Below are 288358 nucleotides of genomic sequence, written 5' to 3'. Positions count from 1 at the left end.
CTGAATTATGGTCACCACAAAGAACTATCCAGTGGAGAAACACAGCTGTGCATAGATATTATGGCACGCAGAGTGGTTGAAGAGACAAAGAAAGAGTTGGCCTTAGCCTTGCCCATCTTCCAGTACACCCAACACCTTGCTCAACAGTAGTCTTAGGAGAGATAGGGAGGCCCAGGTGGGCTGTGCTGTGCTCTGCCTCAGGACAATAAGCTAGTGCCGAGGTGGGCCCTCCAGTCTATCTGATCCCTGGTTGAGAAGGGGACAAGTGTTATTGTGTGTTGCTGAGATAACACCTGACTATGGTTGCACTGGGACCTGCAGAAATTTCAGCCTACTGATGTGTCATTTTTGAGGAAAGTAATGGAAAATCCAGGCAAGCTGTTACTTTCTTTGGCCGAGGGACTGCTTATCAAGATCCTTCTTCATGTTCAAAGATAAGTAGGTGATATATCATCATGGTTTTGGGTTTTGTGAAGATTGATATCCATCGTTCACTGTATTGGGAAATCTCATCCCTGACCTAGACTGGCAGGATTTGTTTTCTACTGTCCCTGAGGGCCAGAATGATATTTAGCTGTGAAAACTTCCAAGGCACCTTCAGTACAGAGAACAAAATCCTTGCTTTCACCTCCTGAGAAACTGCAGGCACAAAGAACTTTTTTTAATTTATTATTATTATCATTTTTTTGTAGGAAATATGTGACAAGAATCTAATGTCAGTATTTGCTGACACTTGCCTGGTGCTATCTCATAATTCCTCTTTATTAAAACAGGAAATACACTGTGTTGTATATGTTTTACACACACACACAAATGCACACAGGCTTCTCTCTCTCAGTAAAGACAGTACACAGATTCACCTCCCATTTTGTACAGAGCTTTTTGTTACACCATTCTTGCAGTGTAAGAAAGCTGTAGTATAAAGGCGAATCAAATGGCAAGAACACGCTTATTTTCTCATGTACTATGTGATGCATGCAAAGGTAGACATAAGTCTGTATTTTATTTGTGAGATACTTCTTCATAGTTCACTTGCCACTATTGTCTTCAGAAAAGGGTAACCAATAGTTAAAATCTTTGTGAATTTTTGCTAAAATTACTTTTTTGTGTACTAGTTGTTAGCTGTGTCTGTTCTTGGAAAGTAGCATGCCTCCTCTACAAAACAGTATTCCAACAATGCTTGTATTTCCCACCTCTGGGCTGGAGAGACTATGAAAAGTATCTCTTTTTTTTTTTTTTTTTTTTTTAAACAAATCTTTCAAAACTACTCAGCCCCTTAATTTCATTATAAATTGGACTTGTACAAATCCTTACAAGTATGGTTGCCCTTTGACAGTTCTTCCTGCTTTAGTCTTAGAACAGCAATGGGAACAGGACTCTTGATCACAGCAGGAATGCGTTTATGATCATGCATTGCTCAAGTCTGTTTTTATTTCTCATTTTATGTAAAATGCTGCAGTAATCCCTTTAGAATTCCCCTCAGCTTAAATCTCAGAGACTGTTCAAGACTGCCTCTTAATGTCTCAAGAGCACTTCAGCTCACATAAGCCTCATATTCAACAGGTAAAGCCCACTTTGTTCTATAGAGATGGCTGAAGTAATGTAAAATTAAAGATTTAATCTTCTGTGGTAACTCAGACTGTCCTCAGTCCAACACAAAGACACTAAAAGTCTGTTAACTTTTAAGTAAGTAGAAAATTCTTTGATTGACAGTGGTCTGCTGTATTGATCCCAAAAACTATGCCACAACAAATTTTATTACAATTGGGTGAGAAGGCTTACTGCACACTTTGAGAACGCAAGAGGATTCATTTCACTATTAACAGGTTTTCTCCATTATAAACTCTAATTGACAGGATTTAAAAGCAATTAAAGTCGAGACCAAACATTTTGGACAAATTAAGGAAGGATTTTTTTGGTTCTCTCTTTTTTTTTTTTAAATCTAAATTTAGACTGAAGCAGTCAAAGGAGGGACTGGGCACTTGAGAGTTCAAATGACTGGTAATTATATGAAACGGAATATAGTCTGTAGAATTTAATTCTCCTTAGGAACTACACAAAGTAGCTTAACCAATCTTCATCTTTAATGTGTTTTCTCCCACTTAGTGGCCAGATGCCTGTACAATGTACTCCACCAATTAATGGAGTATTGTAGCCTAGGCTGACATTCAAGGTGAGTTAATACAAGGACAACCAAATTTAATGTATATTTCCTCAGCCACAGATCTATCCGGTACCTCCAAAAAAAAAAAAAAAAGCCACAAAAAAACCATCCAACTCTTCCCCTCAGTAAACCAATAGAAGATACTTTAAGATTGTCTGGGCTGGTATTCTTCAATGCAGTGAACAAATTTGTCAAGAGGAACAAATGCGGCTGAGAGAGAACTCCAGAAGCTTAGCAGCTAGGCATTTTGATGTTGATGCACTGGAAGGAATTCTGTTTCAGGCGTGCTTTTCTACCTTGAACTGGGACCAAGAGTTGATATATGAATTTGTGTAACTTAATGTTCTGGAAAATTTTAGTTTGCCATACCCAAAATGAAGCAGTTTGAGAGTAATTATTATTAACCTGTTTCCATTGCTAGGGTTCCAAGTCCTCATCAGAGATATGGAGGACCAGTTAGGTATCTATCTCAGGATGAGTGGAATAACTCTTTAGACTGCATTAAGTAGACCTTACATTAGATCTCCACTGAGCACAGTGGAAGCTTAGGTCACTCGTGAATAAAACCACATATACCCATATTTAGGAATCCTAATATGTGAGCTGAATCTTACTCTGAGTGATAAATCTGCTTTAACTCTACTTTAATTTTCACATGAAAAAGACAGCCTTTGCCATCTATCTTGCTTAGAAATTCAACATCAGATCATTTCTGACCTGACTGTATTTTAAATTTAACTTTTGGGAAATGTGCATCTTTGGAGAAAAGCTCTGAGATTTGTAAAAAAAATATAAAAGATTACAAGATTACAAGGCCACATCTCATTCATTTTATTTTTACCCGTGTTTTGATAGCTCACTGTCCAGAAGTATTCAATATTTTCCCTTCTGTCCCTACAATCCTTTGCTTTCTCTTGTTTTTACATAATGAATTATGTCCAAAATGACCAAATCGATAAAAACAGAAGAAATTAACAGCAGTATTCATAGGCCATTTTCAGTGGCATCATTGGGTGGCCACAGTCTCATCTGAGAAGTACACCTCCTCAAAAAGAGTATGGATGCAGTACAGTGGATCTCAGCCTCTCCTTTACTATTCTGTTTCTGGTAAAACCCCATCTTGTCATTGAGACAAAGACCATAAGATCATCTCTTCCCCTTGCTTGGCAGTAAGGCACAAACCTTATGGCAATGCTGTCATGAAAAACTCTTATGGGCATAACTGAGACCTTACTATAGACATCGCACCACAATGGCAATACAAATCCCATTCACCTTGTAAATAGAGGAGAAGTAGGGCTATTTTCACTTTCTTTTCTTCTTCAGAAGACAAGGGTATTTATTATCTTCAATTTTCAAATCTCACAAATGAACAAAAACTATGACAAATAAATCTTTTGACAAACCACTTACCTTCCCCAAAATAAAACCCCCAACACCTCACCTAGCTCTTCTCAGAACAATCCAAAATCAGGCACTTAGCTGTCTCAGAGCTTCAGTTTTAAATGGCTTGCTGAAAGTGTACACCCTCATAGACAATTTCATTTCGTAAATGTAGACTTTGCAAGCAGTGCCAGGATAAATATAGGGCTCTAATTACTTAAAGAAAAGGCAACTAAGAGGTGGTGAAAGTTCCTCTTCCAACATCCATCTATCTAGGTTACAGCTTTATAATGTTACCCATCACCATAACAGCTGAGTGCCTGCTGTGCAAAAGACCTCTACAATACAGGAAAGCTGGAAAGGAGAGACAATGCATCTGCAACATGGCCCCTAGCCCAGCTACCATCTGACCACTCTGCCATGGGCTTGTTTAGTCTAAAGTAAATAGTTTAGCAAGACCTTTTTGAATATACATCTAGGAGAACACCAGTAACGTTACCCTACTTGAGGTGAGTGAGTGTGAAAAACCATGTCTGAGGGTCCTATTAACTTGCTACTGTCTTAAGGTAGGATCTCAGATAAGATTTTGTAACTTCTCAGGATCTCCGTTTCTTATCCCCATGATAAGAGAAGTTCTTTAGTTCATCTGGCAGCTAATACAACATATAGGAAAAGCTCTGGGGACAAGAATCAAAACCAAGGTCTCTCTCCATTTAACTCCCCAAAGGCTCCATCAGTCTTGCCATATCTAGCTTTTTTCAGATCTCTCCCTCTCTGCCACACACATTCTTGAATTTTGATCTACTTTCACTGGTAAAAGGTTAAAAAGGAGAGGCAGTGTCCCATTAAGACCAGCTGGCAGATGTTAAGCCAGAGTGCTTTTGGGGATTGTGAGGGTTTGAACCCATCACTTGTTGATAAATGCCTGATACACTGGTGTTTGCTAAACATCCTCTGGAAAGGCCAATGCTCTCAGAGGATGTAAATGATGTGGCACCTGGGATGGGATTCAGATGTGGGAGGTGGTACCTCAACGCTGTGGTCTCCATGTGAGTTCTGAGGAGTCTGGGAAACTGCTCAACTGGCCAAATGTCTGTGACTGATTTATTAGGAGCTGATCAGCTTTCAGGGCTACATGGACTGTGCTGATTCTACCTATCCTGACTGTAACAAACACTCATGTATAGATCACAGGGACACATCTGTGCTCTGGATGCCTAAAAGCATCTTCCTCCAGAGCTACATCCCACTCTTTGTTTCTGGATCATGAGCAGGTGTGAGTAAGACAAAGTATCTAGCTCAGTCTTGTCTAAGCTGAACTCATTCTCTGCTTGGACAGAAGTTGGATTTTCTACTGCTTTAGAAGCTGTAAATGTGCACAGAGAGTTAAGCAGATCTTCAAAACTGCAATTTGGAATTTACACCCCTCAGGGAACAAACCTAGGTGCTTTGCTCAGGAGGTTCATTTACCCAGGCACGCTGTTTAGGTACTGGGAAAAAGAAGCTTCTCTCTGCAGGACAGCTCAAAGGCAGGAACCGAAATCAGCTTCTCTGAATCACCTTCTGGAAGTGCCTTTCTTTCTCTTTCAGCTGTAAAGAAAGCTCTGGAAAAGCAGCTCTAATTTAGGCACTAAGATGACAGCATGAATACCTGCAGCCCAAATTACCTTACAACCAATTCTGGATGCCTAAAGTTTTCTTTCTTTCTTTTCTGTGGCCTGTGAAGTCTGCATGTAAGTGCTGAAGTGCTTATTTTGCTGTTACTGCTTATGCAGGTTGACATTCTCACCATATGCAAATCCATGTGTGTTTTACCTCTGACCAACACAGATGGAGTATTTCCTCAGTGTCTTAGAGCTAATCACCTGTTACTTTCTGCCAGCTGTAGCACTGGGCATTGATTTAGCTGTGGAGATGAAACTTTCCTGATATACTTGGTAAAATTTTTAATCAATCCAATGCAAAAACCTTCTTCATCCTACTAGAATATTCTGTTTCTCCTCTCTCCCTAGGAAATCCCATTATCTTCTGTCGTGTGTCAAAATATATCTACTGAGTATTGATATCAAGCAATTATGTGAGGCAAAATCATTCATGTACGGTATACCGGCGGAGAGAAATGACTGCATTCTGAACTGCATCTCTTTGTAGCAACGTGGTAAAGGCTTCAAACCTCATATGGAAATGAGCAGTGCATGTAAATTACTTTGTCTAAATGGATTTTCATTAGAAGTGGAATCTAAGCAGTTCAAAAATCACTAATGTTCACTGGCAGGAGCCAAATGGCTGAGTCAACATCACTTTTAGTCTTTAGTGCCTCTCTTCTATAACGCTGAACCACTGAAATAGTCTGATCAAACTTGGCATTACAGAAAAAGCACTGTGCCAGATTAGTTAAGTCATAGACTGACTCATCCTTGGGGTATGATAAATGCTAAATGAACTACTGATCCTCTGGGTAGCTGGGTACAGCTCCCTGAGAGATTGGGACACAGACAGTAGCAGATATTAATAGCGGGTGGCTCTGTCATTTGGTTTAATTATTCTTATTTATTCTCCATAGGTTTCTCTTCTTCACCCTTGCTGCTGATTATTTTAGCTATGGTGTAATGTACAGAAGCCCAACACTCATAACTTAAAAAAGTAAAGAGTCATCAAGATTCTTAAAGTAATCTTGAGCAGGTCTTGGCTTTCACCTGTACGTGCTACAACATCCAATATATATAAAAAAGAGGTATACCATGAGCTATGGGCAGATTTGTGCGTCGAAGAGACAAGATGTGCTCCACCAAACATCCAAGAGCATGTCTGTTCTCAGAGCATGCATAACAGAACTGTTCCCGTCAGAGACTCAGGCTGCAGGTAGCTTCTCTGAAGGCAGACTGCTTGCATAAACATCCTGAGATCCAAAATACAGTTGTTGACTGAATACCAACAATTTCAGTGCTCATTGGTAGCTTTTTGAGTGTTTTCATGGATGCATGCATCTAACTTCTGCTCATGTGTTGTTGCAGGAAGGTATCCTGACATGCACCTTTCTAAGGCAAAACAAAGGGACAAGAAACTTGGTGACAAGACTCCTAACAGTCTTTCTTGCTGCCTCTTTCACAATGCCTGAGTTTTCTCTGTAAGTCTTAGCCTACAACTCCGTGAAAGGACTTGCAGCTTTATGATCTTGTGCTCTGCATTTGCTCTGCTCAAGAATTACTTTTGATACAGTCAGGAAGATGCACTAAATGGCAAGCTGTCATTCTTCTAGTTAGATTTCAAGGCAGTTTAGCTTGTATTATTGGCCACCAGGGATATTGTTATCAAGCTATTTGTGGGTAGAGCTGCCATAAGTAACACAACCAGGCCTGCCTCATCCACGTTTCTTTTGACCTCTATGGCATCCAACACTTCTAAATTTTAACAGAACATAGGAGTGCACAATTCACCTTTACAGCATTACTTATATGACAGTGTATTTACATAAAAAATGCAAGTTTTGAGAACTGACTTGGCTTAGCTTTTTGCTCATTACCCGAGTGCCACCATTCTGCTTGAACCTACCTCAGTGATGCTCATGTGGTGCTCTCTTACTCAAAGTATGTTGGGGAGATTTTTGAAAATTTAAATACAAAAGAGAAAAACACAAAAGGATGCTATGGAGTAGCTACTGAGCTATGAAATGGATGTCCCAGCCTGCAGCCCAAAGACAACACATCTGCTCACAAGCTAAGCAGGTGGTTACATAGACCATGCCAGCTTGTGATGTTCTGTTATGCCCTGTTATGCCCTGACACTACATACATTTGAAATAAATAATAGCAGCTGGGAAACAGTACCTGCAAGGATTTGTTAGCTGAATAAAGTCTTTGCCAGATGGTATCAAGCAGATGCAGCAACCTTGCATCTACTGTCACTGGCTTTCTCTCAGCTCAGACCAAGACTCAGGTACAGGTACTCCTCCTGCTTTCTCAAGTCACATGGGACAGTTTAATCTGACTCTAAATTTGATTTTGCAACAGAACCAAACATTTGAGAAACTTGAGCTTTCCTACTATGAAATCTGCACAAGACCTTCATGCTCCCCAGGTCTTGGGCTGTCAGTCCTGGCCTGTCCATGCTGCACCATAACCTGCACCCACTGCTGAGACCTGTGTTGGGTCTGCTCCCCTGGGGATTTCATTAAGGTAAGTCAAAGCAAACATTGAACCTCAGAAAATTAGAAGTTATTTTTGCAAATTCACGATTTGGTACAGCAAAAGTACAATGTCTATCAGACTGGGGTCAGTCCATGGCTACAGCTCCCAGAGTAATAACCCAAAGGCTGAAGTGCACTTGCAAACTGTAGATAGAGGTTTGAATAACACCTCTTGTCAGCAAAAGCAATCCTTCGCTGCCCCAATCTTTGCCAAATTAATTACATAATTGTTTTAGTATTAAAATATTGGTAAGCTAGAAAAATTAGATCTGGCAAATGAGATATAATTTCAGTTCAAGAAGGCTCGCGTGCCTTTAGTGAAGGCACGTATGATGTCAAACTAATAATTGTAAGCTTAGAAACTGCTAAATGGTATGAAACACTGCTCACTGCCCCGATATGTAGAGGACAAGTCAGAACCACAAAGTCAGACAGAGCTGTTGCTACTGGTGACTCTCAAAGCAATGAAATATATCTGCTGTAGACGTTCACTTTCCAGGTCTGTTAGTCACACAGATACCACATCTTGCTTCAGCTAGCAACAAGACACACTTTACCCCATAAATTGACCAGGCACGGCTACTCATTTGACCTTAATTACCCAAGTGTTCACCCAATGCTATGCAGACAGACAACATCAGTTGACACATTGGTCCTGCTAATAGTGATACTTAGCACTCCCTACCATTTTTCATCTTCAAAGCACTTTCCAAATTTTACTTAATTAATATCTTTGAAGATGCCAAACTGTTTGCTGATATTTCACTGATAGTTTCTGCTCTTTCCAAAGCAGAGGAAAAGATGCTATTTCCTAATTAGATTTTAGTAGACACTACTGACTTCCCCTTCTCTTCATCTGTTTTTCAGTCTCCTTCTGTTTCCAGGAATCTGACCTTTTCTCAGTCAGCACCTGGGGGAATTATTGCTTTACTTGCCTTTTAAATTGCAGATAACAAATTGTTGCCAAAGTAAAATCTCTACATTTTTTTCAGGCAAATTTAAATGTTACATCCTTAACTTTCAGAACTTCAGTCCCTTGATTAGGTTAAAGTAGAAGTCAATTAATTCAAAAAGTTAAGCTCAGTGTTATAATGTTTTCCATTTTATTATTTTTTTTTTAACTTTTCTACATAGAGTTTCCTGACTTTGTGATTGTTAGAGTCTTACAAGCATTTATCAGACGCTTGAATTATAACCCACTGTTTCAGCAGAAACTTTGGCAAATTGTCAAAATATGGATGTGTTTCTGGACTTCTCATGTTTTGATGGAGTGTCTAAAGCCACATACAGTATATTATATGTCATCAGCACTGCTGCAGCTGTCACCATCGGAGTGAATGGGGCTATTGGCAGAGTGCACTCTCTGAAGCCACAAACAAGCATTTCCACTGAGGTCATGAAGCTCACAACTCTTACGCAAAACAATTTATTTGAAAAAAAAAAGAAAAAGAAAAAAATACATATCTGCAATGAAATTGATTGGGAAACAGCAGTTTCAGTAGATGGAAGGACAGTGCATTGCTTAGATGGTTTTACAAAGTAGACAGAACAGGTTGTTTGGAGACTGCTGCATTGTCCCCACTGGTCCAAAGGAAAATTGTGCCTTATACCACATTACAACATGTTCACCTGTTGAATTTTAAATGATCTAGTAATTAAGGAAAGTCTAATTTCCTTCTACGCCTTCATTTGTTCTGTTCCATTCTCTCAATTATTTCTTCTAGTTCTGCTCTAGTTGTAATTTTTCAAATACATAGCTCAGACATAGTCCTGTCCATCAGTTGTGACAAAGCTGAAATGCACACACATGCTGCACACACTTGTGCAAGTCTGGCTGTAATTCTTTCATCTGCAATTCTACAAAGAACTGAGCTGGCTTGCATTTTGTTCAGCAAAGCACCTAAACATAAAAGTAAGGATAAGACTGAAGCTAAGTACATTGGAATTAGCAATTGGTTGTTCAATGAAAGGTTGAGATGTACGATACTTACTGATAACCTTACAAACTCTAGAAAGAAACCTCCTTCCACTAACTTTTTGAGATACAAAAAAAGTCTATCTCAGAGAGTGGTTACTTTTGCCAGCAGAAAATCCATCCAGCCTAGCTCTAATAGGATGCTAAAAACAGCAACAGTGAGAGAAACACCCATATCAGAAATACTTGTTGAAAACGTGATCAGCAGCCAGTGTACCCTGCAGGGGCTCACTGTTTACTCCTCTGGAAGTTTAGGTAAGCTTTTCTAAATGAATAAAATATTGATATAATTATTAGAAAAACAAATAAACCACAATTTGGACAATCTGGAAGTAGAAGAAAAGACAGAAGGAAGGTCTCAAGGAGAAATAATTTTAAACCAGCCCACTTCCCCCACCAGAAGCCATTCACAGACAAAAAGCTCTCTGACAAGCTACAGACTTAAAGAACACGTACTGGAAGTACAAGAGACAATTTGTTTAAAATAAAGAACCACAAAGCAATGGTCAGTTCAAAGACTACACAGAAATGGGGAATGTTGGCCCACTCCTCCCTTTTACACTGTGGTGTTGACATGTTAGTGTTACTCTCTCCTTGTGAAATTATTTCTTGACACAGATTATTTTGGTTCTCTAAGCAGTTTTCGGGAGAAAACTGTCCTCAGAGCTCCAGGATTGAAACACAATATATTTTAGTTCTAACGTGTTCTCCTACAAAATAACATATCTGTTATTTGTTTGGTTGGTTTTGCACAGCTGTATTTATAATTCCTCACACATATCTCAGCTCGGTTTTCAAAGATGTGCTTTAGGTTTGCTCATTCTTCTGGAAGCACCCAAGTACATACCACTCTGCTTACAACTGGGTAACGAAAGAAAGAAAGAAGAGCTTCACCATCCCATTAGTAGCCAATAATCAAATACATACATTGTGAAGAAAAAGAGTTTTGTCAAACAAGAAACCAAAGACATATAGCCCTTCCAGTTTCCAAGGTATTTTCATCTCTCATCAGTTTAGACACTTTCTCAAAGGTAATGGGCCACTCATAATGTTTCAGTTTCTATTTGGCATACACATCTCAAGGTGGGTCTCTATTAGCTCCTGCAACTGAGATGGTTCTAAATATTTTGCTCGAAAAGGCTGTTTTCACAGGATGGCTCCAAGAGTTCCTCATTTTCCAAGAATGCTCATTAGCAAATATATTGTAACCATCAGAAATGTGTAAGATTAAGTAAAAATTGTGCTGGTGAGAGATTGAAAACTACCAGTGTGTGCAAAGCCATTCTGCTTTTGTAAACCCTGTTTCTGCAGGTGTCTGAACAAGGCACTACAGACTTCTATTTCTCTAGGACTATTGCAAGTCTGGCCCACATTGGCCATGCTCTAAAGCATTGATACTATAAAGACAGAAAGGAAAAGAAAAATAATTCTTTACTTGTTTGCTGCTTACCAATTCTGCAGACTTATTTTTCTACAGGTACCTATACTGTAGCTCATTCAAAATGAAATCAGCATCTAATCCATCCATGAGTAATTTGACTTGTAGGAAATAGAGAACAAAAAAGAGTGCTTTTAGATAAATCCTAATTAATTGTACATGCAAATGTCTTGGATGGATGTGGTCATGCAATTCAATTAGATGACTAATTATGTTGGAATTATAATACCATATTTAAATAGATAAACACACATAAAAGTGCCTGCCCAGGAGTTTGAATGCTGGAGTCTGGGAATAGAATCATTTATTGGCTCTTTAGTGCCACCTGTTGAAAATTGAAAATGCATGCAAATGAAACTGCGCGCCAATTAGACGTCCATTTAGGAGGGCAATGCCCATTTGCTTGACAGGTGTGAAACAATTGTAATCTTCAAAAATTTAACAAATGGGATGGAATTATTTGAGGCACAGTTGTCACTCTACAAAGAAAAATGTAACATACCATTGGGTCTGCTGGGAAGCTGAAGCCAAGCTCTTGTAACGTGTGGCATGGTCATAGTATCACATCTGCTCAAAAAATGAATTGTTTTCCCTTCTTCCCATTAAGCTTTCACAAGACATATAGCTAAATAGTCATCCTGATTATAGAAACCTCCTCTTCCATGAGCAATTCCATAGTAGTACTGCTCTGCTGATTTAGAGCAAGATTACTAGTGCTTAATCACGAGGGGAGTGGAGGGGCAGGCACTGAGCTCTGGTTTCCGGGGACAGCGACAGGACCTGAGGGAATGACATGGAGCTGGGACAGGGGAGGGTCAGGATGAGTGTTAGGAAAAGGTTCTGCACCCAGAGAGTGGTCGGACACTGGGACAGGCTCCTCAGGGCAGTGGTCACAGCACCAAGCTACAGGAGTTCAAAGAGTGTTCGGACACCACTCTCAGACATAGGGGTTGATGTTTGTGTGGTCTTCTGTGGAGCCAGGAGCAGGACTTGATGATCCTTGTGGGTCCCTTTCAGCTATGGATATTCTGTGATTCTGTGATTACTCATGTGGAGTTTTGCTGGAACCAGGCTGACTGCTTGCAGGGACCATGCTATGCAACGTGAGGAGGAGAAAGTACCTGCTCTGTGCAGGGGAAACAAGCAGCAACGGACTCAGTATTAGTAGCTCTGTAACTTCATTGTGCCCTGCTGGGACAACATGGTGACTGAGATGCAGACATCATCTCCAAAGTCAAAAGAGCAGATCAGAGAAAAAAAAGCCCCTATTTTATATATAAGCTCCTATTTTATATATACTACTATAAGAAGTAGTCCTAACTACTTCTTTCCTGCAATGCCATTTCACTCTACAAAGAGCATCCCTTTCAGGCTACATTTTCTCATGGATTTTTTTTATGATGATGTCCAATTGAATATGAAAACTATGGTTAGGTTGCAGGCTTAGGCTCTTTGTCACATACCAAATGTCCCAGTTAGCAGGTTTACCAAAGAGGAAACAATGTAAAATTTCCAATTAAAGAAAATAAATCCTCTTATGCAAAAACACTTGTTTTATCCCATGCCTTTTGGAATACTGTGGTTTAAAACACAATGGTTTGTGCCCATCATTATCCAGATTTTGAAGGAAAAGAACCTACCTTTTGAAGGAAAAGAACCTACTACCAGAGCTGGGCAGAGAAAAGCAATCCTGTTTTTCAGATAATAGATTATTATTATTAATCATCATCATCATCATCATCTCATCTCATTCTCTATAGGAGCAAGCCCTCTCAAATCTTAAAAGATGTCAAAGGAAAGACAGCAGGCCCCAGCGACACAGCTGTCTGCCTCTACCTGGCCAGATTAGGGCCCCTCAGGATGCCTGTGAGATAACTTGACTTGGATGAACGTCTGAGGGACAACACTGAAATTCTGCTAATGACACGCTAAAACCAGACCTTCTCCATGCAACATCTTAATTTCCCCACCTTATCAAATTCCAACCCACTTTCACTGCAGTACTTTGAACCAGTCTTCCCCACAACTTTGAGCTAAAGTTATTATTGAATCAGACCATTACAAGTCTCTACAGCATTTTTGACTTTTCTGATTGGCTTCCACCCCTGCTGAAAGACTAGGCTGCCCAGATGTTTGTCCAGGTGTCACTTTCACAAAATTGCCAAAATAATGGGTGTGTCCACCTGTTTAACTGGGCTTTCTAACATTTCTATGTAGGTATTTGAAAGGATAATAAGATATAGAAATCAATCCACCCAAATGAAAGTAAACCTTTGTCTGAAACATCAATTTTGTGATCATGAGCAACATTAAGCACAATATTTTTGGCACAAAATACTTCCCGTTTCACTTTTTAATCCTTTTTAAACACTATTCTTTTCCAGTTAAACACCTGTTTAGCCTTATAGAAGCTGATGCTATAGAATTATATCCAGTCTCTATTATTCTTCCAAGTGGGAAAGAACTTCAGAGGGAAAAGTAGAATAGCTATTATGACAGTAGCACTTTATTATAGAGTATCTTTTGAAATAAAAGGTAAGTCAGTGGCTTTGGCAGATAATTATAGAGTCTTATTACACAGCAGAATATCATAAAAAAATTAAAATATTTAAAATGTCTTTCACATTTCAAATAAATGTCAACTACATTTTACTCAGTTAATTGACTCACCAATTTAATTGAAACAGAGTTCTTTTAAATGTAAAATACGTACTCTGAGTTTCTTGCAATATTTATGTTAAAATATTGTAAATATTGCTTTCATGCATTATTTGGCTCTTGAGAAGAAGTGTTTGGAAATGATTCAACACACTTCATCTTGTTTGTCTTTGTCATGCAAAATGAGAAAAGATTTCACAGTAAAATGCTCAACTATACCATTTATTCTATTCCTATTCTACTATACCAACTACACTCTATTTCTCTTCTCATATGGATTGAAAATACTCATGATTGCAGGATTAAGTACAAACATAGAGTGCACTTAAAAGGTGTTTTGTGATCACCTGCAGTGCATTTATGTTATGCCATCTACCTTTTCTCTTGAGTAAAGTAATTTGGAAAGCTTTTGTTCTTAAACTTATCTAAGCATTCCTAGGAGTAGCTTGAGACACTTAGAAAAGGCCTGATTTGCAGAAATCGAGGGTTCCCCACTTTCCATCTAGCTTGCTACTTTTAGGGATTTTCAGTTTGGATATCCAAAATTAATACGCAATTTTAAAATTGGAGGTCTTTGCGCTTGGCCTCAAAGGGCAGAAGAACAGATAGCAACTTGCAATTTACTGCACTGTCTCTATTTCTGGGCTCCCATAGAAGAAAGTCTCAAGCTGATTTTGTAGTCTCACAACATTCAGACATTTATTTTTTCTAAAATGAATCCTATTACATGATATGTCCTACATGCACACTCCCTGTAAATTTTTTGTGAAGAAACATACAATGACTTACTTCAGATCATTACCCACATCTTACAGGAGCTACCAGCTTTCACTGTATCAAAAATAATTTTGCCAACATATCCAAGGGTTAGGAGGGTCTTGTCAAACATGAAGAGATGACATGTCTCCAGTATTGCTCTTGGCATTTGCATTCATATTTGCTTGGGTTATGGTCAACTGCTGCAATGTATGAAAATGAAAAACGAGAACAACAATGGGATTAAGAAAAGCAGTATGCCAAAATACCAGGAGCTCTCCCAGAGTGAGGGACAACTTGTTCCACCGAAGAACTAAAATAGAAAAACTCCTCTTTCTCTTTTCTCCAGTAAGAGAAGTTATTAAGAAGACTTACTCTGTGCTTGTCTCTGCTGCAGTGGTGCGGTAGGAGTGATTGTCATCTCTAGCAAATGGAAGGAGTGTCTCCTGCCACAGGCTTTGTGGGAGAGGCAAGGGATTGGTAGGTGGTGAGTGAACAGTGTTTTGCAACACCAGTTCCTAGTGATTCACTGACTTCCAATCTTTCTCTACTTTTTTGTTCCTGGAGGACATGTCTTGGGAGCAGCAACTCAGAAGATCACCTTGGACATTGTCTAGAAAGGTTTTGTTGCATGTTGACAATGCTCCTAGTATGTCAATATGACAACAGTCCTGCTACAAGATGGCACACTATGCCACTTCTGAACTGTGGGATTTCATTGATTTCAATTAAACTAATTATTACATTTCATCCACATATGCTATGTACTCAAGCTACCCCACCAGTTATGGGTCAAAAGCCTGGAAAAATAATTGAGTTACTGAGTAACAGAAGTTCAAGGTAAACAGGTGAATTTATTCATATTTCGTTTCACAGGTAGTAGGTTTACCTAATGCTAATTTGGACCACATCTACAAATGATGGTGATAAAAAACACTCCTATGTTTCAGTTGATACCCATCAGAGAACTCCCTACCAAACCAAAAACCACACTCAAATATGTTCCTGGGAGAAAAGTAGGCTAAAGATATAGTCTCTCTACTTCCAGACAGGACCTGTTCATTGTAGCTGGTGAAGATGATTATCTCAGATTCAAAACCATTAGGAATAACCTTTCCAGCTGCCTGAAAGACTATGACTGTTCTTAAAAATATAGCAGCTATTGCCTATACACAGCTATTATTTTCAAAGATGGTATTAATTTGGGGAAAGTAATTTTTTGTTTATTTTATAGTTCAAGAAGTAACTTTATTACAGCAATGAAGGGTAGTGGCCAAGGGATAAGTTTCTGTATGAGTCAAACGTTCACAAAATTACCACATTTTGAATATAGAAAATAACAGCACTATGCCAAACAAAAACAGTGACTCTCTTATTTATCAATGGGATCCTCTTTACTACCATAGGTCTTTCTACCTGATTAGTTCTTTTCTCATATTTCTTTGTACCAAATCTTTTTTGTTGTATGTGGTAAAAGCTGGCTCACATTTCTTCACTCTGACTCCAGTCCTGCAGAAATCTGTAGGATAGTCCATTGATACAGAAGACCCTATTCAAAAAGCGTGTTTGAAGTACCTGATGTATGTCTCTAGCATTCTTCTGAAGCAGACAGTCCACTGACGTGTGAACAACAAGTGCAGCAATGCAATACTAGGATTTCAACAACTCTCTTCGAGTATTTACTCTAGAACACATTACCAAATCTACATTCATCAAAATAAGCAACTGTTTGTGTTAATACATACGTTTTTGGATTCACATACAAAGGAGCTTCCTTTCTAAACAAGGCGGACTGGATTCATGATGATAGCCTGCATGAGGAGCACTACAGGGATGATGACCTGAGATGGGCAGCAGCAACAATGCAAACCTCATCCTGTCTTCACAGCACTTCCACAGCATCGGGGGACTTTTGGCTTTTGATTGAGTTAGGCACAACTGTAGCTCCATGGTTATCTTCATCATGAAACAGAAAATATTTAAAATAGTACCTCTCTCCACACCTCCCCATTCCCTGCCTACACCTTTTTGTTTCTCCATGCATTTGCAAGGTAACTGACTGAGACCTTTTTTCAATTTAGTGTAGAGGATTGTTCTTGATTGATACAACTTGCATACTCAGTGCTGCTTGGTGACCTCAAATCAGAGTAGGGCCTTTGCCAGATACCATGCAAATGCACAGCTAGAAAAGGTCTTGTGAGAGTACTTTACTGAGGCCACAAAGAAAATCAGAGTCAGTGCAGAAGTGAACACGGATCCCCAGAGGAGCACCCCTACCATTTAGACCTGGATCGTGACTTTGCTATGGATGTTTACTTGGTCATTTACAGACTTTCAGGATCAAAACCTTGGATTGCTTTGGTCACAACAGTTTGGTAGTGGCCACTGTAAAACTGTGCCTCCTGAAAGAAATAGATCCTCAAAGCATAGTGAAAGGTCTTGAAATAAGACAAACATTGCCAAGCCAACCATATTCCTAGGATACACTTCCTCACTGCATGGATGATGGAGCCCTGGCCCAGGCTGCCCGGAGGCTGTGGGGTCTCCTCCTTGGAGAGCTCCAAAAGCCGCCTGGCCATGAGCCTGGGCACCCTGCTCTGGGTGGCCCTGCTGGAGACAGGGGTTTGGACCAGGTCATCTCCAGAGGTGCCTTCGAACCTCAACCATTCCCAAAAGTGAACTCTTGATCTTATAATTGGAACCACTAGACTATTAGCACACACCATACCCATGAAACCCCTCTTTGCAAGCATACTTTTCTCATAATTCCTTATGAGCCTTATGCCAGGCTAATCAACAGGACATTAAAACTGCAAAGGCAGCACATTGCTTCCCCTCAATGGTAGCCAATTTGCCCAAAAAGCATGAGCATCTTTGCCTCAAAAGAGTTAATGGCACTACTTGCTGCAGCTTTTCATAGAAAGCTAACCTTGCAAGCTTGCCTTGTCAATCCGAGCTGTTGTTTTATCTGCAGCAGTGAGGAGTGGGTGGAGCTGAGAGCACAGCTGAAATGTGAACTCCAGCAGACACAGACAAGGAAGTGTTTGCAGCCGCTGTCTGTTTGGTGCAAAGTTTTGGTTCATTAGCCCTGAAATGTTTCACTAACAGAATGCTTCTGGTATGCTGTAAACAAACTGTAAGTGCCCTTGCATGCAACAGCACTCTGTCAAAAATGAAAGTGGTTTATTCTCTTTTCTAAAATATTTAAAAAGTCAGTGACAAACTTTAGTAATGATCATGTTTGTGTGACTTAAAGAAAAGGCTGACAATGTGGTAACAAGCAACTAAATCTATATCTATATATTTTTTTTCCTTTCTAGTTCTCGCAGTGCTATGGTTTTGTTTGTGGCTCAGAAATACATTTCTCTCTACCTTTTTAATCATATTCCAAATGTAGTAAAAATATGAATAAATAAATAAATAAATCACGGTACATTTAAGTGTTCTTAAAATTATTAAGGGCCAAACCCTCTTTCTACATTTGATCTGAACTAGTTCATGCCCATCCCTGGTCTTGTACATAAAGGTCAAACACTGCAAGTCTTACTCTGTAAAGCTTTCAGTTAAGGCAGATATTTTCTGTGGTACATGTGCGCAAGTTCCAGCAAACCAAACCGAAGACAGACAGAATTCTGCCAGAAAAAAAAAAAAAAAAAAAAAAAGACTTTGGACTTTGGAAGGACATATTATTTTGGATCAAATAAACAGAAAAAAAAAAAAAAAAGACGTAAACAAACAAAACCTAACCGGTATCATAGCTCAGATTTTAAACTCTAAATTCTACCTTCTCTTGAGATTAGAGAAAATTTTGTCTCTTGTCCCAGGCCTTATGATATTTGTTCACATATTTTGAAAACACTGTGTCCTCGTTCAGGGCAATGAAGAAGTCAAAAATGCTCTAACACAATAAAGCTCACTGTTCTCCTTGAAGTGCTTGAACCCATGAAAAAAAAAAAAAAAAGCAATTTTTTTTCTGACTCTCTTTAGTTGCGGACAGCAATTAAGTTAATAAAAAGTTAGCATGCAAATAAGATACCATAAAAGAGATTTCATAATATTTTGAAAATGTATGCCTCTGTAGTGTGAATTTCTTTTTTAAAATGGTTTGAGTGAAATGACAGATAGATAATCCCATGTATTAGCATTAAGAGGGGTTGGAGAAGAGGGCATAAATCCAAGCAATTCCTAAATTACCTTGGATGAATCAGCTAGGCCTAGATCCTTTGCAGCAAACCTAAACAGGTTTTTAGCTCCTTCTTTTATGGAAGAGTTTGAAAGAACAGCAGCATTGCTAGGTTAGCCAACACACAGAAGGGTAGCATAGGTTGAGAGTAATTGCTGAATTCAGATATGTTTAGCAGAGATGAAAGTCTCTCTGCCCAGGCTCAGCATGATGGCATCTCAGCACCTCCTGAAGCCTTTGCTGGTGTGCCTGTTTCCATTAAAGACAAACAGCAGCAACTGCCTTTCAGGGTCTGTGGCTGTTTATTAGAGCAGGTATGCCTGTGACTCAGATATACCTATTCCCACCTGGAAAAGTCTGTGACTGGGGGTCACAGCAAGTACCATGAGAAATGGGGATTAACCCTGTGAGCCCTGTGAGTTCAGCTGAATTTCCAGTGATGTCAGCAATAATGCTGGCTACAGAACTGGGTCCTTTGCTATGAACCTTTTTTTCATGAAATAATTGGATTTTGTTTCATCAAGCTATGTTTGCTGGGGGTAATTTCCCTTTCAGATAGCTTTAAAAGAAGAAACAGGAATGGGATTGGGGAAGGGGAGTAGACGGGGGGAATTTGGCCTTAAGTCTTTACTGTGTAGGTGACCATACAACACTTTATTTGCATATCTAGCACTTAAAGGGTTACGCATGTAATTATTTAACGTAACTCCGAATAAGCTGTTTGATTTTCTTTCATCATGAGCCAAACATTAGGCTTCGAAAGGAATTCCTTTAAACTTCAATAATATAAAGGCACATGGCAATGTGAAAGTTACAACTCTAGCTTAAATGAGTCAGACATAAAAGTATTTATGACTGATATTCTCTGAATATACCAACTTCAGACACTTTAAAGTCTATTTCTGCTGTACAAGAATAGGTAGAGGAATATCAGCCATTGCACATCCGCAGAACTCTTACTTTCAAGCAAAGCAGAGTCCAGTCCCTAAACTTTTTTTTTTTTTCCTAAGAAAAAAAAAGAAAAAAAAGACATGGCAAGCTACACCAGGCCGTCAGCACCTGAAGCAAGTAAAAGCAATCCTTTTATGAACTTCCCACCAGTTATTTGTTTTGTGAGGCTCCTGGAGAAAAAGAATACAAAAAAAAATCTAGTGAAAAAGCCATGTGTCCCAGTGAAAAGCATTGCACATGAAAGAGAGAAAGAAATGAACTGAATGTTGTTTTTCTTGATGAAATAGCAGATTGGATCTTAGGCTTTTTACAAACTATAGCACAGGTGATCATCATTTGTTCTGTCAAAAGCATTTTCAACGACATGACCAGAACAATGCAGCTGTGATTACAAGGATCAGCATGGATTGAAAGATACTCAGGGCATTTACCAAAGGGATATTTATAGCGCTGCTAAAGAAGTTCACTATTTTAAACAGACTCACAAATTCTAGGAACAGAAGATTGGAAATCAGGATTGCTCCATTTGTTTTTGCACTAGCTATGCTAACGAGCACAGCCACGTCCTCTCACAAGCAAAGGCTGAACATGGTGGTTAAAATGTTATTGTCATGAAGTCAAATCCAAATGCTGAAGAGGAAAATTGAGACAGTTTTCATTGTGAACTTTGATGTGAAGCATCACAGTTTTGGAGGACAGCCATACCTTTGATCTTGCAAAAATTGTGAGGAATCAACCACCTTGAATCCCAGTTGTTCAGCAGGTGATTTATAATGCTATAATGTGACTGAAAGGACTTTTCCAAAAGTCATTTAACAAGCTAAGGAGAAAAAAAATAATGACACAGATTTAACAGAAATTTAAGCAATTCTGGTGGCACGTAACTTAAAGTTCATTGTAGACTCAGTTTTCTGGGAGAAACTGAGGTATTCAAGTTTCAAGATAAGCCTGCTTGCCTCCTAACCACACTGAAATAGATGAATGTGGCTGCTAGGGTGCCTTGGCCATGCAGATGGCCATGGGGCTAGCATCATGCGATGCAAGGAGGAGGTAGAGCCTGAGGGAAGGAACACATCTGATGGCAGACCTACTCCCCAAATCCTGCCTTCAGCAGGAGGGAGTGGAGAACAGCTGCAAGGCAATGACTGCTGACTTTAATTCTCTCCATTAGTAGATCATTACCAAATGAGAGGGTTAATGAGAGGGGGGATTGCCTTTACTGTAAAGGGATGTCCCTACACTCATGCAGATCCCGGATGGGTTGGGAAGCCCTTGCTGACAGCAGTCCTCAGGAGCTGCTGCAAAACTTCAATGGCATGGCTAGTAATGGGAATGCGGGGAGAGGCATCCCCTCTCTGCCCTCCAGGACAAACAGAGACACTTCCCCAGGCAGCTTATGCTAGGTCAGAGAGGAGGCTCTGGGGTCCAGGACCTCCTGCCTGCAGTGTGGTGCTCCGCATCCCTTGGCCTGCTGCCCACACTACAGCCCATGGCACTGCCATGGGTGTCCTTCCATGTACCCTTGACCAGCAAGTCTTTCAAATATGACTGAAGTGAGCAGAAGCTTTAGATATGGGATATCTTCTTTTAAAGATGCTTAATGAAATTAATTTCTCAATAGCATTTCTACTTGGACTTGAGCAAGTACAGAGATGGGTGAGTGTTTTCAGCTGCCTGACCAAACTAGAAAAACAAACACGAAAACAAGGGTCATCATATTAATGTGGAGGAGAGGAAGGAGTTTGTTGTTATACTTTTTTTGAGCAATTCTTAATTTAAATTCTTCCTTCAGAACATAAGCAGTACCTGTAATGAATTTTTATTCAATGCGTAACTGATACCTGTTTTTGAAATTGTTTTTTTTTTCAGAATTGTTCACCTCATTTAACCCAATTTCACCAGTAGTTTCAGACAATCTCAAACAATATTTTAAGGGTACAGAATATTCCCACAAAAATTGTCTAGCTCTAGTTAGAACATCAGCTCCTTAAAAGCATGCATGCATTACAGATTATTTCTTTTTTTTTTTTTTCATAGTTTTACCTTACTTGAACACCAAGTCTTGAATTTCCTCATGAAAATGACTTGTTTTCTTTACTTTGAGAGTTGTGTTTCTTACAACTTTGGATCTGCCTTCCCAGAAAACTTTGCTAGTTTAAGTTTCCAATTTTTAGAAGAGTCTGTCTGGATAAAATTATTACCTGTAGCCTACAGCAAATTTTTTTTTTTTTTAATTGTAATGGCTTTTTTTTTCTTTGTATTTTTGGAGATTCAGATAATACAGGTTTAGCAATACAAAATTTCTGAGTGCTTTTTAGATTCTTTTGCCAGAAAAATTCCTGTGAAAATACATGCTAGGCATGTCTTAAGAGAAATTATATACAAGAACATGACTTGATCAGCATCCCAGTGAGATATGGGATATTTTTCAGCTAGGGAGTTAATGGATGATGATACTATATTTGGCCAGCAAAAATAATGACACACTTTCCCCTGGTCTACAAGAACTACTCCCACATTGATTTTAACTTAATATCTCCCTCATTAGGAACCTGCACAGAAGTTTGGCAGAAATACCCAAGACACTTATTGGATCATTCGCTGGTAATAATAGATATTGCTTTTTATTTTTTATTTTTTTTTTTGAATGTACAGGCTAGTCATAAAAAGGATAGCTTTGAAACAAAAGCTTTTTACAAAATACAGATTTTTATCAACTCCATCACTGTTGAGGTTAAATATTTTATGGAGCTAAATAAAACTCGGACTTCTCCACTTTCACATTGTGGGATGCAGTAAAAGCTTAAGAGCCTGATTTGCCCCGCTGCTGAACGACTTCCATTATGCGTCGAATGCCCTTCACTTCACAGTATACTCCGACTGTGATATGATCAGACTCCCAAAACCCAGAGACCTGAATATACAATTTCAAAATGGATAAGTCCACACCAGTAGCAGGGAGTGGCTCTTCTGGGGACCCGCTGTGGTTAAGAGAACCAAATCCACACACTCACCAGCCAAAATGCCGTAAAGCACTCAGGCTTTTGCTTAAAGTGAGGCAAGCAATTAATTACATTTCTACTTAACAAAGAATCTGTTTTAATTCCATTGAATTCTACAGGATGTAAGTACTGGCTTAAGTGCTAAACTCGAGCCTTGGACATGTCAGGCCAAATAAACACTGGCACCCGAGTGCCTTAGCTCTTCTGATGGGTAATGAAGGTATCAAACTCATCCCACAACCATTGGACCAGTAAGACACTCAGATGATTGCTCTTGTAGCCAAGAAAGCAACCAAACTATTTAATGGTGACACAATTGAGACTAATAACTTGACTAATAACTCATTGCTTGATTGTTTTTTTAAGTGCACTTGTGAAAATTAAAGCTCTGGGTCTGGGGCATGAAACCATTATCTATACAACAGCTCACAGAGAGGGTTATCTAATAACATGAGAAATCTATTAGACTCAGTGGAAGGAAGAACTGAAGGAAATAAATCATGCAATAATGGTAAATCAGATCTCTAATTATGCTCCTGCATAGGAGGCCAGAGGAGAAATATGTCCATAGGACTACTGTGTGGTGTTTCTCTTTCTCTCTTCTGCTAGAAACATTCAGTCATATCCTCCTGCCTTAATTCCATCAATCCCACAGTAATTTCTAAGCAACACTGGCATCCTTGGGAAAGTGTTAACTAAAAAAAAACAATGCAAGTTATTTCTTCTAAACTGCTAACAGACCAAGATCCTCACACATTTTTCTCTGCCTCTGGGGCTGAAAATCCTTGCACCTAAAACCTATGTGGTCAGAGGGCTCCGATCCCTGTGCAGCTCCTCTGTAACTGACCAACTTTTCCAGTGGTGGAGAGAAGCCCCCTGCTATCTTCTGTTCCTATGCACTCTTGAGTCTTGGTGCAATGTGCAAGTAGTGTGTTAAGGGTCAGATTCATCTCACCTAACTTGAGTGTCTAGAAGTTAGGCAACAGGACTTCCTCTGTAGTTCCTGGAGGAAGACTGGCACTCTCCATGGACTAAGGAGAGATGTGATATTTGGCTTTCCCACTCCTACTGCATAACTTGAGGACTCATCCTTCTCCAAAGTATACTTCAACGTATATTCAGCAGCATATACTGGATGAGAAGTAAGACCTCAGCAGCATATACTGGATGAGCAGCAGACCTCAGCAACGTATACTGGATGAGCAGTAAGAGACTATCTATGTAAACTATGAACTTGACCATGAGCATCACCAGTCAGCAGGGTGTGCTTTCTGCACGAACTCCACAGACCCATAGTAACTTTTTTTTTTTTTTTCCCCATGGGTCTGAGGACACTGAGTACTTGGTTGTTGTCCTGGTTGAAAATATTTGACATATTTTCACACCAACTGGATACGCTCAGAAATGAACCTGACTCAGTAGAAATGCAGCACAAAAATCATAGAAAGCATCAAAATAAAAATAAATAAACCACAGAGTGGCATAAATAATAGTGCTTAAAACATCACCAAACTTTTAATTTTAGCTCCAAAAAACTGTTGAGGACTTAGTTTGTCAGGAAGCCACATGATGCCCTTTGCTTTATCTTAGCCACTTTTGCATGCACAACTGTTTTCTTAGACACTCACTTTGGTCCAAATCTCATTCCAATTTCATTCCATGGTAATCAGCATTTCTCACTGACAGGAGGCATCTCAGTAGGATTGTGATTTTCCATTTAGAGATCTGTTCAGAGGTCTGCACATTTGTCAAACTGTTCTCAGATGGCTTCCTCCACCTGGGTGAAAGAGGAAGCAAGGACACAGTGGGTTCACTGCAGAGAACTGTTCCCCTCCCTGCCATCCTGTAAGAAGCAAAGTCCTCAAAGTTGACTTACGCTGTATCTATATTGCCAAGGAAATGCTGCAATTCACATTAACTAAAATAGGCTTGAGGCCAAATGTCATGATCTGGTCAAATACATGTCGCACAGCTCTTGGCTCTGTGTTTCTTCTGGACTGTATGGTCCTGCTGCTGTGGGCACTAAGATGTAATGATCGTTGTTGGTGTCTACTTCCGTATCTTCAAGGGTATTTTTTTCTTAAATAATTTGAGGGCTGCATTGTTGCCCATCAAGGTAGTGTTTTCATAGCATGAATCCTTTGGTAAGAACCGTTTTCATTGGCAATGGTACACAAATATGTACAGATATTTAAGGGTACAAAATCATCTGTGGTGCTGCTGAAGGATGGTGTAAGGTGGAGGGAACTCAAAGTGTTTTTATCTCACTCATATTGCCTCTTGGGAATGGCACATTTCCCTGACAGGGTCTACGAAATGACTAGTGGGGTGCCAACGTGCAATGGAGCAGCATGGACGGTGGAGGACCTCTGGCCTAGTCTGAGTCTGAGCTCAGGCCCTGTTTCATTTGCAAACATTGACATAGCCGCAGAGATAAGGTTGTCATTAACTACAAGCTAAGTCCAGTTCTCACCTACAAAAGAGGTGACCAGCCACTCAGCACTCCAAAGGACATGTTCATGGGTACTGAATGCTTAGAAGGGGTTTACACCCCTATTTCTGTTGAAACATTTGTGCCTACAAGGAAATAACTGAGAAAAGGTGGCTCTTGAAAGATGAAACTTCTTCTATATGATGTACAATTCTATGATATATATAGGACTTTATGATGTTTCCTTGCACCAAGGCAAATTAGCTGGATTTTTGCACAGTATATTTGAAAACTGGAAAAAAAATACTAACCCTTTAATGGAAACCTTTTCCATTTACACAGGGATAAAACGGAATAAACTCCACATTTCCACACTCACATATTACTGTAGACATAAAAATATTCCTGTGGGATCACACAGTCAGAAATCACCTACTCAGGGGGATATGAATGATGACTTCAATAGAAGATGGACATAAATTTTAATTAGTTGGTTATTTGATCTTGTGTTTTTAGTGATGGAGGATCTCAGAAGGGAATTAAGTATGCTTAAGACTGAAATTGCTTAGAACCAAAACACACTGCAAGGTAAGTTAGATACCACTAAATTAAAAGAAACTTTGCACCAATTAGAGATACAATAAAATACAAATGGCAATTACAATTAACCAATCAAAAATTACAAGGGAGATCAAACTGACTATGGGGATAACTAAATTTATCCCTGACTTAATCAGACCTGCTAAGTATTTTCAAGTAGATTTGAGAAAAAGTATTAATATTCCTGGGAACATTTGCTCCTGGAAGAGACAATTTAGGAATAGAAAAACTAGGTCCAGTCTTTTTGCTTTAATGTGTTTTTCATTGCATTTTGCCTTCTATTTATATATCCTAAGCAAAGCATCTCTTGCATCATTTATATACATTGCTTGCTCTCTCCGGTATCCCAGTCTTTTCTCCTACTGTCTATTACCTTATGTCAGGAATACCTCTAAAGTTGCCACAGCTTCAGAGAAGAGAGCAAATTATTTATTCTTTTATAGTTTTGCAATCAATACGATTCTGTATGTGTGGCTTAGCATGAGGCTGGGCACGCAGGACTGCAGCCTGCTCTGAAAAGTGAGTCTGGACCAGGAAAGACACTCGTGCTCCAGCCAGCAATCACCCACACTAGGAAGCTGCTGGCTCGGCACGTGCCACAGCTGTGACCAGTGCCAAGTAGCTTGTTTTCCTTGACAAGGTCTGGGCACAGCTCAGGGGTCGGTGCAGAGCGGGGCCTGCTGCCAACGAGCAGCAGGGATGCAGCAGCTCTTCTGAAGCTGGAGAAAACTAAGCCGCATGGGCTTGAGCCATGCCTGGCCATGCCAGCTGGCCTCTGGGCCAAAGAAATCTCCTGTTTATTTACTACTATATGTCTAGCTTCTACACACAAGTGTTTAGACTTCCTTAGCAGCTTGTAATGAAATCAGTCAGTGCTGCCTATCAGTGGCACCCGATTTCCTGTTATTCTTGATTTTCAGCACTTGGAAATTGTTACGTTCAGTGTTACAGAGGAGATTTCAACTGTCTGAAATTTCTGTGGCATTGCACAGATGTGCCCCCGACTTCTTTTTAACAATTGAGACCATACAAGACAAATGGATGTCTGGCAATGGAAAATTGGGAAGAGTTCTTGTCAACAGTTTAATGAAAAAAAATATTGATGATCTAGGTGAAAATTTGTAGATGATTGAATTATCAGATAAAGCTCATGAATATGCTACAATAGCAAATAAATGAAATAATTAGTCAGAGTCGGCATGGGCAAACTGCATTCACCTTAACTGTGGATAATAGAACACACACGATCTCTTTCATCTAATGCACAGTTTCTTCTTTCCTTTCAGAAAAAAAAAATATATATATATCCGTCCAATCCATTTGCTACTGACCTTGCTATTTTCATCTTTTTTGCTCCATCTTACATAACTCTCTCTGCTCAACATGCAAGCCCATTACAGCTTGTTGACATCTTTCTGAGACAATCCCATATGACCTTCTTCTCTGGCAGGACGTGCGTCTGAAACTACCTGCACAACCTAAATCACATTTTAATTTAATTTCTCCCTTTGAAGACTCCTTTAAATATCATTTCTGTTATAGCAACAAAAGTAGTCAATCCTCTTTGCTAATAAATATCAACAGATGCAGATGCAAAGATGTTAACATCATGAAAAAGATTCCTATTAAATCTGAATACCTAATGCATTTTCATCAAATCTTCAACAATACAGTATTAATTTGCATCCTGATCTTATACATCTGCAAGCTTAACTACAGGACGGTTCATGAATTTATGATTAAAACAAATTATTATTATTATTATTATTATTATTATTATTTATTTATTTATTATTGTGTAAAAATCTATCTTCTCCACTGCTTGAGGAAAGGAGGAAGACCTGACCCCTTGTCATCAGGAGCAAAGAAGTGATTATTTCGTAGTATATAGAATTACAGATATTGTTATTCTCTTTTTGCTCAATGTTAAGCACATTTCTAGTGGTTGCAGACTTGGTGTTCTGTGAGCATATACTTTAAAAGAAAGTTGGGAAGTTAGGACATTTTTGGCCTTATATGGATCCCTGTGCATTCAAGATCATATGTACACTAGTAATAATACGTATATTAGTAATAATATGGAGAAACAGCTTCAAAGGAACAGGAAAACAAAACATCTTACTAAGCTTCATATTTAAAAATAGCCATAACCTCACAATTATAATTTGGTAAGTACATATGACTCCCTGATGAAATAACAGAACAACTCTTAACATAAAAAAAAAAAAAAATCTGAACACATAGACAGAATAATAAAAAACAGAACAAATGAATTAATAAATAAGCCTGAATGTTTCTAAGGCTCTTTAAAAGAACAAATGACACCAGATGAAGTAGGCAATGATATTTAGACAAGCTACGTATTTCATGGATGATTAGATTTTTCAAGATCCTAAAGTTCTTTACAAATTAAAAACTTGCAGAAGAAGCTCTGGTATGCACTTACATGCAGATTGAAAGCAAATGGCCAAATAGTTTCCTTGCATGTAATACAGATGTGGGAATGAAGGGAGTTTTAGCCAAAGAATTGTTAACAACTTTAATCAAAATCACTGTGATGGCCCTAAATTTGATTTTTAAAATAAGTACAGACAAATGCATGTACACAGCTGTATTTAAGCCTAACTTTGAGGAATCAAGCTCTACAGCTTCGTGCAGGGTAGCCAGGACATAGGTCTTTAAGGTCTTATCTAAAAGTTAATCTCCCTAAAAGATGATGGAAGCCTATTGCTCAGGTCACCCAGAATTGGACGAGGCATTGAAGAACATGCTTCAGGAGTAATCCTCTACTGGCAGGGGAAGAGATTAGGTGGCCCAATAGCTTTTTCCATCTTTAGTTTTTGTGATTGCACTGTAATCCGACTAGTGCCACTTGCCTGAAGAGGGGAAGAAGACCTCAACCTTGGGGGTAGGGAAGGACACAATATTTCATTGTATACAATATTTCAGATGCTATTCTTCCCAGAGAGCTCCTCCCAGATTAGTGTTGTCGGGGAAGGTTTATCATTTGCATTCCTATTTCTGCAGTCAACCCAAGTAATATGATTGTGGCATTAAACTTATCCTACAAAAGGTATTTGTTTAAGACATTTCTTTTCCATTATTACTTACACAATGAATGTATGCACTAGGTTTCTAGAAGTCTACACCAAAAACAACTTTTAAGCCCAGAATCACATTTCCTCCTCCATCGGCCTTAATTCCTCTATTGAAACTTTTTGCTGACTAGTTGAAAGGGGCCGTTCACTCACTTTGCAAAACCCAATATGCGATTTATTCCCACATTTCAAAGGAAGAATGGGAAGCTTTTAAATCTCTACAAAGGAACAGAGAAATACTGATCAAGCCTAACTGACAAGGGGACAGATGTAGGGTGATGAGTGAATTCTATAAGACGCTTTAAAATTTGGATCAGTGAAGGCAAGTGTCTTCCAGGAGTAGCAATTTGATTTTTCCCCAGCACAGAAATGCGTAGAAATGTTGCAATTTCTCTTTCAGTCTTCAAGAAGTACAAACTCCATCTCAACAAGGGGGAGATGTTATGGAGATAAAGCATACCGCAAACAGAAGTCATCTGCATTGTAACTTATTAGAGCCTCTAAATTTGAAAAGCCTGAACAGCAAATGTATTTGAAACCTTTTCTCACTCGGGCATATTCCTCTTGCTGTTTCGACCTCTGGAACTGTTTATCATCTCCATCTATGTATTGCTCCTCATGGCCCCAGATTTCTCAAGTTCCCTGCACTGCTTTATTAAGCACAACATTTTAAACAATAATTTCTCAAAACACCCCTTTCAGCTCTTCACAGCATCTTGTGGTACTTCTAGCCACACAGCAGCAGCATCTGCTGTCATGCTTTTAGCTCCCTGCAGAGCCATATTTTGGTTCTTCTCTTGTTATAACTGAAGGATCTGACTTGGCACTGTTTTGACAATGAATTTTATGCAAAATTTCCTATGAGATTCATTCCATTAAAAGTGGGCAGGTTGCCATGACCTGCTGGGTCCCTGATCTACTATCAAAGCTGGTGCATCCCTGAGCATTTCTTGCCCTTTTCTGGCTTCATTAAGGCTCTGATCAGGGGTAGGAATATACCCACACAACAGAGAATAAAGATTTTGGGCCCCATAGGAAAAATGTGAAACCCAGCTCTGCTAACATCTTAAATCCAGTCCATCACTATGCTGGCACAACAAATAACCATTCTTACACATGCAAAATGGGTATAAACAGGTAATTTGGGAGTCAGGACTACTCTTCCAATACAGGAATGGTCCCAGTTTGGAAGCAGTTGCAAACCACTGGTGAATTGAAGTACACAAGTTGCAAGATACAAATGAGTTTGGCAGTTATTTGTCCCCAGCAGAGAGCTCCCTGCGAGAGTAAATAAGCAACTCACTCAGGAATTCGGTTTTTGCCTTCTGGCTGAGAACAGTTACCTCCTTTTCAGCAAACAGAGAACTTAAAGAGGTTTTCCTTGAATGATAAAAATGCCTGTTCTGGCATTCCAGCTACAAAAATTACTCTGAAGATATGTTTACTTGACTTTTGGGGAAATACGGATAATAATTGCAACAAGATTTCAGAAGAGTGTTTTTGTATATGCTTTAGAACTCACGACATTTGTAATCATTTTACTACATAATACATCTTTACTGTATTTGCCTTTTTAAAGAATGAGTCAATGATTTTGAAATGTCATAGCTCTTCACTGGAAGCTGTGCAAATAACACAGTGTCACCAGCTTCCCTTTACACAAAAAAAAAATAAACCACCTCACAATAAACAACTGCCTTTTGCTATCTTAAAAATAAAGGCTCTCCTTTGCTCTCCATCCTTATTATTACTTCAGTTACTGTACTGCAACAACTGTGGTGAGAACTAATGGCTTTTTGAGGATTATGTAAACTGTATTTCCTCTAATGTTCTCCAGAACATAGCAAATGATGAGGCTAATCAGGCAACATGGGAAGTGTTGCCAACAGACCAGAGCTGCCTTGCATGAAGCTGCCTCATCCTCCAAGGAGCCTTGCGTGTATTGATGTAGGGCAGTGGCTGCTCTCCATCTCCAAAGGTGTTTCTCCATTTTCTTCCCTCCAAGTCTACATTTTTCTGGCTGCCATAGGGACAGGGCAGGGGGGAGCAGAACAACTGGGGAGCCCACAAGCTGCCATGGCAGATCCCGCACTCTTTGGGGTTGCAATTTGCACAGCTGCAATTCAAAATGTGCAGAGTCCTGAGGGCCTCTTTCCATTTGCCCCACTCAGCTAAAGAGACTCGAGATAAAACAGGGATCTTAAGTCTTGAAACAGGAGGAATGGAGAGGGTGATTTCCGTATGTGGAAATGACTTCTGGGAAAGCAACTACAAACATGAAGGGAAGAGGCAGTTCTTTTATTTTGTTGTTGTTGTTGTTTTGTTTTGTTTTTGTTTGTTTGCTTACCTTCCTCCAAGCGTGCTAAGGGGGAGAAAAAAAAAAAAACATAGGCAGACAGAAAGATACAGACAGAGATACAGAATGTACCCATTAAGTATCTGCAAGGAATGCTTTATGAGCTTGCTTGTTGGCTGCTGAGTTGTGCATTTGAGGGCATTAGATTCCCAAGAGTGGGGATCTATAGAGGATTCCTACCTTTGGAAAAGAACAAAAACACAGAATAAAAGCCTTAATCTTCTAACCCCCAATCTAGCCAACTAAATCCCCAATTAGCAATTCAAACAGATTAATATAGTCCTTCCATCCATTAAGCATACCCGACATCATGTGGTTGTGTATTTTAAAGTTACATTTTTCTTGTGTGCAGCTCTTTCTCACCAAAGTTGACAATTCTTTTCAGACCATTCTACTTTCCCATAGACTGGGAATGGACTCTTTTTTTTTTTTTTTCCTCTTCTCTCTCTTTCTCTCTCTCTCTGCATTAAAATGCAGTCAATCTTGTTCATGTACTGTAGTACAATCTCCTAAATTATGGTCTGCTTTATTGTACATGTCTCCAAATGTCCATCCATGTCTGTGTTTCCATCCTGTAGGCTGTTTGCTGTGTTCCCACTATGAGCAATGGGAAGGGTGTTAATGGCACAGTTCTGCTTGCTGAAGAATTCATTCTTATGAATTAAATGAATAAAAACTCATGAGTGCTGTAACTTAAATGTTGGTTTCTCTTCTTGTTAGGGCAGACACCGAAGCATGTGGCTGCTGCAGCTTGGAAGAAGCACTGCTAAAGGTTCCCTGAGCAGGGCAGGTTGGATCTTTCCCAGATTTTACAGAGTAAAACAATCGGTACCTTAGGCCTTGGCCTTTGGACATGCCAAGAACCTACTTCTAGGAAGTGTGAACTACTTGCAACTCCCAGCGACCACTAGAGGTGGCCAGCAGCCTGTTGAGTGACCCTATATCTATTTTTCCCATCTTTGCAACCACCCCATTGGAGAACATGTTGCAGAGGACCATGTATGTCCCTGGTCCTCTCCCATTCCTCACTCCATTGTACATCAAATGATGGGGGGGATAAAGTTTTACACTTCTCTACCCTTTCCCATCACCAGTTTAATCCCTTTTATTCAATTTTCTGCTTCTTTTCTTTCTATGTAAATGTAAGTAAAAGCTGACAATTTTTACCCATATTTTCTTAAGCAGATGATTTTAGAATCTCCTCCTTTTCCAACAGCAGCAGTGAGGCTTTGGGGGAAAGTGAGTCTTGCAACAGAGCGTGTCCGTGGCCTACCATAACCTCCAACTCCATTAGGCAATCGGTTTGGGAGCATGGAGGTTCTTGCCTATGCTACAGGCTTTTGTTGCACATAGGTGCAATAATCTTCAGCAAAGGTGAAGATGTACAGGCTTTTTGTCTTCCATGTTACTCTGCTTTGTGTCAGGCAAGGGACTCAGAGGAAGACTACTTGGTGGAAATAAGCTTGAAAGGTTTAAAACTCATACAAATAATACGTTTGGTGTCAATGTTTCTTTCACATCTGGTCCTGAACTCCAGAACTAAAAATAAATAAGACGTGGCTTCATAGATAAATGTAGGCAGATAGCTCATATTTTCTCAGTTCTTATCTCTGTGTCTTTGGAAATTAATAGCGAAACTTGAAAGAAAGTTTAATAAAAGGAGTACGGGCACGAGTATGTGGAGATTATTATAACGATCCACATTCTGCATATTTCATGCCCAATCACCAGCAACATTTCACAAATACTTTGCTGCCCTATATAGCATTTTGCATATACAGGTGTGCTTATACTGTATACGGACAACAACAGGGCCCAGTCTAACTTGTGAAGCGTAACAGGAATAACAAATACATGGCTGCTTTACTTGGCTACCAAGTAGAACAAAGCTTCCCTAAACATTTTTCATCAAAGGAACTTTCCATCAAACAATTTTTTGTCTGCATTTTAAAAGTTTAACTCAACTTTCCTATATTTCATGTTTGCTTTAGTTTGTCTTCCTTTTAGGGCTTAAAAATCTGATAATCAAAAGAAAGTATTGCTTTAGAAAAATAATAAATATTTTTAAATATTTTCTGGATAAAAATATTCTATTTTATCACTTCTCTTCTTAGGCTTTAAAAGATTCATCAAAAATGAATGCTTTTTCTAATTGGATTTGCTTTGAAGTTTTGCTAGCACATATCAGAATCACCAATATTTTCTATTTTGTTATATGTGTCACAGTTGCTGGTGAGTTTCTTAAAACTTCCCCTGTTGGAATCAGGAGTTTGTTCCAAAATATCAGTTTTCTCTATTTATAAAAGTCTCTAGCCCTTAAGGCTTAAGAGTTAAGATGGGAAACATGCTCAGAATGCATCTCAAACACTGAAACTATTCTGCAAATAAAACGACCTGAATGTACACTTCTTATAATTATATCTTATCATGTAATGGTAACTTCAGAGATTCTCACTCAACATTTTATGTTGGCCATACTGAAGCATGAAAAGCAAGGTTTATCGAAAGTGGGTTGCAAGACTCTAACAATAACAGATGGGTATGCATAAAGACGTGACATTCAGGGAGGGCCTCTGACCTTCTCGCCATCCAGAAGACCAGTCAGTGAACAAAGCAGATGGGAGAGGACAATAAAGAATAAGCATATGTAAGGACTTCGTGTCTGATGAAATCCATGTCGCCGCAGCTCCTGGCCAGTCCGGTTCACCAACGCTGCCTTTGGAAGGACGGATCAGCCCTCCGCGCACACAACAAACGCACGTGGTTTGGCAGTCTCAGCTGGATGGAAAGCGGGGACCAGGCTGGGAGCAGGCGCCGGGGGGCTGGTATCATCTGGGGTAGATGGGCACATGCTGCCCCTGGGGGGCACTGGCTGGGGGAGAGGGAACCGCGTGGGGATTTCCAGCTCTGGGCTGGAGAAAACAGGCGAGGAGGAAATGCTGGCTAAGCCAAGCCGTGTGGCATGACTCCCAGAACAGGAGTCAATATTGCAGGCATCTGGAGGCATCAGAGGTGGTTTTCAACAGCTGGCTTTAGCAGCTGGGTCTACCTACCTTGCTGACTGCACAGTATCAGGGATGGGTGCAAATTGTCTCCTGGCTCTGCTGAAGCCACACGGGCTGGCCCAGGGGTAGCTGCAGACAGCCAGCTTTGCAGTCAGCAAGAATTTTAAATGGAACTCAACACTCGCACACAAGTCAAGCACACAAGCTAAGCTGGCCGTGGGCAGAGAACCACATGCTGTACTGATACTGATACAGCCCGTGAGTCATGGGCAACATTTTCACCAATAGTAGAACATGAGATTTTTTAATGACTCCATTAATAGGCTCCCTGCAAGATCAGGCACACACTTCTTCTTGCTCAGCCTATTTGCTCTTTGCAGGAGTATTCTTCTTATGCCCAGTGAGCTCTTAATTTGCAGTCAAGTTAAAACCTGATCTGGTTCCTTCCACTGTCAAAAAATAGTAATGTCCTCCGAATTCCTTGTTCCATGGAAGAGCCAAACCTCACCCATATGCTGGCAGGTTGTTCATTTCTGACAGCTAGTGGCTTGCAGCAAGCATGCTTTTCTACTGTGAGCAGCCAGGCTAGGCCCAATCCTGCTAACATGTAACCCTAGACAAAGTCCCTCTTACTGACAGAAGTCAACAGGCATAATTCATTGCAGGAAATACTATACCCATTAATGTTTTGCAAATCCTTTTTGCTCAGATATTGATAGAATGTCTCAGGCATTAGAATATTTTTGAGGTTGTGTTTTACTCTCCTTCAGATTTAATGCCATATACCAATTCGTTTATCAAGGTATAAATTCATTCTTCCTGAGATGTCTGAGTCCTTCTAATGCCATTTTTACAGTACAACCCATCATAACCTTCTTTGTGAACACATTGTAATAACAGAGTCAAAAAAGACTTAAGATGCAGATAATAAAAGTAATAAATGATAACAGTCAGCAACATGCTTTTTATAATTTAATGAAAAAAATATTTTAATGAAAGATTGTACTACAGGGAAAAGAGTACTCACAATCCTATCATAATATCTCTAACTATAACTTCTGAACCAGCAGATTTACATATCAAGAGGCTCAGTTGTACAAGAGGGGGGAAAGCTACCAATATCTATCAAAAGATAAAACGCAAAGAAGCTAATAAAAAACAGCAATGAAAATGTAAAAATGACAACATCTTAGTGCACTGTATAAGTTACCAGAGGATGCATTATCTATGGCAATAGTTTTATCAAAACATGTAAAAGTTTTGTTCAAATTAATGCAATCTGCAAATTTTCCACTTCTCTTTTTTCTCCACTGTGCCCTACTATGATGGATTTTATATCTTCTCTATTTCCAGCTCTTTCTAAAGCAGGGCTCATCACTCAAGGACACTTGCACATATATATAGATACAGAACCTTAAACGTCTGCATATTTCCAGAGGGCACGCAGAGGGGTAATTTTGTGGATGGGAAGAGGACACAGAGGGCTTGCTAGGAGGCACCAATCTGATGGAGAACAAGAGTCTGATAAATACAAAATATAGCTGGGCATAAACAGCAAAATTATACAAAGCTTAAAGAAGCTAATTTCTACCTTCAAACCAGCACTTCCCTTCTCCTTCTGTCATATCTCTTTCGGCAGGAAGCTCTTTGGGAAACAAACCATCTATTACAGGTTTGTTTGGCACCATGTCCTTTGGCCTTCATTTGGGGAACTTTTATCAACCTTCACTGTGCTCATGACCATGGGTGTGTGCACCTCAGCTCTACACCAGCTGATAGTTTCTTTGCCAGGAAAACTGTAGCACAGGTAGATTATTCAAGTCAGGGTCTGCTGCTGGTGCTTGGCATGGGTACAAGCATCTGCCCATTTAGCCTCGGGAACACGGGCCAGTCTCTGATATGGGTAACGAGGGCAGGTATGATCCAGCAAAGCTACCCAAAGAATGTAATGCCGATGAAGAAGAGTTAGGGCTTCGGTCCAGGACTCCAAATCCTGAATAAACTTGGGAAGCTTTTTTAGACTGATACTTGCATGCTTCCTCTATGAGTGCTCAGAAATTTTTTGTCCAGCCCTAATCATGAGTTTTTGTAGGTGACTGGGCCAGGTGTCTCCCATTCACCCAGGCCAGGACTTTTTGAGAGCCATGATTTTCAGAATGAGTTGGTCTTCTGATTTGGAGAAATCTGCAAACTAAGGGATTGAAGAGCTTTCCCTGAAAGCTCCCATCCATACAGTAATTTCTCCTTTTAATCTGTGTGTATTCCCCCAGTGTTGTGGCTGATGTTCCTGGAGGGCTGCTAATGTCTGGCTCTCTCTTGCGATTCACCTCTGGCTTCTTATTCTGCCCTGGTGGCACCTGCCATGGGCTTCCCCAGCTGTGCCCAGTGGGGCCATGCAGTTCACTCTGCCCATCAGCATGCCAGGCGGAGGAAGGCTTTGCCAAAGCTCCAGGTGCACTCGGCCGTGCTCCCACAAAGGGCAAGGCTCCAGAAAGCAATGCCTGCAGCTTTGCATGGCTGCAGCAGGGGGAATGCATGGGCATCCAGGCTCGCATGCTTTCTAGTTGTAAAATTCACAAGCCGTTTTATTAGGCTTTTCCATCTCATTTTTCTCCCCCTGTGGTTATCGCACCAAGGATACGACAGGACATTTAAGTATCAAGGTTATCATTCTTCCCACCTCCACCGAGAAACCTCCCACCCCTGTCTAGACACGCTTTCTGACATCTCAGAGCCCAGTATCCTCTTGATCCTTTGGCTAAACAACAGACCTTTACTATCACTCAGGAAGCTGAGCCTTTGAACTCAAATCATGTATGTTTAAGGTGGGGAAAACCATATCTCTGTGTACGGAAAAAGAATGGGTTTTCTTTTTTTTTTCTCTCTCTCTCTCTCTCTCTCTTTTTTTTTTTTTCTCCCCTCTAGGTAGCAGCTTTAAGGTCTGATTTAAAAAGGAAGCAAAAAGAAAATCCTGGAAAATTTCAGGTTGGATCTGTCCTAGGAGGAAGAATCCTAACATAGAAAGGACACTCAAGTATCATCAAATATGATGTACTTTTGGCTCAGAGCATTAGCAATCACAGAGCTAATAACTTGGCTGTCTGCACACTGTTACTTTTTAACTCCTGCAAATGCAGCTACTGAAGACACTTGTATACACAAACACAAAATAGCAGCGACCTGATATCACCACCTTAATGAAATTGCGTATTTCATGTAAAGATTTTTAAACTGATTTTGTTGTATTACTTGCCTTTTATTTATATTTTTTTTCTAGCAGTGGATGATTTCTACTTTAAGAAGGTTCCCTTTAAATATACTGAAGCATATTTAAAAGGCTGACAAGTTTTATTTGTGGTTTTCAAAAGAAATAATTTTTGAGTACAGCTACCTTTTTTGGCATAAAGTAATTGGAAAGTACCATAGATATCTCAATAAAACACATCAAAAGTAACTTTCTATAGCTTGTTTTGACATGTCCACTTGTGGGTTGTATCAACTTTAACTAAACATCAGTTTTTCCCTCCGTCAGTACAAACCATTAAAAATATTCAACAGAAAAAGCAAATAGAAATAACTCAGTACTATGTTTGCCTATTTTCAAATAAAAGGAGATACAGAAAGGAGTGGTCACTGCAGTTGAAAGTGCATTTTTCTGATTCATATATTTGCTGTAACTATTTGCATAGGATTTAAATGTCTAAGAAAAATGCCCAACCATTTTAAAGAGAATGCTGCATTTGAAAAACTTGAAAATGCTAATCTGGTTTCATATTTACAGAGGTTTGTTTCCTATATGTGCGATCAATTCACGAAATGACAGAAAACTTTGGTAAATACAGTTTTGATGCCGAGACTCTTTGACCTGTTTATGGAGGAATAGAAACCTTATCTGCTCTAGAACCAATCCTAAAGGAGCACATTGTGCTGATTTCATTTGAGATCTTATCCTTTCTCTCTTTTTCCTTTTCTCTCTTTCTCTCCCACCCTCCCTTCTTATGAACACTGAATGCTAAGTTATTTCCTTGTCAAGGCTTCTTATCAGGACTAGATTTACACATGATATCATTTTGTAAACATGTAGCAAATGGTTTATACATTAAGGGAAAAAGGGAGCAGACAGTGTTTTCATCTGAAGGGGAAGCAAATCTCAAGAAAATATATGGCTGTTAATTAATATTCTAATAAATAATGAATAAAAAATCGTTCAATCACAGAACAAGCCTAGGAAGCAGGCAATCAAATTAAGACTAAAAATAGGTCTGCATGCTCTTTGTTTATCCTGCACACTCAGAGGCACTTTCTGTTCAGGGATGCCATGCAGGTAAACTAAATGCATGATAGAGGATCATTCCTTCAGGGAATGAAAAAAAAATAAATCAGTGAATCAGCATCCTGCCATTGCTACATCAGAGTGCAAAATGACAATATTTGTTTTACAGGAGAAAAACATTTCTAAGCCTTCCTTATACCTAAGCCAAGGTAATTACATCATTTGGAAAGTCAGTAGGCAATCAGGTTAGGAGTTAGTGAATGAGAAAGATGGAGAGATAATCTATACTGACTGGGCTTGCTTGCTGCCTATGACCCCTGTCAAGCAATGCATGCATAGACACACAGATTGTCCCAGTGACCTCAGTGGTTAAAGTTCCATCGCTTAAAGATTCTTGTATTTTAAGTGCTTTTGCTGGAGAGAGACCCATGAGAGCTCAAAGCCTATTTCAAGGAAGCAGAAGGCCATGCCTGGGCCAGCACCTGCAGTAAAGGCAGCGATAACTTCTGCACCAATGCCTGAAAATGAGAACCACGAAGGTTTTCTGCAGACTTAGATGACCCCCCAGAAGAAGAATACCAAGCTATATGGTACAAGGAGATGGATCTCAAGCACATTACTACTGGATAACACATATATATCCCACATAACCTGTAAAAGCTTATTACTGAATAATAATAATATATATGTATATATATGGGGTTTTGCTACTCCTAAATCCTTAAAATGCCTCACAAGCATTTTGTACAGACGTGATAAAGGTATAGGTATGTATTATATAGGGTTAGTGGTATATTTATAGCACACCAGCACCTTTGCATTAAATGTCCATATTCATGCTTTTCTATTATAGTTTGTGTATGGTAACACCAGGTAGCCAGCTCCTCAGTGACAGGCAGCAGACCAGTTACACATACCATCTTTGAGGATGGCACACTTAGAAGCAATACTGTCCTGCCCTCTCTGCCTAACCCTGGTAATGAGCTCATGGGCTTGGATCATCTGAAGCTAGTCAGGGAACCAGGTCCTTTCCTGTCTTCCTTCGTGGACTTATGGAAAACAAGGAAAAGCTCAGTGGTCTCACCTTGCCTTTGTGAAGTTATTGCCAATGGATGAAAGGCCAGACTTGAGCTAATTTCTGCAGCTTTAGAAAAGAGACCTTATGTACTGTACAGCTCTGAAATCCTATTTCTTCCTAGGTTATGTGCTACGGACTGCCCTTACTATGGCTGCTGGAACAAAACGGGAAAAGTAGCTATACTCCATGTCTCTCCTCTTTTCTGTTCTGTTTTGCTTTTCTTTCAACGTTCCCCATTTTCTGTCCTGTGTTATTTCCTACTCCTTATCATTACATCTCTATGCTTCATATTTTTTATGTATTTCTATTCTCATCCATTGTCTTCTGCCTTTTCCTTCCCCTTTCCAGAGCTGTTCTTTCACCCAAGCTTCATCCTTTTCTTCCCATTGTAGAGTGACCGATGGGAACCTGAGGATGAAATTCCCTCCTAGGGAAGGTGCAGAATCCCAGGGATCTCACAATCTGTTAAAAAGAAGTTGCAGTGATGCAAGATTTCCAGTGTCTTCTCCATTAAAGCTCCCAAGACAATTCTACGAGTGAGGCGGAAGGAAGGTAGCCATGACAACTGAAGGCTTAATAGTATCTGGTGCCTTCTGCTGATGAGCCTCTTACAGACCCCAGAGTGGAAACTAATGATGCCATCTCCAGGGTGATGCATATCCTCCACTATGACCTAATGGACTAGAACAGAAAAGGGGCAAATCTGACATATAGAGCGTTATTTTGAATGCAAGCCAGAGAGTTAAGATCCACCATTAATCATAAAATGAAAAGAAGCTATCATGCCCTATTCAGGTCCCAGACAGAAGTACAGGTTGTGACCAGACCACCTAGGCTAAATACATAACTCAGAAGTTGTGTCTATCTCTCAGAGTTGACTGGGCAAGGATCCCAGCTCTGGCAGATATGCAAGGCAGTCTGCCTCATCAGTCTTGTGAACTTGGATGGCACTGAAGGTACCAATTCCAACCCAAAGTGCCATTGTATGCAATTTGAATATACCTCTTTGTGGCCCTTCATAAAGAATAAATGAGATATTGAAGCATGTCATCTATGGCATAGTCATGTTATAAGAAAAGCAATTTGAAAATCAAAGGACAAAAAATGGGTCAAATGGCAGAGCCCTTTTACAGGAGACTGTTTGCTTCACACAGACTATGGAGACAAATAAGATTTCTTTTTGACTGTGTCACTGTGAATTCCCAGTGATTCCTCTCTTCCCTGCCAAATTTCATCTTTGTGAATTGGTAAGTAATGTTGCATTGGAGAGAGACCCAGAAATGGCCCTAGCAATTCAAATGATGCCCCTTGCCTGTTGCTTCAATTGGGCCTGGCTCACCAGACCCCCAAGAAGCGCACCCAGAGAAGGTGGGTTGTGGTTCCTTGGGGCAAACTAAGGCAAGAAGCTAATTGTTCCTTAATAGAGGACCTCAGCCATTGAGCATGGAAAATAGACTAAGCAACAGAGGAAACTATTTTTTAATAACTCGATTAAGTTGTGCATGATTTAAGATGCTTCTGACAAGAAATGCACTTAGGAGCTCTAATATTACATCACACCAAGCAGCAATGGGATAAAGGTTAAAGTACTTAGCTTCCAAAATAGTATAGAAACAAGATCAATCAAGAGGGAACAAGTTCTGTGTAACATGTCTGCCCATATTTGTAACAGAACAGTGGTACGTAATGCAAATTAGATTTCAAGTTAATTCCAAGGGTGGCACAGATGCCAATACATGGCACCATGTATTGTCCCTGTTAACTTCTGAGCTGTACATCAGGGAGCCACATGAATCTGGTTTTAATTGTGATTTCAAACCGATTCAAGTAAGGACTTAGAAAATGGGTTGAGGACTCATCTTAATTTCCTACTCTTCATGAAAAATATAGTGCAAGTTCTAAATAGGCTTTTGCTGCCTTCTTCATGAAGAAAAAGAAGAAGCACTTGCATTTCATTGATTTTTATCTTCTGAAAACTGTTCATATCTTAGGAATTTTGAGATCACCTGTCTATAGATTAAAATCTCTGGACTCACATTTTGGTCGCACCTACTTCCCATTGAAATTCCTGTTTCTGAAAGAAGCTTTCAGAGGCTTCCTTTATGCTGTTTTACTGGATCTCCTGTTGTGAATGGTCATGTAAGGATGTAAGAACAGCCATAGTGGCTACACTTTAGCAAATTGAGCCAGATAGGGACCATTTCTGGGCCCTGAGGCCAGCTAACACTTCCTTGCTTGTTTTTCATGAAAGCAGTCTTACCTCCAAAGCAGAGGGCCACGTTGAAACTGCCCACTATGAATAATTGTGACTCTGTACAACCCAAACTATTCCTGTGAATTTTCTTGGTGAGAAAATTTTCTCACAGTTGGCACAATTGGCACAGGTCAGACCCATGCCAGGAACTGAACGGAAAAATTAACCGTAAGTCTTCTTTCCTGTATCCTGGCCTGTCTAATTAACCAGTATAAGCTCAGCCAGGGGGTCAGAAAGGTGTCCAGCTGCCTCCAGAAGCATTCATGAGTGGATATTCAGGAAAGTGTTTCAGAAACAAAGTATAGCATAATGCTACCATGTCACCCGATCTCAGTTTCTGGCAATCAGTAGATAAAGGTTAACTGTATTTGCACATGAATCATCACTTTTAATAGCTACTGCTCTCTGTTTTATCTAATTGGGAATTTTTCTAGCCATTTTGAACCCAGTGCACTTCCACGCTCCACCACATCCTGTAGCAACAGGTTAGTGCTTTTCCATTGTGCAAAAAAAAAAAATCTTCCTTCTTTAGTTTTGAACCTGCTGCCATTATGAAAATTGTGAATCATCATTTCCTCTTTATGTTCTTCACAGCATTCATGGATGTTTAGATCTCTTATCGTATCCTTTCTTTATCTGCTCTTGTCCAAATTAAAGAAACCTTGTCTATTCAGTCTCTGCTTGTATGCAACCTGTTTTGTTCCTTCAGTTTTTCTTACTCCTCTTCTTACTACCTTGGAGAGAGAGTAAGAAGTTGTTCATGCGGTACACAAGACGTGCAAATGCAGTGGGTTTATAGAGTAGCAGAAAGCTGTTTTTCATTTTTCTGTGATTTGTTTTGCTCTCTGTGATGGTTTGTTAACAGTAGTAAAAGATGTTTAAATCTCTGTAATTTAAAGTGGAGCTTTCAGAAATGTTGAGATGAATTGTGAACACAACCTTCACTAACATTCAGTGAAAGCTGTGAACCTAAGGTGCTCTTGAAAATTGCATTATTATGCACAATGGCACATCTTTTTAAAGATTTCAGTCCTTGTTTTATTCTCTCAGCCAGTCAGATGACATTAGGTGCTAAAAGAACCTTCTCCCAAAGAAGAAATGGGAAAACTCTTACCGAGTTCATTAACAGACAAACAAACCTACTTGACCTATTTTCACAGGCTTCAGATAGAAACAGTGAGTTCTTTGCCCATATCTCTGCTCCCATCTTCATGCTTTCTATTATCTTGCAATGATTCTGAAACCATAGGAGCATGGAGTGAATCTTGTCCAGCTGGCCCCAATACCTACTCTGGCTCAGAGAGACCCAGAAAGATAACAATGTCTCTAGCAAGTGCAGAAAGACTTCACCCTTACAAAGAATTTAGTACAATTTCGCACTCTGTTAATTAATTTAGGGAGAAAGTATTAGACAGACTTGTGTAATTGTGCTGGTCCACTAATCTAAGGAATAGTATTTGTTTTGACTTGCGAGTTATATATGATACATTTTTTCATAATTATGAACTTCATCATAAGGATAGGCAAAGAGATTTTAATCTTGAGTTGATAAATTTTGCAGGGCTGGGTAACAGGTGGAGTCATTTATCTCTGTACAAACTTGATCGTGTTTATGAACCAATTGACGAATCCCTCTGAAGAGTTCCAGGCCTGCCTTGTTACTTGTTTATTAACCACAAGGATCCATGTGAATCCAAACTGGCTTTACAGTGCAACTTGATTATCCAAAGATATAGCTGTCTACAATTCCTTCTTCCTCAAAATAGAGATTTATCCCTGCATGTATATTAGTTACAATGAACATTGCCTCAATGGTCAGAAGTCCCAATTATCCAAACAAATCCCTTATGACATTGGGATAATTGAGCTCAGTTACTCTTGTGGATTGTTGAAATACCAACATTCCCAAGTAATTTCTCATTAGGATTTAAGTGAGCTTAGATTATATCTTAGAAGTCTGTCTTTGATCACAGAACTATAATGCAAACATACAGATGACCTTATTCCCACACAATTAGTCATTCATCTTAAAGTATACTTTAAATATTAAGTATGATATGTCTTCTTGTAAACTCTCCCCAGCTTACCCAAAGAGCTTAACTACTGAACCAGTCCAGCAGAAGATCAGAGTGGTAACAATCTGTTTATTATCAAAAAATTTCAATATAACAGTACAGTGTAATTTACAGCAAGCAGTAGCTACTGTCAATGAAAACAAATCATACAACTGATAATATTCCTGAAATTAAATGAGAAAATTAGTTTAGGATAATAATACATCGAGTTTGATGTGGCTAGAAGATAAGGCTCTGCTTTAGTGAGCCCATATGGATAGTGTGACCCCACTGGGAAAAGGCCATCAAGGGAAAATCCTTTCACGAGAAATTGGACAGTCACGGAGAGCTGGTGGGACAGTGCAACACTCACAGAGTCTGATGCTGTAAGTGAAAGATGTCCATTGTCAAACATGGACAAAAAGTCTTGCTTAATGGGGCAGAGTTCTGCACTCAGGACATCCACCACTGTTCCCCTTGCTCCCATACTGACATCCCTGTCCTGAGTGCAGAACTCTGCCCCATCCCTCAGGACTAAACCATCCCTAGTGTTGCTGAAAGAGTCCAAAGACATGAGTGTATCTTTCACCAGTGCCAATGCCTTATATCTTACCATCCACTCTATACCATTTTCTTCTAAGGCTCCATGAACGAACTCCACTGTTTTCCTGTCTACAGTCTCTGCTTTTGCTATTCACTGAACCAAATACCAACAAGCACAAGCACTTGGAGAACAGCTGTAGGTACAGATTAGACTTTTTGTCCATGTTTGACAATGGACATCTTTCACTTACAGCATCAGTCTGTCCATTTTGCAAACGCCTGAATGGCCTGGAAGACTGCTAGTGGTCTGAAGGGGTAGAGGCAGACTTCTTAAGCTCAATTCCCACCCACCCTGCTGCTTCAGCAGGGTGTGCCCCAACTGTGCTATTTCCTGAGGCTACTGAGCAGGCTGAAGGAGTACTCATTTTGCTCCTACCACTGCTTGACTGGCTCAGCTGTCTCCTATGGCTGTTAGTGAAGCAATGGGTAGGCATAAGCCTCTTCCCACAACAAGGACTATAAAATACCACTGGAGCCAGTGTGTCTTGGTGAGAGTAGGCAGCCATGATAACAGCACAGAGGCTGGTGAGAGGGCCCTGGATAAGGAGGGGTTGAGCTCTCACCATCCTGGTTTTGAAGGCCTAAGGGGGTGATTACAAATGGGAATTTTCCTGCTCTCAGCCATCACTGCTTCAGTGATCACTCTGTGGAGGGTTTTCTTCACCCTCATGAGTAGAAGTTGTTATTTCAGAGGCCAATGAAAGACAGTACAGTATCATCCAGAGAGACCAAGGCTACCTGGACAATGTTCTAGAAGCAAGAGGGAGGGCTCACACAGATGTTTTCCATATGAAGAACCTATAAAATGCTTTTCCCCTGGAGCTGGTCCTTTAGGACATTTCCAAGAGGATGGCTGCTAAAAGTACCTGATCTTCTGGAGGTAAATGTCAAAGGAAAATGGAGGTTGCAAAGGAGGAGAATAAACAACCCAACTTACATTATAATTCCACAACTGAGTTTGGGAAAAATCAAGCAGGAAGAGTCTGGGGGTGGGGAAAGCAGCAACCAAGAAACTCATAGGTTGGATGAAGGCCTGTTGCTGTCAGGGGATGATTACAACTCTTTTTAGGGGAAAACAAACAAACAAACAAACAAACAAACTTATATTGGATTGATGTATATTTGGAGTCCTTCAAATGCACCAGCCTCTTCCCACTGGCTTTATAGGAATAGAGGCCTGCATAAAGCATTTTGAACCACCTTTTAGAGGGGTCTTTCTCTCACTGATGCCCTGCTTAGTCTAGATACCTCCAAAACAGTTAAAATTAGATGAGCTGAATCACACCCCAGGAGCCTCAAATCTAGGCATGCCTCTAGGTGAGGTGAATATACACAGGTGAATAAAACTGTGATTTTCCCTCCCTTTGTGGCACAGAGGAAAGACCAGATCAAGAAGAGGGTGAGGCGAATAAGGCAGTGAGTGCTTCTGTGTCTACCCTCAGCTGTTTCTGTTCACTGAGCTCCCGGAGATCCCCAGCGGAAAATGAAAGCTGCCTTTGCTCCTCTGCTGTATCCTCCAGGGAGGGCTGTGGCAGGGAAACACCTACCCTTCTTCACAGCAAATAGCCCCCCGGGCACCAGGCTTGGCTGTCACGGAGGGACGCGATTCACCTGCCTTCTCAGCGCTTAAGCTGCCCCTGTGTTCCTGAATTGCCCAATTCTATCAAAGTTGTGGGGAGAAAGGAGTGAGGCTTAAAATAGCTAAGGCAGAAAATTCCCCAACTGTCAGTTTTATAACTCTTAAATCCATTCCAGGAGAGCTGGCTTTAGCCCTATTTCCTTATCACTCAGAAAAACTGAGACGATCAATTAAAGTTTTCCCATGCACCCTCTTGGACAGATGGTTGAACCATTTTAATTAAGTGTCTGTATTGGACTGACAGAGTTGATGTATCTGACGTGACAGACATTTTCTGTGTTCATTTAGGTTTTTAATCTTTCACTGTCATTAGTATGCCCAGAATTGTGCTATTTGCACTGTGCTCTCAGAAGAATTATTCAATACACTGTCGATCGCTTGGATTATTAGATTTTTATTACTTGTTATTGTTGGATTTGGCCATGGTGAAAAGCTCCTCAGTAGCAACTAGCTACCACTCTGGCACTAATAATGAAAGGATCTCATTGTGGAAGTCTCTGTTGAAAGGAGAGAGAAGAAGCCAGATTTTTGAAGATATTTAAATGTCTAGAGAGGTAAATAGAGGCATAGTGAGATTTTCAAAAGCGTCTGGGTACCCAAAACCTCAAATTTCAATGGAAATTAAATGGTACTGTGCTGGTTGTCTGCAGCTTTAGACACCTAGCCACCCTGCAAGTCTGCCACTACGTGGTGGATGCTGTCTTGGGTTCACATTTAAAATTAAGTTAAATTAGCTAGATATGCTTGCTCCCAGATGTTTTATAATGAGACAAATTTCTTTTCTTGTATCCCTTTGTGTTCAGTGGCCTTGCTCAAGATAGAAGTTATGGTGCAAGGCACTAGTAGCCCTCAAACTGAGGACAAGATCCCATGGAGTATAGGGATCCCCCCTTACATGATTTGAAGGGTGGGATCTGGGCAAGAGCATATTCCTAATACACACAAATAGTTTCACATATAGAGCTGTCTTCCTCAAGTATATCAGCCCTTAAGTTTGTTATACTATAATCAAATATTGTTGCAATGTGTATGTGAAGGCAGAGAATTATCAGTGTTTCTCTTTCCTTCTTGTTCAATGGGTATTTTTATAAATATTAGACATAGCTACAACATGTCGAAGTTCCCTGACTTTACTGGGCTTCTTCACATATTTTTTTTCAGTCCTCTTTTAATATTAATAGGTATTAATAGACAGATCTGATATTAATAGAACTTAGTCTCTCTAGGTTTCAGTGAATATCAATCAATAGATGTAAAAGTATCATATATTTGAATATCTTATAATGGCTACAAATCACTTTCTTATTTCCAGTGCTTTTCGTGGCCAAGCTCAATGTTTTTTTTCACCTAAGATAAACTCCTGTACTCTCGTATGCTTCATGGCAGAAAAATCAGTGTCTTCTGCTGGTGGGAAAACCATGCTGGAAAACTTCAAAGACCTGGCTGAAAAGTTTATTATAGATAAAAAATAACATCTTAATCCTCAAGACTTTCCAAGAGCACATGGCCAGGATCTCTCATCGCCAGGAAGTTAGGTTGCCTGAATTTTCTTCGAGGAAAGATAAGAGGAAATAGTAAAAACCATGGATGTGATCATGTGCCCAGCATTTCTGAGCATATGATATTTTATTTGTGACATAACAGACAATAAGGAAAAAAAAAAAAAAGAAAATGAAGAAATCAGAAGTCTTGTTGTTCTGTTCAGGGAATACAAGACTTGAGGTTTAAAAATAAATATATCCTCTCCTAGATAGGCAGAGCAAGAATAAGAGTGAGACCAAGCCTAAATACATTCAGCTTTTAATAACATGTATGTATAGTCCAACCAGTGCATGTACAAACCCTGCACTCCTTCACACACTTCAAATACCTGCAGGCATAGATAACTACTTGGATAAGCACATACCTCTTTGCTTGCTTACATGGAAGATTTTGTTCATGCAGTAAAGGCTGAGCATTTTTTTCAAAACCTCATGGTATATCTGCATATGCGAGTATTCTGGGAAATTCAAAATAGCCACACTTAAAATGTCGTAATAACGTGCAGTATCTGAGAGCTTTTGGATAGTGGGCTAATGGGCTTATCAAATAACTAACAATAGTTTTTGAGAAGTGAGGTGGAGAGGCAGTGAGTGATGGGGGAAGGGAAGGAGAGAAGGAAGGAACACCATGCTGCTCTGAAAAAAAATGGTGCAAAGCGCGATCTTGGTGAACACTGATTGATAAGTGCAGCACAGAGCAATCTGCAGCTCTTTTCTAGCAACAAACCAGAAATGTTAGTATTCTGTGCAGTATTACAGTGGGTGTGATACGCTGCACTGTCAGATCCACATGCATGGATTCAGTAAATAGATTCACACCTTCTGACCAGAATCAGAAATAACACATTGAATTTTCTAAAAGAAGCATCTGATCTGATCTAAGAATATCAAAAGGAGCCAGTAGCTCAGACTGACATTATTACACAAGCAGTCACATTTTGATATTTAAGCTTGTACATTCCTTAAGCCTCAGTCAAATTTCTTGGCATTGTCAAAAAAAAAAAAAAAAAAAAAAAGGAAAGAAAAAAAGAAAGGAAGAAAAAACAAGCCATGCTCCTGATGAAAGCAGCTGTCATTCAGCACTAGGACTTGCCCTTCGAACAGCTGTACTTGATCTCAAAACTCTCACCTGCACAGCATGGTAGGCTGAATCAACCCCGCTCTTTGTCTCACTACCTCAGATAAGCCTGTCATCAAAGTGAAGAGATAAAAAAGAGACAATCATAACTCTAATGTCATATTTGACAGAGGAAGCTGTTAGTCAAGTAGCTTTAAACTGTTTCTCCTCTACATGTATCGAGTGACGTCCTGGCACAGCGACAAGAAGTTATCACGGTACTTTTTTATACTGGAAAGAAAAAACAAAACAGAACAGATGTGTCATCGTAGACACACCTTTCAGTGGACCTTCAAAGTAAAGAACTGGAGAGACTCTTTCATGAGACAAGAGTCACAACAGCTCCATCTTCATAGAGGCTCCTACACAGGCCACTGCAGGCAGCACATAGCAGATGATTAAAAGTAACTACACTAATAATGAATTGGCTCAAGGTGCCAAGAAAACAGGTTTCCTAGGGCCAGATCCTAAATTTGCTACCGAGGCAAAATGCTAACTAACGTAGGAACTGGTCCAAAGGCAGCTTCCTCATGAGAAACTGAAAATAGCTTGCTCATCATAGCTGGCATTCCAGGAAAGGTGAGGAGGAGAACTAGCCCCACATGTACAGACCAGGGTGTAACAAATTTAGGCTGTTGACTACTCTCAAGACAATTGTTAACTGATCTGTGATATCATATAATTATCAAGCCTATATTTAGATACCATTGAAGTTCTGCTTTTAGTCATGTAGAAGCTTAAATAACACTGTTTGCATTTATGCACCACATTTAACCCAGGGATCTCCCAAAGCTTTAGAAATAATAACCATAAATTCCTGGTCAGATGGAGCTTTCCATACAGAAAAATTATCATATTGAAAAAGCATAAGTACAGCCCTGGGCCTATGGGGCCTTATGTTGATATAAAAAGGAGATGGGTTGGACTTAATTCAAGAGATACAGAGTAATTTTACACACCAAAGCTGCCTTGTGACTTGTTTACCTGCCTGAAGCTCCCATAGTGATCTTAAAAGCTTTCACAATCTATGAGCTTGCCTTGCCTAGGATTTTTTGTTTTTAGCACTCTGTCTTCCACAGATTTCAGTTGAATCAAGGTCATGGAGAAAAATAAAAGTCACTAAATTCGGCTCCTAAACCTCTACTTTTTGAATTTAATAAGTGCCTAAAATATAGACACCAGCTGTTCCTATGACAGCATTGTCCAGATAACTCTTGTACCACACCTCACCCTAGTGTTGGATTCTTCTCCTGTAATTAGGTCTTGAAAAGTTAAGCATCTCATCTAAGCCATGGATCTAAGCTGTCCCTTGGGTCAGTGAGAAGAGCACAAAACCTCCATGAAGTGAGTGGCTGTGTCTGCAGGTGGGTGTCCTTCATGGGGAGGCTGCCCTGCCCTTTGACGGGGCTGAGTTCCCCTCAGGACAACGCAAGCAGGTTTAGATGAGGTTAGATACTTATGTTTTTGGAGGCTGGTATTAGATGGGATGAGTCCCATCCTTAAAGCCAGATATTTAAGTGTCTCAGGGTTCTTGCAGTGTAAACATGCAGAAGGATTTTCAGAGGTTCGTAAATGCCCAACTCGCACAACAGCTCATCAGGACCAAGTCACCTCAGGAATACCTAAAGAAGTCCTGCAAACACTTATCTGTATGGTTAAGTGTGAAATATCTTCAGACATCTGAGCCCGAATTGTCAGAGAAAAACAGGAAAGGTAATCAATTGTAAACCACAGCTACATCGCAGAGGCACTAGGAGGATAAAAACTTTTGCTGGTTGAGGACGACAGTTCAGTTTGAAATGAATTTGGTTTTTTTGAAAGATATCCCCTTTCTCAGTAAGAAAATCCTGATCAGATCACTTGAAATGCTTTAATGAAATTACAATATTTGTTTTTAATCTCTCTGACCTTTAGATGTTACCACCACACCACCTAAACAACAACAACAAAATCCAAAAGTAAAGTAATTTTAATATTAAAATATTGAGATTTTTTTCCAAATCCAGAAGGGGTGCTGGTAAAAGCTCCCATTCTACCACGGTTTTCTTCTGAAGCTTCAGTTAAATTAATTAATTTTCCCCACATTTCAGTGTTTGCAGAATTACAGCTACCATTTCCAAGGCCATTTGTGAATTTTAAAGAAAAAAAAAACAATGTGAGCTCTGTGTTAAAGCTGCTGCATAGTTAGTAAGAGTGTGTGCAACCATGTGGTTTGTGATACATGTCTGTAAGGACAAGTCATGAACCTAAAAGCCAGTAAAGCTCCATCTCTTTGATTATACACTGATAACAGAATAGGAAATGACCGACTTCTAAACCCATATACTCACGATTGCTGCTGGATTTCAGGGAAGTACCTTGGGTAATAGGGAAAATTGTATGAATGTTCCACTGCTATTCTTCAACTTATTTAAACATTTAAAAAAAATACTGACTTTACACATTACAATTATGTATAAGCAACCATCTTATTATGACTCTATAAAAACTAATTATGCACCTGGGAATAAGGAAAGATTGAAAAGTAAGTATTATTTCACCATCAGAGGATTTTCAAACTGGAAATAATGTAGCATGCCATATCAGCTGTATTACCTGAGCACAGCACCCATATGAAGTACTCCACCTAGCACCATCATTTGCCATTGTATTCAAGTACCTAAATTGGACTCACGGTGTTGGGTATGTGTCTCAAAATCTCCCAATCAACCCAGAATGACAGTTCAACTACTTCGTTTTACATGAGGCCCAAATGGCAACACCTCAGGCTACCACAAGCAAACAGAAAAATGTTATGCTGAGGTTCTGATAGGAGTAATTCTTCACAGCCATTTAGTTAATAGAAGAGTCTGAATTTTTCTAGGTGCAGGTAGGTTCTAGGGAGGTCAAGGGAGAACCACTTACATTCATTGATCCCAAGGGAAGGGAAGAGATCTCCTTTCTGAAGGTGTTGTATCTGGCTTTCATTTTGGCCAGTGATCATGCTCACGGGGGCAGGGACAGCACTATGAATAAGGAAAGGTAAGTACGAAGTGCCAGGTGCCTCCTGCACCAGCTGCTCTTTCTAATGAACCTGTGCATGCTGAGGAGCAAGAGAATTCAGTCTTGGATGAATTTTACATCTGACCTGTGAAATGCAGGTCGCTCAGCAAGGATGAAACATAATACTTCCTAAGACCTAGACAGAAGAAAGGTTATTCCTACTGTGTCATAGCAACTAAGCCACAGGAAGCTGTTGAAACACTCTGCCAGCTTGCCTGAAATAAAACAGTTTTAGTTTCAACTGTGTAGTGAATTTTTACCTTACGCTTCTGAATTTGAGCCACAATTTTCTTATCTGTGGGGTGATTGTGATTAAATGGCCTGTTCTCTTTCCTCCTTGTCCACTCCTTTGCCAGAAGACTACCGAAAACCATGCAGGCGTCCAATACCCAGAAGCATCCTGCTTTTCCTTGCTACTAGTGGCTTTGCATATTCATGATGGACTGGAGCATGTTTGGGAGTTTGTTGTCTGAGCAGGGACCCCGTCCAGGTGCTGAGCTTTTGTCGATAGCATCATCACCCAAACTTGCTGTTTTACACCCTTGGTTATGTTCTTCTGTGGGTTTACTTCCTCCGCATTTATACCCACTTTACTTCATGGTGCTATTTTTGAAATCACACTAGATCAAATTCTCCACTCAGTTCTTCTTCCATAGTCACTGTGGGGCAACGTGTGTATACATGAGGGCACAGTTTGATGCACTGTGTTTATTTTAGTGTGAACATAGATCTTAAGCACAGGTGACTTGCTCCTCCTTATCATATAACCAGTCTCAACTCTGAAATGACAGTGACATAATTTCCTTTAAGGTAGTGCAAAACTCATCATTTTTCCCACCTGTTACTGCATGCGTCTTCTTTTTATGTCATCTCTACTGTTGCAATTAGTGGTCAATATAGCAGAAGATGATAATGAGAACAAAGGTTTACCCCCTTGATGAAAGGAAGAACATTCCTTGCCATTATGAATGTATGTTAGAGAGAATTTTTTTTTTCCACGTCCTCCTGACACAAATTTATGGTGGGTTGTAGGGCTGAAAATAGTAACTCAGGAAAACTAAACCGGAGCCAACTAATCCTGCGTATTCCCTGTGTGATTAATTCAAGAGGCGTTTGGACAACACTCTCAGACACATGGCCTGATATTTTGGGTGGTCCTTTGGGGACCCAGGAGTTGGATCTTTGTGGATCCCTTCCAACTTGGATCTTCTATGATTCTATGATAATATGCATGCAACCAGTTTGTGTCTCGGGTGCACAGGGACTGCTGACAAGTAGGACTTTTTGCTACTCTTGCACTGAGCCAATAGGTCTCTCTTGCACCCTCGGACTGCTCCAAAGAAGCGCTCAGTCCAGCACTGCATTAGTTACTTCCTTTCTCTTGTTATACTTCTGCCAAGCTGTTGCTTCATCTGTTGTGATGCAGCAAAGGGATTCTTTCTAGATCCGTTTGTCTTCCTTAAGCCTTGAAGTCATCAAAACAGGTATTATGTAGCGAGCGTTTTATCCTTTATTTCCAAAACAAGGCAGAAGCATGGCTACTTTCTCATCCGTGATGTTTAAAACCTGTGGGTGATTCTGCCAGCTCCCAGGTTGGCGTAGTCTACTTTGTACCGTCAGAAAGAACATGAGAGCATGGCATCCCCTTACTGCTCCGTGAAATACAAAACTCATTTGATGTTTGAACTCTAAACTTGTTAGCCTAGAAATAACACACATAATGTAAAAAATAAATTGCAGCTTGAGGCCTGGGCATATTAACAGCAAGAAGACTGACAGATTTGTGGTTGCTGTTCCTTACAACCAGATCAACAACTGGGAAATGACCTAGCTCCTTGGGCCACATCAGAAGCATCACTGACTGTGCTTGATCTTTTTTTTTTTTAAAAAAAAAATAATAATAACAAACAAAACAAAAAAACACAAAACAGTTTTTTGATACATCATTATACATATCTAATACAAGCTGTGCATGAATGACACTATCTTTGCTATCTGTTATGTTTATCTTGACCATATTCTCCTGTGGGACCCAGACTATGTGAAGATTTTGCAAGGTATCTTACCTGATCACTAAAAATTATTCCAAGACTATATGGTCTCAAGTTTATGTTGAATATCAAGCAAATTGCTCTACAGATACTTCAGCCAGACACTGAGGGGGCCAGTGGTGCCTGCTCTGTTCAGTCATCTAAGCCCTCTCAGTATGGCATAAGGTACTGCCACTCTGGTGTGAGAGTGATCCAAACCCACTTGCACTACACAAGATGTGATCCAGTGATGAATCAGATCAACATTCCTTTGCTCAGATGCATGAGATACACAAGAAAAGTTCTGCCTATGAAAGTTTTAAACACTAGTTATTTGGCTGGTAAAGCTAAAGAAGTCAGAACATCAAGAAATCAGAACCACAAATTCAAGCTCTCTGGCATTTGGAACTACTTCACACAAAGCTACATTCCCACCGCCCACTCTCCAAACACACTCAGGTGCTGGCATTTTCACCCAGACTAATTAACAAATAGTGTGGCAATTAAATCACATGGCCTCACCATTGAGTTCAGAAAACTCCCTTACATTGCCGCAGAGTATAGCAACATCACTCATAAAATTATTTTATAACAACAATTTAAGTGAAGCAAATATCATGAAAATACAACACAAATGTGATAATTATTCTAACTTATGTGATAACAATGTTACGTATAAACCAAATTGTCTTTCCAAGTCCATCCAACTTCGAACAGCTTCCCTGCTCCACAAACATGCCTGAAGTATCCATCTATGTGTGGAGTGGCATAGGGTGACTTTACTAAATCTGAATTTGTGAAGCCTCCCAGGACAGTTTTATGGAGATATAGCCATTTTTGAAGAAGGAGATATTCAGCTATTTGTGGAGTTGTCCAGACTGTTCAAAGAGCTAGGAAATGTGAGAGCAAATGGTTCTTGAAAAATACTGTTTTGCCCTTCCTGGTTGGTCCAGATGCTCCAGTAATTTTGGCTTGGCCAGACTTCATGGTTTGCTTCCCTGTGTTGTGCGTATTGGTAAGAGCTGGGAGGGATTGGTCAAGGCCAGGGTGATGTCAAGAGCAGCCCCCGTGTGGTTCACAACCCCGGAGCTGTGAATGTAAGGGGTATCTGCTATATTTGGTCAACAAAACGTCTGCCTTCCTGTTCCTCAGATCTTGACTCTTGGACAGCTGCAAGGAAGATAAGAAAAGCCTCAGGAAACAAAAAGATGTTCATTTGGAGAAGGTATCCAGAGGGGGAGGTTAATGCACAGAGAGAAGGAAAGCAGTGGAGTAAATGAGAGAGGCTTGGGGTCATTTTTTCTTATCATTTTTAAAGTGGTGTTAGTTGTTGGTGGAGAGATAGCATTTCTATGAAGAGAAAATGAAAAAGTCCACTAATAACATACTATACCAACATGAGTAAGCCCAGCATTTTCTGAGTCACAAAAAAGCAGTTATAGAGTGACAGGGAACTCTTTTAAAGTGATGATTCAAAAATAAAAAAGGCATTTGGAGTCATTGAGCATGCAGAGTTAGCCCAGGTAACCACATGATCTTATCATTACTACCCTTCATCTGTCTGCCGCCCTCTTCCCACCTAGCGTTTGATACACTCACTTGTTGCATCTTGTCTTGCAAGTGGCATGACTTCAATTGCACTAATTGTGTGCATAAAGTTAACCATGCATGTAAATGTTTGCAAGATTGGAACCTCAGATTATAAAGGAGAGGGCTCATCTTCTCCAGTATAATCATGGAGTGCAAGATGCAAGAAGGGCCCAGGCATAAGAACTTCTGTATATTATAGAAGAGAAATTACATCATTATTATGCTTTAATATTTATTTTTTGATTCCTTTTGTCTTTGGTTATTTATCTCACATACTCGCTTCCTTTCTGTGTTCTGTCTTTTCTTTAAAAAACACGGGAGCAGGAAAGGAGCTCTAGGAATTTAGACAATTCTATTTGATTTCAGATGGAAGGATTATTATTGTGTATTCTTGTATCTGAATATAATTCTCCCAGGGTAGCTACTGTGCTAATATTATACAAAATTATGTAGGTGTTGCATGAGGCTGTAATTTGCACTAGAGGTTTCAAGGTTGTTATTATTTATTGCCTGTATTACTGCCGTACCTCAGAGTCTGGTGGGGAACCAGGGTGATGCATTCTGCGCAAACACAGAGCAGAAGGAAAGTCCCTGACCTAATACCAACCATTAGCTCCACAAGCAGATCAGAGAGCATCCAGGTGGGGCCCGGGGCAGGGAGCCAGAGTGGATTGGGCTGCCCTTCTTTGGGAGATTGGGGATGTTGGGGTCCGAGTCTGCTCAGGCAGAGAAGTAGTCGCCTGCCAAAACAGGCTGGGATGGCAAACCTCCCAGGAAAGAGGGGCAGCGATGGCAAGGCATGAAGCTTGCTGAAAGGAATTTGTAGATCTTGATGCCCAGAGCAAATGTGCCCCTAGCACTGCCCCTGATCCCCAGAGGGCTAGAGGCAGCACGTGAACACAGGCAGAAATAAGGGGGCAGGAGGTGGCAGGACAAGACTGGTCAACCCCACAGACATGGTGAAGACAACACTATAAGACATGGTAAAAGAGACCCCTCTGCCTTAAATTAACAAAGTGACTCACTAACCTATAATAACATCACCTAGAACTCATAGTGAGCTGTTCATCTTCAAAGCACTTTACAAAGATTAACTAATTAATTTCACTGTCAAATCTTTTGCAGATCTAGTAATGGTATTTGGCTCTACCTCAGAGAGCAATTTTTTCCAGGTACTGGCAGGGTAAACACTCATAATGATATAACCAGTGGGAAGAACATTTTTAGCTCTTGAATGATAGCTTAATGAGAGACAAAGATTAGGGACTGACCCTGGACCAAAGAGCTTCTTTGGGCTTTGAAATCAAGGCTCTTGCTCCTACTCTGGTGTCAACACTAAAGACCATGTGGCTTGTGCATGCTGAATTTTAGGAAGACACAGGTAAAAAAGCCAGCTAGTCACACATGTATACAGTGGCAGTTTGTCTCATGTTTCTGCCTCATGTTCTCATATATTTTCCCTCCTGAGGACTCCATGCTTGTCTGCCACTGCTCTGCCCACCACATCCCACTCCATCCTTGCCCCCCAGCTAGTCCCATGCCATGCCAATGGGAATGAAAATGTGGCAAGGGCCTGGCTCCCACAGATGAGTTTCACTTTCAGTCTCCTGGCTGCCTTGCAAAGAGACAGAGTAACTCCCAAAGGCATCTCCTGCCTCCCCATCCAGCTGCTCAGCTAACATGGGCTCGACACTCTGATTTATGGAGGCTGGGCCTGGCTGATGAAGTTCTTCCAGAACAGCTATCTTGGCTTCCATATGAAAAATCCACTTCATTAGCAGCCAAAATTAGGTGAGAAAAGATCTTGCATGCGGACACTGACAGTGTAGATTATGTTGCCCAAAGAGGTTGTGTATCTACAACAGTAGACGATCAATCTCCTATTGCTCAATGCTGCATCAGTACTGTACAGACCTGCTGGCACAGACCTGCCAGCTGTTGGGACACCTTCCAGTAGAAATCAGCCTGGACATGGGTACAAAACCTGGTGACGCCTTTTAGTGTGTTAAACCACATTGTCAGAGTTACCATAGTCTGAGAGCTGCTGTCCTAAATAAATGTGGGGTTTTCCTTTTATTTGTTTGTTTAAAACCAATATTTATTGGAAAATCTCAAAAAAATAAGAAATGTTGATACTAAATCATCCATTTCTAGTCTTTATGTAACAAAATGTTAGGTATGCACAAGAACCCCCTGATTGTAAGCCCTCCTCCTAAGGTAACAATTAACAGAGAAAACAGAACATTTATTGGTCCAAAAAGGCTTACAGTGCTAGGTCTGGAAAGAAACTGAAAAATTACCTATGACACTTCTCTGCAGGCAAACAATAACAAAATATAGCTAGAGTGGGTCACTTGGAAATAGCTACAGCTATAGCTATAGCTATAACTACAGTCACTCCACTGTAAATGGCTGAGTTTGTATGCTGGGACTGAAGACTGACTTCACAGTCAGTGAACAGCTGGTAAAAGTTTGACACTTTGGGAAAGAAAAGACTGAAAGTTGATGACAACTCCTCAGACCAAGTGTATATCAACTATCTGCACTTCACATCTCAAACTTAACAAGATAAAAATGTTACAGGAGATAAAATTTCTTGTCAAGACACCCTGATCTCTCCTTTTGCACCCAAATGTCAATAGTCTGTATTATTCACAGCCAAGTATAGACCTCAGTTACAACTGTGAATTTGATTCAACAAGTTAATATAAACAAAATCCAGGGCAGAATTTAGTACAGCGTAAGGTGTATTCTGCTACAAGTTCTCACCTTCATCTTCCCAGTTTCTCCAGAGAGTAAGGTGTTTCTGGAGCAATTTTTTTTTTCAAATGTCATTACATACCATACCTTAAGCTTGCTGACAGCTTTTCCTTACACTAACAATGGCACAAACATGTCTTTAGCAGTCACAAAATCAAAGGACCCCAGTGTGACTTCTTCATGACACCAGGTGATCTCAGAGAGAGTTTTCAGTGGTAAGAAGCGACAAGTTTGGGTGCAAAATATTTGATGATATCCTTCTGCTGCTCCCATGGTTTTGCCTGGGAACAAAGGGCAAATGCCAGCCGTTTTGGGACACAGAAGGAAAAGCTCTCTAGGGCATTTCCAAATTCTGAAAAGCTCATTGCTGCAATGAATGAGGTTGTGCTGCTGGCCGAGGAGCTGTTGACCCTTGCGTGTCCTCTGTTACGGGTGCTATCTTGGAATGCAGGGAGACTCCAAAATAAGAGTGTAGTGTTTCTCGGTGGCCAAGAGAACAAAACTTTCAGCTTCAGGAATGTGAAGTGCAGTTGCAGAAAGCCATCAAGTAGCGATAGTAACAAAAACACCAATGGCATCTCTTATGGATTTGTAGCAAAGAAGATCCAGCTAAAACACACAGGATCATTCTTTCAGTCAAGACAACCAAGACACAACTGCACATGCCTCTGAAAGCTAAATGAAAAAGCTGTGCTAGTGTTATACAGGGAGTTAAAGCAAGGCATCCGCAAACATACCCTTGTTCTAGTCTGCATAATGTCTGTGTGGCCATTCACATCTAAAGCACAGCCTCTGCGCCGCTAACCTCGCATGCCACATCCTTCAGAGGAGCAAAACCAAAAGACCTAGTAGCTAGTGAGTGTTAAAGCCTTTGAACATTCGGCACCCTGAGCCCCGCTCCTCTTCTTTCCTTGCCGTATGCATTCTGCAGTTCCCTGCTTCGAAAGGAGTTCAGTTTTGTACTGTTTGATGCCCAAGCTGTCAGTCTTGGTGCCACTGCTGAGAACTGTCAGACAGATGAAGACAGGCCACAAACACTGGGAGAAAAGCCATCACTGTATTTGTGTTCTCATGGTCCTAGTTCAGTGAGCCACATAAATATAGGTATCCTATCTGCTTCACAGGGATGGTTTGTGCTCTGGAAATTGTGAAAGTGCTTATGTTCCTTGCTGAATCAGGCCCTAATTCACCTGAATTACTTGTCAGCCCAACATCAAGAATTGGAAAAGCTCCTGATTGATTATGAAGGCTCTGAGACTTTGTGCAGCATTCTGCTGCCTTAGCCCCCCCCCACGACATTATTGTGGCAGAATGATGTTGCCTCAGAGTGGATAACTAAATATGCACAACCAAAATTTCCCACTTCAATATGAGGCCAGGGCATGTGAGAGGGAAAGACTGTGCCATTTGCCAGCCTCCTCCTTTCCCTGGTACCCAGCCCTGACCTCACTGAGCTGCTCAGTCCAGTAGAAATTTGTCTCAGGCATTGCCTTACTTCTTAATGCAAGACAATTTAATTCACTGCCCCTTTCCAGGGGAAGTAGAAAAAAGGTGGATTAAAGAGAGAAAGGAAAATAAATACAGACAAACTACCTATTTTCATAAGATTTTTTCAGGGTGTTTCTTCGAAAATATGCTGATTAAGTAATTTGCCTCCAGTCTCAGAACTATGAGGTTTAATGAAGCTGACATTTCTTCCCCTTCAATGTTATGTCAGACTAAAAACCTTTTCAACTTATAATAGATATGTATGGTAATAGATATCTGAATGAAAGATCAAACAGACATTAAATACTGCAGAAATAGCCTGCTAAAAAGATGAAGTCACCCTCTAATGACATTATTATGACATACAGATTAAAAGAAGAACCAGTAAAAAAAAGAAGGATGATAATGCTATTGTGTTACTCCACTAAGGTATTTTACCAGTAAAATGAAGTTACTTGCTTTATGCATCTATCTACTTCAACTGACTGATGTTTTTAGAAAAATAAAAAAGAAAAAAAGAAAAAAAAAGGAGATTTTTTTCTCCTTTTACAGGAGAAAAGAATTGTACTTGAAGAAGAAAAAAGCCCACCAAGCAAACCCTACCTGTATTTGGGGTTGGTACATAGTATCAGATGAACACTGCCTTTCAAGCGTTTGATCCTGTGCCTCCAAAAACTACAAACACCATAAACCAAAATTAAAAACTTCGCCAACAGTCTAGTACACATAGTAGGTTCAAACTGAACCCCCTTGAGGAAAGGATAATTACTACCTTGTTGTAAAGCAGATGCATTTTTGGAAGCAGATGCGTGCAAGGTGACCCTACTTTGGGAAACCACATTTGAAGCAAATATTTATTTGTATAACAAATGGAATACTTTCTACCAGCCCATTATGCAGCTAAGATTAGCTCAGACCTTTATAGTGACACTAGATAGATAACAAACTGAAAGCGAATTTCAGCTGCTGTAGTTTCGCTAGTTCTTCAGCTGTCCTACCACGTGTGGGTCGAATGGGTGGAGGAGAGTCATGTCACAGTCTGCCAGTGGTAAAACCTCAGAGACAAGGGGCCAGAAGGGCAATTCTATGGCATGGATGGACAGGATAACTCCTCGTTGCAAGGGAAACAGAAGTTTTCCTTGAGCAGACTCAAGGCTTCCTGCCTTTTGTGCATGTGGATAAGACCATTAAGGAGATGAGTGGCTGTGGATACAGCCCACCCCTACTGCAACCTATTTCTACCATACAGGCAGAGGACAATGTGATTCAGATGTTAATCAGTTTCCAGCAGCATTATATAGCCTTCTTGGGCAGAAGCACATGTGGCTACATTGAGGTCTCTTACTACTAGAGCCTAACTGGGGCACGGTGACTGCTTCTATCTCCTGTTTGTGCAGGGAGCCAAAACCTAGCTGGACTGTAGGCGTCTGATTTGCTCGCTGTTTTCTTGAACTAAGTTGCCACAACATTCATGACAACTACGTGAGGCACCTATTGTAGGTGGTCTGAGTACAGCCCACATTGGTGGAGTGCTGCTCCCTGCCTTCATCTCCTCCTCCCCGAGCCATGAAACCAAAACAGCATCAATTTACTACAGGCTGCTGCAAAATGAGAGAGCTATTTCCCCTCTGCCTGCCTCAACATAGACGTTAAATGCAACTCTTCTCTTAGAAGTATCTGCAAAAACAGCACTGCAGGGTTATGCGTGGACTCTGTCGTGAAGACCACAGGTTGCTTTTGCTCAGTTTGTGTGTAAATGGTGTTTTTGTTGTTATTGTTGTTTTTTGTTTGTTTGTTTTGTAACTGTCTATCCAGTGTGAGGACTTTATATGAAGGTGGGTTCTCTTGATGTAGTTTGCCATTGCAGAGGGGATTCTACAGACCAAGCTATTTTCTAAACTCCCTGTCTGGAGGAATTCAGAAATTCTTCACAATCCAGCTTCACTGAAGTAACTGATGCCTTGAGAAGAGCAGAAACTAGGCATACATCCAGTCCTAAGTGCCTAGGACTTAATAGACAGAAAAAATTCTACACTATACCCCTTTACAACTAGATTTCCATGCATCCGGGAGCATGGAGGTGCTATTTTTTACAGTTACTTTTCAGAACAAAGCAACACTGCAAATGTGCAGATAGGCAGCAGTAAGATATGTACTGGTAGGCTCACAAAGCATTTCTTCCTGTACTGTAGGAGCAGCACATTAACGAGACAGTGAATACTTGGCTGCTTTTTTCCCTGCCCTCATCTGCTACCGAAGGCTGGACTGGCTGAGTGAACTGGCTCTCCATAGCTCCTTTTGAAACTGGTATCTTCAGGTTTGCTTTGAAGAAATTTGTCTGTGGTACAGTAGTGGTGTTACATCCACATGACATAAGTATTGGTTCTCTTGATGTAGCCCCACTGTGCATACTTTATGATCCTAGGCTTCATTTATTTGTCATTATATTTGCTTAAATAAAATGCAATCATAAAAATTACCATATAGTTGACATGGCAGAAATACTGTTTTTTTAAACCCAAAATGAAACTCTGGTTACCATTATACTGTTACATACTGTGCTGCAGCCTGTCAGACTGATGCTTTCATGGCATGAAACGGAGGCTGTAGGTATACAGCATGGCTATGGCAGAGACCTGTGCAGTGCTGAACCATATCTGGTGAAGTCCTGTCCCGGGACTGCCTTTCGGGTCATCTTTCCCCAGAAACATGCCCAAGAATTGTCTAGAGGAGTGCTGCCTGGCACACACAGGAAACCTTTCAGGGACAGCCATTTAAACATATGGATGATGTGACTCATCTTAGATGTCCGGCTTGATGTGTGATCTGTGTTGGTGCCTCTTTTTCTGCATTGACTATACAGAGTTTGAAAAGTGACTTGCTTGGATTTAGACTTTCTAAGTTTCAGACAGATAAGGAGAGCAGATGAAGAATGTCCTTTACTGCTTCATTGATACCAAGTGGGTGAGGTCAAGTAAGCAACTGTAATGGATGTGGAATCTTGCATTACAAATGATCTGGGTCACAGTAGGTGTTGCTGAGGATTACAAGGCAAAGATGTATGATCCTTACCTTGAACAGCTTGGGATCTGAGTGAACAGCTTATATGCATAGTCCTTGATGCATTTTATGACAAGAAATTAGTATACAGTTGTCTGAATGGACTGTTTTCAATAAAAGAATTAAATTAATATGTGGGAATCCAATCATTTCCCTATAAGAAAGGAATAAAGATGTAAGTAAAACTTTGATTGGGAAATGTTGATTGCCGCAATTGTCACAAGCCTCGTTTTCAGTGGGCCAAGTTAGTCAGCATAGCAATAAAATTTGCTTTAGCATCAGCAAAGAAGAGCAGGAATCTGATGCAACCACTTTCTGATGCAGCAATCTTTGGGGCCCAACTCCCTCTGGAGTCTTGGACATTGCATCCTCATTTATATGAGTGTGTATTGATTGCACAATGGCACAAAATGGAAAAGCGGTGATTCATACTAGACCTTCATCCATTTGACAAACTGAAGGGCAGTAGCAGACTGTGGTCCATAGATCTCTGGCAGAATTAAAGTACTTCTGCTGGATCCAGGAAAAGTATCTAAGAAAAATGAGACTGCCCTATGGGCTTATCTTGCACTTTGAAAGCAAATCTTGAGGAGTGAGTCTATACTTTTCTCTAGGAGGCATACCAAAGTTGGTAAGTCAAAAAAAGGTGAAACACCACTGCAGTAGGAGTTGGGGACATCTAAGTCTGAGTTACAGGAGGCCTGGCATGCTTTGCCTAGAGCAAAAGCCACTTCACAACAAGCAGACAGGTTGTGCCAATTTATTGATGCTCAAGTGCAACGAGCCCACGCCCTTGACCAGCACACTTGAATTTACCAGCTCTTATTCTAGCCACTAAGGGGGCTCACACTTCTTATTGTTTTAAAGTCAAAAGGAATATTCTGGGGGATGATGGAAAAGTTCATCTTTTTTTAAGGATAAAGGCAAAAAGTATTATCTTAGAGCATGCTCAGATCAGGATTGGCTTGCACGGAAGAATCTGTGATAGGCAATCCTGATTACTGTTTAATTAATTTCTTTGCCATTTATTTGTGATGAGATGCCCCAGTCACTGAGCATGTGATAAGGAATAAGACCAACAGACCTTCTACCACAATAAAAGCCTTGTTTAAGTTGCCTTGACAAATTCAGGACATTTTGTGTAACAGGGGCAACAACATACAGGATATATACGAGTGTACATGGACAGAAGGGGAGGAAGAATGTTATCAAGCATATTAATAATGAAGCAACTCCAGCAAAACTTGATCTTATCGCTAGATTATGCAGTGGTGATAAAGGCTGAGTGGGACTTACAGATATTATTTTGGCCACCAGAGGGTTCCCATATTTTTCCATTTGTGCAACTGAAGCATTGAGAGAATGAAGAGGGTAGAAAAGACACTTTAAAGAATGTGTGAAATCAATAAAGATCAAACAAAATACATTCCCAAAGTAATACCGACAATCTACTTGCAGGCCCAATTTCATTACTGAAAAATTCAATGACTGCATTTTGCAGAAGAAAATAGACATTTTCTGTACTGGTTGCAGCACCTTCATTCTTATTTGCACCATTGCGAATGAGATCAGGATTCAAGCAGCTGACAATAAATTCCATGTATGTAGGACACCTATTAAAGGTTCCATGTGATGTTAGAGTGAGTAGGTTAGTACAAAAGAAACCCCACAAAGTAAATAAGATTTCAAACGTTGTGGTATTGTCAGGGCAAAACCCCAGATTCCAAGTCAAGTTCAATCCTGCAGAGCTAGTAATGGCAGTGCTATTTTCCTAACTTGGCTTCAGTCACTACCGTGACTCTCGATTCTCAAATAATAGGTGATTCATCTTAATGTTATTTGGGGAAGGAGTCACAATGGCTTTGATAAGTCAAATGATGGTCAGATATTTTTCTTACAGCTCATTAATTTTCCCAAGAAACAATGGGCCAAATCCTGCTGTCAGTTATGCTGCTGAAGTCAGTGTACTGGATATGCTTTTTAATCCATGCTAGATCTTGATCCCCCTCTGACACACATAGGATTGGCTCTTGGGTTTGCATTTTCTGACATGCTTCTTCAGACTTCTTGAGGCTCTCCTGAAAATGTCAACCAGAAATTACGTTAGCTGCAGCAATTTGATGAAACCTCAGTCTGGACAGTGTGATCAGGGGCAAGCCCCAGTCTGAGTGGGCACATGGGAAAGCTTTTTATAGTTTCATGATTCTACCACAAACCCCAATCCCCAGGGAGGGGAAAAGGTTCCTTGTTGTCTGAAATGGTGTTGGTGGAGCTCATAGAACTGCAGCATCTTCCCTTTGGGTGTCAGACATCAAGATGCTCACTCCTCAGCTTATTGGTAAACACAGTGACCAGAGGAGGCAGTCCTTGAAGCTGTTCTTTCAGCTTTCCTTTAGTTTGCCACCAGAAGGAGGAGTTTGAATGGCCCAAAGAGCAACTGTTGAAAGGGACTGACCATTCTCCTCCTTCTCAAGATAACTCTGAAGTCTTCTTTGTTATGTAGGTTTCTCCTTTGTCAGCATTACCAGAAACTTGCCTGGCTTGTGCAATATGGTCCAAAGGTTCAGTAAATCAAAATTTCTTTCCTTATTTGAGGTCAGAGCCTCGTGCCTTCCGTCATGGCAAGGAAAGACATACTGCACAGTCCACTGACTTCAAGGAAGCTTCTCATGAAGAAATGTATTTATTCAGCTTGAATAGTAGGCTCAAGAGTCTAGTTTTGATAACATGGGCATGGCAGCTTTGCAGGTGTTACAGTGTTCAGTATTATTCCAAAGTTTCAATTTTTATTTCTAATAAGGTTCTGACCTTCTACACTTTGTATGATGCATTATAATTAGAAGACTTATTGAGAAGCCTAATATAATATTATACCCACTGGGGAGTCAAAAGTGCAAACGGTAAAAATATCAAATCTTAATATTTAATTAATTGAAACAAATTAAATTTCAAGCTATTTCTCATTTCTGTCATACAAACCGTAAAATATATGTAGATTTCCCCACAGAGTGGGGATTTCAAATAAGCTTACCATAAGCCACAATTATAGCCACAATTCTCACCTTTTGTAAGACCTCCTTAACCAAAAGTTTCCTGGGCTCTTTGTGGTAGTAGTTCTTTGTATATAGCTGCTCTAGTTGGGTGCCTAAATGACTCAGACACTTGAAAAAATCTGGCCTTTCTTCTTGGTGCAGAAGACTTCTGAAGTGCTATCCTTTAAAGCTCCTCAATCAGGCCATTCTCAAACAGCATCTTTGCCCCAAAACATAGGCAGAAGACAGAAAAAATAAAAAACAGACTGTTCAGATGAGCCAGTTGAAGGGTGAAAGGCAAGAAGAATCAACTTTGACAAAAACCTGAGTGATTTCAATTTCTGTATCATATCCAACCTTTACTCAGTGTACACAAGGCCTTTCTTGTAGAGAAATGCAATAGTGTAAAAATGACTGAAGAGCTATTGTAGGTAAATTACCAAATTGCAGCAACAGTCTACTTGTCTTCATGCCTTGCTATGTTATCGCTACTGGGACTACATTCATTTTGCTCACTGCTGGGTAGTGGTTTGCTAAAAATAAATAAGTAAATGAAAACAGACATTCAGTAAATGAATTACCAATGATAGACCTGAAGCTCCTTTGACAAGTTTATTACTGCTAGACAGTCAGCGTGGCTGCAGCTCATCTACGGAACTGCCATTCTACAATTGCATTTCTCCACAGTAAAGAAAATTTACAGTACTCAATCATGTGCCACAGGTCCTTTGATTAAATGTGGATTTACAGTACATGACAGCCCACAGCAGCTTAAGTACTGTACAGTGTGCTACATAAATGCACATTCAGGATTATTACACATAGCAAAATAGACATGTACTTGATAGAGGTTATTATGGTTTACAGTTCCCTTTTCACTTTCCTCTCTGTGGTAATAACTATACATGTATTGGCCTTAAACACCTACGTGTTTTAAGCACAGGTTAAATTATAAAACAGATTGCAACATCTTCTTTGTCCATCATCATCTAATAAATCAACAGGTCCATTTCTGTGGATTGATGTAATGGCATTTATGAGCATTGGCAAAGTCATATCCACTTAACTGATGCAATTAAGTAGTGCCGTGCTCTTATTATAATAATAATGGATTGACTGATGAGTAATTTATTTCTTTCCAATGTAACTGACAAAAATAGATTATATTCATAGACAACGCAATGTATTTGGATCATAAAACTGCTGCCTTCTCAAATCCACCATTAGCTTAGATTTATCCCCACCAGAGAGTGGTGGAAAACATTTTAAACCAAGTACCACACTTAATGAGGAATCCCAGCCCCAATGCCAGCAGTTTAAGTGTTAAGTCCCACAGAGAAGGTGAATATTTCACCAGCTATTTCTCATAAGAGAAGCACTGCTAAACACTGTCATAAAGAACCAACTTTTAGAGCTGCCAGCTGAGCTATCTCCTTCAGGGAAGGAGATAGTTGTGTTTGGTTTAATTTTAATTGGGTTTCCAGAAAAAAAACATTTCCTTATTGCCACTTGTTACTCCACACATTCTCTCCGCCACTCCTTTCCTATCAATATTGCCTAGAGACCCATGCAAGTCAGTGCTTTCATCACCCTCAACGTGACCTTTTGGACTATCTTGTTATTTCCCATGTTTACGAGTGTCATTTACGCATGTGAAGATTAAGGGCCAAATTATCTGCTGGCTGTGAATTGGCACGGTTTCACGAACTGCAGCGGAGCTGTTCCAATTTACAAGCTGCAGGGGGGCTGGAGATGGGCCAGAACCAAAACCCTACCTCCAGACACCCCAGAGTTTCTGCACGAAACTGTCTCTGCACATTGTCCTTAACTCTATCATCCGTTTGGGGCATAAGATCTCAAGGGCATATCACATCCATTTTTCCTTTACATTATGGCAGCAACAGCTCTGTCTTCCATTGAGTACAAGCCAAATGTTCTAAATTCTTATTTCACAGTTTCACAGAGTTCAAGGATAAAAGGAACCACCACGTTATCTCATCTGACCTTTTGTATGATGCTCAAAGAATAGAAAATACAGCCTGAGACTCCTGCATTAGGAGGGAACTGATTCATTGGGATAAACCCAAATGATCCCAGCAAGATTTCAACTTTCGGAAGAACAATGGAAGAGGAAGGATCCTGCCTTTTGCAATCTGACCTCATGGAAAATCTGGAAATCAGCATGACCTTGGCCCATGAGCAAGGCATGCCAGTCAAGACTCAGTCAAGGGTGATTCAGCGTGTTACCTGGGAACACTGTGTTGTCCCATCTGGAAGCCTTTTTTTACCTGTGGGGCATATTCTTTATGTTCCAGAGTGTCCTTATGTGTGTATATGCGTGCATGCAATTTGTCACAAAGGAGAAATGCATTTCTCAGTCCCTGAAGCCTGAGGTCCAATATTTGTCATTGTTTGAAAGCAGTTGCATTTGTTACAAATAATACAAGGAACATTGCAGAGCTTCCTGTCCTCTGCATAGGTTATGAATGGAAAGCAGATTTCACAGCCTCCAATGCCAGCAGAGATCACCACAACCACCCCATACTTCTGACCAAGATGTCTGTGACACCCTGGTGAGGGTGAACAGCTCTGTTGGTGAGGACAAAAGCCTTCATTGTTCACCCCTTTCCACCACCATCACCACTACCATCACCACCACTACCACCCAAAAAAAAAAAAAAAAAAAAAAAAGAGAGATGGGACTTCTATTTCTTCTCAATGGATGATGACAAAGACCCTAAGTTTTCCCGTTTCCCCAACATTGACAATCTCATCCTAATTACTATGCTAGGAAGTTAATGAGCTCTTTTGAATGCACAGCATGATCACTGACATAAAAGTAGAAGATGTGTTTAATAGTATTGGCTGGCCTAAGAGGGAGCGAGAGAGATCTACAGAGGTTTATTTACTGCTATGAGTGTTAAGAAATTTTGAAATCAAGGTGTTTTACGACTAAAGACAACAAGTAGGCTAATTTCTGCTCACTGTATCCAAATTTCTAATGCAAGGTTAACTCACTGCCCTCACCCCCAAGGCAATATGTATTTAATTTTCAGGCACAACTGCACGTTACATGATGACCAATAAGATCATCAGTGCTGGCTTTTATTTCTGCTCTGAAACGTCTAAAAGAAGAGAAACATCTGATCTCTGAGAAGGTGTGATCTATGCCTGCACTCATGCACTCATATATTATTTATCTTGATCTACAAGTGATGTCTTATAAAGGGGTCCATGGAGGAAAATAAGAGCCATTTGTGCTACCTTTCATCAGAAATGTTTATGTAGAGTCCTCTCTCTCTGACCACAGAGCAGACATCTCATTCCTGAAACTACACCTCCTCACAGGAAGAAACACTAATCGTTCTCACCACTGCAGAATGTCTGATTCTTGTTGTGGACCTAAACTTGCTGCTTTAAATGCTTCTTCCTCCTTCTCACAGGTGACATAGCCAAGTAACCTTGTCAGACCACTGATGTTAGATCTCAAAACATGAACCTAATAAGTCCCTTCTTTGGATTGATCCATTTGAACAGAACACAAGATATTTGTTATCAAATAGCTGTTAAAACTGGTTACATTTCTGTGATAAAACTCTTTGGCACAGGAGAAAAACATGTGAATGAACACTGCAGTGTTAAAGGCACAGTGCTAAATGCTGAGTCGCGAGATATTCCCAGGTAACAAACATCCAAGCATGCATCTTGTAGGTGCAGTGCCAAGATATTGGCCTCTGAAAGTTCAGCGGAATGGATCCACTCTACTGACATGAAGCAGGAAAATAATAAGAAGGACAGAAATCCTGAAGTCTATGGGCATGCATGTGATCCACTGACGAGAAGATTACAGTTTCTGGCTCATTTATGGCCCAGCGTTTCCCCCTGTGCTGCCTGGAACCTGAAGACCTGTTGTGACACCACAGTCACCATACAGTTAAGGTCTGGAATGTGATGTGCTGGTGAGTTAAGGAAAAACTTTTTGATTACCCATGCTTTGCATGTGGAATTTAAACCAGAAACTGGATATGAAACAGTGCTGGATGTGCTTTGGAGATAAGAACTCACTCACCATGCTAATAGGGTTCATTTTTTGTTACTTTATTTTTCTTGTGGCATTTATTCCGATTCCATTACAATAATTGAAGTTAATTTTAAAAACATATTTAGCTTATTAAAACTTGAGACACAAAGATACTTGGCAATGTGTTTAAGGTTTTTCTGAAAGAAGGAAAATCAGTCAGTGTACAGTAATGGAGCAGTTTCTTACTATACGGTCAAAGGAAGACAAGAATGGCCATTCCTGAGAATCACAGAATCATCTAGGCTGGAAGAGACCTCCAAGATCACCGAGTCCAACCTCTGACCTAACACTAACAAGTCCTCCGCTAAACCATATCACTAAGCTCTACATCTAAACATCTTTTAAAGACATCCAGGGATGGTGACTCAACCACTTCCCTGGGCAGCCTATTCCAATGCCTAACAACCCTTTCCGTAAAGAAGTTCTTCCTAATATCCAACCTAAACCTCCCTTGGCACAACTTTAGCCCATTCCCCCTCGTCCTGTCACCAGACATGTGGGAGAATAGACGAACCCCCACCTCGCTACAGCCTCCTTTAAGGTATCTGTAGAGTGTGATAAGGTCGCCCCTGAGCCTCCTCAAAAGGTTCGGTTCTATTTGGATAGAAAAAAATGAGAATGATAAGGGGAAATGCAGCATAATTATTTCCATGATCAGCTAATAGCATCACAAGGAGAACCGTGTTCCTAGCCTGTGAAAATGTGCGTTGTGAAAAAATAATGTTTTGTTGTTTTTTTATTTGTTTGTTTGGTTGGTGGGTTACTTCAGCTGGATAAGCTTCTGGGTCCCAGAAAATGTCATAAGCTGGAGATATAGGAGAAAAAAAGGGAACATTCCTGATTCTCCGTCCACTTTTAAAATTCCATCCCTGCTCTTTCAGTTTAGTAATCATCTCTAAGAAGGCCTCAGGGATCAAAAACCAAGGCAGCCATTGCCTAGATCTGTGCTCAGAAACAGGTCAGGCTTGAAGGATCAGTAAAAGAAGTTTACTGCTGCAAGATGCTGCTCCTCTACATATGGGTCCTGGAAATGAAGGCAAGCCAGACAAGCATGAATAAATTGTAGCACCCAGAAGAAGGCAAGGAATTTAGAGGGATTTTGCTCTGCATATTTGAGGATGGGGGAACTGTGTTGGGATAGACCCTGCAGGTTTTGTCTATTATGTTTGTAGCTGGAGCAAATTAATACAGGAGATACAAACTAGTTCTACATTGCCTTTAGCCATGCCCAAAGGGACCTCTATGTTTTCCAGGTCAAGTAGTGTTGGTTCTCTCCTGCTCTGTCAGAGATCAGAGTCTTACGGGGTAGACATGTTGCATCCACCAAATATCATGTATCACAGCACAATGCTACACAGATTCATGGATCTGAGTCCATGGTCTGTTCTGGTTCATCCCACTACCATGAAATTATGCTAGACATCAGGGTTATGACCCAACCCTTCTTCTTTTTGCTGTCTAAACAGTCCTTGTACTCCTACTGTTACTTCTGCTGCTGTAACTGGTCATTCTCACAAGGGCCAGACCACCAAGGATGTAGGTAATGAGCATCCCTATTGGATGAAGCAAATCTGTCCTATAGTGGAAATCACAGTAAATCCTTCAGTCTGGTATTAAGGACTGGTGGGAGACTGTTCTTTACAGTCTTGGTTCAGATACTGGCTGGAGTCCCTCATCCCTCCGTGTTTGCTAGTTTTGGCAGAAAGAGACAAGCACCTGCGTGTTGTGCTACCTGGTCCTGAAGTGCAAGATCCAAGAGTAGGGGGCAACACTTTCCCATGAAGATGCCCATGCTTCACAGTCCTGTGTGAAGACTTGGTATCCTATTGCCAGCATCTACACATTACCTCATGACTCAACATCCCCATGAATAAGAAAACAGTCTTCATGCTATGCAGTCTGGCTGGCCAAATTGCTGCAAGTTAGTAGGCAGTTTAGGCTGAGAAAACCCACAGTGGTTTAATTGTAGCTGAGATAAGCAAGAGCATCCTCCATATACTTTATCACTACATCTCATCAGCAACGCTGTGATTGACATGGGATTTTGAAGGTACAGATTCAAGTAGAGAAATTCAAGAGAGAACAGGATACTTAATATATACCTTATAGCATCATTTCAAAGAGGTATCACTTTCTGGTCCTTGTAAGCCCCAGCCAGTCATTAGGTAAGATTTCACCATAAACAATCTATGTGGAACAAGACCCAATGTCCATGTGCAGCTGGTGCTTTTCCCTGCAAGAAACACTGTCATCAACCATGTTAGGAAACCACCTGTACTGTGGCTATGCTGTATATCCTCATGGAGCCTGCAACAGATTACTAAGACCCCATCAATGGTTTTAGCCAAGCTCAGAATTCCTCTAGACTAGAGGTGAAGTACGGCCTTTGATTCATCCCAAACAGGGTGCTGGAGACTCAGGAAAAGTCTAAGCAGCAGAGTCTCTACTACCATCAGCATCACTGCAGCCTGCTGAATCTGCCACAGCTTGTGGGGTCTCTCCATCAGAAGCACATACAGGAGAACAGTCCTAGGGGTCACTTTTCTGAATCCTGATACTGCCAGTCCTCACCCCCAGTATGCGAAGGTTTCACTTCACACCCAAACAAAATCAGAAGAAAGAAAACAGCATTACACACACACACACAAAAGCTAATGCTTGGGCCCAGGTAGTATCTGCAGTATTCCACTCGCTTGTTCTCTGAAGAATTCTCTTTCTTTCCCTCCTGATCCATAAATCACTCCCTCTTTCTTCCAGCTAAATTTTCTTCTGCACCATCATAAAGTCTCTGAGAAACAGCGTACTGCTGTCTGGCATGTTTTTTAGGAGGCTCCTTTCAACCCTGCTATCTTGTTCTTATCACGAAGACGCAGCCTATCTGGCAACAGTCCCTTTTCATGGCCATTGCCTTTCCAGAAATGTTTCTCACTAGAAGGCCTGGACCTGGGAACACTTTCTACAGAAGGCCAAATCCTGTTGGGAGATGAAGAAGAACATATAACTTTGATTATAAAACACATTTATTTCATAACTGAGAATAAAACAACCTTGGTCAGGCCAACAAACCAGAAATTCTAAGCAAACACGTAATATGTATACTAATAAAAATGAAAAAGAATAACACAAAGGCATAACATCCAGCAAAAATACCTTCAAAGTGGGAATCAGAAATCCTACATATCTTGCCTTCCCACTGGTGCAGTCATCCATAAATGATGGTTAGAAATCTAAGGTATTGGGGAATCTGTAGTCAACAGCCTCTGCTGCCAAAGATCCTGGCTCGTATCAGCCATCGGGGAAGCTACTGCATAACTAAAACTATCTGAGACAAAGCTTGAGAAGAGTGTTCATGAACTTCTGAGAGCCTCGTCCTTTTCCCAGTGCCTCTCTGCTTCAAGATAACTGAAATGGAGAATGTCCATGATATCATGCTGCATGAGACACGAGCTTGGTGGAACAATGCCCAGTAACACAGACCACGCTGAGATGTAGCTGGGGTTATTTTCTGGTCTTTCCAAGTTCCTCTGGAGGACTTGCTGAGCACTGTGCTTTTGTTCAAGTGTGAAGATCAGAGGTAGCTTGGGAGTACCCAAGTCTGAGATCTCCCTATTAAAAATGCCAGTTTGCCCCTGCCTCTTGCATCCTAAGGCCAAACTTCACATGTGGATGGCCAAGTTAGACCCCAGATGTGAAATGAGTTGCCTGCAGTGTGGATTCTCAAGAGACCAACAAGAGACCACTGCAACATCACACTATGGATTTTTCTGTACAGCACTTAGATTCCTAATGTTTTCAGCAAGGTCCTTCACTAACACCATTTAGTGAAACTGAGCACAGGTGGATAAGGAAATGTTCATCTTGTATAGATGAATAACTAGGTAAAAGATGAGAAAATAAATGTAGGAATGAACGGACAGGTTTCACAATAGTGGAGTTTATCCCTGGAATTTCACAGGTATCTGTCCTGGGACCTATGCTATTCAAAATATTCATAAATCATCTGGAGAAGGAGATGAACAGCAAGTTAACAAATTTTTTTGTTTGGTAAAAAAAAATAATCAACAAAAGCAATATAAAACAAAAAGCAAAAAGAGCACTGAAAGCAAAAGTAAAAGCAAAAGATGACTGTGACATGCTGCAGAAGGATTTCATATTACTGAATGAGCAGCTGATAAAAACTGTCAGGTGAATTTATTGTTGATATGTGTAGGATAGTACATATGAAGAGAAAACACCCTAAATATAAGAAAACAACAGTAGATTCAAAATTAGCGATTACCACTCAAGAAAGAGTATATCAAGAGAGTGTATCAAATTAAGTTATCAAGCTGCAGATTTAAAATAAAAAAAAAAAAAGAGAGTTTTTTTTTTTTTTTTTTCACACAATGCATAATTAAACTGCAGAACTCATTGCCACAGGATGTTGTAGAGGCCAGAAGTATAAATGGGCTCAAAAAGCAATTAGAGAAATTCCTGGCTGAAAAATTCATCGAGCGTTACAAAACGCAAAGATGCAGATACAATCTCTGGCTCATGGTGCCCCAAAGGCACAGACTGCTGGGAGGGTGTGCCAGAATAAAGTATTGCTCTATGGCTGCTCTGCTTGCACACTCCTTCCCTAAATACCTGCTACTGGCCATTGTCAGAGACACAACAGTGAGCTGAAGAATGACTACTACAGTCGCTCTCATGGGAATATGCAGTTATGCATGGATATGGGAGTCTGTTTTACAGTGCACCTCTGATCAAATGGATGTAGTTTGATCCTTAGACCACTCTTTGCAACTGCATGCAGTGCATAATAACCAGATTTCAAAGTTTCCCATTCAACACAGACTAAGAGACAAAATAAATGTGCAGACTGGATCCGTGTAGGTGCTGCAGTATCCGTGCTTGCTGGAAAATGAATAGAGAGGATTTGACAGCTGTAAAGTGAAAGGGGAAAGCTGTCATACTGAAAAGCAATAGAAGGAGAATATCAGTTTCAGCATATGGGCTGACCGACATGAAATAAAAGGGTATCAGCAGTCTTGTGCTGCTGGGTGGAGAAGAGGCTATCTGCTAAATGGCTTGTTAGGCTTAAGGAGCCATAAACCATGTTAACAAACAAAGTTTTGACACAATTGGTCTCTAAGACATTGTTTGCTGAAAGCCATCAAACAATTCTGTGGAGTTAGAAACAGCACTAATTATAGAATTCTTGAAACTTATTTTTCACCAGAATCCATAAGAAATCATTCACACCTAAATGGCTGTAGAAATGATGAATTCTTTGATTTGGGAGGTGAAAGAATGGCTTGCCCCAGTTTGCTAGAGTGTTTAGTAATTTTATCTGACCAGCCACGTAAATTTGCTGGAAAAGCTCAAATAGCAGGAGGATGGCAGGGCGCTGGAATTTCAGCAGAAGCCCGAAGTTAATGAACCTCCATCAATGCCCAGACACGCGGGGTGGGGAGAGGTCCAGCCAGCCCGGTTGGCTTCCTCTGAGCCAAGCATGATGACTGCACAATGCAGTGCCCGTGATCGCATCCCTGGGAGGTGAACAGGCTGGTAAGGAGCTGCCTATATCCATCCCCCTCTGAGCACAGCTCTGGAGGTTTTTCAGGCCATCTCCCAAAGTGAGTTGTTATGACACTGGAAACGGTGTGGCATTTCTTCTTCCTGCTGCAATCAATCCAAACTGAAAGCATTTGGTTAGTTCCTGGGTTTTAAAGCATCTCTTGGACGTTTTCAGCAACAAGGTAACTTCTTTTTACAGGTCACAAATCTATTACTCCCCTTACGTTACTTAACTCTTTAGTAGATTTGAAGGCAGAAATACACCCTGAAGTGCTTACCAATTCCAGTAAACCAGATAGTCTGTGCTCTGCAAATCAATGCATTCAAATCTGGTCAAACCTACAGCCAGACAGGCTGAGAAAAAATAAATCCAGCAGAGGTTTGAAATTCTTTCATACATCTTAAAAGGGATATTATGTTTAAACCCCTTTGGGGCCATTTAAGTGATGATACTATTAAAACAAGTGGCACAAACAGCCCTCAGCATTAAAATGTATTCCAAGTGAAAATGGATATGGTGTTACTGTTAACTATCAGCACCCTTGCACCAAAATTCACAAAATCAGGACAAAATGCATTGCTAGTTGCAGCTTATTGTCTGGGGACAATGTATGTGTATTGTTTTGTGTGTGGTGGTTTGTTTTTTTTTCCTAGTTAGTTTTGATGAATGCAAAAACTTCTACACAGATAAGAATCTTATGTTTACAGAGAAATGGAATATAACAGATTATTTTTTTTTAATTTTTTTTCCTTTTTCCTCCTGCATATTTGGATTTCTCCTGCTCACAGTCTATGATTTTCAGCTACAGGCTATGACTGATCCCTTGACAACTCTAGTCTCTGCGATAAATTGTTCAAAGTCAGACCTGGGGCTGTGTCAGTTCCTAGAATATCTAGGTTTTATATCTTCTCTAGCCTCATTTTAAATTTAAATGATAACAAATGCAGTCTGACCCCAGATGGAACAGAACATATTTTTACATCAGGTTGGTGTTTCTACTAACACCACTTTGGTAAGCATCTAAAACCCCACAATCATTTACAATGAACCCCTACATGCTTTCTGAGAGGAGGAAGGGGCCATGTACCACCATGGAAATGATACACAGTGCTGGCATTGCCTTGCAGGGATGTGGTGGCATGGTCTTCTGGGCACACCTATTCCCACTTTTGTCCCTGTTTCATCTGCTTCTTTCCAAGTTGGTTTTAGCAAATGATTTATTTGTTTCTTGTACAAAAGGAGTGGGGGTGTTTAAATATATTTTTGTTTTGTTTTGTTTTCTTTTATTTGCAGATATAGCTATTAAATTTACCTATGTTTTTGGAAATTTACTGAATAACCTATGTTCTTCCTTGAATTCCACTGTAACAATATTTAGACCGAAAAGATTGTCTATTCCACTTTCCTTCTCCTATATATTTTTTTTTTCCTTACTTCTCTGAAATACTTTATAACAGACTGGCCCCACACCTCTGTGTTTTGGAAGAGGTGGCCATGGAGAACCTGAGGCTGGAGAGGACAAGTCATGCACAGAGAGAACAAACCTTACCATGTGGTCTCTCAGGGGTTCCTCTGTTTTTGTGGGCAAAAGGAAAAGTTTTGTGGCTTGGGCTTTTTGGTAGCTGAGCACAGAGCTGATGGTCTGAACTCCCAGAGCACTTTTTCCTTCCAATACTGGTTGAATTTGCAAACCCTTTGCCCTGTTCTCTAAATCTAGTTCTCACCTGTCAGTAATCCCTTTCCTGTTTTCAACCAAAGGAAAGACTTGTGCCATGAACAAAGGGGAAGGAGATGCCACATATTAGCAGCCAAGATAAGGTACCAGTATTTAAACAACACCAAATGCTCAGTTCAGACAAAGCGGGATATCTCTGATGAGTCCAGTGCAAATACATGCCTCCACATCAACTGTGGTCACCTACAGCACCCATTTTGGTTAGATTTTTTTTCCCTCTTTGACCCCTCATCACCTCTTTACTCAGCCTCCCCTCGGAGCATGATGTCTGAGTCAAGCTTTTGAACTCTCTGCATGTAAGTAGGTTTCAAAGTAAGCAAACAAGCTCATACATCCCTTGCCTGTGTAGGTGTGTTCACATATTTTTATTTATTAAAAACAAAATAAAAACATAATCTGATACAATTAAAGATGTATTTCAGAGAGTGGTCTGTGCTGAGAAATGCTTGCACCTGGTATTGTAATTTATGATGTTTAAGAAACAAGCTGGCGTTAAAAAGAATCAAATGACAATACAGACAGTAGGATCCAAAAGTCCCTCCCAAGTTACCAAACCCTAGAGAATTGGATAACATCACTCATGCTATGTTTTCTAATGTTTTAGAGTAGTGGTTGCTCGCTATATTCAGGCCTTTGATCTCATAACTTTGGCAGCTGACAGTGAGATAATAAGTGTTAAGGACAATCCAGCAAGAATAAAAATCAGAGCATTTTCTAGGGAGGCACTGAGATGTGATGTGATCGGCGAAGCAAAGTGTACGTGAAGGGCAAACTTTGCTCTCAATTGTCTGATGTAAATGCAGACTTCTGAGTATGGCCCCATTGCAGGAGGATCAGTTTGAAATGTTAATTCAGCAAATAAAGCAAAAAACATTTTTCAACCTTTTTTTATTCGCTGAGCTGATAGGACATTTACTATGCACAGCCCCACACACCTCTTGCTGTATCTGCTTGTTAACTGCATAATGTAGTGAATACTGTCAAAGGAGGACAGAAAATGTATAACAAAGCAACTGAAAAACTGTCCCAGAAGAAAAAGTGTCAGAAACACTACACAGCCACAGCTGGAACAAATGGGAGTGGGCTTGTAGCAGGCCACAGAGAACTGGGTGGTCTCATCCAGGGAGGTTTGGTTGCCCTTTACAGCACTTGGTGGAACAGGGATGTCCCCAGCTGTGGGGTGGAAAAGTCCCCATGTCATTGCACAGACAGCACTTGTAGTCCTTACCTGTGTCTGCCCTCAGTGCTTGCATGCAATTCAGAGGGAGAATTTGGATCACAACCTGCTTGTAGGCCTGAGTGGTGCAGAAATGCCAACAGTCAGCGTGACCCCTCTGGCACTGCCTAGACATGTTTCTGTCTCAAATGATGCCACATAGCTGAGAATGTGGATTTGCCGAGAGGGTATCCTTCCTTCTTCCCCTTCAGCTCTAGATCAAGGCAGAGATCATCTTACAAAGCCACTCAGTTCATCTGCTGCTCTTCTGCTGTTCAGGTTTTCCAGATCCACCAGACTTGTGTAGTGAAAAGAGACAGGAATCAGCAGGAGAAGAGCTGGTTGGAGAAGAGCTGGTAAAACCAACTCTGCTCTCCCGCTTCACTGGCTGGTATACTAACTGAAGGCAACTGGCTAAATTAAATGGATAATATTGGACCCTTGACGTGATCTGTGGAGGAATATATTCTTCTGACCTACATCCTCAAACACGGAGTCATCTTCTATACATAGTACCTTACAAGTTAAGATGAAATAGAATAGGCTGGAACAAATTCATACAGACATTTTCAGTTGTACTATAAGGAAAACAAACTTTCCTTTTTGTCCCACCAGATAAAAACCACTGACATTCAAAGACAATATCCAACCAGAGCAAAATGAGCTTCAAACACTGAAGTCCGAAGACCCCATTTTGCCACCTCTGTGGGATTTTCCAATGTTGTGTGACTGAACTTCAGCCTCGAACTTGGCTCTGGACCAAACCCAAGGCCAGAGGAGCATGAGCTTGTAGTTTTTTTTAAAAGATCCAGTCCTGCCATATGTTTACCAGTGATATCCTAATTGTCTGTGCAATACTCAGTCTGCTATGGATTTTGCAGTAGCTGTCAATAGCGCTCATTCATCATAGGCCCAAGATAATTGAAGCGCTCCATCTGCTGCAGGGCCACTATTATCAACAGTGATACTTGTGTCAGTAACTTACTGAAGAAGGACCTGAACTTGCTTCAAGTGAAAAATCAATGGGAGAATTCCTGTTGGCACTGGTGGAAACAGCCCTAACCCTTTCAGTACTGCTCAGCACCCATCTCTGCTGGGAGGAGGTGAGCGCAGGCACATCTCTGCATCACCCACCAGGATGGATGGCTCTGCTAATGGGTCCCACAAAGCATGCTGGAGCACAGATCCCCACTGAGGCAGAGCAGAAGCAGAAGAATTAGGACTGGTCTGAAGAAAAAAGTGATATCAGCTCACATAGATGAGAGGCAGAATTCAAGTTATGCGCCCAGTGTAAGGCCCCTGACTGTACAAACAGCCAGGCATGTTTACGGGAAAGTGCTAAAGGAATTAATCTGTTACTCAGCAACACTAATCAAGGCTCCTACCCCATGCAGTTCATAAAGTCCTATATCCATGCATACCTTTATGCTCGTGTTCACAGTCAGCCCCATTCCATCTTCTGTCTGCTGTACAAAGGGAAGGAAAAAAACAAGGTCTGTGCAGTAAAACTAGTTATTATAATAAAGCATTATTTTTTTTCTCAGATAAAACATTTTTTATCATTTATCATTTCCTATTTTTGTCTACTTAAAAAAAAAAAACTTTTTCTTTTTGCATTTTCTTCCAGAAAAAGAACAAACTTTTGAAAACCAAGGCACGTTATGACCTCCTTAACAAAGAGGGGAAAGCAGAAGTTGTTGTCCTGCTGTTGCGAGTGCAGATGAGATCAAACCAGAACTTTAAATCAGAACACCCTTGAACTTTCAAGGTCAGGTTCACATCTAAACTTTACTGCTAAGGCGAGTCAAAGCCTGTGCTCAGATGGATGTGGATAGCTCCTACTGAGTTCAGTCAGCATTCGTTGATTGTAACGGTAATATTTTTGTTGCATTTGTTTACTTCAGTGCAGATTCTCAAGGATCTGACTCCATTTTCATTCTTTCTTGTTCCTACACTTTGTAAGAAAGGCTACTTGTTTGAATACATTTGGGTGCTCCTTATGCACCGAACTATGTGAGATTAGGAAAACCAGAAATTTAGTGAGAGTGGCCGTCCTTGCAGTGTCACTTTGACAATGAAAAATAAAGAGTGCCGAAGGCTCACAGAAGATAACGCTGCATGGTCTCAAAATACAAAGCAGAAGCATGATTCCACTTTTATTAGAGGGGCACAGAAAGTAGCACACTGTTGCACTGCGCAATTATTTAGATGCTTTTAAAAATGTTTTGTTGCTTAGTACGTTCTAGACGTGAATGATTTTAAGGAGTAGGTAACACCTTTTATTGGAGCAACGGGCATAGCTGGAATGGGCAGTATGTTTTTGAATTCCCTGCCAGTGAGGGACTGAGTCCCCCCCAGTTATCTGACAGCACCACAAGATGGAGGAAAGTCATGGGACACCTCTGGATTGAGGTGACAGGGAAAACTGCAAAGGGAGTTTCCCATGTTGTCTCTATTTTCTGTGGATGTCCCCTTATTTTCTTCAATACACAAGGAGTCAAGATAGCTTTTTAAAAATGTGTGAATCAAGTTGATCAGGAGGAAAGGAAGGAAGAAAAAGCAAGGGTGAGGCATGATTTGAGTGAATGGCCGAAGTCAAAATAGAGATGACCCCAAGAAACACAGATGTATTCCTGTGCTAGAGAGAATCAGTTCATACCAGAAGAGATTAGTATTTTTTGATAAATTTTGATTTTTAGAGGGAATGTAAATATTATACCTAAAAAGATACCTTTCTTTTCAATATTTAATGAGCCTTTACTTTTGCCCATCTACTTTTAGTACATGAAAACAAACCTATAACACAGGAACACTCTCTCCAGTCGTAGTGTAACAGATGTGCAAACCATTAGTATCTGCTACCCATTCCAAGTCATTAAATCTGAAACCCTGCAGGAGGAGTCAAAGGTGCCACCAGGGGATCTGTGTCAGTTATGGTGTTTCTACTTAGCTGATTTCACTGGGAGAGCCATTGCTTTACCTTGAGGCATACTGGGGAGAGAGATCTGTATTAATTGTGGACAAAGTCGCTATGAAAACGTGCAGGTTGAGTCATAAGATCTGTTTCCTGAGGCCTTCACCACAGTGGTGGGGAAATTAATGGTGCCTCACTGACAAGGGAAGGTGTAAATAGAATCCAATGAACTTAAAAATTGAGTTAAAACAGAGAAGATCCTTGGCTAAAATGCTTAAGTATTTGGGGAAAAAGGCAATGCCAGGATTTTGATTCATGAGAGGTCAGCTTCAGTGGTGAGATGAAAAGCTCAGGTTGGGCACTTCAACAGAGCAGCTATGGAAAACAATACAGAAAGAGGTTAGGGTCCATGTAGGGTCTTCATCCCCAGTGTGACAGATGTGGAGATCCAGGACTTGGGAACTGTCTTGTCATTGCATTCAGTGCTCCTGAAATGACCAGCCCATCTCAAGATAACCAGCATTGCAAGGGGACAGTCCAAGTGCAGGAGGGAAACTTGAACCTTCCCATGAAGTCAATGAAAATATAGGCTGGGGAGATGAGGTGTCTTCTCCTTCAGAAGTCCTCCTGCCCCCTGCCCACTGAGGACACAGGTGGCCCTGGTGGGTGCTGAAACTGGGCCTTGGAACAGAACAGAACTGGCTAAACAAGAGAAGAAACCTCGTGCATCTTCTAGAAACCCAGGCATCACGACGTGCCTCAGGCACACAGATTCCTCTTCCCTGTTCAAAAGATGCTGATCCTCCTAGGAGAGAATTTGAAGGCCTTATATGCCCCAGATTCACAGCATTTTTGTAGCCTGCATGGCATTCCAGCACCCAGCTGACTTTCTGATGTTACATGTGGGTGAGCTTTTGCTAACTCTCTTGCCATCTCTCCGTAAGCAGCACGAGCCGAAGCAGGGCAAGTGTCACTGGCAATACGCAGAAGCAGTTCCGGAAACTTTATTGCTCAGAAGTGGCACTTGGCCAGCAGAGCAGAAAGAGAAGAGCTCATAGTTGTGTGCTTGCACACACTGACAAAACTGCTACTGATGAATCAGAAAGAGAAATCTGGAGAGGTGACCTTGGGAGGTCACAGAAGACTAGTTTTTGCCAACGAATATGAACATATGCAATCAGACTGTGGCCTGGTGCCAATCACTGTTTTATGTGCTATCTCATCAAAACATATGAATTTTCAATAGCTGGTTTGGAGGCCTACTTGCTGCAGCATTATATCTCTCTAACTCCTACAGGTTTTGAATTGTACAGATACAAAAGCAGGGTATTGAGGAAAGCTGGCGCTTGGATTTTCATTGTTCTCAACGAACATTTTCCTGCATTCTGAAAATCGCCGAGTGGTCAAGTGCCGGAAGGTCACTAAGCAACGTGGCAAAACTGATGACAGAAGGGAGGCAAAAAAATCTCTGGAAAATGAAACTCCTCCATTGTCCAGTCTGGAAGGTCAAAAATTACCATTTTAGATTGCTCGTGCTAACGGAGGCTCACCCACCCTAGGTGTCAGCCCTTCAGAGAGAACTACTGTAAATATCGCCATCTGTGATGTTCTTGGTGAAGGACTCTGCTGATGTAAAGGTTATTACTCATTTATAAACATATGGCTATTATAATCGTTCGGTCCTCTATTCATAGTGGGATTTTTAATTTGATGGAGCTCAGTTTCAAACCAAAAATATTTTGGTTTCTTTTTTTCACTATTCAGCACTAAGGGGGCATTATCAATATAATTTATATTAATAAAACAACGTCCCACTGTGGCAAATTCTTAAATCAATAGATGTGATTTGACATCCAAAAAAATCCCATTGAAAGCAGTCAGTCTGAGCGAGCACCACCCAGTGCAGTCTGAAATCAAATTCTGCAGCAACCATGAAAAAGAGTGTGAACAAAAAGAAATTGTCCCAACTAAACAAAATAATAAAAGTTAACAGAGAATGTATGTTTGCCTTTTTGGCATTATTTCCGTTTTGCAAATCTAGAGAGATAAAATACTGAAGTTTACAGTGCTTGAGCTGACAGCACCTTTTTAGCAACGTGAGGTGGCTCTGAAAGTGGGTTTTTAAACTATGGATTTTATTGCCTGTGTGTGTGATGTGTGAATATTTGAGCATGTGTGTTTGTGCATATACATGCCTTTCAAGTGAGCCCTTTAGATCTAAGATCCCATTTCCTCCATATAGTCAACAAAGACCATAAAGCAATTTCTGTAGGAGCAAGAGTTCACCTAGAAGACCTGAAAGCTAAAAATTCCCACCAAACCAGTTCAGACACAATGCATAGCTTACCTGTTGTCTGTCTGCTTCCAGAAGCAAAGGGACCGGTTCATCAGACTTATTGTAAATGCCTGGCTCAGGCTGAGATGAATTGCTTCCTAAACTCCATTGACTTTGCTGAGAGTTTTTATTAGGCCCTTGATTAAGAGTTTTGATGACAGTAGAGCCTGTGTTTGTACGGTTGTCCCTAATATTATGCAAACTCTGAAAAAAAAAGTATTTTATCCGTTGCTCTACTGAGATATCTTGCAGTAAACCACACCCCCATCCACAAATAGGCATGGCTGGATTCCACATACAAAACCATCTCTCTCCCTACTTTTCACCAGCACATCAAATAAATTAAGAATTACCAATACATCATCCTGCTTCCTGAGAAACATTTTTCCTCAGAGGAGAATCTCATATGCCATATTTTAAATAATATGTTAAAAAAAAAAAAAAAAAAAATCTTGTTACTGGTATTGCCTTGGATTACTCTAACAAAGTACTCTAACACACAGCCCTCATTTAAACTCTAATAATGTTTACGTAATGCAGCTGCAAAGCCAAGCAGCATATTAGCTCATCTCAGCTGAATGAAGAGCAAGTTGCACTTTCTAGGTCTTAGGCCAGACATAGCAGGCATAGCGTTGCAGTGTTTGAACTACAAATGTTAAAATGCAGTAAGGAAAAGAAAATATAAATAAAGGTAAGAGCAAGGTTGGCTTTGGTATTTGTTAAATTAAGCTTGGGGAATGAAGATGATGTACCTCAGTATCAGTTGCTGATTTTTTAAAAACCTTTCTTTGTGTTTAAATCAACCTTTAAATCCTTTCATTTCCTAGCAGTTATTTTTATATACATATTTAAGGTAGAACTGATACTATAGCCTCTGAAGAGAATCCACTGGAGAATACTCATGTTCTTGAGAAACCTTCAAATATGGAGATATGATTTTTTGTGAAAGTGGGTGAATATCCCTGATTTATGGCATATACCACAGAAGACTCTGAACACCGAACCACAATGGTTCTCCATAGTGAGCTGAGGCCAACTTTTGCTCTACTATAGAACTGCCTGCGCTTTCTTTTAGCAAACATAAACATGGTAGTGATGCAATTACACTTCAATTTCTAACAGAATATGTATACATTCCAAGATTTGGATTTTATTTTTTTAATGATAGAAACTAGCATGTTGGAAAACACCACCTGTACATGTTTAAATTTTCCTTCTAATACAAAACTATGAGTTCAGTCTCTGAGCAAATATCATGTTTTCACCTCTGCTACTTGCCTAGCAGATATATATTAATTATGTACCTTTGAATGAAAAGGAATAGAAACACAGAGTGGATAAATGACTTGACAGAGCCAGAAATAGAATCAAGATTTCCTAAAATCCATTCTACTGCCTCCACCACAAGCCTATTTCTGGGAAAAGACCAGGAAGTTTACCATACGTTGTTTTTTCCCCAATTTATTCCATTAGGTCACTGTAAAAGGTCTGTGGACATTCTTGCTACAGTTTAAATAGTAGCTTAATTAAGTTTATCTTGAACCTGTTCCCAATAGGCTTGAGATAAACTAAAGCATCTGTGCAATGCAGCTATAAGTTTTACTTTTAAGCCTATTGTTTAACTGTTGTTGATGTTTCCTCATAGAGTGTAGACTTGAGATATGGATCTGAAGAAATACCCCTCAGATTTTGTAAAATTCAGAAATAGTTGGATTTAGGAAGTTTTGTTCAATTAATAGTTACAAGCAGGCCATTTGCTGCAGATCTGCTTCCTTGTGATTTTTAACATTAAGTTCCTAGCTCCAAACGTTCTCCCAAAAGCCCAGAAAATTGTTTATTGTTTAAAAAATTGTTTAAACTTGTTGTTTAAGTTTTTACAAAACAGTTCAAGAGGGAGTTTCACCATCCTTCAGTGCTGATTCGGGGCACCATGACTGGGGGAAAAAAACCTGCAGCACTTCTTTTACTTTTCCCCAGAAAAATTCCATAATAAACACTACAAGTGAGTTTGCAGAGTCTGTACTTACAGGCGTAATCTCCTATTGACACATGTATAAACTACAAGGGGAGACGCACTATCCAGTCACAGTGTAATGCCCTATCAGCCAGATTTCTGGGATTTTTGAGCAGTGTACTCTGTGTATGGCAACTGTGGGCTAGTGTTTGCCTATTCTTCACTGCTTAAAGCCTCTGGTTTTGTCTTGAGGGTCCACGTAAGGTCAACTTCCCACCCCCCAACAGTGGCATAGAAAACTGCGCTGAAGGTGGAAGAAAATGCCTCTCCTTACTAAGCAGCCAGTGTTGATAAAACAGCTCTCTGTTAGAATAGCTTTAAGGGCAAACAGTGAGGAGGTTTACCCATTCAAACAAAGTTAAGAGCAAGCAAATTCTCTTAAAGATGTACCTATGTCTGAGATCTTTGTTTTGTTTTCAGTTACTTGATAGAAAATAAAGATAAAGATAAGAGCAGGCTGCATTGAAAAATCCTCTGTGCTCCTGAAAATGTTTCTTTTGTATTCAACTGAGAAACATAAGAGAAGGCCACTTGAGCCAAATGGGAATATTAATATTTTAAAAATTCTATTTAGAATAACCTCTTAGAGCATTTTCCTTTCCTTTCCTTTCCTTTCCTTTCCTTTCCTTTCCTTTCCTTTCCTTTCCTTTCCTTTCCTTTCCTTTCCTTTCCTTTCCTTTCCTTTCCTTTCCTTTCCTTTCCTTTCCTTTCCTTTCCTTTCCTTTCCTTTCCTTTCCTTCCCTCATTTTATTTTGAAACCCTTTTTAACTTCTGTTTTCTCATTCTTTCTGGAAAAGGAGTATGGAGAATGCACATGTTTTGCCCTGTCTAATCGACTTGTTTTTATGTACTCAGGGCTTAAGAGAAAGCGATCAAAGGTGAGGCTGTGTGGTTTGTAAACACCAGGCTGTGGTTATATTGCGGAATTTGCATATAATTCTGTCACTAACTTCTGCTTGCACGTCTTCTCGTGGAGCTTCAGATGGCATCTCGACAAAGGCTTCCCTAAAAACTTGCTCATTAGTAAAGTAGGACTGTGGGGTTTTGCTACTGTTGTCTGGCTTGGGGATGGGATTTGAGTGGCTGGTCCAGTTTCAAATTTAGACAAGGGCCAAACTGGAAATTCAAGATGCTGTTAGGACAGGACCACAAACGAGGAAGGAGTTCAGCCCGAAATGTGGGGGCAGCCCAGAACTCTCTTTGCCGTGCTGACCAGGATCAAACAATGACTCAGAGCTCCCTGAAAGAGATGCGAGTTGGGAGCCTGCACCTCACGAAACATACCTCCTCCTGCTTCCAGGGGCACATCCTTTGAAGTAGATGTCCTGAAAGAAATGCATATGTCATCGGGGATGCAGACAAGGGATTCACATGCAGATCCTGCTTACAGGGACGAAAGAGGAAGAGAAATCCCATTTCTCCTCCAGCTGTAACTTCAGATGTTTTCACCTTTCATGGTCCTTGGAAGTGGAGGGCTCTTCACAACTGCCCATATTATCACTTCCATAAGCCCTGCCTCTCCCGGAGGCTTTGCTCTCCTCCTGGGACAGAGCCTACCCTAAGCTAACACAGAGTCAAGTGGTGCTCGGCAGGACCACACTGTAGACTGTTCATTCTGTTATCTGCTGGCTAAATGCTCAAACAGGTGGAGAGGTGGGATTTTCTGCGGTGTGGAGTTCCCAAGCACTGCTCTGCTCCATGAGAGCAGGATCACATCAGAAAAGGCAGCCCAGACAGAGAACTTCACCTTCTCGAGAGCTATGAGATCATCTGCAGAGATAGAGCACTTAAAATGAATTAGTGTATTCCACCACAGCAAAAACTATAAATAGAGTGCTTATAAATAAACCAGTTTTGTCCCTCGCTCAGGCACCAATTCAGCATTCTCTCCTTCTGTGTCTAACACAGACTTCCACTTACATCCCACTGATGATTTCCATGGGATACAGGTGCTTGCTTTCAGTTATGCCATGTCTTGCTGAATTTAAGCCATAGTGCTAAGTTAACCAAGGTATCAACCCCTCTTTCCTGTTAAATCTACAGTGTTCAGTAGCCTAAACCTCTCTGTGAATCCAGATCTTACATTTTGGGACCAAGTTGAATGCTTTATGAATGAGAGGTTGATATTTTCTCTTCCAAAAACTTCTGTTCACCATTCTGAAGTGACTACTGCTCCTTGCATAAGGAAGCTACTGTTTTCATAGGACATCTTGCTTATTCCAACACATAAGCAGCCTCCTTATGTTGTGAAAAGAAAAACACCACAACTGTTACAAGTTTTCTGAAACACAGTTTAATTTGAAAGGAGCTGTGTGCAGTTATCGCGTGTAAGCAACACTGAACAGCATTATTATATCAAACAGTTTGATACACCAAGCCAAAAACCCTGAACCTTCCAGAGATGTGCATTTCTGGATTGGCTAAAAGAGCAAGATTATATGGTTCAAACACATCTGCTCAATCAAATGTCCTGAGAACAGTGGCGGTATACTCAAGGGAGTGGTCAAAAATCTGATATTGCCATGGGCAACTTGGTACAAGTTCATGCTGCCAGTTTACACCGGTATGTGAAATTGCCACTGACCATGATGATGCTGAGATGTTTAAGATTCCCATATTGATCTTTCTGAGCCTATAAGCATTTTTTTTTTTCTACAGCTGACAAGTCTGCAGTGATTCAAGCAGAGAATGTAGCATAAGTGGACAGCATTTGTACGGTTTCTGTTCTAATATACCAGCTCTGCCAGCAGTGTCTGAGCTCACAGACTAAGCCTAGCTCAAACACTTACACTGATACACAGAAATACCTCAGGTAATAGATTAGCTTAAATGCAGCCTTTCTTTACCTGCAAATTGCAGCATGGTTTTGCCCTTGCAGTGTTTGCTAGCTCAAGAAGTGTTGCATGGGTATGTGAGATGCCGCTGTGCGCCTGCCACCAGGTCACCGGCCTCTCTGGTGAGTCTCACTGCCTCTTTAAACATTTTCTCGTTGGATGATCTTTACATCTGATTGCAAAGCATTTTTCCTTGCAGAAGTGGTGTATGTTCTGCTTATTACCCTGTATGCATTTCAATTTCTTCAAATTTAGCTGCTAGTTTATTTTATTGGCTTATTTTTACATGTTTTCTGCGCATGCACACAAGTGCTTTGTTTTGTTTTTAAATGCAGCATCTAGTTTCAGTATAAGTTGAAAAACATACCCCATTTACATCAGCAGGCCCAGAGACTGAAGAAAAAGTGATACCCAATACCAAGATAAGATACCGGTTTATGAAATTTGAGTCTTTTTACTCGACCTTCAAAGTTAGCTCCTCTAATTGAACCATAGCACTGGGAAGAATTCTGTTTCTTTAAGAATTCTGGCATAATTAATGCCATATATTAAGCTTAATGGAGGGACTGACATTACATATTATGAAGCCATGCATTTAAAAAAATTCACTTCCTGTATTGAGATGCTAGAATATGTTGGTCTTCAGGTTGCAGAGCAAGATTTTTGTCTCTGAACCAAGCCTCTAAGCACAGAAGACTTTGTGGAGCCCTTTTGTCTTCAGTATGATTTGAAGCAGCCGTTAGGCCCAGCTGTGCACCCCACTACGGGAAACTGAGCACATCTCGTGGTCAATGCTGAAGGTGGTTCATATCCCCGATTAAAAACTGAGGCACAGTTGTGGTGTTCATATCCATGAGTCATTTCAGAGAAATCCAGTCTGTAGCAGTGGCAGAAAGTATTTCATGCACTTGGAGTCCTTGTTGATAGTGTCCCAGGATCTTGTTCTGTGCTCATGTTCTTTCTGATAACACATTGTCTTCTAATTTATCCTCAAAAGTTACTTTTTTTGTGTGTGTTAACTTGGGGGGGAGGATTGTGGTTTTGTTTGTTTATTTTTGTTTGTTTGTTTGTTTTTAAAGAAAAACAGTGAGAGTATTGAAAATAGTAGAACATTTCACTTGTCTTAGTCAATGCTAAAAATCTAATGCTTTAAAACAAATTTATAGTTTCATCCAGCTGTTGTGTCTGGAGCTGCTAAAAGAATATATCAGTATCACCTGGACCTTAAGAACAATAAATACGCTCATCTTGAAAGAAGACAGATTAAAATAAAGGGCCCACAGAAATTCATCCAACAGAAATATTTCTAAGGCACCGAACAAACCCTGCAGTGGCTGAGTCCTCAAATATTCTGTATTAAGTACTGTCTCTGGAGAGGTACTTAAAAATTCATAATACGGTGTATCTATTGATGTATTTAACGGAACTCTGGAGTAAGAAAGTAGAACTCTACAGCACTGTCAATATAACACTGCCAAATTTTTCTTTGGATCTGTACACCTCCAGATGAAAACCTGAGCTCCCTTGGGGCCCAGATATTATAGTTGGAGCTGACAGCTTGGATCTCTATTGTGAGAAATTATTCATGATATTAGCAGTTCTTTCCTCTTAAGGTAAGCATGTGAAATATTACATCTTCACTCAGATTTCCTGCAATAACCTGATACATAACTCAATATTAGGGGATGTTCATCAGCAAGAACAAATGTGTAAGTGTCAGTGTAGCAGTATAATATAACAAAACTCAATACCAGGATGTAGCCGTTGAAGTGAACTTGCAAAGAATAGCAACTGTGTAGACAGTACATCAAGTTGGGAACCTTTTAGAGAAGGCAGCTAGACACACGCAGAGCGAGGTTTTCCCACTGTATATCAAGCCTTTCCTCTGCATGAGAGGAGTTCAGCTTTACAACAGAGCTACGGTCTCTACTGCATTGCGAAAGTATTTACCCTTTTTATCTGCTACCCTAGCCTAACATGGTCAATAACCTATTTGTTGAATATATGGGAGTAAGCCGTGTATTTCTATTGAAATGCTCCATCTGAGAACTCTGATATCAAACACGCAAGAAAAGAGGGAGGTTAAGCCCTGCTATGGAACAGGGCAGAGCTTTCCATTGAGTGTAGCTCCTTGGTTCATGTTTTTTTTGCTTATGTGACTCCCAGTTCAGGATTACACCTTTCAGGAGCAGCGATGTACAGGGAGAGGACACATGCAAGAGATGTACATTATGCATATCATAATGAATCCAAATTTAAGTCACATCAACTTGCATTATTCTCTATAATTGACCAAAAACTGACTGTGCCTTAAACACTCTGAATCTTGTATTTATTTATTTATTTAATTTATTTATTTATGGTCTACTCCATGTTCTTGATGCATAATCTCACTTTCTCCTGAGCAAATAAACAAGGATGTAGCTGATGATTTGATTACAAAACTTCTGTTTCAGGTTTCACTGTGTCATTAACTTGCAGAGAGAAGGCTTTCTGCTCACTCAGAGCCAAGTTATGCAGACTATGAAACATAAAGACCAGAAACAACCAAGTGCAAAGCATTCTAAATTCAACACCTGAATAACCTCTTTCTTCTTCTGATAATGAGGTGGAGGTACAAAAGCAAATATTACCTTGCGGTCCATGTAATTTTAAGTACTCATAAACACCTGTAATGAGCAGCTTTAAAATACTAACAAATGAAGCATTATTTTGCACCCAAAGCTGAACAGTTCTATAGTGCTATTTAATTTATATATATTTATTTATTTATTTAATTGATTTATATTTTTATTTTCCATACAAGCTTGAAAATGGGAGTTATAGCTCATACCTGAACTGGATAGCTTTATACCCCATCCACATTTCTGGAATGCATCAATCCTTGAAGCACTGGAGCAAGTCTAAGTCCTCAAGAGATCCACAAGTGCAAAAGAGTTTGACCAAAACCAACCCAAAGTTTCTCAGCGCCATCTGTAAAATCAAGTATTGCCAGACAAAGGGTGAGGGGCAAGAGCACAAGAGAGGCTGGGACGCTTTTGCATGGGAAATAATGGTAGAGAAGAGGTGATGTACCAAAGATGGGAGAAGATCTGAACTTGTTGATCTGCAGTGGTGGAAGGAGTTGGGGCAGTTGTGTCTCCCGCTTCTTGAGCAGGAAGGCTGTTACAGCCCAAACCCCTGTCCTGCCATCAGCAGTGGCAGCCAGCCTTTCCAGCACCCTGGCACATGCAAAATGAGCAGTGAGGCCATAGCAGCCCTTGGCAGTCCCGCTGTATGCAAATGAATGCTTTGCTGACCCCAGATGAATTCACAATACAGTTCTGAAGAGAGTAACATTTTTTCTCTCTTTTTCACAGAATTACAAATGGAAAGATTAAAGAAATTGCTTATGATTTATCTTGTGGCAAGTGGCAAGAATAAAATGTGCACTTCCTGCCTGAAAACCATGCCTTTACCCATAAGGCCACCCTTGCGTCCCACTGACATAGCTGAAGAATTACATTGAATGAGTCACCAGTAACTATTTATATTTGGGGGCTTAGAGTACATGGTGTTAACTAGAACACAAAAGTTACGCCGGGCTGCTGCAAAAAACAACTTGCGGATGCCCAAGGAAGGTCTCACTTGCATTTCCAATCCAACCTCCCACACTATCTTTGTCATAGGGCAACAAGTAGCACAGTGGCATTTTTATGTTTTGTTTTTTTCCCAGCCCACTCTGATTTCCGCCTCCATTTTGACCTTTTGTCTGCTGCAGATGTCCACTGCAAAGCCAACTAGGTTGCCACATGGAATAAGACCAGCCCTGACCCATTTCAATGGGCAGAATCTAGCCGTCTCCAGGACACTTTTCTATGTCTTTTCTACTACAGCTCATAGATACAAAGGGGAGAGCTGAAAGGTTTTATACAAAAATTTTATACATTTTGTGGAAAATGGCCCATTTTTATACAAAAATGTCCAATGGACTCATGTGACTTCATGGTCTACAAAGAATGAATCTGGCAGGTTTCTGTTCTTCATACAACATACTACCTCATTAAGTAGTTTAAACAAGAACATGAGAAGCAATGTATACACATATATAAATATATAAGCATTGGTAAGACCTTTTGGTGGTATAAACAAGCATAATATTTTGAAATTCCCACCACTGGCAATCCAGCTGTTTGCCAGTGTGCAATTTAGTGTGGCCTATGCATATTAGGTTAAAAAGTCCAGATTCAGATGGAGAAGAAATAACTGAGCATTATGTTAAAAGCTATAATAAGGCTATGATCGATTATTAAGGTATGTTTAATAAATGGTGATTCAGTTTTTAGAATCCAACAGGTTTCTTGTAACCAGAGCTTACAAACATCTATTACATTTCCCTTTTGATGTGCTTATAACCATCTATAATAATTATGCATGTAGCATACTCATAAATCCAATGACTCTGTATTAAACCTCTCTGAACCCTTCCTAAGTGGAATCTTAATACAAAGAGTGAAAAAGGTACTCCATTATGAAAATAGAGCCAGAAAGCTAGAAACATCTATCATTAAAAATTTCAAGTACACGTGAGGGATACAGTAGTTTGCTACCTGCCTTCAACTATCTGCACAAAACATTGTAATCTTATCTGACAAAAAATAAGTTCAATAGTATTAGATATCTAAATGCTGCCCTATTAACATGCACCTCATTATCTATTCCTATTAATGTATACCTCAGATTTGTTCATTTAAGGGAATGACGTTTTCTATGTTTTTCCTTCAAAGACCATAATAACAACACAAAATGAAATGTGCATTTCTAAACAGAAGTCAACAATTAGACCAAATTCTTTACTGTAGCTTTTTTTCCTGAAAATGAAATTTGAGTATATCATAGAAAAAACACTGTATTATCTTGTAGAGAAGTTTGCATGACAGTAGCCGTGCAGCTTTAATAAAATGCAAGTTTTGTCTCTCCCACATGCAAATTCATTCTTATCGACTTCAGTGGCCAGAAGCTGTATCGCAAATTGAGTATGTTAAAAAGAAATGAATAGATGGATTAATGCAAAAGCGAAATGCTTAGACACTGTTGCATGTTATTTTTTACAGTACTGGACTGTTTACAGATACGTTTCACAATGCTTCTTAGTCCCTGACTGTTAGCAAGAAAGGAGACATTTTCATTTTTCAAAGATGCATTTATACTGTGTAATCCTGTCCAAGATCACCTAAGCTTGATTGTTTAATCATTTCTTTAAAACAATGCAAATGGAAGCCAAAGTTATTTTGATCACCACCACAGGCTGAAAGGCCTTGGCTGAGATTTCATACCAGACAATAGAAGAAAGACTGCAAAGAGATAACAAGGAAAACATGATTAAATCACAGAAGTGACATAAAATCAATAGAAGCAGGCAAGGATCAATAATTCTTTGCTCTGAGTAGCAGAGTAGCGCTTGTACTCATTTTCAGATTTTTCCAAGATTATTTCCTATTTGATTTGTGCAGAGACAGAGACTTTCTTTAGAATATTGCTCTTTTATCATTTTCATTAAGATTATTCTTTTGTAGGTATTTAGTGTTTAATTCAATATTTAATATTGTTTAATTGGCTTCATTTGTGTTGGCTTATAGAGAAGCCTATGACTAATCATGAAATAACAGTGCACTGCAGTTAGTTAAGAAAAGTTGATGTGAATTCACAGCCATAGTAAAGAGGAATTGTCAGTTTTTCATATCTGCATAGCAGGTTTCATATAGTTCTTAATTTAGTGTGTCATTTCTCATGTGTTTTTATTTGTTACTAAAAATCCAGGTGCCAGCAACAATTTTTTAAACCAAGGCATTCTAAAACAGAGTAGCAAAAGCAGAGAGATTCACTACCATGGAGTCAGAAGGATCTATTGCATTTATGCTGGGTCAAAAGAGGAAAAGCACCAGACAAATTGCATTTTGCAAATTGCCTGAATCGTACTAACACAATACAAATAAGCGTTTGAGTCTTTTTTTAAAGTTGTCCTTAAAATGGCTATTACAAAGCAGCCCAACCCCATACAATACTCCAGAAGTAACAACAGCATGGATACAGACCCATAACACCACAGATTCATCCCATGGTAGATCAGGAGGAGAGCATGGTCCTAGTCCTGGGTTAACAACACAATTCTAAACCTCAGCCCCTGAGAAATGTTCATGTAGCTGACTGCCATTATCTAAGGGTGAAACTGCCACCTATGTTATGCCCTGCACTGTGGGGACACTGCAAAGAAGTCTCAAGGTGGTTGTCTGACATTTACAGACCCTAAACTGGGCTAGTTTTCCCACTGATGTGTGTTGTCACAACTATCCTTCTTGGAGATATAGAATCATGGAATCATGGAATGGTTTGAGTTGGAAATTAGCTTAAAGCCCATGTAATTCTAAATCCCTGTGCCACTGGCAGGGACACCTCCCACCAGACCAGGTTGCCCAAAACCCCATCCAACCTGGCCTTGAACACTTCCACGGATGGGTCAACCACAGCTTCTCTGGGCAGCCTGTGCCAGGGCCTCACCACCTTCATAGTAAAGAATTTCTTCCTACTATCTAACCTAAATCTACTCCTTATTAGTTTAAAGCCATTACTCCTTTTCCTATCACTGCACTCCCTGACAGAGTCCTTTCCTGGCTTTCCTGTAGCCCCTTTCAGGTACTGGAACTACAATCCTGCCGTATTAGCAGTTATGAGTGTTTAAAAAAATCACAGGTCAGGCTACAGAAAACATAACTCTGGCTTGTAAACCTCAGGAGGTTAGGAAAAAGTTCTTTTCTTATGCAATCTGATGTTTGTAATGGTAGGTTTCATTCCAGTCTTGTTTCTCTCTGCATCATCAAAGTTAATTATTTTTTCCTCTTAAAGGGAGGAAAAGATTAAGCTTTATACTTAAATGAATCTCTTGTGGATGACATTTAAAATACCATCAAACCCCGCTGTCACATGTTTCAGTATTTTAATCACAGTGGGGCCAGGACTTTGTCCCAAATACTTTAAGGCTTGGTAAAAATCATGAGAGCTGGCAACATCAGTCTGCTTTATATCTTAGGAGGATTTTGCCTCTTACATTTAAGACCAGTGAAGAGCCCCCTCCGTTCTTCTTGATAGCTCTCTCTCATGACTGCAGAGTAATTGAGAGGGCTTCATGTCAGTTACAGCAGTATGAAGCTGGTATAGCACCTTTGCAAAGAAGGCTCCCAAAAAGGAATGTGGGGGGTACAGAGGTTTTACATCATATATCTATCTTCAGGCATACTCTACCTGTAGTAATCTACAGCTTTTAGCATCCTTTCCCTCAGGTGCTTTGATTTTAACTACTTCCAAATACACCTGATAGATTAACAATAAACTTACTTGAATTGAAAAGTAATAGAGCTCATCACAGTTTGGACTTGATCTTCCGACCAGGTGAAACAGGTGCCTGTTGCCTCTTGTCCTGACACTGGGCACTACAAAGAACCTGGTTCCACCTTCCTTGCAGCATCCCCTCAGGTATTTATAAATAGTAATAAAATACCCCCCAGAGCCTTCTCTTCTCCAGGTTGAAGAGGCCCAGCTCTCTCAGCCACTCCTCATAGGAGAGATGCTCCAGACACCTTCATGGCCCTTCATTGGACTCCTTCACTCTCCAAAATGTCCATATTTCTCTTTTACTGGGGAGCCCAGAACTGGACACAGTTAGCATGGCAGCATGACGTTCTGGCATACGAGCTGCACCTCCCATTTTTGTGTCATCTGCAAACTTGCTGAGGGTATACTCTGCCCCATCATCCATCTCATTAATGAAAATGTTAAACAGGACTGGACCAAGAATTGACCCCTAGGATACACCATTAGTTACTGACCTCCAACTAGACTTTGCAATCCTGCTCACCACTCTCTGGGCTGGGCTGGTCAGACAGTTTTCAATCTACCTCACTGTCCACCCACCCAGTCCATACATCAACAGCTTATGGGAGACAGTGTCCAAAGCCTTACTGAAGTCAAGGCAGGCAATATTCACTGCTTTCCTCTCATCTACCACACCAGTCATTTCACTACAAAACTTTATCAAGTTGGTTGAGTGTGACTTCCCCTTGGTGAATCCATGCTGACTATTGACGATTTTCTTGTCCTTCATGTGCCTGGAAAAGATTTCCAAAGTCAGCTGCTCCATCACCTTCCCAAGGATCACAGTGAGGTTGACCATCCTGTAGTTCCTTGGGTCATCCTTCTTGAAGACAGAAGTGACATTTGCTTTCCTCCAGTCTTTGGGCACTTCTCCAAGACACCATGATTGTTCAAAGATTATTTAGATTGGCCTCACAATGACATCTGCTAGCTCCCTCAGCGCTCATAGATGCATCCCAGTAGGGTCCATGGACTTACAAATGTCCAGTTTGCTTAAGTCTTACCTGACCCAATCCTCTTCTACCAGGGATATGTTTTCTTTGCTCCAGTTTTCCCCCACTTTCTGGGACCTGGGATTCCTAATGACCAGTCTTGCTGGTAAACACCAAGGCAAAGAAGACATTCAGTACCTCAGCCTTTTCCCTATCCTGTGTAACCAGATCACCCATCTAGTTCAGCAGTGGACCCATGTTTTACCCAGTCTTCCTTTTGTCACTGAAGTACAGGTAGAAACCCTTCCTGTTTTCTTTGACATCCTTAGCCAAATCCAATTTTATCTGGAGTTTAACTTTCCTAATTGATCCCTGGATGTTCAGACAGAGTCTCTGTATTCCTCCCACATTACATGTACCTGCTTCCACCCTCTGCATGCTTCCTTTTTGTGTTTGAGTTTTCCAAGAGCTCCTTGTTTATCTACACAGGTCTCCTGGCATTTTTTCCAGATTTTCTGTTCACTGAGATGGACTGCTCTTGAATGTCAAGAAGGTGATCTTTGAATATCAACCACTTTTACTGATCTCCTCTTCCCTCCAGGGCTTTATTTAATGGGGTTCTTCCAAGCAGAATCTAGGAGAGGCCAAAGTCTACTCTGCTGAAGTCCAGGGTTGTGAACTCGTTTTTTACCCTCCTCCCTCCCTTCAAGTCCCTGAGTTCCACCAGAGTCACTGCAGCCAAGGCTGCCTTCCCAAGAAATCCCTTGTTGTTGGTATGAGGTCCTGCAGAGTACCTCTCCTCATTGACTTTTCTGTCTTTTGGAGAAAAAGTTATCATCAATGCATTCCAGGAACCTCCAGGATTGCTTATGTCCTTCTGTGTTTTCTGTCCAGCAGAATTTGGGGGCTGAGTGTGGTGGTTGAAGTCCCCCATGAGGACCAGGGCCTGCAAATACACGAGTCTGTTCCTGTCTGTGTAGAGAAACTCCTTCACTTGTTCTTCCTGCTCAGGTGGCCTTTAGCAGACCTCATACACTGACATACTCATATATCTCTATGTACTCATAAAGAAAACACATGTTTAAATGGCATTCCTGGACTCTCTGCACCTGATTGCACTGCTTACATCTTCCAAACTCAACACAAAATTGTTTATGTATTGGTCAATGCAATCACATAATAACATACTCAGAAGCATTTTGAAGGTAATATTTTTCATACACAGATGGTAACATCTCCAGCTAATGCCACACTAGGAAATACTACTAAATGATAGAAATGAAAATATAGAGTTTAGGGAAATTAGCTTGGAGAACCCCAAAATGGAAGGAGACTGCTTCACTGTGATACCAAATAAAGTTGTTTTCTTCTAAAAGATTTTCTTTCATTGCTTATTTAGCAAGGAGCACACAGAAGGATTCTAGGTTCTTTTGTAGGTCCATGGTTCTTCTGAAAAAAAAAAAAAAAAAGAAAAAAAAAGCTTTCTTTTGGGCTGAGCACACACTGGGCATATAAATAATGAAAAAAGAAATCTGTAGCTGTTCAAGAGTAGTAGGATATAATGTTTTCAAAATTATCCTCCTGAAAAATCAGCAGAAAATATGGATTTCTAGAAGTTTCATTTGCCTTGTAGTATGAAAACAGGATAAACAAAAGCAACCATTTCTTTTTTTTTTTTTTTCGAATGCCAATTTTAGTCCTTCGTATCTTGCTGTGATGAAGACTTTGCCTTCAAGATGAAAGTTTTCATTTAACTGTTTTTTAATTGCAATCAGAAGTTTATAGTCCAATTATATATAACCCTGTATATCAACATTAAAATGCCTCTACTCATGGAACAATGACAAGAACAGTAATCACTGTGTATATATCAAAAGTGAGAGATTTACACTCCACCAAGACAATAGCACAACAAAGCAAATGTTTGCAGTCTTCGAGAATATCAATGTCATTTATAAAGTATGAGTAATAAAATTAATACTGTTGATATTAATCAATATCTGGGTGGACCTTGCACTTGGACTTAAGACAGGTTTTCAGATAAGATAGTTAGTTATTCGTATCCCTTTTTAGTAAATAATAACATATTTCCTTGAAGATACGACTTTTCAGCTGTAATAATGTGCTGGTGTGCTGATGATTTATAAACATAAAATACAGCAGTGCAACAGCTATGGTGATACAATAATCAGCCTTCCACCTCTCTGTTACATTAGGTTGAACCTTTTATTTGCCTGTAATGACAATAAAGAATAAATAAACATCCCGGTACCTGATCAGGGGGGTGAGGCTGGCTATTCCCAAGTATGTGCTTTGCATTGCAATCAATGATGTGGAGGGAGGGAGCCAAACGACACATTTAACAACCCACTATTTATAGAAGATGTAGAGGATGTCTATTCCAGAGACTCTTACCTAGGCTGAACTAGAAAGGCACTTATAAAATTGAATCTGTTACCCAGAGCTTGGACTCTGCTGTAAATTACAAACTATAGCTCTGCCTGACTGCTGAGCCATGATGAGCTCACCAAGCTGCTTGAATCCTCGCTGAGGCTGTGGTTTCAGTTTGCATTTTATGCAACTATCCCTCTCTGCCAGATGCACACACACATACAAGAAATAATATTCAGGAGGCAGAGGAATACGTCACCAGAAAAAAAATAAAAAAAAATAAAAAGTATTTTGCAAGAACAGCTTCTAAAAAGACATGTTCCTTTGCCTTTACAACAGAGTCCTGTCTCAGCAGTCCTGCTGCAATTTTATAGTAATGCTGGTGGAATTAATCCAAACTGGTACCAGTGTTACGAAGAAAAGTGAGGAACTGTTCCTTTGCAGATCACAATCTTCCTCTCTGTTTTCCCTCCCATTCGTGCCTCTTTTATGGGGCTCTGTCACACTGTGGCATTTGCAGGTCACAGTAGCATTCACTGGGTGTAACACCTATTTAAGCTTATCTGCAGAAAAGAACCTGGCAATGATCTACCTGGAGCTCTTTAACTGCTGGAGAAGATCCAGGTTTTCCTTTCCTTCCTTACCCCCTCCCTTCTCATCGCACGAAGCAAATACTAACCCTGCCTCGCTGAGCCTGTATTTCACAGGAAGGGGATTGAAGGTCCAAGGTCAACAGAACATAACTTCCTTCGAGACAATGGAAATATTTGGGATTTTACTTTGAATTACAGAGAGCAAGTTTCAGTCCCTGTGCCAGCACTGGAAATAAATCAGACTCATTCAGGTGTACAGCGAGAGACATAACAAAACAGGTAATTCAGCTGATTAGCAAGCTGCTGCGAATCACACAATGTGCGCCCCAAATCAAATTTGCATTTTTTGCTATTAAAATCTGTCAGAGAATGGTTTATTCAATTAAATTTGAAGTCTCACAGTAGCATGTGCATGCTTCCTACTTTCTGATTAAAGTAACTAAGAATTACCCAAATTGTGTGGAGACCAGCAAAGCAAAACCAAAACATTAAAAACTGTTTTGTCTGCCAAGCACAAATAAGTGTTAAGCTGGCAGAGCTCGGAGCCTGTCAGAACCTCATGATTTCAGTGCTTCTGTTTGTCCAATAAAAAGGATTCTGAACATTTTAGATCTCAACACAGCAACACACAGCATAAAAATAGAATATTTTGGGATACCAATTTTGCAGGCAGATATGCACTTTCACAGAAACCAGCTAGACCCAGCAGAGCTGGGACTGCTTGTGCAAAAGGTTCATGCTCATCTGAGCCCAGCAATCCAGAACACATGCTTTGAAAGCAATAATCTCAGTAGCAAGCTTTTTGTCTTATCTCACCCCATTGAAACGGAAAATACTGAAAATACAGAGAGTTGCTGATTGAAAGTGTAAGTAGGCTGATTTAGAAAGAAGTGACACAGGTCAGACTTTTTTATTGATGTACACTTAGAAAAACATGTGATATGGGGTATGTGTATCTCTATACACATATGTACACACGCATGCGTAATGCTTCTTATAACCTTAAAGGTACATTACTGACCATATGTCCAAAGTCTTTTTGATAGAGAACTGTCTTACAGCTAGCTAGGTCTGTTATTGTCATTGTTGTTGTTATTCCTCTGAAGACAAGTGCATGCTTATCTTGTACTTCATTTTCCCTTATCCAGGAGAGATGATAAAAAATAGCGCTTAAGATCAAAAGGACAAGAACTTATAAGCCAGGTGGAAATTTAGGTGTGACAAATCCAGCACTATGTCCATGAGCTGGCAGGGAAGAGACCTCTGAGGATTTTCCACCACAATTACCTTCTCTTGAATAATTCTGCAGCATGAACTCCATTATCTCAGTGAGACAAACAGGTTTCTTCTTAGCTCCCTCTAGTGAACCCAGTGACCGGCTCCAGCTTCATCCCACAGAGACACCCTCAGTGTAGGCCATGATTTACCACATTTTGATATTTTCCTTAATGTAGGCACTTCTTGCATGTAGACATGGATTTTTTTTTACCTGACTCACTGAGGAAAGAAGTTGAGGCTTTGGAAATTGAGGGTGGAATCGACTTATCTCTAACTATAGCTCATGAGAAGTCAGACATTTACTCTAAACCAGTTATCTGGGTTCCACCTATAGTCAGTGTAGAGAGACAAACACCTCCAGAAGGCTATTCATTGCACTTTATCTCTTTTCCCTGACAATAGCAGGACCCTAGACAACACATTTAGATTAGATTGCTAAGTGTCAAGTGGATAAATTTAGGTGAGATGAATCCCTTGTAATCTGACTTCTTAGCCTTGACAGTATCCTCAAGACCTATACGTTTGGAAAATGTATATATTTGACTTGACATGTTGAAGACTGGCCTTTCTGTTACTCTTCTTGTTAAAACATATTCTTCTTAACAAAGCTTATTCCTAGCATCAGTCCAGAATCATGAACAATTTGATTGAACACAGCAGAAAGAGGGAAGCCTCTGATGAGACCAGCACCATCACAAAGCAAGTGATAGGGTACCCGCATCTCTCTCTCACACAGAATATAATTACTGAGTGAAAATATAGAACAGTTGAGTCCAGTGCACGTTCAGACAGACTCTGAGCCATTGACGCAGAAGCGTGAATCGCCAAGAACTAAGCAAGCAGTTGCTGGGATGAGCTCATCCTTTCTTCTTCTGTGAAGTAGCCATACAGAAGAATTTTTTTTGAATATCTTCTAGCTTTCACAGATTGGGTTTCTGCATGTACCTAATAGACTATTCATAAAAAAAATTTCACTCCGAGAATTGAAACAAACCAACAAATTATTAAAGGCTGCGATGCAGCAGCACCCAAAGGCACTGACCGAAACCAAGGTACCATTGAGTGAGGAGGTGTGTAAGCACCTTGGGGCCAGACTCAGGTACTTTTGCTCCCATTGGATAGTCTGACAGAAGCCAAGGGGATTGCTCAAGGAGTATGTTACTCAATGGGAATAGATGTACCAAGATTTGGTTTACCCTGAGGATCCTGCAAGACTAAAGAATACGGATGAAATATTTGGTCCCATTAAAGAGAATGGCAAAGAAAACAAAACAAAACAATTAATTTCAAAGAGAAATATTTCACCCAAAGAATAAGCAGAAAGAGGACACATCATCTGCACGATGCAGTCAGAGTGGTAACAAGCACAGCTTAACTACCTGGTTTTCATTCCCAAGGAGATAAATACAGAAACATACAAAAAACTTGTGGAGAAACAAGCAACCAAAATAGCTACAAATATTATTAATAGTAATATACCATATATATGCACATTCATAACTCGCATTGTATACTTCTTGTTTTGCTTGTTTTCTAATTTGAGAGTATGGATTACGTTGGTTAGTTAGATTGTATGGCATGGCCTTATTCCTTTTTCCCAACTGCATAAACCTACTCGTACTCAGAGGTGGTCTTGAGCAAAATATTTTTCCATTGGAAATTTCCAGATAGTTGAAACCAGTACTTTTGAGGGAAACAAACAAACAAACAAACAAAAACAAAACAAATAAACAAAAACAAACAAACAAACAAACAAACAAAAACTTCATTTGGTGACAATTCAAGTCTGGAGCAGAGATTCTAGTCAAAATAAAATGTTTATGTGCATGAGAAAGAAAGAGGAATAATCTTAACAGCCTAATGGCTAGGACATAATGATTATTAAAAGGATTATTTAGTATTAAAAAAAAAAAGTGGGATATTGTCACTATGGTGTTGAATTATTTATACAAATGATCAAGTTCTCACATGAAAGACTGAGAAAATTTACTCCCAAAACAGTTCAATGGTTAGGACATACACTGGAAACGTGAAAACCATGTCTCTGCTCTCTAGAATGGAAAGCAAGGCTGTCCTGCAGTCTTCTATATCCTTGGTGCAAATGGACACTGCTATCGAGTGTGATTTTCTGTCTGTTTTTCATAAAAAAATCTGGTGGCACTTGCTTTTGTCCTGGTGCAGAAGGAGCAGAAGTTCTTGCCATGTTTTATGGTGGGAAAAATTCAGGTTGTGTTCTGCCACTGAGGACTCACATCATTGAGGTAATTGGGCTGACATCTGTTTGGAGAGACAGCAGAAAAGCAAAGTGACTGAATTTGGGGAAGAAATTGTACCACTCTTAGTATCATCCCTTTTAGGAAAAAAAACAAAAAAAAAAAAAAAAAACCCTAAACTCAACCACATAATGGTTATTTCCTCATTTAAACTTTCATCGGGGCAGGTAGGAGCAGGGCCCGGGAGTGAGCAATACACACTCTGGGTCATGGGGTGGGGAAAGGACAGAAGTGCACTATTCCAGGAAATACCTGGAAATGATGGGGCTTCTTTGAATATGAGCACTGTCTGATTGCACCATTTCATCTGCCAAAAACCACCCTGGCTCTCAAACAGAATGATGCAATTTTCTGTGTGAGTGCTACGAAGGTACCCTCAAATCCTTACCTGGGTTAAGCACCTTCACATCAGGACTCTTAAAAGAAGTCTGCTAAATATCATCACCCTAACAGACTTCTGCCACATATTACATAGACCACTTACAATGGAAGTTGGCATGGGCAGGAAGGATGTAACTTTCTTCAACAATGCCTGTATGAAATCCTCTTCCCTGAAAATCAACCAAATATTTGCAACTGAATATAAAAGAGACACACAGCATACTATACATAGCTCTGTTCTTACGCTTTGAATCTTGGTGTGTTGGGGGTTTTTCTTCAGCATTCACCCAAAGTCCTGCAGCTCATTAAGATGAAGGTACTTGATCTCCATTTACCAAGCAGCTGGGAACAAGTTGGGAATGAAATTGCCAATTTGACAGCAAGTTGAATATGAGGCAGCAGTGTGCCCTGGCAGCCAGGAGGGCCAACCGTATCCTGGGGTGCATCAAGCATGGCATTGCTAGTCAGTCGAGGGAAGTGATTGTCCCGCTCTACTCTGCGCTGGTGCGGCCTCACCTCGAGTACTGTCTGCAGTTCTGGCACCACAGTACAAAAAGGACATTAAACTGTTGGAGAGTGTCCAGAGGAGGGCGACGAAGATGGTGAAGGGCCTAGAGGGGAAGACATATGAGGAGCGGCTGAGGTAACTTGGCCTGTTCAACCTGGAGAAGAGGAGGCTGAGGGTGGACCTCATCGCAGTCTACAACTTCCTCGCGAGGGGGAGTGGAGAGGCAGGTGACCTATTCTCCGTTATCACCAGTGACAGGACCCGCGGGAACGGTGTTAAGCTGAAGCAGGGGAGGTTTAGGCTGGACATCAGGAAGAGGTTCTGCACCGAAAGGGTGGTTGCACACTGGAACAGGCTCCCCAGTGAAGTAGTCACTGCACCAAGCCTGTCTGAATTTAAGAAGAGATTGGACTGTGCACTTAGTCACATGGTCTAAACTTTTGGGCAGACCTGTGTGGTGCCAGGAATTGGACTTGATGATCCTTATGGGTCCCTTCCAACTCGGGATATTCTATGATTCTATGATTCTATGAATTTAAACTCTGTGTATGTGCATGCATGTGTGTGTATACATGTCATGCAGCAAAATCTTCTGAACTTTTCAATATCTAGCTTTATTACAGAGAAATATTTTCTGTCAATGGTAGCATTAAAAATATATATCAGATTGCAGATTTTGATTCATAAACTGCTAAGTTAATGGAAACTTTAATCAGAAACACAGTAAGGGAACACCTAGAAAGCTATTGTTTAATTAAAGATAGTTGACATAACTACAGAGAAGTCACGCGTAAGCAAATCAGAAATCTTGACTTTAGGATATATCACTGTGCAAAAGCACAGCCTATTAAGTATTGGTTGAAGGGCATGCCACAATAAAGAATTGGCCTGTAGATGTAGGATGTAATGCAGTCCATATAAGTCAGGTCAGTATAGGAGGGCAAAATTTAAACAGCTTAGCATGCAGATCAGAGTTGTTCATATAGGTATGTCAGTGATCTTAAAGAATCAGTGAATCAGATAGTTAAATTGTCCAGACCATGGCTGCTTGGGAAGATGTTCATTAGAGAGTGCTCCAGACCTGGGTTTAACTTTTTGAATTAAGAACATGAGATTAATAAAACCAAATGTTATAGAATATTTACATGCTACGTAATAGAAACTAATACTAAGGTCAAGAAAGAAGTATTAAATAGAAGTTACTAAGTTTTGAAAAATATTCCTGTTGGTCTAAGTCTTCCTTTTCAGCCCAGGGTGAATCTTACCACTACCTTCAGTGGCAGCAGCCATCAGTGCAATGCCAGATAAGACAAAGCACGACCAGATTGCTGTAGATGTTGGTGGCTCCAGAATGAAGTTTAAAGACTGAGTTCTGCAGAAAATTGGACAAAAGAAAAATAAGAAATAAAATCCACATAGCTCCAAGCCCTTAAGTCAAAGGATATAGGATTCAAGAAGAACAAAATGATCTACAGTAGAGGCCACAGAGATATATACAAGCTACAGAGCCCTGCCAGCCTGGGACACAGTCATGGCAGTGACCACTAAAGGGGACAGTAAAGTCCCAAAGCAAAGGGAATATTATCACCTCTACCACTGCACAAATCACTTCTGCACTTGAATTATGTTGACAACCTTTTCCTGTTTTATATGTTTAAATAACAAGGTAGAGGGTTGCTTGTCATTTCACATTTAAACATGGGCTATAATTTCATTGATAGTTTGTGGTTGTCAATGTAATAATAATAATAATAATATTCATTTAGTTTTAAAATAATGTGATAGAAGCAATCAAGGGCACTCAGCAATAAGTTCATCTACATCAACACACTCAGAAGACAGAAAAATACGAGAAGAAATGCTGGAGATAACTACCGAAGACGCCCTCACCTAGACTTCTTTTTACAGAGCAGTTGTAAACAGGAGACATAACTCAGAAAGGATGGATCCAGATGGGTCCTTTGGCTTCCTTCCATACTAAAATCTTTAATTTTCCTAAAGAAAATTGTTACTTCATGAAGCTGCTGCTTACTTCAGAGCAAAACTTGGTTTACAAACTCAAGTAGTTTAAGGATTAAAAAGTTTAGTCTATTTCTGCAAATGAACTTTATCAAAGTGCAGGCAAAAATCGAGCCTTCAGGTAAACAGGAGCATTTGCCAAGTGGAAATCCCAGCTCTTTGTATATTTAGTAATGAGTGAAGATAAGATTTCTTTTTTTGACAGCATGATGGATACAATCATAAAAGGAATCATGCTGCTGTAACAGAGTATACTTGAAGAGTGAATTTGATGGCTACGGCTTTATTCCCAAACATGTCTTACTTTCTTTTATTTAAAGTACATGAAAGCCAGTTTCTCTGGCATGTGAAAATGCTAAGGTTTTGGTGTGTTTCTTTTTTTTTTCCCTCTTTACATTACCCTCTCCGTCCCCCAACATAGATGCATTACTTGTAGTTGTCAAACTCAAATTTGCTTCCCAGTTCAATAATTGCTGGCTCATTTAAGCATATATATTTATTTATTAATAAGTAAGCAAAGTAACACAAACTCTTGTGAGAACACTGGCCAAAATCATTGTACATGCTTCTGTTACAGTGGGTTAAAGTTGGGAGACAACACTAATGTGAAGCCAGCCAGTTTGAACCCTGGTCTTTTAGTATAAATGCCAAGTTCAAATGTGCCATAGATTAAAAATGAAATGAGTTTACCGGTCTCAGCCTGCTACTTTTGTGATGCCTAACCACATTAAAAAACAAACAAACAAACAAACAAAACCGTCTCAAATCTAATGACCCCATTCTAGTGGAAAGCTCATGCAAAGATTGATTCTGATGTACCTCATTTTAGAAGTATATCATCAAGATCTTAAACTATCTTTAATTAATCTTAGCATTCACCCAAAACTTAAAGGTGCTTGAAGCACTCACCCAGAGAAAGTAGCAAAGCATAGGTTCCAAAAGCACAGTGAGCATTTGTCATAAAGTATGTTTACTAATTTGTGTGAGACTCTCCTTCCCCTCAAACATGTGCTGAAGAAAGCCCAGGGCACATCACTTTGTAACGCTAAGCTCACAAATTGCCCAGGTAACAGGGGCACCTTCCAGCCTCCTCCAAACAGCCTCAGCACATCATGAGGCCTCTGCAGAAGATAAAGGCATGAGAACAGCTTACCGCCAATACAATCTCAGTAATAGTCTCTTGTTCCAAGGTTGGCCTTAAACTGAGGTGGTGAAGATGAAGCTAAAACCCTAGCTGATTCCAGCAGGCCGAGAGCTCAACTTACCTACAAGCCTACCTTCCACAAAATCCTACAAGCCAGCACTTAACAGACACTGCAAGGATCAGCATCTGACCTTGTGTTCACCACATAATTTGTTTATGAGACAGACCACCACAAAAGTTTGCACTTACCAGTCTGATTATTTTTACTTAATTATTTGAGTAAACTAGGAAAACATCCCACAGGACACTGCCATCTGTGTCTTGTTCTCTGCCCACAGAGGGAAGGGGGCCTCCTCCAAACCAAGCCATCCTTGTGTGGCACAAATTATGCCAAAGGCATGTTCAAGGTTGAACTGCTCTGTGTTTAACCTCTGACTAAAAGTAGTGCAGGGTCCCAATACAAAATGAAGCCTATGCCATAGTACCAAACCCAGTCCCAGCTGAGGTCCATCACTGCCTGGCACCTGATGGTTTTCAAATGAAGGGAAGGTTCTCATATAGCAGAAAAAAAATGACCCTTTCATTCTTCAGCAGAGAGGTAGCAAGTAAAATTTTCTGTTGTGAAATGAAATACTGTATGTGTCATATTTTGTTATATTTTTTAAAAAATATCTTGAGGTTCACATTCTGTGCATTTCTCAGTGAGGAAGACCGTAACAGAGTTCTCAGAGAAAATAAGTAGATTTCCATTGACATAGGAAAGATAAACGATCCACAGAGGAACCTGACACAAAGGCTGGTGCCTACAGGCCTCTGTTGCTCCAGAAACAATGGTGGAGGGCAGACTGGTGACAACAGGAGAACTAGTAGCAGCACCCCAAATACTAGGGAGAAGTTGGACTCTCCTCTTCTAGTAGGAAGAACTCGGGAGATCCAGGGGAAAGAGAGAGAAAAAGATGAGAGTACCCCAAAATCCAATTTAGAAGACATCCCTAATATTTTCTAGCCAAAAATAATAATAATTAATTAAGTTTCTCAGCTTCTCTGCTGTCAACACATTGCTAAGTTGCCTCAAGTGAGGATAGTAGCAACCTCCTCATAAGAGAGAGTCCATGATGAGAGACCAAGCAGACACCTGCTGGTAGACACAACTGATGGAAAGAAGCCAGAAGAGCTAACAATTACCTGGTAACTAATTACAGCTACCATGAAGTTCTGATTGCCTATTTAAGCCAAGGGTGAGGTAACAACACCAGATGATTTTTGATGACTTCCTGGAAAGGTGGATTTGGTTAAACTGATCCATGTTGTGTTTTATTTCAGAGGTTTTTGTATTTTGGGGAGGGAAGGAAGTGGAGAAGATCTCTGATATTGCCTCTAGGAAGCAATAACACCGAGAGGATGGATTTGTCCTCATATATTAAACAACATTAAATATTTATTCCACTGACCCCCTTATAATGCTGGCCTGAGCATGTGCACAAGAGCTCAGAAGTGTAGCTTTTGCAAAATGCAGACCCCTCTGGCAACATAGGTGGAGCCAATGGGGTAGCCTAAAATGCAGTGGCTCAGGAGATAAAAAATCATGAGGGGAAGGGTTGGAGATGAAGTTGTTAATTTAATTTATATATATATTCTCTTCAGATCCATATGTCCTACTTTAAACATTTATTTTAAACTGAGCAGTTAGAAATTCTGGATTTTTATATCAAGAAAAAAATGTAGATTTTGATTTCCAAAAAAAAAAAAAAAGGCTATACTTTTGCTGTTTAGAAATAAGTCTTTTGAGTTGATGTTTGCATTTTAGAAAAGATATGTATTTGTTCCAGGAACTCTTTTTCAAATGCAAAAATAAATTGTGTTCATAAGAGAGGAAATATTTACAACCTATCTCTCATAAACAATGTTAGTCTCCAGTAACTCTCATGGGGGTATTCTGTGGGCTGTTCACATACAGAAAATTTGGTCTAACAGAGTCCTAATCAAACAGGTACTTGTATAGAGAAGTTTCCATAAGTTTCAGTAGACATCTGTCCTACAGAACACTTCCTTCACAGAGCATGAAGAAAACACTACATTTTCTCTTCAGTCTGTAGAGGAACAGGTTCCCTGACAGTTTTTCATTCATCTCCCTTGATCTCAATCCCTAACACTTTTGTACATATTTTGTAGAAAATCAAGAGTAAGCATAACATGACACATCTAATATACCTTAACACAGCTCTTTGACACTACACATTTTTTTAAGAGAACCTCTCCAAAGCCATTGTGATATATTATGGAAATACACAGCATAGATAATTTGTCAAGAAGAACTCTGTCTTCCTAGAGCCTGTCAATGAATTACACTAACATAATCAGAGGCAAACCTTTGAAATTATATATTATGTGAATATGCCAGGTTAGGATATTACTCTTAGAATTATTGACAGTGTATGAACTGAACATGAGTTCTAAAGAGTCATTCCCATGAACTCTGCCAAGGCAGATCAGGAATAGTGTTTGCAATGTGTTCTTATGAAAAATATATGAATGTATAATCCTCAACTGGAAGTTGCATGGAAAAAAAATAATCCTTAAATTCAAGATGTGAAAACCGGTTCGTTTATTAAAAGCGCTATAGTTAGAAGTAGCAACAGAGGGCATTCCAGTATCCTAGCCAGCTGGACCTTGCTTTGCAGGTCTCAGACTGCATGAATCCCAGCAGAAGTACATAGGTATAAACAAAGACAATTTAATTACAAGTGCATATTGTATTGCACAATACTCTCTCAAAAATGCCTGCATGGTGTAGAAACTTGATGCTTAGTTTGATCATTTGTTCAAGGCTCTTTGTTGAACAGAATGAGAGCAGTGTAATACTCTGACTTCTTATGGGTTTGACATTTACTAAGGTAATAAATTAAAGTAATTATGTTAATGCATAATAAATGCATTCAACAGGAAATAAAAAGTGTGCAGTGCAAGAACAAAAAAATCTTGTTTTCTAAATGAATGTCATACAGAAGACCAAGGTCTTAGCAAAGGGCTTTTGGAGGCTGATAATGTCTTATAAGCATAACTTGAAATAATCCTTAATTCTAGTAAAAATATAATTACACACATTGAACTTCATGATATCAGATTTGAAAATGCCAGTATAATTTAAAGGTATGCATTCTCTGTTTGGTGTTTGGAACCAGAAGAAAGCAAGCTGCAGGTTCTTTTTTTTCTTTCCTCTGTAGACTTGTCATCCACAGTCTGATTCGTGGTTCAATAAACAACTTGGACAACACTTTCATACCTTACCTAAGTGACATTTTCAAAACTATTAAGACACCTGTAGATCTACAGGATTTGAAGAAGTACTCAGGTGACGAGGCTGAATTAGTTACCACGCTGAAGCTTACCTCACATAAATAACCACACATGCTCTCCCAACTACACCTACCAAGCACCATGAGCTTGCTTAGGCTGTCCCACAAACTCATTGAAGGCAAGCACCACAACCAAGGGTGCACCCTTGGACAGTCACCATGACTTGTGAAACTGCTGTAATTTGACCTTGTTTGTGAGCCCACAGATGCACAATTCACTTCTTAAAAACAGCATCCGTGCTCCTAAATCACCACGTGTCTTTAAAAACTTTGCCCCCTTGGCTCCAGCTAGGTCTAGTGACTACTCTTGGCTGACCATTGAAATGGGTATTTACACAACAAGGCGTGTAAAGGGAGAGTTTCCTCTTGGCACCAGATAATTAATAGAACTTTCTGTCCAAACTTACTAAAGCTCCCACATCATTTAAAACTGTCTACTCAGCTTAGCTACTCTAATTATATAAGTATCCAGTCCTTTTTGAAACACTCTGCAGAGATTTGTCTCAGCAATTTCTAGAGACGTGGTTGGCCAGAGAGCTTGGAAATGTATATTTTAGACCCTCAGCCAAAGCAAGCGAAGTATTTTTCACACTGCATCCTATTAACAGCAGATAAGGACTTTTATGAAGTTTCTCTTTGCTGCATCACATTGGAAAAAATAATATGCCTCATTCCGTAAATTACTCTATTACTTCAATGGGTCTTCACACAAATAAGGTGAGGTACACATAGTACAAATAAAAGGGTAGGTTCTTTGAAGAAGAGACCTTCTTGGATTTGTTTGGATAGAGCCAGGCAAAATGGTACTTGTTCTCTCCTGGCTTCTAAGCTTTGCCGCAATAGACAGAAATGAATAAAAATAGAAATATCAAGCTGCACCAGTGTCTGCAGCCTACTTGACTTGCCCCTGGATTTAACTGGATAATAATAGCTAAAAAATACTGATTAAGGCTGAGTAATTTTGCCCCAAATTGAATTCATTTTAACAGTATAAAGGAAAGAGAAATATTATCCTGCTCTTTGCTCAGCAGATTTAGATATAATGACATAATATGAATGCATTCCAAAAATTGCCTGTCTTCAGGTAGTGCAATTTGGAGTGACTTCAAAATTCCCTTAGGTTATATCAGCAAAATGTTTTACCCTGTCTCAAAAATCACTAAGCTCTCAGTGCCCAATTGCCTGTGTCACTTATGTTGTTTACATGCTGGGTTATTTTCTAGCCTACAGTCTGTGCCTTATCTTGTCAGACTGCCCATACACTACTTTGTAACTATTTTGATTTTCAAGCTTCCATGCATAAATTATGATTTATTTTGCTTTCTGAAAGGAAGGCTGAGGGAAGTAATAGAGTGTGGTGGGGTTTTTTGTTTATTTTATTTTTATTATGAATATTGTAAGAGTGTGGGTCTTTTTTCTTATGAAGAAAACTCCACACTTCAAGCAAATTTAATTTTTTCCTCCTATATAGAAAAATATACAGAGAAGAGTTGAAATAAACAGAAAAAAAATGTTATCTTTTCTTCAAACAATAAGAAACTCTACTTTCTAATAGCTTCAGCGTCGGAGAGAGATCATACTCCTCTAAGGCTGACGTTCTTGGTCACTAATGTTATTTTGCCTATAGGTGAGGATACCATGCCCTCATCAGTGTGCTATCACTCCACGCTCAGAGAGAAGCCATGTGCAGACACCACAGTTATACGGATAAAATATACATCTGCATCACCACTGCCTGATTTTGAACAGTAAGGTAGTGAGCCTTATTACTCTTCAAAACTTATTCAGATGTCTTTTTGATAGTGAGTGCCAAAAGATGAGGGCATAATTGAACTATTGCCCAAAGGCAATTACTGATTAAAATTGATTAATTCTACAAACAAATTTGACCAATAGATTAGTTGTCACGTTACGGCAGATTTGGGCAGTACTGCCACAATTGCTAAGGAGACATAACTGTCTAGAATGAATAGTTAATAGTTTGTTACACTGTAGAGTTTCTTGTGGAGTTACCCGAAGAAATCTCACCAGGGAGCTGAGCAGGGCATGCTACTTTGATGCTGTAAAACCATTGTGTTACCTCTCTGCTTTTATGTATGAATCTGAGGAATTGTTAACAGCACCAAGAGCAGTTTGCTCTGAGCAACACAAATGTAACGGACTTAACATCAAAGCGATTCAAAATCCACTGAAAACAACAGAAAGACTCCAGCTGAATCCAGAGGACTTTGAATCAAGGCCTACCAGGGTCAAGTCGGCCGTCCTAATGGGTTTTCTAAGGGGATCCTATGGGAAATTGGAAAAAGGATTCCAGTTTCTTGAACCCAGGGATTACTGAGGTTTGAAGCTACTGCTTTTTCAAATTCATTGGTTCAGCTTCAGCTTGTTTCCCGTCCCAGCCCAGGCCACACTGGCACAGGAGCAAAGGACCTCATGCACCGATCTTCCCTCCCTCCCTCTGTTCCCCCAGGAAAGATGCTTCAGAAAGCAGTTTGAGGTAAAAATGATCAATGTTGTTACTGCGTGCCCAGAAAGAAGAAGCACTAAAGCAGCACTCCATCATGAGCTGACAGAGGACTGTAATATTTAGATATGAATCTTACTACAATAATCTAGACCTTCCATGCATGGAGATTAAGCTGTTGAAATGGTCATTTTGTTAATCTTAAAGCAGCGTAGAGGCTGAAGAAGGTGCAGAGTGTGGCGGCCTGCTTCTCGTCCTGGCTTCACGCTGACTTCACAACTGAAATCAGTGACTTGCTCTGGTTTGCCTGGGTTTCTGCATAAATTCAGGCTTTGGTTTCTGCTTAGAAAGCCTCATGTGGCTTGAGATCAGCGTCCAGAAGACTTGCTGAGCAGTCATACAATTCAGCTCCAGATGAGATTCATGAAAGATGCACTTCTGAGAACTTCTGGTATTGACACAAGTAGCTTCAGTGGTTGACTCTGCAGGGATTGGGCCCTTCTCAGTTGGTGAGGATGTATTAGTCAATGGAGCATCCCCACACAATTTACTGAGCTCTCACATCTGCTTCTTCTCTTGGAAAGGATGGTGTTTTTTTAAGCTTTCAGGAACATTTCAGAGCCCTTTTTTCCGCTATCAAGGTGTTTTAGAGGGAAAGGACATAAATGAGCAATGTGATAGATATAGGGAGCTCTTATTTTCGTTGCGCAACAGACGAGGCATATGGGAAATTTATTGCACTATAATTGTGTTATGTGATATCGATGCTGCAGTATTAATGACTGCAAAGTGCCCAGATTGATTCAGATGGCCATTTACTGTCATTATTACAAATCTAAATAAATAAGTAAGAGCAATTGAATTGATGTATCTAAGAAGTGTTTCAAAGTCACCCGGTGACATATATGTAGGCGCTTGTGAACAGAGAGCGACTCAAACAGGATCGGGGACATTTTTTATTGGGGTCAGAAAGAAATAGAACAATTAAGTCATTTTCAGTCATATACAATATATTAGGAACTGTTTTAACAAGCACATTGCTAAACTGACTGGCATGAACAAAGCATTTTAAAAAGCTGGGGTGTAAATATGCCAGGAAAAAAGAAAGAAAACATGTAAACTATGCTCAAAAATAGTCTGCAAATGTAAGAAAACAAGAAAAACTAAGACAATCATGCACATACCTCTCCTGCTGCCATGGCCCAGTGAATACAGTGGTTACCATGGCTGGATCTGGCTATGAGGTGGACTTTAGAGGGCAAGCTTTGTTTCTGATCTCTCCCCAAACAGAAAGCCTTGATCCAGTCTGTTGGTTTGTGTACTTTGGGCAAGCCAACCTCACACTGCAAGATCCAGCAAGTTAAGTTTGAATTTATCTCATGCCTTCAGGTTTCTCTTAGCATCCCCTGTCTGGCTGTCATATCACACGAACCGGGAGATGTATTATCATTTGATATTCCAAAATATGACTCGGCACTTTTTCCCTAAATTGCAGTAGCAGTACAAGGCAGACAGCTAGCATTACTTGCATTTTGCAATGCTATTCATGTATCAGCCTTTTTTTTCCCTAAACAGAAATCAATATCTTAAGATGTAGGTCTTACTAAAAAAGTATTTCTTCCATTAGCCATTTGTGGATAATAATTATATATATCAAGCATAGACTCTTTTTTATGTTAAACTTACACAATTTATTAGCTGATAGTATCCTCAGAAGAGAAAGCAAAGACAGCAAACCTGCTATATATAAAATAAGTAGCTTATTCAAACTCAGAGATACATTAGAGAATAGGTGGGACCCCAAGACAGCCAAGTAAGAACCTGCTAGTATTGATCTGCATGGAAAAAAATCTATTTTGGCTCTTCATACACCCACATCCTCTAATGATCATTGACTCAGTTGCCCAGATAAATTCCACAGATAAACAGCCAACACCCAAATTAACATACTAACCATTAATACTCCAGTTAACAATTTTTATAACAACAAATATATAGAGAGAGATAATTTCTTTTGAAGGTTTATTCTTAGCAATATTTATACGATGCAAACATTGGATCTAAGTAACTTGCCAATGACCAAGAAAGCAAGTCAACATAACAAGTGGGACTAAAAATTAAATATTGTTGTATTCATGGAAGTTGTTTAAGAATCTATATTTCAATATCTCTTATTTATATGGGTCACCAGGAACTTAAGAAGTATGTTAACTTCATGATAACTTCTCACCTCAGTGCACTTCAGTATGTTCACACCCACACATATATGCACACACACCAATCCAAGGTATAGAGAGGGACAAGAAGAAAAAAGGCTTTCAAATACTTGGTTATAAAATTGTCTGCTATTAAAATAATAATAATAATAATAATAATAATAATAATAATAATAATAATAATAATAATAAAGCTCCAAAACTTGTCCGTTTGCTTTGTTGCCTTTTTTTTTTTTTTTTTTTTTTTAACTTAACACCTGCTTTCCAGCTGCCTCTGCTGGGGACTGCAGAAAGCTGTGCAAGCCGTGAGGAAGATGCTCGGAGGTTGCTCCCAACGTCGAGCTCCCCTAGCGGCTGCTTCCCTCCCACCGGTACTGCATGGATTAAAATGCCCTGTTTGGGGTTTTCCCCCACTCATGACCAGAAGGAAGTGGCTGAAAAGTGATGTGGATAACAAACCAGGAAGGGAAAAAGAAACGATAGTAATTCCTACCTGGGGCTTTTGTATGGAAAAAAGGCTGAGTTATTTAACGAAAAAAGACCTGGAAAAGAAATGTAAGGATTTCACTGTAAATGTATAATTAGACACCACGTATTGCCCTGACAAGTGCATAAGAAATTCTGTGGGAAACTCTGCTTCAAGAATTAGGTTAACAGAAAATATACACAAAAAACATATAGAACAATTCTTATGGATAATGCTGCCTATACTCTTTTTGGAAGGCTTTATTGACCAAATTCAAGCCTATGATTAGCATTAATATACAAGCAGATGGATATAAAAACTGCAAAGTCAATGTCTGTAGATAGAGTTATTCTGAAAAGCAACTGGTTTTTGTCTCTCTGTACACATAATATTTTCTCCTGTGGCAGAAATGCCTACAGACTATTGCCAGACTAAGGGTGTATCGGAGTAGATACCAGGCTTCAGCTGTCTGACTCCCTGACTTTTGCTGACAAACAAAAATAGGTGGTAAAATATGAGCTTAATTTGTCTCTCCCTTTGGTGCCAGGGTTTTGGTTTTGTTGGGGTTTTGTTGTTGTTCTTGTTGGGTTTGGGTTTTGTGGATTTTTTTTTTTTTGGAGGGAAATTCCTAGGAATAAGACCTGATCTGCTTGTCACTATAAAGGAATAGTTGCCAGCTAGCCTGTAACTCTAAGGTGAAATTTTTAAGTTGATTTTAAAGAGAGATATTGCAATACCACCAGGATAGGCAAACAGAGATGAACTACTCCTTTAAATAAACTAGTTTAGCATCTTTATGAAGGAGGGTGGGGTATATAAAAGAAACAAATAAAGTTTAAGATGAAAAGCCTGCCTGATTCTCCTGCCACTTACACCAGTTTTACTCTATTGTAACCTCTGCTTTCACTGAAGTTATTCGGATTTTCTTCCCTGTAGATGGGCATTCAGGTCCCATATTTCTTGGGAAGCATCACAGGTGCAAAAAAGGCTACGAGAATGAAGCTTTAACACTCTAATAAGTGGTAATTGATTTCAAAAGTCATATATTAAAGGTGAGCTCTAAAGATGGCTGTTAAGGGTGATAAATAATTGAGACCTATTTAAAATCTACAAAGATCTGCCTCTCCAGTTTTCTGAAGGGAACTTCCTGTACTTTGGAATTCATCAAAAAAAAGTACATCAGTGCAAGAAAACTCAGGGAGTCTGGCCAACGAGCAACATCACTTGTGAGGTCTGAACCCTTCCCTGTTTTCATGCAAAGTGAACAGCAGACAAGTCCAGATTTCAAAATAAATAACTAAATAAATAAATAATAACTGAGATTCTCAAATGGAGATATTGCTGGATGGCAGCAAGGGATAATGAAGTGAAGTGGGGCACTTGAGTAGACATATCCCCAGGCCAGCACAATCCCATGGCCCTGTGTATGGCCCCATGGGCAGGGGGAAACCTCGGAGATGTGATGGGTTGGGCAGAGCCACTGCAAGAGTCCAGAAGGAAGTGAGGAAAGCTGGGCCATGTGGTTGTGGCACACAAGAGCAAGAAAAAGAGGACTCTGTGGGGTCAAGGCTGGATGTGCCCATGGCACCAGTGCCTGCTGTACTTAGGAGAACCAGGGGTCAAGATGACTTATGGGGCTCCCCACCACCCACCAGGGTTTTGGAGGCCCAACGGGGAGCCCAGTGGCACCTCCAAGAGAGACCCAGCCGGGAGCATCCTCGACCTGGGCAGCCCCAGTGGGGCCCTGAGGGCCTCTTTGGGAGGGCTTTGGTGTGGGAGGGCATGGGAAAAGGTTGCGGAGCATCTGACTGCCCCCCTAAGGGTTTGGACAGGCCCCGACCTCCCTCCTCAGGGAGCAAAAAAGCGGCCTGCAGGTTTTGGGGACAACAGGACACAGCACTGATTTTTATAATACAAACTGAGGGATTAATCCCTCTAAAGAAGGCATAGGTGCCCGACTTGGTGGCTGGTTTTGTTGCCTGGTTTGGCGTTGCTTGCCAAAAGGTGCAGGCAGGGATGTGTGCGGCGATGCTCCCTACAGCATCCCCCTGCAGCAGGGGCAGGAGGCAGGTCGGAGGGTTATGTGCCCGCTGCCTGCACTCTGCTAGGAGACCCTTGACGATTGCGAAGCCCCCCACAACCCCCTCCAGAAGCGGGGGAGCTCGTCAAAGCCGGGAGAAGGAGCGGAGGAGAAACGGGGCGCATCCCGGGGGCCCGGCCCCGCTCCTGCTCCCGGCCCCGGCAGCCGCAGCCTGCGCTGAAACTGAGCAGAGCCACCCCCAGCTCTGCTTTCTTTCACATCTAATTTGATAGGAGGGTGATTTCGAGCTTCCCCCAGTTCCAACTTTTCCCGATTTCTCCCTTTCCCCCCCTCCCCGTGCATTTATTGCTCGCATTTAATTAATTCCTTCTTTGCGTTTCCTTCCCTGTTAATCTTTGGGTGACTGCTTTGTACATATGGCAATCTGATAATGAGGGAGTTTATCCTTATTCTCGGTACTTCTTCGCTGCAAAGCCTCTCTTTCCAGCGGCCGGCATATCGATCATCTTTCCTTGGGGAGGGGGACAAGGTAAGAGGGGTGATAAAAGATTTGCAGGATCCCACACCATTAGGAGTAGCTTTTATTCCTTGGCACTGTTTAATCAACTGTTATATCAAGTCATGCTGTTTAAGCAACCACATCAAAAGAACATACCCTCTTTTGTATAAATTATATATTCCTTGTATCTGTCTTCTCACATGCACGCAGACGGGGAGATAAAACTTCAGTTTGTTTTTTAATAGCGTGAAGCAGGTATTTAGCTGTTATACAACTTGTTTCTGCAGCTCAGCTGGTTGATAAAAACCTAGAAGACAAGCTACTGGCTTTCTAACTTTTACCCATTCCCAAGTTAAAACGCCTAAGTTTAAAGTTGGGAATGATAAATCAATGATTCACTCAAGCTCTACGAAGAAGCATAAATAACAGAAGAAAAGAATACGCTGCACAAGGGGGAAGAGCACCAGTCAGAGTCTCTTTGAGACTTTCAGACCGCTTCTTTCGGCTTTTTCCTGAAGTTTACGTAAAAAGATCACTTTGTCCCTTGAAAGTCCGTGTTGTCCTGCTCGTTGCAGTTTGCGGATATACAACTTTTTTTTTTACTTCTTAAAAACTAATTTTAAAGTCCATTTGCACGTGGTTTAAGTTGATTACGACTCAGCTCTATATCACAGACCGGAAAACTCCCATATAATTGCTTGCCACAAAGAGCTGCATTTTTTTTTCCTTAAATAAAGTTTTTGTTTTGTTTTGTTTTGTTTTGTTTTTCTGAGACTGGACTTTGAATTACTTCATCATGTCACCTTGGTAATTTTAAGAACTCTTTAAAAACTTGAAGTTTCTAGAAATTGTATGTCCTTTGGAGCAAAAGCAAATGAGCCCTTTACAGGAGCAGAAGTGTTTGTTCATATGGGAGTCTGCTTTTCTGTCTAACCTGCTCTATCATCCCCATCTCTGCAATTTTGCTCGTCTTTCAACACCTTTGTCTGATTAGTAGCTTTTGGAGATCGGGATAAAGACATCACTTGCCACGGTGCATGAGATAACAATTAATTTAACATTAAACTTATCCCCTTTCCATTCACTTTGCTTGGATCGATCTCTGTTAATTGTGTTTGCGGATGCTTTCAACACTACGCTTTTCTTAAAAACTTAATGACACCCCGCCAGGAGGTGTAGGAGTCTAAAACGCTCCTCTTCGACTTCGAGCAAAGAAACAAAGAATACAGCCCCAGCGTGCTCAGGAGACCATCTATTTTTAATCAGCTGACTTTTCCTGCACTTCCCAAGGTACTACCTTATTTTAAAGCGGGTGGTAGCTCTGGTCTTTGAAGAAAATGTTGCTTGGGTCCCTCCACTTTGCAGTTGTGGGATACAAAGTGAGACACGCCAACTTCACAAAGCTGCCGTCTCCTGTCAGACTTGCCTTTTTCTTCCCCCAAAGTAGCCATTTATCAGCTAAAAGGGGAGTGTGTTTTCAAAATGCGTGGTTTTATGAGGGAGAGCAGTATCTCTTTGCAGGGGGCAGAAACCTGTTACAAAGCCACTTAGGTGGGATCACCCCTAAATGACATTATGCTTCCCCTGGGCTTTATTAATTCCCCAATATGTTTCTATTTGCACTGTTCCCCGATAATTTTATTTCCCTGCAACTGCCCTTAGAAACTTGCCTTGCACCGAGGCAGCTTGCTAATCTTATTTATTTATTTATTATTTTTTTTATTTCACAGAGGCATCTGTTCCTCTTGCTGACAAATGTACCATTCTGCCAAGAAAGTTTTTTTTTTTTTTTTTTTTAAGAAAAAAAAAAAACAGCGTGTAATTGATGTTATCCCAAGAAAGCTCAATCTCCACCCCTTTCAGCTCCAAGCCCTTCAGGTAAAAGGAAAAAAAAATCTTTCAAGAATTTGTTGCCTTTTTGAGGGTTAAAACATCAGAAGACAAGCTTGTCTCGCCTTGGCCAATCAGCTCTCGGCCCTGGCAGCTATAATATAGAACTAAAGGCAGACTCCTCTCACAAGCGTCTTGCTTTGCTACCATTAAAATCAGACCCTTTTTGTCTCTCGCTTGCTGTCTCCCGACCAAACTCCGATGTGTTCCGTTATCAGCGACCTAAAGCCTGCCATTCCAGCACCTGTCTTGCTAGGGATCGGTGGATAGTATACGATTCAGAAAGCAGACAAGGACATAGGAGGAGAGAGAGCTCTAGAGAGACAGCCAGGGATAGGCACAGAGAGCTTTGAAGTAATTGGATTCAATGGACGAAATGCTGCTGTTGACAAGAATTCTCTTGGTGGGCTTCATCTGCGCTCTTTTAGTCTCCTCTGGGCTGACTTGTGGACCAGGCAGGGGCATTGGAAAAAGGAGACACCCCAAAAAGCTGACCCCTTTAGCCTATAAGCAGTTTATTCCCAATGTGGCAGAGAAGACCCTAGGGGCCAGTGGAAGATATGAAGGGAAGATCACAAGAAACTCCGAGAGATTTAAAGAACTAACCCCAAATTACAACCCTGACATTATTTTTAAGGATGAAGAGAACACGGGAGCTGACAGACTGATGACTCAGGTAGAGCCACAGAGATACCTGTATTTGTGTTTGTTAACCTCTCTGAGCAACCCTAAAGGACGCATCTGTCTTAGTATTTTTGAAAGCCCCCCCTTTTCCTCTCCCCCTCCTCCCCCCGCCCCTCCAAACTCGGCTAGTTTCCCCCATTGAATGTAAACCCCATCTATCCAGGACAAGTTAGCAGGGGCTGGAGCTGGAGCTGGCTAGATATTTGGTGGGGGATCTGTGTGATACTTACAGTCATTACCGTGCCATGGCGTTCCCTGTAACTTGGTTTAGCGATTGCTGTTTGCATTTGTCCCCAAGGATGCACTTTGATCAAACGAATTGCATACAGCTCAGAGGACCCCAAGTGTATAGTGACCGCCAGGCCACTCACTCATTATTACAAGCGTAGTCCTCGGTTGGTGCGCCTGCTGACTTGATCTTTTTATTTGATTTCATTTCTTTTTTTTTTCTTTCATTTCATTTTATCCTTCTTCTTCTTCTTTTTTTTTTTTTCTCCTCGCGAGCATATTCTAAATTTAGTAGGCATGCAGTCGTGCACTCACAAAAGGCAGCTGAAGCCGGATCGACCATTCCTCTCCTGATTCCGTATTATATAGCTCGTATTGCAATACCATCATTTGCAATTGTGCCCATCAGAGCGTAAATATATTGATATTTCTTTAAGGATGCTCGCCGCCAATGCTCTGGTACTTCCATAGGGGAGGGACTTGCAACTTATCAGCATTGCATCACCTTCTGTTTTAAAAAATCTGATGGCACAAGGTTTACAACTGGGTAAATATTGGATCTCGGGTGGAATCATATTGCGGAACCATTTTATGCAAAAAGAGAGAGAGAAAGAGAGAGAGAGAACCTCTCAAAGAGTCACCTCATAATTATTATTCATGCTCACCAGAGAGCTCGGTGAAGTCAATTGCTCTGCCAATCCCGGAGTTTCTGAAACTACATGCAATCTAGGCACTGGAAATGGGTTTCCTCCAAATATAGGTCAACAGCGCTTTTTTAATATTAATACATTTAAGCCCCACCTTCAGCGCTGGAACAGGACTCGCCTGGAAGGACTAGGCGGGGAGTGGACGGCGAGGGGGTGTGCGTGTGTGTGTGTGTGTGCCGGGGCGGGGGGGCGTGGGGGGGAATTTCCCAAACTCTCCCCGCTCCTCGGGCCTGATTTTCCGCACGTTTGCCGGCTCTCCGGGGGGCGAGGGACCGGCGGCGTTGGGCACCATCTCGTGCCGACCACCTTAAATCGGCCGGTCCCCGGGAGCGCGGCGGCGCGCCTCGGCCACGGCGCCACCGCCCGCCCCGCTGCGCTGCGCGGCTGCGGAGGAGCGCGGAGCCGGGTGCGCGGTGCGCGGTGCTGGGAGCTGGGAGAGGGGGAGAGCGGTGCTGAGGGCTCGGGGTGCGGTGCGGTGCTGGGAGGTGGGAGCACGGATCTCGGTGCTCTCCGCTCGGATCTCGGTGCTCTCCGCTCGGATCTCGGTGCTCGCTGCGCGCATCGCGGTGCGCGGAGCATCCCCGCCCCGGCGCTGCGCGCCCCGCTGCGCGCTCCTCCGCCCCCCTGTGCGAGCCGTGCGGGCGCATCTCCCGCATTTTCAGCTCCACTGAACTCCTCTCGCCCATCGATCGCGCCGCCTCGGCTTTTCCCCCTTCCCTCCGCAGGGAGGCTCCGCGGGAGTCGGGCGCCCGCCGGGACACGGCGCATCCCTGCGCGGCCGCGCCGGTTCGTGTGCGGGGGGCGGCGGAGCCGGGTAGGGGGTGTAGGGCCGGAAAAGTGGGCTGTAAGGCCGGGAAAGTGGGCTGTAGGGCCGGCAAGGTGGGCTATAGGGCCGGGGTGGGGCGGGGAGTTGGCAGCAGAGCTGACCCCGGCCCCGCGGCTCTCCCCGGCTCCGCGGCTGGCCGCTTTCGGCTGCATTAGCTGGCAGCGGCTGAACTCCTGACCTTCTGTCAACTTCCCTCAGACGAACGAAACGAAAACAAATACTTTTTTTTTTTTTTTTCCTTCAGTGCCCGTGCCTTAGACACAAAGGGGGAAGCGGGCTGGGGAGATGAGGCGGGGGGGGGGGGGGGGGGGGTGGAGAAGGGATGGGGATACCCCGGAGGGGTCGGGGGCGCAGCCGGGCCCCGGCTCCCCAAGACGGTGCTGGCAGGGACTGGGGAGGGGTCTGGGGACAGCCCCCGAGGTGCCGTGTCCCTTTTCCCTCTCGTTAAACCCCAGCCCTGCACCGCCCGCTTGGCCAGCCCTTCAAGCATGGAGAGATCTTCCCCGAATAGAACGTTAAACTTGGAGAATAGCTGCCGAATGCATTAGCCGCTGGTTAATATTAACTCCGGAGGGGGAAAGAAAAAAAAAAAAAACAAAAAAAAACGCAAACAGAGCTCGGGAAGTCAGGTTCTCAACTTTGCAGGTGACAACAGCAGTTTGCTGAAGGCTCCCCCTTCCTCCCCCCCCACCCCAGCCATTGGCTGGATCCGGCCAAGAGATAAGGAGGCCGGGGCAGTATGATAAAGCTGGAATTTGTATGAAATAAACTCGCAATCTCGCGTAATGCAGGCACACAACCGGTGCGTGATGTGAGGAATTTAGAGATCAACTTGGCATTTAGGAAGCCCACCAGGTTGTTTACACTGACAGGTACCTGTTAAGTGTTTCCTTCAAGCAATTCATTTGTGAAGAGATTAGGAGCTGGCAGGAGAGGGCTTGTTGAACAACTTTGCCTCCACACAAAGCGTTAGTGGAGGCAGCCCTGCTGAGCTTCACGGTGGCTGAACAGAATTGGGCTTGATTTGTGGCACACGACCCAATGAATTAATAAATAGTCTGGGCTTCACGGCTTTTGACTCCGACAATCCAGCTCAGGCGGTATGAAAGGGAGGAAAAGTCCTTTAGGAGCCTCTTTCTGCCTCTTTATCCCTCCCGGAGCCGGGTCCTTCGCCCCTAAATAACTCATCGGAGGAGCCCAGCCATCCTCCAGGTGTGCGAGGGAGGGGGTAAAAAAAAAAATAGGGGGGTAAAACAAGAAAGTCCAACTCAACTTCCTCGTCCTGCTGGGCTTTGCTGCCGGGAATTGGGTTGAAAATCCCCAAACGCCCGGCTCTTTGCGTCAAGAGCCAGGCCGGAGAGTCCAAAGTGAAGCCGCGATTGCGCTCGGTATCTCGGCGGGAGACGCGTATTGCTGGCATGGCTTTTTTTTTTTTTTTTTATGGCCGTGATATATACACACGGCAACTTTCTTGTTGAGCAACCTTGTCACGTCCCTAAAAGCAGTGTCGCCGGAATAATGGCCGGGCCCGGCCTCCTTTGTGGTGCTCGGCGGGCCGGGGGGGCTGCGGGAGCCCGGGGGGAGCTGCTGGGGCCACGCCGGGGACACCCGTGGGTTGTTTTCCTCTCGAATAAAAAAGGGGAAGGAGTTGGGGGCAGTTGGCCACGCGTGATTTTTTTGCTGATGTTGTACCTGTAGCCGAGCGCTTTTCAGAGCTTTGGGTGCTGATTTCCCGTGTCTTGGGGCTGCCAGCCCCTTCCCCTGCAGAGAGCTGCCCTGTCCCCGCTCTTGGCCAAGACACGAATCCCCCTAACTTGTAGGGTCTCATTTAGAGCTCACCCCCTCCACCTCCGCATCACTTCCCTCCCTTTCCCCTCCTCATCTCCCCCCACCCCTTTGCACCCGCAAACCTCCCGGCCCCTCAGGACCCCCAGCGCACCGTGCAGCCCCAGGGGAGGCAGGGGCCTCAGGAGGGGCGAAGGAAAAACCCTGCGGTGCTTCCCAACGGGGCCCGAAACCTTTCCCTTCCACACAAAGGCTCTCGCAGCCCTCATAGCATCCCTGACTCGCCTAACTTCTCTGCTTGGCCCTCCCTTGCTTTCCATCTTCCCTCTAAGAGCTGTGCTCTTTCTGCCGTGGGTTTGTTCGTATTTCGAGGTGAGCTCGGATGTGTGTTGAAGAGGGGTGAAGGCTCCCAGCCCATACTGCTTTGAGGGCTCTAATGAGCGATGGGCAAAGGGAGAGAAAGAAAAAAAAATAATAAAATATATATGTATATATATATATATATATATATATAAATAAAAACACCCTCCCTCCAGCGCATGAAGGCAGTTAACATGTACTGAGACCCCTTTCAACACAGAATTAAGCCGAAAAAACCCGGGGAGACATTCCGGGGGGACTTTGAGATAGATGGCGAGTGGTTGCTCTCGGCAGAAACTTTGCTCTTGGGAAGGGGACAGGGCACTCGGCGGCAGGAATCTGCTCCCTGCGGGTGGCTCTGAATCCACGCACCCACGGCCCGGCGCCAGTCGTGGGGTGGGGGGAGCCCCCGGCAGGTGCCGGGGAGGGGGCGGCTCCATCCCGGCCCCCGCTCCTGGCTTTTCACCCCCTCTTCCTCCCGTGCCCCCAAGTCTCATCCTCCTTCCTCCTCTTCCTCACCTGCCTCCCTGGCAGCGGGGGAGGAGATGCTCAGCCCGCCCTGCAGTTCTTTTCTGGGGGGGCTACCGCCGGTTTTGGCTAGGGAGGGAGGGCAGGATGCGACCTTGGGGGTGCAAAGAGTTTTTTTTCTGGGGGGGTGGAGGGGGATCAGGGCTTGGCTGCAGCAGTGTCCCCGCAACCTTTCCCTGTGTGCCCGTGTCCCCGCAGCGCTGCAAGGACAAGCTGAACGCCCTGGCGATCTCGGTGATGAACCAGTGGCCCGGGGTGAAGCTGCGGGTGACCGAGGGCTGGGACGAGGACGGCCACCACTCCGAGGAGTCGCTGCACTACGAGGGGCGAGCCGTGGACATCACCACGTCGGATCGGGACCGCAGCAAGTACGGCATGCTGGCCCGCCTCGCCGTCGAGGCCGGCTTCGACTGGGTGTACTACGAGTCCAAGGCGCACATCCACTGCTCCGTCAAAGCAGGTAAGACGGGGGGGACACCCCCGGGCCCTTCTCTGTGCCTTCAGGTCCCCCCTACCCCCGTCCCCATCAGCCCTGCCCGCCCCGCACCTGCCTCCTCCCGCCTCCGAGCAGAGGGGGTACAAAAGAAAGGGAAAAAAAAAGAAAGAAAGAAAAAAAAAGCTCAGCCAGCTGCAGCACTTTTTGACAGCGTTTTCTTTCGCTTGTTTGTTTGGCCAGCCTTCCCACGAGCAGCCACACACCCTTCTCCTCCCACCGTGGGATTTTGTGCTTTCCCCATCCAAAGAGCGTGTTCGGCACAAACACCCGGTGGCCGTCTCCAGCTGCCCCGCTGGCTGCACGCCTTCCTCGCGATCGCTAATCTCGGAGCGAGAGCCGGCCAGGAAAATAAATACATAACGTGGTCCCCTGCCTTCGCCGGTAGCCGCTAGGAAATTCCCAGATGCAGATACAAACACATCTCGTTTTTTTTCCCTCCCCTCCCCTGTGCTTACAACGCCACACGCTGTCTCAACCCGGGAACAGCTCGCAGGAAATCCCCAGCTCTTAGAGTTGCATTTTCTCCGCGCAGTTTGGCACCTTTTTATTTATTTATTTATTTATTTATATTTATTTATTTGAGCGAACCGGTTGGCGAGTGCCAGCCGCCGCCACCACCTCCTGCAGCTGGAGTGCGTTGTAACAGCATCCTCCAGCCTGGCAGAGCGCTGTGAGTGTCAAGAAACACTTGGGCGCAAAAGAAAATAATGGGCTTTCTCTAAATATAGCCGTTTACTTCGAAACCTGCAGTCCCCATGTCAGGGAAACCTGGCTGGCCTCACCATACCTGTCTGTAAGTGGGGTTCATCCCCTCAGTGCAGCCTGAAGCCGCCCAAACCAAAGCAGGACCTCTCCAGGCCCATAAGGGCTTTGTCCCCACAGCCTGACACCGCTTTTGTTCATCTCCCCACTCCTTTCTAGCCCAAAGGGGTCTCCGCAAAGCCGTCAGGGTTGTTGTGGTATGAAACGTCCCTTTCAATAGCGAGGATGGGCTTTATGGCTCAAGGTGTCTGATTGTGGCGCACAAAAACCTTCTTGCAGGCGGCCACCCTAATCCACCTCCATGTATATTTCATAGGAGAGGAGCAACCCCGAGCTGCTCATTGAGATTCCGCACACACGGACTTTGGGGTAACATTTAGTGCATGTCAGGCAGGGTCGTGTGACTGTACCACGCGGGTTGCGAGGGAGCAGGCTTGAATTCCACCCGCTTGGTCTGGTTTCACACTGTGGAAACCTCGTTTCATGACAGAGCATCTTATGAGAAGATTAAACCCCCATAATGGCAGGCAGGAAGATTCTTTATCTAGATCTCTGTTTGCAAAAAGTATGATCCCAGAGACTGGAATGCAAAGAAGAGTTCCCCCAAGGCCTGAATTATTGTCACCAGGACAGAGGAGGGATAGGCAGGGGTGGTAAAAGGGACATTGATAATGCACCACAGCGAGTATTCAGAGCAAGCTTCTACATTTAAAATTCAAATACACATCTTGAGTGCCTTGGAAAAGTGGCTCTGCTGTGCAAATAGTGCTTGGAAGGTCTTGGGTTTTTTGGAGAGTATGTGTGTGAATTGGCACATAGGGTTTCTGCACCTGAACAAATAGGGAGGGGGAGAAAGGGGGGGAAGAAGCTGGGAAAAAAAATGGAAGTGTCCTCTCTTCCAAGAGTGTCTGCATTTATTACATGAATCAGAATGACAATGCTGATCCTTTATTGGATTTTAATTAGAGAACCCAAACAAGCGCTGCTCAAAGAGGCAGATTTTCACACCTCTGCCAATTCACTGGCATGTTTGTAGAGCTGCTACACTACTAGATCTATTCATCAAGTCCCTGAATATGCAAACAAAGCTCAAGCCAGACCTTTGCTGCGGGCTTGTACGAAGGTGTAGTTTGCTAGTGGAGGACTCCACATAAAGCACATAGCTTGTTTGTTGCCATGTCGTCCCTGAAGAGGCCTTGGAGATCTTGCTGCTTCATTTCTGAAGGAGAAGTGATAAAGTCGTTAGCAAATCAATAACATTCTAATTTTCGCCCTTCCTGTCCTTCCTGAGAAAGTCATTAGGAGACACTCCAAGTGTTTATTTAAATCATAATAGCTCCAGCACCAGCCACAGAAGCAAAATATAAAATCCGACTGCCTTTAGGAGATAAATTACCAGGACTCTGAATTGGCATAGTGAGTAACTGGGAGAAACCAAGTGAAGGCAAGGGAAGGATCAGGAATGTTGATGACTGTAGCAAAGGCACTTGCTGCAGTGACATACCATGGGCTACAGCCCAATGAAGAAAAAATGAGACCCCGCAGTCCCTAGGCTAAGTTTGGAAAATGGAAATGGTCCTTTCCAACCATACCACGCAAGGCTAAACTTTCATAAGGGAATTAGCAGGAGACACTTTAAAACCATGTTTCTGTTTTGTTTAAACCTACAGTTATTTTTCCTGCTAGCGCTCAAAAGCAGCATTGGTGGCTACAGCATTTAGTGTCAAACCTCTGAGTAGTTCCAGCAGCAAATGAGCACGTGAAGGAGGTGCTTGTATTGGGCGTAGGCATGGGGATGCCCTGGAACCACCGTTCCAGGACAGAACCTTGCTTTTGGTGGGGTGGGAAGGCGAATTTTTGTTTGGGCAGAGGAGTGAACAGAAGTCCTGGGGACTGCAGGGCAAGTGTGTTACCAGGGATGGGGTGCGAACCCCAAAAGATGCTGTGCTGAGTGGGAAGGCAGAGAGAGCTGGGGCAGTGTTGGTATAATGGCAGAACGGTGAGGTGTGCCAGCCATAGTAGGAGGGCTCGGCAAATCTGGAGGGTCTCTCCCTGCTGTTTTCCATGGGAATAAAGCACAAACCAGACAAAGACACCCTCCTGCCCCATGGTGTTCACTGCCTAGGAGATGGGCTCCTTTAGTATGAGCTCCCCGAGGGCACTGAGCACGGGGAACAGCCCCCCAGAGGAGGAGCGACCTCCTTCCAGCAGAGCTGCTCTGCTTTGTAGGCCCATGAGTTACCTGGCAGCAGCTGTCAGGCACAGGGCAAACAGCACCCACGTGAAAAGCTCCTCCTGGAAAAATATTTATTCCGGAACAGCTTTTTCAGCCAAGGTGTTTTGGCCAGTTTGCCCAAGGAGGCGAACGCGACTGACAGGCTCCAAAGGGAGGCCCACCCGGATGGCCATGGCATTGTGTTGGTGGAAGGGGACTTTTGGGGCTGGCTGAGGTTCTGGAGATGTTTGGGGTGGGTGGGACCTATGGGTGGGACCCACGGGTGGGATCAGTGCCCTCTCTAACCCTGCTGTGCCTCTCTCCTTGTGCAGAAAACTCGGTGGCGGCCAAATCCGGGGGCTGCTTCCCCGGCTCAGCCACAGTGCACCTGGAGCACGGCGGCACCAAGCTGGTGAAGGACCTGAGCCCCGGGGACCGCGTGCTGGCAGCCGACGCCGAGGGCCGGCTGCTCTACAGCGACTTCCTCGCCTTCCTCGACCGCGAGGACAGTTCCCGCAAGCTCTTCTACGTCATCGAGACGCGGCAGCCTCGGGCCCGGCTGCTGCTGACGGCGGCCCACCTGCTCTTCGTGGCCCCCCAGCAGAACCAGTCACAGGTTTTGGGGCCCGCCGGAGGCCGTGCCCTCTACGCCAGCCGCGTGAGGCCGGGCCAGCGCGTCTATGTGCTGGGCGAGGGCGGGCGGCAGCTGTTGCCGGCGGCCGTGCACCGTGTCACGCTGAGGGAGGAGGCGTCGGGGGCCTACGCCCCGCTTACCGCCCAGGGCACCATCCTCATCAACCGGGTGCTGGCCTCCTGCTATGCCGTCATCGAGGAGCACGGCTGGGCCCACTGGGCCTTCGCGCCTTTCCGCTTGCTCCAGGGGCTGCTGGCCACCATCTGCCCTGGCGGGGACGCCCCCGTCACCGCCACCGCCACCACCGGCGTGCACTGGTACTCACGGCTCCTCTACCGCATCGGCAGCTGGGTGCTGGATGGCGACGCGCTGCACCCGCTGGGCATGGTGGCGCCGGCCAGCTGAGAGCGGCCGGAGAGGGACAGAGACGGAGTGGGAGGAAGAGAGAGAGAAAATGGGGCTGGGGTGTTTTGGGGGAGGGTGGGAGGGGAAGGAGGAAAAAAAAAGGAAGAAGAAGAAAAAAAAAAAAGGAAATAACCCAAATGAAATGGAAAAGGAAAAAAAAAAAAAAGAGAAAAAATTGCATATTTTTAAAAGAGAGCACGGATTAAGACTTAAAAATAATAATAATAAAATAATAATAATTAAGTAGAACAGTCCAAAGTAGACTTTAAGGGAAACAAAGACCCCGGGAAGTTCTGTTCCGTTTAGTTTATAAATATATATATATTTTTATTTGTGTTTTTTGTTGTTGTTTTTGTTTTGTTCATTGTTTTGTTGTTGTTGTTGTTGTTTTTTTTTCTTCCTCTCCTGGATATTTATTTCTTTGGTATGTTAAATAGATGTTTTAAATGATATGAACCGGACCTTCAAGAGCCTTAAATAGTTTCTTTGATAATTTATTATCATGTGAACTGTACTCACAGGGGAAAAAAATTATTTTGTGAGGCCGAGCAAAACTGCGCAGAGTCTATTTTTCTACATGTCACGTGTGTCCTGACTTTCAGAAAGCAAAATTCTGTACTTTCCCATCTCTCCATTACATTGCTCCTTCATTTCAGTGAGTCTAGAGTAACAAGCAAGCAAACAAAAACAAAAAGAAAAAAAAAAGAAAAAAAAGAGAAAAACTTCATGGGGGTCCGTAAATTATATTTTTATACACAGAATTGTAAATTAGATTTTTTTGAGAGATCAATACTTAACTGAATCACATTTCATTTTTTGAAATAGTGTAAAATATGAGAATATATTATTTTAATTTAAATAGTTTCAAATGTAACGTCATTTCCTGTATTGTTTTCCATGTCTCTTAAATATTTTGCTTTGTAAAAAAAACCACCATTTGGCCACGTTCATGGAAGTCAAGACTGTTACACAAACTTTTTATTTGCAAAAACCGTAAGAAACTTTGTTATTTTTAACTTCAAGAAAAGTTTATTAGAAAATAATATTTTTTAAAAAGCGCACATGGCGGCAATTCTGTGACGATGGAGACGGTAGTTTGTACAGAGGGGAGAAAAGGATGTTTTGCATTAATAAATTGAGAAATAACTGCTGTAAATTTACTAAAATGTATTTTTGAATATTTTGTAATAGTTTTAATAGTTTTATAGAAATAAAATGTGCCATGCACAGTCTGGTTAGTATATAATAACTAAGAGTTCCTGGTGCATCCCATTTTTTTCTTTTTTTTATTTTTTCTTTTCTTTTCTTTTCTTTTTTTTTTTTTTGGCTTATTGGTTTAGGAAACACAATGCCTACAGGGGTGCCCATTATTTTATTTATATATGTTGCTTATAACTTTTAATTTTGGTACTTTGAATAAGGAAAGAGATTCATCACATCGGCTCATAACCTGGAACCTGTTGTACTAACAGTAGAACCTCACTCATTCGCACTAACAACTGGGCAGATTTTTCCCTTTTCCCTCACCAGCACCCAGTCTCCCCGTCCTTGCTCAGGCAACGTTTCCCCTCTTCCAATTTCAGCACCGGGTCCTCATCCTCCTCCCGGTCTGATCTGGATGCTGTGGGCAACTCTTGATGGATTCCCAAGGGCGCTAAACCCTTTGAAGCAAACTAACCTGAAGGCAGGCAGCTGCATTCACATTGCAACACCTCCATGGGTTTGATTAGCTTTAATTTGCATCCCCTGAAGATGCCTACCTGGGGAGCTGGCACTGGTTTTGGTGAATTAACTGGCATTCATATTGCTGATGCTGAAAGAAGGATCTGGCCACCGGATTTCAGTGGCCACCTTGCCTGAGTAAAGATGTAGGGCTTGGGGCCACCAGGAGAAGAGCAAAATGCCCTTGGTCAAAAAAAAAAATGGAATAAAAATTGCTCGTTTATACTGAGAGCCATGCCTTAGCTGTAATGCATCCCTGTCCACCCTCAGCCATGGATTAGTGAATGCATTGGAGACATATTTTAGGAGGAGGGCGAGGAGGCCACCCCCATGCCCTCCCACTGGAGCACAGCTCCAAGCCCCCCAGGAGCTCGGTTTGGGGGTGCTGATCAGTGAGGTTCTGCTGCGCTGTGTGTGACCCTCTCTCCTCCACGGAGGCTTTTCATGATCCCTTGAAAAATTTTGCAAAACATTTTGTGTGTGCGTCTGAGACAAGACCATGCTGGAAGGGAGCTTTCCTTGAATGTCTTCTCACCATTTCTTCAGTTTCCATTACTCGCTGGTTTAGGACGTTCACCCTTTGGGCAGCACTGTGCTCCAGAGATGTGGCCGTGTCCTCCACCGGGATGGAAGGCAGCTCCATGGTGTCCAGATGTCCTCCTGGGATGATGCATGGAGGAGTAGTGTGCTCTTCTATGCTCAAAGCCTGGGAGTTTCTGGAGCAGTGATGGGAGGCGGTAGCCAAGCCTGGACATGCATACAGCCTCCAACAGATGGATGAAAAGAGGTGGTCTCTCTCGTTCCTGGCAGCCTATAGATGAGGTCCATGTCCTCCCGTGGAGCTTCTGGAATGGTTCTTGGTGGTGGCCAAGGTGGCCAGATGTCGGTGAGCCTGCCGGTGATGCTCACAGCACAGCAGTGCCCATGTGGACTGCCGGGATGAGAGCAGAGCCGTGGCCTTGGGCAGGGGACAGAAGCTTTGCACTGGAATGGGGCAGCCAGCTCCTGCTGAAGGTCAGAGGAACCTCTTCTCCAACCTTAGAGGGAACTGGATTTGTCCCTTGGGCGGGCATGCTTGCAAGCGAGAAGTGATTTGGGAGCCTGAAGACCCTCTGACCGCAGACTGCAGCTGCAATCAGCTACTCCATCTCAGTAAATGTCATCCTCTGCAGCACTCCAGCCATCCCTGGGGTCACCACCACAGTGGTGGCAGCGGTGTCACCTCTCAGTGGCATGGGGACTGTGCACTGCAGGTACCAAGGCTGGGACTCTGCCACTTCTGGGTCTTTAGGGGCTGCTGGTGCATTGAGGGCTCCAAGCACGGATGTGAAAATACAGACATGGAACAAATGAGTCTCTGCTTTTTTAAGGGTTCGTCCCTCCTGTGGCAGTGTCAGGGCTTCTCGGCTCTCTGAACCCTGTCTCTGAACAGTGGCTGCCATTTTGTAAGGTCTTTGCTCTCAGAAAATGACAACGTGGAAGCCTACCTCCTCCAGGGGTTGTTCAGTGGAAGCATTCAGGGATGTCAGTGACGGAATGCAAGCCATTGGTGTGGGGGCTGCAGTCCAACCAAGATGAAAAAGACCTGCCAGAGCAGACCCCATGCTTTGACAGAGTAGGGTAGGTGCCCCAGTAGAGACCACATCAGATCCCACCACCTTTAATCTCCACCAAAAGGCAGAGCTTTGCAGTGTGAGAGCAGCTCAGATGCCGCTGGGATCAACCCATTGTGCCGAGTAACGAAACGCAGTGCTGTGCTCCATCACACGTGTTTCTGGTGACTGTACGCCTCCCTCTCACCGTGTATTTATTACATCTCTTCCCAAAACCTTCGGCACATCACATCTGGATCACCTCTCCGTGGCACGCGGTAGAAGTGCTTTGTTAGATGGACCAATGCAACCTCTAGCTACAGATCTCGTATGAAGGATGTACTGTCGTAACCTTGTGCAAAACATCTAGGAGATGTCACCGTCCATTTTCAGGGTCCGAGTATGGCAATAGTTTGTATAAAATGTACACATAGTGGTGGCTACAGAATAGTTTATGACTAAATACATATCTATTACTGTTAAAAATAATGTATCAGAATGTACTTGAAGCTATTATCCTTGTGCTCTGTTGTCTGAATAATTAAAGAAATTACAGAGACTTCCTGAAAAGTCTGTTATGTGACATTCAGCTCTCCAGCTTTTCCCCTGGTGACACTGAGATGGGAGCTGGGGCATGGGGTGCCGGTCCCATGGGGCTGCAGGGCTTGGCATGGGAGGAGCTTCCACGACAGGAATTCTGCTAGGGCTGGTCTGTGTGATGGTCTGCTATTTACCTGCCAAATACCCGGTGGGTGTGCAAAGACAGCTCATTTGTCAGGGTTTTGGGGGCAGAAAGGGAACCCCCATTGCTAGCCCTGAGAGGCTGCGTGAGCTTCCCAGCCTTCCCTGTGAAACCAGCATGAGATATGACCTTAAAGAGACTGGGGCTATTTTATGTTTATTTTAATGTGGTCGGTCTTTCATACAGTGCCACACGCTCATATGCCGGGTAAACCAACTGAGGGGACGCAGGGATGTGGCAGTAAAGGAGGATCATGGCAACACTGCAATTAAAATCCAAGCCATGCACAAAAGTGAGCCAGCTCCTGCATGGCCAGGCAGCTATGTGTCATCACACACAAGAGTTTGCTTAGCTCTATCTATCTATCTATCTATCTATCTATCTATCTATGAACACACACACACACTCATATATATAACATTATTACGCACATATTAAGAGCTCAGCATATCCTACTGGGCTATAAATATGTTTACATTGGCCCTCCTGAGCATTTCGCATCGAGCTGAAGTTGGACGGGCGATGTGAATCAGCTGAGTTTGGTGATAATTGGGCAGCAGCTTTGCAGCTCCAGTACAACATATATTTCAATTACAGGGGGAAGGAAATCAGAATGAGCATTTGGTTTTACTCATTACTGCGAGCCATCAGGGACCACTAGATTTCCTGAGCTTTTGAAATTCTCTCTTCAGCAGTTTCTGCTTTAAAACTAGTGCAAACTTCACCATAAAAAAAAAAAAAAGGTCAATTTTCCATATACAGAACACTTCATAGCTTTCAATAGAGCTGTGTTAATGTGATCCTTGGCCCATGCAGGTTGAAATGGAAAAAAATAAATAAAAAAAAATAAATCATTTTTTAAAAGTGCCTCTTTACAGAAGATGGGATTTTCTCATATTTTGGTGAGAGCAGGCACTGTTTGAGCCAAGAAAGTTTAATGCAATTTCTAATGCTTTGCTTTTGAGGTGTTTAGTCTTTCTTTGCATTTAAAAATTTTGGTTTTCAGGCCTGTGAACAAACAGTCACAAAAAGTGAGCAAACGCAGGAAATGTGGTTTTAATAATACTGTCCCGGTTGCAGAAGAATCAAACGTGGCGTTCAGAACAGGCCTGGGAGCGTAGGGAGATGTGCTGTCACCTTAAAGCCCAGCACAGGGTCCTGTGCAACTTTTTTGTTCCCATTTTTTTGCAAGCCAACTCTCTGGCCAGATACTGCTGCAAACCAGAAGTGAAACCACAAGGTCAAGAAATCTGTTTGGGGCAAAAAAAAAAAAAAAACATTTGTTTTGATGGACCGTGACCTAAATGTGAAATAAATATTAGATTTGCTCAGTTTGGTGTAAAGAAATGTCTGTTCGTATTACCGAGGAGAAGAGGTGACAAGGGATGCTCCGTCTGGCGTGACCGCGGAGGGTTCCCTGGCCGCCAAACTTGTGCCTGGCTTTCAGGGAAAATATCACTGCGCTGTTCCAAGTCTGGAGTCTTTTGATGGCATTCGCTGCAAGGGAGCGGATGATAAATCTGCATGCAATTACAGCAACATCCTTTCGGTATCATCCACACACAGGCACTATGTCACAGACCTGTCACAGGGTTTCGCTGCGTGCAGGAAGCTTATTTTACAAGCAGGGTACAGGTCAATCTTTGGCCGGTTCAGAGCATTAAAATATTTCATGAGTTTTTTTGGAACTGTTTAGGCTGGAAGGGGCCTCTGGTGGTCCCATGTCCAAAACCATCCTGTATGGGGCCAGCTTAGAGCAGGGTGCTGGGGGCCATCTCCTGGTGGATCTCCAAGGATGGCGAGCCACCACCCCTCTGGGTAGCAGATGTTGTTCTCTATGATAACATTTTGCCTAAATACTGTGTACCATGTTCTATCTACCAAGAATCTCCCTTTATATTCTCTTCTGGGGGTAAGAAACCCAAGAGTTAAAACAATATCATGTCTAAGAAATGCCAGGTTTAAAATCTGGGACATTCAGAGGTCTGCTGAGCTGTACTGCTCCCACAGCCTGAACCTAGCAGAGAGAGCAGAAGCATTTGCTGGGGAGAGCATGGCTTGCCCAGCCAGCCTCCTCTCTGTAAGTCAGTCCTGCTTTCTACAGCAGTAAGCACTGCTTTTAATTATTAGGCTGTGATGAATGCAAATAAATATTAGTCTCGGGATTGCTAATGAACAGTTCTCTTGGAATAGTCACTGGTTTGGTGCAAGCTTTGTTAGCTCTGCCAAATGATGCCCTTTCTACTCTGTAAAGCTTCGAGAAACAGGAGCATAATAAATGTGCAGTATCAAACAAGTCTGTTCTGGCATAGTATTTGTATGAATAACTATTTTGTGCGAACACCGATGGAAGCTACGGGGTTCACAGGCATCAGAAAGTCCAACTGACATTCAAATATTTGCAAATAATGAATCATGTGATCCCACAAATAACAACAAACCAGCCTGCTTGCTTTCATTGAGGAAAATGATTATGAATCACTGTGTACCGTGGGACCAATCCAACAACCACCAGCGTCAAAAGGAGTCTTTCCACAACTTCAAACAGGCAGGGAGCTGAGCCGTGTTTGCTCAGCTTTGCTCAGTGGATCCCCCGCTTTCATATCGCACAATTAAATAATAGAATTTATCAGGCAAGTCGGAATTTCCTAGAGCAGCCAAGAGTGGGCAAATGTCATCTCCTGACTGCATATGTGCAGCTCCCACTGATGTCAGTAGGGTTATGCATAGGCAAAATGAGGTCAGGCTGTGTTGTCCTACTTTACGTGCCCTGTGGTATTACACTCAATTAAGTTTGTCTCCCAGGACGCAGCTTCCCTCCCACTTAAGTCACCAGGAACTTTGTCACTACACAGCAGCGCAGGAGAAGGCATGAAATACTGGTCTTTCATCCAGAGTGCAATGAGGTTTAACCTGTGGAGCTGGTCTTTGAAAAAGGGGGGTTACATTCTGTAGAAAAAAAAATAGAAAGATCCATGAAATCACAGCATGGGGCATTTTCTAGAGAACCTAGCAGCATTGCAAGGTCCCCCACAGTTTTGCAGAGTGTGGTGTCCTCAGCAAGACCTTCTTCCCAAGGCGTCTTCCCTGCCCAACAGCTGCCCAGAGTCCCTTGCAGAAAGAGCCTGAATATCGTGGCCAACACCTTCTAGGCAGTGCTGGAGAGTCAGCCACATCTTTTGTGTGGGTGACCACATGCTAGGCTACTTTGAGGATATTAACCACTGGTTATGAAGTGAAACTATAAATAGCCATAGGAATGTCAGCTGAAGGAGAAAGCAGGAAAAATCCCTTGGTGCAGAAAAACGTGTTGCCAAAATGATGCCGTGTTTGGAGGGAGCTGGGCTTAGTCCTTTCCTCCTTGGTGGGGTTCCTTCTGATTTTGATCAAGTGGGTTGTTCTCTCTCTGCCTTCAACAGAGATGTGCAGAAAAAAACACCTCCAAGGATAATTTTCTATGGTCTGTATGATGAGAAACACAGTCATTCAGGTATCATCTGGTGACTTTGTGTCATTCTGAGGGATGTCCATAGGTACTGTGAAACCCAAGATTTACTTCTGCCATACACAGACACATACATTCGTGTAGCAGCCTATTTGAAAGCCCTGCTATTTATATATTGGTTAGAAAATTGTGTTTGACTTTTAAATCTCTCACAACTGCTGTCTTTAAGTCCCTTCTAAATACTTTTGTAAAAAAAAAAAAAAAAAAAAAAGGATAGCTGGCTTGTTTAGAGATGTTCAACTTTGCACAGCACATGTAATCACGAGGAGGCTGCAGAAGGCAGCAGTCAGCTCGGGGCTAAGACACAATTTTGGCTTCCGGTTGTGTCAGTGGGGTCAAAGGGAACAATTCAGCTCCCCCCAAAGCAGGTACCCTCTGGCTGGCAGGAAGGGTTTGGGTTGTCCGAATCTCCAAGAACTTCAAAGGGATCCAAGACACCAAGAGCTCACCTGCAGTTATGTCAAAACACAGTTGTCCTAACTCGGAGATGAACCCTGCCCCAGCTGCTCTCCCTTTTCCACGAAGGCTCTCCTGTGGGGTGCTGGATTGTGTTTAGGGCCTCCTCGGCTCACCCAGTGCTCCTGGCACAGGGCACGCACTGGATTTTCCATAGCTCCACGGGGTGGCCGGGCGTTGACGAAGCCACCCCTCCAGCTGCACCCACAGCCGGGGTAGGCCCAAACCTGAGCTTTCTCAGGGGCCAGCCCTGCGCTGTGGGATGGGCTCAGGACTTCAGAGCGGCCACAAACCTCAGCACCTCTCTTTCCAAGAGCGCGGCACGCTTGTTCAGCCTTGCCTGCGTTGGTATAAACACTGCGCACGTACTGTGTAGTTAATTAAAACTATTCCCACTCAGTTTTCCCTGGGGGGGGGAAGGAAGGGAGAGGAGATGGAACCACTTGGGAGAGGTGCTCGTCGCACTGCTTAATGCGATCTTCAGGGGGAGGCATGCAGCACCGCAGAGAAATAAAGCTGCTGAGGCCTGAGAGAGCACCGTGGAGCACGAGGAGGCCTGTCTGTGGGAAGAAATGTCCCTCAGGCCCTGTGCTGCCCAAGGGAAGAGGTGGTGTGAGCTTGGGAGAGAAAACAGAGACCATCCTCTCTGCAAGGCTGGGTAGCACGCATGGAGGCCTACCCTGACACCACCTAACTTCATGCTCAGGACCTTCTGGGATCTTGGGAGGCTCCCGTCCTCCAAAAACCCAGCTTTTGGGCAACTTGTGTAAATGGCAGAAGAAGTCACAGGCTGCTGGGCAGGTCCATGACATAACCGGCGCTTGGCCTGGGTGACTCACCCCCGTACCCAGAGCCTTCCCAGGCTTCAGACGGAGAACAAAGGCAGCCTGCAGCTCCCCGCGTGCCCGCAGAGCCGGGTTACTCACCCAGACACCAGGAAGTTGCTCGGGCTTTTGTTTTGTGGTGTGGATGTGCAAGGGCTCATTCGGGGAAAGCAGCTGCCCTGATCAGTGTTTCCAGAGCTGTGAATTGCTTTTTCCAACACTGAGCAACCTGGCACTAAGGCAGCAGTGCTGCCATGGGACAGACACAGCTGGTGCCACCCCACTGCTTCATCAGGTCCCCCGCAGCCCTCCAGCAGATGCTGAACAAAATCAGGTGCAGGAGAAAAGGTGAAGCCTCGTGGGCAAAGCAAAACACGCATAAACCAACTGCACCTAGCAGTGGGCAGGGTGCTGCTGCAGGTGATGATGTCTTGGGCTCTGCTGGGGACCGAGTGAGCATGGGATTCAGGTACTTCCACTGCATGCCCCAACAAGAGAGCTTGCAGGTTAGGGCCCAAAGCAGCCCAGATGTCCAACATGAAATAAATGTCACATTTCATGCTGTAGGTTCATCCATTTCCAACAAGGCAAGTTATTGCTTCACAAAATTAAAAGAAGTCAAGCCTGGGCTCCCATTGGACTTGATCACAGCAATAATGTATCACAGGGAAATGTTCTGCATGATCAGGAGAAGTTTTTTTTTTTTTTTTTTTTTTTTTTTTCTTTCACAAAGGAAATGACTGCACTTCAGTTATCAGCTGTGTCTGAGAAAGAAACACAGAAATACTATCACACCTTTGAGTGCAACAGAATAGGCAGCAAAATTAGAATATTTTCTTGCAGATTTATACATCAGAGCTATTCTTTTCCTATTTATAGGGATCCTGACAGGACAGAACTATTTACTGAGAGTTAAATAATGACATCTGTTGTGATGAATATCAAATCCAGTGGAAGCTGTTTCATATTAAAAAAGAAACTCGGGGCCAATTTTCCTCTTGATGAATATAGGCACAGCTTTATAAACTTCTTTAAAGTTTCACCCTTTACACCAGAATAAAACTCAGCCCAAGTAGCTTATATAAACAAGCACCATACACATGTGCAAAGAGAGTTCCCTTTTAAGCAATGTCTCGCTGAAAAACAGAAGAAAGCAGAAACCAAGCCCCAAACCTTTTAGGATTCCCTCGTTTAGATGGAATCAAAGTGACCTCTAGTGATTCGCTGCTAACCGTGCAGCCGTGAACCACCGAGCAGGAGTGGTGTGATGCTGTGGTGGCACTCCTCTGGTCTAAACGCCATCAAGACCTGATTAAAGATAAATTATAGCAGTTAGTGGCTGTTACAATGACCATCACGACTATTCAAGTATAAAGTGTTTTCCAAAACCCTACTGGTTCTTTTCATGCAACTCTCACACTGTTAAAAGAAGAGGATTGTTTTTATTAGGCCATTAAAAATAAGCAACACAATGAATTTATTAGTAACTTATCATCCATGTGTCTTCTGGCACTGCTGACGTGCTGTTCTTTGGGAATAGGCAGGATAGGAAGTGCACTAGATTTGTGATTTAACTCGTTTGTTCCTACTTTTTGGAACAGTCACAGGCTGATGGCAAAATTATTACCAGTTGTTGTGCAGCGAGTGTGGGGTGCAAGGCTGGGCAACAGAAGGCAGATTTTTACCTTGGCAAGGCCATCCTTCTTCTCCCAAACAATAATTTTTTATTATTTTTATTTTTATTAAATAAAATCATAGAGAAAGGATGTTTCAGTTAATCAGCAGTGCGGGAACTATATCAGCCACATTGTGTTGGTTTACCGTGAAAATCAATAGAAAAGGGGGTAGAAATGGGATATCGCTGGGGCCACTCCCCGGTAAGAAATCTTCCAGGGACAATGCAGGGAACTCAGCCAGTAGTGAGACAATGTTAGAGTGCTCTAATATCCCCCAGGGATGTGTCAGGGCTGGAGTGGGCAGCAGATGCAATCGATTCCTTTAGCATGGGAGGTAGGGATGGGCACGAAGGAGATGCTGAGCTGTGCTGTGACTCAGAATGCAGATTTTTGATAAAATATGTCTTTCACAGGTCGAATGCATCAATCTCAGCACCAGAAATGGGTAAAAACCAGGACACTATTTTTTCTAGGAAATATTGCCTGACTGCTTTAGTTTCATATGTGTTTGGAAGTTCATCTCCAGCCTCCATGTTATATTACCATCTACAGAATACATCGCTCTGCATCTGCAGGAAGATGCACAAGAACACTTCTTCCCCTGTTGGCAGCTCTCCGTGACGGTCATGCATGGAGCAAATTGCATTTTGACTCCTTTCCAGGGCTGCTCTAGCACTCCCTGTAATTTTTGTGGAGGATCCGCCGCAGCCATCATAACGAAACTCGTTCCCTTGTTGTGGTCAGCACTACTTTCATCACGCATTTGCAATAAAGCTCCTTCTTCTTCTTCCTTTTTTTTTTTTTTTTTTTTTTTTTGGCCTGTATTTGTCAGCGCCTTCCTCTCCTACCAGCAAGTGTTAGTTAAGACATTCCTAGAATAGGCTTCAGAAGGACTTCTCATGGAAATGAGGCATTTCACAAGGGGTGCCGTTGGACCTGCCAATACCACTAGGGATGCTGGGGACCCTCCTGCCATTCTGGGGTGCCCACGGTGTAAAACTTTCCCTGTTTTGGATAAATGCTGCTGGGATAAATGGCCAGACCTAGATGTTAGGCTGCTATTAATGGTCAACCTACAACATCATTTGCTTAGGAACATCTTCTGAGTAAAGCCTCCTCCATCTGGGGACAAGAAGCAACTTGAATGAGTAAAATTACGTGTGTGTTTGTCCAGGCCTTGGAAACTAGGCAGAGAGCAAGGATTTGTCATCAAATAATGAATCCAGCTACCAAAGAGACCCAGCCCAGGCTCTTCTCTGCCCCAGGAACCTCTCCTCAGAGCCATGGCTCAGGTGGCAAGTACCAGGTCTACTCACAGGTCTGTGTTAAATAAAATATGGCTTGACATGTGTTTGCTTTTAAGGTTTACAGATGGAAATATTATTATTGCTATTATCATTATTATTATTATTGTCAGGAGGAGCAAATCCAATAAAAACAGATAGGTAAGAAGAAGCAAGGTGCTCATTGCAGGATGATCTGATACTAACTCTAGATTGTCTAGATGTCTTTATTGATGTTATAATCAAAACAACACCTTTCTGTATTTTGTTTCATTTCTTTCACAAAGAAAGACACTTGCACACTTTATTAAACTCCTTCTACATTTTATTTTCATTGTGTATAAAATGATATCATTTTAATGAAAGGCAATAGCTAGAAAACCACATTTTGTCTCGAAACAGCCCCTTTCTGGTAAAGAACCATTTCCTTATTTTTAGAGCCAGAACTGTGCTAATCTGAAGTACTTGCACAGCCTTTGAGTCCCAAGCCTGAAAGCTGTAAAAATGTAATTTATTTTATACATGCTGCGGTTTTATTTTTCCAGCTAAGGAATGAGAATACAGAAGCTGGTTTCACTTTTGTGGTCTAATAGGTCAGTGCAGATTTACCATTTTAAACATGTGCAGCCATAAATACACAACAAAACAAATTGCTGCTGTTGCTGTGATCCAAACCCCAAATTAAAAACAAATACAAATTAGAAATCCCCTTTAGAAATCTCATCTGTCTCAAGCTGCTGAAATATCATCTTGATGACAGAACTTCTCAGATAACAATGGCATAATATTTGGACTTTTCAGAGTATTTTAACTAAATCTCTTTGTTGTTTGTTTTGAATATCCAAATACTTCCAGGCATTTTTAAATTTCTGACTCTGTGAACCATGTGATTGCATGAGAATTTCAGATTATAATGTTATTTTTTTTCCCAGTTAGCTTCCAGCTTTCAGCATTTGCAGAAATAATATTAAGAAGAACCCGAAATCTAGAAGACCAGGAGGCAAAAATAAAAAAATCCTTGAGCTTAAAATGGTCCTGTATTTATTTCCTGGTAAAGTTTGCACAGTTGAAGTTGGCATCGGGAGACGAACAAGAAGTAGCACAGTGGAACATTTACATTCTGCGATGCTGGGAGCTACAGCGAAGTATGAAGCAGCCGCCTGGAAACCAGCCAGCCCAGTTTAGTCTATCTATGGGATGGTAGGTCACTCTGGTCCTCTTTTGAAGGAAGTAAAACCCAATGATATTTCACATTTTAAAAAATATTCACAGTTTTCTGAAGGAAAGTTTTCCTAAGGAAAGTAGGCTTGACGACCTGTTCCTTAAAAAAGGTCCCACCAGATTTATTGGGAATGAAAGCGACCGTGGAATACAGGAAAAGAAACAACTCAAAGAACCTGGAGAAATGAGCAGAGAGCCATGTGCTCCCACTGACCTGGCTGAAACGCTATGCAGAGCTTAATTTTCCCTGCTCTGAGAGGAGATTTTGAAACATGGGAACAGGGAGCATGGGTGCCAGAGGAAGGGCTGGTAAAGGTCCTCCCCAGCTCGCCAGGCAGGGGATTCCACGTGGATCAGGTCACAAACCGGTACCAGCACACAGCCCCCTGTCTCCAGCGGGGCCATGCAAGCTCCAAACAGATTTGGGGAGCCAAAACCAAAAAATAAAATAAAATAAAAAAAAAGTCTGCAAACAACCCCCTGTACTCTTTGGGATGATGATGTCCTCATGTGTTGCCCGAACACATCTTGAAGCCCTGTGGAGGTGTTGAAACTGTGGGTTATACCTTCCTGAGCTGTGTCTGTGTTTTAGCCAATTTTGTGATATCAATCGAGTGTTGAAAATATGTTTGTAGCCCTCTTTAGGCACTCTTGCAAAAGGCAAAACAAGACACTAAGGTAAGCTGCAGATTGCACTCCCAGAAACAAAATGGCACGAACTGAGCAGCAGAAGACCCAGTCTTTATGGAGTTTGTGAAAATCTAAAGGAAAGTTGCCACAGATCAGGTTTTGTGGCTTTGCATAGGAAAAAAAGCTAAAGGTTCTTGAAACATCCTGATAAAGGTGAAGCTGTGCAGGAATAATTTCACTTGTTCTGCAGAGAGGAGGGGTATGGCTTCAAAGTAACTGCGGCATGGCTTAAAAAGTGCCTTGCCATGGTATTTAGTAGGATGCTGATTCTGAATGTGGGAGAACAAGAAAAACGGTTAATGATAATATGGGTATGGGCTGAAAATGACTGCATCCACTATGGAAATGAAGTCTGTTCTGTAAGGCAGTGAAAACATGAAGCATTTCTGTTCTCTATCCAAGAGCAGGAGGGAACCAGCAAGTGAGATGGCACGTCCAGGAAGGAGGAATTTAAACACGTCCATCAAATTGGCTGCATTGGCATCTGACTGGCCAACCACAAAGGTAGAAGCTCTAATTTTCAATATGGAGAAAGGGACCTGAGCTATCACAGAGGTCTCGATCTCAGTATTGCACAAGAAAATAAAGCAAGTTTTAGATAAAAGAATGATCAAAGATTAAAAGCCAAAGAGAAAATGAGATATATAGTACCCGATTGATTGGGTTGGGTTAATGCAGAATAGTTCTTTGATACTGTAAGCAATTTTATTTTATTTTTAGACAGAACAATTGATCTAAGAAGTATTTGCAATGATGTCTCATTAGTATATGCTACCTAAGCCAGAGAAGATGGAAACAAGTGCGAGAGCTGCAGGCTGCGTGATGGGGGCTCATGGTGAAAATGGGAGGAGGAGACAAATGGTTTTCCTCCAGCATTGATCCTTTCATGGGTCTATTTTAATACCCCTGAAAGAAATTGAGGTGTGCCCTGTGCTGGGTGACAAGATGAGAGTTGCCATCAGCAATAAAGATGACCAAAATGTTGATCAGGAGCAAAGAGGTGACCTTGACTGAAATAATGGAAATGGTATCAAAATGAATAGCAAGAAGTGTTCCTTGTGCACTTAATGAGTAAAAACAGTTATTCCTATAACTCACTGGAGGCAAAAGAGGAGAAAGGATCCTACTTGCCTGACCCACCCCCAGGTAACAGTCGGGAACATGACATGACCACGCAAATGCTAACACGATGCTGGTGGTATCAGGTGGGGTATTTCCAACAGGGTTTTGGGGAATGCTTTGGGCAGCAGCACATACACATGGGAAGGGAAAGTTTTGAATTTCTTGGTGCTCTTGCTCAGGATTAGGATGATGTGATGATGACAGGAGGTCGGAAGGGATGCTGGGTGTTGTGAGCTCTGAAAGATGAAGGCTTTCATACACGTTAGCAGGAGTCAGCCACACCAATGGTGCAAAAATAAGCACTCGACAATAAATTATGTCTCCCCAGGAAATCCACCAGGTGTACAGCTATCTCTATAGCTAATTACTTGTTTATTTAAAGCAGAGTTAACTTACACTCTTGTGTGTGAACAGATTGTCTGACAAGCCCACCCTATGGGCATAGAAGCAGAGGTATGAGACGGACAGACACCCATCCCCTGGTGTGGCAGTGCCCAGGCAGGTTCAAGCACTGCCAAAACAGGCACCCCAAAACCATTAAAATGCCATGGGGAGAGCTGGGGGGGCTCAGCTCTGTCTGCTGGGCCCTGCTACCACCCGCTCTGCCTGCAAAATCTGGGACCAGAGCCCCAGAACTCAGCCCCAACCCATGCTCAGGTTATCTGGATGGGCTTCTTTCACGTTAGGAATCTGCTTTTCTTTAGTATGCATACAATTATTGAATCAAAAACTTCCCCTTTCAGCTTCACTCCAGGTAAAGAAAATGACAATTAACCTGATTCAGCTGTGAGTTAATTCATTTAATCTCCAGGTGCCCTTAGCCTTGAAATTAATACCCCCTAAAACACTGCTAAATAGTGCTCGAATCTCTTCCTTTAATTAAGTGCGTAATGAAGCTAATTTAAACAGCAGCCAGCCTACCAGAGCCCACGTTGCGGGCTCCGTGCCCCTTTCCACTGACACCAGAGAACTTTTTCCAGGTTAGGCCGGCACCGCGCTGGCTGCGGGGCCGCTCACCCGGCCCCCGAGCACCACCTGCCGACATATCGCCTGCAGACAGCCCAGCAGCAGGGCCCTGGAGTCTTCAGCTCTGACAAACGGGGAAAAAGTGGCCTCAAAGGGCTTGTTGGGGTCTGGGGTTTGTTGTCTGGGGTTTGTTGTCTGTGTCTGCTGCTTTGCTTCCCACCTGGAGGAGGGCTGGGAGACGGGTGATGGGTTTTCTCGCACCCCCGCACCTCCAGCAGGCTGGAGGTTTATCCTCCCCTCAACCAGTGCCTCTCAGGGCTCATCCAGCCTGGCTCCACCTGTGCTGCTGCTGAAACCAGTTGGAGTCCTTCCTTTCCCTCTGCCGAAATGTCAGGGCTGATGCTTGACACTGATAAAAACTTGAGATGACGTAAAAACAGGAGGGGAGGCGGGCTTCGTTTATAACGGGACTGGGTTCACACTCCATCCGTATTCATAAAACAAGGAGGAGGACAGAGAGGGTGACCTGGTGGCCACACATCAGGAAGGGGAGAGCCGGACCTCCCCATGAAGGGCCCGAGCTGCCCTGGTCCCCACTTGGGGCTTCACTTGGCTCTGCGGGGCCACCCCACTGCAGAGACCTGGCCGTACGGAGGTCTTTTCTTCAGCGCCATTTGCTTCCTTGCATGTTCCTCATGCTTCTGTCAAAAGGCTTTTCGTTGGGTTACCTATGCCAGGCTGAAAATAATAATAATAATAATAAATATATATATGTATCTATATACATACATATACACACACGCAACCCCCTTGTAATTGGTTCCTGTAATGGATTTCAAGCCTGGCTACACCTCTGGCTCAGGCAGCCCGACCTAAAGATTTTACTGTCCCCTTTCCAAAGTTGCATGTTAAAACCAGTTCCCAGAGAATATTCTGGGCTGCTTGATATAAACAGCAGCAGTCTAAAGCCACTGGCAGAGCCGTGCCCGGCCGGCAGCCCCTCTGTCCCCTGTCCTTGCCATGCTCCTGGTGTCTTTTGGTCTGGTGCGCAAAGGGGGCAGAAGGCTCAGCAAGGGGTGGGTCGGGGCTGTCCCCCGGGCAGAATTTCTCCCCGCGTCGGTGGGAATTGCATCATTAGTGGCTGGCCTGGGGATGAGCAGAGGTGTGGCTGAAGGACGTACACTAGGCTTAATTATTTAACTTTATGAGGTTCAGGAAGAAGAAAAGTCCTTGTACCATCATGCCCGGCATGAGTCCTTGCAATCAGGGCCAAAGAATCACCTTTCTGAGTAGCTTTCAGAGAGCTGGCAGCAGTCATGAGCTCTGCCTCTCACGCAGGCATGTCATCCTTTAAGATACACTCACCAACGCAATGTAGACTTCTGTGAAGTTTGCCTTTCATGTTTTTTTTTTTTTTTTTTTTTTTTTTTGTCATGGGTAACTTCGCGTCTTCGCTCAGGAAGCCAAACCAAAAATCTCCTAGTGAAACATCACCTTCATGGGGAGCCCACTGGGTCAGGTTGCTGTCCCTCCTGCTGGCAGATCCACCCTTCTGAAAACCAATGAGATCTGAATATTGGCATCTTGGGATTTTATTTTATTTTTTTCATTTGCGTTCAGATTTTTGATATTTCGAAATCCTCACTTCCAAGACTTTGGCCCCATGGACAGGAGACTGTGGAAAGCTGGGGCTCATGTCGGCTTCTGGAGGGGGGATTTAAGGATGCTCTGGAGCATGAAAAGAACTGGGACCTGTGATTCCCCCCCAAGATGGGTCTTTTTGGTGGATCGTGGCTCAAACCCTGACCATGTGCTCACATGGCACTGGGGATGGATGGAAGGACAAAAGTCCTTCTTTCGTGGTTGGTTGTTTTCTTCTGTTTTATTTTATTTTATTTTATTTGTGAGGGGGAGTGTTTTTTTTTTTTGTGTGTGTGTGTGTGTGTGTGTGTGAGTTATTTTTTGGGAGGGGGTGTTTGTATTTGTTCTTTTGGGGTATTTTTAGGGGTGTGCTCTTTGGATAAAAAAAGTATTTCTCTGCCCAAATTACCCCACTTTGCTGAAGCGGAGGACAGGTAAAAGTGAGCATGTGACAGCTCCCAGCTCTTCCTTAACTCTTCCTTTTCCCAGCAAATAAAAATGAGCAGATCCTTTCCTAGTGAAGCCCGGAGATGTGTGGCTGCTCTGAGGATGTGACCGGGCTCTGTGTGGATGTGCCCTGTGCTGAAGCCCTGGAACCTGACACTTGCTGGCTGTTGGGTTGCACTTTGGAACAAGTAGCGTGCTGTTAGTATCATCCTATTTTGCTTTTCTGCTCTATTTTCTACTTCAGTTTCACTTCACTTTAGTATAGAGATGGGGTTGGAGAGCCTGGAGGCAGGAGCAGGAGGTCTCAGCTGCTCTTCTCCATGGGTAACAGAGGACAGGGGTGTTTGCAGCAGTTACCTGCTAGAGGTGTAACAGCATTCAAGCCCCCGTCCTGTTTATTTTTGTGTCACATTTCAGGCTTATCGTATGCTCAAAACATGTAGGGTTAGATTTTTTTAAAAATCTTTATTATTATTATTAAAGGTATCTGGTTTCTGAGTTGTCTGCAAGGATGCAAGTTTTGCATAGGAACACTGCAAGTCCTTTTCCCCCAGATCCAAGGCATGTTATCCACCATCTCCAGCCCACAAACAAACACACAAAACTGGTATTTGTTCCTCACAATTGATCAGAAAAGAAGATCTCAGATCCTAATGCACCTCTTTGCAGTAAGAAAGATGAGGGTTCCTGCTTTGAAATAAAAGGGGCTGAGAGACACTTGCCAGTTTTAATCAATAAAGCCAGAAATACGCTGGCTCTGAGCTCACCCCTACAAGACCAGGGTTTGAACTCCCTAGGACCAGGCTGGAGATGTGCTGAGTCACTGAAGGACATCACCACGAACAAGAAAAGCCTCAGCGCAAGATGCTTGTTAGGGCTTTAAGCATGAAAAAACCTGCTGGAAATGATCCTGCCTTCCCCCCGGACAGCCCCCTCATCAGCAGCATTCACAGTGTGAGAACCCATTTCACCTCTCAGAGAGGAGGTAATTATTTCTTGTCAGCTAGGCTCAATCACTGAACTCTAAACAGCTGGTGGTATATCACCATTTAGCCTCATTTACCACCATGATAGCCTTTTAGCTGTTCTACATTTCATGCGTTCTCTGCCATTTTGCTCATAAATTCTCCTTAAAAAAAATCATAAAAATTTATGAGGGGGGGGGGTGAAAAAAAGAAAAAGCATAAAATGGAGGTGGCTAAGAGAAAAGGTACTAAAATTTTCAAATGAAGATGAGGTTGCATACCCCCAGCTGTGTGAAGTGCAGTGATTGAGGGTCTGGCTGATGAGGGATGATTGCCTTCCTCCTGCTCCTCGCCCCCATTAAAGGAGAAGTGCACCCTCCCTCTGGGTGCGGCTGATTAACGGCAGCACAGGGAAGACCTGGGAACAACTGTGTCTTCCAAGTTTCGATGTGATCCGTGGATTTTCCTGACCCCAGTGGATGAAAACAAGCCCCTTCCAATAAACTAGCACCCTTAAACAGCCTGAAAGGTTTACAGCAATAGAAGCTGGGTGGCATCACTTTGCAGAGGGACCAGCTTGTGGCAGTGTTTAAGATGGGGAATATACCAACAAATTATCACCTTATTCAGTTAAATGGTATTTGTCTTCCACGACAGCTTTTGTGACACAAAGATCCAGGCTGAAGTTGCATTTGGTAGTGGCAGTGAAATAGCAAAAACCTGTTTTTATGGTCCAAGGGTTCCTGGGCTCCACTGACGAAGTCCCTGTCACTTCACTGGAGCTAAGGTTTTGAATCCAGCCACTGTTTGCAGAAGGCCCATTTTCAATGTTAATAGTAATAATAAGGAAAAGCAAATGATAGGCAGTGACAAAGAAGAGGCTGACTTAAGGGCCACCAAATACCTGCAAGGGAACATTAAACCCATCGTAGAGCAAATTCAAAGCAGACCCTCTGTTTTATTAAAGACCTACCTAAGCACACAGTGGTAAGAATCCGAATGGTGGTCACACAGAAGAAGTGTTATTTCTGATCTCATTTTCTATCAACTTTTCTTAAGAAATGAGATTTCAGAAAGATGTAAAAACAAACAAACAAAACAGACAAACAAACAAAACAACCAAAAACAATTAGATAAGAAATAAGTAAACTTAATTTTGCCTGTGTGCAGAATACTTGATGCCAGCCACCGCTATTAATATATATATTACCCAAATTGTATCATATGCTTATAAGTACCTGAGCTGGAACCACTTTTCTCTGCGCAGTGCTAAACAGACACTGCATACTTGAGTGTGCCCACGCTCCCTGTAATCTATCTTCCATTAGACAAATAAGCTACATAAAGCCCCCAGCCTCCTCTGGGATGACGGCTATCAGGGCAGAGAGGAATTCCAACCCCCTGAATACCTTTTGGCCACTATTAAAACACATGGAAGAGCTTTCTTTTACATTTTTATTTTAAGCTCTTAGCTATTTCCACTGCCCTCAATCCCTGCAGGGTGGGATCCCCATTAACTGGGGATGTGCAAGGCACTGAGCGTGGTGTTGTGCACCTGATTCACCACATAGGTGCATGTAGGAGGGAAAAAAAATGCAAAAATGCTCTCCTTCCTTTCTTGTTAACTTTTCTCCAAGTAAAGATTGTGCAATGTTGTAAGGGAATACCAAAGTTTCCCTTTTTGGAAGACAGCCTGATTTGTTTGCAACCCAAGGAAACAGGATTGGAAAAGGCTGATGGGCAACTCTCGCTCTGTTGTCATAAAATCCTTCTCATGGGAGTACAGTCCTTTTATCAGTAATTTCATGAAAACTGGTTGTTAATTAGCAACTAACAATTATTGGAATAGAGCACTAGAATAGGAAGAATTGGAAATGTTCACCTCGTGTGTCCTCTCCAGAGCCTCCACAATGCAGAGCACATCTCCATAGAATGACTTTCCCAGGCCATCACCTCTACTTTTTTTTGCCAGCTGAAGGCATACCTTCCTCAGTGATCATTGCAAAACAGTGAACATGGGTGGGTGAAAATATGTAATAAACATCCCACAGTTACCAGGATTGATACTTGAAACCAAGGAGCAGTGGTGCTGTGTGACCAGTCAATTCTCATTGAAGCAATGTGAGGATGTTTTCTGTAGTTTAAGCCCTGGTATTTGAAAGGCAGAACATGTAGAGAAAAGCAGAGAAAATCTTTGACAGCTGAACCATTCAAAAATAAATAAAATTAAAAAAAAAAAAATCCCCTTAAAAGCAATATTCACAGGGGGGTTCTACTTGGGGCAGTGGGGAGGGAGTTGCTTTGTATTTTGAAGTCCAGCACTAATTCCTCATAATATACATACACATACTTCTACTTCAGTTCTGGAAGTGCCTGACACATTGATCCTGAAAAGGCTTTTTTTTTTTTTTTTTTTTTCCCCCCTCCATGGCTCACCACATCTGTAGATCAGCTATCTGCAATTAATTCACTGCTCTCTCTCTTCCTTTTTCTTGGCAACTCTCAGCTTACAGCAAAATCCCTTACTTATTAATACCAGAGTGCATGCTCTTGCACTTTGCAAGATTTAATTTAATCTCATCTTTATTATTCTAATTCTCTAGCTCATCCAATTCCTGTAAGATGCTCCAGTCCTCCTCCTCCTCCTCACTCAAGCCCTCCCTCACGCGTCTCCCAGCACGCTTGGTGAACGCGCTCCCAACTCTTCATGCCCGAATCATTACAAATTAATCAAGGTCAATCAAGACCAATTTTTGAAGCACTCCACTCAGCATCTCAAAATTTGATTTTAAAGGCTTACTTATTCCTCCCTTGGTCACTCCCTTTCCATCCCTTCAATAGCTAGTTTTTAGTCCCATTGATTTCCTCTATAACTTTGCATTTGCCAGCCTCCAGCTGAAGGTTTAGTCTTCCAATCCTCAAAACACACTACTGCATGAATACTGCTTACAGTTTCATAAGAAATAACAAGTTAATTGGTGGGAAATTTTAAATTTGTATTGGGTTTACGTGGCAAGGTTCTGGTAGTAGGGGGGCTGCAGGGGTGGCCTCTGTGAGCAGAGCCCAGCAGCTGCCCCATGTCAGATCAGAGCCAGCTCCAGCCGGCTCCAAAGGGGCCTGCTGCTGGCCAGAGCTGAGCCAGTGAGTGATGCTGGTTGGGCCTCTGGGAGAGCAGATTTAAGAAAGCAAGAAAAATGAAAGAGAGCAAGGAGTGAGAAGCAGCCCTGCAGCCCCCCAGGTGAGCACAGCAGGAGGGCAGGAGCTCCAGGCACGCAGCACAAGTTCCCCTGCGGCCTGTGGAGAGGCCCCTGGTGGAGCAGGCTGTCCCCCTGCAGCCCATGGGTCCCACACGGAGCAGATCTCCACGCTGCAGCCCGTGGAGGAGCCCCCGGTGGAGCAGGTGGATGTGGCCTGGAGGAGGCTGCGGCCCATGGAGAGCCCCCGCAGGAGCAGGCCCCGGGCCGGAGCTGCAGCCCGTGGAGAGGAGCCCACGCAGGAGCAGGGGGTCTGGGGGGAGCTGCCGCCCGTGGGGGACCCGTGCTGGAGCAGTTTGCTCCTGGGGGATGGACCCCGTGGTACGGAGCCGTGTGGGAGCAGGTCTTGAAGAGCTGCTGCCTGTGGGCAGCCCCCGCAGGCTCAGTTCGGGCAGGACGGCATCCCGTGGGAGGGACCCCGCGTGGAGCAGGGGCAGAGAGGGACCGTGAGGGAGCGGCAGGGACAAAGGCCTCACGGACTGACCGCAGGCCCCAGTCCCCATTCCCCTGTGTCACTTGGGGAGAGGATGTAGAAGAGGGTAGATGGGGGAAGGTGTTTTTTGCTTTTAGTTTCTCATGGCTCTAGCTTGTTAATAGGCAATAAATTATACTGTTGGCTGCTTTGCCCATGACAGTAACTGTTGAGGGATCTCCCTGTCTTTATCTCAACCCTTGAGCCCTTTCTATTGTATTTTCTCCCCCTCCTCCTTTGAGGAGGGGAGTGAGAGAATGGCTGCAGTGGAGTTCAGCTGCCCAGCTGGGTGAAACCACCAGAAACTTCTAGAAATCACAAGGACTGCTATGGCTGATCCTAAGTATGTTATTAGAAAGGAAGATTATTTTTCAGGTCATGATGTTCCCTTGAGATCTACCCCCAGTAACAACGTGACATGCTGTTCTTCAATCCTTCAGTGAAAATGTATATGCTGGATGACCAGTAGCCACTTCAAGTGATACCAGGGTGATAGTGTGATTTACTACATTTTCCTCTGTGAATAATTTTAACAAATTATAAAACTATTACTAAGTGGAAAAAGGCAGATTCTGACCTCTTATCTGAATACACAGTATGCCGGTGGAATTAGCCTCTACTTATGTTGACAGAATTGTGTTCATAATATAACTGATGGTGACCATATTGAATTTGTTGAGAGCTCCTTTAACTAGCTTATAGTTATGACATAAAAGCAGAGGAGATCTTTTATTGGATATGTCAGTACAGCTGAAAAAAACAGAAAGGCTTTTAAACTCACGTGTTTCTCCTATACTCATGTTATGAGGTACTTGTTAGCCTCAAGATCCTTTCAGCTGTTCACGCAAGCACAAGCCCCATGTACAATCACCTGTCCTCAGTCATTTGTTTTTCTGTTCAGGACACCTTTGTACAGCTCTGAAAGAACCCTACACTACAGCACTGATGTAAAAGCAGGGGCCCAGGGATGCTACCACAGTAAAACATGGTATGTACAGCTTTTCATGGCAAGTTTGAAGTTCAAGTTGCACATCAAAAGACAACAAAGCAATCTTGAGGAAAATAAAGTTTTATTCACATATTTTAGGTACAATAAATATATTTGCATGTTGACATTGTAAACATGGAATTACACGTAAAAAAAACTTGCATGAGATAATTTTTGTGTTGCCATTTTTACATTCACTTAAATAGGTATGACAAAGATCTCTTATGCAAGCGGAGGATTTGGTATAGTTCAGTGTTACATTCAAGAAATGAAGTAAACAGCTTGTGCAGATGATGCTGTAGAAAACATGAGGCAGATGAACCCCCAGTGGAGTCAGAATGATACAGTCGGCTGTTGAATTTATATTCTGAACTGCTAATAAACAAACTCTGTCATCCAGATTAGAGCAATACATTTTAAATGATTCTCAAAACACCTAAATATATACAGCATTTAAGACTTTATAGGTTAGGAAGGATCACATTCAGTAATAGTAATAGGAGGTAGAATTGTGTCGACAGTGCTTGTATTTCTAAGTGACAATAAAAAAAGTGCTATTACTATCACTGAATTCAAGTACAGAACTCCTGAAAAAGTAAAAAGGATAAAAGAGTTGTTAATCCTGTTTCCTCCTGGCTTGCCACAAACGCTAGAACATGTATAAAAATGCTGTAATTCTCCAACACAGGTAAAACTGCAAAGCAAAACTGTTAAGTGGTATTTCTCCAGTGCTCTGGTATGGGCTGCATCTCCTAAGGTGTGACACCTGTAAATGTAACTTCAGGTATACAAAGTCTGCAAAGAAAAATACAGTATGCTAATGCTTCCAGTGTGGACGATTTAGTCTTCAGATATCAGAAGAGCGGTAAGTGAGAAGAGAACAGAAAATACAGCAAAAGATTGCATGCTATGCACTCAGATAGGATGAAGTCTGGAGGGATGAACGTAGAGTCAAAAGATCAAGAACATAACAAGGATACAAATATCCTTGTGGGAATGGAAAAATAGGGGCAAATGAGATGGAAATGAGGTAAAGCACAGGGTAGAAGAAAAGGGCTCCACAAGAGAAAAGAAAGTTGACTTATTCTAAGGGCAATTTGTGTCAATAAAAATTATACACAGTGGCATAGAAGATCAGCTGTGAATAAATTAGAGTTAGCATCTCATCTTTGGTGTGTCTGTAAGTGAAAATGTGTATAAGTTAGAAATTAAACAGTTGAAGAGTTTCACTGCCTGAAAAAGAAATCCTGCAAAAGAAAATATTATTTAAATGGAAATAAAACTATTCAGAAGTCAGCCTGACAGACACTAGGAAAAAAAATACAGTGTATATTAAAAACCATTAGATGTACATAGAGAAAATTTTGAACATAGATTTTGAACATAAAATTTTGAATGAATGCAACATTAACACAGCAGTGCTGTTTAAACTGTGATCTTCCAAGTAACTACACACAACATCACAATACAGCTCCATTTAACCATACACCTTTACAAAAACATTCCTAATGATTAAAATTATTCAGATGGTAAAAAATGGCTTAACCTGAGCACTGTTACATGAAACAAGGAATGCAACGTGTTGAAAAGCTGTGTATATACAAGGCCCATTTCCAGTTAGTTAGAAAAACATGTATCCAACCAAGAAGTGAGAAAGCAACACAGGCACCTAAAAGACCCAGTGAGATTAACTTTCCCCTTGAGGTTTTGTCTAGTGCAATAGGGACCATACTTTCCACCAAAATAAGCATAGAAATAGAAAAAGAAAAATAAAAAATATAAAATATAAATTAAAAAAGAAAAAGCAAAAAACCAACCCTGCAAAAAGTAGTGTTATAAAGAACAAAATGATCCTTCCCAACCATATTATACCAGAAGATGGTATACGTAAGGATCCAATATGAATCAGATTTTGTATACAAGGCCCTGTGCTCATGTAGACAATAAGTCATCTTCGTGATTAAAAATTAGGTTACAAAAAAACCTTACATAAAATCCTTAGGATTTAATACTAATTGAAGATAGAATACTTCCAGGATTATGTTTATGAATTAATGTTTAGGGCATGATTTAAGGTAACATTGAAACAAAACCCCTATGTTACCCTAAATGACCCATACATACCCTTTATAATATAGCTAACTTTCTGCAACCTGTTCAGTTTATTTCCTTCAAATTTATTTCTCATCCAACATGCTGCTAAAAATTAAAAAGCACAAAAAATAATTTAAAAAAGTTTCATGTCTCGACGAACAAAAACGCTTTTTTAACAGTGAGCACGTGAAGCTAGATTTCTACCTTCGAGCATCACAACCCACGTAACAAACACGGCACCAGGCGAAGGACAGAACAACACAGTACTATGCCAGAGAACAAATCCAGGAAATCTCCCCAGTACGACAAACAGGCAAAAAAAACAGCAAATGAAAACCCACACCCTCCCTCCCGCCCTCTCACCCGAAGTATAAGGGCAGCACACCCACGCACACATACATACACACAGTTACTTTCTGTAACCATAGAAAATGCATACAGCAGTTTCTCAGGTAACTGCACAATATGAAGCTAAACAGAGGATACTATATCTAAAAAATATGTTAAAAAAATCTGAAAAGTAAAAATTTTTTCCTATCCCAAGTAGCTAGATTATGTTGAGAAAAAAAAAAACTACGAAGACCCTCAAGGCACATGTTCTCAAATAACCTAGTTTTATAAAAAATCTTGTCTAAACACTTGCAGTGGAAACCTAACATCAAAAAACTAAAATGCTCAGTCTACTTGGCATTTCAGTGGCCTTATTTTTATTTTTTTAAACAGAAATTTGGAAATCTGAAGTTAATTTTCAGAATTAAACTGGGGAATAAGCTACGTATCTTGAAGATACTTTACAGATGGGATGCCAATATTCTTCTTGAAGTCATACTGGTGATATATAGGTGGACCAAGAACAATCACCCTGTCTAAATCTACTCTTACCACCACTTAGAGGAAAAACATTTGCATGGCAGCTCCTTCAGCTGTGAAAATGCTACGGACACATCTTCCTCCTACCTAGCAACAATTGTACTGAGCTTTTCAAACACTCCAAATTGTTTCATCGTACATTATGTGCCACATCAATTGCTAACACTGTGATGAAAGCAAGTTTTACAAGACCAACTTGAATTATGTGTCAAACGAAAATAGCCCAAACTTTTGAGAACAGTATTACAAAGCAGACCTATCTGTACTTGTACAGCAGAACCGAACAGACCTAGAAACCCATGCCTTAGTCTGACAGTGTACTCTGTTTTCCCTTTAACGTTGAGCTTTTTAAAAACCTTTCCTTTTTTTATGTAGAACATTTTACTTATATACCACAGATCATATGGCCAATCCAATCTTTCAGTCAAAGCAAAATATGATTAGTTATGAAGTGAATTCTCCAGTGCTACAGATGAAAACAAAATAATTCCAAAAAAAAAAGATGGCTCAATATAATCACCTACTGGAGTTGCCTATTAAAATCATTATAAAATTATGCTAATAAAAATTGTGAACAAATAATACACAGATCAGGATGTATGTATTGACTTACTAGCATCTTTATAAAAATTTGAAGATATACACAAAAACACATCAACATTTATGGAACTGTATCCATTAAACTTAGATAAGACAACACAAAAAACTAACAAGTAGCTAAGATGTGTTTGACTGTAAGCACTTTGAGTAACATTTTAATTTTAAAAGTTCAATATTTACATACTACATTAAATGCTCCTTTTTTTTTTTTTGCATTGTATTTTGAATGCATGATCAAGAAAGAACAAGATAATGGTTGCAACAGATCTTCCAAGAAAGTTAACTTAAGATGTTCAGATTTAACTACGTGCTGAAAGAGAACATGGATATAACACGTTCATCTAGCTTTACCTCTACTTCCTTTTTTTTTTTTTTTGGGGGGGGGGGGGGGGGGGAGGAGACAACAAATAGAACTAGAAGAGATGTATCACTCAAACTGATCATTGCCAACAGATCCAGTTTTAAGTTAGAATTTGAGAACTAACAAAACACAAGCATTTTCACAAGTGACTCACCTAATTGCTACTTTTGCTACTGAGTTTAAGGTATTAGAAAGATATGGTGACAATACAGGGTGTGCGTATGTATGTATGTGTATAATAAAATGCATATAGACATACATACATATAGTACACGTGGTTCTGATATCCAGCTACTGCAATAAGCAGCTAAAAGAACCAGCAATGCGCTGTACATTGTCTATGCACAAGCAACAATCTACTGCAACCACCTTTAAAGAGGATTCATCTAGTCATTAAACAGGCATTGTTTACGTTGCCTCCTACATTTAAATAGATCTGAGGCAATTTCACTTCTTTGTTTCAAAGTCACCCATTTTTGTCATTTATTTATTTTTTTAAAACCCCAACTGAATAAAAATTCTTAAAACTTGTTTAAGTTGGCTGAACCTCAGCCTCTTTGGGATAGATTCAAAACCCAAAGCAGGAGCGTTTCTACAAACTTCTTTGACTTTTGAATCAAACCCATATTATCAGGCTCCAAGAAACCCTCCAACCCCAATAACACATGCTTATGACAGGACAGCTGATCAACTGCAGATGTTCCTACTGCTGAACTCAGCTGCTGGCCTGTCTGGCATTCGCATCTAGCCCAGATTTCCAGACATACACTATTAGTGCTCCATTCCTAGATGTCTTCCCATCCTTCTCAGCACAGAGAAGCTGCTTCCTAACAGTGGGGTGGATAACTGTTTAATGACTCATTTTAAAGATAAGAATTTATTTTTAAAAATAAAAATGACATAACCTGAGGAGGTAGCACAGCAGTCCTAGTGCTCATGGAAGTGAGGAACTACACCGCCCTTGGCAGAGCCAGTCACCGCCATCACCTGGCATTGGTCTTCAGAGTCAGCTTCCACCGGGCACTTCCTACCTGAGACTCGTTCTTTGTCCTGGGCTTAGGCCTATCTGAAGCACTAACAGCACTGTATGTGCTGAATGTAATTAAGAAATATGCTTAAATGGGGAACTACACAGACAGGTATAAAACTCACTTCCACATTAATAGTCTCATGATGTTATTGCATCTTGTCACTATGTTTGTTGTAAATGGGCTTACAGCACTCTTTATAATTTTTTCCCAGTGCAATTATTTCCAAAGTACCACATTACTCTGTATTATTTCAGTGAACAAAAGCAGTTTTACCTAGAAGACTCAACAGTATTTATTAATCATTATTATTTTTTAAGCAACTTTTACTTAATTGAAAGCCTGGACCAATCTTTCTGTAAGAAAGCCAGGTGGGTCTCTATGACTTAGTTACCATTAAACCTTTAAAAAAAATCTATGCTACTATAAACTTAAACTTGCTTAGTTCATCCTTCTGTTTTGGCCCCCATTCACAGCTGTTCCATCACCACCATTGGTATGTATTCTGTGGTTGCTCAGGTAACAAATCTACAAACTTTAAGTCCCCCCATTCAATAGTAGGTGGAAGGCTTAATAGTATTCCTAAAATAAAGGATGAAGCAAAAGCTCACAGTCTAAAAACTAAGGAAATGTTCATAAAAACTTCAATCCAATATAAAGATGACATTTTAATAAGTTTATTCAGAAGTAACTGAAAAAAATTGTTCCTTTGGCAATACCATCTAAATGGTTCTAACCAAAAGGAAATATTATGAATTTTACTTTGAATAAAATATAAGCTCCTTAATGTTTGCACATAATTTTGGGGAACTGCCACGTTCACCAGCAGATTCACAACGTCCTTATAGTCCTGTATGTATTGGGAACAACACATCAAACTAAATCCTTTCAGTTATGGGTTTCTTATGGTTCAGCATTAGTCAAAGTAAATCTCAAAGGAAAAAAAAAACTAATCAAAATAAAGCATAAGGCGATTATGAAACACTAGCCCAAAAGAACTATTAGGAATGCACCACTCTTCCTGTGTAACTTTTTTTTTTAAGTGAGCCACTAAATACTTCTTTTTCCTTGTATCTGGCAACATCATTTAAAACAACTTAGTTACAACTTGGATTTAACTACCCCAGGATGCTACTGAAGGGCAAAGATCCTTGTTTTTAAAATCCAAGGGAAAATACAGCAATGTTATTCCTACACAGTGTTTTATGGAACAAGTGGAGTTGGAAGGAGAAGATGGAAGTCTGTGTTGGAATAGAAAATGCAAAGACAGACTTAACGTATTTACAAAGATAGAAACTACAGTTTTCCAGTGTCACCTCCGAAGCTTCTCAGCTTACTGCTATTCAGTGAAGTAGACCACGTTTAAATCTACGCAAGAATACTTTCTATGCTCTCAGATATACAACGTAACTAACGTGTTTTGTTTAGAAAAGTCAGTTCTCATTCAAATACCTTGCACTGAAGATAAGAGCAACCATTATCAAATATTCTTTGCTATGAAGAAAGTTTTTAGATCTTTCGGTGTAAACGTTCTCTGTTAAGTCACTGTGGTCACACAGTAGTATCTTGAAGAACAGTGTCTGCATGCACTGTAAGCATTTTGAAAAAAATCTGTAGTTCCATGTGGTTACAACAGAACATGAACAAACTGAACAGAAATTCCACCTTTGCAGATCCCTCTCAAGTTCAGCTCTTCTTGAGGACATCTCGCTGCTTTCTGTAGTTCAACATGGCAATTAAAGACTGTAAGCTGAAAGGTTTCAGAACCCGATGGTTGTGCCACCGTGTCTCGTGTCGCTCCACAATAGGCTTCTGTTAGTGTATGTATTTCTCAGCAGACATCACTCAACTATCAGTGCCACATTTATGTGGGACAGATCTATCATGTGCCTGTTAAAAGAAACGTAAAACTCGTACTCAAGCTTATTCTAGGGATAGAGATCAGACAAGAAGGTTCTATGAAGGTCACCAATAAACTGATGCTTGAATGGATTAAGAGAAACATTGATCAGAGGAGACTAATTTCATCTTTTGAAGGGAGGGAGTGAACCAAAGGTTGCAGCAGTGCGTACTTACCTGTGGAATTTCTGTTGAAATGCTAAAGCATGTGCTGGCTCCTTAAATTTTGCTATGGCTTTCCGTTGTTGAGGAAGCATCTGTAAACTCTGTAGAGACAAAAAGTCAAAACATATTTTTATTACTCAACTAAAATTCCGCTTAAAAGAAAACTCATCTTGCATCAAACCTATCAAAATTTTGTTATATTTCTTTTCTCAGAAACACTTACTGGTGTTTATGGAATAGAAACAGACTTCTGAGATTGCAGTCAGGGATCTAGCTGAAAGCTGGTGCATTAAGCAACTGTGCCAAAGGGAAAACCTAGACTATCGCTGGTTAAGCAAAGACCACAATTCTTCAATCTGATCCATACAGATGAACCAAACCCTGCAGCCAGACTTCCACCAACTGACTGAGAACCATTCAAATGGGCACAGTTTCACTTTGCACACAAGCACCTGGATTCGCTCACCTAACCTACATCAATGGATCACAGCATTTCAAGGGTCAAAAAAGAGCAGAAACGGGAAAAAAAGTGGTTGCAAAAAGTTGTAAGTTTTGATCTCTAGACTGTATATCCTCATGTTATTTCAATACAAATGGCTAGCTTTTGACAGACACTAATAATCCTGTGACCTTGAAGAAGTTATTTAGGATACAAATTTAAATTTCCAAGTCCCAGTAATGGGAAACGATGCAACACATTCACCTGCAAAAGTCCATGAGATATACGCTTCTCTTACTGAGAAAGCAGTATTTCACAATGCTGTAACAATCAACAAAACGTATGTAGTATTGATAGTATTGAGGCCTCCAGAACTAGAAAACGCCTCAGCCAGGGAGCTGGAAAACTCATGTCCCTGTTCCCTGTCACAGCAGGAAATGCCAAGGTGGTCCTGTGGTCTTTGTAGTCATAGAATCAAAGAATATCCTGAGTTTGAAGGACCCACCAGGGTCATTGTATCCAACTCCTGGCTCCACAAAGAACCACCAAAAACCAGACCCTATGCCTGAGAGCGCTGTCCAAACGCTCCTTGAACTCCTGCAGCTCGGTGCCATGCCCACTGCCCTGGGCAGCCTGTCCCAGTGCCCGACCACCTCTGGGTGCAGAACCTTTTCCTAACACCCAGCCTGACCCTCCCCTGTCCCAGCTCCATGCCGTTCCCTCGGGTCCTGTCGCTGTCCCCAGAGAGCAGAGCTCAGCGCCTGCCCCTCCGCTCCCCTTGTGAGGGAGCTGCAGGCCGCCATGAGGCCTCCCCTCAGTCTCACAAACCAAGTGATGAGAAGTTACCAGCCTTACTAAGGTTAAAGTTGATGCTTTGGGTTAGAACAACCTTTTTATTCTTTTTTTTCTCCCAAAAAGACACTTCAGAAATACAAGAAAATGAAGTTTTACAAATTAAATATGTGCACTCCCAACAATCAGTGAGAGCATGCAAGAGGTATTTTCATCATGACAGAACATTCAGCTGTTTGAACACAGGCCACAGGGATTTTACAGTAACTAGGTTAAAACACATCTTCTGAAAGTTTCAATCATAATTTTGAAGCTCAATGTCATAGTGATTCCAGTATCTCACGATAAGTTTCTGAAGTTTAATCGCCTATGCTGCAGAACATTGAAGGCAATTGTCCTCATTCAGCTTCTAGCTCCCCATCATTCTCATGGCTTTGCATACAAAGTTATATACCTAACATTCCTGCTTTCTATGCCTAAGTTTCTACATAAAGTCAATCCAATTTTGTACTGAGCTTAATTTATATTAAGTCACCTCAAAAGTTTTTATAGATTTCCTTATAATTTCCTGGTGGTCAAGTATAAATTTAATTTTCTGTTCCTGCGTATCGCCTGCACTTAGCAGCATCCCCACACTCTTCAGTGACTCTAGCCTTCTCTAGGTCAGTCTCCAAGATTTTAAATTTCACCTGCAAAAACTCCGTATCATCTATTGAAGAAATACCAAACATCTTTAGACAAGCAACTATTCCTTGGGAAACCACAAACAACCACACTCGATACATTTTTAAAGGGTAACATGCTTTGAGATGTCTCAGCGACAGAATTTTTATCCAACTACTGTGTGTACTGCTCGCTCAATCTCATGCAGCATTTTAAGCAAGATGTCAAATGTCAGGATGAAATTTGCTATTAAAATTGCCTACTTACATCTTTTTTGGAGCAGGTAAGACTCTAGTTGAGAACGCATTTATTTAACAAGAGCTGTGGTACCTGATAGTCGTATTTCTTCATTTTTAAGCCTGACAATTCAGCTTTAGGCTCTTTCTGTAGCTTATCCATCTGTGGATTTTGAAGTCATTAATTTTGGCACTGGCTACCTTGCACTACCTTGTAATTGACAGGAAACTCCCCTTTCACTATGAAAATCACAGAAGTTTAATATTTCCATTACTCTGACAATTTTAAAGTGAAAGCGGAGGAAAAGATGAGGAAATTATCAGCTTCGAATTTGAAATAACTGAGAAAAGGGTGAGGAAAGTAACCAGCAGAAAAGTTCCGGCTAGTTAATTTGCACTGTACAGTTTTTGGAAATCTTGCTATAAGGGAAAGATTTAGCTAAGTAACTACAATTTGTTCTTTTCTGAGCTAGTAGCAATAGGATTTATCTAAAAAAAACCACTAAACCAACAAACTAGGAGGATGTCTATTTTTTAATCAGAAAGATCTTTACAAGGTTAAGCACAGTTTACCAACACGAATACTATCTAGTTGCACAACGCACCAAAGAATGAACTTGGAAAAAAGCTCAGTTCTCCTGTATGTATATAAATCTGCTGGATTGGATGAGGGAGGTACTGAAGTTTGTGTTCTCCTTTACAGATGGCCCTTTATTATAACTTACAGAACTGTATTCTCTTGATACCACTTTTTCAGTCTAGACTAAAGAATAAGTTTTAAAGACTAAAAACTAATTACAGCCATTAAGTAAAATGTTTTAAAAAAAAGACACTTGTAAGAGTTAAGAAGAAGAAATGTGATTTAAAAAAAAATCAAGAGAAGTAAATCTGGTTCCTTTGTCACAACCCAAAGAACCTGAAACAATTAATGTAAGAAATATTAAATATTAATATTTCTTATAATATTAAATTATAAGAAATATAAGAAAAACCTATCTGAATCACTGAAAGGACAAATATTTCAGAGAGCAGTTGGACAACAGCAAGTACCCTGCAAGTCCTACTGTCACCTCTTTCTCACCCCACTTTCCTGAGCTGTCTTTAGTTCTCCTGCTAACAACTGATACTCACATTAGGTCTCTCCCAGCTATCACAGGATGTTTTATAAAAGAGAAACTGTGCATTGTTTTTCCCAATACTTGATGAATTATGACTTCAGTATGCTTGAGATGCAGAAAAGCAAAATTTGATTTTGCAGCTCATACACTTGTAGTGATAAATTTTTAAGAAGCTGCTCAGTAATTAGCATACAAGATTGACTAAAGACAGACATTCTGGTGTAGTGGAGGCTTATTAGTGAAATTAGAAAGGCAAAGTATCTAAATCTTACTGTAGACAACATATTTGTGATTTCACACAAATTAATAAAGCTTACTGACTGACTAGTTTGGATATATCACTGCCTGCTCATCTTTATGTTGTATTATTGTCATATTTTCCAAACCAAAAAAATGCAATCAGAACATTTCTGATATACATTTTATTTTTAATACTCAGTTGTTTTGGCAACAAAGCATCTATTCTTGGATAAGTCTATTGAAAAGCACCGTCATATTCAATTTCATTTGTCAATATGGTGAAACAAAGTAAAATGTTTTCGAATGATTTTCAAAGGAAGCAGCAACCATTTATACTCGGTCTGAACTTACTTGAAAACTCTCAGTTTATTCAGTTTCCCCAACAATATTTTATATTTCAAAGCCTCAACATCAATTCTAACAATCAAAATTTTCCCACAGTCATCTGGCTAATGCATCCAGATGGGAGCCACCGTAGCAGCATAGATCAGCATGCCACACTGGATCTCCACTGGCTGCAATAAGTCAATCCAACTGATCTTTTGCTGAACAGACTCCATGTAACTCACTCACAGAGCCCAGCAGTAGGACAATCACTTCTAGCATCAATCTTCTCAACTACTGCAGTTACGTGCTCCCGTGATTTAGCAAGAGAGAATTAAGGACTGTACAACAAAAGGATAAAGTAACGCTACACAAATGATACTCCTCCAATTGAAAACTGTCCAAAAGTTCCAATTAAACAGCTTTAATACAATTTCTCAACCTTCGCTACACTCAAACCAATGGTCATGAAAATGGTGCAGAATCATGCTTGCCTTGTTTAAATATAAAAAAAATGTTTTTGGTCTTGTTTTAACAAGAGATAAGACAATTACTAAGCTAATTTACTTTAACTATATGAACACCATAGCCTGAAATGCCACCACAAATACCTTTGCTGACAAACGCTTACGATATCACAACATGAGACACGATCTACATTGCGTTTTCAAACAAATCATTATTGATAACTTGTGAATATGAGCATTTAGCTTGCTATCAGAAGTCTCTTGAAAATGTCTACTGTTATTTTGAGACAATATACGTTTACCTGCACTACTATATAAACCCTGAACTTCATGCTTACACTGTTAAGAGAACAACAAGGTTGACTGTCAGGCACAGAACAAGTCAGTACATTTTTGCCGGAGTGCGTAGGTCCCGACCTGCTGCTATCCTGAGCCTGAACAGATGGGCTATCAGCTGGGAATACAAACAAGTGTTCCACTTCAGTGGAAACCTGAAATAAAATAACTGCATATTCATCCTACTGGATTATTTCTGTCTCCTTGAATTCCAGATGATACGTAGTTAAGAGTTGATCCTGCACTTAGGTGATGTTAACAGCAATATTCTGCAGAAACAGACTGGGCATGCAACCTGTGGAATCACACTACCTTGTTATTTTAAGACCCCTATTTTTGTCACCTTTTTAGAATAATTGGGCAGTCATTATTTTTAGTGATAAAATTCAGTATTCTAGCATCTGTAACATTCTCAGTATAGTCCAAGTTCCTGCACATTCACCACAAGGTCATTTGGAAATAACCTCCTAGAAAGCTGTTACATTTAATCAGCTGGACCAACTGCAAGTCTCTGCAAAAATACCAGTCCTTTGTAAGAAGTGCTAGCCCTCCAGGAACACCACATTTCCAAAAACATCACAGTGATCACGACTATGCCAGTGACCTACTCCAGGTTCAAGTCCGTAACAGCCAGCGCTATGGCTGATACCAGGCTGCCATAAGATAAACGTGTTGCATGCTATTAGTGGTAAGACTTTTTCTTCTTAGAAACGCTACATGAGTTTTGGTTTATACTCTAAATTGTGAGTAACATGCTAATAAATGCATAGCTGTATGTTGCTTAGACACATTCAAATCTATATTAAATGCTTCTTTCAATAATATTCAGACACCACATGAGTACCACAGATGAATGACATTTATGGAAGAAAAATGGTTTTAGCGTTGAGGTAGTATCAAAAAGAAGCCAAGACCATCAGACAGGCAGGCCTTCATATGCTACCAGTGACATCTGTTCTCTCATTTTCAAAGAATAAATAGCATAAAATAATCCTTAGCTTTATGGTCTCCATTACAACAATAAAAATGAGTCTATCTTTGACAAAATAGCATGCCTCCCTATGAATTTGATCTGAATTTAGTATTATTCCAGCAGGTACTGATTTTCCAGGATGCCAAAGGAGAGTCAAGGGAGGCTGGGTAAGGACCAGGCACCCAGCATTGCTTTTGGAGATGCGCTGGTTCTACCAAGAGTTACTTGACTTCTCATATAATGCAGGGACACTGAAGTTTCCTCAACAGGAGATTTCTGCCACACTGCACTCCACAAGAGTCTTCTTCTATCAGCAATTCCTAAACTGAAATATCACAATCCTTCCAACTGTCACAGCTCTGAAAAAACAACTTCATTCACATTTCCTCTTTAAGTTGACCTAGTCAGACATTCACCAGAGGATGAAAACCCCCTCCCGGACCCGCTCAGGTGTAGAGGATTGACAATGCAATAACTTCCAGGGGATTTCATTGACTTGTTACTTTACAGATTAGGGCATACAGATCTACCATACAGTTCTTCCTGGAGATCAGCCTGAGATCAGAGGTATTTTATGCATTTTCCCAATCGACTCTGGAGTAACAGAAGAGAGATTACATCCTGACACAGTCTCAGCATTAAAAAAAATAAAAAGAATAATTGTTTTATGCTGGGGAGGAGTATTTTATACGAAGGTGATTTTGGAAGCATAGGGCTCATACTGATCTTAGTTCCTTTTTCTGCTTCTTTACGTGCTGCCATGGGAAGATTTGTACCTTTTGTAGAATGGAAAATGCAACAGTTGCAAAAAAAACCAAACAGGATTTCATGAACAGTCATGCTTTTGGTTAAGAGCTAGCCTACAACTGTTTTAAAACACTATTAAATTCAACATCTTTAAAAAAAGTCAGAAGGTCTGACATTTTCTGCAACTGAACTATTACCAGTGACTAAAGAATGAACATCGCAAAAAGACCATTCCCTCTGCAGACAATGAGACCTACACTGGGCTCAAATTTCTCCTTTACACATGCTTTGTCCTTACATCTACACTTTTCCAATATCAACAAAAGATAATGTTGAAATAACCTGTATGATAACAGCAGCACAATATCTAGTTAAGCTTCACTGAAAAACACTACCTTGACACAAGCAACAGGACAATCAAGAGTAGAAAGCAAGAGATCTCTTGCAGAAACCAAGCATCTTTGACACCAAAGCTCTCAGAGGTTACACAGAGAGGAGGAAGTTAAAAGGGAGGGTAATGAGAGTACTGAGAGATGGAAACCAAGCAGGCAGGGTATGAGACTGGAGCAAGCACTCATTTCAATTATAACAGACACATGGGAAATAAAAGTTTCCTCCTTCCTAAATAATAGGCTGTACGTTCAGTTCATTGGTGAATTTAGGATTAGGGGGTGACAGTCCATACACAGCGGCTAAAAAGTGTCTGTGCAATAACAAACTGTAAATTGTCATATATAATAACATTACTAGTGTGTGATTCAATCTGCTCTCCAGCAGTATGAAGAGCAGCACGGCAGGTACTTTCTAAAAAGAAAGATCAGATTCTATTTGTTCTTCCATCCCATCAATACATGCAGATACATTTTTTATTGTTCTCACAGTTCCCTGACACCTGAAGCATCTTTTCTGTAGGTGACACTTCATAGCCATTGCTGACAGGCACAGAGGCTGGAACAGAATGTGTTTATTGTACCCTCAGCTTTTGCATATGACTTCGCCCCTCCTGCCCTTCCTTCCAGCTTTTATGCTTTAAAAGTGCTCAACTTTCAGCTTCCATATGCAAGATGAGATGAGAAAAAGGGATAATTTCCTATCATTGAGATGAGCTTCTCTAGCTCACACACTGCTCCGTAGCACAGCTGAACTGGACAGGCTCATTATAGAGTTGCTCTCCTCTCCCCCAGCCCAAGGACAGGGCAGGACTGACCATGCTTTCTTCCACAGTCAATGGAGATACTCTCAGCTGCAAGAGCTGAAAATGTTTTTACAGGCAGGAAGAACAAACAGGTCACCAAACCGGCGCTGCGCACCCCGTGTGCCATGTCACAAGGAGAAGAACCCTGCTGATCCTGGAAGAGCGCTCTTGTTCTGGGCGTGCTCATCTACATGTGCTTGTCATTTCCACTGATAAGCCTTTACGCTAAAAATAAAATCATCAACTTTAGGTTTGGTGTTAGTGCAGACACTGTCTTTACCCTAAGTGGGCACTAGGTAGCACTATCACTCTAAGAAAGCAAAGAGAAGCACATCGACAAGGCAATTGTTTTCCCTTTCTGAGACTGGAAAGGGAACGACTCTTCTCAGAGTATAACTCATATTCATAAAAGCACTCAAAATACAGTTGCAGCATTTTAATCACCTCTAATATATAACAGTGGCTCCCTGCCCCCCTCCTTTTTTAACATCAGAATTCAAGATCTTAAATCTTTTTAAAGCAACGCTGCGAATTTGCACTGTTATTTTATGTTTGGAACCATCTAAAATATGGTTTAAGACAATTATGGAACAACTCCACAGGATGATCACGTAGTAGTCACATCACCTGAAGACCTAGAAAACAATCCTCTATACCTGCCACCAACCTTAAGAAAATATATAAAGGTGGTAATAACTTAGCTGCATGCAAACCTCTGCAGACAGTACAAGACAGCATTAACATTAAACCCAGATTCAAGAGCACACAAAAAAAAGAGCTGAGTTTTTAATTACTTTTGTAAATTATTATGAAAGACAAAATTATTAGAGTGTCCAAAGGAGGGCTATAAAGACAGTGAAGGGTCTAGAGGGGAAGATGTGTGAAGAGCAGCTTAAGTCCCTTGGTTTGTTCAGCCCAGAGCAGAGCAGGCCGCGGGGAGGCCTCATGGCGGCCTGCAGCTCCCTCACAAGGGGAGCGGAGGGGCAGGCGCTGAGCTCTGCTCTCTGGGGACAGCGACAGGACCCGAGGGAACGGCATGGAGCTGGGACAGGGGAGGGTCAGGCTGGGTGTTAGGGAAAGGTTCTGCACCCAGAGGTGGTCAGGCACTGGGACAGGCTGCCCAGGGCAGTGGGCATGGCACTGAGCTGCAGGAGTTCAAGGAGCGTTTGGACAGCGCTCTCAGACACAGGGTCTGGTTTTTGGTGGTTCTTTGTGGAGCCAGGAGTTGGATACGATGATCCCTGTGGGTCCCTCCCAGCTTGGGATATTCTATGATTATTAGTAATCGCCTTCAGGAAGTGGTTCTGGACAGATGTGTACTGAATGTCACTGCTCCAGTGCAGTCCCCAGGAGGCTGTATTTCAGTGGTGTGCTCAGAAAGCTCCTGTACTTTCAAATGCATTTTGGAATGCATTATTTTATTTATAGTATATAATTATTTTAGATTCATCACTCAGATTTTACTTCATGGACATTATTTGTATCTGTATCTTCTGCAGAAGGAGGACAACAGCAGGCCATATGCTGAAAGGAAGTGGTTTTCCTGGTAATTTAACTTAATCATGTTTGAGTTGGAAGATGCAGCTATGACTAATGGGCTGTTCCTGAAGCCTGGAAAATCTTCTTCAGTATCTTGAGAATCTTAAGTGTTTTTTCTCTCGTTCTAGTAATAAAGGAGCTTTAATGAATCAAGGATTAGAAGTAAGGAGTCTACAGTGATAGTCAACAGAGTATACTTTTCGAAGTTCATACAAGGAAAAGACAATTTTCTCCATTTCTAGGGGATGGAAAGGAATGGAAAAATTGTGGATTTCCCACTTCTCAACTGTAAAGAAACCTCCTTCATCTTTTGAGTGCCCAGCTGTTCCCACATTATGACTTACAGAACCATCACCTCAATGCAAATTGATTGCAAAGCTAGGAGCACTGAACATCATGAATTGAGGGAATTTTTGCACTTCCCTTCCCAAGACAGTTTTGTGCAAGGTAATGATACCTCAATGATACAAGAAAAAGGCAAAAGTAAAAATCCAAACCTTTTGCATCCAGAAAAAGTGTAACCTCCTTTATCCCCAATGCATCTTTCTGTTCTCCTACTGCTTCTGGACTTCCGCCTGAGTAAGCTAAAAACCTGAGCTTTCTTAAAGTCATTTTTGAAAAAGCAGCTAGAATTTCTGACTCCGCCCTTTTCTTGGAGGTAAGAGATTTTTTTTTTCTTTCTGCATTCCCTCTTTTCCAGTTCATCAAGTTTCAACACTTTGATTTCATCTTAAAAGATCAGAACTGCACTACCCAAAGGTGCTCTCTGCTCAGGTCATTACTATTACCTGATGCATGAAATCTGCCAACCCCACCTGGCAAGGAACCCTTCCTTTCACTACTCAGATCTCTTCCAGTGGCTCACTTCTGTACTCCTCATTGCAAATTACTTACGTGAAGTGCATTTTAAAGGAAGAATGAGAAAATGATGTACAAAAGACCATTATAAGCAGACTACTTCTCCCCTGTACATGCCACTATCCACACTTCCGAAACATTGTTTAGTCTCAAACAAGCCAAGAAATTTATAGCCTTCTACAAGCCCGATTTGAAATTCAAGGGTAAAATTAGCACAAAAGCCTTCTGCATCATTAGCTAAATTCAACCATCTCTTTCAAGTACTACTTCTAGTAGTAATAGCTGGTGAGGTGAAAGCAGGTGATTTACAACTTTCCAAGGGTACAGCTGACACTGTTGAGCTGCAAGAACACAAGGGACAGGCATATATCAAATCCCACTGGAAAATTAGTCACAAGTTTCTTCCTATAAACATACTTTCTAAACTGGTCTGTGACGCTACATTAAGATACTACCGTTTGGAGTCTGCTAAGAAACAGCAAGTACTGAATAAATTTTTTAGCACATTCTCAATAACTTCTCCCAATCATGAATATTTCCTAGCAGGATTTCTATTAATCTCTTCCTAATATTCTCATGCAAGATTTAACAAGTAAACACTGCCTAAATGTGCTCTGGAACTGTATGAATAATTTCCTCGAGTACTACAGAACATGAAGGGACAAAGTATTTTGTGAGAGTATTTTTGCCTTCACAAACAAATTAAACCTCTCTGAATTGACAACATAAATAATTCAGCATTATTCCATTTACTAAATTGGGAAAAAGTGAGGCAGAGCGCACATCTTTAGGAAACCACTGTGTTCGACAACAGAGAGATAATCCTATTCATAAACAAGTCTCCAAGCCACAAAATAGCTCCAATTAATGCATTGCATTTGTCTGAAAATATTGATCCTGTCAAAATCAGCGCCCCAAACTGAAAAATTCAAGGAAAAAAAATCATCATAATCTGTGTGTTTCATTATCCGTTGACTGATACTTTCAAATGTACTAACAATAACTCAGACATGGCCTCCTAAGCCTTTTGGTGCTTTGAAAGCCTCCTGTTTTGCTTAAAGCCAGTTTAACTGATACACCAATTCCAGGAGGCAGTTTTAGAACAGAAGCTTTGCAGCAGATATACCAGCACATATGTCATAACCTTGCTCACAGGCCCCTCCTAAAGAGAACCTTCTAAAAAATAAATTAAAAATCCTTCAAAGCAGAATATGTTTTCATTTGAAAAAGCAGATAGTGCTATATGGTATAAAACCTCAAATGAATACTGTTCATTAAATACCCCGGGACTGCAATGACAGGAATCAAAAAAGAGTGTAGGTGCAAGCCAACAATAAAAACAGCAACAAAAACACATTTGCTTTGATATGATAATTTGGCTTTAACAAAACCTCACAGAATGGACGTGCTTGTATTCTATATGGAAATAATAGAGATCGTACAAGAACTCCAAAATGAAGGAGACTCTTTTGCAGCACGAATGTGACAGTTAGCAAAATTCTACTGCATCTCCTGTGCCGCAATGTAATCGTGCTTGTCTTTGCTATCAGGTGTGGTGCGTGTGGGTGGGGGTGCCTTCAAACATAAATTACCAATAAACACGCATTGTATTTAGTGTCAGGGAATTAATTGAGCTTTCCGGAATGAAAGACTTTTGGCACAAAAATTATAAACCAAGGTTGACCTACCTGAATGGGTCCCACTGACATCAGCAGGTTTTTCAGTTGGACATCAGTAGTTGATGAAGAAAGCCCTTCAACTGACACAATACAGGGCTGAGGTTTGCACTCCACCACTCGCAGGTTCTGTTTATTTGGCATCAAGCGTCCTCGGCCCATCTGGCCTGCTACTCCTCTGCCTCTCCCATGCATAATGACCTGCCAACAACAAAAGTAACAGTATTTTGATTTACTTACCTAGTGTTTCTGCTAACTGCATTTGACAGATGATACAAAAGTTAGCAATTTACTTAAAGATTTGATTAAAGTACATGTTGATTTAAAACAGCTTGTTGCTGTTAGCTTATTTGAAAGACCACACATTAACATATCTCTCTACTGCTTATATAAACCTATTTTAAAGGGACAGCAAGTTAGAGATGGTATTGAGGCTAAAACCTCAGCCTTAGCACAGATCAGCCAAGCAATGGAAGGTCCCAGATCAAAATGTATAAGATAGTTTTCAACACTGATCACATTATCAGGCATGTATTTAGCTCCCACATTTTGAGACCAGTTAAAAAAAACCCAAAGTGATCTTTCCCTTTTTTCTTCTTAACCCACAGATAAATTTGATGTGTGCATATGATCAGCAAACTGCTCCAAGTGCCTCCAGTCGCTGCTGCTTGCAACCATTAGCCTGTTATCAGGATGGAGTATTTGTGTATAGTGGAAAAAAAATTGTCTTAAAGTTCCTTTCCCCCAAATCCTGTAGGATCTGGAACCACAATACTCTCCGGTGCGGGCAATACGTAGTCATTCTTGCAAATTAAAGGTTGAACAGTTGGGGAGAGAAAAATCAACAATGAAACAGTAACAAACATTGAACAATTGACACTTAACATTGAGATAACACTCAACACTTTCTCTTCTTCAGTAGATTCCTACTTGGGAAGCCTTTTCCTATCTGCATCAGCAAGGAAATCTTAGCTTGCCATGAAGCTGCAAGGTTACTGCTAACAGTTCACAACCAACCATTAACTTAAAAGCCAAAATCCCAGTTATTTTCAGGGAGCATCTCAGTTTGAAGATGAACAGAAAGCACACACCAGTGCAACCTGAACGCTTTCCCTGCCTCCTCCCAGTGAATGATCAGTGAGAAAGCCTCATTCTGAGCTCACCGACTGTTCAGAGCAACACCGACTTTGAGAACCAACCAAAGAGCATCCTGAAACAGCTGCTGCGTGCTCCTACGTGTGCAGGAAACAGCCTGAATACAAGCATAAGCACAACTTCAGAATAACTCTTGGGTTTTAAGCCAGAAAGCACGTTGGATGCCGTTCCTCTAGTAGCTATCTTGAGACACACGCATTTCCCAGCGGGAATACTGTGCTGGCCAGAAAGTCATCAGATGAAACAACTTGCAGGCATCACCACTCTGTGCTGGATACAAACAGGCCTCTATAGATTAAATGCTTTATATGCAATTATGCATCTCCTGGGTCATGCAGCCCTGTGCTAGTAATTGACAAACAGAATGCTAGTTATTAATATAGCAACACAGCTAGACAGTGAAACTTCTAGCAGCGATATGCATCTAAAAATCACCTTTTTAGGTTGATGGATTCCCTGGATGTTTTTGACTCCTTGAGGAGCTGGTGAATGGATCTGTGCCTGCTGCTGCTGTTGGTGCTGCTGCTGTTGCATTCCCTTTGTCAATGTGACCTTCCGCACTGGCTGCTGTTTCGGCTCCAGAGGTTGTTGAGGCCGCTGGGGCTGGCCCTCTGGGTGAAAAAAGCCAGCATCCTCTCCCCCCTGCTGAAATCAACAACACAACACGCGGCTCAATGTCTACGCAGTGCAAACACTCGCCCTGAGAAACCTCCTGTGACATCCAGCTCGGTTAGAGCACAGCAAACACTCATCGATTTGCCTATTAAAACAAACCAGTGGCTGTTACAGAAGTGTGTAAGGGCTCAGCCTGGAAATTACGCTTTAGTCTAAAACAAACCCACAGTATCTAAGTCCAGCTTATTTTGTTTGAACTTTATTATCGATTACTATGTTCAGTAACATCTTTTCAAATCCAAATCAGCGAGGTATTTTCACTTCTTTCCAAATTATTCTTCCTTCCAGGGTTACACATGAACTATGTTTATTGCTTTTTGGTGGTGGTAGATTTTTTTTCCCCCGCAGAGACGTACACGTTACAGAGAACTGTGAAGGCTGGAAGAACCACACAAGTGCTCTGCTCATCTTTCAAAGTTGAATCTCTCTTTAATTAGAAATTAGTATTTATTTTGAAGTGCATATTTACGCTGCCTGCTTCCATACCAACAACCTTTTAAGCTATCTTCATCCCCAAGCACTGTCCATGTTTGGAACAGTTAGAACAGTTCTTCCCCAAGGTTTTTTTTTTGTTTGGTTTAGTTTATAATGCTCTTATTGTAAATATTTATACTCGCAAGCACAAATAAACAATGCCCTCTCTGATCCAACGACCCCTAACTCTCTCCACTACATCTCTCACTGAGCATACAGCATAAATGTGAGGTGAAGGCACTAGGAGATGGATGAGTGATTCACTTCCACTGCCTCTACGCAAGCAGTTTGGCTTTGTGCAAACAGAGGAGAGATTCTCGAATTTGTGTCTAGCTTTCCAGATCAGATACTGAAAACCAGCATCTATAAAGGGCTTCAAATCATCGCATGCTTTCTGCATGGTTTTGACAGCAAAATTTGTATCATTAGCTGGACTCCAACTTTACAACTCCAATCTGCTAATATTAGTCAACATTGTTTGTTTGTATTTTTTTACATGCTCAAAAAATACCGATGCTCACTGTCTGGGCACCCACCAGTGACCTGACCACACAGCTGCAGGACCAGAGGGAAGCCCCCCAGCACCTACTGCCACTGGGGAGCCAGGCAGTGGAAGAAGTTCATTAATCCCCAGTCACACCGGTGCAACACCTGAGAGTCAGGCTGAATAAACAAAGACAGGACTGCAGGCTTTATTTAAGCCCATGACAAACCTCAGGAAACCTTGCAAAAGCCCTCGAATAGAAGGTGTGTCTGAATAAAAAGTAATAATTGTGAAAGCATCTCTATTTATGTAGTTTATTTCCTTTTGCTTAAATATTGACAAGTCAAAAGTCCTTCTGCATCCATACCAGATGTCACTAACCAGAGAGGTTCATATTAACTGGCACATTTCTTGGGGGCAAGACGACAAAACACAAGGCTGCAGAAGGAACACGTTTACGGTCCAAGAGTGAGGTTATCTCGATTGAGAAAACAAATCACTACACCCCTACCAAGATTACACAAAAGCAAAAGGAACACCTACTGAAGACTGCTTGTTACTAAACCTCTTCACTATTATTTGAAGAAAAGTAGTCCAGTACAGGCAGTATCTATGATATTCTCACATTTTCAAGTCCACTAGTGCACAGTTCAAATCCCTAAACCACACTCTCTTTTATCAAGTAGATGCAGGCAACAATTTCTCAAGAACTCAACTACTTAAATCCCAGACAAGTTAACCCCCCCCAAAATTGGCTTCATCACTGCCTTGCACCATCTACATTTCAAAAGCACAATCTGTCACAGGGAAAACCTTGAAGCTCTTCCTACCTAAGGGCTTTCTGCCACAGAACCCACAGTGAGAAAGCAAGAGAAAACTGCATCTGTTTTTTCTACTTCTAAACAAATTCTCTTTTTCTGTGCTAAACTGAACGGCTCCATGCTGAATGAGGCTTCACAGAAAATTTCGTACACAAACCTTTGAGATCAGTAACCAGAAAGAAAGACTAAAGTTTCCTCTTCAACTGCTGCTCAAAATGTAAAAAAAAAGCAGCAGCTCTCCTCTTCTGAAAAAAAAAAAAAAAGAAACAAGCAAACAAACATATGCACACAAACAAAACCTTATCAAGAACCCAATATTAAATCCTCTCCATTTTAGTATTAATTCCACCATGAGCATCAGCATAAGCCTTATGCTCTGGTCAGATAATTTCCTTTATTCAACCTTACAGCAGCCGGAAGGTTATGAAACAAAAACGAACAAAAACTCCTAGGAGGAATTTAAATGGAAGAATGGGGAGTTAAAATCTGAACTACGCAACAAGCCTGCTGTGAAAAACAGCCATAAGTATTTGCAACCATTTGTTTCTAAACCAAAAAACGATTCCAGCCCATTCAAAGAGCACGAGAGCGAGGCCCTCAAGTACAAAACACTGAACATGCTCATTACTGAAACTTCAGAAGCAAATAATCATTTGCCGTAAGAGGTGAGGACAGTCAACAACCACGCAGTATTTGACTTGCAAGCCCAATTATCACCAAATAAAACTGTAAAAATTAACGCAGGAAACACACAATCACACAAAACTCGAACAGAGCCAAATGCAAACACACAATATTGGTTCAAATTCATGGAAAATCTAATGGGACATTTTCCCTGCTGGGGTCTATAGTGGGTTGAGACTCAGTCTGTGGATTTCAAGCACTAGCATGATGTTCCTGACAATTCCCTGGGATGCTGATCCAGTCTGAAAAGGTGGAAGCATCCCTGGACTTTTTATGAGTTAATACGTTTTAGAAATATGAAAACCTGTACAGAACAACAAAGGAAGTCCACGGGGTAAGAAATGGAGGGAGCAAAGCCTGCTGGCTCCTGTAACAAGAAAGGAAAACGGGACAACTGGATCAAAACTTTGTAATGCCTCTCTGAAAACCTGCTGCCACTGGAGATGACCGGAGCTGGCAAGGACAGAGGGCTCCCTGCTCACGGACCGTCAGCAAGACGTTGCAGCACTGTACAGCTAGTCCTGCCTTCAACTGAAGGCAATGTTGGTGTTTTTCTTAAGGAAATGAAAAACAAGCACAGCTCCTAGGTCAATATGCACTTAACAAGCAAAACAACAAAGTCTCAGGTAACAAATTTTAACCAGCTGAAAAAAGAATTGGTGCCGAAGACATGTCAGTGCAAGGACCAGCACTGCTGGAGCCAAAAGGAACTAAGTCTGCATAGTGCTATTTAGTGGCAAATTAAAACATGGCTCTCACCATCAATATCATCCTTTAAACTTCTTACATGCAAGGTAATTGCTGGCTTCTTCAGGAATGCAAATAAAGAACTAAGTCTCAAGCAAAAATAAAGCATAAAGAGCTTTAATGCCTGGTCTTAAAGCTACAAAACCTCACAACGTTGCTTACGGGCCACACGTTCATATGAGAATATTAACACCTTAGAGGAAGAGATGCATGACTGTAAATACCGCTGTTTGTATGTTCACTCCCGACTTTCGCTCCTCAGGCAAACACCAGGCCGGCACCCATTAGGCTAATTAAACACATGGCAAAGCTACAGGGAGGGAGGCAAGCAGAGCAAACTGGTAGTGCAGAAGCTACCCAGTATGACATCTAAGTGATAGGAACTGAACTGCTAGCATCTCCTCTACTTCAAACATCCCACTCCTACCTCATTTGAAATCCACTTTTTCTTAAGGACTTGATTTATCTAATGATAATTTTTCATTAGCTCACATCCCCTCTTCCCCCCAGATTTAAACGTGTAGAAATAGAATGATTTATTCTAAGTCTTGATAAAGCACATTTTTCTTTCTTTTTTTTTTTCTCTACCCTTTTGGGATGTACTGGGCAACCCTAAATCCTTCAGCAATGAATCTGTTCGTCATCATGGCCTGCTTCATACAACCTGATGCACTGGAAGTGCTGAAACAAGGTAGAACAATTCTCAGCCTACCACAGCCCTATGCTAAGACCTGAGACCAATTGTTACAATTTCTGATTTTATAATGCAAATTTCCTCTGAAATCCTCTACAGATAGGTGAATTTCATCCTGTGTCTCCAAACCAATACACGGAAAATGTTTTTCAGTTATTGCCTACTGCTTAATTCCTGCATTACAAACCATTTTGACCTGCAAGCTCTGAATTCCCAACTTCTATATAAAAAAGGTCTACCTTCCTAAATTAACATGAAGCTAGGAAAGAGTTTCCTTGAATGAAACTTCATAGTTACTAGCCTAATTCAGGACTAATAAAAATACCTTTAGTAAGGGAGAGGAGTACTGTTCAGGGGAAATCACAAAAACTGTCTTTCAAATTTAAAATATCACAAGATTGCTAGCAGTGCCAAAACTACAAGTTAATTTCAAATACCGCAGATAATTAAACACTATTCAAAAGATCTAGGTAAAAGGATTCGATCTATATGGTGAACATTTTTTGAACTTTACTGTGTAAGAATCTGCGCCCTTTGATGAAACCACAGACTAATGAAAAAGAGAAGTTACGCCATTTGAAGGCCATGAATTTTAGAACCAGTTCCCCGATAGTAATCGGGGCTGTCTTCCAATATTGACACGCGCGCTCTCGCTTGTCAGTGCTGTGCATTCAAAAACATAAAGACCATTCTGCCAAGTACGAGATCACGAATCCTAACCCCAGAATCTTCTGATCCTGCCCAAATTTAGCAAGCTGAAGCCCTGCACTCCATCATAATCATTATGACAGTTTTGTAATGAAGACGAAGTTTATTTGCCACCAACATTAGCAGGACAAATTTATTTATAACAAACACCTTAAAATGTACTGATAAAACTGCCTATTGATAGTGTCAGAGCTTCCTGCAATTTGACAGATCAAATCTTATTTTCATTCTTAAACCCCATGAAGGAATGGTATCACCAACCTGCATTCTGTAGTGAGCAAATTGATTAATCCCCCTCTATAGAAATCTCAACTCTTGATTACACCTATCAGACGTTAAGCAGCATTATTCTAGAGTGACAACACTTGACAAATTCCCAAACCATTTTTCTCAGCCTTTGTGGCCCTGCTAGCTTGTATTAACCCTGATGAAAAATTAATTTTCCTTATCTTCTGCTAAACCCCAAAATCCAAATCCGCCAAACTGGCAACTCTTTCTGTAAAGGTATTATGAAAACCTCGAAAAGATTAATTGCATGTCTTCAGGTGACATTAAATTAATTTCTGTACTCGTGACAGACATTTGATACTCCGTACTGAGAGGACAGATAACATTGTCAGGATACACAGAAGGACAGTGGTGCGGTGTCCCAGGGCAGCCTCTTATGAATTCTCCTCTCGATAAGGCCATACTTCACTGTCATCGGCACTGTTAGGGATCTTGCAGCCCATAGACCTCACTGCACAGGTTTCTATTAACTACGACAATGCCGTGTCTATCCGTGTAATCTTTATAAAGCTAATTCAAAAAATCACCCAATAGGAAAAGGGATGTGCACGCCGGATAAAGCACTTAAAGGAAATAAACTCCGGGTGATTTGTGTAAAAATAACCCTGAGAAGGAAAATATTTTCATCTTTTCCCAGACGTACTATAAATCACATTCTCTGTAACACGATGAAGGCATGAATCTTGCAGGAAAATCTCAATCCAGAAACGTCTTGTAATTGACTTCTTCTATGAAAAACCCCTCATCTGCTACCAGTTTGAGTCAATATTTCTAGAAATGAGTACTTCTACAGTATCGCAGTAGTTAAGAGGAAAAAGCACCTACTAGGTTACTAAACTCATCTTCACTTCAAGGACAAGAACAAATTACTGTTTTCTTTCATCAGCTATATAGATTTTTATATGTAAACTTTTTTTTTCCTGTACTGCAATTGATTATCATCAAATAGACATCTACACAGACAGCTGTGATCACCACGTAACAGATAAAAGTAGTACAGCTAAAAACCATGGAAAGCAAGAAAGACTATCATGAAATATATGTGAATAATTTCTCATTACAATAATCAGAAATGTATATTAAAGGGAAATTCCTAATAATTAGCTGTTTCTCTTCAACTAGTGTTCCAAATATTTTACCACTGTGATACTGCCAATTGACAGACCGGGGACCAGAAAGCCTAACTGCCTAACCATTTGTCTAATACCCCACAAACCAGTAACATGGACAAGCACTGATTCTGAACAGATGAAAAATCTATTTTGTCTGTCAAATGCCAATAAGAAACACCTGGAAACCCTTTACTGAAAGGTCTTAGAAGGCTTTTAAAGTCTTTTTTTAAATTCAAGAACTGCAGTACTAAAAAAAACCCTCCTGCTCTCCAGCCAGGCTGCAATATGCTCCTCAATTAATAGACTCATTATTAATGACTGATTTAAGACACACTAATGGTATGGTTTTGACTTATGAGTACCTGCATCAGCCTACAGAACTGGCAGAACTACCAAAGCCTTCCCATTCACACCAGAAAAATGCCACTTTTGGTGCTGACCAGTGAGCTGTGGTTTATTTATCCCAGCCAAAAACTTTGGCATGAGGCAAACTTACCTCAAACAAGAGCACTCAGACTAAGCAGTAAATAAAATCCAGAAGTGGTTCAGTTCCCCTCCCATCAAAAAAAAGAACGAGACACCGTTAAGCTGCTTCAGTGAACCATGATTTGATGACAATCTTCTCTTCTAATGGTGCCTAATGGTGTACGGAGAGTCAGAACAGCAGAAGAAAACGCCTCAAAAAAAAAAAGCAGCTAATTCCATTTAATCCCATGTACTAACAGACTTCTTACCTTTAAGTATTTCCTCCTGCGTCTGAGAGAACTAAGATATGGAGAAGGACTGGCCAAAAGGCAGAGAAACCCAGCTGTGCTACGCTGGTTTCGCCAGCAGTAACAGAAACACAACTGATAAGATGCTGAATCATGATGTGTTTTTCTAGTACAAACATCCACCAGCCCATTACAAAAATATAAATGCTGTTCCAAAGCTGCAGCAAAGACAATAGAGGTCGTGGATGCCCCGTCCCTGGAGGTGTTCAAGACCAAGCTGGACGAGGCCCTGGGCAACCTGGTCTAGAGTGTGGCATCCCTGCCCATGGCAGTGGGGTTGGAGTTCATAAGGTCCTTTCCAGCCCAAGCCATTCTAGGATTCTGGGCTGGTCATGTATTTTACCCTAAGCACCACCTTCATTTTTACATTTCTGTCCACAAAATATAGCACCATAATGTAGATATCAAAAATATGTTTTTGAACTAAGCTTCCTGTGCCCCTATGCAGTTGTCACTACTCGTGTCCAGACTATTACACTGAAAACTGGACAGGCAGAGAAATCACCAAGTGAAACCACTTCTGTTTGAAAATACCAGTGATTCCGAAGCTGCCCATAGCTCCTCAATGAGCACTTTCGAGCTGGACACCAAGTATGTTACAGAACACCAGGACTGGCTATCAGAAATCAGTACAAAGGGAGCTTCCCTCATTTCCAGGTTCCTTTCTAGGTTCCTTTCTAGGTTCCCTACTTAATGCTCCCTGAAGCTTAAACCTACTGGCAATCCTTCCTGCGTGTTGCCCTAGGCTTCCTGCAGTCTTGGCAGGGACAAACTCTACATTCCCTCCATCTCCAACCACGGACAGCATCAGGATCGTCCCGACTCAGAGCCATCTCTGTATTAAAGGTCTATTCCAAACTGTCAAACCTGAAATGCCATTTAAAAGACATTTGTGACTTCTTGAACTATTAAACTGGACAAATCTGCATTTCTCCCCACCAAATTCATAGATTGCATTCAAGTAATTTTCATTTGAAAGCTAGCTCTTTGTTATGCACTTCAACGGTGTTACAGTTGCCTTTAGTCATTTCCCATCAGGAAAGGAGATGCTCCGTAACACCCAACATCGTATCAATATGAATTTCACACTATATAACACTTACGAGTGGCAGAAAAACTCTCCTTTGAGACTTAACAACAGTGACAAGCAATACCAAATGCCTTGCTTTCAGGGTATTCAGGAGGATGCCGCTCTTCTTCAACATACAATTTAAAAGCCTCCTGAGGAAAAGGACAAACTTGTTCTCCAGCCTTCAATAGGAAATATTTTATTGCACTTTGGTTCCAAGTTAACCACAGCAAAGCTAAATTCAATTTAGTTAGGTATCTTTCCCCCTTTTGAGGGTTTTATTACAAATCCATAAAAAGTACTGGCTGCATCTGGTTTGGCTGTCACCTCAAGTCCCTCTAGTTGCTGAGGGTGTCCACACGTGCCCTTACATTTCACTTGCCCAGTAGCTGAGAATGTCCCAAACAGCACAGGGACCTGCTTCTAAGTAAAGAACTGCCCCCGAGCCACCAAGTATTCTGTCTCTGTAGGGACCATCCTCATTGGAGGTCTGGGAGGACAGCTTGTTTTGAAGTATTTCATAAAAATACTATGCCTTTTTCATAACAGGAATACTACCTGACTTCCTTTTTTTTTTTTCCCCCTGATATTTGGAGGTGGAAATAAGAAATCCATGTCCATTTGTGAAATATTTCTAGAGAGCTATCTCGCAGGCTGCGGCAGGCAGAGTCCTTTTTCAATGACACTTGAATTAGTACTGCTGCAGAGGTCTCGCCCATTCTGACACACTCTAAGTGCTATCTGGACGTTCAGATATGATGGCTTCTACAGCTCCTTCTGTCTGCTTCCAATATGGACATTATCCACAGCTCCTTCAAATAGTGGGATGCGAATGAACTGCAATGCCATTCTCTAGTTTCTTAAAAATTCATTGCACTGTGTGTGGTGCCAGTTCCTGTGTTCTGTTTCTCACAGCTGGTAGGAAGGGCAGAGATCTCTCCAGAACTTGTCATGCAAACAAAAAAAATCTTGATGTTTGTAATTCCTGACATATTTAGAGGAAAGGCGCTATAGAGCTTTCAAGTCAAATATTTTTAATTGAACTTGAAACATACACATGCATGCAAACACAGGTACAAACATTAAGTGAAGGTGGTTGATACGGTTACATTATTAAACAAGAATCATCTAAATCAGTGTCTTTGTCCATATTTAGAACTCCACATTGACCTATTTCACTTCTCAGTTACTTGAAATAAGAATGAAGTTGTCTATCTTCCATTCCCATTTTTCTTTTTACAATCCAAGGACAATTTTGTAACAGACTTTTCAAACAAGACTTGCCAATACTTTCTTCAAGCTTTTCAGATGAAGCATCTCAGGTTTTCATGATTAAGATCACTAATAAGATAATGTTGCTTTTAATCCGATAGGCAACACTGAGATTTTTATGTAGTTTACAGATATATGAAACAAGCTCATTGTGCGGCTTTCCACAGAGACAAAGATTGGTGTGTTCTTGTTGCAGCGTAAGAAATCAGCATTTTCAGGCCTTTGGGACAGACATATATCACTTTAACCATGGCAGACCATTTTCTGGCTAGAGAAAAATCATCCAACAACAACATAAGATGGCTGTAAGATACAGAGATTTTAAGACTTTATTACCGTTTCCCAAAGAACCTCAAAGAAAAATGAAAAGTATGTTCAGCACCCACTCCATAAAACCTTCAGATATTTAAGGTCGTATTTGGTACAAACCTGTTCTTCCGGGACTAAAGACACTCCTAATATACTGACTTTGGGAATTCAGCTGCGCTTCATACTGGAACTATTTGCCAACGGACTTGTTGCAAAGCCCAGGAGACCACCACGACAGCCAAGGTGTCAGAAAACCTGACCTATCCACAGGTAGTGATGGGTATGACTGCTCAAAAACAGTTAGGAGATCTTCAAAATGAGAAAGCCACAAAGAGAGAAATATTTTTTCCCCATGTCTCTTGAGGTAAAATACTAACAGTCATAAATTCAAATTGCAACAAAAAGCATGGCTTGGTCACTAAGAAAAATCTCCTAACCGTACACATTAACCACTGAAGTAGATGGCCCAAGAAATCTCTATAAACGAGGTCTCAGAAAAAAAGGCTGGACAGATCCATCAGGAGTGCTATGAAGTTCGCCCCCCTTCAAGGCGGAACAAATTATTTCTCTGGTCCTTTCATCCCTATTTTCTGTAAAAAGATTTATTAGGGTGTCTCTTCCTGATGAAAAACATCCTACAACCTCATTTAGTTTATTCTTATGCAGATACTTAGGACTGAGTTCAGGCTCCTTTCCAAGGAGCCAAGCGTAGCTCAGACTTTTTCTTAGTAAAACATGCTAGTATCAATACTCAGCATGTATGCTGAATGATTCCTGGAAAGGATGAATTGGAAGACAGGCTACACAGCAACCATAAAGCAGATCGGATCTATCAAAAGACTTTGGGGCTTCCATGAAAAAACAAAATCAGAATTCATCTGCTAAACTCTTTTTTCCAGGAGTATAACATTTAAAGGAGTAATTAATACGGTAAACTATTCACTGTACTGCCATTCCCGCATAAATTAAAGAAGTACTAGAAAGGGATGGGCATATCTAGTGGTTGGTTTTTGTTTTTCCTGGAGAAAAAAAAGGCAATTTGTTAAAAAAATCATTAAGTATGGTACCTAACATGTATCACCTTGATATGCGGATTTAGTCTGACATAAAGGAAATTCTGAATCATTTTCTACCTCCCTTTTCTTTAAGTACAAGCCGCCATAAATGAAGGTATCTTATGCATCAGATAAACTGGAGAAATTAACATATTTCTTAGGATTTAATTAGTAATTCTTACAATTAAGTAAAAATAGTTAAAAAGTAAAATCCTCTCAAGAGAGGATATCATAGGAAGAGATTAGAAGCTCTTTCACCTTAAGTAACAAGAATTATTTTTATCTGGAGGTCAGAGATCCTCAATAGTACTGCAATGTCCAGCAATACAAGTATGTATAATTAAAAGCTTAGACTGGGAAAGATACTGCCTTCAAGAAAATAAACCATTTTGCCACATAATAAACCCTTCTCTTCTGGTGTACAGAATTTGTACACCGTAAATGTCACCAGTGCACTCAGTACATCTCCCTACCTGTTAAATAACAAGGCGCCAGCAACAAATCATCATTTGATCCTGTTCTACTGATGGTCCTACTGCACCCTGGGGAAACCTCCTTGCCACCAGCTCCTGTTTCAGGTTAATTTGGCCTAGGACAGTTTGTATGGGTCTGGCATCAAACCGACCAGCTCCTCTGCTGCCAGCTCTACTATCGTGCTGTACCACGGCTGGCAGGCTGAAAGAGAAGGGACCTTCTAAGTCTGTACCAGCCTGAATGAAGAGCTTCAGAAAAGGACCCGCATTGTGTCTAATCACAAACCATCTCACTTGGACATGGCTCTTAAAAACTGTGCTGCACAAAAGAGCTCTAGAAAGGAAAAAGGGTACAAGTGATTAGACTCGAGAGCAACAGCAGGGCTGCTTAACTGCAGGATCAAGTCAATGCATATAGATAAGAGATACCCAAGCATCCCTTTGGCCAAAGGAAGGGAATTACAGGAAACACGAACTAATGCTAAGGAAAATAGCTAGGAAAAAAAGAGATTTGGCTTTTCCTTTACATTTAGGGTTGAGGGAAAAGGAAGCAGGTGGCAAAGCTAAACATGAGAGCACAAAACTAAATGCGATGTGATCTTTATGGCAGAGTCCACAGCTTTTAATCCTTCTTTAAAATCCTGTCAAAATAGACAAGATTGCACACCCTCCCTGTTTTTTTCCTCGTGTGGTTCAGAAATGAAGTCATATAGATTCAGCCTGTCACTAAATGATTAAAAATTAACTAACTATCTTGACCAATGTTAAACAGCTAATTGCAACGCTTGCTCTTATTCTTCCATAGTTGGAAGGAAAATTTTCATGACTTTATGAAAAAAAGCAGAAAAGGCTACATGTAAAGAACCTGCTTTACCTTGGTAGTAACACCTCAGTAGCTGAAAGTTAAGGACAGAACAAATCTGCTTGAATATACACCAAAAGAGAGGTTCCACGTGCATTTAGTGAAGCTAATTGCTCTTGCTTACCAAGAAACTCATCTGAAACAAATCATTTATGGTTTCCTGACACAGAGCGTTATAATAAAAACTACTGCATTACAAATGCCAGTGTGGGCACTGATAACCTTTGTTATGAAGAGCTGTATACAGCGGTGACTGGCATTGTTTTATTTCACCACATAATAAAAGAAGTCGTGCATGATTGCTTTATTTAATTGGAATAACAAACCTGCTGTACCTCTCACAGAGCACTGGGATTCCTGCAGACATATCTATGTGTAACTATTTTCAGCCCAAGAGAAAAATTCTTTTTAAACCTTTTGAACTTTCTTCTGCACTTGTTACCATGTCAGAGGAATTACACATCCTAAGGTTGTTGTCAACTCTACTTAGTCAACAAGGTCCTTTATGTTAGTATTTTGAAAGATCACATGGTCATTATGCAATTCAAAATTTCAAGCATATTTGTTTTATGAGCTGTAGAAAAATATTTATAAAAAGTAATCCAGGCGTTGGCATTTTGATTTCCTCCATATTTCTATAGATTAAAGCTTACCAATGAGGCTTTCTTGAGCCCATTAACACAGTATATTCACTTCATTACAGACTTATAGCAGTTCTGCAAGTTCCCTTAATTAATGTTCTTAATTATTTAAGAAACTCCCCCCCCCCCCGCCAACATCTCCAATGTATCACAGCATTAAACATATCACATCCTTCTTTCCTCCTCAGCATAGAACTCAAGGACAGATTGCACACTGGCAACCATCACCTCACTGCATCCCTTTGCATCAGTTTCTTCAGAGCCCTACCAAATTAACCTGTCTTTTCCATTAAGACAGAAGAAATCTGGTCTAGATGCTTTCTAACCAACCCCCCAGATCTTAAGTATGCACGCTGCCATCAAGACCAGCATTGAGAGTCATCCACAACACCGGTGCTCAGGGGACACTCTACAAATAATAGACCCCTCATCAAAAGATAAGGAAATCTCATTTAGATGCAGAAGTGAAATGGTGATGTTTTAAACCCAGCCTCTCACAGAAAACATCCCTCTCCGACATACTGCTTAAGTTAGTTTCACAACACGCTTCCCAAGAAAATAAAGCCAATCTTCCCTTGGGTACAGAAACCACACCAATGCCAGTGCTGGCACACAACTAAATTGTGCGGCTTCAAGTAACGAATAAGCAGCGCTTAGCTTTTTAACCGAGCCTAGAAAACAGGTCCACAAGTCCTTTCTGCTAACCCATTATTAGACTTACCAACCTGAAGCAAAATGAACTGAGTTGAGGAGTCCCTGAGACTCAAGTTACAAAGAATTTAAAAGAAAGAAGTGTTATTTTAGATAACAATGTGATAGTGATAACTGCCTGGCAGTAAAGCATTAAAGAAAACATACACTTCTGAATAGCTAATAACTTACAGTTCTGAAAATCTAAAATACGGATTGTGAAGTCTGCTAAAGCTGCTACTTCCCTCTTCATTTTGGGCCCATTTTTTATTTTGGGATTACACAGAATGAAACACACAAAAACAAACCATGACGACAGACACACACAAGACGAGCCTTGGAAACTTACCCCTCCTGACAACTTAATCACCCTGACTTTGCTGCCGACATGGGGCCCATCTCCACTACCACTGTTTGTCCGCTGCATGACAGTCCTTTTCACGCCAGGTTTCAGTTCCTGGGGCCTTGCTTGTACCGAAGCCACTCTAGCAGTCTGTGGTGAGGGCAGCGGTGCTGCAGCAGGTTTTGTCTGCGATATTTTCTGCGCTGCCTGAGGCTGACTTGGAGGTACTGTTCTGGTCTGCCTCAGCTGTTTCACTGGTTTCAGCTGCTGTCCTTGATACTGCATATTGCTCCCAACCTGTGGGTAATCTGTGTGTTTGGGCTGGACATTTGGAACTACCATATCTTGCTTTTTAACAAGAAGTCTGTTTTTCACATTTTGCCTGGTCTGTAAGCCAGAGTGGGGTATGTAAGGGCTGCCGTTGGTGGGGAACTCAGAAGAGTCGTCCTCCTGCTGCATGTAGGATTGCTGCGTAGAAGGTTGCTGCTGCTGCTGCTGCGCCAGTCTTTCAAGCAGTTCTCTCTTCCTAGCACCAGCCTGCTGCTGCCGTCTCAACTCCTTTTGTTTCAGAATTTCTTCTCTTAAACGTTTCTGCTCTTCTATCTTCAAACGGTACAATCTAGTTTCTTCATCTTCATCTGGATACTACAAAGGGAAACACAGATTAATTCATAAAATTCTCAATATATGCCCAGTTTGGTCAAAATAACATTATTTTGTTGTTTTAGAAGATGTGATAATGGCCTAACTCTCCGTAGAGCTTCTGAAATTATCCCTGACACCAAGCAAAGGCTATCAGTAGAGCATATCCACAAATATGATTTATTTGCTATTCATTAGAGACAAACAACTCAAATCAGGTTTAGGACTTAGATATACTACTTCCTAGACAGTTAAAAAAAAATAAAAGCTGTGATACCAGTTAGGAAATCTTATCATAATACTAAAAATGAAGTCTTACAAATTGGAACTCATTTAGAAGTTTCTAAAACCAATTAAACTATTAATATAATTTGAGATATCAAAATATGTTTCAAATGGAAAGTAACAATAAGAAGGCAACCCACTGTCACACAGGTTTTATCTTGCTCTTTTCTGACAAACTAACAAAAGGTAGGGTGGTAAATGACCTGAAAGGCCCTGATTAGAACTATTGATTTTTCTCACAGAATTTTCAGCCTGATCTCAAACTCATTTGTCACACAATAATTGGTTATAATGAACAGCACAAGTCAATCTCTCTGACCTTGAACTCATGCACTCTCTTCAGAATCAAAATGTTGCCAAAAGCAGTGTTGGAATATTAATGGTATATAGAGAATGCCTTTAATATTCCATCCCTAGACCCTTCTGAAAGTCTTATACATTGTTAAATAACCTTTCTAAAGATTATTCAACTTTGGCACAACGGGTTCTTACGAAAAGCTATAAAAAAATAGACAAGAGCCAGGAAAAAGTAAATTCTCATCATCCTGGAAAAGAAATCAAGCTGCTTATGATACAAATATATGCATTTTTTAAAGTTACAAAGCATACCTTTTCATTAGATGCATTTTATTTTCAACAGTTTAAGATATTAAGTTAGAGACTTATAGAGACCACTTACAAATGCTAATGAGCACAGAATTCTCTAGATAAGATCCATTAATCACCCCTAACAGGCGCTCAGAGTAATAATACTTTGCATTTTGGTAAGTTACAGCATAAACAACGTTAGAACACTTCTCAAAAACTGAATCTGTGATTTACAGTAATTTACGTTGCAGTAACTGGGGTGCAATATCTTGTCAGTACAAATGGCTTTTTTTGTCTTCCTTTTTAAACACATGCATACCCAAGTGTACAATAATAAATTTTGGTGTTTGAGCGCTTTTATCTCCGGTACATCACAGAATCTCCAACGCAAAGGAACAAACAGCAGAACAGATCCAACCAGAAAGTTGATCCACAGATATAAAAGCCCGGTAGCATTTGTATTCATAGAATCCAGGTGCACAAATCCTGAACGCTTGTCTCCTCCAGATATAACTGCTCCTTTCCTAAGTAGCTGCATGTCTCAGAGTACAAGTCTAGCCTAAACAATGACTAAAATAAGACTTCAACAAAAACAGATTTATTTATTTATTTATAAATATGGGCTATAGTTTTGGGAGGAGTCCAAACACCATCCTTTTTAGGACAATGCTTCATAAACCACAAGGTTCTGATCTTCCTCAATACTTTTCAGAGTATGATTGCAGTAATAAATGACTGATCACTGTAACGACTAGATTACAGGTCTTTGTTGATAGACGGCAACAGGAACACACTTCTACAAATTAAAATGTGCAGGGAAGTCAAGTAGTTAATCTTGTACTGAAAGCTGGAGGTGCTGGATTATAGTCTTAAACACCAAAAACAACAACAAAAAAATCCACGTGACCCTTAAGAGACAGAGAAAAAAGATAAGACTAAGTATATCTTGCATAGGATGAGAAAAATAAGATAAGCTCCAGATAGGAGGACGATGTGCTGTTATGCAGAACCTGACGTTACGAAGTTTTCAGTCAGTTTCAGAGACAGTAAATATGCTGTTCAAGTTGTCCAAACAGAAAATCTGTTCCACTTAATGAATTATTTTATTCACTCGCTTTGCTTTAGATCAGAGTATTCTGTATTTTATCTAAATGGGTCTGACAGATGCCAGTGAGCCAGTACCAAGTGTACCTCTGGAGGTAGCACTGCATTTTTTTTCTCTTTATGATCAACTGAGGGTGTCAATACTAGCAAAAGCCTGCAGAAGACAGGGCTTTTCTATCAGCTGTCCTTTATCATCAGGGAACTATCTGCTTGTATTATCATCTAACAAGTTCTGAAAGCCTTGGAAGATACAGATCCCGATCTGGTAAGTACAAAACACCAACTCAAAGGCTACACGTAAGCAGTGCAGAGATGTGTGTTTTATGGTGCATTTAAATGGGTCTTACCAGCAGACAAGAACGGACATCCTGAGGGACTCCGATCAACATGTCCGTGCAGAACCCCGCGGGCAGATTTCAACTGCACTAGCATTAAACACAAAAGACAAGTGGCAAACTCTATTACCAACACATAAGAAGTTCAATGAATGCTCAGTAGAATCTTCAGGCTACTCTATCTCAAACATAATCTGAAATTTTCCTTTCAGAAGCTTAATATTTGGTAAGTTAGTAAGGTTCCTACAAAGTCAATACGAAGTCATTCTCTTCTTAAAAGGTGAGCTTTGAAATGAAGGGCCAAGAGCTCTGAGGTTTTATGACAATTGCAAATCAGATGCTTAATAGGCTACTGACATGGCCTAAATCCTTCATCTCCACAAATGAGTTGCTATTACTGTTAAGTTCTCAGTAAAATACCCTTGCAGCTAGAGGGAGACTATATGATATAAAGACCCTGTGATCATTAGCAAAGTATTTGCACTGGGAGTCAGTTCTAATTGTTATTAGTTGGGGAATGACCCAACAGCACGGATTCAGAATGGGTAGCAAACTCCTCCCCAGGATGAAAATAGGGGTAGTTAAATCCTCTGCCTCTTGGCTCTGAAAGCATCTCTTCCCCTACATTGTACGTAGCTTCATCAGACAGAACAAGCAAGACAGCACACTGAATCAAGATGGAAATGGTATGCAATGACTGCTGCTAATGATTTTCATCCTATTAGTTTAATAACCCCAGCACAGACTTCTTCACAAGCAGTTGCACTGCCAAAAGAAAAAAAAATAAACATTTTGCCAAAAAAATAGCAACTGGAAGAAAGTAGACATCCGTCAAAGATATCATGAATTTCACAGCTCGTATTTGGGGGTTTAATACGAAAAGCAACATTATCTGTAGGAGAAGAAGCAGAAAAACTTGGAGTAGCCTTTTCTCTAGATAAACCAGATGTGTCACCCTTTTCCTGTAGAAAATTCTACAACATGAAGAAATGGTGTACATAAAAGGAGGAGCCAGGTGGAATACAAAGTAAAAGAACAAAAAGTACAAGCACAAAGCCAGAGAAGCAAAGCAGTTCCCTTAGTGTTATTTTTATTGTCTTTTTTTTTCCTGTTCGTTTGTTTTTGCTGTTGTTAAATGCAGATTCTCATCTGTCTGAAAAGTTCTTGAGCACAATATATTTAATTGTGGTTTGGAGGGAAAACCAAGCCTTAGCTACAGGTTTTTCTTCTGCCTTAAAGGTTCATAGGTTTTAATGGAAAGTGCCAAAATAAGAAGTTATAGGCTGCCATTCTGAGTCTAGCTCAAGAGCAGCAGTAAGAAAAGCAGCAGACTTTTGTAGGATAACTCAGAATGGCACTGTTGAGGAAAAGACAGCAAAGACACGCTCTAAAACAAATTACAATAGAAAGTATAACGTCTCGAGTCCTCGTACCAGTAGTTTGCTTCTCATATAGTGAATTCAAAACAATCACTTTTGTGGTTGTGGGTTGGTGGTTTTTTGTTTTTTAGTTGTTAGAGTTAAATGCAGAGCCGTAAGAGGTGGATACTGACGTTCTCTGGCTTGCAATGAAGGATGAAAGAACAAAAAAAATCATGCAGCCAGGCTCACTTGTTTCCCTCAGTAAAACTGGCACAATCAAAATTGTTTGAACTGCAGCATATACACAAATCTGTTAATTCAAGAGGTTATTTTTCCCCATCAATTATAATATTAGAAACAAAACAGGCTAGAAGCACTTGTCCAAAAATTCGTAACAATTCTTCATAAAAGGTAAGGACGGATCCAAATTACATCATTTGGCTGCCGGGGTTCAATAGACAGTTAAATAAACGTCACACATTACTAATGACAGGGGCTCCTAAACCCTATGAAGGTATGAATCATCCTACAAAACACAGGCAGAGTACATCTCAGAAAAACAGAAAATTAAGAATGAGATTATATATAACTTTGAAAAGCACACTGCCCTCTTATGATCTTCTATCTGGAAAAATACCACTGGAAAGAATCACAAAGCACAAAGACAGGAGGCATTATTTTTAAAATTTGGAAGTCAAACCTACTCAAGCTGGAGAAAACAAATTAAAACGTACATTTTTGTCAGGTAATTAACTTCCAAAAAAGCAGATTTAGAAACATTTTCTTAATAATCACCTGAATTTGCCCGATATTGAATATTTTCTATACTCCAAGTCTTATAAAAAAACAACATAAGACCCAACAAAAATCCAACTCCAAAGTTCACTGGATTTGGAAGAACAGAAGGGTTGCCTTTAAGGATACCAGGGATGTTATCTGCAATATAAGTGGTGATAATCAGTAAACCTCTGATTGTGCAATGGTTTACGAATATCTCTCCTGTTCTGAGATCCAATATCTCATTTCTTCTAAAAAGCTTCACATCACCTTTCTACATTTTTCCTGCCCTTTTTTTAAACTTTAAAATGCTTAATGTTGCCTTAATTCCTCTCATCCTAAACTGACCTCAACACGAGCAGAATGAGACCCGCAGTCACTACCCATTTCTCTCAATTTCATTGTCTCTTTGTTATTCTCCCAGACATAAACTTACATGTCCTCGGTCTGAAAAATCATTCTGACAGAGGCACTTAAAGGTCGATATTTTCCAGCTGCATAGGAACAAGCATACTATTCAGAAAGTTCACACAGTTTTCAGTCTTCTAGTCACTCAGGTTGCAATCCTTTATATATCTATTTGGAAGATGAGGGAAAACCTTTAACAGCCAATATTGCTATTTTTCGTGCTTCCTGAATGATAGGGCATTCATAAACGTGGCCATTGGCTCTTAAGGAAGACGGATGCAGAAAAAAAGTCTTAATTTTCCAGTTGAAGACACTTGCAAAATAACCTGCCCAATTCAGTTATGAGCCAGACAGCTAGAAAAAATGGCAGAATTTAACTCTTTCACCTTCACAGAAAGCCTAAAACAGCACAAAGTTTGCTAATTAGAAGAAAAATACACAAAAGACTGGAAAACATTACAATTTGCCTTAAGGAGGGGATGTAATAACCTACATTACAAAAATAGCAGAGAAAATAATTAAGTGCTTGGAAATGAGAGCTACTAGTACAGCAATCCTCAGTTTGTAAACTGAGGATGAGTGTCACCAGTGAACACGACCACCACAGTGGCACAGCTGAAAAGGGACAATGTTACTGCACTGTAGCATAAGGCTCTCTTTTGGGTCCACTTTGAAAATAGAAGTGTTCTAATCTGTGCGTGCACATTCACGTAAGTACTTGCCAAGTGTACCTACAAAGGCTTTACTTTTATGGTTATCAATAGGAAACACTACAGAGACGCATCAATTTTTCAAGGGCAACTTTTTTTTCCTCCTGTTTTACAAAAAAGCAACTTGTGTGAAATAGGTATCACAAACTCCTTTCAAAGATAGCAGTTTTACCATGGAAATGAAAAGAAAGCTTGACTTGTAGAACCAAGAAATCACGAGTTGGATTAGATGGTCTTAAAGTTACAGGTTTGTTAGGATATGTGTAATATTTAAAATGGAAAGAACAAGATAACTGCACTGGTTATTTTATTCCATTTGATTAACAGGAGTGAAAAATAGTTCATTTTTCCAGACACTGACAGAGATATTTCAGGACTAATGTCTTAAGTTCCAAATGGCTGAAACATGAAAAAACTATAAAGTGCTTTAGATGGGGAGGCCTGTAACTGCTTTGCATAGGCCTTCAAAACTTACCTTTACTGTTGGCCTGAAAGACAGATTGACTTGGATTATTCCAAGAGACTGAACCGAGGTGAAGGAGATTACTTAAGCAATTTTTTTTTTTTAGAAAAGATCACAATTAAAAGGTTTTTTTTTTTTATATTCCCACTGAGAAGCAAGTCCAGAAGAGATCAAGCACTGCCAGCTACGGGTTTCTTTTGTGCCACATTTGCGAAAATTAGGGATGGTCATAATAATTCAAGAACGAGATGAGAAGCTAATCGCCAGCAGCTTAAGGGGAAGAAAGTATTACCACAATTAAAGCTTTCAAAAGTTGTTGAAGGAAACCTGGTCCTTGAGACAAGTTTCATGGGCAGCTGAACTATAAAGATTTACAGTTTTGTTCCGAATAACCTCACATTCAGGAATTGTACAGGGTGCATTTAACCATCACGTTCCTCTGGCACTTCCTGACATTCAGTATTAACAATATCATCAGTGCAACCCTACCTACTCTCTCACACAGTGCTCATGTCAAGTCTTCTCTAACTTCCAGGAGAACCTGTGCAGCAAAATGTCCCCTGTTCACCATGCATGACCCAGGGGAGACCAAAAACCTGTATCTCATTTTCTGATTGTGCAGAGTACCAGCAGAGCAAACAGCATCTTTTTGTCCAAAATGGAAAATCTGAGAGCATCTCCTATTTTCCTTCATGCAAAAAGGGTATATGAAAAAGATTTTCTTCTTCTTCAAGAAGAAATTCCATGGGCAATACAGCTGCAATTTCCTTCAGGAATGCTCAAGACCCTAGAGTAGAGTGGGCAGTCTAAGGGAAAACAGCATGAGGAAGAAAAAATGGCTATTTAGGGAGGTATAAGGCATATAGTAACACAGAAAATGGAAGAGAAGAGGTTTTCTAACCCAGAAAGAAGTACTTACCTGGAAGGGGAAGAAAAAAAACAAACAGACAAAAAAAACAACACAAGCCAACCGACCGTAAACCTGCAAGATACAAAATGGGCACAATGGGTATCTCAGAGACTTGTATCATTGAAGAAGTTCATGCAACCTCTGCTTTGTCACAGTAGGAATGACTCCTACACCTGCAAAACAGGATCACCAGGGCCCTGACAACCTTTCAGAGTTTTTTTTTTTTTATTTTGCTCAATGGAAACTGTCTGAGAGCACAACTCAGAAGGGAGGCCTCTAGTGGCAGCAAAAAATGTTGGGTGAATACTATGTTAGATATGCTTACAGTTCACAAGTCAGACAAGAAAAGTTTAAAATGGGTTTTCTTTTAAAAAATGGCAAAAAAGAGCCTCACCTCTGGTTCAGATTTGACTTCTGGTTTTGCTTGGGCCACTGGTGTGATCGCTTTAGCTTTCATCTCAGTCCGTCCCTGTGAGTTTCCAACACCAGCTACAGTCTTGGTGGCAGACACTGTGCTGGTAATGGGTTTGACCTGAGCAGCTGGGGTAGAGGTTCGCCTGTTGTTGCTCACTTCCAGAGCATGTGACGGTGCTATTGGCAGCTCCCGCAAGTTACTATTTCTTGGAGCAGTCGGCTGTAGCTGCTGATTTGGACGCTTGACAATATTTTGTGAGGGTGTGTTCTGAAAAGCAGAAAGGAAAAAAATGCAGATATTTCTACCCCAAACCAGACTGAAGTGTTCCCCGTTTTAGATTTTCATGACTTGTTTGCCAACAAAAAAAACACTTTTCAAAGAGGCGCTGTGTTTTCAATGTAAGTATAAAAATAAAAACATTAACTTTTTTTTTTTTAATTTACAGCAAAACCGAATCTCATTCATTTAACATCTTTCTCAGAAATTGGCTTCACTGTGATTTATTTTCCTAATTAAAATGATTCTTCTGAACTACAGTCACATTGACTTGAGCACTGCCATGGACTGTTGTGCCACCCCAACCTGCCTAGTGGCAGAACGTGCTGGACTGGAGCAAATTCACAAGACGTGAGTGATACCATCTTAACCAGAATGCTTATTCACAGTGCTACTGAGAGGCCTTCAGATTGAAGGATGGTGTCAGAGAACTGGGCTCCTACACAGTCACAGGCTACCAGCAGTTTTAAATATGATCATGCAACTGCCCTCCCCTCCCTCCCAAACCCTTTACTGTCAATTCTTGGGCAACTATGTCATCTTTTATTGGAGTCGGATCACAAAAAAATACAATGAGAATTGGACTAGGAAAAAAATATAAATGTACTATTTATTGATATAGTTATAAAATGAGCAAAGTAGAAAAAGAAGCAAAAAATGATGAAAGAAAGGGACAAAGCAGAAAAGGCATAATGAGACCGAAAAACTATGGTGGTAAGTTTTGAAACACGTGTTTACATGCTTATTACCCATGCGGAGCTAAGAGAGAGAACGCTGATGGAGGTGGTACTCACATGTCTTGGCTTCATCGGACCCTGCCGCTGCTGACACTGCATCCTGTTGTTATTTGGCTGCTGCTGCGTGGCCTGCATGTGAGGCCTGAACTGTGGCTGGTTCATGGGCATCAAGGGCTGTGGTGGTCCTTGGAGATGATGGTGGTGTTGCTGCTGCTGCTGCTGGTGATGGTGCTGTTGCTGCTGCTGGTGATGGTGCTGCTGAGGCTGAGGCTGTGGCTGAGGTTGCAAGGGTGGATGCAAAGGACCCTTTGTATCAAGAAAGATTATTTGTTTTTAGTTTCAAGGTAGTAATCTCTGCAAAAGTAGCTCCAGTCTCACAAGTCCTCAAAACATTTGTGAGCAGCTATCAATCAGGCTAAACCAAAAACACACTGATTAAAAAACAGATTAACAGAAGCTGCACAAGGTAGTTCTATGCTTACGCCTGAGTAAGACAACAGCTGAATTGGGAAAACGGCAAACGAAAGGCCTTCTGCTCTCTTTCTTTTCTGTTTAATGACTTAAACACTGTTCTTTCTCTTCCTCCACAAAACACAGAAGTACATAGAAGTCTTCATGGCTTCCCCACATTCAAAACCCAGACACCATGAAAAGACCCCGAACACCCAATCATGCAGGGCCCTCTCCATCACTCGGCACAACCCCAGAACATTTACCCACTTCAAGCAAGCAGCTCAGCTTCCCCTCGGGCAGCAGGAGGCCCCAGCTCCCCGCTGAGCTCTGCGGCTGAGCAGCAGAGGGCGCTCCGGCCCTGCCGGTGGCCCCGACCAGCTGGGCAGCGGGACAGCTCCTTGCCTCCGAGGAGCTAAAGCAACTTAAGGAGTTACGTGACACTGAAACTTCTGATTCCATTAACTGTGAAGTGTTTTTTGTAACCCTATTGTAGAGACATGGCTGGGGTACAGACTGCTATTGGAAATGAGTTAGTGCTGGCCACCGAAGAAAAAAAAAATCACTTTTTCCGACAGAGTAATAAGCACTATATATAAATCTGCCTCATACCTGTAATCTCGAATAACTCCATTTTATTCACATTACTCCTATAAGTCAACAGGGCTACAGTGCATTTCTGGTCCACTGCAAACACCTCTTGTATGACTGCTCCCTGTTGTAGATCTGTACCTGCATGTTAGGCTGCGTATGTGCGGCGAGGAAGGGCTGTCCCGGGGCTTGTAGGAACTGCTGTCTCGGAGGAATGAAGGGCCGTGGATTTGCTGCACCCGGCTGGTTGAAGTGGAGAATTCCCACCGGGCCTTGAGGCTGTATGTTTGGCCTCACCGGCCTCTCCCTGGGAAACACCGGCTGTTGCCCCTGCTGGCTGAAGGCTGGCCCGGGCTGACTGAAGGGCATGGGGCTTTGCGTAGGGACAGGATGCGCGCTGTTAAGAAGCGGGGGAGGTGGTGGTGGCGGGGGGCTCCGCTGCTCAAACAAGTGATGGCTTGGAAATCTTGGATCTGTGGGAATCAGAAAGTCATTAAATGACAGACTCCTTGGGAAACAAACATGCTTTTCGAACGGAAAGCTCTGTTTTGATTTAGAAAAGTAACTTGAAATTTGTAGAAAGCAAAACTATGAGGTGTTTTAATTTTAAGAGCTATCCTCAACATTACATTTCTCTTGCTTGTGCCACCTGTGTTTAAAAGGAATTGATACTTGAAAGACCAACAGAACTGAACATTACCTAGAATTAGGAATATCTTTTAGAAATTCTACTCTACTGAAATCAGTGAAGGGTTACAGGGATTAGTGCTTAAAGTACACAACAACTCACAAAACTTTGATACCATTTGCTAACCAGATACTCAGCAACTTTACATACACATTTTACCTGTACTCACGAATAACATATGCATCATATATATATTTCATACATTTGGTATAAACATATCTATATATACACACAAACTAACTTTTGTTTGCTATGCTGTAGCATTTCAGCTAACGTTAACAGATTTCTTATAGTCCAGACAGTTTATGGTGTTACTAACAGAAACCAAAGTGTATGGGGAGTGCATTACATAAAATGTAACAAATTACAACAATTTTATTGCAGCAATTACTTACATACTAATTTTATTTTGCATTTGTATAAATTCACAGATTTATGGTAGCTAAACGTGTAGACAGAAGACTACATCAGAACAGGAGAAAAGATACCAGACCACTGGAATTTCTGGCATTGTAACTCGTCGGGTTACATCAAATACTACCTTCTGGCCTCCATGTTCTTCCGAACATATCATGTTACATGATACATACTTAAACTCCATATTCACTTTACAAAAAATACATTTTGTACGTTAATTGAAATGAAAATGCTTACCTCCTATAAAAAAGGGATCTCTTTCCTGAGGAGGTGGAGGAGGGAGGGGTGGTGGCGGTGGTGGCGGCCCCCTCCACTGGTCCTGGATTGGCAGCCGTGGGGCCTGTGAGAAGTTTGTAGGAACTGGTCCAGGCGCATGCTGCTGAAAGTCTGGAGGAACCTATTTAATAAGACAAAACTAAGATTAAGACTACCAGCCAGAAAATTATCTATTGTCTGCTAGAACTTTTTTCTCTTAAAAATGTAATTGATTTATGGAGTTACCTCCTATAATCTCTACAAATTGGCAGCTCTTACTGAGTCATCCTTTCAAAATGGAAGGGGTATTAAACCTGAGCACAGCATTTTGAAGTGAATTCACAATGTTTTAATAATCACTAGCACTACAGGAATGCCATTTATTCTCAAGCTTATTGAAATCCATGCAATTATTGACCTTCTTTCCCATTAATCCCACCAAAATCTGAATGTCTACTTTAGAAGATATTCCTGACATTTATCTTCTTAAACCATGCTATTCTGTGCCATCAATTCAGTACAGCATAGCACACTGAAGTGAAGCAGCTCTGCTTGGGGGAGGGATGGGGGACACAGGACACGACGACATGACAATTTATGGCATTTGAAAATTAAAGAAATCATATTTCAAAAAATAAAAAAGGAGAGTAACGTTTCTGTCTATTCAGAACACAAACATCTGAAGCATTATAAGGCAGACTACAAAATTATCTTTTCCCCATTAAGTTCTTTTAAAATGTAAACTGAGCCCTTACGTGTTGCAGAAAGTGGAATATTAATCCAAAAGCAGAAATTTGCAGAAGACGCACTTAAGTCAGTAATTCACACTACTACCATTTCTTTTATAACACAAGTTGACAAAGTACGTTGGCAACCTCTGATAACTAACCAAGAGAAACTATGCCTAAAATAAATCATTATATTCACAAACATTTCCTTATTATATATGAGTAGATCAAATAAGTAATGAAAATAATCTAGGAATATTCTTGTTTTCCACTTTATAGAAATTTTGAAATTAGTGGTGGTACCTTTTTCATCTACATCTGGTGTTCACCTAAATGCTTACACTTGCCATCGCTGAAGACAAGCTTTTCAAAACAGATTTCAGAACACATACTCCCTGCTAAACTGAACTATGGCCATCAACAAAAGATTATCGTTTATCCATGGGGCTACCCTAACACCAACAACATATGTAGCGTCACCCTGTCCTACTTGCATTGCAAAAATCTTAGTATTTTCATAAAAAAAGAATTTCTCACACAGCAAAACCAGGTATTTGCTCTGGCAACTGATGTGTGCTCACTATCAAAGCAGCACAAGACAAAGCTGCTTCACACCTTTCTACTACCAAGCTACAGATGGGATTTGCAAGAACCAAAAAGGTAGATGAGAGCAAGTGACTGAGGCTCAAAGCCATTACTAAATCTGTGGCCTTCTCGGACACACCTAAATGGGCTATCTGAGAAACGAAGACCTCTCATTTGGAAGCGAGACTGTGACTATGTATTTCATGTCATTATACAGCCATCAACTGCAAATACTTTATCGCTCACAGATTAAAGGTTCTATATCCTGTTGCCAGTGCTCCTTCCTAGTCAGCCAGTCTCCTGTGGGTATTTCATTTAGAGAAAAGACATTATTTTACACACAAGCATGACAGTCTTCATAACGTACATACTATTTACAGGAGGAGCTGCTATACTTCTCTAAGCTAACAGCTACCAACACAAAATATTCTTGCCACCTCAGAAGACGCCAAGACCTTTGAATTTCAATGCTGTCTGCAACCAATGACACTTAGAGGAAGAGGGAGATATTTGGGGTGGAGAGAATGACATTGATTCGTCCCATCAAAATCCGTTCAGGCTTAGCTGAACTAGGCTGTTCAACCGCATTGCCCTTCCCCAGTGCGGAACAGGACAGCGCTGGCTGCCTGCCAAAGCAGAACTGAACACAAACCTTGAGGATCCTGACCCTTCGTTCCCCAAATGCACCTGTACCATCACCCCACGTAGGAGCTGCCAGAGGTACTTTCAAACTAAGGTTAAAAACATCCCTCCATCCTGGAAGCCTGGGTGATAAAAGCATATTAAAGAGCAGCTCTTACACCCATCGGTCACCCTGGGGAACACACAGGGCTTCCGCAAGCCACGCAGCCTCAAGGGACGCACCCAGCAAACCGCCCCATGTTTAGCTACTGAACTATTTAGGTAGTCGTTTGTCACTGTATAATGCGTGAGGTCACTGCCAATGGAGGCAGGGGAAAAACCAGTTCATCAGGGCAGTTTTCAAACAAGGTGGTTATCTTATTTACAGCACATCGTCACATGAGCATATGTCACCTGGGGAGAGAAGGAAGTCCAGGCAGGCAAGCTTTTAATTTTATTATTTTTTTTTTTTTGAGTATTTAACTTTGAAACTCTGAAGTTCTCCTAGTTCTCACGATTAATATATGTCTACATAAAGCTTACTTATTTCTAAAGTGGCCAGTGAAAAACATGACATGGAAACATACTGACACATAGGTAGACAAATGGTGAGTACCACATATTTGCCGCCTGAGCTGAAGAACTGGCAGCAGTAATAACCTGGCTGGGCTTGTTTCCAAGCACCAAATGGTGTCAACAGTGATGATGATCTGTACTTCCTTCTTCCAAACTCAACATATTCTGCCCTAGTGAAGGTCACAGATCCTTTTCAGTCTCTCCTCGTCACTCCCAAGCTCTAGTTAGACACAGGTTACAAAACGAGCAGGTGTCTCCACTCGTACTCCTGACATCTGCAACCAAATCTCAAGCATCTTCCTCAATATTAATTCATTTTTCAGTTAGTCTTACTTTTCTCCTGAAGGAGAAGCAACTGAGAGAAAAAATGGTGTTTCTATAATTGTATTTTAAATAAAGTTTTCCCTCTCCTGCCACCCCATACCCTCATTATTACACCCAGATCTACCTCATCCCAAAGCTTCAACCAAACTGATTTTAAATTGAGGCAGGCAACCAGCAGAATATATTCACTCAAATCATCTGGTTTGAGACCACACACACTGAGAGCAGAATTATATTTGCTGTCATAGGGAAACTTTAAACCTTTATGAAATAAGCTTTGGTAAAATAACTTCAGTCAGTTCTGGAACTTAAGTCCCACTTTCCGAAACAGAACAACAACAACAAAAAATCACCACCACCACCACCACCCCCCAAAAAATCAGCAATTTATTTTACTGCATTTTTTTTTTAGATTCTAGTTAAACTTTGAAGCTATTAAGTTTTCAAAGACAAGAAACATTTCTGAATCCTAAATCCAACTCCTTCTCCTTTTTACATTTAAAAAATAACATGAGGAGCCTTTTTATTTTCTTCAGTGAATAGGAGTTGTCTCTGTCAGAATTCATTAGCGCTGAATTGTCGCATATATGGTTACTAAAACAATGACCCTTCCTTGCCTGAGCACTTATCCCATGCACAATGGGACTGAGGGTTGTGGTTTTTTGTTTTGTATTAAATCTGGAAGTTTTGAAAGTGGGAAAGTTACAGAAGTATGGCTGATATAAAACCTACCACAGTAAAGCAACATACTATACAGACAACTGAGTGTCATTAACAAATATCCACTTATTTGATCACTAACAGATCTTAACTTATGTATATGGCATTTTGAAGAGCTAGTAAAATATTATGACTAATCACATTTCTTGGCTGATAACCAAAGGCCAATCATGCAAAGTTAATTGCAAAGTCATGTGCTATTTGCAGAAAAATGAATTACCAATATTTGCTTCTAAAAAAACAAATGAGTTTGATTCTCTTCCTTCTCACATCGGTGAAAAAGACTGACCTCTAGTTTTTTTCTAAACCAGCTTTGCTTCTGCTTCCCCCAAAAGTGAAATAAAACTCTACCCATAAATTACTGTAATACGGATGGGGAGAAGCTCATATATCCAGGTTTTACATTGCTGAAACTTTCCTTCTGAAAAAGCTTTCAGGAAAGCTCCAACATGGATTTGATTATTTTATTAATGATTTAATAATCAAAATGATTAATTTAATATAGTACATGTGAAAATAAGTTTCAACCAGAGTTATTACTTCTAGGCACAAATGAACTTGCTTTTTAATAAAACATGCACAATATGGTGGATGTTTTTCTGAATTACGAGATATTCATCTATTATTCTGAAATACACCCACCCCATCCCCAGGAATACACTAATACCACAGCTTTGACTTTTTCTTATGCCAAATTCTAATTGTCCTAAAAATAGTACAAAGTAATGTAACAGTTTTCTATTACTTAAGGTTTAATTCCCCCCTCTCCCCCTTCTTCACTGCGGTCAAACTGTAATTCCAGGAGTGGATTATTTTATCATTACTGCTAAACTCTATATTCAGCAAGTATTTGCTACTGATAACTGCCAAGCGCCTTCTGGTATTTAGTAGAAAAGACCACGCAGAGCTATTTAACTTCAAAAATTAATGAAGAGCAGGTGCAAAAGCCAGTTTTCATAATGGTCTATTTTGATAAAATAAGCATACTGTAACATAGATGCATAATAAATCTTTATATGCACAGTGGTTACTTCCATTTTTCATGGTTTTGCTAACCGGACAGTTTCAAATTACAACCAACTATTCAGTTCACACATCAACCGAGACTCCCTACAAAAAGGCATTTTAACTATTCCTTCACCATTGTTACACCTCTTAGGAAACTTCTCTACTTAACAAATCTCATGCTCTCCAAAACACCTATTTTCAAGTTAACAAGTTTCAAGTGAACAAAAAGGAGAACTGGAAATTCATAGTCAGCCAAGGCTGTAAGATTCTAACTTTTAGTCCCAGACTGGGGCCAATTGTGACACTGGGGGGAAGGGACAAAATTATTTATGTGCCTTTCCAGCAAGACCCCGCAAGGCCGGCTCAGATTCATACAGACAGTGGCTCGGAAGATTGAGTTACCAAGCATCTGTATGAGAAAGACCCAGAAGAGCACATAACGCAACTTTCTGGAAGAGTCTTCTCCCTTTTTCACCATTATCAGATTCTTTATCATTGATTTAGCATCATTATCATTGATAATTTAGTGTCATTTACTAAATAATCAATTTGATAAAACGCACCAAACTGCAAGGAAAGACTCCTGAGATGGATCTTTTAGCTATACTTAAGACTAGTTGCAAAAAGAGGTTGGAATCAGAAAACAGCACCTCACCTGGAGCAGACTTACCCATCACATCACACTACGTATGGCCTGGAAGCCATAAACCGACCTACACTTACCCCTTACAAAATGCTCCCAATACTCAGTGCTGTGCAGTTCCTTCTAAACCACGAGCTGCAGCCCTGGCATTAATGAGTATTTCAAAGACCTGAGAGAGAAATTGTTATTTTTGAAAACTTGAGGGCTCACATCCAGTGCAGGAAGGGCTTTGAGCCTCTCAGTAGGACTCTGCAGGCTGTGGAAACTCAACTCAGGCCATTCTTTCTTATCTTTTGTCCAAACTAAAACGTATGTCAATCTCCAAACAATGATAACAAGGTACTGAACATCAAGATTTTTCTCAAACTACCAAAGATGTGCTGTACTTTTTCCTGTATTTTTAAGGAATACGAATGTTGATTTCTATCAATTTATCCTAGTGTAATTTTACTTTGAAAATTATGATATATCATCTTTCTGAATACACTTAGGTCTACACAGAAATTACACTGGAAGTGGGGTTCTGGGTGGATTTCCAAAGAGACCAGAACCACAGGCATTCTAGAAATACTTCAAAGGAGATGATAAACACACACTGAAGTGCTACTGACAGATATTTCACTCTTGAATATTCATTTTTAACAAGTTTACCCTGACAAAAAAAAGTCTATCTGCACTTTCTCCCCCACATGCCATAGTTTACAGCACCACGGACTGACATTTCTATACAATTCCACATGTATGCAGCTTACACAATGTCCCCTTTTGCTAACTTCCATTATTCAATTAACTTACATGTTATCAATCACTTTTGCAAAAAAAAAAACACATTGCAAACTTGTGTCTACAATTCATTAGAGTTGTGAATAGCTCATTGAACACGACTTTCACACACTCAGGCAATCCTACCTTCTGAAAGAACATGAGATAAGGTTACTTTAATCCTTTCAAAGAACTGCACTATTTTGCCTTCCTTTTATCCCTTTAAATATCCTTCCTAGTTAAGAAATTAACATTCTCTCATACAATTCTTACACAAATTGTACTTTTACTTTTCTGCATCTCTTGTTAATTACATGATGTTATCTCCAATAATCTATTCATGAAGCATAGATAACTTTGGTTACCAATAAAAGGGAAAACTTAGCATAAATTGCTTAGCACACAGTTAATCTTATAAAGCAAGGAATAAAGAGGATCTAACAGCTATTATATGACTTATCAGCTTCTCTAAAAGGGTCACTCTACTTTTTTTTTCCACGAGACTAATTAAATACCTTAACAATGTCATTGAAACTTCATGAATCTTTCAATAAATTACACCCTGCCTCCACAACATGTTTTCATTTATTAATCTCACTTAAAATGCAAAGAGCTAGGAGAACCCCATTGACAGTTAAGCAGGGCCACTCAGTTAATTCTTCTTATATGGTTTAAATGCAAAGAATAATGACCACTATAACCTATGACAATTAAAACTATAGCCATCTGTCACAAGATGCTAATCCTCTTATTTCAGTAGCTACTAGACTTTTCGAAAAGCTTTCCTAAAATGCCAACCTTCCAGTGCAAGGAAGTGACTTTTCATCCTTTTGTGTAAGAAGCCGTTTTTCATATAACTTATATATGGTTTAAAATTTTTCAAGTAGAAATGTATACATCTCACAAAACATGGGTCCTTACAAACCAGTTTCACAGTATTCTCATTTATTGCGCACAGCATACAGAAAGCAAATGGTTCTCTGAAATTTTGGAATAAAACATCCTTGGTATTTTCTCAAATACAGTCTAAATGAACCTGTAGGCTCCCTGCGATGTCTCTTGACAACCATAATTCCATCAAGGTCAGCTAAAACCTAACAGGTACCAAAATATTCCCAATGGATTCAATGTTATAAAAAGGCCTTATATAAAAGTTTATGCCTTTAATACATTTCAGTCAAGAGAGACAAAAAATAAAGTTCAGAGAGATCATGAAACTCGAGAGAACTAATGTATTCTACCCATACACGTGTCTTCAACGTTTCTGGAATGCATTTTCTAAGGGGAAAACGCAAGGAAAAGGAATGTAAGGAAATGTAAGGAAAACGCTAGTAACTGCTAGTTCGTGTATGTAGACCCTAGCATTAAGGCAGATTCAGTTTGAGAAAGAACAGGTTGCTATTTCCCTAAACCAAGCCAAAAATAATTTGTAATATTGAAATGTACCATGTAACTTGGACAAGCTTCTCTTTGCCACTGCACAGCTCCAGGAGGTAAACCGCACTGGAATGTTTAAATACAAGTCCTGTGATCTGACCAGATCTTGTACATAAAAGATTTGCATGAAAAATAACCAATGTCCAATGACACTGTTTCAGGTCCTAAAATGGAATTCAACCTTCACAGAAAACCAGCACAAGCAAGGAGGGAGACATGAATCCCTCGTTACTTAAGCTAACCAATGCTACTCTGAAGGATAACGTTACAGATTGGTTTCTTGGACTCCCACCTGCTCTACCATTGAGGTCTGCAAGTTAGAAGATGGAATCTGCAGGACCAGTGGTCCCATTCATAAACAATTCTCAGAAAATGCACTGAACATGGACAAAGAGTGTAACAGACATTAGTGCCAGAACAAGGAACTCTTGTGAAAGAAGAAAATTTTATTATTTTTTTTAATTTCAAACACCAAAAATCCTCCTGCGTATTTCTGTGTTCAAAGCTAATAGTTTACTAGGAATAGGTATATTACTAGGGACCCAAAAGAATGGCACATTTTGTATCTCTTCTGCTTTCACAACTATTGACATAAAACACCTATAAAAATATATTATAAAAATAGTCTCACCTTATCCTGAGGCTAGAGACCATTATATGGAAATATTATTAGAATGTTTATTGACCTAGCATACTTTGGTGACCTGCATGTCACCTACGATTAGAATCAAAACTCAGATGAATATCAAATAGAATATCAAATTCAGGATTTCTACATTACGCTCCAAGTTCGACAGTGAACTTTCAGTTAATTTCAAAACAATGTGAAAACCTCAAAGATGTGACTTGGGGACGATGCTTCTCCCTTCAACTAAAAATGCTCAGATGGCCACAAAAAAAAAGGGGGGAAAGAAAAGACATCTTTACAGAAGACAAATACTACGATTGCTGTTAAACTGGACTTTGGTCTGTGACATTTCAGATCTATTTAGTAGTTAAATTACAAGATTCCTTATTTATAATTCTGTACAGAAATTTCATTTTGGAGATGTTCTGTACCTCCGACCTTGCAAACACTTTGATGCAAGAACTTTACACACCCAGGGCTACCAACGTACTTGCAAGTTCTACTCGCATGTTGATTATGAAGGCCTGAATATACTTGTCTTTTGGAGTATTCCATATTCAACACTTAATATTACTGTAATTCAGTTTACTGTAATCAGTAGTACAATTTAGTATTTTATAATGAAGCGTGGTTTTTTCATTTCACATACTGAACAGCAAGAACTCAAGGTACAGAAGGTGAATAAATACCAGTTTATTGATAAGATTTTTTTTTTTTTTTTTTACTGTGATGACAAATATACTGTTTTTCAGAAGGATGTTTCACAGCTCAGTGAAAACAGCTTGAGAATTATACTATCATCTAGGACTATGTTATAACAAGTATATTTTAGCTCTGCATTCAGTATTTAAGCACTAGATTAGTCTTACTGTATTGTAGTAAGAAGTCAATTGTACACTGTAATTGGATTTCTTTGTAAGAGGAGTCTTGACATCTGCAAAATATCTTTAACTGCCTAATTAATGGCTATGCAGCCATACACTTAATACTTGTGCGTGCTTAATAAAAATTTATCGTTTGCTCATGTAGTTTAAAAAGTTCAAACTTCATTCATACAAATATATCAGAATCAATCTATTTTATATCTAATCATTTATATATACATATACACATAGATCATTACATGTAATATATAATAGATATAATAGAAATATGATTACATGTAGAAATCTGTAAATACAGTATTTTTATGTGTGTATATATAGGTGCATGTGCGCCTGCATATAAAATATACACATATAAAAATACACCCAAACCAAAACTTTGTAGCTGTGCAGGTGATGGAGCACTGGCACAAGTTGCTTAGAGAGGTTGTGGGGTCTCCTCCTTGGAGATCTTCAAAAGCCATCTGCACATGTTCCTGGACACGCAGCCCGAGGTGGTCCTGCTTCAGCACCTCCAGCGGTGCCTTCCAACCTCTCACCGTTCTGTGACTCTGCACTTAGCAGGTACTAAACCAGATACTGAACTGTAGAAATTTTAATGTCAACAAGACACACACAAAAAAATCTTCAACTCTGTTTTTTTCTTAGCAGTCCTAAATAGCAATTACTTAAACTATGGAATATAAGCGCACAAGTTTTCTGTTTGATTTTAATTTCTACAGAGCATGCGCACACTGGAGCTAGCAGGACAAGTTAAAGGGTTACTACATTTAGAAGCCATCTATTTCTCTCTTATTTAATAGCTGTTACCATCATGTTTAGCTGCTGCTGCTCCTCCTGCAAATGGGAATTCATTGATATGATTAAATTTGATGGTATGATAATGTATGGTAATCGTGATTAATCAGGAGCCCATTAGCAAATGGAGGATGTTGGGTATTATGTCACCTGCATTTTAAACTGCATTCCCTCTATGCCAGCCTGACAATATTTGACAGCTGGAGGGATCTCATGCTGCATCTGCTTGCAACTACTTATAGATCTGATAAGAGAAAGCGCCCATCATTCCTTCACTACCTTAAGTGCTGTAATTACAGGGCTTTGCAGTCAAGTTGTGAAAACAGTAAGTGTTCAAAACGAAAGCTTTTTGCTAGCTGCTGAACAAGCTCCGTCTCACATCTGCAAGGGCTATAATCTGAAAGAAATGTAATTTGATGCAGCAGTCTCGTTCAAACATGATTTGCATGAAATGCTGTATAAAGCACTATCCAAGAAATGTCAATCAGCACCACCTGATACCATGTATCCTGTTAAATGAAAACAAAATGCTTTCTACACTACCTGTGATCTGCTACCACGACACATTAATAGAGTGAAAATTTCATTTACTGTTACTCATTATAGTAAAGCCATAGCTAAAGCAGAGTAATTGTGAGGAAGTAGGAGAATCATTTTCACAAGTGACTTTCTATTTCCATTAACAGTTTATCTCCTACATAAACATTGCTGCAAGCATGTACTAGTTACTATCTCATTATTTGCTAAATATCAGTTTAAAAGAACTGAATATTCTCAGATGCAGAACTGCTTAAAATTGTCCTTACTGTAGGCACTGGAAAACATGAGCCAAGACCTTAGAAAGGGTTGCTGAAACCCTTACTTACTCATAGCAATTCCTAATGGAATTAGGAATTTTGGAAAAAAAACCTCCTTATTTACATTTTCCACAATGATCAGGAAACAGTATTGTAACGAGTTTTATTTACAAAAGCACTGCAAACTTCTGCTTTCACAGACTGCAAGAGGTGTTTATGCAAAGACACACCCCCAGGCCCAAGTACATTGTAAAATCTATTAAACTGATCCAAGTTTGCAGAAGTGGTGTTATAGGTCTATCCAAGTCAGCCCAAGGATCACTTCAGGGAAAAAAATAAAAGTAAATTATATTGAAATATACCTTTTACAATTTAATATAGCATTAATACTTTTTTTTTTTGTGTGTGTGTAAAGGAAATGTTTCAAGCCAGGGGCAAAAATGAAGGACAGTAACCTATGATCTGAGCAACAACTGGGCACTTACTCAAAAACCTCTCACAGGCTAAAACAAAGCAGTGCTTTTAAAGTGTCTGAATTTCAAACAATACTTCAAAGCTCAAGGTTTGTCAAACTAGAGATTTCAGAAATGATTGAAAAACAGAATCAAAATTAATCAATTCATTCTCACAGCATCCATTTACACCAATGGCTGATATCCTGGAGATGAAGTTGAAGAATGTTGAATGAGACTCTAAAGAAAGTTCAGTAAGGTTTTGCAGTTTAAGAAAAAAATCTTCAAGTATTCTTTTGGGATAAGGACCATTTTGAGAAGAAATTTTAAGGTAAATTCCAAACCCAAATTATGTTAAAAAACCACTCCTGAGAATTGAAAAGACAAGATGTAGAATATTCACAAGAATATTCTCAGTTGCCTGAGGACAAGTTGCTCGACTAAGGTCTTATTTTTATACTGAATAAAACAATTTATACATCATGCAATTCAACTTTTTTAGATTTGAATTCAACAGTTACCTGAAAGGCACCCAGTGCACTAACAGGTGTCCTATCAAAGGAGGAAAGCTTTGTGCATCTCAAAGGCTTCCTGCCACAAGCTGGTCAGACTAGCGCTGCTTCCTTTTTTGCTTCATGCCACTTCAGACTATTCTTAGTTTCAGCTCTGAAACTCAAAAGGACCAAAATTAAGAAAATTTGTCTGTGGAACACCAACGGTGTTAGGTTAAGGACAACAGATAAACAGGTTTTCATCCAACTTCCCTGAAAATTCTCCTGGCAAAAGGAATACAGATACACTGCCAGCCTCTGCTCTCTCTGCAGCAGTTTCAGAGGACAAACCATAACAGAGATAGAAGGGGAATGAAGGGCCCCGAGCCAGGGGAAGCTATTCCCCTCTTCTGCCTCAAGCAGTGTAAGGAAGGTTCTCTGCAACTCCCTCTTCACACAAAACATCTTGTTTCAGACTTAGACTGGGATATGCCAAGGATCCTCTATTTCTGTCTGAAGAGTTTTGACAAGGAAAACGCTGTGGCACTCTGTCTCAAAACAGGCATAACAACACTTGCTCCACTTTCACATGTCCTTAAAAAATCCCACACAATTGTGCCACTTGTGAAAATTTCCTTGGTGTTAAATAAAATTAAGTAATGTTTGAAGTAAAAGGTCTTCACCTTTCCTTCAGGCAAATGCTGAAATATTTCAAACACAGAACATGCTGGTGAAACCACATAAGGGATGAAAAGATTTGGACCATCAACTCAGCTCACGAAAATTGCCATTTGAAAGCAAATGGTTTTGTTTCACATTAAAAGTCTGGCCTCTACAGTAGTCAGTTAGTAGCAACCTAAATATAGAGTGTTTAGAAACACCTCTTCTGTTTCCCTTTTAAAGGAGAAGCTAGCCTAGATAAACACCACAAGACAGGAAGCACAACTGTCCCTCTTGTAAAAATTCAGGAGATCCATACAACCAGCCCGTAAATAAACCTCCAATCACTTTCCTTCAAACAGATTAGTCCCCCCAAAAATCTTGTTTGTGAAACACTGTGAAACTGAGACAGTAACTCAGAGAAAGGCATTTTAACCGCTTTACACTGAATGCATGTGATACGTAAAGCTAGACCTCCAGAAGGACCCAAAGATGTTAGCCTATCTCCTCTTTAAATAACTTAGCTTTTCTAAAGACTCAGTTGGCACTTGAACAGTTCCCGGTAAATTCCAGTACCTGGAAAAACACTAGCATCAACTACAGTCGAAGACTGAATTATTATTAAATGCAACCACCTGAAGAATACTCACTTAGATGAGCCTTCGCGCAACTTGAGGCTTTAACTTCCAGTTCGCACAAGTTTATCATGTTTCTCAGCTACTAACAACCCTCAGATCCACCATTAATTCAGTCCTAATTAGCTGACCACAACTCTCAAATATTATTCCCACTAAGTCACCTCAAATGATTACAGAGTAAGAAATAGACAACTTCCTTTCTTGCTTCAAAATTCCTCTAAATGTTCAAATAACTTCAAATAGGGAATACAAATGGATAAATTCTGCTAGATCCTTTCTAGTACTTCTCTAAACACTTAAGGGGTTAAGCTTTAAGTAAGAAATAATTCAGAAATAAGCCCTACCCTGAAACATTAACATTTACATCCAGGGCTTTTAAGTGAATTTAATCAGTCCCAAATCCAAGCAGACTGGATCCTGATCAACATTACCCTGATTTAATACTACATTATTTCTTATAATTTAGAACTGAAACCAATATGCTAACGTGCTCATTACAACTTTGTTCAACTCTTCAATTACATCCTTCTGCAAAAGGTTGTAAGAATTAACCATTACATGGTTACAAGTCACTTCATTAGCCCTAAATTAATAACACCTGGTTTCCAATGGATTTATGACTTGCAATTGATTAGCTCTGATTGAAGCTCTTCTCACAATTGTAACACGCAGGGGCTCTCTATGCTGAGAAGTCTCTGCTAGATGAGACAGTAACTCAGAGGCAGTTTTTCTTTTAGCTAGGTCACTAGCCACATGTGGGTCTCTCCCTCATGAGAACGTCATTACCTTTAATGTTTGTGCACCTCTGCCACATTCAAGCAAAATAAGCCATCCAGTTCAAAGTCACAGGGGAAAGCAACCTAGAAGTATTTTTAACCCCAGAGTTTTTAAGAAACAAAGCAAACAGAAGACTGATTGACTCCTATGCTAAGATCAGGTGATCCTAAAAACAGAAGTCAAGTTTTCACATATCCACAGATTCCTTTTATAATGAGAAAAAAGAAGAATGTACCATGGTCGGGAATACTTCTTTGACCTTTTTCAAATGGCTTGTCAGCAAAGTTGTCCAACCATTGCTATGCTGCTATAAGTCAACATTTATACATAAACAAGTGAATTCTAACAGCACAGAGGCATTTGACATGTAACAAAGCAAGAAAAGGTAGCTCCGCAAGATAAAACGTTCAAGTCAGAAAGTAAATTTGTCTTCAGCTCAAGAGCTAACATACTACATTTAATAAAACAAACACACGATATGTACACAGTGACACTTAATTCCTAATCCTAATATATCTGATAACCTATGCAAAATTTATAAAGTGCTTCATAAGGGAAGACCATATTATACCCATTTTACAAATTATTGAGTCAGGGAAAGATTAAGCACCCTTCTCAGGGTCATAGAGCAGGTAACTAGCTGAAGTGGAAAAAAACACTCAGGGCAGGCAAATCACAGTACTGCATCCTCTTAGTTAAGACAGCCTTCCTTCTCTTAATGAAAAAAAACCATGACTCTTTGCTAGTACATTGCTTACATAAAAAGGCAACAAGCACTCAGTGTTTTCCTTCAGGCAAAAGGAGCAGTCCTAACAAAAATGTTCAATCCATTTTATTCCATTTAAAAAACTTGCATACAGGATTAGCTAGGTTTGCAGTACTTCTTGACTTGTAAAAACAAAAGTGAACAGAATTAAAATCTAATTTCACAGTCAATTTAAAAAAAATAATTTCCAATTTTTCTACGCTGATGTAAACACACTTCAAAGATGTCAATTACAATGCCTTTACAGATATTCCTTGTCCTTCTATGTCTTTTCAATCCTAAATTGTGTTTATTGGCACAAGCAAGTTCACATCACAAGTATCTCATGTATGGTTTCCTTTGCTTTTTAAATAGTTACTTTTAAAATGTTAATAAGGTTTCTACTTAATACTAAAGGCTGTTGAAGAGAACTCTTGCCCTTAAACCCACAATAATTTTAAACAAGAAAATATCTCCTGTTTAAATGTTGGCATAAATTACGTAAATTTAATTGATGAAACTGCAGTTATATTGTTTAACCTTTTCATACTTCACAGAAGAAATGTGGCAATTTAAGAACTCAGCTACTGTACCAAACACGGACATCAATTGCTTAGCTAGATATCTTGAACAAATATTCTGCATCAAAACCAGCCAGGTATGCACATGGCAATCAAAAGTCACAGCAGGTTTCCAAAATCTGCTTTTTCCAAACACATCTGACCTCTATGCAAATAATTTACTGTGTGATACCACACAGATGTTCACAAACACCTACTTTCCCCCTTCAACACTGTAAGCATTAACAGAGGATAATTTTTGTGGTTTATGTATTTGGGAAATAATATACAAGTTGTTACTTGAAAATACCTCAGGCAATATATGTATTTTTTGCTTATTTTGATTATTTGCAAACCATCTGAATTAAAAATTCACGACAACAGAATTGTGAAATATTGAAAAATTATCTACAAAGGTGCTTCTCTACATTATTAGAATTAAAAAAACGAGTAAAATAATTCTTGTGAAACAGTTCGATGCTCTTGTTTGTTTTACCAGTTAGAAACATACAAAAAACAATGTCATACAATGCCATTCTCATTTCTTGATACAAAAATATGAAGGCATTTAAATGCCTGAAGTAATGATAAAAATACAATTTTGCTGATTTTTACAATAAAAATATATGCTACTTTTTAAGCTTAGGGATTTTTTTCCAAATAGCCTTTATTATATCAAATAAAGTAAGGATTCTATTTATACAGAAAGACCCAAGTAATAAAATGGAGCCCATATTCCTTAAGACAAGATGCATTCACGCCTCTCCCACTGGAGAGATTGGTTCAACAATTTTACAGTTAAACAGAATTAATTCTGCTCTCAAAAATCCATTGACCTTAAGCTTTTAACAAACATTTTCAACTGCAGAGTGTACTGTCAATATTTACAAATTCTTAAAATTATATTTCACTAGAACAGCCTTTATTTGCTGTATTAATATTTCCTTGCAAATGTATGCTTATCCATATCAAAGAAGAAGAAACAGCTGCTACTCACAGGAAATCTCTGGGGTCCTACGGCAGGTCTTGGCTGGGCTGGAACTGGCAGCAAGGGCACTGAAACAAGAAGCACCTTTTAACACCATTTGTTTTACCTAACAGTTGTTGCTGTTATTTCCAAAAGTGGTTGCAATAAGAAGCCATTATTAAAATCTGCTACATTTACCCTCGCATGTCACAGCTCCTACAATTAACTTTAAGCAACCATTCCCTCCCCCGCAACATGCAACAGGGCAATTAGGATTCTCCTCGTTCATTTACATAATTTGATTCTGCATTCTCCAGAATGAGATTGCTTCTTGCTTCATGAAGGAAAAAAAAACAGTATGTATTCAGCCAGAGGTATGTCTCAGACAAAGCTGACACGGACTCTTAACAATAATCTCATGTTTCAAACAGAAGGACACGTAATTAACTCACCTTCTCAACTTAGTGCCCCTCGTTTCCTACGTATCTCCCAGTCTCACCACCCGCTTCCCATAGCAAACACTGGCATCAGAAAAGCTAGCTGGCATAAATCACTGTTCATGGAAGGGTAAAATGAGGCAGGTAGCAGCAATTAAGAGCAAGCAAGAACTTCTTAATGTGGCTTTGTCACTATAATGGAACATGCAACCGTAGTCATAGTTTGTGTAATCACAACTGCTGATCTCAGAAGACAGACTCATATTTCATAGAGTCACCAAAAAAATAAAAAATAATACGACCCTCTTCCTGAAAAAGAACTTCTCCAAAATTAGGAGTTCGGGGACTAACACGGATGACTTCTTCATGTAACTTTTTTCCATCTGTTTTTTTGAAATTCAATGTCCCAAAACAACCACTTAAAATGATTGCAAAATGCATAAAGTAACTACAGCCGGATCGCCTCGGGAACTCAATCTTTATGTGAATGCCCAGCACAAAGTCTAATAACAGATTTCCCATTTTTCCTTGTTTTGTTTTTTTTTCTCCTGTTTGGATCGTCTAAATGGTTAAAAGTACAAATATGTCAATATTAGACAAAAGGTCTAGAGAAGTTAAATAAAGCATTTCAATTAAACAGCACCAAATGCGTTTGCTCATTTACCAAAAACTTGTAAGTAAGGCTATTTTCCTTCAATTTGTGCTTAGCATTTGAAAATGATAGGGAAAATGTTTCCCACACAGGGTTAAACAATGACTTTGCAGACAACTGTGTAACACTTGAGAGCAGGAAAGGTGTTAAGAAATGCACCCTTCTCCCTTAAACTGGCTCCATTTCACAACACAGTTTTCTAACATGCCTCAAAAAATTCCTTTTTCTTCAGTAATACAGGCACAAGAGCTAATGCGTTAGCAACTATTTTTAGTTCATGTCCACGTCTGCCTTCCATCCACTGTTAATTACTTGCAGTTTACTGCTTCATGGGCTGAAGGGGTAAACTACGTGCACCAATCTTTCAGCTCTGAAGGACTGTGTGCAAACTTATGATCAGGTTACATGAGAAAATGAGTCAGTCTCATCGTGGCTTCTAAAAAACATCTGTCAGTATTGCACAGCCATGACCACTTAAAAAAAATTGACAGCATGCTCTTGACAGACCAAGGACTAGAATAGCTCAGGTCAGAGAGGCAAGTCTGAGAAAAATCACATAAGGTGGGAAAATGCAGAGAAACTTCATCTGTATGGCGCTCTCGCGTCTATTTCAGTATCCTGCCTCTGGCAGGAACATATACGGAGTTATATATATTTTTAAACAAATTAATTTAATACTCATGAAAGATAGTTCAAACTCAGCATCATTTCAGTCCTTGGACACCTGCTGAAGCAGCAAAGAATTCTCAAATAAGCATTCATTTCCTCAACATGAAATCTTCCACAGATTTGAAAGGTACGTTTCAAACACAACATGTTGTTAGATGCTATTTTAAGAGGATTAATTTGCTTTTAGCTGTAAATTTCAAGGCTATACCTGAAAAGATGAAGCAGCAATTCCCATATTAATGATTTAGAAGAATTATAATTTTTCCCAGGACACCAGTTTTTAAAAAGGTAAATGGCACACTAATCCACTGAGCTGCCACAAACTGCTCATCAGTAGTTCCTGTCAATTTTGGCAGCACCACAGTACCCTTGAAATAGTTATTTGTGGTGTAAACATCAAGGGGAAAAAACATTGAATACCTAAATCACAGGCTGAACTAGTAGTTCATAGTGTGTCTACTTGCACTTTGTAGTCCTCCAGTATTTGTAAATTGATCCGACTCAAATTTGGACATGCATTCAGCCAAAAATCTCCTCTTACAACTCAAAACTAATTTACAAAATGGGACACACAAAAAAGAGAAAATTATGACAGGTAATCAATAGAAAGACATGGGATTCAAATGCCACAAAAGGCACAACTGAACACTAACTGAACACTATCCGCAGCAGGTGTGAACAGACGCTCACATAACCATTAAGGCTTCTGACAGACTGAGTCCTTCTTAATCATTTATGAAGCTTCAAAGACTAAAAAATATTAGAAATTTGTTTGAAAAAACTGACTTGACAGAAGCAACTGCTGGATTTTTTATTTATTTTTTAACCTAGATACAAGATTTGCCATTGAGACAAAAATAAGCCAATGAAAGGATTCTTCAAGAGTGCTTCAACTCACTTTCAGGCTGAAGTAGCTGGCTACAGAAGACCTTATATATGCTGTTGTATTCAAATGAAAATTTCATGACAATTTACATGTTTTAGTCTATTTTAGAAAATACTGATATACTGAATGCATTTCAAGATGAACTCAGGCCAAAAGGATGTTGAGAACGAATATTTCTATGATTTGCAAGTTAGAACAAATGCCCTTGGTGCAGACAATTGAAAGTATGTGGGCTTATTCCTTCCACAAAACTACAGAGGTAAAAAATGTCAGTCTACATGAAAACATGATAGCACACCATTAAAAATACGGGAATCTACGTGTGTGTATCATGCACTTCCAGACATGGCATTCTGACTTCCAGGCATCGCGTTTTAAACAGAATCAAAATAAACTTTGTGTCTGACTATTCTCTGATATGTAAAAAAGCCTTGTATCTGGAAATAGATTCAGTTGAGAAGGGGCAGGACATCATCAAGAACATGAAATTACTCTCATCTCTTTCATAGTTCCTGTTACCCTTATATAATTGCTGCTGCGTGACAAACATGCTAGTGTTGTCAGCTACCAGGCTCTCCCTGCTGGAACCCCAAGCAGAGGCATTAAACTGAGCAAGATTTTTTAAAAGGAAGTTTGGAACGGTTATCCCTACACTGGAATTTCTGTCTACCATTTGCATGCCTACACTGAAAATGCTTGAAGATTCATCTGACTATGATGATTTTAGAATTACGCTCATCTTCCCTGAAGAATATACCTGATGCCTTACATATTTTCCTTAGGTGTGTAAATGTATACTTTCATTTATCATAAGTCTACTACTGTATGCTGAGATGGCCACCTCTAACAGCCACTGCAGATGACTGACTGCTCACTAATTAAGAAGCTCGATTTAAATCACTAGAATTTTAACAATTGCACTTAACAGTATGCTGCACACCTAGCAGCAGAAATATTCGGTAGTCTTGCAGAGAATCCTTTCAGTAAAACAGATGGCACTAAGTTATTTCATATGAACCCGTTGCCATTAACAGAGCAAAAAAGATCTTTCTCGCTGCCATACAGGTCTTCCACCACTGAAAAACAGATCACTCTGGGGCTGCTCATTCTGAGAGGATGGCTACCAGTCAAGTAAAGTACGTGCACAAAAAGTCAGCAAGTGTAAGTTTTAAAAAGACGAAAAAAGCCACACAACGGACTACAAATCCAGTACTGAAGATCTCCTAACATGCAGGTATGCAACTTGGTTAAAATTAGGAGCAACAAATTAAGAGAGGAAGAAAAGATTATGCTCAAGATAAAGCAAGGTCCCTAGAATGCCAAAGGTACCACGGACACTGTGGTAAGGCTGAGACAAGCCTGAAGCACCTTAATTACATGAAAAAGCAACTCATACAAAAGAAAGAAGATACACTGCCGTACTTCTGACATCAGGCAAAACCAAAAATCCCAGTAGCCATTACTAACATGAGGAGGAAATCTGCTCACATAGATGCAGACATTAACTGTTTCACAGGGACAGAGGAGGGGCATCTGGAATAGTCTAAAAAAGCTATTTTTGCTTTTCACAAACCAAGAACTGTTGCTTTGGAAATGTTAGTCAAATGCACAGAAGGCATACATCCAAGACTAAAGGATCTTTTGGACTGCTTCCAGATAATCTGTCCTTGATGCATAATTCGATGGGAAGCACTGATTTTATTAGACATGAAAAAGTGAAATAATCTCTACAAAGCAGCTACTGTGAACCCATCTGTGAGAAGCCTAACAGATTTCTATCAACTGGCAATATCCTACCCTGCCAAATTCCTACCTTTCAGCAGGCAAATAAATGAAGCAAAGATAACACTGGCTTGGAGTTCTGCTGATTCAAACGAGGGAAAAAATACAGAAAACGTAATGGTAAATACATATACGTTTGTTTTGCTTTGTCTAGTTCCAACTGAATCACGAGTCAGAGATACATAGGTGCTTTTTCTTTATCCTCTTGGGGATTAAAGATTTCCCAAATAAGGAGTAATATTAACAGCTCTGTTTGCTGAGAGCTGCTCTAAGAACTGTAGCCCAAAGGGTGCTTGTATTGAGTTACAGAAAGAGCGTGTACTTGCAGGCTCTGAATCAAATAATCATACATGTGGAACTGAAAGGAGAACTGAAAGCATGTATCTTGTCAAGTGAGGACTGCAGCTTGTACCTTTCACACAGCATTTACAGTTCAAGGACTGCCTTTGTGTATTCTCACTGAAATAGGTGGGCGGTCATTCTGTGACTGCTTGGCTGAACCTAGAATGATGTGGGAAATTCTAAACTGCAGTATTGATTCTAAACCTACTATTAAAAACCAATATCCGCTACTTTTAAAAACATTCTCTTTCCAGTTTTATTGCTCTTTGAAGGCTTTCAAACAGTAAACATGATAAAAAAAAGTGGAAAAGACTTTACTACTTCAGCTGGCCACAATCCATCAACAGAAGTGTATCACTGTCTTTTTTTTATATGAGTTTCTTTTTCACATCTTACTTCAGGCAAAATATTTAAGGAAAAAAAATATCAGCCTGAAGCACATTTCCATGAAGAGACAAACAAGTAAACTGTTGCTTCCCTGACAAAGAGCAAGATGCCTCATATGCTAACGACTGGGAAGCTCAGAAAGCTCACCTTGTACAGGCGTCACTACCGTCCCCTTGAAATGTGGATTTATGTGTATGTTCTTCGGTTGCTGAGGTGTCACTGGTGGTGGAGTCATCATTATTCTAGGTGTTTCTATCTGAGGGGGCATATGTAGCCCTGGAGGAGGAGAAGAATGATGCTGATGCTGTAAAGGAAGCAGAGATTGTAACTGTTGCTGCTGCTGCTGCTGTTGTTGTTGCTGCTGCTGCTGCTGCTGTTGCTGTTGTTGCTGCTGGTGCTGGAACAGACTCCTAACAGGTTGCTGGTGTGTTGGAATTAACCTCTGTGAATGAGTCTAAAGTCAGACAAAAGAATAAAGTCAATAGGCTTTAAAGTTCATATAACCTGACACAAACCAGAACAAAATTAAGACACCTTTGGAGAACTAAGGCCAAGTATAAATGGAAAAAAAAACCCTTTCCTATAGCATCAAATCGAGTGGAACTGTTAAGATCCATCAGCACAGGAAAGCAAAGGAACAATCAATCAGGGACATTAATGTGAAGAGGGTGGCAAAGGGCAAGAAAAAGACAAAATTTGCAACTGAGCATCAGTAGTGCCTAGGATGCACACAGGGAACGTTACCAGAACACATTCATTTGTTCACGTATTTTTAACAGTGAAACTTCCTAATCTCATAGGTTAGGGTTCTGCATACGCTGCTGAAACTGCCATCGGCTGCAATACGATGCACTGAAATATGAGGCCCAACACCAAAGCAAATCCCCTAACTTTCGCCTCATGTATAGGAGAGCCTCTCTCTTCTTCTCTGCCTTAGAGAGAAGACAGACCTAACAGTAGGAAGAAAAGTCAAAGTACAAGTTAAGCTATATTAAGATATCAGTGCTGCCCATCTATCCATACTGCTTGAAAGAGAAAAACATTAAGCTGCTTTACAGACACCTTGAAAGATACTTTTCATAACAAAAAGAAAGTCTCTTGTTCAGCACTCTCAAACATGAGTAGCCAAAATCTTTTATAATAAAATAAATCAAGTTTTTCTTCAGACACGTTCATTTTTCTACTTCTGAACTCACTGATACTATGGGTCAGCCCTAGGCCAGTAACTTTCAAATCATAGTGCATGAAGAGTCCCAAGCACACAACCTTTTAGTAACAAAGATGTGACATCTGTTTGTTTTTTTTTTCCCAGCAGCCACATACATCAAGCAAAGCAGCTACAAAGCATGCACAAGATATTATGATGAGCACAAAAATGTTTACAACATTTAAGATCAAAATAAGTAGCAAAGACTGCAGCAATATAGAAAAAACAATTCCACCTTCACTGTTTTAAAACATTCCACTGCAGGGCTCTCAATCACTGAGCCAGCCACCAACTCCTGCTAGCGATCAGCACCTAGAGTTACTGCTGTTGGAAAAAGTCCCCTTTGTTTAATACGGATGACCTTGTCCTGCAAAGGCATTCACAAGCTTTGTTCTATAATCTCAGCTTCCAGTACACTGTAAAACAGTTAAAAAAAAGTGAATCTGGGATACCTCTGGATCCTAAACCTACTGTGTTTTGGGATGGAAAAAGTAAAGTCTTCTATTCTGTCATACAAAGCACAGGCAGGAAAAAAAAATAGTAACAAAGTTAAATTTCATCTGAAAGCCTAAAACTGATTTATCTAGTGGTGATTACTTTCCTTCATTTCTATTTGCCTCCACAGTAGTATGGTAGGAATAAACAGATTTTTTTAAAAATTAAAAAATTAAAGGAGTGTCAACAAAAAAAATTCAGTTTCAAAAAACTCAAAAATTATTTCACAGATTCTTTTTTTTTTTTAAACTCATTTAGTAATGTGGGACTGAACATGTTCCCATGTTGCATGTAGAGGACTTCTCAAAGGAATTATCTTACTCCTCCACGCATATACAAGGCAGTAGAAAGCCTGATTATATGAGTCAAAATCTGCTTTTGATTTAGAGGCCTTGAGATTCCTCAGGTTGAGGCTGGTAGCAGGACTAATCCCATACTTTTATGATCACCACCTTATGCAAAGCCCACCTTGCCTAACAGCGCCCTGAAAGAGTAAAATGTGTGTGTAGGAATACCTATATTCCACCTTCATAAAGATTCACAATTTAGAATGCCTTTCATCATAATTCCTTGCAAGTACATTCAAAGAATACCAAGGGTTAAAAGGTACCATTGTCGATGGCTGGTTTGGCAGCAGTGCAGGCCTATGATCCTTCATTCTTCCCCTATCGTTATTGTCTCTCCTTTGTTCTCCCATTCCATGGCACATGACTGAGCCTCCTCTTCGCCCTCCTCTCCTTGAGCCATACCGTCCTTGTTTAAGCTGCCTTTCCCTTTCTTCAAATTCAAGTAATGCTGCTTTGGCTTCTGCAGAAAGTTCTGTTAAAAAAAAAAAGAGAAAAATATTTTAGCTTCAAGCTGAAAACACACAAAATACCATGAAAAACACTAGAACTACAGAAGCATCCCCGCAACTTAACAAAATTTGCAGGCACTTTGATCTCCTTTAGGTGGCATGTTAACATTTCATTAAAGACACCTTCAACAGCAAAAACCACACAGACACTTGTGTCTGGTGCACAGGCAAAAACTGGCAGGTGAATGAAACAAACACGAACAAAAAGGTTTGTTTTTCCTCTCACTTAGCCGCAGAAATGTCAGGCAGCAAAATGAAAGCCCAAGCAAACTCTACTATCAAGGATATGCTGAGTCTTCCATAAAAACAGATTTTACCCACCAGAATGTTTTGCACATGGGCGTATTCCATTTCTGGTCGATGAGGTGTTTTTTTTTGCAGTATGTAACTGCTTATTTTATTTCTTGTACATGGCTGAAGAACCAACTGTGCTTCACAAGTGATAATGCCACGTGGAGCAGACTTTAAATTGCGTGCTCAGCTCAAGTCAAATACATAACCACTGCTAACACCCACCCAATCCACCCGACAGGCAGACACCAGAGAACAGATGGCACTCAACAAAAACTGCCAAGTTTGTTGGAAATCTGGGACAATGCTGATAAAACTAAGAGAAAACTATACAGTTACAGACCCGGGTAATCAAGTTATTTAGAAAGAAAATCCAAAACAGAATTCAGCAAGCATACTGTGACACTAGCAGCAGTGCCACTCACCAGGTTTTGGTTATTTAAGAGGAATAAAGTTGAACCCAGACTTGCAGCTGAGCATTTTGCCATGTGCCAGTCACATCTCGTTACCTCTGAACCTGACTTTTGCAGTTAAGAGTGAAAAATTAAACTAGTCTATAAGAAACACATTCCTGACCTATAAAAACATATTTTGAATTCATATGAATAACAATTAGTGCAAGAATTCCATTTTTCTATTAAAATGAAGTCTGCTCTTAAAGGAATCCGGGTATAGAGACCAATTTTTCAGGAGAAATTTGTTACTTGCTAATACTACAAGTAAAAGCTGCAGTATCTCAAGATCAGAATAGAAATATTTCTCATTTCACAGCACTCTTAAAGCAGCTATAAGACACTATAATAAAACCTCCTCTGCACAGCTACATATCCTCCATCAGGAATATATCATTAAGGACCTAGAGAACTATTAACGTTTCTTGCCAGTGCAACAGCCAAAGCTACTGAATCACCACCTTAAACATCTTCATAAGTAATCTCAGTCAGTTTTTGAAGTTGAGGATTGACAAAAGGGCATGGAAGGGTAAGAACAGCATAGTCCTGCTGCCGCAGTTGTCCTTACCTGGCTACCTGCAAGTACTACCTGCACAATGGAGCTGCAAAGGCTGTCAATTTGCACATCCCAATTTTCAGAGGTATTCAACACCTGCAGAAAACTGGTGCTTCTCGGTTCTTAAAAGAAAAGCTTAGAACTTGCTGACAGTCCAAGAATACAGCAAACATGACAGACTGCCTAAAATCCCGGAATCTGCCCTATAGTTTGCTATTCCATTTCTGCATGTTGGTGGTACGTTTGTCTGCCTCCTTTCATTTCCCCTCTCTGACACTGGAATTAAGTGACATAAAAGCTCAAGCTACAACTGCATCAGATGTTCTTACAAGATGCTGCTTCTGCCCTAGTACCACCTCAGGAGATCAGCAGAGCCCCAGACGATCAGCAAAATCTCTTAGCATGCTTAGACAAGGGGCAGGGAATCACACTCCTCAAGTCTTTGTATGGTATTAAATGTGCACACTGTGTATTAGCAAGGAAAATTAAGATAACCATCCTCTCATCCAATGCAATCTAAAGCATTAGATGTGCCTAAAACAGTCACCCTACCCATCCTCTGCTGTCAAGGATGGAAAAAGCTGGTTTAATGGAAAGAACAGCTCTCATTCCAAACCTCCTTTCTGTCCATGCCTGAAGCAACTTCACAGGTTTCCAAGTGTGAAAGGGCTGACACTGGCTTTTAGTTGGTCTGCAGGAAGGAACTCAGCAAGTTAGTTTGGAAAGCAATGCTCAGTCATTGCAGCAAGTACCTATCACAGATGTTCATTCAAAACACGGTTTCCTGTTAAACAGCTTAAAAGTCACACATGAGGAAAGCAAAAACCCAGGAAGACAGCTAGGCTTCCTACAAGACTATGTCTGAGTCTCTCAACCTCTTTAGCCCACACTGGAGGACACTGAGTAGAAACAATGTTAGAAGGAAGAATGGGTTTCCCCAAACAAAATGACTTCAGAGAGCTATGCTGATTATGCTCTGGGAAGGGATGAGAGCATCCTGGTCAAAGTCAGTCTTGATGACCTTAAACATGTACGTGCATTTCACTCTCTTCAAGATGAAGACTAATAAGTTATTTCCCTTCTCATTTTACACAAAAGTTCTCAAACTTTTAAAGGCAGTGTCTTTAAATCAGAACCACCGTATCCAGTTTTGCACACAGTTTCAGTTTTGCACACAATTTCACTTTGACAGATGAAACTCTGAACCTGGAAAAAAAATCCAACCCAAAATATAATCCCCATGAATTCATTACAGCAAGCACCATTACATACACACCACATCTCTGACCACAGAAGTACATTATAACCACTTGATTGGAAGACAAAGGAATATAAAATTACATTAACACATCGAGAATACATCCTCCACAATGTGCTGCTGAAGAAAACAGTGTACCTGTCAAGAATTTTGTTCACACACAAAACTGCAGGTTTAGAGCCTCAGAGACAGCCTACAAAAGAGAAGACTCCTGCAGTAAACTACACTCATTCCCCATGAACACCCTGAGCTCTTTACATTGCTATCAATCACCATACAGCAAAGCACAGACAGCTCAGTTGCGAGGTGGGCTGTTTATCCCATTGCAGAGCACTGTGCCACACATGCAAAGACCTAAGAGAAAAAAATAGCATGGAAGAGGATTTTGCAGGGAGGGGAGCAGGGAAATCTCTTCCTTGAAAAACATCAGACGTTTGCCTCGAAAGGAAGTCAGACGCAGAGGAAGAGAAGATCATCGTTCCCTCCCTAGTCTCTTGTAAAGCACACCCAGGGATTCCTGTGAAAAGGCCACTGCTTCTCCCTGGCTGTGAGCTTGTGTGCGTCGTCACCAACATATGTCGGGCCAGGCTGGATGCAGCCCTGTCCCCCCCAAGCCACCAGCTCCTGCCTGCACCAGCCCTGAACAGAGGTCTCTGCTGCTACACCTGCCTTGGGCAGCTCTCAATTCAGATGCCCAGGCTTCAGAACCCCAGAATCCCTGTTGTTCTGGGTAACGTACAGATTTACAGCATGAATCCCATTCCACAACAGGCATAAAGAAATACATGTGTTTATATATATATGCGCATGTACCATCTGAATCGAGAGGGATTCAGAGAGAGAGGGACTCTTCTCCCATTTTATTTATTTTTTTCCCCATCATGCAGACTTGTAATGTGATTACATCTTGTTCTTCCGCACACAGTGCAACAGAGTGACAGTGAAACCACTAATCTTAATTTCCTAGTCTTGCCTGAAATCTCAGCCAGTAGGTATCAGCAAACAAAAACTAAGCAGAACATAACAGGAAGTAATTCCACATATATAAACCATTGTTATCAGCTTGCAAGGGAGTCTGCATAAGTGTAGGGGTTTGTTTGCTTTTTTGTTTTTAATTAGCTATAGAGAGAACAGTTCAGTTTGGCAATGCCTCTTCTTTTTCTTCATATTTCTTTATGAGTAGATCCACAGCATAATTACAACACCAACTCGACAACAATTCAATCACATCCACTGAAAGTTATTTGATTCTCGTCAAAAATGATAAACTCAGCACCTCTAGAAAAATCAATTTAACAGTTGTCCAACAAAACCTCTCCTTTAAACTTTTTATAGCGCTACTGTATCTTGGATAACAAAATATTTTGGAAAAATCTCAGCTACATTTATGCGAATACACTGTATTTTTGCATGGTTTTACTAGCAAACGCTCTAATCTTGACTGTACAGTTCTCTCACATGCACATATTTAATGCAGTGAATCAGCAATTATTTTTCTAGTGTCTCTAAGTGTCAAGATTAATTTCACTATCCCTGGTAATAAAATGGTTTCAAATGACATCTTTAATCAGCAAGTAAGAATGCACTCCTCCAATAGAGACAAGCTGTCACAAAAGGTCACCAAAATGTGACAGGATGGAAATTACGTTTGTAACTTCAACTGAAATGTTAATTTCTCTATAAGTGTTTTCTCAACTATGTTCAGATTTTAAAGTAAGGAGATGTAGCTCTCCAATGAAGTTTCATTTTTAAACCAGTAGTGTCTAAAAACCTGTTCTATAATCTCAAAAGCTGATATTTATATGCAAGGCATTTTTGCTGTTTAACTTTCCACCAGGCATTTGGTCTCTTATCAACAAAATAACACAAAAAATAGACTAAATAGAAATCTTTTCACAACAGCAAGATTATATTTTTTGCAAGGACCAGTTAAAAAAAGCTGTTTACAGATTCACGTACATTTGCATCGCCTTTTACACCAGAGCAACATCCCTGATCACCCGCAGAAGTCAGTCTTGTTCTGATCACTGTTCTTTTAACAGCTGAGCTCTACTATAGTTTCTTCTCCTTGGCTAGTCTTATTTTTACATTACACTACTGAGTAAACCCATAGATATATAAAAATGCACGGAACTGTCATTTACCTTGTAATTACACACTGAGATTTAGCTATTCCAATGTATTCTTACCTTGAGATGATCCTGTTTTGTAAGGCTACCAGCACCTTTTGTATAAATGGGATACAGCCTGTACCGTTCTATGGTTGAAAACACATTTTGAACACACCTCAGCTAAAATATCCCTTGCCCCTATAGATTACTTTTGTGTCTGAACCCTTCTAGATGGTTCCCTTCAGGCTTATTTTAGTCAATATCAACACCTGCTTATAAGAAAATGTTAAATAAAGGCCTACAATACACACTTTGCCTGAAACTGCAAGAACTATACAATAAATACAAACAAAAGACCTTGATTCAAAGTCACGCGCTGATGTCTCTCAGAGCACAACAGGAATACTACTGTGAAAGGCCGGTTCAGCCTTTGCAGCTGACTCCTTGTTGCTCATGAATAAGTCCTCATAGCCACAACACTTTTACTCTAGAGGTAAGGCTTCTCATTTTTCACGTGCACAGTAAAAGCCCAAACTGCGCAAGCATATTATAGGAGGAGGAGGAGAAGCAACTCAGAGAAAAATCCTTAGAACTGACTCCCATTTTAAGGCAGGCCTTTTAAGGGAAAAGGAAAATTTAACCAGGACAGGTCCTGGCAATCTAAGTAGGTGCTCCAGAAATGAAATTTCAAAATGCCGTGTTGCCCCAAAGACACTGTCTCACCTGGAAAGAAAGCAGAAGCACCCAGCTACCAAGTTTGGGCTGTGTGGGACCCATCTTACAGCAATCCTGCGTGAGGAATTCATGCCTACAGCCTGGCAAAACTTAGAAATACCATCAAAATACATCTTCTCCCAGTGATATCTGGCAATTAGCCAAAACGAGGTGACAATTTGCCTTCATTACCAGTTCAACTCTCTCTCTTGCATACCTTGACTCTCTTCAAAAGATCTGACCTTTTAAATTGATACTTTGGTTCAACACCGAAACTATGAGAATAGCATACCCCTCTAAAAGCAAAACTTAACTTCTACCCATCTCACTATCGCCATTTTAACTTTTTTTTTTTGAGCATTACCACCACTGTAAGCACATCACGAAGGGCAGTATGGGTATCCCCAGTAGGACAGGTACATGTCAGAGTTTTAAAAACTCCAGGATCAAATACTCAAGTACCCAAGACACACAGCCGGTCTTGAACTCTCGGAAAGTCTTGAGCTCTCAAAAAACAAACCAGTATCATTCTATTTACAAACTAAACTGGCAGTTGTAAGACAGTTGCATATCTACTGCTTCTTCTGGAAATAACAGTGTCAAATTCATTAGCCACATGGAGCTTATGTTACACCACTCCCCTATGAAGAAAAACTACTCTTTTAGATGCTGCCTAATAGAATAAAGTCAGTAGGAGACACTCCCATAGTTCCACCTTAGAAAACCTGAAAAGAGAAGATGGGGGTTCTATATTTTTCTAACACCGTAAGTACATTTGCAGATCAGCAAGTTAGAACTTCTCTAGGCCAAACTAACAGGGGGAACACAATAGGTTCGTAACACACTCACATTCCTAAGGGGAAAAATTGCAAAAATACAGGTATTTGACAGCGGAACAGAAGTAACAAGATCTGTGTTATAAAGTGTAAATCTTCCAGGCAATAAAGTCTAAAGGAATTCCTTAAATTGCATCGCACCACAATAAGCAGTGAAACAAAGATCAGACAGCTGCAGCTTGAAAACACGAAAGCTTTTAAAGACACCACAAAAGTGTCAGGGAACAAGCATTGTGCTAGTTTTCAAAATATTGTAAGCTTAAACATTACCACCAAGGAGACAGACACTAGAAATGACTTTGGACAATTTGGATTTATGCCAGTCTAAGTTAGAAAAGGGCTGTTCTATCTTTTGCCAAACTCATTCCTAAAAGTTCTAGAAAGCCTCTTTTAGTTTATTTTATATTATAGCTCTTCAAAATAGTCCATTGCCACAGAATCTCACCTAGAGTTTCTGGAATGTTTCTCCTTTCTCTTGTCACATCTGAGAGCCTAATTATCGTTCCTTCTTTCCGTTCAGTTTTGAAACGTAATCGTCCAGATTCTTCATCATCATCCTCCTCTTCATCAGATTCCTCTTTTGTTTCATCTTGAAGTTCCAGAGATTCAATAGCTGCCTGAATCACAAAATACAGAGGATATGCAAACTGAAAAATCTACTTTCTTGTGATCAGTGAGATTCAGAAGACAATGCATTTTTTTTAAAAGTCCCTTTGTACAAATTTTACTGGCATTATATATTATAGAAACTCAATGAATATTAAAGCTTTAGCTATATATATATATATATATACGTATATATATATATACACACACACACACACACAATTTATTATATGTTCTGCATCTGTGTAACATCTACCAAGAAAACTTACTTTGATACAATACTCTAGGGCAGGTGGAATCTCCAATTAGAACCGCCACCTGATTAGTAGCTGCTTTCGCACGCAGAGTGACATTCCATCACTGAATTGACTAAGATGCAAGCCTGGGACCCAACCAGATTCACATAATCCACACACTAATTTTTTTTTTTTGTTAATTCGCTAACAACTGCCAGTAGCATGTTGAAGAAAAATACAGGTAACCTCACATTTCTCAATTTTATTCCTCCAGGTACACATAATTGTACTTGTCTTTACTTTTTCCACTCCTTGACTATTTCCCAGTTTTAATTCAGCAAATGATGAAGAGAACGGAGAAAAGGATTGCATAAAATTTGAATATACTAAACTTGTATATTGGAATGCTATTCCCTTGTCCTCATTTACTTTCCAATTCTCTCTGTAACGGAGAACATTTATTCAGACGAAAATTCCCAAATGAAAATGGATTCCTCACCTTCAAATTAAAATATATAAATAAATGTCATTGCCCTGTGCTGGCAAGATAAAATAAATGCTCCGAATGTTACACAAGTTATATTTGATTTCTAGAATTGAAAATTAGAAATGTTCTAATACAGTATGATTTTCCATAAAATATTTGGTTACTGTAGATTTGGCTTTTTTTTTTTTTGTAGAAGCCTACTTGCTCATTTCTTAGAGCCTGCACATGCAATCTAATTCTTTGTAAAGCTGCTAAACAGATCACAACTTCCATGCTGCTTGAGGACAGTTAAAAAGTGAGTGAAATGTAACACGCAAGAAATGGTTTAATCTTCTAATTAACCAGATCAGTGCAGTAATTTATATGGAAAAGGCAAAGCGTGTCAGTCATGTAGACAGATACTAAGTCAAACACCAAGGAAGAGAGTAAATAGCAGAACAGTAGAAGAGACTGCAAATTTCCTCACAAAAAAACAGGAAACAAGATACAAGAAGAGACAGGATCTGGCAAGACAGTCTCAACTATAAAAGGCAGCACACTAAGAACTCAAGCTCAAAGCTTCAGCAGCTTCCACCTGGTGAAGACACGAAATGTATGCTCAGTTACCGGGCTTCAATGGGCTACTGATCCCACCTTGTTTTCAACCTGCCGTCTCTTTATCTCAGATTGTATTTTATCCATTCTAAGCACATATTCAAGCATTGTACTCCCTGACTAAAAACGTTTAAAGATGTAGCTAACATAACAGTCTACGTTTACACAAAGCCTTATATCTGTTAGAGATATTTTATAAACACAATTTATCATCAAATAGCACAGTTAAAAACAACAGATAGGATCGCAGGCAAAGAAAATCCTTCAAGACTGAAAGAAATGCAAGCCTCAAAAGCAAACCCAAATTGAGAACAACTGGTCTGATTAACATATCCATGGAAAATCAAAGCACCTCAGAGGAAAGGCAGTTGAAACTTGTGGAACAAAGGAGTCATGTTAGAAAGGGAAGAGATGTTAACATTGTTTAATAAAAACAAACAACAATTAAAAGAGGGGGAGAGAGAGAGTTAGAATTTTACTTTCAAAACAGGGACTCCCAGAAGGGAAAGGAGTAGCAAAACCTCCATCAAATCTATGTTTTAAACTATCGTAAAACCTGTAATTTTACTGTTCCAATGCTCGTCTTTAGGGTTTCTCCCTTCAGGATCTCAATTTGGGAGTCTGAATCGAAGCAGCTGTTTTATGAAACAAGCTCTCGCTGCTCTGAGCCTCCTGCTTTTACTTTAGAACATAAACCCCAGACACATCCATTTTCTACCTTCGTGCCTCTTTAAGGCTGTGCTGGGATTACACTTTTCACTCATCAAAGCCAGGTCTCAGTTACATAATTTCCTCTATGAGTGCAAAACTTACTCGTGCAAGGTTCTATGTGTAGCTCAGACTACAGAATGATTAATGTGGTCTGCACTGTCCTGAGAAATCTTGACGTGCTCTAATGAAATGCTACAGAGAATACCTGTGGAAACTGCTGCCTTTCACTATTTATTTATTCTGGAGGGAAAAAAAAACATTCTGAAAAAAAATGCAAGTTGTAACAGAGTACAAAATAACTTCTTTCCTGTGCAACATTTAGAAAATATTTATTCAACTTTCCTTCAGCAGTATAACTTTATTCTTCTTAGCCATTTATACCAATTCTGTAGTCTTTCGGGTGTACCTCACATTATTCACCACCTATTACCAAACAACAGCCACACAGGCGTTAAATATCAACGACAAAAAATCAAAGGAGCTAATGAAAAAACAAGCACCAAGGAAAGGCAACACTGAGAATGCTAACTGACCCATGTCCACGTCTGATTATACGTATTATTGAGGGATTTATATTAGCTGCGATGGAGACACAAACATGCCTGACAGCCAACCATATGTTCTCTACATATAGCTACAGGAAAGGTTATCTGAGCTGTGTAGGAGCATACACCCCTTCCCCTGCGATTTGTACAATAGTTGTAGCATGCAAGACTTCTTTTGATCATCTTTTCTATCATTCAGCATAATAGGAGTTATTTTCCCCAATATTACAGTATATAGACATATAGAATTTCAGAAGAAATTCATTCAGGAAAGGACACAAGCACAGGCACAGAATTAATAGTACTTGAAGGATTCTATTTAATACTAGCTAATCATGAATATCTCTGCATATACATCAACAGTCCTTGAACAGCCACTTGAGGTCACTTGACTGGACTAGTCAGCCAAGGCTTCTTAGCAGCTCTCCTCAAAGGGAGCTTAACATTTCCCATTATGACACCTTGTACTAAGCTATCGAAGAGCTTTACTGATTTTTCATTATGAGGAAAAAACAGTGACCTTTCCCCTATCACAAGGTCAAAGTTTTCTGCCACACTCATTAGACAATTACGCCATAAATCCCAGTCATTCACCAGAACTCCCCACGCTGGGTTACGATCTGCTACAGAGCAAGAATGAATGTTCCCGCCCAGTTTACCATGCAGCTGCAGGACTGATAACAGACGTAGAAAGCCCAAGGAAAGCAAGAGAAAACGCTAATCAGTGTGATAAATGCTCATCTTAGCACAGGATCCTAAGCACGAGATTGGCAAGTTTTTGCCAGTGCTAAGATGCATAAACCAGGCTGAGTGTCATAAGGTTAAACCAGATCCCTTCCACACGGAACATTACAAATCAGAAACAAAAACTTTTATGAAATCGCTGGCCTATGGTAGTCCCCGGTTGTTTGCTAACACTGAGGCAGCAGCAGTTGTTCAATCCTAAGGGATCGAGAGAGAAACAGAGCAGATAAGATGTTACATCTATTCCAAGGAAAAGTCCATTTCACAGATGCAAAATGGGAATAAAAAACAAACCGAAGAGTTTCTAAATATTTTTCTGAACACTTAAAATTTGACTGTTCTGATTTGCACTTTTTCATCATTTACTTCCAGGCTGAAAGATTTTATCTTCAAACTTCAACAAAAGAACCAAAATGCATGAGTTTTGGTTAAACACAGATGGAACAATCTTATAACAAACATAGACACTGGCTTTTTTTGATCTACATTTTATCAAAAGAAAACAAGTGTGCAGCATTTCTTAATGAAATATGTTCCTGATCAAAGTCCTCGTCACTTCTTATCAGCACAAGCCAAGACATGGTTTAAATTTATACAATGAGAAACCCCCATCATAGACTTCACAGGAGATTAGTTCCAATACTAAAATGACAAAGAAAATATGAATTTGATTTTAGGTGGTCACATTTTTATGAATATTTCGTAGAAATCATTAGCGATATCATTCTTCTAAGAAGTATTTAGGACATGATAACTCATGTAACTGATAGTTTTACGAAATCTATTTGCTGCTGAAACATCTTGGTGTTGAGATTTCCTTTGTACCTTATAAAGGTAAAAAAATTTTCTGAAGCACTGCTAGGGTTTTCAAGGAAGCTCCATGAAGACTCTTATTAATTCAAAATCCAAGTTCTAAGCACCTTTTCAAATGAAATATCAAGTGAAAAACTATGCCCTGAAACCGATCTAGACAAGGATAAATTTTTCCTGCCCCTCCCTCCCACCTCCCACCTGAGTGCCCCTAACAGGTCTCTCTCCCTTTCCTGCTTCATCAGTTTCCCCCAGAAAGTTCCAATCCTATGGCCAGTCAGCTTTTCTCTTGACTTAAAAAAAATTCTTCATGAAGTATAATAGGATTGTCTATTTCTGTAATGTGGAACTGCTTAAAATACAACACTGCAGAACACTTTTCTCTATCAGCTCTCTCTCCATTATTCAGATGCCAAATCTCAATCAAAAAAGTAACAATGCTATTTGTACCTCATCTACTACAGCTTTGTTCTTGCCCTGTATTTTCTACAGGAGAATGCCAACGACCACCCTTGTTTACAAGCTGTGAGTGTTATGAGATTTAATGAAGAGTGCCTGTTATGTAACATTCAAATAAAAAAAATTGGCGTTGGAGCCCTAAGTGTCACATACAAGAGTGCATACTTTGCAAAGGTTCTCGTTGTGGTATCCTCATCGGAAGATTCCAACTGATAGCCTAAAAACAAGGGTAAATACGATACATCTGGAATAATAAAGGAATTAAAAGACAGTACTGTTTTGGAAATAAAACTGTGGAAACCTGCAAGGTCTAAGAATGAAGTCAGAATGGAGATCAACGGAATAAAGATGAAGCCAGCACATTGACATGATATGACAAACAAGTTCTCTAAAAGTTCTATTAACAAAGTCAATTAAAAACACATTAACGGTGCCTTTCAAATGAAAGGAATTTAACTCTGAATTAGACAAATTTAGACAACATTTATTACAGAACTGACTAGTTTATAGTCTAAAAATGAAGCTGTGCTTTTTTAAAGCAGTCAGTTTGACAGTGAAGAACAGCTATGCACTTAATTTTACATAATGTACCATGCTCTCAGCCTGTGGCTGCAGACAGAACAAGTGCATCAGACTGCTTATAAAACACCAGGAGGAAACCATTTATCCAGTGAATGGACAAAAAAAATAGATCTCTAAATGCTGTAAAGGTTTTTGGAAGAGTAGATTTAATTTTTAGGAAATAAACTATGTTTAATATATATTTGGTATAGACTGTCACGACTGCACAGAAAAAGAGTGAACAACATAGGTGGGTTCCTTTCAATGTGTCTCTGTTCCTCTACCAAAGAATGCTGGTTTATTATCATTTTGATGCAACTAAAGAATATCACAGCACACCCATTTGTTAGAACCTTACAGAAGAATGCTGCTTTGTCTTTGAGGAATTAATTTTCTGATGAGCTCAGGCTCCAAAGAGGGAACACACTCTGACTACACTTCTCAGCAGGTATTACACTCAATCCTATTTAATTAAGAACTGGATAAAAGTAATATGAAAACGGATTCCTGGTGGGGAAAGGAAAAAAAATCCCTTTGCAATCCACACCAAAAGCTTGCTGCAAATTATTAACAGGTATGATACCACTGTTTCAGGCTATAACGAGTGAACATATACTTGACAGCTCTTGACATAAGCTTTCTTCTCACAAATGATGGAACTCATTTTCTTTCCCAAACAAAGAATTAAAATAAACTTCATAAAAAATTCTGTCCCAATACAACTTCTTTCAAAACAACGATCTGGTCTTTGCGTTTCTGACTACGGAACTTTGCTGTTCTGACATACAGAACGTTTCATGTTCATACTCCTCAAAATGGGTTACATGAGAGCTATACACTCTCAACAGCAGTGAATTATCTGTCTGGAAAACAATGCACCGTTAACTACCTGAGATTTTAACAGACAACCTAAATCTGACAGTGATACTATCATTCTCCTACTGAAAAGCATCCCTGAAGTTTCTAGTGCTGAAGCCAAGATGAAACATTGTCACTTTGAACTCTCCCTTATGATTTTCAGCCCAAGGGGCAAACTTCTTTAAAAATTTTTTTAATACCTGACAATACAGATGCTATCGCAACTCATCCTACATAAACAGTAATGCCACTAATAATCCAACATTGGCAAAGCTGCATCAGCTCTTACCCACCAATATTCACAATTCCAGAAATTCAAATTCTGAAAAATCATTAATTTGATTGTCCATTAAATTCACCACATACCTCTTCTGATTCATTTGTTATTGTCTGGGGTTCTTCCAGCTCCTCATCAGCTGTATATTCTTGTTCTTCCATTGCTTGCTCGTTATATGACTGCATGTAATCTTCGTCCTAAAGGAATAATGCAAGAAGATGAAAAGACATAGGCAAACTTTACAGAAACACAAACCTGTCAAGAAAAGGTGTCTGTATGCATTGTTATTGTTACCAGAACTGGAAGAGAGATATTGTATCTATCAGAATTCTCAATTACAAGTGACAGATTATATACCATTACCACGGCTTTTAACTAGACAATTTCAGTATTACCAAAATTATAACCAAAACATTTTTATATCCCAGCAATGGCATCACAAAGATCCTGTCTATTACTGCTTAGCCCATCTACTTCTGTATTTCATTTTGATTACAAATTCAAGAACCAAAAACTGCAGTAATTTCTTTCTAAAGGAAATATGCACCTATAGCACGTATATGTTAATATCAGGTTTCAGCTCATCAAAAATGTAAATATTCTTACAAGATTCTGCAATTATTTGAGTTACATTCTGCACAATCCTGAGCAACTCTCTACAATTCTCAACAATAAAGTAGAGAAAAAGTTTGCTGAGATTTTAAGGCATCTCACTGACCAGATACAGTTTTAATTAAAATTGAATCATTTAACTAGCAATTAAATGTACCATGTGTTCTCTAATACACAGTTTAAATTATACCAAATTATGCAGGTGACATTTTCTGAACTAACCTCCAATCTCTTTATTCAGGTTTAGACAGTTCTCACTTACAAAAAGGATGAACAAGCAGGACATCAATCACTTTGGGATATTAGCACCTTAAAGATGTCTTTAGCAGGTCAATAATCTTTTCACCTTCGAAGGACTTTATCAGATCTTGTCTAAAGCCTGGATAAAAGCTTTTGCATTAAGTACTTCTAACAATTGGCAGTGTATCTCCACCACACAAAGCTGTTTTCTTCCTTAAGGATACAATCCTCAAGGTCATGATTCTCAACCGCCTTCCAGCATGACAAAGGAGCATTACCTACTGCCAAACAAGCTGTCAACACAAACTTTGTCACAGCCTAGATAAAGAAACCGGCAGACAGTGATAATAGGTCTAATTTCCCCTACTCCCTAGGGAGGTAAACAGATTTCAAATCAGTCTGAAACCCTATGCACATGAAGCAACGTTATCTTTGAAGATACAATAGAAAGAAACTCACTGGAAATTCATCTAGGGGTTCATTGATTTCAAGGTCTAGCACTTCATCATCTTCTCCAGGCTCTTCCCCATATTCTATTTGGTCTTCTGTCAGTTCAGGATCATTGCCTTCATAATGTCCTTCCTCTGCATACTCTGAAGCATACTCTTCAGGTGCTTCAGATTTGTCGTAACCAATTTCATCTTCCCCTTGCTCGTACTCAGACTCATGTTCTATTGATTCATCATTGATGGTCTCAGAGAGTTCATAGGACGTAAGCAAGCCAGATGTAGCATCGAGGCTAACTGTGACACCTTGGGAACTATAGCATAGGGGAAAAAGATTTAAAGGTTGAAATATAACAGTCAAGTGTACTCACAAAGACTCAGCAAAACAAAGCCAACAGACACATATTCTCTAAGTTGGTAGACAAAATGATACCTCACACACTATTTGACTCCATGCCATACTTTCATAATGCATACTGTCTTGCAGCTTATCACGAACTGCAGGCTATTTGACCAGGGGAATCAAACCAACCAGATGGTTTAACAGGTCAAACTGGCAAAAGTCCTGCTCAGTAACCAAAGCAGGCTGGATTTAATTTTAATTCCAAGACTAACAAAAAAATCCACAAAATTACTATAATTGCATCTGTTTTCCCAATCTCTCAAAATAAACTGGTGAATTAGTTTTTTATTAAATGCATTAATATTGCTCCTTCTTCATTACCTTGAATCCAAACTTACATTTTATGACAGATTTCATGTTCTACTTTATGTAAAATATATAGTCAAATTTACAAATATATATGTATGCCTAAGACTTAAAATTAGTAACAGCACTGGCACAGACAATGAAAAAGCAATCGAAATGAAAAACAGAAAGATTATTATCTGGAGAAAAAGCAAAACTCAGAATTTACTGTTTACAATAGCTACTGTCATCAACACATAAAAGAGTGACTCACCAACTGCAGACTAGTTATAAAAGCAGGGAGAAAAAGCTCTTATTGATTTGAGAGTTCTGGGTACAAGGAAAACAAAGATTGTTTTTTGTTGTTTTTTAGATTACATTCCTATTATTTACTATTTTCATAAGTCTGGGGGCACAAGTTCCAGGCAGCTTTGAGCAATTTGCATCTATCAGATGGAGAAGATGTAATACAATAACCAAAACATTATGCAGGATTATCATTATCCTCCCAACTATAGAGGCATAGATGAGTTTCAGTGGAAACAAAGGGAGAGGAGTGGACCAAGGCTTTCATATCCTGGCAGTAAAGCTGCTAAAAATGCAGAGATCTGCTTCCACTGCGTAATACTATCACACTCCTGGTACTTCCTCAGCACTAGTGCAGTCATATGGCTATCCCTGCTGCCCATGGCCCACAAAGAGGAAATCCAGAGCAGAAACAGTGAGGACTAACTGGGACTACCCACGTTGAAGGGAACACTCAAACTCTCACTCCTCCAGGGAGAACAGCAGCCAGTAGAGAGATTGATGGTCTCAATGGTGAGGTATTTCACCCCGCCTTCATCAATCCAATACAGGGAGACGTCCCTCGTCCTAATCCACGCCAAGGATAGAAAGGAGATCTCAGAGCAACATGAATATACCCCTTCAGAACATACATCTATACAGCACGACATCAAGAAAAAGCAGCCAGGAAAGACAGAGAGCATTAAATGCAGCAGTGATACTACATCACTTCTCCATCACAAGCATCTTGTAATCCCTTCTAGTCCAGCTTGAAAAGTGAAACTATCAGGACTTTTGTTTTGATTTGTAGCACCCATAATTAAGCACTGGATCCGTATCAACACGGAGTATTCACAGGGCAGGTTCCTCACCGAACTCCCATGGAAGTAAAACCCTGCTCAACCCTACAGACCCCATACAAATTTCCTGCTGTGTACTGTACACAAATATTTAAGCCACATTTCATGCTTTAGAAACTATGGAGATCCCCTCCTTAAGGTCTCAGGAGGTAAGATACATTTTTAAAAGCAGGATGGCAGCAAAAAAACGAGATGAAAGCCTACAACAATAGAAAAAGCACAGAACAAGAGCTCTGTAAGTACTTACAAACAGTTCTAAATAGCATAGGAAATGATATGGTTTCTTCTTTAAGCTTTCTGGATATTTTTTATAGTTTGGGGTTATGTTCATTTTATTAGATTCAAATAAATAAGCATTATTTTACTGACACATTAACAATGCCACTGAACACATATATACATATAGTTAAGTAGTTGACTGAATAATAAGCAAAACTACTTAACGTATGTAACTAGTAACTACTAAACTGAGTTATCAGTAGTAGTAGTCAAAAACTTACAGGTTATACATATAGCATAATAGTTATTCAAAACACAGGATTTAGAAAAGATACCCAAATTCTTGTTCCTCTTCATTGTCACTTTGCAGAAGATCGTCGTTCAGCTCCTCATCTGACAAGTCTGACTGATTCTAGGTTTCGGAAAAAGTCAATCATGAGCATAAAATATGGATACAAACTATAGAAACTACTTAGTGTTCAGAATTTTTTTTTTAAATGAGGATCTTCAACGAAATTGCCCAATTCAACAAGAAAAAAATATACCACTCGAGATAACAAATCTGTAAATAAATGTTTGATGGTTGAACAGAAATTTCCAAAACTCGAATCTGCCCAGCTATCAAGACTATTCACTGAGGTATTTCCAAATATAGCCAAAGATGACAATTCACTTAAAGAAATACCAGGATGAGAGAAAGGTTAGCATTATTTAACTGCCCTGTGACCCTGACACATTAGGCAAGTCAAAAAAAACACTGAATTGCTCTTTTTTTTAAATGAGCAGATACTTAGGAGCCTGGAGAAATGATATAATGATATTAAGAACATTGACAAAGTGTTTATATAATGATATTAAGAACTCTGACAAAGTAGTTTTCAAGTGAATTAAAAACAATATTGTGCCTTTTCTGAACTCGTCCTAATCTGTCGATCATATTTTCAGTTGCTTCATACATTTATTCTGTTTCATTTTGTTTTAAATAATTACACTGCAGAAGAGATAACTACAGTTTTGCTCGGCAACATTATTTCCATCCCCCTGAAGTAATGGGGGCAGAAAGGTTACACAAGGGTAGACTTATCTAAAAGTACTTGGATGAGATTAAGTAGAAGCAAGTTTAGCCTAAATAGCCCAGGGAAAACTTCCTGAGAAACCTATTATTACTCCACCATGTAAGTCCATACCCAGAGATACTGCTGAGAGCTCTGGAAAACTGAAAATAAGACTAAGAAAAGCAAAAGAACACGTAATACATTGGAGAAATCTAGTATCACTTTATATTCGTACAGACAAATTTTAGTAAGTAGCTTTATCAACTTTGTTTCAACTACAAAGATTTAATGTTAAGTGCTTACATTTTTGATAACCAGCAAACTAGTCACAGGATTTCCTATCTTTAACGGGGATTACTTACAGAACAATTTCACGAAGCTAGCTTCTAACATTTAGAGTGTGAAGCTACATCAATTAAAACTCAACTTCCACCAGATCCATGCTTCTTAAACCTACTCATCTCCAGCTACAACTTTAAGAACTATTTTCTAATTGAACTCATTTAGCAAATAAAGAGGAGAAAGAAGTGACCAGCCAGTTCTGATTTCCCAAACAGAAGCCCTGCCTCTTCTTGCAGGTATCAGGCAAATCCAAACAGGCAATCCAATCTTCCGTGCAGTTCCATTTTGGAAACACATACCACAGAGTGAAGAGTCTAGAGCAGTCATAAGGAAGCTCATTTATGTTCTCCAACACTAGCTCTTCCCACATCCTTCCTTTACTGTAGAAAGGAAAATCCTCTGCCTACTTGTTATGTAAAGTAGTAGCAAATGAAGTGCAGTGGGTGGATCTTTAATAGACACCACTGACTGCTTTTTTTTTTTTTTAATCACTCACCACCCAGAATGTACCAGAGCACCTCAAAGAGATCTCTGTATAACACTGCTGGGAGTGAGCAGCAGAACACTATTGGTATTTTGACAAATAGCTTTCAATAGCCAGGAAACCTGCAGTTGAAATGAATTCTCAGGAATCCTGACCAGCTGCAGAAAGCATATATACATGCATATATATATATATATATATATATATATATATGTATTTTAATTCCGTCAATCTGAGCTTCAGATAAATTGATTTTGAGAGACATCTCTTTTTTTTTTTGAACTGTGTGTTACAAGGAGAAATGCTACCTCAGGAAAAAATGTACTCAAATTTTATTAAAATCACCACACTTGGAGGTATTTCACAAAAGCAGCAAAGCTTTGGGTTGAAAGTGCTCTGGCAAGACAGCAGATCAGATACCTGAGCAATGTGGCTCTCAGGCTTCAGGGAGGTGACTGTACAATACATAAAAGGCCGTATCAAATAACTGGAGTGGATGAGCTGAACAAGATTCACATTTCAGTATCTGTAACAATTCACTTTAATGCATCTCTTACCTTTTTGCCAGCGAGCAAATCCTCTCCAAGCAAATCATCATCAAGTTCACTGGAAAATATTAACAAATTTTAAAAAGTTGAACCTTAGAAAACAGAAATAAGCACCATATGTGACTTAAAAAACTAACTTGAGAATTGTCACAGACTCCACACAAAGCTTTCCTTTTAACAAAGCATTTAGCAAGCTGAAAAAGATGTTACATGCATCAGACAAAACACATAAATACTGCTGTTGTGCAAACACTTCATTTTCAGACCATCTCCTTTCCCTATCCCTCCAGTTATGATACAGTACACAGACCTAGACAAAGTGCAGACATATAAGACACAGCTAGATCCTCCTCTTCAAGGCCATTTGAACATACTGTCCAAATTATTGTTTCCCACTTCCCTACAGAAGCAGCAGGTAGGACAGTCACATGCTGTAGGCACAACTCAGCCTACAGGCCACCACGTGGTCCCAGCTGCATTTCAGGAAGGAGGCACATGGAGGCCACCTGGCTTGGGAGGTGGTAAGGCTTAGATCTTTCATAAATGCCCCCAACTTCAGGAACAGGAAAAGTCAGGTCAGTCAAACAGACATTTGCTGGACTACAGAAATCAAATATATGGCTCACTACCTCTTTGAGAGTGACTAAGAATTCAGGAAACAAAAATACCTGGCATACTATTACTAAACTTCTTCCATCACATACAGTCTCTTCTGTAAAGAAGATGCCAACACAAAGAACTACAGTCTCACTATTTAAGATCTTAATTACTTAATTTCATTCTGCCTTCAGCCTGGTGCCAGGAATAAAGAGATTCCCCCTTCTATAGAAAATATTTATTACTGACAAATGCTCATATCAGAACACACACATCCCAATACTAAAATAAGATGGCAGTGATTTGAAATATGAGCTGTAATTCAAAAATGGGAACCTATTTTAACCTGCATGTCTTGGCAGACCTTAAAAAAGAAAAACAACACAGGCCTTGGATATTACATAAAAATAAATACCCCAAAGTGAGAATGGGAACTAAAGTAAGGTTTCATCATACTTGAACCTACACGAAAAGGCATATTTGCTACTCTTTTATAGCAGCTGAGAGGAAATTCATACTGCAGTAATTATGTGTAAGAGTTCTTTAGGATGACACTGGAATACCTGGAATGACAGAGGAATAACTGAGGTAGTCAATCCCAAGACATAAATCAGTGCTAGACATTGATAAGTACATGTCTTTAAGACCTAGCTAATGTACAGATAATGCATGAAAAAAATTGTCTGAGAAAACTGATTGTATTCCACATCATCACTAAACAGGATGTTATCAGCAGCACACAGTATTTCTCCATGCTGATCTCAAACAGTTCCAGGAATGTCTGAACATTAACAACCAGCAACTGCTCTGTGTTCACTGCAATATTAAACAAAAATTGGGACATAAGACATACATATCCCAAAGAGTAAAATGGCTAGCATTTAAGCCCTTTATTTCAGAGACAGAAAATTCTACGTAACAGAACTGGTTCTGGAAGAGTTTTTAGCCACACCTGAGGTAGGAAAAAGGCACTAATCTCTTCAGCACGGAATCAGTAATCTGACAAAAGCACAAAGATTTGAGATTTCCCAGCACCATGGTCCACCACTGACAGCTTTTAGTAAAGCTGCATGAAAGAAATTCAAATAGACAGCAAGAGCATGTGTTGTAGCAACATTCAAAGACAAAATGCAAGTTCAGCTAGGAAGAAGATCAAGTCATAAGGAATGATAAAGATAATGAAAAATTAAATTCATTATCTAAATATAATTAGGGCTATTCAGGATATAACTAAAAAAATCCTTGATGCAATTTTTTTCTTTTTTTTAAGACATTTGGTCCATAGAAGTAACTGCATACACATTCTAGTTTTTTTGTTTGTTTTTAAATCTTTGGCCTATTACATGACAGACCAAAAAATGTGTATGAGCACATATATGAAGCCCATGACAACAGAAACAAAGGTTTTTCATACAATGGTATTCACCATTTGCACTGATAATTTAAAAGAAAAATCAATGTTGGTAACTGTTTGAACCAAAGTAACAGCGAAAAGCCTGAACAGTAAAGCAGACATCATCTCAAGCTTCTTCTAACATAGCTTAATCTGAAGTTATATATCAGAGAAGAGGGACCAGAACTACCAGATCTATTTAAAGAAACAAACAAAAAAGCACACACAAATATTAGGAGATCTTCAGTTAGCAGAGAAAAACAGATGGTTGGGAGCCAATACCACACAAAGCCATACAATACAAATTAAACTGGAATAAAAGTACACATCTGTGACAGTTTCAAAGGCAACCAATCCTCACTATCATCAAGACACAAAGGTCTTTCCAACACTGCAGTTCTAGGAAAACAGGGCTAAAATAATCTAGTTCACTGCTCTCAGAAAAGATAGACCCATTGCCTGCCCTTCCTCACCTCCCAATATTCAATGTTCCCCTCACTGAATAAACTCATCTCATCAAATCAGGATGAGAAAATAACATGAAGAAAGAAACAACAAAAAGGGAAAAGTTTTCTGCCAGTATAGAGAAATGAACTGTCTCAGAGAAGAGTCAGAACAAAGAAATTTCTACAAAAATCAACTATTAAATCACTCCTGTCATCTCACAGACTAGCACCAGAACAGCACGTTTTTCCCAAACCCGAGCTTTGAGCTACTTAGAGAGATAAATGTTTAAGTTAACAGCCCATGATAAACACATCAGACTATATGGCCCTTTCTGGCCCCCGATTTCATGAGCATGCCTCATTAAACATGAGCAGTACCAAGAACAAGTGTTTTGGAAAAGAATTTGTAATAAAAAAGGGCAATGGGAAAAATTCTCCAAGAACAATGTTACATTTGTACTCCAAAATAACAGGGGCCTTCCAACTCTCAGCTATCACCCTCCAGTGTTTGGGAACAGAAAGAGATCTGGAAATCCACAATGGTTTAAATGTCTGGGAGACAGGACTCAGTTAAAAAGCAACATATCAGCGATCAACTCTTTTCTAACTGCGTAACTCCCTCACCCTCATCTCAAAAAAAAACCAATTTAGGTTGCAAAACAAAGCATGAGGGACCAAAAAGTCTACTGTGTTCGTTCAGCTTCTTTTCCCCTGCCATATTCAATAACCCGTGCCCTATACTGAACTAGGCCAGTAGTTAGAAAAACTCAATTACATTAGGCAACAACATACCCAGGGGTAAGGCATTTACAGCTGCCCAGGCAACCACAAAACTTAACACGTCCAAAAGACAGCTTTGCAATCTAGCAAGAACCATCCCTAAAACAATAATTCCAACACATTTGCAAATGAAATAATATTCCATCAGATAAAGTTGTAAAAAAAATATTCTCTCCAATGATCAGCAAGATGAAACTCTGGAATCTCTATCACTGCACCTAAAACCACTTCCCTTACAATTGCACTCAAGAACAAACAAAACATGATTATTCATTGTTTCTAATTACACGTAGCTAATAATAGCAAGAAAAACAAGCACATAAATGAAAGAACTTTCTTCCAAAACTGTGTGCTTCAAAGTCTCAACTTAGTGAAAATGCCCTACAGCCTTCAAGTCCTATAAAAAGAGCTTTGTCACAGGGCATTCACCTCCAGCAGTAAGTTTACAACTTCTTCCCTGCAGAACTGTTCCCCAAGAACAGTTGTTTGACTCTTCCACGTTTTCCATGGTAATAAGAGTAGGGCAGCTAAAAATAATGGGACTAACCAACATTTAAAAGCTCACCTATTCACACCATGAAGTCAGTTGTACAGGCAAAAAGTTCAGAAAATCATATTTTAATACAAAAGCATTTGCCTGTGATACAGGCTTTAGTATTCTGGGGTGTATTGTGCTACCTCAAGCATGACACCCCAGTTCTGGGGCTGGGAGGCAGCACAGTGCAGTGACCTAGCTTGAACAAATTATTTCAATTGCATTCTCAAAGCAGATCAGTTCCTTGATGCAGTTTTCACCATCCAACTTAACAACACAACTGTGCTGGCATGACAAAGCAGCAGAACAAACTGTACATTCAAGATATTGTCTGAGTTCCTTATTCATTCTTCCTCACCTCCTACAGCAGTGAAAACTACTTAACCTAGCAGGAAAGCATGGAAGAGGAAACTAATCCCTTTGGAATGACAATAAGTGTACAGTAGCTGGTTCACTCCCTGGGCTCAGCTCAGTGGAAAACTACTTACAGTACAATTTGTTTACCAGAGTCATGGGAGCGATTGTTAGGTAAGACAAGCTCTACTCCATTTTTTTTTTCCCTTTTTACAGTGAAACACATTGACCTCTGGCAAAGTTTGAACAAGCTTCTCTGCTACTAAAAAGGACTAATAATAAAGCAGTTTAACAAGTGAAAAGTTTCCTGCCAGAAAGAACAGACAAGTTTAGCCAGCAGCTAGACTCATCTTTTGCAGTTAGAGTGCCTTCACATGAAAGGATATGCATTTATTCTCCCCAAAAATAACCAAGTTCGTGCATACTTCTAAATCTTTATAGCAGTCGTATTTTCAATAGCAGCCCGTATGTAAGCTCAATTACCCTTATATTTTGAGAATAAGAATTTAAACATTAAAACCTCTCAAATTCAAGTACCAGAAAAAAAAAAAATCTATTTAAGCCAATCATTAAGACCCTGCTGAAGACTTAGAGGAAAAACAGGGCTTTTTTTGTAAATTTAATTACATACCAGAAATGCTTTATATTTATCTAATTTTAAACGGCATCTCTTCATAGAGCACTCTAAATTCCTCAAGACAAACATACATTTGGCACAGTCTAGCAGCTGCTGACACATGCATAACAACCAACATCTTCATTAGTATCTGAAAGCGCACTACTGTAAATATTAGAATACAAAATGCCAGAACAGCAAAACACAGCAATGTCATACAGAAGCTAAACATGAAAATATTCTACCCACCTGTCCCAGTCATCATCTCCAGCTCTTCTTCTCCAAGACCTTTCTGCACCAGGCTTATCAAATTGATCAAAGTCGTCATCTGTAGGGGAAAAAAAAAAAATAAAGGCAACTACATGAAATAATCCTTATTGAAATTCAAGGAGGTTTCTGAAGCAACCACTTCAGTCTGGTTTTGTTTGATTTTTAAGACGATGCAACGATAATTTTTTCACTTTCTATTTTAACGAGAGAACCAGATAAATACCGACTTGTTTCAATAATTTAAAAAAAATGGTGTAAAAAAGCTCATAAAGCTCAAGTACATTGGAGATGGAGGGAATTATGTCTGCCAGTCCTCTGCTCACCTTAGGTGCAACAAGCCTATCTGTCCACACTGAGCTCTTGCAAGAGTACTTTGAAAATGGCAGCAGACAGGGAAATGGCACAAGGCAGGGAGGTACCAGAACCCCCCCCCCAAAAGAAGAGGGAAGTCAGGTGTAAAACACCACCAATACCTCAGCTGGGGCTTTAAAAAACCTGGAAGCAGGTCACCCTGTATACCTAAGTTTGTATGTGCCTTCCAAAACAAGACTACTGCTCCATATATTTCTCTCACCAAGTAACCTCAGATTACTCTGCCAGGTCACTAATTATTCTTACGCAGCTTAGTTTTTAAATGATGATTTCACTATTTAAAAAGATGAAATCTTCCATTTATCTGCAAAAGAAATTCAAAGTTTGTCTGCTCTGTGCAGACATCCAGATGACACATCATCTGCACGCTGGCAACAAAACGTTCAGAACCTCAACCCTCGCTCCCCCATCCTCTGACTACAGCCCAACAGAGAAAGCAGACTAGAAAGTGTTTTTTAAACCGATTAATGACTTGTTAAAGTCAAATAAACGGACAAATAAAAGTTATGCTTAAGACAAAGGGAAACTGTCTGCAGTTTAATGATCTCCAAATACAGGAAGCTAAACTACCCAGCCCTTCCAGCCATCCAGTCTGAATTGATGAACTCTTAGATGCCATATATCCAGTCAATCTCCTGGCTCAATATGCACTTAAATCTTTGACCAAATACAATGCCAATGATAAACTGCTTTTTCTGTGTTTTTAAGAGCTTTCAAAAAAAAAAAGCCTTCAGTTCTTTAAGCTCAGCTGCAACATCCTTTAATGAATATTCCTCGCATGCAATGACAAACCTATTCACTTCATATAAGCAAAATAGAGGTGTTAGTGAGCAACTGAAAATTAAAAGGAGAAAAAGACATTAAAATTAAAATTTCTGTTTTGAAAGCTGTTGGTTTACTGATGTTACCAGAGCTGATTTTTTATTTTTTTTTATCATACATAGATATGAAAATAAGACTGCTCAATATGAATTATAATGCCATACAAGTCGTGTATGGCAACTCGCTTCTTCTGGAACAGTAGATAAAAACAATTCCCCTCGATCAGGTTCCCCTCTTACTCCCTGTAGATAATTCTGTATTTTAACAAAGCTGCTATATGTTTGCTAATTTACGTGGACTAACACCACTGAAACAAACAGTAATCTTACATTTCTCTGTGCAAACATCTACATATCCCAACCTCCCTCAATTGCTATTCCTTTTCTAACCATAGGGAGAAGCCAGTCAGATACCCAAGCACTTACTATCTTCACTTGAACACCAAATTATCCAGTCTTGTGGTCTGTAAAAAATGCCACATTGCTCTCCTTACACTCAAAAACATGCTGCAGGGATTGTATTAGTGTATTGCTGTTTTAAGGGCACAAATATCCTGCGGTGTCGTTCTTACAGCTGAATTGCAGTAACCACTGACTTGATGTAACCACCTCTAAAGGTGGTTTAAGGTAACGTGACTGGGTTTGCAGCAACCCAAAGCAGGAGTGTTTGCACACTAACACACCTCAAGACACCAATCACCACCTGCAAGGCGGTAACTTCTTAAGCTTTGCCTGCTCCTTGGCAAGAAATTGCGATTTTGCATCCCAGGTACCACTACTAGGAGTGCAGAGCAGTGTGTTATAAATCAGTACAACTTGAGGATGGTATCTTAGCTCTGCCGTGACTCAATTCAGCACTAAACTCTTACACAGATGGACCTCCAGCCAGGTTTAAATCTAGACAAAGCTACAAGCCAAAATCTCATTCTCTGTTGACATTTCTCTACAGCTAAAGAAACACTCTTCAATACAATTCACACAACTTTTCCAGGCCCAATAGTTAAGTTTCACTGCCGTAAAAGTGCTTCAACTTATTACGACCAGTTAAAGAACAATACCAAAAGAGGGACCAAATTCCTGGTGTAGATCTGGACTCCTACTCAGCCAGCAACACACACCTCCACCCTCCCTCCATCTCTTCCAACTTGTTCAAAATTCTCCCATTCTGCTCTTTATTTAAGAGCAACTCCTAACAAAATCTGAAGCTGCATTACATCCCTTCGAAGCCTTTCTTACAAGCCCCCTCAGGCAGGATGCATACAAAGGCTTCCGAAATGACTGACTGGCCTGCGTGCAGTGAGTAGGGCTCCTAAGAACCACTTCACATACGTCCCCCCCACCTCCTTGCTACCGTCTGTCTCATCACCCACTTACAACACAAGGATCTTTGGGTCAAAGGGAGAAAGCTCTTCTTTTGGGGCTTTATATACGTTTGTTCTGTGACAGCTGACGCTGACAACAAGCATTACAAATTATGCCATTAAGCCCTTGCGCACTGAGAGAGCCCAAAGCAGGCCGTACCTGTCCTTTAGAAAAGCAGGTTACAATAGTCATGCGTCTACAAAGAGCATTCAGTTCCAGCTTCGTCGTTTGTGAGATAGCAAGCACTAAAACAGCACCGCAGGTGTAAGGCCTCGGTGTCCATGTGATACCTATAAAACCTCACGGAGGGACAGGGTTTTTTTTTCATTTCTGAAGCTACATTTTTCTTCTGTGTAGGAAATAACACTGGAAAATACCAGCGATCGACAATCAGCATAACATGGATGGACGTTTCTCCTTGAAGGAGTCAATGTTTGTGCCACATGTGGTTAAGTGCTCAGAAAACTCATCAGTCAGAGCACAAAACCACTGAGAGCAACAGCCAAACACTTTTCTTTTTTTTTTTAATTCTCAGTTCTACTGTGTTGGAGGTGAGAAAAGGGAAGGGGGGAAATCCATGCACATAAGCCTTTTAAGCAGGAAAATGTCCATCTTTGGATCTGAAATGTTTTGTACTTCTTCCAGTAGTACCACTGCAGCCTAGGAAGGTAGTTGTACATCACAGCTGTTGCTGAGACTTGCAGTACAATGCCTATGGCTCCTTGTTTCAATTCAACATGGTCACCAAGATGTGCATGGATTAGCTGAGTATCACCAGGAAGATCTGAACAGGCGAGCACTAAATACACTGATCCACCCCCCCACACACACAACTTCCAGGCAACATTGTAAGGAAAAAACCAAGGCCTATCAGGTACCAAAAAAGCACTAGATGAACGAGGAAGCAGGAAAAACCAGTTATGCAGGAAAACAAAAGAAATAATCCAACACTTGGTTCTCCCTCACTGCAGTACTAAGACAAACACTGGTTTAGGAGCTTCAGAAAAGTTGGAACAGAGACTGACCAATGCTGCCTGCTTTGTTAGACCCGCCTGACTCCCCAGGCTCCGGGCAGCTGCAAACCTAAGTACAAAGAGTGCCAAACACACTCGGTTCCCTACACTAAGAAGGTTTGTTTGCTTTGTACTTACCCTGCTGCAGCAACAGCAGTGCTGTAAGCTGTTCTGCAGCTTATTTTCTGCTTTTATGATGTATGACCAGAACTGCTTTTTGTTGGTTCTGTTTTATTTTTTTCCCCTGCTCAATAAGAACAGCTCATCCACACTAGAAATCCACAGAATTATTTCTTCTTTGGCTATACTGATGGCAGTTTCCTGCTCTCTGGTCTCCCTTTCAATTAAATTTACGCTAATAATTTTCCATGTAAAATGGAAGCCTTAGCTACACAGTCAAGTCTCACAAGCGTAGGAGGTGAATCAGCAAGAACACTGCAGAGCAGAGCTCTTACACATCTTAAAATGGTACCAGCGTAGCCTAAAAAGGTAGTCCCACATAGCAACTGTTGCTAAGATGGAGTATTTTACTGCAATGAGATTGCCAAAACTTCTCGACTAGGAAAAACAGTTGATGACTGTACTGCTCTTGCTACAAATACACCTGCACGCTTTCTGGAACACTAACTACACCTCGTAAACCTCCTTAGCAGCTCAAGATTTTGTATCTTGGTCCACTTCAATATTTCACTACCATGAATATGGAACTTACCATTACTTTTAGGCATTGAGAAAGCATCAAAGATGTCTCCTTAACCTAAACGAGATGGAGAAAAGCTATTTCTTGCAGCAATGATCCAATAGTTCAATGGAAAAAAAAAAAGCATCACGCGCTGCTTACCCAACAGGTCTTTTACAGTAACTATGCTGTACTGCTTCTGGGCAGAACAGAAGGGGACTATTGAAAAAAAGGGGGGAAAAGAAATGAAAAAAGGAAAAGTCATTTACCACATGGCAAAACACTTCTCTATGCCTAGATATAAACACTGAATGCAGTAATTTCATCTTGATCTATCCCATTCCCCAACATCTTATTTAAAACACTCGACAGCATTACAAGCACGAGCCCCCAGATTAAGAACAGCTTTTCTTTATGCAACAGTTTTTGTACAAAGCATTTTTCTTCATATTGCACTGCAAGATGTTACCCAATACAGAGGTATTGTAAAGCCCAGATTTCCAGGAACCGAGTACACTACTTAAATGCAGAGCCTAACCGCCAACGTCAGTATCTCACCATGTCATATAGAGAAATGTCTACAACAAGGGACAGAGATGCAACTGTTCTATTAACACCGGTACAACAAAAACTCTGGCCACTAATCACAACAACGTCTAGCAGTAAAAACTCAAGATAACACGAACTCCTGAACTGAAGCCTGTGATGGAAGCCAAACATTTTGAAGCAAGCTATGAATCCAGCTCACTACCCCATCATAAAAATCATATTCACTTGGACCGCCTCGTGCACAAGAAAACACGTGCAGAAATACACCAGACAAACACCAACACTTTGGTTTGTGTGTTCCGGGACAGCCATCGTGCAGCCTTTATATTGGTAAACAATTACTCATTCAAGCCTTAAGTATTCAGTGACGAAGTGTTTGTAACAATACAGTAATTGCACAACACGGCCCTCCACTACTGTATTTCAGGGGTTCTTTCCAAATTATTCATATAGAATAGTGTTTTGGTTTCTCAAAGAAATAAAGTAGAAAAATGAATTTCTACAGGAGACAAGTTGTTTTTACCTTCTTAAAAATATTTTTCAGAGTTTGTAATGATGGAAAACAAGTCACTAACTATAAGCAAGAACAGAACTAATAACGACGTGCCACCAGGAATTGAAGTTCTCTTTGTCATCAGTGCTTGCAAAAAATATCTTAAAGGGAAAGTAAGAAATAAAAAAGGACTTCATCTAAACACAAAAAAACATTTCCAAAGCCCTCTTGGATTTGAAAACACATTTGCTTTGGAAATACGTTTTAAAAGTGTCATGGTTCCTTGCCTCACAAGCACACTGAACAGCGAATGAAGGCCAAGAGTTTAAATGAAATCCACATGAGCTCGATTCCCAAATGGCTTTGGACACTGATGAGAAACATCTACTCTCCAGCATCTTTCATAGCCACCAAATGTTACAGTTGGAACTGAGGCTGCATAACAGCAGAGCATAATAAATGCAACACAGGACCAAACCCACTACTTATCTGGAGGTTTTTGGGGTTGAGCCTGTGACAATCACCACTTTCAGTATTCTAGACAATAAGTTGCATAAGACCTAAAATCTGAGGTTTAGTATTTGATGCAATAAAGCATGGTTCAGCTTCGGCTTTCATTAAAAACAAGCGATGCTATGGTTATGTTTAATTTAAATGACCTTTGGTGAGATAATATTCAGAAAAAATGTAGCTCTTCGTGAAAGCTTTTCAAGGAAGCACTAAAATGTTTTAAATTGCTGTGTTTAAAAGCAAATCTGCCTGCCACAAGCTCACTCAAGTAGTTTTTTTTTTTTTTTTGGCACTAGCCCTCAGCTGGTACAGAAGTCCATGTATTTGTATCTCACAAACTGCGAACTGTGTAGGCCTTTGTCACTTTGGAGTCTGTGTGTGTACATTCGAATACAAATTTAAGTTATACTGGCCAGTTGCATCAGTCCACCTAGTGAGCGCAATATCCAGAAACTCAACCATGGCCAACGCTCTACCCACTTTCATCCAGGCATAAATGTAGAATTTGTTTCCAGTCCCTGGGTGCTGCTGTCAAGTAGCCTGAAGTACAACAAACTCAAAAAATGCAGAATATTTACTGTCTTTAAATTGGATAGTGACCCCAGGACGCAGGGGAAGGTGCTTGCCGTGCTAGCAATATTAGCTTTTTAACAATTTTTGTTAACAGCAGCACAAGAGGCTTTTAACGCCATTACTTTGCTAAGAATACAATGGCCTTCAGATTAGTTGAATGAAATTAAAACAATGACAGCTTGAGTTCAAACTGGAGAAATAACAGGCCCAGAGGTAGAGAAGCACCTATTCAGCTACTCTTGGTATAGGACTTCTGAGGAAAATGGGATAGACACGTATGGATGGGACCCTCTTCAGCTGTTTCTCTGTCTCCCACACTATCCCAGCCCGTCAGGATTCACTCCAAAGATATCTGCACTCAAAGTTTTCTAGAGGAAAGTTCATCAGAAGCAAATTAACCAGAAAAGAAGTTACAATAACTTTCCCTTACCTCAGTAAGGGAGGGTTCATGCTTCCCCTGGTTCATGCTGGATGGGTTCCAGTGCTATCAGATGGCAGACAACCAAGAAGTGTTCCTTGCTTTGAGGGTTTGTTGTTTAGTTCTGCTGTAACCACCTCTCACTGAGTAAGATTACTACCATCAATTTACAGCTACATTTCAAACATTAAGAAAGAAATTCAGCAGCTATACGACACAGCTAGTGTATTATAAGCAGATGATGTTGGACTCAACACTCAACATGTTTGCTCTGGTCCTGGTTTTACACGCAAGTTTGCATCAAGCTTGGGAATCACTGCCTTAACCGTATCGACTGATGATTGCAACTATGAGCAACTACCAGCCCTCAGAGTCCCGCATCCTCACTAGCAGAGGCATCCTGAACGTACGTGTTTCGATACGGACACTCCAGAATAGGCAGCAAGTTGAATCAGGCCGCATAGCAAAGGAACTTGCAAGTTAACATGAAGTTGTGAATCACTCCCAGAGACCTCACAGGCCACCACGTGAAAACTTTCCAGTTTATGTTTGTGAAATCTATCACTGCAATAGTCTTAATCATCGTTCTTAGTATCTGGTTACAGATACAGAGGTACATATGAGTACTCTGTTATTAAGAATCAAGACAGTACTTCCCAAGAACTTAAAAAAAAAATATATAAATGACCAGTGAGCCTACACACTGTCCTACACACAAATCACCTTCCATCCCATCAAATGTACTTAAAGTGTTCAGCAAACAAAGCCATTTCATTTTTCAGCCCTGCATCATCTCTTTACAGAAGACTTAAAATTTAATCTGTATCTTCAACAACAAAACTCTCTTACTTTGCCAACTATTACCTTGAAATTATGTCAAATTAACATTCCATTTATTCTGCACTTCTTTACCAATTGTTTGTAAGCCTATTTTTTAAAAGAAAGCTCTGTATTGCTATTATGTCGATAATTTAAAGTCTTCGCCCATTCCAAAACAAACAAAAAAATAAAACAGAAACAAGAAACCCTGAGAACTAAATTGAAAACATTAGCTCCTAAAGCTAGAACTTCAACTGACCAGAAACATTTAAGCCCAGTAATCACATATTCCTGGATTCCTTTTTTTCCTCCATTTATTACCACTATTGACTTTAGATAGCAGCCTCTTTCCAAGTAGAGCCGTATGTACCGTTGTACTGTAACTGCCATTTTTTTTAGTGGGTTTTTGAAGTGTATTTAGCAACTTCCACCAGGAATTTTACTTGACTAGTCAGATTAACATAAAGTGACACCTCTGTTTTCTTCATTTAAAAAAGTGTTGCACAGTGATCACCCAGATTAAAACCACCACTATTTATATGGGGCAAGGATCATATTTAATTGACTGCTATTTTATTGATGAGCTCAGCATTAACTCTGAACAAACAACTGCTTGCACCCATTTAGTGCAAAAGGATCCTAATTCAGTTAGACATAAGCAGTATTCCATCACAAAAAAAACTAGGAACTGCAATCGCACCCCTTGGTTCAAGGCTGTCTGCTGCATACGCATTTACAGAATCATCTAGGTTGGAAGAGACCTCCGAGATCACCCAGTCCAACCTCTGACCTAACACAAGTCCTCCACTATGAAAACATGCTCACTCAACTTGCAGCAGTTATAAACACAAGAATTCAAGTGCTTAGAAAGTGACATTTCCTTTAAAATACCCTTTCCTCATAGTACTAGCAAAAAACTTTCAGATATAGCACATATATGCAAAGTTTACTTCCACATCAAAAGTAACCGAACCACAGTTAACAGCACAAATACTTTTGTAAAATAACTTTAACACTACAATGTAATTAACACCATTAAGCCAACGCTCAACATCCTCAGAATATTACCAATTAGCGCTGTCTTTTCTAGCCTTCTTCCCAAAGTTTTCAATTTTGAAATTTGGGAATTTCCTTGCAACATTTACCTTCAGCAGTTGTATTTACATGCTTTGTTCACCACTGTTTGCTTAACTGGTAGCAGATTGACCACTCTGGCAAGTGATCCTGAGGATCAGCCACGCTCTTCTCTGTAACAGCTGCTGACAAGAAAAACTAACTGAAATCATTAGAAACTTTAGTACAGACAAGGAGAGATACTGTTAACCCTGACAAGCGTTTAACTAACCTGTTAGTCCTGTGAAAGGAGGACCCAGAGCACCAGAAATAGATACGTTCTCTGAACTACATCTCTCTTGAAGATGGGTCACATGGGGGATCTAAGTCTCCTTTTCTTTAAAATCACTCAATCGAGTGTTTTAATTTTAAACTCTGCCCATTGCGCCAACCAGAACAGCCCTGGTTTTTGCCTGTCACTCAAATAGTGCAAGTAGGAGCCAAACGGAAGAGCAGTGGCGCACCCAAGAACCCTAAGACCACGCACTGATTTCGCCTTACGCGTTCCAACCGAGATGCTCTGCTTCAGGATCGTCTGCGAAATAAAATTTTAGTTACTCCTTAGGTCAGAAATCAATTATTCGATCGGGACACCCGCACGGTGAGCGTAAAACCACGGTACCACGCGCCTCTAAATAAATAGGAGCCTAAAACACACCCCACCCACCCACCCGGCGGTCCCGAGCCGAAGAAGGCGGCTGAAAAGCGTTCATGAGGGGGAAGGAGGCGAGGGCCCCGCACCTCTCAGCACCCCTCACCCCTCCGTGAGGCGAGGCGAGGCCCGGGCCCGCCGCCACCCACCTGCGCCTCCTCCCAGGGCGGCAGCCATGGCTCCTCGCCTCACCCCGGCGGCTCCCGGCGGCTCCCGACACCTCCTCCGAGCCGCCCCCGGGAGCGCTGGGACGGGGAAAGGCCACAGGGAAGGGCCCGGCCTCAGCGCCCGGCGGCCGCCCCTCGGCGCGGCCCGGCCGCAGGAGAACAACAAACTACCACAACATGGCGGCCGCCGCCGCTGTCGCCGCCGCCGCGCTGCATGCCGGGACGGCGGCGGACCGGCCCTGCCCCCGCGGGGAAAGGGGGGAGGGCGGTGGGCGCAGCTGGTTGGTCAGCCCGGGCCTTGTGCGCATGCGCCTCGCTCCATCCCCCTCGGCTCAGCCGGCCGGGTGGAGGAGGTGGGAGTGCGCATGTGCAGATGGGAGGGGGGAGCAGAGGGGAGGGGGCGTATGGGGAGGGGAGAGGCACATCGGGGAGGGGAGGGGGCGCGCATGCGCAGCGCGGGTGGCGGGGCTGGGCGGCTGTCATGGCGGCCGCGAGGCGCGGAGGGCCCTCGGAGTTTGGGGAGGGCTGAGGGGATGCGGCTGGGCGCTGCCTTGCTCGGCTCGGTGTCCATGCAGGCCGCCCTGCTGCCCCTGTGGCCGCTCCTCCGAGGTGCCTGGGCTCGGCCTCCCTCTCCTTGGCTTCTCAGCCTGCTACTGGCTACGGTGCTTGGAGTTGAGGGGGCAAGCAGTGGGGTTAGGGCAGGGAGGAGAGGTGCTGCACCTCGCTCCTCACACGCCTCTGTGGCACAAGGGCCTGTACAGGATGTGTGGGGCATCGCTGAAGTGCCCTGTTCGTGTTAGGTTACACCAGTGCTTCAGTAGGCTGTAGGTTCTGCATGACACCCTGTCTTCAGCTGCCTCTTTCACGAGGAAGAAAAATAATTAGCAACAGGATTAAAATAAACCCCAAAAGGAATAATTCCCATTATGAGTGGTCCTTCGTCTTCCAGGGTTTGAGTGTATAGGGAAGCTAGGCTTGGTTAAACAAGTTGATCATTTGTGTAGATCCTGCTTGCATCTACACTCACACCTCACCTCTGTACATGTTTTTACTTTGCGTGTTCAATGTCGTAACATGCTACATCCAATTTCATTGCAGGTTAAACATCCTTTTTCACCACCCTTTCTATTAAGTACTTGTTTTCCTCTTAGTTTAACCATGTGCTCCCCTTTTCTGAAGGCCTAGCGCTCCTGTGCTAACAGGGCAGATCAGTTCACCTATCCCAAAGGAAACTAACTCACCAAAAGAAGCTGTTCATTTTCTTTCCAATGGGGGAACAGAACCTGCAGCATTACCCATGCACCACGCTAAACACAGTATAAAAATGAGCCTTGGTACACAACAAACTTAGTATATACTACTTGTGAAGAAGCCCAATCTGAACTAAAGCAATTTAATGGAGCCTCATGTAACAAGCCTAGTTCAAGTAACCAGCAAAACTTTCCCAGGTGGCTAAGTCCTCATGGAAATAATTAACAATGTTAGTATTTAAATTATCGACATTATCTGATTAAACCCACGCTATGAGAATAGAGAAGTTCTCATGTCACTTTGTTCCAGGCTCCCTGCAGACTCATCTCTGCATTGCATTTGGTCTCATTTTTTAGCTTTGCTTCACAACTGTACAGCTAGAGATTTATTCATATATTATTGCAAACTCACAGCCAAATTCTGACTTTAATTTAGGAAACAGACCATCCGTAGTTGCTGGTAATTTAATACGTAGTCCATCTGTCCAGCTCTGACTGCCTTACATGGAGGTAGTAAGTGAAATGCGAACACTATTATCAGTGGTAAAAACTAGGGTGATTTCAGTGGGACTGGGATTTCAGCCATCACATCTTGGTATCCATTTTTCTTTAGGGTATCTGTTTTGCAAAACAAAAGGATTTCCTGGCATGGGAGGGAGTTTTGTTATCTCTTTAAAGGATGCATGGCAAGAATCAGCCAGTCTCAGAAGTAGATTTGTTGCAATTCACAACTATCTTGTCATAATTCTCTGTATTCTTTCTGGCTGAGGATAGGAAATGAAATATTAAATGTCAGCAGTATGCACAGTGAGCATCTGAGTGACATTCAGGTATGTAAAAGTATATTTGATAGGTATTCAGTGCTCTATATTTATGCTTATTTTAATAGCTGATTTGATTTTTGTGACTATCAATCCAAATGCAAATCAAGTTACCATGTATTTCCTTGCATATGCTTAACACAGCTATTCAGTATTAAAGAGGAATAACAGGATAGTTCACTATAGGTCAGTTTGTTAGTATGTAGGTCCTTAAATCATTTTGTACATCTCTGGTACCAAAAAAAAGTGTCCATTCCCAGATGTTTGATCAGCAGATGTGGAACAGGGACCCAACCTACAATGACAAAAAGAAGTATAGTGGCTCTACTCATCTTCACTCAGGGCTTTCCTCTCTGTGAATTTTCAAATTCCAGGTGCCATAATTGCTCTGAATTCTGATTAAAAAACTCCAACTCAGTACTATCTAACCTGTGCTATGAAATGCAAGTATGACAGAGTCCTTTCTGTAATGGGGGGTTGACTTTCTTGCCACCTTCTGGAAGTTTTAAATCCACGAATGAAAGTGACTTCATGTGAACTGATCGTCAGTTCATTAAATATTTCTGAAAGTTCTGCATAAAAGTTTTGTTTGTCAGCATGTCTTCGAAAGCAGTTCCAGCTGTGATTGGGAATCCTACAGACTGTCTTGCAACAGGATTAAGTAAACAAGTGAGCCAGAACTCAAGAAACCTGTAACCCCAGCTCTACACTGGCATGCTGCATTACTGGGGCACGTTACCTTTCATCTGCTGCATCTCATCAGAGATTTTCCTCTGAAAAATGGGGAGAATAATGCCAAACTATTTTTTTTTCTGATTGAGATCTTCCCAATTATTTTTTGTGTCCTAACTTCTCTGTATTAAGCTGCTGTTTCCACTGCAGTAGATGCTATCGGTTTTATTTACGCTAGTTTGGGATTTTAATTTTTTTTTCCAAAACTCAGTAACTTATTTTTGGAATGGACGCTTTATTTTTGATCTGTTTATTTGGTTTTCACTTAAATTATTATTATTTTTTTGCATGCACACTTGTGGTTAAAAAGCCATCAGTCAGAAATGTAGTAAAGCACAATTCCAAGTTTAATTCCATTAAATACTTAATATAAAGAAAGTAAGAACAATGTTATCAGCAGCAAATGGCTCCTAATTCCTTAGAGAAAATATCTTTCTGGCTTATCTTTTGCCACAGTGATCTCTTCATGAGCTGTCATTCTAGTCCCACTCAGTCTGGCAAAACCAGGCTGCACATCTTGATTTCCGTAGCGTGGCAGGATGGGTTTGTAGGGTTGGGTAGTAGTGTTCTTTTGCTGAGCCTCTCCTGACTCTCAAAGGGGTGTCTAACTCTGAGGCACCTCTCTCTATGTGAAGTTAAGCCCGTCTTCAGGCTCATTCTTCCAAATCAGACATTACACATTATTTCAGCGATGTCCTTGAACGAAGCAAATATTTTGTTGCACCTGACAGGAAATTCTGCATTTAAAGTTTTCAAACAAGGGATGTGAAAGCATATTTGCTCTCTTATAGGAGCCTTCCTCGTGTAAGACCTATTGACAAAGGCAGCAGCCCTCAGAGCCTGCAGTACCTCCTCAAAGGTATACACAGGTGAAATAAGTCTTTTCTTTGAACATATTCCGCAGAAGGGCAAAAGCAGAGATGGAAATAGGAAGGACTTTGAAAACAAATAGATGTCTTCATGAAGGAGAATAGTATGAGGATTAAACAATGAAAATATAAGAAAAAAATGTTGTTGTGATAAATTTTGAACAAAAATCATTTTAAGTGTATCATATCCTGCAAACTAACCCTAGTTTCGGAACCGCAGTCGGTGTTCATGTAGATCAGCTTTTGTTATCACTGTAATTTTCACTGTTTTCTTTCCCCCTTGTTGTTACTTATTTACCCACTTGTTGCAGCTTATCTACCTTGTTGACTGTGATCTACTTGACGCATCTTATTTTGGTTACAATTTCTTCAGATCAACATGACCCAAGGACTGCTGAAACAGCTACTAGGGAGGAGAATAGGAGGCCTTCTGTGCTGAGAAATGGTCTGAACGAGCGATGTGTCTGTCAAGTGTATTATTAATGTGTATTGTGTGGAGTCCCTGGAAAGCTGGTCAGCCACCAAAGATCCAAATCTCAACAGAATGAATGCACTGTTGAAGTAGGCTGTAAAATATATAAATTATTACCAGCACCAACCCAGGCTGAAGGACATAAATTACAGTCTGGGCTTGATAGCAGCAGCCAGCGAGCAAGGCGAAGGGTAGTGAAGTAATACTGGCCTCTAGATATCCAAGAAGCACAGCCACAAATTTAACTCAGCGTGACATTTGTGTCATATGCATCCCTTGGCTGATTCCCTGTGAACCAAAGGGGAAGGTGCAGCAGGACATCTGCAGCCACAGGGAGGTTTAGGCTGTAGCTCTGGGTTGTGGGTATTGCTTTGGACATCAGTTTTTGCAATATTTAGTGATCTAGACAAAAGAAGTCAAGAAACTAGAGAGGAACCTAGGTGTGAAATGTATTATAGAATGTTATTTGTTTTTTTTTTTTTCAGTTTGGACCCTGAAAGTCTTACTGACTAAGCCTTTGCTTTGTTTCATCAGAAGCCATCTGGTGTCAGGGGCAGCAGGTGAATCAGAGTGTAGCCGACACATGTCAGGCAGCCCTTCCTCACAAGAATGACTCAGAACAAAGTGTAAAATGTCTAAAATGTCCCATTCTTAGGCAAGAGAGCTGTACCCCATGATGAACTCATCAGAATATGTGAAGGTTATAAATGTTTCTTGAGGTTTCCTGACAAGGTGCCAATGTAAGGCGTCATTGGCCCTGTCCAAATGCTGAGCTTTGGGAAGGACTTTCCTCTTCCAGACACAGGCTGGCCTGCATCACTCCTGGGTAAGGAGTGAAAAGACAAATGATGACTCCATGCAAACCTCAAAGCATCACAAAAGCGTTAGTGGCCCAGGATCATGTGGCCCATACCTGTGATCAAAGCCCTGTGCTGTCTGGAGCCCCTTTGAACTTAGAGACATTCTGCACAGGTACCAAATGTTAGCTCTTATATGTGAACTTCCAGATCACAGCTTATGTTCCTAAAAACTCCTCATACCAGAAGGCTATAATCCTGTTAAGGGCCTCCGGGAGCTACTGCAATGCAAATAATAGTAGCAATAATTAGCTCTGCTTTAATTGATACTGTGTATTCCTCAAATGTCAATGAAAATTTACTTTGCTAAGCCAACAATTTCTCCCCTGGAACTCTACTGGCTTTTCTAGAATTACACAGGGGGTGAATTTGGATCATTGTTGGTTCCTGGCATAAATTATCAGCTGTTGATTCTTTGCCCTTTAAAACTTGGCAAGCATACAGGAAGAGTTTGCCAGACATGCAAGAACTGGGTCTATGCATTTATGGGGAAATCCTTAGGGACTACACATAGAAAGGAGTACAATTTGCTAGAAGTACCCAGCTGTGAAATCCAAGCACTCCTGAATACGACTCTAGCAACTCACAGTGTATTTAGACCGCCCTTGATACCAGTGGTTCCTGGAAGCAGTTTTGTTGCCCTCAGATTTATAAAAGGCTACTCCAAGTTTACAGAGTAGCCCTAACAGGTTTTACTGGCATAATCTAGAGACGTTTCATGGTTACTCCTGTTTATCCCAGTAGCAAGTTACTCCCATGGCCAGGAGTTGTCTCTGCTTAACATTGACAGTGTAGTTCTGAGCATATCATTGGCAGAAATAAGTAAAGATAACATACTTCAAAGCTATTGTCATCTTCGGTAGGAACAAGATCCACGTCTTGATCTTTGTCTTGCTGAGCACCCAAGAATTTCATGTCCCATCCTTCGTGGACAGACATCAGTGTCATAGCACTGCTTCAGCTGCATGCTCAGGCACTCCTCAGGGATTCTACCCAAGGGAAAGATAAATGTTCTCCAGCTCTACCTGTCTAAATATTAGATGCCTCATTTTACTTTCAATGGGCTAAGTGGTGAATCTTAGCTATAGGAGATTTGTCTTGATAAAAGAGAAGGGAAAAAAAATCCCGGTCACATAGTCTATATTTTGATTGGGATGAGCAAAATTAAAGGCAGTAGCAGATCTCAGGTCTGAAATTTGCCATATTTACCAGGAAAATACTCCTGGCTTGCAGATCTTCAGTCCATATTGCAGGGCCAAAACATTTTTGTGTTGCTGGGCCTAATGGGTAATGGTTTTAGGCTATAATAGAGTCCTTCAGAGGCTCATAGGTACAATATACCTCATTTTATGGATTATCCATATGTACAAAGTTGTTGTTGCCAATGAAGCTCAGGAACAGATCATTCTAGCAAGTTACCAATAAGCCAATTACTGAAATGAAGCATTGCATGTATTAGAGTTCTTTATGCAAATGTTTGTCTGTGTGGAAATTTGGACTGGGTTTAGTATTCAGGAAGACCTTGCCAGTGTGAACTCTGGTGATAGCTGCTATAGCTGTTATTGACCACTTTCCTTTTTTCACCCCCATATGTGTGGATGTAAATGCGTCAAGTGACCTGAACCTTAACGAGTAAAAGGATGGTCAGGATTTAGACCTTATCATGTGTTTTTCTGCTAGAGTTTGTTCCACAGGTTTCACAAGATCTTCTAACATTAAATTTGGTTATACCTTATTTCTGTTTCAGTGATCTATGGTATCAGTATTTTATTTGGGCTAAAATCCACAAGTCTTTCACATTCAACTCATTTCCTTACAAGGAAATTACACAGACAGAATTAGGCCCTACATATCAAATCAGTTTTGTCCTGGGACCTCAGTTTATCTAGCTGATCCAACAGATTTATTTATCACAGCCTGTCCAAACTAAGCTGGGCACCTTTTCTGTAATGAGTTCCTTGCTGCCAGGAGCAGGTTATGGAACATGACCCATTTCAGCATGCTGTGGTACAGGGAACCGATAGAGATGCATTAGCCAATGCAGGCACAGTTGGAAGTGCTGTCTTGTATAACAAATTATTGACTTCATTGTACATAGTACTAGGATTTAATTAAGCGATAAGGCCCATCATAGCAGTCCTTTATCTAGCAGATAAGGATTTACCAAGCTTACCCAAGAGGTCTTTATCTGAAAGATAAGAAAAAGGTACATAAGGTTCCTTCCCCTGTTTCTAAATCGTTAATTGAAAAGACCTTCTTTTCAAGTTCTAGGTTGTTGTCTTTTCTTCATAGCTTAGTATTAAAGATTCAGATGTACTTGTACAAGGGAGGCTGGAGCAGGAAAGAATATTACCTGTGGCCTTCACAGGGTGAAATTAATAGGATTTATATAGTGGGTTTTTTTTTATTATTTTTTTATTCACGGTGTACCAGCTCAAAGCTCAATTGGAAATTTAGCCTCTGATCCGCAGGAGATTTTCCAGTGACTCTGTGATGTCATGGACACAAAAGAAATTCATTCATTGCTGATTTCAGAGCACTACAATTATGATTATGTTGTAAAGTTTAGAAAAAATGAGGGTTGCATGAGAGAAGAAAATGGGGAAGAGAGTCTTTTAATTTCAAGACAGTTCTTTCAATGGTCATGTTGTCAGCCTAGCTGATGATGCCAAGATCTCTGGTCTTTTACTTTTGTTACTTGAAGACATAATAAGCAGGAAACAAAGAAATTAATGCTAATAAAAAGACCGGACACTTTTAAATAAGAAAAATGCAGTGGAAAACACATAGTCATACTAGTGCTGACGCTCGGTGGGTAGGAACACAGAGGAAATGCCAGACAAAAAAAGAGAAGGTTTATACGACAAAGACACCTAAGGACTACTGCATGGTTGAAAACAGAACAGGATCTTTGGACTTATCAGATTTAACGCCTAATGTTACAGACACTTTTTATAATCCTTTCATAATTTTTTTTTTTTTTTAGAAGTATCAAGGCTGTTACCTCCCCCTCCCTTCCAGGAATGCTATGGTGCAACATCCTTATACTCAGTTACGTGAGATCTTCCAGTTCGCAGTGTGACTGTATCCCAGGCCAATCCATCCTTGTTAGCTGTTACGTGCTGACATTATCTCTTAGCATAAGTGGCATTTCTTCCTTCCCATCCCAAGAAGAGCATGGAGAGCAGTCAGCCTTTACTCTGTGTCGGAATCCAAGCTGCCCTCGTATGGTTCTGTGGGTCCATAAGTGACAAACATGAATTGTCTCTGTACCACTTCAGGGACCTGGGAGGTATCAGGCTCACTGTTTATTCCATGTTTATTCCATGTCAAGTTGCTTTGTGAGTGCTCTGTGAAATTCTCCTGAATTTCCAAGTGTCCAAAAACCAGAGCTGCCAGATACTGGAAATCCAGTAGGTTACTGCCCAAAGCAGTTGTCTACCACATAAATTGATAGTGTTGGCAGCTCTGCTTGTGAAAGACTCCCTGTTCCCAGATTGTATTAATCATCCTGCCCTGCACCTGTTCCAGCTTGAATTCTTCATGCTTGAACAAGGGCAGTAAAGCGGGGTCTGAAGGGATCAGATTGTATTAGAAGTGCTTGGAGCAATTCAAGCCAGGACCAAGTACCAGTTATAATGAGACCCTCCAGGTTACACGAGAGGCAAATTGCCTAGGCGGTGAGCGGGAGTTTGTGGGGCTGCTCCGAGTCTGTTTGTTCAGTAAGCAGGGGATTTCATTTCCATTGTTGACAATCTGACACCGTTTATGGGCAATTGATTCACTTTTTTAAAAGTATCTAGCACAGAAGCAATAAGTGAGTGGAAAGGTGTGAATTAAAATGTGTACACAGCTAAAGACGATTACTCAGATATTTGCTTAGACTCGAAATCCCAGCTGCAAAGCTGGGATTATTCTCTCTTGCTCCAACTACTCTTCGGTAATTGCTTTGTGAGCAATTTTTCTACCGTGTCTTTTTATTTATTTAGTTGCAACTTTGAAAACTGATTGAGCTTTCTGCCTTGGAGAAAGCGATAAGCACAGTCCCTCACCTTTCTGTACCCCATACAGAGTTGCCTCACTTTTGTGTAACCTCTCATGCCTGCTAGCCTCTGAACCGGGTCTCCAATGGCTCGTAGTGCAGAGCAGCCAACAGAACTGCATCAACTAGCTTCAGCAGAATAACTTTCCCACCACATACTTCATGCTTATTTCACTCAGAAAAGATTTTATCTGAGCGCTGCTCGCGGGCACTCTGCTGTCCTGTTCCTTTCCAACACCAGGCGAACAGAACCAACCCCCTTTATTTATATGTATTTCGACACAGAAATATTTTCCTTCATGCATTTGAATGGTATATTCAGATAAACAGGGATTTTTATTCCTTCAAATCGCACTCCAGTAGGAGCTGCCCCAGTCAGAAATGTTCGCGCTCTCTCTCTCTCTCTGTGTAGTTGTTCCGTTAGAGTAGTGTGAAAGCTACAACTGTGTGTCCACTGTCATTCTGTATTAGAATTCAGGGGTAAGGTAATGATATGCAAGCTTGATCCTTCTGTAATACTTTCCTTGGAAGTACAGTTCTGCTTTTTCTGCTGTCAGCCTGCATTTAGAGTGCAGAGAGTGCTGCATGACTTGAAAGCAGCAGTAGGCAATTCCCAGTCTAAGCCTTAGACATTTCCATATTTATGCTCACTTCAGTGGAGTAAATATGCTATGAATAAATCCTATTATGTTTGAAACTGTACTTACAGTATAATAAAAACACACAGTACGGTTGTGCAATCTCAGTTTTCTTTCAGTGTCAATTTGGGAATATATTTACTAAATTATGTATTGTTAACACGGTATTCACTTCCAGCAGCTGTTAGAATGTCTTGTATAATATAAGGAATAATGAGGGAAAAAATCCTTTACTCTTTAAACAAGAATTGAAGGAAAAACACTGGCTGCAATTACTTCTAAAAACAGTTCTGCAGAAAATGGCCAGTCCGTAAGGGCTGACTCCATAGCTGTTAATTTTGTTATTACTGCTTCCAAAGCTGGGTGCATCTGAATGTGCCATCTAATGCAAGGGAATTTTTCAGAGGACATTGAAAGGCATTGCAGATACAATGCCATGAGGTTCAAAGTGCCACAACTGTACGTTGGTGCTGTGTTCCAGGGAGAAAAATCATTTGACTCCATACCTGCCAAATTTTCTAGGAGTTTATTTCCTGGAAAAGATATCTATCTGATGCTTGGGTATACACTGTCCCCTCAGTGGTTACTTCAACGTTATGCTAAGATGAGTGAGTGAACTGTATTAGAAGAGAGGTCATGATTTTTGCCCAGAGGAGCTGTGGCTGCCCCATCCCTGGCAGTGCCCAAGGCCAGGCTGGATGGGGCTGGGGGCAGCCTGGGCTGCTGGGAGGGGTCCCTGCCCATGGCAGGGGGTCGGAATTAAATGACCTTTAAGGTCCCTTCCAACCCAAACCACTCTGTGATTCCGTGATTCCATGATCCTATGATTCCATGATTCCACGATTCCATGACTCCATGATTCTATGATTCTGTGATTCTAGCTCCTAAAGCCCCAACCAACATGTCTGGTTTCTGTTCTTAGTCTTGCTGCTGACCTCCTGGGTGACATCCCTCAAGACACAACACCTTCCTGTTCTTCCATTTCCTTCACATCTTTGTGTGTGTTGTTAACTCTTCGTGGAATTATTATTCATAGGAATTTTAAACACTTTCATCATTTCATCATTTCAAAGCAACATTTTTTTTTGTTTGGTTTTGGTTTGCTTTGTTTTGTTTCATTTTTGGTTTGTGCAAATCTTTATCACCAGTCATACACCATACCACCAAGAGGAGTCCAAAAGAAACCAACAGGCTGTTCTCTCTAGAAGGCTCTGCATTAGTTCTACATTGCTTTGGATATCTTTCTGCTTTTAAGGCTTAACCCTAAATCTGCTGAAGCAGGAAAAAAAAAAAAAAAACATTATCTCAGCACAGACCTGCGAAGAACCTTTCAATAAAGCTGAAGAGAAAGTCTTATTCCTTCTGCTAGACAGTGTATGAAGGCTACCCATCTTAACTGGAATAGTTATAATATTTTCCACAGAGTGTTTTACACCATCGATCTAGGCTCAAGCTTTCACTTTTCAAAGATCACCCGTATTGCAGTGGGAACTTCCAGGCTGAGCAGAGCCTCAGAGTAGCTGAAAGTGTGCATGTCCTTGCACTACAGGTTATGAGGAGTCTCTTATGGAGAATCTAAAGAAAGGAAAAGATGCTCAAAAGAATTATGAGTAAAGAAGGTAAAATAATAATAATAATAATAATAATAATAATAATAATTGTAATAAGGAAGTATAAAAAACTGCAGTGAGATGTTAGCTGCAGCTAAGCACAATGGAACATAGATAGCCCTGTCAGATTGCTGATGGTAACTGAGGTTTTGCTGGACACAGAGGTTTGAGTTGTGTATTCTGTAACTTCTACCCAGCAGAGAAAAGATAAGAATATCAATTAAATGCATGGATATTTGTCATTGAGAGAAGTACGTTATTTCTAACATTGAGGGAAGAATATATATATATATGTATATATATATATAAAGTGCCAAGGACTGAGCATTGAGAGAATGTGTGTGCATAAGTGACAGAATAGTTCTTGCTGTCAGATACATCAGTTTATCACCAGAACTTCAGTCCAACTGAAATGACACCGCAGTAAACAGCTACAGCAAAAGCGAGGACACAAAGTCTGATGGAACAACACCAGCAAGATCTATCTCCAAGCAGCACAAGGAAAAACCGAGTCAAAAAAATAGACACATGATAAAGTGAAGATGTAAATGTGAAAGAAGCAGAAATCTATCAGAAGACCAAGGCCTAATCAGAGAGTGCAAGTGCAACATGCTTTAGCTCTCACCCCCAAAGCTAAAACAGAACCTTCTCATCTCTACCTGAAAAAAGAAGAGGCGCATCACTGCACAAGGGGCCAGGTCACAACATGCAAAGGCTTAGTTGTGCCCTGGTGTGAAAGTAAATGAGAAATAATACAAGGAGTCTTTCTCCTCAGAAAACAGTGTGTGTTGGGCAGTGCAGGCCCTAGCTTTTGGCTGGTGCTTTGATGGAGGCAACTCCTGAGAATGGACTGGAGGAGCTCCATGAGATGGTGGGCTCGGTCCCTAACCCTCTGGGAATTGGAGGTGCTGGTGTCACCTCCAGTGCGTGCACAGGAAACCTCACAGGATGAGGGGACCCCTCTTTCTCAGGGATTCTTTCCTTCTCTCTGCCTCCAGAATGGTTTATGTTGAGAAGATGTAGTCCAACCAAGTGGCTAGGCAAGGGCTGAGGGGAAGGCAGGTGGTCAGCTATAGAGGCTCATCTCCTTATCCTCTCCAAAATGAGAGAGATGGCCATTATTTACTGTTTCACCCTGCTATGACTTGTGCTTATCTCAGAAGAGTACCCCTCAGGAATGCTGAAGTGGCTGTGCTTACTTTAGGTCATAAAGCACAAAACTCACTTTATGTAGAGTCAACATGCTGAGACACTGAATATTTCAACTCTCCTAATTACCCCTCTGTTGCTTTGTAATCCTCAGGACAGTTTTTTAAGTATGTTGGTTGTCTTGCATTGTACATTTACATTATGAGGTGTTTGAGGTAGGGACAGTCTCAAAGGCTAAGAAAATACAGATCCACTTCTTGATAAGAGTCTCCAGGCGCACTGAAATGCAAGATGCCTCATCAGAGCATCACTCTGGTCAAAGCTTGAAGGTTAAGAATCAGGATGCACTTTTAATCTGAGCAGATACTAGAAAAAGTAGCTCAAGAAACACAAAAAATATCTTGTTTACTGTCTATCATTAAAGTCTGGGTCAAATCTGTTTAAGTTACAAATAGTTGTCTTCCAATTCATTGTAGCTTTGGTGTAGGGAAAACAGAAATTTCCATCTATTAGGCATCAATACTTTCTGGAAGTACTGAAATTTTGAAACAGTCACAGGCCATTTATTCAGTAAGCAAAATCTCATACTGGTTACATAGGATCATTATTTTAAAACAAACAAACAAACAAAAACAACAAAAACAAAACAAAACGAAACGAAACGAAATGAAACGAAATGAAACAAAAGAAAAAAGGAAAGAAAAGAAAAGAAAAGAAAAGAAAAGAAAACAAAAGAAAAGAAAAGAAAAGAAAAGAAAAGAAAAGAAAAGAAAAGAAAAAAGAAACGAAAAAAGAAAAGAAAGTAAAGGAAAGGAAAGGAAGGAAAGGAAAGAAAAGAAAAGAAAAGAAAAGAAAAGAAAAGAAAAGAAAAGAAAAGAAAAGAAAAGAAAAGAAAAGAAAAGAAAAGAAAAGAAAAGAAAAGAAAAGAAAAGAACAGTCCTGCATCTCAGCCTTATACAATACCATGGAATCATTCCTCCTCTCTTCAGGACATTAGGTTTCCTTTCTGTGGCAAATCAAACATAAGTCTCCTGAAGGCCCTTGTTCCACAGTTCACAGACTAATGGCAATTTTTCCCAGACTTGAAGGACCCTAAAACAGTTGTTCTGGTTATCTACTGCGGGGATAGTAAGATACTTTCAAGCCTGTAACAAATATACTTATGGATTGACTCTGTTCAGATTACAGTCAGTAGGAATTTTGCTATTGTTTTCAGTCAACATAGCCCTGAGATCTTTAAAAGTGTGAAGACCTCAGGTGAGTTTTCTTTTTAGAAAAATGAGAGTTGGTATGCAGAGAAAACTTTTGTACAAACTACAATAACTTGACAGATCTGCTGAGGATAGAGTGCACCAGAGCAAACCAATATGTCTTAATTAATAATCCTGTCTACTCAGTACAACTGCAGTAATACTAATCATTTCCTGAGAAGCTCTGGAAGAGTCTTGGCTGAATACAAAGGCTTTTGTTTTTCACCTACTAGTTGATTTGCTCTTTCAGAATCAAATTACTGTAGTGTTTTGAAGATAAATAAAAACTACTAATGAATATGTATATGTTTCCTGATGTAGAGTATGTCAGTGAATATTCTAGGACAGTTTTATAGTCTACAATGAACGTGCTCCTTTGAAGTTTTACTGATGTAAAAATGCAGTCATTATGTTTGGGTCACACATCAGTTTACTGATTTAGTTAGACAAAGAAACTAAGCTTAGACAAAATATTTCAAGACAGGAACGCTTTCAACCTCAAACAGAAAAATACCTTGAAAATTCTTTTAAATAGTTGCAAGACAGTTAAAAAAATATTTTAAGAGTATGGAACAAGCTTCATTTTTACCTGTTAGGTAAGCAAACACACACATTTCTCATCTGCTTAAAGAAGAAAAAGGAATGAGTTAAGAGCCACTGGAGGATTAGAGGTGTCCATATGGAGACTGTACGACTGTACTGTGCAGTGTCTGCTGTCCAGCATGCTGACTTCATGCCATGCCATATGGGGAGAGCAGTGGTAGCTGGGACCTGGGGGGACAAATACCCACACCTTGCACCCCTGGGCAGTCCTAGGACAGGAGCAGAACTGGCTGTGTGCTGTTTGGTCAGTGGCTGTTCGTGTGATCTGCTATCAGATTCGCAGCTGCGGTAACATCCTTTGACTCGACTTTGGTGGGAAGCCAAGGTGGGTGAAATGAAGTCTTCAGCTTTCCTTCAAAAGTAGGGGAAAAAATGAAGTGTTCAACACTTAACATTAGATTTCCATTTTCTCTGTTATTTTTAACATTCCCGTGTTAACCAAAAGGCTTACCTATAGCATCATCCCATTTCATGAGGTGCTGCACAAGCTCGGGGTAAGGCAGTTCCTGTCCTAACAAAATGACAATCTGACGGGTAAAACAGAGAAGATGGGAAAGGAAATAATGGCTTGAAGTGGCAACGTTGCTTGCTTCAGATTATAAGAAGTGTGATGTCACCTCCAATATAACTCAAACACTGGCAATAGATTTGTGGGCGTCAATCTCCTAGATATTAAAGATGAAATATTCAGGGAACAAGCTGGCAGCAGTTAGGGCTATCTAGCAGTAGCATCTATCACTAATGAGGGGTGAGCCAGATTGAGCCAGTGACCTCCTTTCATTCCTGGTGTGATTTCTGCTGACAGTCCATTTTTGAGATAGTTTATTCACTCTCAGAGTTTGATACCAAACTGACACCTAAAGCTGGATGATAGGGAAGTCATTTTAAGTCCTGAAATCAGCACCCCTCTACTTTCAAAAGGAGAAGGATGTCTTACAAATGTGTACTTGAGATTTGTGCCCTGTCCTGTCGATCTATGATCTTGCAGTCCTGAAGAGCAACTTGCTAGCACAGGTTGTAGTGCTGAGAACCCAACCCAGTTGCATAAACTCAGTATTTTCCAGAAACCAAAATGCATAATTTTCCCAACAGAATCCACCTCTGCTACAACCAAATATTTAATGTCAACAATGCAGAGACATTCATTTGAACTGTTGATAAACTTGTACAGAGGCGAACTGCTTAGAACATTTAGGTGGCATTTTGGTCATCATTTTAGCTTCCTTAATGGTTGCTTGCTTGGCCTTCTCTCCAAACCTGGGCAATCCTGTAAAAACAAGACACAGCTCATCTTCTGTATGTGAGCACTCACTTAACCTTCCCATAGCTGCATATGTTTTACTACTTCAGTAAGAACATCTTTGACTTCTTTGCATATCTCATGGATCTTGTTGTTCCTGGTACCAGGAACTAGGTTACTAAGTGATCTAGAGTACTGAATTAGGTCTAGTAAATTAGATAGATGAAACCTTTACTCACTCCTCTGTAGCTCTCCGAATTGTCCTGGGCAACATAGCTCATTTGATTTTTTTTTTGGTTAGTTGGTTTTATTTTATTTTATTTTATTTTTTATTTTTATTTTATTTTATTTTATTTTATTTTATTTTATTTTTGCATGTTATGAAGCAATTCTGCACCTACCTCTCAAGAATAAGGGACTGCATTTGTCTTGGGAGCATTGCTGGTAGCTAAGTGCCAAACAGACCATTCAGATCAACCTGTGGTCATTAACATAAATGGGAGCCCACTCCCTCACTCCAGGACACCAGTTATTTAATGAGCAAGATCTGAAGTGGACTTTTGATCCATATTCCATCCATTTATTTCAGTTAACTTCAGAAGCTTCTCCTACAATTCCTTCGTGGACTGGATGTTCTTAGATCATTCCTATATGAAAATCTGTAAATTCTGTAATCTCAGAAAGAAAGATGTGCACACATAATGTATGTATTTGCTTTAACCTAACAAGGTGGTGGCTTCGTCACCAGTGGAAGTCATTAAATCAGAAACAGGTTGCTTACTTAATGATATTTCCTAGCTTAGCCAGAAATAATAGACTTGGCAGAGGACTTGACGAAACCCTGTTGCCTGTTTAATGGAGGAAATGAAATCAAATAATTGTCACAGTCCTTTCCTATCTTGGAGACCTATGGAAAGAAAAGCTGGGAAATAACCAATGTAAGAGATTTAGGCAAGAAAATATAAAGCAAATGAATGATAGTGAGTGTGAAACAAGTCTTTTAGGTGACCTTGGGCTCAGGGTGTATTTAAACACACAGACTGGAGGAAGTCAAATCACGAACAGGATTAATGCAGGCTAAGGTTGTGAAAAGGACACCACTCATCACCAAACGTCTTGGTAGTGCACCTGTAAGACTTTATTTTTGCTGGTGACCCAAAGGAAGATTCCCAGTCCTTGAGGGGGAGGACACCAGCCCTGCCACCAGCAGGCCTCAGCAGCTGCCACAGGCCTCACGCCACAGTCTTGTCACAAAATTAGCGTCAAAATAAGCTTCACCCTGCGTTCCCCAGAAATCCCATAGGGAGGAAGTCTCCTGTGAGGTCTTCTCCGTGTAGTTCACCATGGTGACTCCAGCCCCAGCCTCGCCCTTGTGCTACCTGCCTGGGGCTCCGCGGGCAGGGCACCGGCCTTCCCGGCCCTTCCCATCAGCAGGAGCAGGCCAGCAAGTGCTGCTTCGTGCCAGTTGCAGGTATCCCTGGGAGGAAGGATGCTGAGCTTCTCATCAACCAGCACTTTGAGTCCAGCCCCAGCAATTTGGGTTTGCCAGAGATATCCCGAGGCTCTGGGTGAGGTGGCAATTCCAGCTGATGGAGCTGGGGATGGCTGGGGGCTGAGCTACAAAACACAGCTGCCTGCACAGGGCCCTCCTCTGCACTGCCTTGCATTGGATGTCCTCGAGCCTGCTCATTTATATATTTGCATTGTCAGTATGAATTGACTCAAGAACAAGCATCTGAGGCACTGATAGCACAAGTTCCAGCCAGTTTTCAAGGCTGTGCTTTCCCAAACCCGTAAAGTTACATTAGCAGGTGTGGAGTTGTGTTAAAGAGGTGCTTTCAGAGCATGCAAACAAAGCGTGTTGGCAGCGCTGCTTAGTGCCTGAATTTAGCGAAAGGGGTCTTCTGCTGCAAGCTAGGAACACTTCTGGCTGAAAGCCAGGCCCTGCTGGACTCAGCATCCTGCGTAACAACTTGATCTTGGTCCAGCGGCTATTATGAAGTGCTGATGTACAAGCAGCATTTGCTGTAATTCTGACTGTAAGAAAAGAGCAATCTCTGAAAAATGTGGATCCATTTCTGTGAATGCAAAACACGTGCATGGGGCAGGTGTCTCTGAGTTCTGGATGTGGAAGTTTCGGCTGATAGAGACCAAGGAGCAAGTCGGTGCTAGGTCTTGTCTGGTGCCTCCCAGGAGCTCAATGCGAGACGCGGGGGCAAAAGCAGCTTCATGATGTCTTTGCATTTCTGGGCAAAATGGCTGGTGTGCCTGCCAGCAGTCACCCCACGCATTGCTATAGCTCATAGCTGCTGCCCACGGTTGTCCACAGGCTGCTAAGCAACCCAAAATAGCCTCGGCACAAAGCACTCCAGGAACCCCCCCTCTTTCTTTCGTTCCATGTCCCCTTCATCCGGCACTGTAATGCGGAGGGGTTAGACTGGAATGAAAAGGTTACCTCATGAAGTCACTGAACTGATTTAATTTGTGTTTAATGAATTAAGAAAAGAGAAAAAAAAAAAAGCAGTTCTTCTCTTGTGAATTTGAAATAGGGCAGCATTTTGTTTTCTAATCATTCTTGCCGTTTATTTCTTTTCACTCCTTAAGAAAATTTTCATATTAACTTCACCTCTTTTTGTCTTGTAGGAGCTAACATGAGATATTAGGGCTATCTTTTCCCCTTTCCATCTGCTTTTCCTCTTGCCGCTCTGTAGTTACTTAATATTTTTCTGTTATTAAAAATGGCACAAGGAAAAAAGGAGGAAGTTTAAAAACATTTCTAGATTGATAGCATTTATTTTTCTTTTCTATTTTTCCCTTTGCAGTGCTTCCAAACCTCTGAAGTTTTGAAAAGCTGGGTCTTGGTCCTACAGCCATTCAAGAAGTTGTGTACCAGGTCAGAACAAGAGTCCATCTAACACAGGATTTACCTCCAAGAATGACAGTAAGATACACAGAACCAAGACCAACAAAGGGAAAAAGAGCAGTTACATTAGTGAAAGTATTTTCCAAAGGTTTGTGGCTGGGCGACTAGAAGTGATACCTATGCAAGTAATGCTGTCTTGCTTTGGCTGGTATGGGACCTAGGTTCAAAGACAAGTTTAGATCCTTTGCTCCTGCTGCAAAATCTAAGTCATGAGTGACCGCAGGTGACCACTTTGGTGGGGTTCCCTTAAATTCAGGTTATGCACAGTGAAACATTTATAGGCATTCTGAGTGTCTAAATGTGTTATAATCATTCAGCACAGACTGGCTGTGAAAGACCCAAGTACAGCTTTGGTGTGTGATGGAAATATTAGCTAGATGGACAGGAGTAGGCAAGGAAGTTGCCAGAATGCTTGGATGTGAAATGAATCTTCAAAGAACCAGGAGAAAATGGAAAGGGTACATATTGAGAAAAACTGTAAATTCATTGAAAAAAAAATAATTTTTCATTTCGACCACTTAAAGATGGTAGAAAAAAATAAGAGCCTTTTGTTCACTTCTTCTCTTTGTATCGCTCTTGCCCCAGCTGTTGTATTTTTGTTTGAATAAATGCTTTTTTTTTTTTTTCCTAAAGTGTTTTACACAGTTTTGCCCCTTATTGCAGTCCTGATGCATTGCTGTGTATTACAGCATAGCTTACCCACCCCATCCCAACATCGCCTGCATTTTGCTGGGGGAGGCAGCCCTTAATCACACCCCACACACCTTACCAGCTCACCTAATGGATGCTGGTCAGGTGCTTTGCTGTGCTCTGCACAAATTTGCTGAAACATGAAACCACCATCACCACTCACGTGATCCATGTGGAAGGTCTTACCAGCACACTGATGGCTGCGTATGGGGACAGCGAGGTCCCCTGGCCTCAGAGCCTTGCTCACATTGTGTTAAGATCAACGTTACCTGCTCCAGAGAGCACTTTTCAGTCCCATTTGCCTTTTCAGCTTCTGTCAGTTTGTCTGAACACGACAGCCTGTGTTGTGCAAAGGGGAGGATTTCAGCAGCAGCTTTCAGGTGTACAAACTGCAAGCAGGGTTTTTTGCGTTGAGCTAGGGAAGAACTACATTTCCTTCCCTGCCACAAAGATGTGCACAGGGTGGCTCCTGTACTTTCCCTGCCACGACTGCCATTAACACACATTTGCATGCTGCCATGGCTTTCACTTACCCCAGAGATAGGAGATAAGCTGTCACAGAACCTTAATTTTTTTCCTTCTCCTCTTCCACAGGTGCATTGCTTTAGTTTTGTTGTCTCTTATAGCTTTGCTATGAACCAAATGTTCCTCTGGCGACCCTGAGGTTTTCACCCCTCGCTTCTGGGCGGAGAGCAAGGAAATGCACCATCATGGTTTTGCTCTTGGAGTGGAAGAGACTGCCAAGGATGAGAAGACGCAGAAGAGGAAGCATCATCCGAGGGAACGCTCCAAGAGTATGCGGCCAGCTTCAAGGGAGAACAAAGCTGCATTAACACTTTGGTTTGTTGCTGACTTTTAGGCTTGGAAAATTGCCCATTTGGCTGCTGAGGCAGCAGCCTGGGTTGTTTTGAAACTTGGCTGTGAATAGAATGCAAAGGGAATTTTCCCCCTCCAGGTTCATGCATCACTAACCATGCCAGGCGTGCTGCTCCGCGCCGTGCGCCCTGAATGAATAAACCGCCTCTCAGAAAGAACCGACGTGGCTAATATCTCCGCGTAATTTGAACTGAGCCTTTTTGAATTTAGCTCATTTGGGGAAGGGAAAAAAACACTGATGTTGCAAACGCTTATGCATCTGATTAACTTCACCGCTTAGTTTAATTTGCAGGATCAGGGCCTTAGCTATCAGGAGGCTTCGTGGCATTACAGCCCTTCTATACATCTTCATTAGAGCATCTTTCTTACAAATTTGCTTTCATCTGTATTTTTCCAGCCTCAGTCATAAACTGGCCTGTATCTGCCAGCAGCAGGGCCTGCCTATGTCAGCTCCTCAGCGCCGGAGCTAATCCCCTGTCCCCTTTGACAGGAATGGGGGCAGCGCTGTGTCCTAAGGATCGATACACAGAAGTTGCTGTGTTGCTGCTCATTTGCCTAAAAAAGTGAGGAGGCTATGACTTTTAGTTGGCCTAGTATTTTTCCCCATTTGGTTGTGTGCTTATTTATTTATTTATTTATTTATTTTTTCTGTAAAAGCAAAATTATTATTTCTCTCCAAAATCACTCATTTTCAGGATGGAAAGCTGATGTTTCTTTCCCACTACTTCTATTCCCCCCTCCTCCATCCTGGCCTCCCCACTGCTTTTACTCTCTCTCTTCCATTTTATCTCCTTTTTTTTCAGTGACATGTTGGAAGAGATGTCCCTCACAGCCTCCTCCAGCTGCTGCGCGGTGCTTTTGCAGCCACAAAACTCAGCAGCCTGGGTCTGTCTGGGGAGCTGCATGGATTCGGGGTGGAGGGCCCGTGCCTCACCTCAGCCTCCACCAGAGGCTGTCCCCATGGTGAGGCGACCCATGGCTGTCCCCCCCTCCCCGAGTCCTGTCTGCAAAGCTGGGCAGCTCCCCAGAGATATGAGCGAGGATATTAAAACAAAAAGACTTTCTTATTATTTTTTTTAGGGGCTGTGCCTAATCCTTTCTCTCCCAAGGCCCTGATTTTTTTTTATTTTTTTATTTTTTGGAGTCCAAATACTTGTTAGGGGACCCTTGCCGGTAGAGGCAGATGTAGGGCTGGCAGCCTCCCAGCTGCAAGGGACGCGGAGGAAAATTTCAGCTATGCGGGGCTTCACGTAAGAACTGCTGAATTTGGTGTCCGGACCCACAGCTGAACCTCCCCATGCTGGGGGATCCTCCAGCTGCCTCCTTGCAGTGCCAGCAGAGGGGCAGGTGCCGTGTGTGGGCTCTCACCAGAAATGTGTATGGGAAATCCCTGCTGAGAGCTCACGGCAGGCAGAGCACCGGAGGCTGCTCTAGGTATGGGGCTTTACGTGCCTCCAAGACATACGTGTATGCTGGAAGGTAACTTTTTTCCTGGTTTTGTGAAAATTGTCTTGAAAGATGTTGTGGTTTTGTGTATGTCTTGAAAGATGTTGTGGTTTTGTGTATTATTTTTTGATATGGGCCTGTGTGAATTTAAATTACGGCAGAAAAAAAAAAAAGAAGATATCTGTAAATTAAGATGTCCTTTCCATTAGTCACAGTATTAATATTAAAGTATTTTAACTCTTTGATTTGTTTATGTTATTTGGTAAATTAAGCCCCAGCCTTGCAGTGTGACAAGGGAAGATGGATCCTGACATCCTCTTTGAGCTCCAGTGGGAACTTTGCCTAAAGCACATGCCTTTCCACTGCGGGAGCCATCAGTCAAAAGTTGCATTTGTCTGTAAAAATCCAGAATGGACAAGTATATGTCCAGGTAGACCTTACTGCAGCCTCTCAGTAGTTAAAGTGGACTTAGAAGAATGATGGAGAGAGAATGTTTGTGAGGGTATGTAGTCATAGAACAAGAGGTAATGGCTTTAAATTGAAAGAGGGTAGATTTAGACTAGATGTTGGGAAGAAATTCTTTACCATGAGGGCGGTGAGGCCCTGTCCCAGACTGCCCAGAGGAGCTGTGGCTGCCCCATCCCTGGCAGTGCCCAAGGCCAGGCTGGATGGGGCTGGGGGCAGCCTGGGCTGGTGGGAGGGGTCCCTGCCCATGGCAGGGGGTTGGGATTAGATGATCTTTAAGGTCCTGTCCAACTCAAACCATTCTGTGATTCTGTGATTCTATGGTTCCATGATTTGGTATCTCCAGGACCCCCCTATCCCTGATCATCATCCCAGGCCAGAGCTTGTACACCAGGTTTCTGAAGTACTGAGCCACATCTGGGAACTGAGCTGGGGATGGAGAGGGAAGATGTGTCTAATGCCGTTGGAAAAAAAAATTGCCTTTTTGCTCAGCTTTCAGACATGACCACAGTTTTCTGGTATGACCACCAGCCTCAGAGTGCTTCCTTGTCCCCAGGGAGAGGAGCTCAGGCACTTTGCTGCTCCTGATGCTGCCTTGTGCCTTCCCCAAGGATGTGAAAGAGATCAGCAAATCGAGGGTGATCCCAACTGGATGGCTTTGCAGTCCCCTTTCTGTAAAACATTCATTCCTAATGAAAGTCCCCTTTCTGTAAAACTTCCAGTTTTCAATAAAACTTTTAGTTACAGTCCCCCTTCTGTAAAGCTCCCCTTTAAAAATTGCAACCCACAGACTCAGGAATAGATCCAGTCACGCTGGAAAAGTGTCAGCTCAATATTAAAAGGTGTGATAATCAACCCTGGAAAAGGAGTGGTATTGATGCTTAAATCAATAGCTGCTTATGGCCATTGGGGGACTTTCTGTGCCCGTTGTGTTTGCGTATTCCCCTGCAGGACTCGCTGGGTCAGGCAGCAGCGTACTGCAGTCTGGAGGCCTGGAAACGTGATGTTTAGTTAAGCGCACACCAAGACTTTATTGAGAGCTGCACCATCTCCACAGAGGCAGCAGCTACAGTTTTGTGTTTTCTCTGAATCTGAGATTGCCACTGCTGGTCTGTTAGATGGTTATTTGGGGCAAACACTGTCCGGTCACAGGAGAGTCACAACCCAAACCTAACAGCGAGGTTGCACACCATGTTGCACGTTCCCCACCGGAGATGCATGACCTTCTCCTAAAGCTCCATTTCTGGAGCCGTGCAAGCAGGAAGGATTTTGGGGATGGGCTCAAGGGCTCGCAGACACATCTGAACCAGCCATGGTAGGCTGGCTTTGTTCACGAAGCTCGCCTGTGTGCTGTGAGCCCTGGTATCCAGGAGCACCCCGGCAGCACCCTTCTTCCAAGGCGCTCTCGTCTTGGTGGTGATTCCACCTGGCTCCAGATAACAAGGCTTTGGCATATATTGACAGTAATGCACACAGGGGGAAAAACTCCCCATCTGTGGTCGTGCAGCAGAGAGACAAGTGGCTGCATTTCTTAACAGATGGCATAACAAACTATAAGAAACACGTGTCCCCCTGAGACACATAACCTGACATCAAATAGCTTCAACAACATATTGAAATAAGTCCTCCCTGATGAACGCTGTGGCTTCAGACGCAGCCATACCTCCCTCCCCGAATCCCCTGACAAAGCCTTGGGTGATGTAAGCCCAACAGTTTTGAGAGGTCCCACCCTGCCTCCTCTGCCAGCAGCAGGATTCGGGGCGGCAGGCTGAGCAGCCACCGAGACGGCCCGCAGATGCCAGTGACTGGAGAAGCGGGGAGCTGAGCCATTAGCACTTCTCCGTAGGTATTAAGTCTTTTCAAGCTGAATAACCTCTTTGTTCCGAGAACTGCTTACTTTAAACATCTGTGGTGCGAGTTTTAGTGTTTTACTTTGGGGATAATAGACTTGGGCTTGTCTAAATGGAAACAGAGCTGGCAGAAGCACCTTGACGAGTAGGCGCATCCAAAGGTTGCTTGTGCTGCTAAGAACTCTACCTGTTGGAGCAAAGCATGGCAGCGGGGAGGTCATCTTGGCCTTCACGATACTCTGAGCCTGTGAAAAAATGCTCAACTATGACCGCATTTGAAAATTTGGGAGCTGGAAATGGCTGTGCTCAGCACCTAGACTGCCCCATCTGCTGCTGGTGCCTGGTGTGGATGTGGGGCCAGGGCAGGGCTCCCCATCCCAGCCTGTCCGGGGCTGGTGATGCTCCGCACCAGTACAGCAACTATCAACACCTCCACCATGTCCTCAGTTATTGCAGCAAACGAGGAAGCAATGGAAACAGCCTGCCTGACATGCAAATAGCATCAGCATCAGATGGAGTGGGAGCTGGTGGGGAAACAAACATTAAATTAATTTAGTTCACAACTCTCCTGTAGGGTATGGGATCTCCCTGTTTTCCCAGGAAGAAGTCTAGAGAGATTAATGTCAAAAGGATCCACTAATTTTGATGACCCAATTTGCATGCCTAATGACCTGATTTTGCAGAACACTTCACGTTCTCTAGCACTTTATGTGCCGGAAGGACAGTGCCCTTGTTTTCTTTCGCAGCACCGAGTGCTCAGCAGTTTTGTGAATCAGAACTTGGGGCGTTAATTTATGCATTCAGAAAATAAAACCCACACAATTACTGAGACAAAGCTTTCGATGTATGGCTTGGATGACTTGGCAGTATTTCAGAGAAACTCTTCAGCAGGGACAGAGATAGCAGCCAGTTCCCCAGGACACCATTCAGCTGCCTTCATCATGTCTTCTTTCTCCTCCTCAAATTTCCTGCCTCATTCACTGTGTTGCTTCCAGATTCAGCAAGGAATGAGAGGGGAATTCAGTAGACACCAGGCTCTTTCCCAGCCGACATCAATGCCTGTGTTTTCTGGTTTATGAGGTCCTGATTTGCAACCTTGATATATTTGTGTAATTGCTTCTGTATAGCTCAGCATTGTTTTTTAAGCTCTTTTATGGCTTGGCACATCAGCCCAAGTCTCTGAAGAGCTTATGCTCCTTTTTAACATATGGAGTAATTCTACAAGTTCCTTCTTGGACTCTGCAGTTATGCATGCTTGTTTTGAAGGAGGTCCCCAAAGGGCACCATGAGAAGCTATGCCACTGTAGCCCTGCATGTTGCCATCACAAGGACAAGCTCTGCTCTTCCATCTCCTCCAGTGCCACCAGCGTGGGGATGTGCTGCAGTGGTGGGGAGCTGGACCACAGAAGTGACCCAGGCCTTCACCCATAAACCAGAAAATACATCACAATATCCACTAGCTGCAAAAAAGGAGGGATATTTCCTCCCCTCAGCCACCACTCTTGTCTATACACCCACAGTCATGGATCAGTGCATAGGGACAAGTAGATCTACGTTCCCTGCTTGTACACATGCATGAGTGCATGCATGCTCTGAGTGCATGATGCTATTTGCATGTCAGGCAGAAAATCAGCTCTTCCGAGGGAAATGGTTGAGTAGCTGACCTGCACACAGGCTTGGGGCTGAGCTGTATGAGTGTAGCCCACAGAGAAGCTAAAATACAGGAGCTTTGTAGCCTTTTGGTTGTGACAAGTTGCATACGAACACATGAGAGACAGCGACAGAGAGAAACACTGGCTCTTCTCTCGAAATCAAATGTCAAATAAAATCAACATGATTTAATTACAATGAAAAAAAATCTTTTAAAATAATCTTTGTATTAGATTGAAGACTCTATCTCTTAAGAACATACCGCAAGCTTAATTTTTGATGTTACAGTTAAATAAAGACATACTTATCTGATTAGCTGTAATCCTCTCATGTTTATTCCCTGAGTCAGGGGCCTTATAAAAATGTATCTGAGGTTTAGAAGTGGGACCCAAGGACAGCCTGCACCTGGTCTCAGTGCCTGATTGTGGTGAGATATCTCCGTGGCATTACCGACAGAAAATTACTCAGCTGTTTTGATAATCTCTGTCGTGCTCGGAACTGAAATGTAAGACAAACACATTTGTCCATCTGCTCCTGCAGTTACTGGTTCTCACCTGAGGTTTTTGGACTTTCCCCTCTTGCAACAGAACTGGAACATAAACATGAACAAATCCCCCAGTGTCACGTGAAGAGGATGAAGCTCTCCTCAAAGGCAAACAAGAACCTCCCGGTCCCCAAATCATGACCCACAAGAACCTCCTAGTCCCTGATCCACACTCCCTAAACGGGATCCCTACAAACACCCTGCTTTCATTCTCCACCCTCCTCTCTGGTGGAGCAGGAGGGCTTTGCCTCCTGCATGGTCCCATTGGGGCAACCTCCCCCAGGCATGGGAAGTGGCCGCCCCAGCTCCACGGACAGGACAGGCAGGAGCCGGCGGTGAAATCCAGAGCCTGACTCATCCCATGCCCGAAATAGGTGGGACTGTAACAGGAGTCACCCCCGAATCTCCCCCAGGCTGCAGTGGGGTGGCTTGTCTCCAGAAGTCTAAGTTGCACATGTCTGAGGGCGAGATAAAACCCACCCAAAGAGACCGGCGTTCAGATTGTTTTCTCTTTAGCTCTTACGTTCTCAACACTGAAACGATTCAGGACCATCTGGTTGGCAACCCTATTTTTAGATATTTAAGAAATAAACACTAAAAATGGGGTGAAGAATATTTTGTAAAGCCTTTTTTTTTTTTTTTTTCTCTCTCTACTGCTTGGACGGAATGAGCTTTCCCTGGCTGCCATTAGTGGGAGCCATAGCATAGAGCAGAGCAGGACCCTCCTCTGCTTGGGTACTTCCCCCACTTCTGCACTAGCTGGGATTTCCTGCTGCAGGAATTGCAGAAGCCAAAGTCTCACAGAATGTCCCAGGTGATTTTTTTTTTCCTATCAATTAGTTTATTTGTTATGAAGAAAAAAAAAGCGATTTCTGAGGACAAAAATTTCCTAAAATTGTTTGAAGTTTCACTAATCCTCTGCCCACCCCTCAGTAAATATTTAACATCTTTCAAATAAAATAGTTTAATTTTTCATTTTAAAGTGGCCTTTTAATCTAGAAAGTTGTCAATGACCATTGTTTCCTGGTACATTTGTGAGTATACGTTTGTGTACTCACAGCAACTTTGCCTGTGAGCAAACGCCATATACCACTACTGGAAAATTATTGGCTTTATAAATTGTAAGAAAACTCATGCTGAATGGCTCTTGTCTGAACTGCAGCATTCCCATCAAATAGCTAATTTTTCAAGTGTTCTGTTTCTTTCATGGTAGCAGTCCCAATATATATTAAGTACATCAGATGTCAAACTCTTGCAGCATTGAGTCGATAGCAAGACTGTTTTGGAGGCACTGATGTTAGGAGTACGTAGTGTGTTTGCAGGCCACTGGAAAAATGTTTAAAGGCCCAGATATCTTTCAGTAATCTTTCCCATTTGCAATATAATGGTACATACAAAAAAACTACTATTCTGTGTGGCGAAATGGGTCTGGTTTTGTTTCATTCCCTTGCAAGCTGCTACAGGGGTATGCAAAGATACCTCCTCTTCGTGAAGACCTTTCCTTTCCCAGGCACTCAAGGAACAGTCCCACTGCCACTGAAACCAGTGACAGCACCGTTGCTTTTGGAGGGGGTAGGGTTGGGTCTTTCATGCTTAGCAGAATTTCATTAGGAAATGCTTTGTGAGCCATACAGATAAACAATCAAAAAGCCTTTGTAACTGATTTGGGAGCACAGCTGTGATAGAGGTGTGATAAAAGAACTGGCTCCAAAACCTGTGTGATCATGGTGGTCCTCGGGTGAGTTACAGTAACATTTCACATATCTGTTTATTTTAGTTAAAGAAGAAAAGTTTCAGTTACTGTAGACTTAACAGATTTTTATCTTGTAGGAAATATGCTTAGCAGAGGACACACTTCAGTATGGTCTCGGTGTTAGCAGACCTTCAGCAGTTTGTGTCAAATATCAGTGTAATAGACTTACCCACGCTATTGATTTAATGACAACTATCACTGCTAGGAATTGATCTAATGTTTTCATTAGACTTAAAAAATGTTTTAACAACAAGTTCATTCAGAACTGGATAATTGCAAAGCCCTACATGGCCAAAGATCACATTCCCCATAGAAGTGTAGTTTAGATGATCTTTATAGAAGATAAGTAGATTAATAATAATAGAGGCACAGTTGAGGAAAATTAAAGCTTGTCTTCATGCCTTAAAAACATAAATACATTGAATTATCACCCATTATATTACTGGAGGGAATTTTCTGAACTTTCGAACAAATATTGTAATGAATATACAATGGCATTTTGCTGGCTCTGATGGGCACACTGTAGATGTTTTTGTTATTCCTCTGTCTTTCTGTCTGTCTGTGCTCCTCTCCCAGTGGATGTTAGCAGGGATGGAACCCTTCTGATTGGGTTGGATATAAAATTTTGTTATTTTTTAACAGCTATAACATCTTTTGCTCTTCTGTGCCATCTGGCCAGCAAGGGGTACTTTGTGGGAGATTCCAGAAGATGTTCTCCTCATGGGTACATCAGTGATACCCTTGGTGATGCGGGTTGCTTGCTGTTTTTTGGGACTCCAGCTTTCGAGATGTTTTTTGGGAGACTGTCCTGAGCCCAGATGAGTGGGCATTTTTAGTGTCCCTGTGCTCTGATTGTCTTTAGGGCCTGTGGTGCTCAGATCTTTGAGTCAGGTCTCAGATATCTTATGGTGGATGTTTGAACTTCAGAGTAAACGATCATAGGGTCACTTCTGAATGTGGCAGCCTCAGCCTTAACTGGAATAAAGTCTACACCTTCTCTGTTCCCTCCCACCCATTGGATGATGTGTCCATAAATTACGGAAGTCCTCTACCAGCTTTACTTTAGCAAACGGTTGGTGTGTGTGTGTGCAAACGTGTGTGTATGTAATAATGTGGGAAAATCTAGAATAAAGAGTATGCCAGGTTATCTAGACAGGTTAACAAATGGAGCCGTTCTGAACCACCATGTCTGACATATACCACCTCAGAAAAGTTTGAAACTCCTCTTTCAAGAAAAATTCTGTCCTTTCATGTATGTCTTGTAGTTTTACTGGAATCGGGGCTCTGGCTGGCTGAATACATTTCCAATATACTCATATTAATATCTGGTTGGGGCAAACATGGGACCTACATGGAGTCCCAGCATAGGATAAAATTGAGAATTAATGTAGATACACACAACAAAAAGTCCAACCCCACCCAAACCACCAAATTATTAGCATTATTATTAGGTGTACTTTTGTATAGTTATATTTCCTAAGAAATAGATGCTCAAAGTAAGTAAGAAAAACATAGTGAATCCACCCAATCTCTTGCAGCTAAAGTACAACCTGCAGCTACTGCTTTATTTCTGCCATCAGCAAGCTGCTTGCAGGAAAATGATAAAAAAAAGAAAAAAAAAAAAAAAAGAAAAAAAAGAACAAAAGAGTGGGTAAGCTGCTGAGAAGCCCAGGCATCCCAGCACAGCCACATAGCTAAAACCTTTTGGCCACAGAGCTGCAGTCTGTGCAGGTAAGTCCCTTCACGAAAGTGCAGTGTTGCAGATGAACCTCACGTGCTGTGTGGAGCTGTGAGACCATCCTGGGTGTTCATGGGACATCCCTGCAAGAAGGCTTCTGAGCAACATGACTTTTGCTGTAAATAACTTTCCTGGAAGTTCAAGCACTGTGGGAACCAAATGTCGCCACTTGTACTTCGGGCAGGGGTTTTGTGTGCTTCGAGGTGTAAAAAAGATTAAAGGCAGTATTCTTAAATGAACAGGGAGATGCTTATGCCAAAATATGAGTGAGTAATCTAGAGCAGGATACAAAAATGCAAATGCAAGAATAGAAGGAAATCAGGACACTGTAATGCATTTTGCTTTAATTTGAGGAGCAAAGGGATTTGAGTGGATTTCTAGGGTATAAGGCAATACAGAATGATACAGTGTTTATGTCAGATATAGCTGATGAAGGCTCCCAACAGATCAATGCAAGAAAAGGGTATAAATCAGTAGTATTGGAAGATGTCACTTGAGAGCAAATCTATTCTCAAGCTTAGGTAATATTTTCTGATACTCCCTGTAGTTGAATGCACTTAATATGATACAACGTAGGAGAGAGAAAAAATAAATCCAAATGGCACTTGAAGGGAAAATGAAGGTTTAAAATATCATCCCCAGGATTCAACTTCCGCACAGAGGGATTTTGGGGAGACAGAGCACCCATCCCATCAGCAGCTGGGAAGAAAGGGATGGCATGTCCTGTCCCACACTGCTGAAACAGAGGAGAGGCCCCGTTTGGCCAGGCATGGGGGCTGCACCCATCTCTTCAGGCTACCTCGAGGTGCTGCACAGATCCTGGACAAAGCTCTGCTCCAGCAGGCAGACAGACACAGCCTGGCTGAAATGGCGGGGCTGCCTGCAGGCTCCCTTCACGTTGCGTTATCTCATCCATTTGGCTGCGATAAATTACTTTAAGTCAGTGTGCCAGCTATTAGTACAGGGTGGTGTAAAGCACCACTTACAAAGGTATCTGAAACAATCAGTATGCAGTTAAGCATTGACTTCATTGGGCAAAAGGAAAATTAGTAAACATAAATTTAAAAACTGCCATTCCAGTCTCCAGAAATTTCCTCCTCATTCATCATCTGTTGCGTTTTAATAAGTAAGTGAATGCAGAGAGCCTTCTGGCTTTGCAGTCTCCATGAGCGCAGATTCTTGATGATATATATATAATCGGGGGGGGGGGGGGGGGGAAGGGAATTCACTGTGCACTTATTTCTAATCATCACTAGCACAATATTGGACTAAGAGGACTGCAGAACTTGGACCAGATCCTGATGTGGTTTGAATGAGCCCCGACCACATTGGGGGGCACCACCAGCACCCTAGCTCTGCTCTGGGGCTGGGTTCCTCCCGTCTATTTCACACACCTCCCAGTCTGTTTTTCGCTCTGCTGTTGTAATATTCTTCCCACGGGGAAAGAAAAGAGAAGGATGGTGGTGGTAGAGCAAGAAGGGGCTGAAGCAGAGCCCTGTGCCGTCCCTGTCCCTCGGGGCAGGTTTTGTCTGTCTCAGCTGGGTGCATCACTCGGCTCCTTGTGCATGCGAGGGCAGGAGGTACAGGCTATGTAATTGCCCTTTTTCTCTCCAAAACTCAGTCTGGCAGTACTGCTAGGGACATCCTGTTCTTTTCTTCCTGCAGAAATCATTTTGCATTCTTCTGCCCACTTTACCTTCCGCTTGATTTCTCGATCTACCCTGAGCTTAGAGTTGAGCAGATAGGCAGATAGGCTCGAAGTTATCCTCTTGTGCATGAATGCCTGGTGCTTTCAGATAAAACTCTCTGACATCTCAAACTTCTATCTTGAACGTAAATTAGACAAGTTGCTTTGTATACAGGTATTTGTAGTGCTCACAAAGTGATAGCTCAGCTGCGTTTTCTGTTAGAAACCACATTTTTTTTTTTTTTTTTTTTTTTTTGGTGCAGGATGGAGGGGAGGCAACAGGTTTACAAACCAGCCACACAAGCTGGCTCTGACCTAGATGTTGGGTCACACTGGGATGAGTCCTCAAATGCAGAGACAGAGCAGAAGTTCTTGGTATAAGGTGTCCTTGGGTGGGTGGAGGTAGGAGGCTGCTTTTTCCCAAAGAGAGGGACAGAGAAGGAAAGAGGGCAAAAGGCAGCTTGAGTACCAGCTGGGGGCAGTTTCACCCATCCCCGGTGGGAGGTGACAGAACTCTTCTTCTCCCCTCTGCCTTTTCCAGATTTTTCCTTTTTTTTTTTTTTAAAAAAAAAAAAAATATTATTATTCCTTTCTGAGCTCTTGCTCCCAGCTGGTTTCAGTGAAGCCTGTGTGGAGTTTCTCCTATATCCCTCCTTTGCCCGGGAATTGCTTGGAGCCTGATCACACAGATGGCCACCCCAACTCTCCAGTGACACAGATCCCCCCACATCAATGGATCGTCCTTTTCCTATGAATCACATGTCTAATGGCTGTGCCTTCTTTGAAGTCTGCTGATGGTAATCATATTTTTTACCTCAAATGATGTATAATATGAAAGACAGAGGACTGAAAACTGGGACTTTTCAAGAACCATATTAATCTAATTTATATATATATATATATAAAAAGGCTTGTTATTTAACATTTTCCTTTCACTTAAGATGGGCCAAGTGAATTTTCCTTTCAGTCCAGTACCTGAGCTATCACAGAGTACTGTCTAAATTAACTTATGGAAGCCTCTTACCTGTTAAAGTTAACAAAGTTAGCTCCATGAGTTCACACAGCATTACATTTAGCATATTATTTTCCATGTCCATTATTAATTGATCTGTGAATCACCGTGCTATTCTCCCCCGACACAGACCGGCATGGAGTTTAGCCAGGTCGTTCTTTAACTTTTTAAAACCAATGACATTAGCAGTCCTGCCATCCCCTGCACCTCCAGGACTGATGGAAAATTCCTACGAATATCTCAGTGTCGGGGTGTTAAGGGCCCCCAGTCACTGCCCAGCCCTCAGGCAGGGGCTGCAACCTTATGCTCACCTCTCCTGGGGGCTGCATCGAACATGCACCAGCCCACAGGGAATTTGGGGATTAAATGCTCTCAGGAATGCAGTCACTTCATTTTTTTTTTATTTTTA

General features: G+C 40.9%; 2 protein-coding genes and 1 long non-coding RNA gene across 11 annotated transcripts; 2 read left to right on the top strand and 1 right to left on the bottom strand.

The window, feature by feature from the left end:
* Positions 1 to 120403: 120403 nt before the first annotated feature.
* Positions 120404 to 129967, top strand: SHH (sonic hedgehog signaling molecule). Its single transcript, XM_040549133.1, has 3 exons — positions 120404 to 120970; positions 125611 to 125872; positions 129218 to 129967. Exons 1-3 carry the CDS (start codon positions 120662 to 120664, stop codon positions 129922 to 129924), a joined length of 1278 nt encoding a protein of 425 aa, XP_040405067.1. The 5' UTR covers positions 120404 to 120661; the 3' UTR covers positions 129925 to 129967.
* A 23588-nt stretch (positions 129968 to 153555) lies between these two features.
* On the bottom strand, positions 153556 to 256103 carry RBM33 (RNA binding motif protein 33). 9 transcript variants are annotated; one of them, XM_040546133.1, is made up of 19 exons: positions 255765 to 256083; positions 246221 to 246299; positions 241260 to 241308; positions 239157 to 239233; positions 236783 to 237083; positions 235561 to 235668; positions 229029 to 229200; positions 222120 to 222328; positions 219955 to 220261; positions 214683 to 214741; positions 198834 to 198993; positions 197633 to 197964; positions 196508 to 196756; positions 195417 to 195704; positions 187446 to 188084; positions 173701 to 173910; positions 172123 to 172311; positions 160520 to 160608; positions 153556 to 160333 (listed from the first exon to the last, which is right to left on the bottom strand). In XM_040546133.1, exons 1-19 carry the CDS (start codon positions 255790 to 255792, stop codon positions 160285 to 160287), a joined length of 3594 nt encoding a protein of 1197 aa, XP_040402067.1. In that variant the 5' UTR covers positions 255793 to 256083; the 3' UTR covers positions 153556 to 160284. The 9 variants fall into 9 exon arrangements, with proteins under 9 accessions (XP_040402067.1, XP_040402068.1, XP_040402070.1 ...); XM_040546134.1 differs by having other exon boundaries at positions 173701 to 173907; XM_040546136.1 differs by having other exon boundaries at positions 219955 to 220111.
* A 15866-nt stretch (positions 256104 to 271969) lies between these two features.
* LOC121065628 lies at positions 271970 to 276399 on the top strand. Its single transcript, XR_005817204.1, has 3 exons — positions 271970 to 272786; positions 274138 to 274326; positions 275523 to 276399. It is a non-coding gene; the product is annotated as an uncharacterized LOC121065628 (long non-coding RNA).
* Positions 276400 to 288358: the final 11959 nt, after the last annotated feature.

Source organism: Cygnus olor, chromosome 2, assembly GCF_009769625.2.
Source record: "Cygnus olor isolate bCygOlo1 chromosome 2, bCygOlo1.pri.v2, whole genome shotgun sequence".
Classification (NCBI taxonomy): Eukaryota; Metazoa; Chordata; class Aves; order Anseriformes; family Anatidae; genus Cygnus; species Cygnus olor.
This window is presented reverse-complemented; position numbering and strand designations above follow the sequence as displayed.

What these genes read in the sequence shown, in the direction of transcription:
- SHH (XM_040549133.1), top strand. Translation starts at nt 120,662, where the DNA reads ATGGACGAAATGCTGCTGTTGACAAGAATTCTCTTGGTGGGCTTCATC. An exon ending in CTGACAGACTGATGACTCAG is followed by an intron (nt 120,971 to 125,610) that starts GTAGAGCCACAG and finishes GTGTCCCCGCAG; the next exon opens with CGCTGCAAGGACAAGCTGAA. An exon ending in CCACTGCTCCGTCAAAGCAG is followed by an intron (nt 125,873 to 129,217) that starts GTAAGACGGGGG and finishes CTCCTTGTGCAG; the next exon opens with AAAACTCGGTGGCGGCCAAA.
- RBM33 (XM_040546133.1), bottom strand. Translation starts at nt 255,792, where the DNA reads ATGGCTGCCGCCCTGGGAGGAGGCGCAG. An exon ending in TAACAAATGAATCAGAAGAG is followed by an intron (nt 229,201 to 235,560) that starts GTATGTGGTGAA and finishes TTTGTGATTCAG; the next exon opens with GCAGCTATTGAATCTCTGGA. An exon ending in TAGGACCCCAGAGATTTCCT is followed by an intron (nt 198,994 to 214,682) that starts GTGAGTAGCAGC and finishes CTTATTAAATAG; the next exon opens with GTTCCTCCAGACTTTCAGCA.